The sequence below is a fragment of the Emys orbicularis genome, chromosome 12 (genome assembly GCF_028017835.1).
Source record: "Emys orbicularis isolate rEmyOrb1 chromosome 12, rEmyOrb1.hap1, whole genome shotgun sequence".
Lineage (NCBI taxonomy): Eukaryota > Metazoa > Chordata > Testudines > Emydidae > Emys > Emys orbicularis.
Genome location: NC_088694.1, coordinates 15,987,974 through 16,276,331, shown reverse-complemented (window position 1 = coordinate 16,276,331; position 288,358 = coordinate 15,987,974). Strand labels below are relative to the sequence as shown.

The 288,358-nt window shown below is 43.7% G+C and overlaps 2 protein-coding genes across 4 annotated transcripts; one reads left to right on the top strand and one right to left on the bottom strand.

Annotated features, from left to right (window-relative positions):
- Positions 1–152,327: 152,327 nt before the first annotated feature.
- On the top strand, positions 152,328–214,241 carry PTPN1 (protein tyrosine phosphatase non-receptor type 1). Of its 3 annotated transcripts, none has more exons than XM_065414798.1 (10): positions 152,413–152,483; positions 191,185–191,275; positions 193,445–193,545; positions 196,902–197,000; positions 200,117–200,254; positions 203,184–203,393; positions 203,982–204,143; positions 204,986–205,212; positions 207,912–208,104; positions 211,943–214,241. In XM_065414798.1, the coding sequence occupies exons 1-10, from the start codon at positions 152,421–152,423 to the stop codon at positions 212,036–212,038; spliced, it is 1,380 nt and encodes a 459-aa protein (XP_065270870.1). In that variant the 5' UTR covers positions 152,413–152,420; the 3' UTR covers positions 212,039–214,241. The 3 variants fall into 3 exon arrangements, with proteins under 3 accessions (XP_065270869.1, XP_065270870.1, XP_065270871.1); XM_065414799.1 differs by lacking the exon at positions 152,413–152,483 and adding an exon at positions 187,432–187,558; XM_065414797.1 differs by lacking the exon at positions 211,943–214,241 and having other exon boundaries at positions 152,328–152,483; positions 207,912–211,548.
- A 165-nt stretch (positions 214,242–214,406) lies between these two features.
- On the bottom strand, positions 214,407–281,172 carry RIPOR3 (RIPOR family member 3). Its single transcript, XM_065414441.1, has 22 exons — positions 281,119–281,172; positions 256,387–256,515; positions 252,343–252,489; positions 248,980–249,058; positions 248,154–248,177; positions 247,938–247,991; positions 245,976–246,125; positions 244,601–244,664; positions 244,134–244,177; positions 243,267–243,392; positions 240,355–240,500; positions 230,966–231,095; positions 229,289–229,873; positions 227,202–227,341; positions 226,090–226,213; positions 222,436–222,571; positions 220,893–221,054; positions 219,243–219,401; positions 217,869–218,071; positions 217,404–217,487; positions 216,133–216,223; positions 214,407–214,868 (listed from the first exon to the last, which is right to left on the bottom strand). The coding sequence occupies exons 2-22, from the start codon at positions 256,485–256,487 to the stop codon at positions 214,768–214,770; spliced, it is 2,850 nt and encodes a 949-aa protein (XP_065270513.1). The 5' UTR covers positions 256,488–256,515; positions 281,119–281,172; the 3' UTR covers positions 214,407–214,767.
- Between the last annotated feature and the right edge of the window lie 7,186 nt (positions 281,173–288,358).

Sequence of the window (288,358 nt, the reverse complement as noted above, 5' to 3'; positions counted from 1 at the left end):
GGGAGGGACAGCTGAACTGCCAGAAATTGCTAGCCTGCTGGGCAGCTGCTGCACAGGGAACTTAGGGGAGCAGGGAGCTGATAGGGGGGCTGCCGGTCCACCTTGGTTCCAAGCCTCCACCTGCTAGTTGCAACGGGCTGCTCTTCCTGCAAGCAGTGGACAAAGCAGGCAGCTGCGAAACAACATTATAAGGGAGCATTGCACAACGTTAAACAAGCATGTTCTCTAATTGATCAGCAATGTAACAACGAAACAACGTTAACCAGGACGACTTTAAGTGAGAAGTTACTGTATAGGGTTTGTCTACATGAACATTTAGTTCACAGCAAGCTGGGGTATGAATCTACCCCACACTAGCCTGCCATGGACTAACTCTCTGTATGGAATCTGCTAATGTGCATTTCTAGTTTCTAACCAGCGGACCAAATTTGGTGATGAATCCTGGTCACGTGCCACCTGAGGCATGTTGCGCATAGACTAAGAAGAAGAAGAATGTGCTTTGATCTTGTGCTTTTTCAAAGAGGCGGGGTGGGGGTGGGGGAAGGAGGTAGATTCACACCCCAGCTTGCCATGAACTAACTGTTCAAATAGAGAAGTCCTTAGCTCAAAAGTGAATTAAGAAACACTGAATTAAGGCCACTTTAATTCTGAATGAGAGTATTCACACAACAGTTTAATGCAGTTTAACTAACCCACTTTAAATTCACATCTTTAGTTAATTCAGATTAACTTTCCTGAATGTCCCCATGTAGACAAGCCCTTGAATGCAAAGGAGATAAAAAATCTCAAGCAAATCTCAGTCAAGGCCCATGAGTTTCATGTCACATTTCACATGATCTTAATGCACAACCACAAATTGCCCCAGCTGGTTCATACGAAACTCGTCTCTGGTTTGCTCAAAAGATTCATGAGCCTTAATCTACTATCCCTGCTCGTGGGGTGAACACTGAATTTGTAACAAAACACTAAAGCAGGGGAGGTTTGCAATCATCTCTTTAAAGCTCAGCAAAGTTTCTGGGTTAAGAAGTTAGGATTCAGGTCACAGATGAATTTATAGGTATTGTGGTCCAGAACCAGTGTAATATGTAGGATTTAATCCTGTTTGAACAAAACACTGAATTACTGTAGGCTAAATACCACCATCAGTTACACTGGTGTATAACTGTGTTGACTTATATAGGAGCAGAATTTGATCCTACAAGGGATCTAGTGTCAAATTTGGGTCCCACTGAAGTCAGTGTTTTTCCCAGAGCATGGTAGATATGTTGTGAACACCACATTCTGAATTCAACCGCTTTTCGTTGAATATCGGCATGTTCAGTTCCCTCATTTTAATCATCCCATTGTAGTTGATTATTTACACAGCAAAACTAAATTAGCCATTTCTGATTTGTTATTTCTTTTAATTTTGCTCTCATTATTCAGCCCTAAAATATCTTGTTTTTGTTTTTATTGCCCTGTAATGAGTCACTGGCTTATTTAATTTAATTTCATCGTAACTGTTATCTTTTCATTCTAGTTTTTTTCCACTTCGTTACTCATAAGACCACAAGATATAAACAGGACACAGTTGCTTGGATCACTTCTGCATATTTTTTTCAGTATAGCACCAAATCAAGGCAATTCATTCCATGATCTTCACTTTCCTAAGAACTGGATTTCTTTTTTTAATGGAAAAACAAGGGGGTTGGTTTGTTTATGAAAAGTATGTGCTTTTCACCAGAAATTTTGAGATTTAACTGAAAACTGGTTTTGGCCAAAAACTAGCTTTCAGTCACAAATTTTGGAGTTTTTGTTTGAAAATTTGTCATGGAACACCCCTTCCCCTCCCCCATTTTCCAGTTAGTTCTATCTCCAGCCCCTTTGAATTTGCTGGGGGTCTTGAGAGATGAGGGTCTCTCTCACTGGACCTCTGCTGTTTCTTGTTTCAGACAAGCCAGGAATTCCAGCAAGAGCAGCCTCTCATGGTATCTTGGCACTTCCCCTGAAAGAGCGAGCTGAAACTCGGAACCTAGTAGTCTTTTTTCCCCTCAAAACAACAGAAAGGTTTGGTTAGAGTTTAATTCAAGTTTTGGAGGGGAAGAGTGTGATGTATTTAGATAGTTCCTTAATTTATGCTTTTGTTTACAGTGTATTGCACCTTTAAACCTCTGAAGACTCTGCTGTCTGCTCACACGGGTGGTCATTTTGTGTTCAGTTCAGTGCAGCACAGCCTGCCACAGTGGACGGACGGACAGACAGACAGTCACACTATTTTCATAAGTAAAGCTGTGCGAATAAACAGATTTCCGTGGACCAAACCAAAAAATAAAAATAAAATTCAGTTCAAACTGAAACTGTTTCCCCCCCCCTGTTTTTCTCACTGAAACACAAAACTGAAAAAAGAAAATTAGTTTCAAGAGAAACATTAGTTCAACTCCAAATTATTTTATTTTTCTCAGATTTTTGTTTAGTTTTGAGTAATGTTTTGGATTTTTTTCAGCTTTTTTATTTGTTTCTTTGGTTTTAAAAGTAGATGTTTTGAAACAAAAATTCAACATTTAGATATTTCTGGGGGGGAAATCTGTTTTTCCCCCCAGTCTTTTCACCAAATTCAACCCAAATTTGTGAATAGTTTTGGTGGCCTGAAAAAAATCATTTTTCACCAAATTTACCATTTGACAATATTTTTTTGCCCAGCTCCACTTATAAAGGCATTTACTTCTGTTCTTTCTTTTGTTGTTGTTCTCTTCTTCTAAACAAGGACTGTGCTGACTGAATGTGTCCATTTCCTTTGTGTGTGAGAGAAAATTGAACAGTTCAGGGAAGCTTGTATTTTTCATGAGCCAATTTGGCAATTGTTACAAAGGGTCTGTCTAAACGAACATTTATTTTGTGTCAAGCTGGGGTGTAAATCTACCCTGCGCTAGCCTGCCGCGTTCTAACTGTCCATGTGGACCCTGCTGCCATCCACTGAAAGTTCCCTAGAGTGTGGTGACTAGGCTTGGCAGAATTCAATTTTTATTTTTGTTTTTTTTTAAATAATTTCTATTTTTTAAATTTTCACAGTTGCAGGAAACTATCAGGAGGTCAGACAATGGGGGAGGGGAGTCAGAGAATAATTACTTAATGACAGTAGATGTTCAGAGTCAAAAAGTAAAAGCTTTATAACCATTAAAAAACAAGCCGTCAACAGTGCATGTTAAAATATACCTTAAATCAAACTCTCATTTAAAGTTCTCAAGCAGCCTGTTTTTAATTTTATTTTTTTAAACTTTGCCCATCTGTAAATTTCAGTTTTCACTGATGGAAATATTTTTAGGTGGTTTGTGTCTGTATGGAGAAATCGACGTTCACTGGCATTTATCAATAGAAACCGAATACTTCTAAGCCTACCTTTGATCTAGTGCATTAATATGCACTAGAGAACTTCTAGCTCATGGCAGCAGCATCCAGATGGATACTGCTTGCAGGGCACATTAGTGTGAGGTAGATTTACATCCCAGCTTGCTGTGCACTAAGTGTTTGTGTAGACAAACCCTTAGATGCAACCTGTGTGGTATGTAAATGTGAGGTGGAGATGAAGGATCTTTGCCTATATGCAGTTCTGGCATGAAACAAAGAGTAAAGAATCTTCCATACTGGCATGAATTGCAAAACCTGAAGAGTATCTGCAATGAATCTGCATGAGACCAGAACTATTGATACTCGATACCACAGAACTGCTAAAGAATGGTGCCTTTGCCCAGGAGTGTTCAGTACGCTGGCTGTGCCGAACAGAGGTCCTTGGAAAGGTTTGCACTGGTAACCTGGGAGCAGCCATTTAGAATGCTGAGTTCTAGGATTATACCTACGTGCTGCTGGGAATGGTGTTAATGCGATGACCCTTTGAGTCAGCAGAGAGCCAATCCCCGTGCATGGTGGTAGGAGGCACTGTGGTGCTGGGAATGCCATCTTGAGGATGAGATGCAAAACTGAACTCCTGACCAGTGTGGTCATTTAAAAATCCTGTGGCTCCTTTTGCAAGAGTTAAGGCGTGTACTGAAGTCAGATTCCAGACTGGGTAATTCCACTCTGCCTTTCTAAAATTCCCCTACTAGTTTCAAACAGATGCAACATTCTTCACTTCCCCCATTAAAAGACTGCTGTGTTCTGTTACCCATTTGCTGTGTTTCACTCCAGAAGTAGCTGCAATCCAGTGGAACGAATGACAACACTTAGGGCAATCAGTAAAGTCCATGAAGTACTTTGGACTCTGTGAGGATGGAAGGTGCCAACCATGTGTAAAGACTGTTACACATTATCCCATGGTGCAGCACTCCATGGTAAAAGGCTAACCGACGTTAGAAGGGGGGACTGAGCTTCTAGAATAGCCTGTAAATATGGGCCAGTGGATAGGTCCGCTGATGAGGAGGCAGAGGACCTGGGTTCTATTTCCGGCCCTACCACTGATATGCCATGTGATCTTGGGCAAGTCACTTAAAACCTGATCCAGCTCCCACTGAACTCAGTGGATGTCTTTCCTTTGACTTCTGTGGGAGTTGGCTTGGGCCGTTAACCACTGTGCCTTAGTTTCTCCATTTCTAAAATGGGCATAACGACACATACCCAGCTAAGTATCATTAATACGTCTCATAATGGTCAGTTTCAAAGGGAGATGTGTTCAAATTTCTCTTTTCTTTCAACACATCTAAACCAATGGACCAGCACACTGATCAATCACTTTTATATCGGATCCAGTACCAGCAACTGGGAGTGTGGGAGTAAAAAAATAAAGCCAGCTACAGCACTGAAAAGCATGATCAATGAGAGAGAGCTGTAGCTGGGTCTTCACTCATGTGCAGAAGAGTGAATGTAAAATCAATTACTTTAGGAGAAACAATTTACTGAAAAAAATATTTTTTATTGAGTACCAGCCAATTCAGTCCTTGGGCTCATTACCAATACATACAGCCAATTAGTGCCACTTGCCATGGGTTACTACTACAATGTGGCCACCTGTCTATTGAGACTAAACCAGCTCCTTTCATACAGAACACCAAAACGGCCCTCAGTTGGTAACAAAACCTGCTGATTCTTCTGCACTGTTAGAATAGATTGGAAATTCTGTGTGTAACAGTAACATCCTGAATGTATGTAGCATCTTGTATTCTGAAAGATCCCCAAGGGCTTTTATAAATTAAGCAAGCTCAGATACAAATTATGGGCCAGATTCGATCACTACATTAGGTTACCAATGATGATGTGCTTAACGCCAACAATGTGCTCAGCATTGTGTAACACACACCGGTGTAAATCCAGCGTTCGGAATTTACACCAATGGAACTGAGTGCAGAATCTGACCCTCCATACACTGAACCACAACTGAAATGCAGCCACCACTGGGATAGAACACGGCAGTTGCTCAGCAGCAAACAGCAAAACTAACTGACGAATGCAAATGAATAAAGTTCCCGGGGAGTGTTATTAAGCACAGCCTTGAAAACTAGCAATGACATAAAAATCAATTGGGGGGAAAAAAGATGATCCTCTGGGAGAAATGCTTTGCTCTTTCTGCCATTCATAGACCTTCTGAGACTCAGTAACGCTCACAAAGTAAAAGAATCCCAGTGAAGCTTTTTTTGGTCTCCGTTCAAGTTCTAACAAAATCTGTTTACTGAACTTGTTGACCCCTTTCCTGGAATCTGCCCTGAGTTTCCCAGAACTTTGTATCATGTGGCTCTTTGGTCATTAATAACTGAATATGACACAGCAGTTTAGACACACAGCAGCCGCCCCTCACGTTAAAGCAGGCGCCAGGACAGAGCACAGCGCACATAAACATTTCAGCTGGGGCTGCAGGATCCAGTCCTGGAGCAGCGCTGCCGTGAAGCAGCAGCAAGCAAAAAGGGCAAAGGCAGGAAGTGAATCATCAGAATACAGTACAGCGTGCAGAACATGATCAAAAAGATCTGCCTCTAGCTGACGTTCGGTGAGAACAAGTACAGTACCAACATGTGGCTTGAGGTTCCATTCTGGCTTTTAGATTCAGATCCCACTGTTGTTTACACGGAAAACCTCCCTTGCTAGCCAGCTGTGGATTAAAAAGCACAAGTTCAGTATTAACGTGGGGCAGTGAATCGGAGGACCTCTGAACACATGGCTGCCCTGCTCTATCCACCCACTCATTTATGTGTATAGCCTTCCTGGCTTTTGACTGGAAATCTTTGGCTTTTAACCTGGAGGCCTTTCCAACCCTTCCTCTCCCCGTCTGGCCTGTTTCAGCACTTACTGAGTCTCTCTGGCTTCTTCCCTGCCACTCCCCCAGCCCTTTCGCCTCCCCCAGCACACTCCTATTCAGTCACCTCTTCTCAGGATGACTGAACACAGCCACGGAATTTCGAAGGGAAATTGAGTCCCAGCTTCCAAAGGCGGCAAAGCTGGAGTTGGTTTCAGGTACATCCTGCCCCCACTCAGAGTCACCACAGACTGTACCTGCCCGGCTCCGGGGATACTCTTAGTGGAAATTAAAAATTTCCATGATGCTTTTTTTTTTTTTTAAAGTCAAGAATAACCCGTCCAGCCAAACGTTCCTCATGCAATTAACCAGGTTCCGCTGGGTATGGCTGCGTGTGAGCTACTGCCAAGTATACCAGAATGACTGCTGAATTGATTCAAACAGTTGCTACACTCCAAGGGCCAAATTCTGCCCTTAGCTACACATGCACATCTCCTGTTAGCCCCAGAAGGAGTTGTCGACGTATGTAAACACACACACACACACACACACACACACACACACACACACACACACACGGGGACACAATTTAGCCCCTATCCAATTCCTTGCTTTGCTAATCACTTTGATTTCACTAGAGTTAACATGCTGGGGATCAGGGGAGGGGGAAGGAAAACGCAGCTCCTGGGATGCAGAAAGGGGTAAATGAAATCAATCAATGACCCTCTCGCTCTCCCTCATTCCCAACCTCCAGCTTGTCTTTGCCCACCTCTCTCTGTCCTCTCCAAGGTATTTACACTAGGGAAGGGTAAATTCATTTTCCCCCAGAGTCTCATAGACTTTAAGGCAAGAAGGGACCATCAAGTTCATTTAGTCTGACCTCCTGCACATTGCAGGCCACAGAACCTCACCCACCCACTCCTGTAATAGACCCACAACCTCTGGCTGAGTTTCTGAAGTTCTCAAATCATGGTTTAAAGACTTTGAGTTACAGAGAATTCACCATTTACACTAGTTTAAACCTGCAAGTGACCTTTGCCACATGCTGCAGAGGAAGGCAATAAACCCCCAGGGTCTCTGCCAATCTGACCCGAGGGAAAATTCCTTCCCAACTCCAAATATGGTGATCAGTTAGACCCTGATGGGCAAGACCCACCAGGCAGACACACCTGGGAAAGAATTCACTGTAGTAACTCAGAGCCCTCCCCATTTAGTGTCCCATCTCCAGCCGCTGGGGATTTTTGCTACTGGCAGTCGCTGATGGGCCACATACCATCATACCATCCCCTCCATAAACTTATCAAGCTCAGTCTTGAAGCCAGTTAGGTTTTTTGCCCCCACTGCTCCCCTTGGAAGGCTGTTACAGAACTTTGCTCTTCTGATGGTTAGAAACTTTTGCCTAATTTCGACCCTAAACGTGTCGATGGCCAATTTACATCCATTTGTTCTTGTGTCCACACTGGCACTTAACTTAAATAACTCCTCTCCCTCCCTGGTATTTATCCCACTAATGTATTTATAGAGAGCGATCATATCTCCCCCCAAACTTCTTATTGTGAGGCTAAACAAGCCAAACATCATGGGTTCAAATATCCAGTTCAGGTAAAGCTCATCTGTGCAGGAGACAGAGCTATCTCTGGTGCTGGGCCGAGATGGTGCAATGAACTCCTACAGGAACGTAAGACCATCAGAAACCTCACTGCCACCTGCTTCTTGAACCTGCCTTCTCTAACGTAAACACACAGCAGTAGGTACATCTAAGAAAACCTAAAAAACCGCGACCAAAACACTCCATTGCACACCCAATTCTCTCCCTGGGAAGAGGATAAGAGAGACAGAATGAACCACACAACAGATATTAGTCACATCTCTCAATGTACTACTGAAAGGTGCTTAAGTGCTGTGGTAATAATGGTGGTATAAGAAGCTATATAGAAGAGGATAGCTTAGGTCAAACAGAGTGGGGTTAATATTCCACGTATGAGAAACTATGGGCTTATCTAGGGATTTGGAAGGTGTTTCCTAGGCTATGTCTACACTGCCCTGCAATACGGACTACGAGGGTCTGAGGTAAACAGGATGAAGTTTAACAAAGACAAATGCAAAGTGCTCCACTTAGGAAGGAACAATCAGTTTCACACATACAGAATGGGAAGAGACTGTCTAGGAAGGAGTACGGCAGAAAGGGATCTAGGGGTTATAGTTGACCACAAGCTAAATATGAGTCAACAGTGTGATGCTGTTGCAAAAAAAAGCAAACATGATTCTGGGATGTATTAACAGGTGTGTTGTGAGCAAGACACGAGGAGACATTCTTCCGCTCTACTCTGCGCTGGTTAGGCCTCAACTGGAGTACTGTGTCCAGTTCTGGGCACCGCATTTCAAGAAAGATGTGGAGAAATTGGAGAGGGTCCAGAGAAGAGCAACAAGAATGATTAAAGGTCTTGAGAACATGACCTATGAAGGAAGGCTGAAATAATTGGGTTTGTTTAGTTTGGAAAAGAGAAGACTGAGAGGGGACATGATAGCAGTTTTCAGGTATCTAAAAGGGTGTCATAAGGAGGAGGGAGAAAACTTGTTCACCTTAGCCTCTAAGGATAGAACAAGAAGCAATGGGCTTAAACTGCAGCAAGGGAGGTTTAGGTTGGACATTAGGAAAAAGTTCCTAACTGTCAGGGTGGTTAAACACTGGAATAAACTGCCTAGGGAGGTTGTGGAATCTCCATCTCTGGAGATATTTAAGAGTAGGTTAGATAAATGTCTATCCGGGATGGTCTAGACAGTATTTGGTCCTGCCATGAGGGCAGGGGACTGGACTCGATGACCTCTCGAGGTCCCTTCCAGTCCTAGAGTCTATGAATCTATGAATCTATGAATGGCAGCATGCATCGCAGTGCTGTGCTGTAACTCCCCCGTATGGTGCTGCGGGTGTGAACTCAAAGGTTCCGCATTCTCGGTAATGGGACTTGAAACAGGACTACATCAGTGCGAAGTAAGAACCTTTTCATTCGTGCCTGCAGCATCCACATGGGGTCTACCAAGCAGCATGTTGGTACTGCTATTCACACCCCCATCGTTGGAACAGTGGGGCAGTGTAGACAAACCCTAGGCTTTAACGCAACCAGTCTAACATGTGCTAAAGGCCCACTGCCTTGTCTACACTTTGCACTTGAGATGTAAATTCCAGCTTGAGGAGACACACCTGCGTTGGCTCTGATCAGGCTAACAAGCTAAAAACAGAGTATGGGTGAGAGAGCACAGGCAGCAGAATGGGGGACACACCCTGAGTATGTACCTGTCTGAGACACCAGGTACATGCTTGGGGCAGCAAGCCCCTCCCACCACTCGCGTTGCCACAGCTACACTTCTATTATTAGCGAACTAGCTCTGATCGAGGAAGTGGGAGTTTACTCCTCCAGCTCAAAATATATATGTACCCTAGGGTGTTAACACGTATTAGGTTCCAAACCCTAGTCTACACAGGGCTTAGGAGGGAGAAATACCACAGGCACTGACTTTTGTTTTTGCTGGTGGGTGCTCCTCTCCGCCCCCTTCCCTCCTGCCGTGCAAGCAGCGGGTGGGGCCTCAGGGCAGAGTGAGGGCAGAGTCGGGGTGGGGCCATGGTCCAGGTGCAGGGGTCCACAAAAGACTAACCCAGCACTGCAGGTGCTGAGCACCCCGGAGCAGCCACAGAGTTGGCACCTGGGAGAAAAACATCTAGTGACAAAGAGACGCAGAGAGAAAAAGAGAGACAGACCAACTTGGGAAAGTAGCAGAGATGAAGACAATGGCAATCTCATGGAAAAATTAACGCAGAATAGTTACCATGTACAGGGCCAGCTGAGCTTTCAAAGTGTGCTTCTCTCCCTAATCCATAACACATGCTTCCTCTTAGCTCCAGTAATAGGTTTGTTTATTTGGTGCGTGTGCGTATGTTTAAACTGAATCACCCTCAGGGAAAAGGAGGATTTAAATTACAGGGGGCAAAAAGAAACGGCGTAGGGTTTGCCAAGCTAGTTGATATACAAGGAATTGAAGAGGCCAGCAAAACTTTTAACTCTGAGAGGTTCACCCATCCTTCTCAGTAACCCTGAGCATGTGTGTGTGCGCGCGCATGCGGGCACGGGCACACCATTTCACTGCACACCAAGTCTGCAAATTAAACTCAGTCACGAAAGCAAAGAGCAGAAGGATTTCGGTTCTGCTTTCAGAGGAAATCAGAGCACAATCTTTACAACTGGGATGTCAATCGGGGCTCCATAATAGAAAGACCGAAATCCCTCTGATTTACACGTCAGTGACTGAAATCAGTCTCCAGACTTGACACAATAGGGCTTTGAAACTCTTGAAGGGGCAAGTCAATGTTCTATGGCATTTTTTTCAGTAAAGCATTTGCTCACTTTTTCAGAGAAAACATTTTAAAATGTTGCCATTTTGTCACTCTTCTTTGAATTCCTCTTGCTAAGCAAGTATAGTCACATGAACACCAAAGCGCTCTCTCACACATATAGACAGATACCAACAATATCAGTATCTCAGACACAGGCTGCTATTGAAACTTCAGATTGAACAAATAAAGACTGTTCCCCTCAATTCAAGAAAATCGAATTGAGTTACACCAGGGTGAGCCCAAGGAAGTGCTCAGATCCATCTGCTACAGCTGTTTTCTAATGCTGCCTCCCTATGTCCTGCACATATGCCCCCCAAAGAGCAAGGAAGGCAGGCTGGGTAGCAAAGTGAATAAGGAAATGGGCTCTGTGGGAGTGATGGGGCCCTGGAAAATTTCCCCTACCCCTAATACCGTGTGTCCACATGCTTGTGTACATGTGTGTGCAGTGTGTGTGTGTGTGTGTGTGTTGTGGACAATGTGTGTTTTTGGCTACGTATCTGGTATATCTTGTACTGTGCATGCTCTGGTTCAGGGTGTGTGCAAGGACTATTGTAGCATGCGGATGTGTGTGTGGGGGGGATGTGTATCATCTTGGCATAACCTAAATAAAGTAATATTTAGCTAAAAATAATTTCCAAGTAGCATTTGTAATGCTGAGTTTGGCTTTCTCCTTTAAATCTCTCATTTTCCTTGGGCTCTGATGACTTTGGCACAGAGCACTTGGAAAGAATTAGTGGCAAACAGCCAACTGGCATGGATTAAAAAGGGGAGTAGTGAAGGCTTTGTTTGCCAATAAACCATTTTTGGCACTTACCGATATCTGAAAATTAATAAATGTGAAATACCTGTAGATGTGGGCACAGACACATCCGTGGTATTTCTAGATATCCGTGGTAAACACAAAACACATCTAGAGAAGATCTTCACATTTTATTTTGCCTCTTAAATTTCATGTATGTAAAAATAAGTAAAGTCACATCAGTCAGTGCAGTGTCCCCGTCTTGTGAGCATGAAGCCAGCAATCAAACAGCAAGCACAATGTTTAACTATTGTTTTCCTGCTTTGAGGCTCTAATGAATAGCACAGTCTGTCTGTCATCTCAGCTCAGCAAGGGAGACATCTATCCAAGTACTCTTGGCTCTCCCAGGCCCAAGGCAACAGGCTCCCAAAGTTCATTAGAGCCACACAAATTCAAGGGGGAATTAAAAGCAAAACAAGAGAAAATTAAAAATAAATGAAATGGCCAGTAACAATAATAATGCTCAGACGGGATTTAGAAAAACCACCAACCAGAGAATGAGTGTGGTTACAATAACACAGACATGATTCCCCGGTATGTGGAGGCTGGGGTTCCAACTCAGTTTAGAACACACACGGGGATGGATTTGGTGGTTTCACCCTTAAGGTTAAGTCCACTACATGAATGGAGCCTTAAGACTTTGCTTTTCTTTGAATGAATCCTCTTCAAATCGCACATGCAACTCAGGCATCAAAGTTGCGAAATGGGCTACAAATGCAATAAAAATAAGGAAATCAAAAGTTAAACAAACGGAGGCGGGGGGTGCCGAAGATGCTCCTTGCCTGGGGCACCATTTGGTCTAGGACCGGCCCTGACTGGGCCAAATCCTGAAGCCCTTACTGTTTTTACTCAGTCCTTACTCAGGCAAAACTCCCAATAAAGCCAATGAGAGTTTTCCCGGAGAATGGACTGAATAGAATCCGAAGTGCGGCGTCAGGATTTAGTCTGATAAGGTGCAGAGTGCCCTCATCAACCAGTGACGTCAGTGTGCGTTGGAGGCCGGTAGCACCTTACAGAACCAAGCTCTTTTTCCACAGACTTCAGTGGGACTACTCCTGCTTGCAGGTTTGGAAACTTGTTTTTCTTCCCAGGCTTCGTCTAGGCTAGGATTTAAAGGTGTGGTGTTGGAACATATTAGCTAACATATTTAGGATAAGTCTACATTTATAGGGTCGTGTAGAGCACAGACACTGCATGCCCAGTTAACACAGGTATAAATAGCAGTGGAGGCAGTGAGGCACTGCTTAGGCAAATAGAGTAGAGTGCCTTACACACCTGAATCCTAGGTATATATCCTACAAGGCCATGTTTACACCGTTATTTTCAGCAGCATAGCCTCCCTGCTGCTGGAGCCTCTCTCTGCCACGTGTAGCTACACATCACAGCACGTGTGGATGTAGCCTGCCTTTCACTGTCACTGTCACATGTAGCTACATGTACCCTACATGCTGCCACAAGTGTACACAAGGTCTTAAAAAACCCAGTGGAGACAGGGTAATGTAGGCTTCAATATATGCAAAACTGGTCAAATTAAAGCCTAGGCTCCCCCCCTTGAAGGTCTTGTCTTCACTAGGGAAAAAAAGATGAATTTTTAACTTGTGTTGACTAACATGTTAAAATCCTAGTGTAGACAAGGTAAACTGTAGTTTTAACAAATGTAGCTGGTTAAATTCTAGGCTCCTCTTAGGGCTTACTTGGCCAGCTAACATATGTTTAAAAAAATACCCTTTTTCTTAGTGTAGATGTGGCCTAATTTGACCGGCTTAGTACGTGCTAAACGCTGTATACCTTGTCTAAACTAAACGTTTAAAACATGTTAGCTAACATGTTTAACAACACAGCTTTAAACCCTCTTATTCAATGGAGAGCCAAGACAGTGCAACATTCAGGCTTTATTCCTTCCTCCATATATATATTGTCCTCTCCCATCAAGCATTTCCTGAAAGTAGCAGTCTCTATGTTCCTAGATATTACCCTATACATGAGCATACTACCGGACTATCACGGCTCCTGTTAAGAAGCTATCATAACACCTTGCCCAGTGTCCCGTGCATACAAACACCCTCTCAGAAGTTACTTGCAATAGCAACAGCAGCTCTTTTATTATTTATTTATTTATTATTAATATTACAACTATTGCTGCAAACACGATCAGGCCTTGTCCACACTCGAAAGGGTTTGCCAGTACAGCTAACAGTATAGCTACACTGGCAAACCATCCCAGTAGAGACACATCATGTACCAGTAAAGTATAGCTTATCCCAATTCCCTGAACTAAATAAGCTCTACAAAAGCACTTTTTTCTGGTATAAACTGCATCTACACTAGAGCTTTTGCCAAAATGGCTAAGTCAGTGAGGGCTTGGATTTGTCAGACTCCAAACCTACACAGCTATGACAGCAAAATTTTTAAGTGTGGACCAGGCCTCCATAGGACTCAGGGGCTGTAGATTTGTAAACGTTATTCCCCAGGATACTCTCTGATCTTTGTGCGGATCTGTTATTTCCCCCAACACAAAGGGTTGGTTTTTCTTTTTCACTATTATTATTTCTTATTGTGTTTTGACATTTTAAGAGTCTCCTAAGGAACAACAAAGGAGAAACAATTGGAGCAAATGCAGGGAATAAGCCTAACCCAGTATGACTGCATGATCACAACAGACCATTCATTCTTGACTTTGAGGAGGTAGACGGGAAGCTGTGGTATGCCAGAGTTCTCTGTCATCATTCAGCTACATTATATTCCTCTAGGACTTACTTCAAAATGTGTGGTCACACAATTACCACCAGTAGCTCCTGCATATAGTCTTGGTAGCCTTGTCTGAAACGCCATGGTAAGCATTTGTGTTAGGATTTTTTTAACATTATTTTGATGTCAGGAATAATATGATAGACATTCATTTATTTGGATTTTAAAAGCCTCCCTCCTGACCTGCTGGGTGACCTTGAGCTAAACACATCATTTCTCTGTGCCTCTGTTTCCACTCTGATTTTGGTCAGGACCTCTAGCTACTACTGTAAAACAAATTATTAATCATAGATTATTTGGGTTGGAAGGGACCACAGGAGGTATCTAGTCCAACCCCCTGCTCAAAGCAGGACCAATCCCCAACTAAATCCCCAAATGGCCCCCTCAAGGATTGAGCTCACAACCCTGGGTTTAGCAGGCCAATGCTCAAACCACTGAGCTATCTCCCCCCCGTTAATAAATAACGAGGCAAGGTGACAAGCACCTTCTATTGAATGGACAAGATGAGGCAAAGGAGCAATATGAAAACTGTGCTCTGATATTTGAAGTGATAATACAGTAAAGACTGTGTTATCCGGCACTTTACCAACCGGAAAGCTCTAGAAACTGGCATTTCTGACATCTCCCAATACAAATCTTCAATCTTGTAACCGGGACCGATGCCGAAGCTATTCGGGACCCGAGTATTTCGGAGAGCAGTCGGACTACGCTCAAGTTAGCTGAGAAGAGCCACCATTGTGATCAGTCGGTTTATTACTCAGTGTATTGTCCTCTGTTCATCGTAGAATATCAACGCCACCCTACCATTATGGTATCCAAAATACCAGTGAAAAGCAAAGGAGAGAAATGTAAGAGAGTTGTGTTGACATTAAAACAGAAAATAGATATTTGTACATGTCTTGAAAAGAGCGAGAATAGAAATGTTTTGATGCAAGAGTACAATGTTGGCTCGTCCACGATATATGACATCAAGGCTCAGAAAGGACAATTGCTCACATTTTTTGATAGTTGTGAGTCAAATAAAAGTGTTGAACAATGCCGTACTCTGCATATGCCTAAATTAGAGCAGCTAGATGGGGTTTTATATGAATGGTTTTCATTGAAACAATCGGAGGATGCCCCTATCTCTGGCCCAATGCTCGTTGAAAAGGCAAAAGTTTTTTTATAAGCAAATGCAATTGACTGAGCCATGTGCATTTTCTGATGGATGGCTTTTGTGTTTTAAACTTCGTCATGGCATTAGAAAGCTAGCTGTATCTGGTGAACAAAAATCAGCTGACCCCATGAAGCTGCAGAAAAATATTGTGAATTTTTTAGAAATTTAATTGCTGAACATGATCTATCCCCCGAACAAATTTATAATGCTGAAGAAACTGTCCTATTTTGGCCATCCTTGCCAAATTCTACCCTAGCAGGTGCAAGTGAATCTAGGGCTGCTGGTTTTAAGCAGAATAAAGACAGACTAACTGTTCTTACGAGTGCTAATGCTGCAGACTCGCATAAAATAAAACTTTTGGTGATTGGAAAATATAATCGTCCTAGAGCTTTCAAAGGTGTTGCACATTTACCTGTTGTTTACAAAGTGCAAGGTAATTCATGGATGGACAAAAAAAATTTTTATGATTGGTTTCATCATGTTTTTGTACCTGCAGTGAAAGAACATTTTAGAAAAACAGACTTACCTGAAGATAGAAAAGCTATTCTATTACTAGACAATTGTAGAGCTCACCCTCATGAACCAGAGTTAGTGTCTGGTAATATTTTTACCATCTTTCTGCTTGCCAATATTACTTCATTGATTCAACCTGTGGACTAGGGCGTCATCCAGAATATGAAATGTTATTACAGAAGAGATTCCCTGAGAAAACTGATCAATCATGAAGGCACAAAACAGGACTTTCAATCTCATTATAAAAGATGCAATTTTTAATGTTGCTTGTGCCTGGAATTCTGTTAAAAGTGAAACATTAAGGAGAGCTTGGATAAAATTGTGGCCTAGTGCTATGTTTGCAGAAGTGTCTTCTGATGAAGATGAATTTGAGGGCTTTAAAGTAAGAGTTAGAAAAAAATACATTACCACAAATTCTTGAAATGGTGAAGGATATTCCTTCTTCACACCCAGTCAACAAACTTCATGAAAGTGAGATAGAAGAGTGGGTTGAAGCTGACAAGGAGGTTGAAGTGACACATACTGCTACTGACACAGAAATAATAGAGAATGTTTTGAAACCTGAAAAGTCAAAGGACACTGATAAAGACAGCGAAGAAGAAGATTTTAGTGAAGAGGACAAAATAACTTGGGGAAAAGGCTGCTTTAGCTTGTGATACAGTAATTAAATTTGCAGAAAGGCAGCCGTGTTATACTGCCCAGAAAGTCATGCAATTGCACATTCTGTACTCTACTTTTATGCCAAAGTGGCAGAAGACAAGTAGGCTGATATCAGGGATTTATTCAAAAAAGCATTTTCCAGGGTATGCCATAGGGTCAATACAGATTCAGCCCAATCTCCTACACCTTCTACATCTACAATGATAATTGATGTTGATAATGATGACCCCGAGGCACTGCAAGATCCTGAATCACCAAAGAAAGATTAAATTATGTTCAGTATATTTTTAGTGTTAAGTGTATTTTTAGTGATCTGGGTGTACGCCATGCACTGCCCATAGTGATATGTAGTGTCATAAGAAAACCTACTTTACCTGTATACACCTAAGTGCATCAAGAAACCAACCACTCTGCAGTGCAGTACTACTACTGGATTGGTGAGTACCTGTATACTATTTTATACTTTACTCATTTTATTGTATTCTAATCCTTTGAAAATTGATATTCCATTGGTAAGTATAACTCTTAGTTAACCGGAATTTTTGACTAACCGGCACCCCCCCCCCCATTCCCCCAACATGCCGGATAACAAAGCTTTTACTTGTATAACACAACTCATTTTCAAACACAAACTGAGTTCTTATAGCGCCTCCTTGACTGTAAAATTAAGCCACTTTTATTTAGATGCTTAACTTTGGGCACCCAAGTTTGAACATTTATGGCCAATGGTTTATTGGCTATCCTTTTGCCACATCAGATTGGGGTGTTAACAACAAGTGCAATAACTCAGCAGGTTTGTGTTTGAAAATAAACAAAGGTTAACACGTGATCCTACAGTCCTCCCATTGACTTTGATGGGAGTCCTGTGCACGTAATGACTGCTGGACTGACCCCTAATCAGTAAGTAGTTTGTTCTGTTGCTCCACAGAATTAATATGCATTCAATCATTTGCCATCTGCACACTTCAGGACATCCACAAACATTCCTTAAATGCTAAATCTCATACACAGAGCTAGCCATTTAGTAGCTGTAAGCTGTACCCCCTGGGGATAATTCTGGTCTAAGTCTGTGCTGGAATTTCAAACGGAACATCAGGACTGTAGCTGTGAAAGCCGTTTGTCATAGGGGGAAGTTTTGGCAGAAGACAGAAGGGGGGAGGAGACAGAGAGGATGGGAGAGAAGGCAGGAAAGCATCAGAACTCTGGATGACTTGAGGGGCTGGAATGATCCTCGCTTTTCCTGTATGAATGGATTATGAATAGAGAGATAAACCGGGAAAGATCTTGAAGGGAGAAAAGGACAAATGAGCCTTTAACTAATGCTAATAAAAAAAAAATCCTGTGGACTAGTTGTGGCTAATATTTATTGTCCAGATGACACATCCAAACCATGAGAAGGAGGGGGGGCTGCCTTTTGATCAGCCCCTGATTGACGTTAAAGACATTCTTCCAGTGGCTGTGGCTTCCTTCATACCACACCAACGAGAGGGCAGAAGGGAACAGTGTATAAACGTGAAGACTTTTTTTTTTTTAAAGCTAAACTGCTAAGTGATGACATCAGAGGTAGGAGGTGTCTGTTCCATCTGCCTTAAATAGCCTATTTAAGAACATACACCAGCTGTGAAGATGCTCTGAACTCCCAAACGATGTACTTATGCCTGGGACCCCAGTTCCTGAAGTTGCACAGCTAATTAGTCTTTTCCCCAGTTCTAGCTCCTATGATGACAATGCTTATCCCTTGGATAGCGCACCCCGGTCCAGTGGAAGATGGCAAAATCTGTGACTAGGGAGGCAAACCCAGCACAGCGTTATCACTATTATTTATTATTTCTATTGCAGTAGCACCTAGGAGCCCTAGTCACAGACCAGGACCCCAATGTGGTAGGTGCTGTACAAACACAGACAGTTGCCGCCCCTTCTGCACTTGGTCCCTTTTCTTCTGTTGCTTTCATTTTTTCCTCTCACAGTGAGGTTCATGCCAGACACCTAAAAACAAGGGCCAGAATCTCAGCTGGTGTAAATTGGTACCATGCCATTGACACAAATGGAGTTATGCCAATTTGCACCAATTGAGCTGTGGTCTAAGGTCTGGGGCAGCCACTGAGGCTCCCAAAGCGATTTGCAAAGACAAAGCCTACCAACCACCTCCCGTCTGAAGTTCATGGCCATTTAGGAATGTCACTGCTGTCCTTGGGCTGCACCCCCAAGGCCATTTGGAATTTCAGGATATCAGCAGGGACAGAACCAGAAAGAGGCCCAGTGAAATGAGGAGCCACTCGCTTACAAACCTTAAAAAACAAGACCAACATCTTCAAGCTCTGTGTACTTAATGGCCGGCACCTAAAGAAGTGGCCAATCACCCAACAGCTCCCAGTCAACTCAATGACGGATGTGGGTGCTCCAAATCCCAAAAAATCAGGCCACTTCTTTAGGATTTTAAGCACTTAGGTTGAAAACTGTTGTTTCTTAATCCCGTTGTTCTAAGGTGTCTAATGGTTTTATTAGTTTAACACTGTTAGCTTGCTTAGGACTTTGCCACTAAAGGACAGAGTTTCACAAGAGCTCAGCACGTTGAATGTATGCTGAGTGCTAAGCTGGGCTTTGCTGAAAATCCGGCCTATGTGCCACAGTATTCATGATAGCATTGGTATACATTCCAAGCTGTGCTGGTATTTGCCTTTCCTTTCCTGCTCTCCTCAGCAGGCTTTGTGATCTGCTGTTTGTACCACATTAACCATATTGGAGGGGCAAACACGGAATAGATCAACTACACATTTCACAGACCATCACTGTGCTGTCCCAGCAGCTCTGTAGGGGTCCGTAAGATAGGGTGACCAGATGTCCCAATTTTATAGGGACAGTTCCGATTTTTGGGTCTTTTTCTTATATAGGCTCCTATTACCCCCCACCCCCTGTCCCGATTTTTCACATTTGCTGTCTGGTCACCCAGCCATAAGGCCCTGATTTGCACGATCACATGGCTAGACGGGTATCCACATTTCTATGTCCACACACTACTGGGGATTTTATAGGCATGGAAACCTTCCTAGGGTCTGCTGATGAGGCTATAGGCATATGCACTGGTCTATTTCTATAGAGATAAAGATTGTGTGTGTGTGTGTGTACATAAGAAAGGAGAATCTTTGAACTAATTAGAAAGGCACTCTGAAAAATTGAGATTAAATAAGTATAGAAAAAATCTGCATAAAAACAACCTTATAGATTACGTCTCTGGCTAACATTTGCATATCAAGGCAGAGTACTACTGCAGACATCTAATATTCTGGCTATTCCAAAATTAGCTCAGTGACAGGCAATACAAAATCCTGCAAAAGCCATTTTCCATTCATTCATTTCTGACACTGTTGCAGGCTACAGCTGTTTCCCGTGATGGCTCCATCCGCACAGCAGCATTTTACCATGACTAACTGGTTAGAGACACAGTTTACTAAACCACACCTCATGCCCATGTAGCTGAGAATCGGTTAATAACCAGTGAATACTAATAACAATGCATTGCCCCTATTAGTTTGGAGGTGGGATGGGGGGACTCTTGGCTAAGGTTGCCACCCATCCGGTTTTCGGCTTGTGTGTCTGTGTGCCATTTGACAAACCCAGATGTAATTTTTTTGTAATCTCAGGAGGGTGGGGTGGAGAAAGGCAGAGCAGAGGTGGGGCCTTGGGGGTCTGGTTACCAACCATTAGAAAGGTGGCACCCCTACTCTTGGCAGCTGTGCATATCCCGTGAAACTTATGATGCTGTGGAGAATTTAAAAAAAAAAAAAAAAAACACAACCTGTTCAGAACAAGCAATTATAGAAGTTTTCAGTTACATCAGATTAGGTGCCGATTGTCCTAGCTATAGTTGAGCTCACTCACCAGACTGCTGTGAGGGATCTAATCGCTGAATCCCTCGTGTTCTTGTTGTTGTTGGGCTGGGCAAAGTTTAGGCACTGTGCCTTGCTTTGGGCCTGTAGGCATGCAGTCCAGGTGCAGACCTTGGATCCAACACCCCTCTTGGCAGGGGGGACCCACCCCGCATCCAACGGCCTCGGCCCTGAAACTAGTGCTATCTCCGCCAAGCCTCCCCAGCCGCTCTTCCACGTTCCCCAGAAACTCACTGAAGGTGTGAGCCTTCTGGTTTACAGTTCACCTCTTCAGGGGCATACAATAGTGAAAGCCAACAGACACGCAAACAGACTCAGCACAGGACTGTAAACAGGGCCGGCTCCAGGCACCAGCCCACCAAGCTTGTGCTTGGGGCGGCACCTGGAGGGGGGTGGCGCGGTGCTCCGGCTCCGGCCGCCGGGTAGAGCGGAGCCCCGGCCAGGGCTCGCCGCCCTCCCCGCGGCGCTCTGGCCGCCGGGGGGAGAGCGGAGCCACAGCTGGGGCTCGCCGCCCTCCCCCCGGCGCTCTGGCTGCCGGGGAGAGCGGAGCCCCGGCCGGGCTCTCCACCCTCCTCCCAGGGCTCCGGCCGCCCTCCCCCCCGGCGCCCTCCCCCCAGCCGCCGGGGAGAGCGGAGCCCCGGCCGGGGCTCACCGCCCTCCCCCCGGGGCTCCGGCCGCCCTCCCCCCCAGCCCACCCGCGCTGGGGGTGGGGGTGGGGGCAGAGGCTTTTTTGCCTGGGGCGGCAAAAAAGCCAGAGCCAGCCCTGACTGTAAAACATCATTGCTTTTTACTTAGAAGCACAAGAGATACATAGATCTAGGCCTCAGTTTCCTCACCACCCTGGAGAGTTCTTTGGGCATGGACAGAATCCTCCAGGGTGCCCTGGATCCATCTCTTGCAGCCCAAGACTTCTTTTCTGAAACATGGAGCCTTCTCTAACCCAGCTAGCCTTCTCTGATCTGGGTTGGTCCTGCAGTTAAATCGCACCCTCCCTTGTGAAAGTCTGTCCATCTCTTGCTCTCTCCTCCCCAAAGCATCCTCTTCCTATGGGTCTCTCAAGTCTACATGTCCCCCTGTCAACACTTGATTCCTTTGTTCTCTTGCTGGCATTTTCCCACTCTACATTTCACCAACCCCCTGCAGATAAGCTTCTCCCAGCTCCACTCAACCTCCAAGTCCTTAGCATACCAATTTTCCATCCAGGACATAGTCATTAAGGTTAATGACTCTCCTTCGTATCTAGTCTGGAAGAGACAAGGTGCTCTCACCTATGTCAACAAATGGTGGATTCCACATACACACAGAGCATTCCCCTATTCAACAATTTTCATAACAACAACTTCATAACATCAACCAGAATTCATACGCTGTACAAAAACAGATTCCTCAAATTGTCACACTGTTCCTCAATCAATTAAAAGTATGCTTAAGACTTAATTGAGGGACTTTGTAGATGTACCAAAAGCAGGGAGAAATATCCATTTTCATTATTTTTTTGTGTCATAGTTGCACCTAGAGACTTCTGTTGAGATCAGGGCCCAACGTGCTAGGTACTGTACACATACACATAGAGCAAGACAGAGTATTTCTTATTATATAAACAGACAAGACAGACTAAAGGCAGAAGAATGTAAGTATTATTATCCCCATTTTACAGCTGGAGAAACTGAGGCACAGAATGTAGGGTATAGGAATAGGGTAGTATCACTGTAAATAGCTTGTGAGACCTCTACGTGTGCTCCCTGTGTTTTAGAAGCTGCCAGAAACCAGTCAGAGCCACAATATGTATGTAGCCAGACCTTGCATGTTGTACATATTTAGTGAACACCATTATTTAGGACCCAACTGTGCTCATGTGGTTTCTTCACATTGTTCTGTTGTGTAAAGTGCAAAAGAGACAACAGAGGTAAGTAGATAATACAGGAAGCTTGTGACAGGGCTGGGCATTGAATCCAGCTCTTCAGAATCACAATCCAGTACCTTAACTCCAGGACCATGCTTCCTCATGTGAGTCCAGCACAGCGGGTTACCTCTTCAGGGGTACATCGTGCTACTTCAGGTCAACAACAGAAATATTTCACTTCCTGGTCTTGAGTCTCCTCTCATACTGAAAGTCTTAGACTGGTGTAACCCAGTCAGCTTCAGTGGAGTTCCTTAACATTGACGCTGATGCAATGGAGAAGTGGACCAAGCCCTGTGTGTGTGTGTGCGCGAATTGTCCTCGCTTGTAGCGATTTGCATGGAACTCAAAGGGAGCAGCACAGGTTGCCAAGAGTTTGGAAAAGGCACCAGAAAGTCAGTCTGTGTGCACATGGCTAGAATGCTAGCTGCAGTTGCTGCACCCCTGTAAATAGTTCTTAATAAAGAGATAGTTTAGCTTTAGAAACATAGTGTCCTCTTGTATTATCACTGAGCATGTGGCACATGAAACACTGCTCACCGCTTTTCAGCACTCACAAATCTGAGTTTGTCACTGAGCTGACTGAAAGGAGAGATAGGGGAAAAAATAGAAAGAGAGACAAGGCTGAGGCATTCCTCTGTGACGCACAAAGGAGTGACGTCAGAGCCGGAGACCACAGGCACTTTTGCCCAAATGAATGGAATTCCAGCAGGCTCCAGCTGGTCCCATGGTTTCTACATTCTGTGTTGTTTCCTGGTTACTGGCAATTCCCAGCTGTAAGCTGCACAAGCATTAACCCCTTCCCTGTCTAGGATTTCAGACAGTCATTCACTGCGGGAGGTTCCACTTCCTGGTGGAAGATTCCAACATTTCATAATCGTGCCTTTTCAATGAATCAATGACACATTTAAAAATAAAAACACTGACCCACATTGACTGGGGAGGAGAGCTGGTGAGAACGGCATGCAGAAAGAAGAAGCTTTTGTATAAGGGAACATTGCTGATTCTGTACCTCATCCTCTAGCTTCCTTCCCTCTCCTTATTATTACTCCCATTCTCAGCCCTTAGCTTCCTTCCCCAATCCCAGGACTCCTCACACTTCTTGCCTGACTAATGATCATTTCAGACTAGAATTCTAGTCTTGTGCTTAGAGTGGAGGTTGGCCTGAAACAAGACCCCAACTATGAATTCCCAAGACGTTTTGTGGGAGCTGGAATCGAAACCCAGATCCATATCTTAATCGTGTGACTCCCTCTCTGCATAAAACAAGACCCACACTTGGATCTGAGAAGCCCTGAACTTCAGGAAAAATCCAGGCCACAATTTTGTGGCTAGACCAGCCAGCCCTCCTGCTGTTTGGAGTGAACAAAAGAGTCTGGAGTATAGTTAAGGAAAAAGAATCAAACATCTGCTTTCATTAATAATTCATCCAAACTGAATTCAAACTACAGGAGCAGGCCCAATCTGTCTTGTCCAAGACATCTGGCCATACAGCTCCCCAGCAGCATACTGAGTGACAACATATTCAGCCAATGATAAAAACAAGAGAAGCATTGCAGCATCAAATCTCACTGGCCGAGCACGGTTCCTGAAAGCAGGAAATAAGTGAGCCACTTCTGATATCTGATTATTCCTTATGTGCAGGGGACTAAGTAACTAAACACAAAAGCTGTTTGAAAAATTTGGAATTTAAATTATTTGTTGTTGTTGTTGTTATTATTATTATTATTATTATTATTTACAAATGGGGATAAATTTTTTTGCAAAAAATCTTCCCATTTTTCAACCAGATCTGCTAACCACCAAGTGCATCTTCTAGATTGGGCAGCACAGATTGCTACTGCCAGCTACATAAGAGCATCTGATTAGATTAAAACTCCCCTGCACATAAGAAATGTGAGCCAGTGGTTCCCAAATGCTATCTATTCTGTACCCACTTGGGACAAACTCTTTGATCCACAGCCTAGAAACTTTGTACTCAGTTCATCTCCAGCTGGGTTTGAGCCTTTAGGGTTCACATTTTCAAGCTTTTCTCTGCAACCATGAGGGCTAGAGACTTTAAAAGAAAATGATTCTTGTAATCACATGACTCCAGGAGCTGGGGCTTCATGAAAAACAAAATATCTGGCAAGAATTGGCAACACAATATCAACTTTCCTGACATCCAGCCAACCCAGGGTATCAACACTTGAATCCCTATCTACACAGAAGTCCTCTGAACCCAGGAGTGCATCCCCTGTGTAACCCTAGCATAGGGACTGCAGTTCAGGGAGGCTCTCATGTAGAACGTACAAGACTGGAGAGGATCCTTCTGCTATCTCCACCATCTCCTGCATCAGGGGCTGTCACAATCCAGCCCACAGAGAGACTGTGCTGTAATTAGGGTGAGAGAAATGGGTCATTGAATGCTGCAGGGACCATCAGCACCAGACCTCATTCTGTAGAGCATTTTATCTCTTTCTGCATGGCTACATAGTTACACCTGCATGGCTATATAGTTACTGCAGCCTAACCCACCTGTTCTGTCCTCATGGGGGATTGGGCTTCAGGGTCCTTCAAATCCCTATTAGAAATAACAAGGATTTAATTGTCTTTCAGCAGGGGGAGGGGGGCAGGTAGGGAGATAGACCCTATTGGAGAGATTTGTACCACCTGAGTCCTTTTACTTCTTTACTGAAGCATTTGGGGGGAGAGGGCACTTGTCTGTCTCGCTGCCCTGGCCTGACAGACAGACACTGTCATTTCACTTTCTTTTCTAACCAACATTTTTCATTTCACTTGCACTGACACTTCATTTTTGAGATTGCGGAAGAAGAGGAGGAGCAGTGTTGAACTGCAGTGGTTAACGCACAGGACAGGGTCCAGGACACTTAGTTTCTATTCTCAACTCCTCAGTCACTAATTGCCTGCCTGATCCTGGATGAGTCAGTTTAAGCCCTCGTTTTCCCATTTAAATAGAACTAATAATGCCCACCTATCATTATTTGTACTGTAGTAGCCGCTAGAGATCCTAACTCCATTTTGCTAGGCACTGTACATGTGCAAAAAGATGGCTCATGCCCCAAAAAGCTTACAATCTTAGGCCTGGCCTATACTTAAAAATTAGGCTGGCATACCTATGGTGCTGAAGGGAATGAAAAATTCACACCCCTGAACACTGTACCTACTATGCCAACCTAACCCTAGGGCAAACATGGCTAGAAGAATGCTTCTGTCAACCCAGCTGCTGCTGCTGCTGCTCGGGGAGGTGGATTTCCTACAGCGATGGAAAAATCCCTTTCGTCACTGTAGGAAGAGTCCGTACTACTGAATTAAAGAGGCTGTAGGTGTGCAGCTGTACCAGCCTCAGTGTAGACAATCCCTCTGTATGAGGGACACAGCAGGCATGTACAACAAGCAGATGGGGGAACTCACGGTGACCATGTTCAGTGTGATAAACTGCCTCACTGGCTTTGTAAAGAGCTTTGAGATCTTTGGATGAAAGAGAAGTATTCTTAAATGCCCTGGAAATGTGCCACAGCCGCCTGGCCTAGGACAGTTAGAGTCACCACTCTGGGGTGCACAGCTGTCTTTGCTTGCCATAAGATACATGCCCACCCCTGCACTCAGGACAGAGGGTCCCACTCCTGATGCTGTAGGACACGTGTTAGTTACATCACTTCATGGGCCACTGGAAGGGGCTTGGCTACTGCGGTGATGAAGGCAGCATAAGAAACTGAATAGAACAGAGCCTTGGGAGGAGACTGTTGCTCTTACTGGGCCTTTCAAAACTCTGCCACGGCTTAAGAAGGGGGAACTGTACACGGTGTCAGTAGCTATCTAGCCAAGGAGGCCTGTAGCACTGTTAACTGGATAGCACACCACTCTGCACCTTTCACAGCCTGGCGCTAATAAAACGTATTTGAGTCTTGCACTTAAAATCACTGGCTGGTCTGGCCAATTATCAGCATCATGCCTCCTCCAAGGATCCTGCAAAGGGCCTGTCAGATTGTTTGTACCAAGTTGTGCTATAAAGCAGCCAGCCCGGCACACCATTATTAGTCACAGCAGAGATTAAACAAACCTACTTGGCCTCTTTCCCCTTTGCTTTGTACTGATGTTCACAGATAAACTCATGCAGGAGAAGCTGGAAAGAACTGCATGTCCCATGGGAACTCTTATCAAGGCCAGGGAGTGAGCAACCAGTAACCACTAAGCAAGTCATCTCCTAGGCTTAAAAAAAGCCTGTTTTAAAGAACCAAATAATCTACAAAATAGCTGAAATCCTCTTTATTCCTTGGCTCCCTCTGCTGTGATTGGTGTTTTTTCTCACACAGTTATAGGCAAGAACAAAATCCAGACCATTTTTAGAACTTGAGTTGCACTGACCAGGTTGGAAAGCTCAGAAATGTTTGGCACTTTTCATTTGGACTTTAAGCTTTTTGGGTCAGGGACAATCACTCACTATGTGTTTGCGCAGCACTCAGCACACCAGGGCTCCAAGCTTGAGTTAGGCCCCTTGACACTACCAAAATACAAATAATAATTAACAATCGCCTTAATTGACATTTGCCTCTGCAGTTTCTTTTCTCAGCTAGGGCCAGATTTGAAAGTTCTGGGAAGATCTGAGCTAGATTCTTCTCATAGTAATTAAATCCTAACCAGAAGGAGGGGATCCCAAAAATTTCACCAGTGTCTATTCTTGAGATATTTCTGGCTAAATGTTGCTGATTTAAGGGACTACAATTTCCAAACCATGGCCTCACTCTGTGCACTGTTGCTTATGTGCACAGATGGGAGAATACATTCACAATGATAAATTGAGCACAATCAAATGGTTTTTTGCATGTGCATTTGTACTGACAAGTGCTAATGCGTGTGATTGGCACAGGCAGCTGCACAAATGGATGTCAGTCTGAGGCCCCTTTAAAATTTTGGTCCACAAGATTGGACAGTATGTATAAGGCATTTGAGCTTTTGAACATGTATCCAAACTGACCCCAATCTTTGCACCTACATCCACTTCCCTCTCTCCGGCACCCATCTCCCCACCACAAGTTTGTTACTTAATCCTACTTCCCTCTTACTTCAGCTCCAGTCCAGTAACACTTTGGGGCCTTTATTACCTTCCTTCTTAATGTTCAATGTTTCCTACTCTTCTGATCTCCTTCCCAATAGCTCATCAAAAAAGGCAGAGTAGGAGGAAACCAGGGACCTGATGTTTTCTGTAGTGTACTGTGAGACAAAACTCTCCATTATTGTTGTTAATCACTGCTAACATTTGTAATTTGAGAAGTGCAAATGGTGTGTTTAACAGATAGGAAAAGCCAGGCTCCACTGAGCAGGCTGGGAGAGCAAGAAGTGAGTATCTGGCACACGGAACTGCTCACTGTCCTTGTGGAATCATGGCTATGACTGGGGAGCAGCTTGTTGTCAATCTTGGACTCACTGATTATTCAGAAATCCTACCACCCTGGGTACAGTGTCTGACTCCAGTTTGATCTCAGCTCCTTCTCTGCTGCAGGGAAAGTGCCACCACTGCCCTCTCCTGTCCTTTCCCTGACTTCCCTTTTCATTCTTCCTTTCCCATATTATTCAGTGTAATAATATCTCTGATTCACAAATGGACATGGCAGAGAATAAGGCAGGGGAAGATTTCACTGCCACTTTCTTTGCTGTACCTATAAACACTTCAGGGCAGGGATTGCCTCTTTTATATGCTTGTATAGCACCCAGCAGAACAGGGCCCGATCTGTTTGGGGATCTTTGAGAGCTCCCACAATATAAATACTTACTACAATGGCTACAGTTCAGTCTGCAGGACCATTTTCTCTGGAACTTTTCCACCAACATTAAAATCACTTCAACAACATAAAATAAAGGTTGTTTTATGCTGGTGGTCCTCTGTCCTTCCAAACACCTACTTCTGACAATCTCTCTGTCATCATCAGCACAGATTGTGGAAGGAGTTTGGGCAAGACCATGTGTTTTAAAAGCAAGAAGTACACCTCTACCCCGATATAACACGACCCAATATAACACGAATTTGGATATAACGCGGTAAAGCAGTGCTCCGGGGGGGGGGCGGGGCTGTGCACTCCGGTGGATCAAAGCAAGTTCAATATAACATGGTTTCACCTATAACGCGGTAACAGAGGTGTAGCGAGCGCCCTCCGTACCCTCCGACCGGAGGGGGCCCCGCAAGGAAGGGGGCCCCTAAAAGTGGCAAAATAAATACCGCATTCCAGTTTCTGCATTGTAAGGGGCCCCGCCCGGACATATGTTCGGAGGGGGTCACGTTCTTTGTTGCTACGGCCCTGCGCGGTAAGATTTTTTGGCTCCCGAGGACAGCATTATATTGAGGTAGAGGTGTAGGTTCTAAGAGTCAGTGCAGGTTTTGGTTAATGTCCTCTTTCCAACTGATCCTAGTGAGGTTTTTCTTTTTAATGCATATTCTAAGTTCAATTGATTATCCTAAAAGTGCACTGATAACAGATCAGTTTTCTTCAGAAATTTACCAAGCAAATTTGACAAAACTGTAGGCTACAAAAGCTGTACCAATGGTTTATATAGACATCAGAAACATCTGCAAAAAATGTTATACATTATAGGCCTAGAGGTTCAATTTCACATGCACAATTGTGTACCTAATTTGTGGGGCATGCAATTATTATGATTGTACATACCAAATGAGCATGCAAATAGCTAATTCTGGTCCCTGGCATATACAAACTACCTAATTTACATACACAAGCAAGGTAATTGTGTGCGCAAATTAGGCACACAGTTGTACACGTGACACTGTCAAAGGGTGTGCTGTGTCCCTCACTAATGTGGCTGCCCTACTGAAGGATAAAAGCCTGCTACTGCTACCAGCTAATGGAGTCACTACTTTAACTCGCTCAGTATAGGGCTGAAGGTCCTGGATTCAAAAGCTGCTAATGACCTGTGGGAGGGGATGCGACTGTTACACACACCTTGGACTATATGGGCAGCCACTGATCAGACATAAGGAGAGCAGCATCTCACTTTGTCACTGTCATAAAAAAAAGAGATTCGCATTTTAGTTTAGCCTCATCATAAATAGTTGAGACATAGCAGATTGTCCACATTCCACTGTTATGACATTAACTGATAAAACAAAATAGATGGATGCAAAGAATGTATGTTAAGTATGTTCCCTTCCGTCTGAAAGTTCAAACAAAATCACACAAACATTGCTTCATGCTAGGACCAACTGTAGGTCAAAGAGTGCCCTGACATGACAAGCTCCAGGAGCTGTTTCACCTTGAAATGTATTAATGTCATTAAAATAAAGAACAATAAAATATTCCTGTTTCTTTCCAATTTTGTAGCCTGGTGTTACTGAAATGGAAAACATATTGATGGAAAGTTCCTAAGGGAATTAATCTTAGAGCTCATGTACAGCTGTGTTCTGCCATGCAGGAGAATTAGGTTAAATTGCCACCCATTTTCCCGGGAGCAGCAGAGACCGAGCACTCTGGAAGCCAGTCTGAAACCCTAGGGAACAGTACTCTACATTGTCATGCAGGAGATAAGGGTTTGAGCCCTGCCACCGGAAACAGCTGGGGTTAGTAGGGATAAGGAGGCCAGCCCAGAGCATTAGGGTATAGTACTCAGAAGACTGGATTACATCCCAATCCTGTCTCTTCTTCTTCCCTTAGAACAGCACAGTGGGAATGCAATGCAGGGCTGCCCAGACGATTCAGGGGGCCTGGGGCAAAGCAATATCGGGGGCCCCTTCCATAAAAAAAAAGTTGCAATACTATAGAATACTATATTCTCATGGGGGCCCCTGTGGGGCCTGGGGCAAATTACCCCACTTGCCCCCCTCTCTGGGCAGCCCTGATGCTATGAAGGAAATGTGCTCAGCTTCTGGGGAGGAGGTGTCTTAGGCTACATCTACACTACAGGGGGGGGGGTCGATTTAAGATACGCAAATTCAGCTATGCGAATAGCGTAGCTGAATTCGACGTATCGCAGCCGACTTACCCCGCTGTGAGGACGGTGGCAAAATCGACCTCCGCGGCTTCCCGTCGACAGCTCTTACTCCCACCTTCGCTGGTGGAGTAAGAGCGTCGATTCGGGGATCGATTGTCGCGTCCTGACGGGACGCGATAAATCGATCCCCGAGAGGTCGATTTCTACCCGCCGATTCCGTCAGGTTGGTCAACAGTGAGTCACCACTCCAGGTGGCTAAGGAATAACAAAGAGGGAGTGAGGTGGAAATGGAGAAGGGGGAGCTGGTTTTAGGTCAGCACAGAAGCAGGAGGTTTTTACATTGCCAGAACAAGGATTTTCACCTTTCAGGCTTGGCGGCATTTCTGCGACTTGACAGCCCCTGTTAAGGCAGTGCTTTGTATGGTATTTTAAAGGAAATCATGACCAGTAATGGGTGATGGGACTCAGGGGAAGGCAGCATCACATGTTGCATGCAGCACCCTCACTGTTTTTCCTGCTGTTGGGGGTGGGGCCACTGTTTGCATTACTTTGGTGATTGGGTTTCCACGTGTCAGAGGCAGACACAGAACAGGGGGTGTTTGGCTTACTTCTCTGTGACTAGAGTTCAGCCAATAAACCTTTCATCTGACTCCCTCACCCCATGCCAGCCCCTAATCCCCCAGACTTCCCCAGGCATGTTTGAAGGTTTGGATAAAAAGGGAAACACAGACCTGAGATCCTGCAACACTAAAATCCCAACGCTTCTGCTCAGCTGATTCTGCCGCCTGTTTTTGTTGGTTGTTTTTTTTTTAAATCAAATGGGACAATCAATAAATCTGTCGTGAGCCCCACAATGAAGTTACTGGCTGGCCACAGATACCACAGTGACTGGAGCTGTATAAATGCCCAGAAGGGTAGGCAGGCCTGCCAGGGCTCCAATACAGCTATGTGGTCTGTCCCAGCCAGGGGGCATTTTTAACCCCCTTTGAGCTACCCACTCTTTTGAACCGATCAGTTTCAGCCCAGAAAACATGGTAGCTCTGAGCTCCTGCTGAAAAACTCCCAGCTACTGCAGCTCCCTCAGTAACAGTGGCTCCTTTGAGGTACATTATTAATTATTATTATTATTAGATGCGAGGCAACTCATTGTTTTCACTTCCATCTGCCACACTTCCTGCTCCAGTGTAGTCTGTTTTCATGACAACGTCTTTTTCAATTATTTTCGTATGTGTCATCTGTTGTTCTCCATTTTTCCCCATCTCCCACCAAGTGGTATCTACTCAAGGAATACAGTTTTTGACAGCCATACAACACTCCCACCTTCTTTCTTGAAACATTGTCCCTGCTGTCTGTTGGCCAGTCCTTTGTAACTCCTGAGTGTTAGTTACTTTATCCCATCAGTGGACACCAAATATTCTCCACAAGCAACTCTGATGCAATGCAGTAAGTTTCCTGTTGTGGGCTTCTAGCATTTGCCAGATTTCAGAAGCATATAACAATATGGGTATCACAATAACGTTGTATAACTTTATCTTGGTTCTTATATGAATCTCCATATTTTCGCCAGTCTCAAAAAAGCTCCACTTGCCTTCCCAATCCTTGCTTCCACCTCCTTCTGAAGTTGGCCATCTGCACTGATTTTGCTTCCAAGATATACAGACTCATTAACCATGCCGTATTCTTCACCATCTATCACATAAATACCATCATTGCTGACTCCTCTTTCAATGATCATGACTTTCATTTTCATGGCTGACTCAATCCCACTTTGGCAGCCTCACATTTGACATTGACAGTGGTCTTTTTCATGGCACCATCATCGGTGTCCAACAGAACAATATCTGCAAAGTCAAGATCTTGAAGTTTTCTTCTGCTCCACATAACTCCTGTATCTTCCCCTGATGTTGCTCTTCACATCACAATCTGTCATAATGCAGAAAAGAAGGGGTAATAAGATGCAACTTGCCGCACTCCTGTCATGATATCAAACCAATCATTTGTCCTTACACAGCATTTTGAACCTTCATACGGCATCTTGACCAGTGACACTATCTTTCTAGGAAGCCCATATTGTCATCATATCTTCCATAGCAACTCTCTATGAATGCAGGCGAAAGCTTTGGTGAAACCCATGAAGTTAAAGACTAATCTTCTCTAGTAGGTGAGCCCTTTCTCAATCACTCATCTCAGGGTAAAGATGTGATCTCCGCACAATCTTTTCAATCTAAAACCTGCTTGCTCATTACACAGCTTTTCCATCTATGACCAGCTTGACTCTGTTCAATAGTATACTGCAGAACACTTTTTCAGGTACTGAAAGGAATGTTATTCCTCACCAATTATTGCACACCAGTTGGTTGCCTTTCTTTGATAATTTACAGATCACGCCTTTCTTCCAATCTTCTGGGCAGAGTTCTTACTAAATTACAAAAACTTTATGTAGTTCATATACTACCACATCCTCATCAGCTTTAAGCATTTCAGCAGTGATCTTATCTTGACCAGGCACTTTGACATTTTTTAGCTGTGTAACTGCTTTCTCTATTTCTGCTTCTGAAATTTTCTTCACCTTCTTTGCCTCCATCAACTGGAATTGTTGGCTTTGGTTGGTTGGTTATTTCATTAAAATGTTCTCACCATCGTTCCTTTTGTTCCGCTTGTCATTAACAATTTTCCAATTTTTTTCTTTTATTACACCACTGTGACGACAATTGCTTACACCTGAAGCAGCTTCTTAGCGTCACCTCTCTCACTGATGCTTCTTCACCTTCTCTCACTTTTTTGTCAAGTCATTCTCTCATAGCTTTTGGACAGAACTTCTTTACTACCTTTTCTTTCTTGGTATACTCCCATTGCAGCGTGTGTTCTTCTTGTCCTTTTGCCTCTGCTGGCCTCTTTAAGACTTTTCTTTCCTCAGTCAATTTCTATGTGTGCCTGCATCTTGCTCGTCTTTCCTTGATCCTCTTGGTCCAAGTGAAGTTGTGGCAACTTCCCAGCAGACATCTTTAAACATCTTTATCTTCTATATCATCATTCATTACCCATTGCTCTTGAAATCAGTTCAAGAGCTGGAGTTTAAAACCCCTCCTGATTCCTACATCAGACAGTTTCTTCCCATCAAATGCCATCTCTCTCTTTTTTTTTTTTTTTTTGTTAACTTGTCTTTTTAGCTTTTTTCTAACTGTTCCGATGACAATATAGGGGTTGCTGCCTACCTCAGCCTTTGTAAAAAATGGTGTATCTAACAGGGATCTTCTCTGCTGTCTACTTATGGCAATGTAATCCAGTTTCTAAGTAATTCCATGATTTGACTTCCATGTTAGTTTGTGTTTTCTGGGATGAAGGAAGAGTGACCTCCCCCCGTGCACAGTTTATACGTTCTGCACAGCTCAATTATTCTTTCACCATTGTCTGTCTGTTCCTCAATTCCATGTTTACCCATGAAACGCCCATCTTCGAGGTTGTCATTACCAACTTGGGCATTCATATCACCCATAACCAAACTGATATCACAAGCATAAACCTGGTTTAGTACGGCTTGCCACTTACTGTAGACTGCATCTTTTGCTTGGTCATCACGATCATTGGCAAGTAACACTGGATGATAAATCAGTGTTTTATCATGATTTGTAACAAAAAGTACTTTTATCATTCATGAGTCTGCTGGTTCCCATTCCTGTAGAGCTTGTGTTGCCGTTTTGTCGAGGAATGTTCTACATGACTATCATCCTGCCTTCCTGAGGGAAACCGTCTGAATGGAGTTTTCCGCATCCAGTCCATCTCACTTTGCTCACTCTGAGAACACTAAGATTGAACTGAGTCATGTCTCTACTTGACTCAGTTTCTCAGTGTCCCACGTGGTTCCCACATTCCAGCACCCAATTTTAGTTTTGATTTTAGTGGCTACGATTTCTTGTTTCAGGCAACGAACTGACTCATAAGTTTGTTCCACCGTCTTCATCCCTCCATTCAAACTCATTTGTTGTTGACTCAGTGATGCTGAAAGGCCACGATGCCCTTCAAGCTGGCTAATTAAGAGAGACTTGTATCTAGGCTGTTCCCATAACTCACTTTTTTTTTTTTTTTAATATGGACAGCTAGTTAGCCTGACTCACAACAGCAGGTGGACATGCCTGGTAGCTTAGGATGCTCCCTGTGAAGTAGCTGGTGGTTGGGTTGGTAAGACTGAGCATAACAGCACAAGTTAAACTGGGTGCATCAGAAGTAAGTTCAGAATTTCCCTGCCACTATGTGTTTAAATCAGATTTTCCACCTTATTTAAATGGAGTTGGTTTTGGGGGGGGGGGGGTGGCGGGGCGTTGACTCACCGGCGCAGCGCCTCCTGCTGGTCGTCTTGGGAATTAGCTCTTTCCAGCCCGGAGCGCCCTCTGCAGGCTGGTGTCTCGCCTGCCGCTGGCCCCAGTGTCCCTCCCGGACCCCGATGCCCTTCTGTGTCAGGGTTCTGCCCCCGCAGTAACCCACAATTTGGGTCTCCCCACCCAGGGGAAACCCCAACCCTCTATCCCCACCTTGCCTCAGTGGCTACTGCCAGTCATCATCTAGCCCCCGCTCCCTGGGGCAGACTGCAGTGTATAAACCACTCATCATCGGCGAGGGGGGTTGGACCAGCTGCCTCTGCCTATCTCTGGGCTGCCTCTCTGCAGCCCCAGTACCTTTGTAGGCCTTTAACTAGGCCTGCAGCTTGGGGTTTTGCTAGGCTGGAGCTCCCCAGCTCCCTCTGCCATTCCCCAGCACTGCTCCACCGTAGGTACCCTTCTCAGCTTCCCAGGCAGCCAGGTCCTTCTCTCTCTAGGAAGCTAAAGAGAGAATCTCTTTGTCCTTCTGGCCCACCGCCCTCTTATAAGGGCCAGCTGGGCCCTGATTGCACTGGCTACAGCAGTGGCTGCTTTCCCAATCAGCCCAGCTTTTCCCCTGCCACAGCCCTCTCCCAGGGCTGTTTTAAGCCCTTCAGGGCAGGAGTGGGGTAACCACCCCGCTACAGGGGGTTGAGGTTTTTTCCTGTGAACAAGGGGCTCTTCATGAAAAGGCCAAAGAAGGAACGATCCCTCTTGGACGCTGTCCAGTTCCTTGGGGTGAAAGCATGACAGGAAGCATCATACCATAAAACTGACAAATAATACTTGCCAGATTTTTCCCAGTTAGACGTTGTCAACCTATACAATGAAGCCCTTGATTCATCCACAAACAAAGTCTCATTATACCTCACTAGGAAAAAGGAGGGGCAGGTGCTTCTACACTCAGAGTGTGAGCGGCAGCTTGATGGATGGGGTCTGTTCTCATTTGACTTAACCCTCTGCATGCCACAGTCATCCTGCTGCAATTGCAATAAGGAGAATTGGATTGCTGTCAATGGGCGAACCTGGATTATTCCAAAAGGCCTGTAACCATGCTATATACAATGCACTTTATGGCCATGTTTTCCAAAGTGCCTTCTGAAATCGCACAGAGAACGTGGCTCTGTGCGTACACACACACACACACAGCGACCGCAGCACAAATGGGGCAGTAAGAGAACTTGTCCACCAGGCCCTGGTTCTGCCCTCACAGAAAGCAGCAGGCTCTGCACAGCATATCAGCCTAGCCATTGCATGCAGAACTGGGGGGTGCAGGGTCTTGCCTAGTTCCCACCCTCCCTACTCGATTTTGGGTGTCTTTCATCCCACAAGTGCTCAGAGGGAAGAATCCCTGCTCTCCAGGGGTGCAGATACCACAACTCTGTCTATTAGCTGCCCAAGGTTGCAAGAGGGGAGAGCTGCTTGCACTCTTCCTTCTGCCTCTTTGCACACCCATGGAGCAGCTGAGCACTAGCTAAGGACCTCAAGATTTAGTCTATTGAAATAAAAACAAAAAATTCCATTACGGCTGAACTGGCATTTCCAGGACTCCTCTCATGGAAGTGGGGGGATTTAGGCTGTGAGAGTATAAGAGGCAACAACATGAAAATGTTGTACCGACCTTCCCAATGCAAAGAAAAAATCTGTAGTGTTCCTCCTTCAAAACTCTGTCAGCTCCTGTGCGTTGTGCTGAGAAAAGGCTCAATCCTACAGCTCCCCTGTGCAGAGAACTCTCATTGAGTTCTCTGGAGGTTCTGCAAGGGGAGCCCATACTGGGTCTGGCCCAAAGGATGAGATTGTTTGCAGTGCAGCACTGTTGCCCATCAGCTCAAACCTCACATGAGATTCCTGTACTCTGTTTTCTCTCTCCAAGAAGAACTGATGTGTTTTCCTACATGCAGTGGAATAGCCCCCCAATCATTTATGAGCTCCAAAAGAAGGCAGCTTTAGTCAACTGAGAAACAATTTCATGTGCAAATAAGTAAAGCCCATTCTGCAAATCCTTACTCATACATGAAGTCCTTGTGTGGCTAGGCCCATTAGGGCACTACTCAGGTGAATAAGGACTAGTTATATGGCTACGTCTTTGCAGATTAAAGCTCCTCCAGATGTGCCAGAGAAGAAACAACTCAGAAGCACCAAGCCTCAAAAAGGCCTGATACTGGAACATTCATCCTCAGCTCCCATCTCTCATTCTATGGTTAGATTATGGGGGCAGAAGCTGTGTTTTTTATTATATGAATGTATGTGTACGTACAGCACCTTGTACAATGGGAGTCCTGATCTCGGACTGAGGCCTCTAAATGCTACCCCAAAACAAAGAAGAAGAAGAATTCAGAGGAAGCTTGTGGTGCTCCGGACTTTGGAGGTTCAAACCCACAGACAGTACATTGGTATTACATATATCAAAATAAAAAAAACGCATTACTGTGGGAGACTTTAAACAGCAGCCCCACTGGATGTTTGCGTGATAGATATTTTCTTCCAGATGTGGATGACTGAGTGACAGAATTAAAAACAGAAGGTAAGCAAGTTATAACTTCCAAAACACAAGTAGCCAGAATTTCCATAGTGAGAGGATGTTGTGGAATTTCCCTGAAAGCTGTCCTCACCTGGCTGACAGATCACAATTCCTGTCATTATTGGATGTGCGGAATATATGATCCTGCCATGTTCCCGGCTTCACCAACAGTATCGACAGTACCAACTTGGCTCCAGACTCTGCCATCCACGTGGCTACATAGGAGGATTAAGCAGCTCTGAGTTTCTAATAAATGGTTTGGGATACATGTCATGACCGTATATTTCATAGGACTTTGATAAAACTGTCTTTTTTAATATATTAAATATAGATTTAGATGGAAATGGAATGGTCACTGAGGGACTCTAGGTGCCCTGGTCCAGTAGCATCAGTGGGGCTGCATGGGCGTATCAGTCCCCAGTGCTGTAGCTGGATTTCGGTCCTTTCCCAGGCCAGCAAAACCAGTGAGAGCAGGAGAAGGAAGAGAATTAGCTGGCCCCACATGTAACTCAGCATACCTAGATTAGACAGACAGATAAACAGAGATTAGCGTAGTTGCGGTTCTGATTTTTTTAAGAGAATGAAAAAGATTAGTTCATGTGGAAAGTAAAGGAAAATACTATTTTATTTATTTACTTGGGGCCAGATCCTGCCACCCTTACCTATCATGGGTAGAACCTGATTTCCTCAAGAAGTCCTATTGAAAACAATGGGGCTATTTGAAAAGTAAGATAGTAGTCAACATGAGTGAAGGTGGCACAGTCTGGCCCTGGTTAAGTACCATCGGTGTGCTAGACTCTGTAAAAGGCTCTGAAGAAGCCTAGATTCTCTTCTGTTTAGAAGAACCCAGGGAACTCTATGTTAAAATGGGAATGTCCATGGAAACTCTAAAGCACGCAGGTGTTCAATGGGACATCCAGGTGCTCAGCATTGAGGCACATCATATTTGAGAATCCATTTGGAAGCTGGCCATTCTCTTAAGAAGCTCTCATTGGAAATCTAGGCCAGAGCCTGAGAGGGTAATTCTAGTGATTATTACAATATCCCATCTCTTCCAATTTTCCAGCTGCTCTGATTTCCTGGTATGTGCTCTAAACAGGTCAGATTTAGGTAGAAGCAATGTAATCTCATGGATAGTCACCAGACTAGGGGTCAGAAGGTGTGATCTAGTGCATAGGACACCAGACTAGGAGTCAGGAGACCTGCATCTATTCCCAGTTCTGCCACTGATAGACTGTGTGACCTTGGGCAAGTCTCTTCACCCAGTCTGTGCCTCTATTTCCCCTTCTACCATGAGTCTGTCTTGTCTATTTAGCTTGTTAGCTCTTCAAGGCAGAGAGTTTCTCTTATAACATGTTTGTACAGTGACTAGCACAATGGGGTCCCGGTCTCAGCTGGGAGCTCTAGGAGATAGCATAGCACAATTACTGACACTAATGGCCACACTAGAGCTTAAGTCGACATAAGCTACGTCACTCAGGTGTGTGAATTAGCCACCCCCCAGAGCAATGTAATTTATGCTGACTTAAGTGTCAGAGAGCTTCTCCCAACGACATAGCTACTGCTGCCTGTGGGGGCTGAAGTAATTAAGCCAACAGGAGAGCTCTCTCCTGTCAGCTTAGAGTGGCCACCCAGAGAGCTCACAGCTGAGCAGCAAGTCAATGGCCAAACTGCTATAGGAGCAGGATCTGGGTTGTAGTTACTGGTGCAAATTCAGCCCTCGTGTAGCTCAATTGACTTCAGCTGGGTTACTTACATCAGGTTGAATTTTTGTCCCAAAATAGTTTCTTAATATATAACCAGAACGTTCCCTGCTTAAGGCCCACTGCATCTTGTTCTGTCCTCAGAGCTACCAGTTAACTAAGCCCTGACCTCTTCATAACTTTCCTAACTTTTAAGTCAACGAGAGGCCACTCCTTACTCAGGGCAGATTGTAAAGTTACCTTCTAGCCTATTATGAGCACCTCATTATGAGCAAGGACCATGCCAGTTCTGTGTCTTGTGCAAATTCTGTGCTTTTAAGTGTCTGCACATAGTAAAGTCTCTCCTTCTTGCTCTCCTGAGCAGTCAAGTGAGGGCTGTGACAATGAAGTCCAAAAGAAATAACTAATACATCTGGCCATCTATGTAATCTTGATAGAAGATTAGCAATTAGAGCACAACAGCTGAGTGGGGACTGGGTGTCTCCCAACCTAGGGCATACACCAAATCACAGTTATTAATCCCTATGTGTTAAACATTCACCCAGCTGCTTTCTGGGAAAAAGATTTAAGACACAAAAATGTGCTCCCAGTCCTCATGTGACAAGAAAAAATAGGCTAATCCCTTGGTTCTGGCTAGTCTAGAACCTGTGAGTGATGTATTAGCATATTGTGTTGGAAAATCCCAGTTTTCAACAGAGAAAGATTGCAAAATCTTAAATTTTTTACAGACTCTTTCAGCAAACAGCACCAGGGTCGCTGTTCTTCAGGATACTCATGAACAGTACAGTAGGAGCTTTATTTGACCACTGCATCTTCTGCTGGTGATCACCCGTTGTTTAGGTGATCTTCATCGCCACCTTCATCAGATAGACCCCAACCCTGCATTGAAAACCAGGGTGTGCCTAGCTGGTTCTCAAACCACAAATGGGGCCTTAGACAATATGGTCTAAGCTAGGATCTAAGCTTCTTCACTGTTGCAAGGGAATTGGCTCAAGGGGAGCCTGAATAGCTACTTGTCTGACTCCTCCTACACATACTAGTGGCACAATAATAAATTAACACTGAAAAATCTTCATAATTATGAGAGCTGAACAATCTAATATTTCTACATATAAAGGGCCAAATAGTTTTTCTCAGGCAAAACATTCATTGGGCCAAATCCTGTAAGGCACGGAGCGTCTGCACTAACCCTAACTCTGCCGCTCTCATTGATCTCAGCCTCTCACACAGTGGCCCCTTGACTTTACTCAAAGCTTTGCCTGAGAAAGGATGTCAAGATTTGGATCTTGTATTTCTTATCTCACTCTAAGAGGTTATGTTAAGTTAAAGAGTCTGGAATGTCATAGCTATAAGGCTTTTAGGGGAATTACTAATAGGCCATTAATATATTTCCTGGATAGCTGAAGTTACTGTGTGCTCAGTTCTTGACGCTCAACATAGCCAAGGCAGATGTTAATGGCCCAGAGGCACTCTTATTAGCTTAAATAATATATGTCTGGCACTACTGAAATGTGCGTAACAAGTTTCCTCTTCTTCCTTCTGCGTGACTCTTGTGGTCTCGTATTGCCTGGGTCACACTGTTGGGCAAAAGCAGGAGGTCACTTCCTCTACTGCTGATGTTTCCAGAAGTCAGATCCGTCTTGATGGGAAATCAAATCTTTGCAGTTACAGAAAGCGGCGTTGCTTTACGTATGTTTGCAACAGATTGAGCTTCACTAAAATCAAGAGCTCAAACCAAAAGAACCCTTGGTTCACAGGATAGTCTTCTGCTTTTAGATATGCATGGATGAAACTACAGTTGAATGTAATGGTACTTAGAATATAATAATTTTCACCAGCTAAACCAGTCTGATGAACTGTTGAGACAAGCTGGAGAACATGGCAAAAAGGGGCACAGTGAGGTGCAAAGCTCTCTCCCTTTCTCTCTCTGTGCATCTATTTATTCATCTAACCTAAGTGTTTAGACTGCACTCATCACCACAGTACCCGAGTACCTATAAGCAATATAACCAACCACTTGTTCTATTCATGTCGAGTCAGCAATAAGTAAAACTAGTTCTATTTGTTTAAAAAGTAGCGACAACCAACAACATTCTTTAAGAAAAAATTAAGGTGCAAGAGAAATTGGAGAGAAAATACACCAAGGATCACAAGGAAAAAAGGGAAAGAAATAAACAAACAAGAACAGAAAAAAGAAAACCAGTGGTGGGATTTTGGTAGTGCTATGTTTGACTGAGAGTGCTTTTAAAATATTAGATAGGATCTTCGAATCAGCTGGTAGCATTTGCTTACAGATCATTAGGGGCATAGTGAGGTGCAAGGGGATAGGGGAAGATGTGATTAATGAAAACAAAGCCTTGTATGAATTGTAAACGCCTATGGAACAAATGCTAAGGATGTTACTTCAGCTCTTACGCACACTGAAGTCACCAGCAAAATTCTAATTAATGTCAATAAATGTAGGAGCAGGCCCTCAGGTAAGCTCCCATGGAAATCAGAGGAGTCCTGTCGTTCTGGAGCAGGAAGAGCTGAGTTCTATCTCTGCTGCTCTGTGGCTTTGAGGTACAGCAGAGTGACAGCCATGATGTTCCAGTCCGATATCTTTACAGTAGGTTACTTTAAAAAACAAAAAACAGGGTCCTGTTATGTCAATCACTTGGGGGCATTTAACTGACTTACTATGTATGGGCCATAGTTCCAGAAAAGCAGCCTCCTTTTCAGTGGGCTCAGTTTCCATCACAATTCAGTCTTTAACTATACGCTTATGGATGGGAATCAGGTCATTAGAGATTCTGATCTGAACCCACAAATCAGTTCAAAGTTCAGACAAATATGAGGGGTTCAAAATCAATTCAAAGGAGGGAAATTGAGGCTTGGACCTTTGAACATGTAGCCCTAAGACTCAATATTAAGGTGAGGAACCGGTATGTCTATTCAGTGCCTGCAGCTATGATGGAAGTTCACGTAGAGCTGCTTAAAACATGCCCAATGTCCATTAAGTCTTTCATGAAATACTCTTGAAACGAGCTGAGAAGGCATAACAAGAAGCAATGGCAGGAAGTTGAAGCCAGACAAATTCAAATTAGAAATAAGCCATAATTTATTTTTTTTTAAAAACAGGGAGGGTAACTAGCCATTGGAACAAACTATCAAGGGAAGTGATGCATTCTTCATCTCTTGTTATCTTCATATAAAGACTGGATGCTTCTCTGGAAGGTATGCTTTAGTTAAACAAAAGAAATCGGGCTCAATACAGGGGAAACTGGGTGAAATTTAATGCCCTGTTATATAAAGGAGGTCAGACAAGGTGATCTAATAGTCCCTTCTCATCTAAAAGTCTATGAATGAAAAAAAATCAAGGATGGATTGTTCAAAGGCTGTTGCTACTTTGGTTATTCCCAAATCACAACCAGGAATATGGTGGGGAACTTTCAGGACAACTTAGGTATTGCTTGGAGCATTGACTCTCCCCATTAGCTTTTACTTTGAAGCTCTGGTCAACCCAAGGCCTCTTTGTCCAAGCCACTCTGTCCTGGACAGGAACACCTCAATGGAATAGCTACCCTGTCCCCTCAGACTTTAATCCAGGTCCCAAGTGGCTGTAACTCGGGATATGTCTACACTACGGGATTAATCCGAATTTATATAATTCGAATTTGGGAAACAGATTGTATAAATTCGATTGTATGCGGCCACACTAAGCACATTAATTCGGCAGTGTGCGTCCATGTACCGAGGCTAGCGTCGATTTCTGGAGCGTTGCACTGTGGGTAGCTATCCCATAGCTATCCCATAGTTCCCGCAGTCTCCTCCGCCCATTGGAATTCTGGGTTGAGATCCCAATGCATGATGGGGCCAAAAACATTGTCGCGGGTGGTTCTGGGTATATCCTCCCCCCTCTCCAGGAAGCAACGGCAGACAACCGTTTCGCGCCTTTTTCCTGGGTGAACAGTGCAGACGCCATACCACGGCAAGCATGGAGCCCGCTCAGCTCAAGACAGCAGTCATGAACATTGTAAATACCTCGCGCCTTATCGTGCAGTTTATGCTGAACAAGAACCTGGAAAACCAGGCGGCGAGGAACAGGCTACAGCAGCGCGGCGACGAGAGTGATGAGGATATAGACATGGAATTCTATTGAACCGCGGGACCCGGTGCTTTGGAGATCATGCTGTTAATGGGGCAGGTTATAGGCATGGAACGCCGATTCTGGGCCCGGGAAACAAGCACAGACTGGTGGGACCGCATAGTGTTGCAGGTGTGGGACGATTCCCAGTGGCTGCGGAACTTTCGCATGCGTAAGGGCACTTTCATGGAACTTTGTGACTTGCTTTCCCCTGCCCTGAAGCGCCAGAATACCAGGATGAGAGCAGCCCTCACAGTTGAGAAGCGAGTGGCAATAGCCCTATGGAAGCTTGCAACGCCAGACAGCTACCGGTCAGTCGGGAATCAATTTGGAGTGGGCAAATCTACTGTGGGGGCTGCTGTGATGCAAGTAGCCAAAGCAATCACTGAGGTGCTGCTACACAAGCTAGTGACTCTGGGAGATGTGCAGGTCATAGTGGATGGCTTTGCTGCAATGGGATTCCCTAACTGTGGTGGGGCGATAGATGGAACCCACATCCCTATCTTGGCACCGGAGCACCAGGGTACCCAGTACATAAACCGCAAGGGGTACTTTTCAATGGTGCTGCAAGCACTTGTGGATCACAAGGGACGTTTCACCAACATCAACGCGGGCTGGCCGGGAAGGGTTCATGATGCTCGCGTCTTCAGGAACACTACTCTGTTTAAAGGGCTGCAGCAAGGGACTTACTTCCCGGACCAGAAAATAACCGTTGGGGATGTTGAAATGCCAATAGTTATTTTTGGGGACCCAGCCTACCCCTTAATGCCATGGCTCATGAAGCCATACACAGGCAGCCTGGACAGGAGTCAGGAGCTGTTCAACTACAGGCTGAGCAAGTGCAGAATGGTGGTTGAATGTGCATTTGGCCGTTTAAAAGGTCGCTGGCGATCGCTACTAACTCGCTCTGACCTCAGCCAAAGAAATCTCCCCATTGTTATTTCTGCTTGCTGTGTGCTCCACAATCTCTGTGAAAGTAAGGGGGAGACCTTTATGGCACGGTGGGAGGCTGAGGCAAATCGCCTGGCTGCTGATTACGCGCAGCCAGACACCAGGGCGATTAGAAGAACACACCAGGAAGCACTGTGCATCAGAGAAGCTTTGAAAACCAGTTTCATGACTGGCCAGGCTACAGTGTGAAATTTCTGTTTGTTTCTCCCTTCATGAAAACCAGCCCCCTTTATTGACTCATTCATTCTCTGTAAGCAACCCACCCTCCCCCTTCCCCCAGCTTTCTTTCAAAGGAAATAAAGTCACTATCGTTTAAAAATCATGTATTCTTTATTAAGTGATTATAAGCATAGGGAGAGAACGAAGAAGGTAATCTGGGTGAGGTTTGGGAGGAGGGTAGGAGGGAAGTAAAAGGCCACTGAACAAATTCAATATAATGACAGCCTTTTGGTTGGGCTGTCCACTGGGGTGGAGTGGGAGGGTGCACGGAGCCTCCCTCCCCCCCCCCCCCGTGTTCTTACACGTCTGGGTGAGGGGGATATGGAACATGGTGAGGGAGGTTATACAGCGGCTGCAGCGGCACTCTGTCATCCTGCTGCCGTTCCTGAAGCTCCACCAGACGCCGGAGCATGTCCGTTTGCTCACGCAGCAGCCCCAGCGTTGCAGCCTGCCACCTCTCATCTCGAGCGTCCCTCAAGACCTCACGTTCACTGGCATCTTTCCTAAATTTAGATACAGTGTCCTTCCACTCATTCAAATGAGCTCTTTCATTGCGTGTGGATTCCATTATTTCTGTGAACATGTCGTCTCGCGTCCTCTTTCTACGCCGCCTTATCTGAGATAGCCTTCGGGACGGAGGAGGAAGGCTTGAAAAATTTGCAGCTGCTGGAGGGAGGGTTGAAAGAAAGGAGAGAAGTTTTTAAACTGATACATTTTACAGAACAATGCTTATACTCTTTCATGGTGAAAAACACTATTCACATTACATAGCACATGTGATTTCAGTACAAGGTCGCATTTTCCATCTTAATATTGAGTGCCTGTGGCTTTGGTGTTAGAGATCACAGATGCAGGTCCGGGCAACAGAATTCAGCTTGCAGGCAGCCATGGTAAGCCATTGTCTTTCGGCTTCTGCGCCCTCCTTTCCCACATACCAAGCAAAGCCTGTTGACTGCTGCGGTTTTCCTGTTAACCTTCAGCAGCAGAAAACAAACTAACCCCCCCACCATCCAATTCTCTGGGATGATCAATGTACCCCTCCCCCGACCGTGTGGCTGGTAACAGGGAAGATCCCTGCTAGCCAAAAGCGAAAAGCTCAGGGCCAATTCCCCCCCCCCTGTGCTTGGCTAACTGCAGGGAAGGATTTCTTTTCAGCCACAGGCAAACAGCCCAGTAGGAACGGCCACCTCTGTCCCCTTAATTAAGTTCCCGTATTTCAACCAGGTTACCATGAGCGATATCACTCTCCTGAGGATTACACAGCAAGATAAAGAACGGATGTTGCTTGAATGCCAGCAAACACCGGGACCATACACTGCCAGGCTTTGTCAGGCAATGATACCAGATTACTTGCTGCAAGCATGGCGTGGTCAAGTGTCCTACTATGGAGGACGGAATAAGGCTGCACTGCCCAGAAACCTTGTGGCAAGGCTTTTGGAGTACCTCCAGGAGAGCTTCATGGAGATGTCCCTGGAGGATTTCCGCTCCATCCCCAGACACGTTAACAGACTTTTCCAGTAGCTGTACTGGCCGCGAATGCATCCCAAGTCCTCAGGGCAAATTAATCATTAAAAAACGCTTGCTTTTAAACCATGTTTTATATTTTAAAAAGGTAAACTCACCTGAGGTCCCTTCCATGGGGTCATGGTCTTGGCTACTGGCTTGGGAGGCTTGGGAGGGTACTTCAGTCAGGCTGAGAAAAAGATCCTGGCTGTTGGGGAGAACGGAGTGCTGTGTGCTCTCCGCAAGCTCGTCCTCCTCCTCCTCTTCCCCATCCGCAGAATCCTCAGGTGTAGCTGATGAGACTATCCCCGACCCGGAATCCATGGTCACAGGTGGGGTAGTGGTGGCGGCCCCCCCTAGAATTGCATGCAGCTCGGCGTAGAAGCGGCATGTCCGCGGCTCTGACCCGGAGCGACCGTTTGCCTCCTTTGTTTTTTGATAGGCTTGTTGTACATTCAGCCTTTTGTCTTGTGGTTGAGTACAGCCAAAAGGGGTCAGATGGGTCTGAGGTCGACAATGGTTTTTATGACATGGACATCAACATTTAAACATTTTCCATCTCTATAAGCTGAAAATACTGAGCCTGGAAAATGTGAGTAGAGACCGGGTGAGCTCACACCCTCCACTTTATCTTTTGCAACTTTCAACTTTCTTTTTTAGTGGCCAGTAGCTTGGCTGGTGGGTTGATGTCCATAGCCCCATACTATTCCTCAGATAGTGGCCTGCCTCCATGAAGCCTGATATTGCACTCTACTTGGTTCCCCTACCAATCCCACAAGCAGACATGAAACAAAACTCTAGTATCGCAGCTGTTGGCACGGGATGGAGGAGCACAGCTCCACAGAACGCTCTCCTTCTGTGGATACCTATGGGAATCCTCCATCCAGGCTTACTGGAGCAAATAGTTCAGCTAAAGCAAACAAGATTGAATGTACAATAGAAGGAGACTATGTTATGGGTGGGCCCTGTGGGATTTCAAAGTCAATGGAGCATAGTCCCCTCCACACCCAGAGGATTTCCCATCAGATGTGATGATGTTGTTAAAGTTATATTAATATCCATTATCTCACACCCTGCTTCCTACTGCGCCAACCATAAAGGATTCAGCCAATGGCAGAGATCCGTGGAGTTACACTAGAGTTTGATTTGACTCTGGATCTTTAAAACTGACCACTGCCAGGATGGTGTGTGTGGTGAGATGGCCAGCGCAGAGAGATTACAAAAAAAAAAAAAAAAAAAAAAAAAAAAATCACACCACATTTCCTTTCTGCAACAAAAAACGTACTGAAGAGCATTTCTGCATTCTGAATGAGAAGCCTGTGATCTGCCTCTTACGGGTAGGTTACTAAGAATACCCCAAAACCACATTTGTTGAAATTCTTATTGACTCTTTTTATTCACTGAAGTTTCACTTTGAATGTTTAGGGAGAACCACCAAAGACCACACCAGGGAAAAGACAAATTATAACCAGTGCAGCCTGTTCTCACAAACAAACCAACAGGGCAAGCTGCATGGAAAGGACACTATTTCTGCTGGTGGAGGACATTAGACACTAAATGGTATCAATTACCATCATGCCCTTTAGTGTACATGGACTAATAGTGAAACCAACTCATGGGTTTGTTGTTTTTAAACACAAGAAAAAAACCGGATCACACTATCAGCTCATCTAATACACTATGCCTCTCAGGTCCTGCGGTGGTGCTTTTTAAAAAATCTGTGTTTCTTTAAGGGTTGGACACTATTGGAACGCTCCGTAGAGAGTCTTTGTGAGCTGGGGGCCATGGATCAGCGTTCATGTCGCACTCTCCGTCAGTGCCTGGCCTGAGCCAGGGAAGCTAATGATCCAACCAGTGGATCAAATCTGTGATGGATCCTGGTCACATGCCACCTGAGGTACATTGCACATCATAGGCTAAGACGACTGGCTGCCTGCCAGTGACACAAAAGCTCTTCACCATGGTGTTTCTTTTTGCCAGCTCCCACAGCTGCCTGAAAGTTGCTCACACTCTCGGTGGTGCGTTTGATGTAGAAAATGTTGAGGTGACGTCATCTGGATAGATGCACGATTGTTCAAGCTCTCCTGGATTTCTTGCACTAGTCGGAATTCCTGCTTGCCTTGGTTTTGTCTTTATGAAAGTGTGCGCGTATGTACTAATGGCTCTATGTATTATGGAGCTAAACACGGTTCATTAAATAAACCACAGCATTAAACTGCTTTTATTTCAATACTTTTACTTTTCTCTATTTGTTGCTTTTTTCTGTTGTCCCATCCGCCAATTTTAATCCTCGATATTTACCCAGAAAACTGTGAAGTTAATTTTTGAACCAATTTTTACCTGTTATTCATTTTTGTAATAAACAGCAATAAATTCCTGGGAAATGTGAAACAAAATGAAAACGGAAAGTGAAGGACCTAGGGACTTCTTATTAATTATTATGATTATTACTACAATGGGACTACTTCCAGCCATGAGCACTACTCCTGGCAGTGTTAGCAGGTTCAGGCCCTACCTCCTCACTCATGAGAATGAGACTTCTCTTACATGTTTGTGCAAAGCCAGCATTTGGAAATCCCAGCTGCTACTACACCCGCAGTCTGCAAATGGTTTTACATCTTTAAGGGAAGTGGAGCAGAATCAAAACAAAACTTCCAAAGTAAAATCACTCGGTTGAAGTCAGCTTCATCCTTTCAGTGAAGGAGAACCTCATTTCCACAAGTGTCTTAATGTGGATCTGTAAGGGTTTATGCCCCTCGTTACAGGGCAGCATGGCCTAGTGGCCAGAGTCCACCGACTTGCCCCTGGTCACAGGGCAGCATGGCCTAATGGCCAGAGTCCGTAGAATAAGCCCTCGTTGCAGGGCAGCACAGCCTAGTGGCCAGAGTCCACAGAATTGCCCCTGGTCGCAGGGCGGCACGGCCTAATGGCCAGAGTCCATAGAAGTAGCCCTCATTGCAGGGCAGCACAGCTTAGTGGCCAGAGTCCACAGAATTGCCCCTGGTCGCAGGGCAGCACAGCCTAGTGGCCAGAGTCCATAGAATTGCCCCTGGTTATAGGGCAACACGGCCTAGTGGCTCGGGGGGGGGGGGTCCTACCAAATCACGCTGAGGCTTACCGGGGGCAAGGTACCAGTCCGTCACCTCCCCCAGGTCATTTCCTACCGGCTTGGGAGTTGGGGGTCTCCCACGAGTCCCAGGGGTCTCCCACGAGTCCCAGGGTCCATCGCCTCCCCTGGTTCCTCCCGCAGTAGGGGTTCGTGCTGGTCCATAGAAGCCTCTGTTCCCAGCAGCTCCAAGAGTGTTGGCTGGTCCTCTGCAGGAGCTTCCTGGTTAGGTCCTTCCCCTGTAGTCGCCAGCCCAGACTGAGCTGAGTTCCCTCCTTTTATACTCCCTGAGCATTTGGAGCATGCCCAGTATGAACGGGGCGGGACTTCCTGCATCAGAGCTACTGGTCTGACGCCGCTGGGGCTAGTGCGGGGCGGGGCTGCCCCGTCACAGGATCTTATTAACATAGAATCATAGAACTGGAAGGGACCTCGAGAGCTCATCTAGTCCAATCCCCTGCACTCAAAGCAGGATTAATTATCTAGACCATCCCTGACAGGTGTTTGTCTAACCTGCTCTTAAAAATCTCCAATGATGGAGATTCCACAACCTCCCTAGGCAATTCATTCCAGTGCTTAACCACCCTGACAGTTAGGAAGTTTTTACTAATGTCCAACCTAAACCTCCCTTGCTGCAATGTAAGCCCATTGCTTCTTATTATATCCTCAGAGGTTAAGAAAAACAAATTTTCTTCCTCCTCCTTGTAACAACCTTTACATACTTGAAAACTGTTATCATGTCCCCTCTCAGTCTTCTCTTTTCCAGACTAAACAAACCCAATTTTTTCAATCTTCCTTCATAGGTCATGTTTTCTAGACCTTTAATCATTTTTATTGCTCTTCTCTGGACTCTCTCCAATTTGTTCACATCCTTCCTGAAATGTGGTGCCCAGAACTGGACACAGTACTCCAGTTGAGGCCTAATCAGAATGGAGTAGAGTGGAAGAATTACTTCTCGTGTCTTGCTTATGACACTCCTGCTAATACATCCCAGAATGATGTTCGCTTTTTTTTGCAATAGCAGTCCTTATTGAATTTCATCCTATTTACTTCAGACCATTTCTCCGTTTATCCAGATCATTTTGAATTTTAATCCTACCCTCCAAAGCACTTGCAACCCCTCCCAGCTTGGTATCGTCCGCAGACTTTATAAGTGTACTTACTTTCTATGCCATTATCTAAATCATTGATGAAGATATTGAACAGAACCGCACCCAGAACTGATCCCCGTGGGACTCCAGTCCTTATGCCCTTCCAGCCTGACTGTGAACTGCTGATAACTACTCTCTGGGAATCAAGTATCAGAGGGGTAGCCGTGTTAGTCTGGTTCTGTAAAAAGCAACAGAGAGTCCTGTGGCACCTTTAAGACTAACAGATGTATTGGAGCATAAGCTTTCGTGGGTGAATGCCCACTTCGTCGGATGCATGCATCCGAAGAAGTGGGCTGTAGCCCACGAAAGCTTATGCTCTAATAAATTTGTTAGTCTCTAAGGTGCCACAAGTACTCCTGTTCTTTTTACAGGACTCTCTGTTGCTTTTCTCTGGGAATGGTTTTCCAACCAGTTTTGCACCCACCTTATAGTAGCTCCACCTAGGTTGCATTTCCCTAGTTTGTTTATGAGAAGGTCATGCGAGACAGTATTAAAAGCTTTACTAAAGTCAAGATATACCACATCTACTGCTTCCCCCCCATCCACAAGGCTTGTTACCCTGTCAAAGAAAGCTATCAGGTTGGTGTGACACAATTTGCTTTTGACAAATCCATGCTGACTGTTACTTATCACCTTATTATCTTCTAGAAGTTTGCAAATTGATTGCTTAATTATTTGGTTCATTATGTTTCTGGGTTCAGAAGTTAAGCTGACTGATCTGTAATTTCCTGGGTTGTCCTTATTTCCCTTTTTATAGATGGGCACTATATTTGCCCTTTTCCAGTCTTCTGGAATCTCTCCCGTCTTCCATGACTTCTCAAAGATAATCACTAATGGCTCAGATATCTCCTCAGTCAGCGCCTTGAGTATTCTAGGATGCGTTTCATGAGGCTCTGGTGACTTGAAGACATCTAACTTGTCCAAGCAATTTTTACCTTGTTCTTTCCCTATTTTAGCCTCTTCTGATCCTACCTCGTTTTCACTGGCATTCACTACGTTAGACATCCAATCACCACCAACCTTCTTGGTGAAAATCGAAACAAAGAAGTCATTAAGCACCTCTGCCATTTCCACATTTTCTGTTATTATTTCCCGCCCCCCCCCCCCCATTGAGTAACGAGCCTACTCTGTCCTTGGTCTTCTTCTTGCTTCTAATGTATTTGTAGAATGTTTTCTTGTTACCCTTTATGTCTCTGGCTAGTTTGAGCTCGTTTTGTGCCTTGGCCTTTCTAATTTTGACCCTACATACTTGTGTTATTTGTTTACAGATGCTCCCCAGGTTACGCAAACCCGACTTACGGAAATCCGGATTTACGGAAAAAGGTGCGGGTTTTTTGTGTGTGTGCGTAATTGTCGGAGATACGTTCCCGACTTACGCAAAATTCGACTTACGCAGGCGTTCCGGAACAGAACGCTTGCGTAAGTCGGGGAGCTTCTGTATATTCATCCTTTGTAATTTGACCTAGTTTCCAGTTTTTGTAGGACTCTTTTTTGATTTTTAGATCACTGAAGATCTCTTGGGTAAGCCAGGGTGGCTATTTTCCCCCTATTTTTCCTACACAGTGGGATAGTTTCCTCTTGTGCCCTTAATAATGTCTCTTTGAAAAACTGCCAACTGTCTTCTACTGTTTTTCCCCTTAGACTTGCTTCCCATGGAATCTTACCTAACAACTCCCTGAGTTTGCTAAAGTCTGCCTTCTTGAAATCCATTGTCTTTATTTTGCTGTTCTCCCTCCTACCATTCCTTTGAATCATGAACTCCATCATTTCATGATCACTTTCACCCAAGCTGCCTTCCACTTTCAAATTCTCAATCAGTTCCTCCCTATTTGTCAAAATCAAATCTACAACAGCCTCTCCCCTGCTAGCTGTCTCCACCTTCTGAAATAAAAAATGGTCTCCAATACATTCCAAGAATTTATTGGATAATCTGTGCCCTGCGGTGTTATTTTCCCAATAGATGTCTGGGTAGTTGAAATCCCCCATCACCACCAAGTCCTGTACTTTGGATGATTTTGTAGCTGTTTAAAAAAAGCCTCATCCACCTCTTCTTCCTGGTTAGGTGGTCTGTAGTAGACCCCTACCATGACCTCACCCTTGTTTTTTACCCCTTTTATCCTTACCCAGAGACTTTCAACAAGTCTGTCTCCTATTTCCATCTCAATCTTAGTCCAAGTGTATACATGTTTAATATATAAGGCAACATCTCCTTCCTTTTTTCCTTCCCAATCCTTCCTGAGCAAGCTGTATCCTTCTATACCAACATTCCAATCATGTTTATTATCCCACCAGGTCTCTGTGATGCCAACTATGTCATAGTTGTGTTTTTTTACTAGCATTACGAGTTCTTCCTGCTTATTCCCCATACTTCTCGCATTCGTATACAGACATCAAAGATACTGATTTGATTCCCCCCCCATTTCAATTTTTATACCATAAATGGTGTTGTGTTGATATTTGGGGATTTCTCTGCATTCTTTACACCAGACAAAATGATTCTACAGCAGCAGCATTCAAAATACCAGCATTAAAAAACTGCGATGGCTTATGCAAGACAATAAGCAGGTTGATGTCATTTAAAATATGCAGGTGAAGAAGCTATTAATGGACGGTACCAGAAACATACCCATATTCCTTCACTAATTTGTCGTCTGCTTCCTTTCTATTTGAAGAGTCTTTTTGATTCCTCATTATTTCATGGCATGATATATGTACTAAATTCCAAAAATATTATGAGTAGGATTCTCAAAAACATTCATTGACTTCAGTAGGAGCAGAGATAGGCCAGCACTGGGTGCTGTTGAAAAATCTCTCTCATTCACACGAATTAGATTAGATAGATAGTGCTAATGCCACCCTGTTTAGCCTATACCAGTACCACCATGGCCCAGAACCACAAAGGTACTTACTCTCCTAACTTCCATTGATTTAATTCCTTTGAAAGCAATGAAAGTTAGGAACCTAAACTCCTTTGTGGATCTGGGTCCATCTGAACTAGGCATCCTTCTGTTTGAAGAGACCACATTCTAGAAATCCTAAATGAACTGAGTACAAAGCTGAGCATACTGCCGCTTCACTCTTGGTTGAAGTCCACCTAGATTTTTTTTTTTTTTTTGGACAGTTACGGCCTGACCCAAAGCCCACTTAGCCAATGGAAAAACTCCCCATTGACATCAGTAGGCTTTGGATCAGGCCCTTACCGGGGGGTTTCACTGTGAATTTCTGTTATAAACGTCTCTCTGTTAGGTTTACGATGCACCATTAAAAACAAAAAACAGCCCTCTGTTTCAGTATTTGCTTGTTCTGTTACTATGAATCTGAATAATTTCAACATAAAGTTAAATTAAAACTTAAATGAACACATGGGCCAATTCTCTTACTATAGACAATTAAAGTACACCACAGGTCAGGCCCATTATTGGAGCAGATTTACACCAGTTCAGGATTTTCCCCTATAATTTCTGAACAACAAAGGTTAAAGTGTGCCAAGAACTTAAGCTGTTTCTGGAAGAAGGAAATCCAAGATGCGTTGATTAACTGTTTTATTTTTCTCCTTTATGAAATGTACAATTACCCTTTGTACTTTACCCTATATCTTACATACTCTGAAATCCCGGCCTGATCCCCTCTCTCTCGTGAATCACAAGGATTTGGACTATCTGATAGGTACGTCAGCTTGTTACTCTTTGTTCCTTGTCCTCTGACCGATCAAGCCACCTACACACATCCTGTCTGCCAGCAGGTGTGTTAAGAGGGAGTGCCTCTGGTCTCAGCCACTGCTGTAACTTGGTACACACTTTAAAGAGGAAAATACCATCAAAGCAGCAAAACAGCAAGCACCGTCAGCCCAGCAATTAAGCTGTCAGGGTTTTTATGTGCACAGTGTTCTACATGTTCATTAACCCTTTCCTTACCTCTTAGCAATGACATCTAGATTATACACTAATTGTGACACTGCAGGAAATCCCGTTTGAAACAATTTTAGTTTCAAGTTGATGTTACTTTCCCCTGACTCTTGCCCATTTCACCGCATCACAACAATACTCACAGTTCTCATTTCTTTGCTTGTACAACCCCCTAAATTACTCAGTGGTTTGGGTAACTTTAAGGGTTGTGCAATAGGTTCTTCCACACACAAAGAGCATCCTCATAGCTTCAGTCTGCATTACTTTCCTTTTTTAGATTAAGGGAAACAGCAAAAGAAGAACGAACAAATACAAATTCTCCATTAGACAGAGGAAGAGAGACAGCACAGTGTGGCTGTCTCACTTGTAATACGCTGCCCGCTTGATATGAACCTGCTCTGCAAAATGGAAAGTGGAAACAGGCAGGCGGACTGCTTAGAAATGTAAAGGCACAGCATGCAGAAAATTGTCCTACCAGCGAAAACATACTGACGTAGAGTTTATGTCCAAACTTTTAAAACACAAACAAATGTGCATCCTCTGAGCAAAGTTGAGTAAATAGGCTGTGCATAGAAGTGCCACAAGCAGTCACTCTGAGACTGCTAGGTGAGGATTTCGGCTGGTGGATCTAAGTAGCCAGATAGTTTGTGGGCCCACCGGCCACAACCCTGGTCTTCCCTGTCCCATTTCCAAATCCCTCACCCATGTTGCTATAAAGAGAGCAGCCATGGACCAGTGCCATGGCACACAAGGAGCATGGAGCTGGTTTTGGAGCCAACCTCCAACCATAAAGCACCAGGGGTAAGGTGCGTTCCACATCAGGGATTTGAATCAGTAACACACACCCTGACCTTGGCTTCTCAGGCTAATGGTAAATAATGTAAGACAAAATGATATTTCCAGAAGTTGGCCCAATACAAGATAGTACCTCAATCGTCTTGTCACTTCCAAAAGATCTCTATTTAACTATTATTGTCAACATTTAGGGAAAAAACTCCTCAGTGCACCATCCCCGCTCTCTGCTCCACTTAATCCACTTAATGGGAATGCCAGATGGCAGCATGGCTAGGAGATGTACAGACTGGAACAACTTTGGATGGTGTGTGGGAGGCAGTCTGAATAGAATATGCTGGTGCTCAGAGAGTTTATGGCCTACCAGGGGATTCACAACTACATGGATTAGGGCGAGTATTTGCAGAGGGGACTAAATTAGTTAGGCACCCTAATTCCACTGACTTTCAAGAGCAGTTGGCTACCTAACTCCCTTAGGCCCCTTTGAAAAGCTCATGGTCCCAAATCCCTGCATACAGAGCATGGAGATGGTTGGGTTTCAGAAGGTGCTCACAGGAGTTGCTCCACCCTGGAGGAGTGCCCCTCACTTTCTATGTGGTGCGGGGGAGGGCTCAAATTGCCACCTTAAGGGAAAAATATAAATACTTTCTGCCTTATTTTATTTTGACAAAGAGTTTCATCCAGCCACCACCCAGGTGTGTGCTGAGCCATAAGGCCCCAGGCCCAAGGCAAAGCAGAGATGCACACAGCAGCCCTTTTAAATGTGTGGGAAAGAGTTTCATCATCATATCCCAATTTAGGAAAAAACTAATTAGAGCAAGGGTTAACTCAGCAAAATGGTGAGTCAGCTCTGAGCATCAAACACTTAATAGGTATTCCCGATTCCTGAACCTAATGACAGCAGATGGAAACTTTTATATTTAATTGAGTTTTAATGAAGCAAAATTTCCACACACACAGAGAGGCTTAATATTAGGCTCTGAGGTTATCACCTTCTCAAAGCCAACGTCCCTTCTGACCCTTTGCACTCATAAAGGATCCCCGGGCTTAAATGCTGGGGTGAAGCGTGCAACAGAAAAAGCTAAGCTTGAGCCGAGAAGGCATTTTTCAGAAGAACGAAGAGTCCCTAGCTTAGTATCCTGGCCAACTTCCAGTCTGGGGAATTACAATCTGCCTCCTTAAATTCCCCCCTGCAATTTCAATTGGGCACAATATTCATTTTCACTTCGTGTTCCAACACTGTCAGCCTCAGACTGCTAAACAGCTGCTGCCAAAAGTTGGCTGCATTTCAGTGGTGGGTAAAGTGATTCCTTTGCAGATAACCTATACAGAATTTCTGGGGCCTTTGTGATGTGGAGTGTAAGATATTATCACTAGGCCCTACAGTTCTGTGGCATTTGGAACATGAACCTGTAAAGTGCTGACTATCCTGAGCACCTGCTAAGTTATTGGGAGTTAAGGGCGCTCAGCAGCTGGTAGAATCAGGCTCTTAACGTCAAAGTTCCGTGGCTGGATTCTACAGCATGGGTCAGAAAACAAGCGCTACAGATAAAGTACTGGTTGTCCCCAAGTGAGCTGTCTAGTGCTGACTGAAGGACAATTCTGGTTAGGGCCAGCTTTTGAGGTTTCAAAATTTGTTTTCATTCCCCACTGGAATGAAAACAAAACCTGTCAAACTTTTTCACAAAAATGTAATTGTGTCAAAATGTCCATTTTTCGATTAAACCAGAGCTTTTTGAGTCAGATAGATGTGTTGGGGCACAGCAGGGATACTCAAGTTCAAGTCCTAGCTCAACCTGAGTCAGAACCAAATTTTTCACCCCAAAACACTCTGAATCAGGGGGAGAACGAATTTGAACTTGAGTCTATCATCAATGAGGCCAGCGCAGTATCTTGTCTGCCTTTTGATTATAATACTTGTTTTTCTCACTGCTGCTTGCTTCAGCTCATTTTAAGTTGCTAGATGCCACATACAGTAGTTTGAGGATAATTTCCCATAAGCCAGGATTTCACCTGAAAGTCTTTTTTCTGCCAGCTCCTATTACAGAAGCTTATTTTCTGTTGCAGAAGGAAGAGAAGGGTCTCTACAGTTGTAAGGAGCCCACTGTCAGTAATTCTGTATAGGCTATCATTTAGGCCGTGTCTAATGTAGAGCCCAAACCATGTAAGCTAGCACTGTTTCAAGCCATGTGTATAGTCTTTTTATTATAGTACCATCTCAAGACCTCAAATGATATCAGGGCCCCATTGTGCCAGGCATGGTACAAACACATAGAAAGGAGCTAAAGCCCATTCATCTGCTTTATAACCCATACCCAGAAATATTTCTAATGGGGCTCCAGAAATCTATGCTACTTTTGACTCTCCTATATTCTCTAAGTCACAGATTCTGCTCTCTGTTAAACTAGTGGAAATCCAGAGCAAATACACCAAAATTCAGTGTAACTGAGAACAGAATCTGATCCTAACTCCTGATTGCTCGTGATATTTTTTGGCGTAATAGTGACACCATCCAATAAAGTACAGCAGGAAAATGCATTCTGCATAACTGTGTCTAGTTTCACTTTCTCCCACGCAGTAGGTGGGTTTTCAGGACCAGTGCAGAAATTACATTAATTGTCATCCCTTGGGCTAGGACTCAGTCATAAACTGCACTGGTGTTGAATCTCAAAAGTGACTTTTTATTTCAAATATGAGCTAGAGTAGCCGCCAGGGCGATTTCATCATCACTGGTTCTACCAGTGTGAGATGTAGAGCTGGCCAAAAAAATTACTTGCAATATATTATTCACTGTCAAAAAATAGATATAATGACTATTATTCAACCAGCAATAGAGCCAGATGAATAGTCAAAACCTCAGTTCACAAATTACCGTGTGATGGAAACAAATTAGTCAGATAAACTCTTTGAAATATTATACGCCTAGCTCTAGTGAGATGCTCATGTTGTCAGCTATCACTATTTTATCATGAGTCTAGCAATATTGTGCTGTTTGTCTTAGAGTCCTAGCTCCTGGAGTCCACTGATTACATTATTAGTTGTGTTGTGGTTGCATCTGGGTGTCTTAGTCATGGACCAGGACCCCATTGTGCTAGGTGCTGAACAAACACACAAATAAGAACATGAGAATCTCAACTTTCATTTAAAAAACAGTAATGTCTAGCCTTCATGAATGCGGATAAAAAGTTTGAAAAGGTGAATCCTAAAGCCACAAGATGAATAATACACCCCCCCTCCAATATTTATTATTTTAAAATCTTATGATTTATAACCAGTCTCAGGATTTTGGGAGGCCCAGCTCATGCTTTTTGAATTCTTGGGCTTGGCTACACTGGTGCTGGTGCATGAACAGTCTGTTGCTTCCCAGGTGATTTGCTCTCCATGCTACTAGCAGACCTAGGCAAGGATCTCCCCCCCTCCCCCCCCCCCCGTGTGTGTGCGTGCACACACACACACACAATGGTACTGATGGAACAACAAATAGTCAAGGCTTGTGAGACAAGTTCTTCAAGTGGTTTATGGGAAGGTACTTTGGGATTTGCCCTGTTCCTCTTCCTCATCATCATTAGATTTAGCTCCCTGCCTCTTCAGTGGTATTTATGTCAGGTTCAATCTATATCTGATAGATAATTCCAGAGAATGCTAATACTATGCCAAGGAAATTTGGAGATGGAGAATTGCTAATGGAGATTTATAAGAACTTGGCTTGCTTGCACTTGCAGTTATAATTCTAGCTAATCATTAAATACGTTGTTCTTCTTATTCACCCATTTATTCACTAAAGGGCCCTATAGATTTAATTTTGATTTATTTCCACTAGTGACTTGCCCTCTGAGTGGCCCTTTCAGGTATGACTTCCTTAGATACACATTGATGCTCACCTCACTTACACTTTTGTAGTACAGTGTGTAAATCTCTCTGCAGGTTTGGATTGGGTTGATATGAACAAATGCCAGGCTGGGCTAAATTCAGAGATTTGTCGTGTTTAAGGCCCGAAGGAGCCATCAGATCGTCTAGCCTGACCTTCGGTATATCATAGACCATTAAATGTCATCCAGTTACCCCCATACTGAGCCCCATCACTTGTGTTTGACTAAAGCATAACTTGTGTTTAGTTACATCATACCTTCCAGAAAGACACCTAGTCTTGATCTGAAGACATCAAGAGATGGAGAATCCAGCACTTCACCTGGTAATTTAAGCATTGGACCAATCACCTTCACTGATAAAAATTTGTGCCTTATTATGAACAAATTTGAATTTGACTGGCTTTAGCTTCCAGGCTTTGGTTCTTGTTATGCCTTTCTTTGCTAGGCTAAAGAGCCGTTTAGTACCCAGGATTTTCTTCCTACAAAGTGTTTCTGCACTGTAATCCATCACCTCTTTACCTTCTTTTTGATTATCGAAACAGACTGACCTACGAGCATCTCATTTTCACCAGCCCTTGAATTATGTTTGTGGCTCTTCCCTGCACCATCTCCAATTTTTCAACTCCTTTTCAAAAAGTGGGCACCAGAACGGGGCCCAGTATTCTAGTATGGGTCAATGTTTCTTCATTATGAAACCTTCAGAGTCTAAGTAGAATTTTTTTTAAAATCTCAAGCCATCTGAGCTAGATTCTTACTTGTGTGCTAACTTCCAAATGTCAGTCCTGAGTATCATGTAGCATGGACCAGCAAGATAATTGTTACACCATCAGGTGTGTCCCAGCAGTCATATACCACATACCCACCTCTCAGTTTCCCTCAGAGTTCAGGGTCCCAGTTGGTCTGAGTTGTCTCCATGTAAATCCAGAGTCCAGTGGAATTACTATGAAACTACATGGTATAATCTAGAGCAAAACTGCTTGAGTGCCTAATTTATGGTTCTTAAGGACTACACATGCTTAAACACACCAGTATTTATAAATGTATAATTGCCACATGACACTGGTAGGTCCTCTGAGAAGATTATTTGAATCCCAACCATCTTGAGTTCTGAAGTGATTCTTGGCCATATTAAAACTTTCCTCTGTTGATGTTGTCTGTTCCTACCTGGATTATCCTGAATAGGAATGCCCAAGCATCTTTATTATGGCCTCATTTACCCCAGCCCTCAGATACAGCAGACAGTTCTTTACTCTGACCAGAAATGTCTTAGCTCAGGTCTTCCAAACAGGGTTTGCCCTTTAATTCCCCCCCCCCCCCCCGCCCCACACACACACATTGAGCCCAGTTACAGCCATGGTTCCATTGTAGCTTGAACACTTAAAAAATATATCAATGGACATTTACCATAGATGAATTTGGCCTAATGAAATAATGATGGCAATGCAACTGAACTTGTAAAGATGCTAGTATCTTGCCATTTCTCTTCCCTATAAATGGGAAGGTAAGGAAATTGCTAACAGTACCTGAAAAGCAAAAAAGAATGGAAGCACTTCCACAGCATTCAGGGGCTCCCTATTACGTAGACTTACATATTTTTCTGGATTCATCATGTGTTCTCTTGTGACTTAATGCAGAGCGTTGTTGCCTTTATCTTGATGCCCCAGCAGATTATGTTAGATTATCCATATTGCTAATTAGCAAGATAAATAATGAAGCAATAGCACATGACAGGCAAATTGCATTTCTGGGCTATTATCAACATGCCTTGGGTGGTGTTGTCAGGAGCATCTTATTGCAAAATGCAATTTTAAAAAAAGAAGGAATGAAGTGAGAACAGTGTGTATGACGCCTAGTAACTATGCCATGAGTGTGACTTCACCAGCAGCCAACTATAAAGCTCCACTTGCACCCAGTGTGACAGTGCTGTTTTGCAATATTGTAGAAACCTGCCAAACGCACAACCTCATTGCATACAAGCTGCATTCATATAATACGTGTGAGCATTTACGGGAAAAATCCAGCTTCCACTCAGCCTCTTCTGCAGGCAAGCAAGGCCTGATCACTTGTGGAGCCACCTTGAGTCTACTGCAGGGGTCGGCAACCTTTCAGAAGTGGTGTGGCGAGTCTTCATTTATTCACTCTGATTTAAAGTTTTGCATGCCAGTAATACATTTTAACGTTTTTAGAAGGTCTCTCTCTATAAGTCTATATTATATAACTAAACTATTGTTGTATGTAAAGTAAACAAGGTTTTAAAAATGTTTAAGAAGCTTCATTTAAAATTAAATTAAAAGGCAGATCTTATCAGTTTAGTGCAGTGGTTCTTAACCTGGGGTGCACACACTCCCTGGGGGTGCGAGATGCCCTTTCTGGGGGTGCGAGACATGCCAGATTTTTTTAGAAGCTGGGGGCGGCTGCAGAGTGCTGGGCCCAGGCCAGGAGCAGAGCCCTGGGCTGGCTGCCGTACCCCAGGGCAGCTGCAGAGCGCTGGGCCCAGGCCAGGAGCAGAGCCCTGGGCTGGCTGCAAGTACCCCAGGCCGGCAGCGGGCTGAGCAGGGCCAGAGGCCTGGACCCCGGCTGGCAGGGGGCCGGGTGGCTGGAACCCCAGACCAGCAGTGAGGTGAGCGGGGCTGGCGGCTGGTATCCCAGGCCGGCAGCAGGCTGAGCAGGGCCGTCGGCCAGGACCCCAGACCATCAGCGGGCTGAGCGGGATGGCGGCCAGAACCCCAGACCGGCAGCGGCTCCTGCCAGCCTGGGTCCCGGCCACCGGCCCCACTCAGCCTGCTGCCGGCCGGGGGTTCCGTTCACCCAGACTGTCAGCTGGCTGAGCGGGGCCGGCGGACAGAACCCCAGACTGCAGGCGGGCTGAGCGGCTCAGCCCACTGCCAGTCTGGGGTTCCATCCACCGGCTCCTGCCAGCTGGGGTCCCGGCGGCCGGCCCTGTTCAGCCCGCTGCCGGCCTAGGGTTCCGTTCACCCAGGCAGGCAGTGGGCTGAGTGGGGCTGGCGGCCAGAACCCTGGCTGGCAGCAGCGTGCCAGTAAAAATCGGCTTGCGTGCCGCAGGTTGCTGACCCCTGGTCTACTGCATAGGATGTAGGCCAGGGAAAACATGCACAGGTGGTGGCTGGAGAGGCAGGAAGGTGTGGGGCCAGCGTATGAACTACAACCGGCTCACTATCCCCAAACCCTGTGTGTCTGGGCAGGGAACAGGCCATGGCTGCTATTATAGTCTTCAGGCAGCAGCAATGACTAGAGAGGGGTTGCATTTACTCTGCTGTTTTATAAATGCCTCCTCTGCCTGAGGCCTCATTAGATCAGGCTTTGCAGGAAGAGAATTTGGCTCTTTGTTTGCAAGCTATTCCAAGTCCTCTTCATCTTCCTAGTGTTACGCTGAGAGGTATTGGTGACTGCTTAGAGATCATAAACCTCTGAGACGGAGTGTGAATGGACCCTTCAGTTAACATAACTGTCAGGATAAGTTAATCAGACCCCCCCATCTCTGAGAAAAAAGGGGGTTGTGAACCTGCCCAGGAGTTTTTGGACTGTATGCAGGGCCGGTGCTACCATTAAGGCAAACTAGGCGGTTGCCTAGGGTGCCAAGATTTGGGGGCGCCAAAAAGCGGTGCCCCCAATTTTTTTTTTTTACAGCGTTCCTGGGCTGGGCTGCCGGTGGCGCGCTGACACGTGCGGCTCAGAGTCCCTCTCCCAGCGCAGCTGCCGCTCCACTTCTCTCGCCTCCCAGGCTTGCGGCGCCAATCAGCTGTTTGGCGCTGCAAGCCTGGGAGGGGAGGAGAATTAGAGCGGGGGCGCCGTGCTCGGGGAGGAGGCGGAGCAGAGGTGAGCTGGGGTGGGGAGCTGCCGCATGGCTCCCCGGGCCAGGGGGGTGGGGAGCTGCCGCGGGGGGAGGGCGCCTCAGTGCGGGGAGGGGCGGGGAGCTGCCGCAGGGCTGGGGGGGGGGCGCAAGGTGGAAGTTTCGCCTAGGGCGCGAAACTTCCTTGCACCGGCCCTGACTGTTTGGGCAGAGGGGTTTTGCTGAGTACTGTTTTTTGGGGAGAGGGAGGAAGAAGGGGCAAAGGCAGAACACAGAACAGAACGAACAAAAACAAAGACACGCGTAGCTGGAAGGAGCAGCTGAAAGTACTGTGTTTACCCTGGCCTGGAAGAAACCTGGGGAGACGTTTTTGGGCCAGGAGTGCAGGAGGAAAAGAGTTGGTGCTGCAAGCAAAAGAAGCAGTTTCCTGCTATTTGATTCCTCCTGGGTTCCGAGACACAGGACTTTGTACTTTCTTTGTAAATAAACAAAACTGCATCAAAGAAATACCTCAATTGCATCAGTTTCTCCTCCCAATTGGAACATCCCCAGAGCCTGGATTTTGGCTAGATGCTCAGATCTAAAAGGGGCATCATTCTTGCATTGTTCTGCCCCACCCTATTAAACAGTTGCCATCTCCCACCAGAGATGTGGCACTATTTCAGTCTGGTGAGGGAAGCGATGCCTGATGGTCCCTAAACAGCTTTGGGATGTTTTGGCTGGCAAGGTTCTGTACAAATGTAAGATATTACTATTATTATTGCCCCTCAATTGCCCCAGAATTGGTTATGCCCTAGGATGTAATCAGATCTCCAAACTAAGTAGGATGAAGCCTGGAGAATGAGAAGCTCTCAAAGACCCAAGGTGCTGTAAGAAATGGTGTAGGTGGTTCCATAGACAGCATTTTCTCCTCTGTCAGTCAGTCAATGCTGTGCCCTTACCCCAATATGGTGTTAGGGAGTGCTGTTATTCAAGTGCCTTTTAGTATTTGATGGTAATCCAATTCCCTGGCCACTTATCGCTATTAAAGATCCTTTGGCATATTTCACAAGGATAGGTTGTTCACCCCAATATAGGTATTTATATTCTGCCTCCTTACATTTCTCTTGTAGTTTCCACTGGCTGTGATATTATCCACTTCCTCCCGAAAATGCCATGTGGGGTTGCAGGTGCAGAATGGCTGCAGAGCATTTCTACCCCAAAGACTGCCGTATTTCAGAGCCAGAAGTTGTTATTATATTTCCCGGCCGTGGTTTGGGTCAGTGTTATTTATATAGCTCAAGGGCCTTGCACAGGACTCAGGCCCACTGTCCAAACACCCACCTCTCACAGTCCAGGAGAAAAGGGGAGGAAATTCTGGCTGAAAACTATTATGAAGCAGTTTTTAATTTCAGAAAGTCCTGTTGTCTAAAATATAGGGCCAGATTCTCAGCTGGTGGAATTAGAGAGACTGGCACTCAGGAGGTGGCCCTGCCTTTAGGACGGATCAGTCATGGTGCTTAAACAGCCGTGTACATAATTATTATTTCTACTCATGCCTTCGTGGAGAAAAGGTCTTTAAACCAGAGCTGTATCTCCTAGTTTGTGGAGCAAGGGACAGTGACCAACTGTACTGTATAGCTGAACTTAATCAATGGCAGTCTTGTGACTGCTGACAGCAATGTTCATCCAGTTCAAACACTGCCACAGACCCTTGATCCCTGCAGCTCAGGTCAGTCAATGATGCAGGTGGCTATAAAAGGTTGCACCTGTACCAGATTTTTCCACAAGGGAGAGAACATGCAAGATGCCTTGCCCCATTCTGTGTCCCCCTCCCCTCTGAGGGGGCCAGTCACTGAGGCTGTCAAAAAGGGAGAGGAGGAGGTGGGGCCATGACCAACCAATCCCCATCTGCACTGGGATCGGACAGCGTGGCAAGCATGCATCCCTCCCCCCTTCAGGCTGGAGAGCTCCAAAACGTATCCCAGGGTTCTCACTGGGAACGTGCAGTTGCGTGCTGACTTGTACCGGGGCTGTGTCCCAAAGTTACAATCAGAGCTTCCATCAGTGGCTCATGACCAATGCAAACAGAAGCCACAGAGAAGCATTTTGTATAGTTCTGTATAGAAATGTTCCATTGTACAGCATGTGCATTGCAAGCTAGGGTCAGTGTTAGATCCATAGAAATGCATCGGTAATTCTCTATGGGAAAGGAATTCATATTTGTTTTCTTTTATTAAATGAATGTAGAACTCAGGAATGTGAAAGAATAGCTCTCCTGGCTGGGGCACCTTTCCCTGACAGCTCTCTAGTGCACCCTGCTCTACCTGACCACACACAGCTTTAAGTCTATGCAAAATGGCATAGTGTTTTTTTCTGCTGTGTGTGCAAAAGTGCGCTCGTCTCACCGGGGATAAGAGTGAGACAGCAAACATTTTAGAAGAGGAGGCTTGTTTCTTCTTCCTAGTTGCAGGTGAGAAGAGTATCATGGGAGAAAAGGCAGCCCAGGAACTGGGAGGTGGGGAGAAATGTATGAAAGTAACTCCTTGAACCTACTGGGGGCTTTGTGCCATGCACTGTAGCATTCTGTTTTGCTGAATTCAGTGAGAAGGTGCATGGAAATACCACTTTGTTCACTGCCCTTATAACAGGGGGACCTGGGTCGAGTTAATCACTACTGGCATGCCAGCTGGGCAGGTAACCTCAGCCACTCGTGACAAGTTGTATGTCACTTGCTATCACATTAGTGAAAGGGAACACCAGGGGTTTCCCACCAGGCTGCAAAGGAAAAGCTCAGCGAGAGACAGCTGCTGAGTTGGTTGGCTCTGTGCATGGCGAGTCAGCCAGACACCTGGGCCATGGTATTCTCTAGTGGATGAAACTTCTCTTTGCCTTGGCTTTTCCCCAGCTTCTCCCTTTGTCATAGCATCACATGTCAGTGTTAATGATTGATGTTAAACCAACACATGCAGGTTAGGGCAAATCTTATCAAAGTGATCTTCTAAAAAGTACCAAGCACATGTCAGGTCGTGCAGTGGCTTGGACAGAAGAAGGACCTGCCTGAACTTTTTCTGGTTTTTGGTGTCAGCTGTGACCTTAAGCAGAGGTATCATCTAGCTGTCAAGTTCCAAGATACTTATGGGATAGATAGTCATGTGGCACAGGCCACTGGAATCAGTGGATACTGGCCCTATTCTATGGCAAGGTTGTTGATATTCATGGCCCCCTGGCCCAGATCAGGGGGCTGGGGCTGGGAAGAGCATTTTCCTCTCTTACTGTTACTTCCACTGTAGCCCATGATTGTACCTCTTTTCCCATAGCACTGACTTTACTAACAGTAGTAGAGTTATTTTCAAGTTATTATGTTAAAGCTCTATGGGTCAAGCCTTGTGGATTTGCATATGGCTCATATACACACCACGGTTGTCAGTGGAACTTTCTTACTCAGGTTTCTCTTAGGTCCTACTCTGATAACACTCTGATTGAAGTCAAGGACCTCAAGATTCAGCCTAATGTTAATTGAAAGTGGATCTGAATCAAAACCCCCAGATTTCAAATAGCCCCAAGCTTCAGGACGTGTGAAATCTGAACCCAGATCTAAACATTGTGGTTTAAACTAGCGTCTGTTAATATTGTTTATTGACAAAACTATGGCAGAAACTGGACTTTAAGAAACCTGCTTTGATTGTAAGCTCTTTGAGGTAGGAACACACTACACATATATATATATATATTCGTATGGTACCCATAAAAATGGGAGCCCATTTCAGATTGCGGCCTTTGAATATTACCATAATAATCCTTGTAATAGTTAGCAAATAGAAATGATACATGAGTACAACTGTGGAAAATTCACCTGATTTCCATTACAACCTTGAAAATCAGACCAGCTTTGTCAAAAAGGCTTGATAAGGTTCAAAAACCTTTCAAGCAAACCTGGCAGTGGTTTCAAGGGAGACTGATGTAAGGAATCTGTGGCTGCGTATGGTACATACAGACACCATGGTTGTTAGTGGGTCTTTCAGCACCAAAAGCTCAAGACTCAACTAGGGACAGCTCCAAGACTCACACATCCCTGCTACCTTTCTAGATTAAGCTGTAGGGCTTCAATTTTAATGCTGTGGGTCCTGGTTTATCCTCACTGAAAACTGTGGTACATTTATAGATTGTGGCCTTGAGAATTATAATTGTTTCAGAACAATGCAGATTTGGAGCTTTCTAGATATCAATTCTACATAGCTTCACCACTCTGTTCTTTACTCTCTGTAGGTTTTCATACCAAACCCATCACCCTGGAATCTGAGCACTACACATGAAAGCAGTGGAAGTTAGTACTTGTTCTCAAAGATTAGTCACGAAGGCACACATGCAGTTTGTGCATACAAGTATACCTAAGCAGTTCTGAAAAGCCCAATCTGATCTGTACCTCAGTTATGTATCAAACCAGCCTGGATAATAGCATAAACAGTACAACTTCCCCCCTCCCTCTCCCCCACACACACACCACCCCAAATCCATCCATGCAGGGCAAAGATAGCTGCAAAGTTCTGAAACACAGGACAATTCATTTCACTGTATCAGTTTTGCAGTCTGCTTTCATCTTAGCCCATTTTGATACAACAGGCATCAGAGAAACTTGGTGGAACAATGATAATCAATGAGACATGGTAATACCAGGGCACGCAATATATAGGAATGACAGTGTAGATCACATTGGTTTGGGAATGTAATAATATGTGAAAGAGAAAGTCAAATATAATACAAATCTAAATGAATCAAACTGTACCACAGAATCTCTATGGATAGACATTCCATGCTTGAATTAGAAGAGTATAGCAGTAGGAATATACTACTCACCAGGATGATTGTAAAACGTTCGGGGAGATTAGAGAGGCTACAAAAGCAGAAAACCCAATAATAATGGGGGATTTCAACTATCACCTTATTGACTGGGAACATGTCACCTCAGGATAGGTTGCAGAGATAAAATTTCTAGACAGCATTAATGACTGCTTCTTGGAGCAGCTAGTCCTGGAACCCATAAGGGGAGAAGCAATTCTTGATTTAGTCCTAAGTGGTGCACAGGATCTGGTCCAAGACATGAATATAGCAGAACTGCCCAGTAATAGTGACCATAATGTAATTAAATTTAACATCTTTGTAGGGGAGGAAATACCAAAGAAACCCACCACAATAGCATTTAACTTCAAAAAGGGGAACAACACAAAAATGAGGAGGCTAGATAAATGGAAATTAAAAGGAACAGTCACAAGAATTAAATGCCTGCAAGCTGCAATGTCTGCATGGGAACTTTTAAAAAAGATTATAATAGAGGCTCAGACTATATGTATACCCCAAATAAAATAATAAAATAATAATAATAAAAAACAGTAAGCAGACCAAAAAAATCCTGAATAGGAAGAAACCACTTCTGGCCTTAAGATCTATGAAAAAGCCTCTAGAGCAACGGTTCTCAAAGCCGGTCCGGTGCTTGTTCAGGGAAAGCCCCTGGCAGGCCGGGCCGGTTTGTTTACCTGCCGTGTCCGCAGGTTCGGCTGATCGTGGCTCCCACTGGACGCAGTTCGCCGCTCCAGGCCATTGGGGGCTGCAGGAAGCGGCATGGGCCGAGGGATGTGCTGGTCGCCCTTCCATCCCTGAAGTAATTCCTGCTTCAATTCAATAGGCTGAACTAGAGCAGATATTTTTGGAAAACATCCAGTCTCGATTTAAATTACCGGTGATGGAAAATCAACCAGAACCCTTGATAAGTTGTTCCAGTTAATTACCCAATGTACACCTCATTTCTAACCTAAGTTTGTCTAGCTTCAGCTTCCAGCTATTGGATCTTGTTATATGTTTGCCTACTTGATAACAGAGGGCTGTTCCCCATGTAGGTACTTACAGACTGGGATCCAGTCACCCCTGAACTTTCCCTTTGATAAGCTAAATAAATTGAGCACCTTGAGTCTCTCTCTGAGGCATGTTTTCCAATCCTTTAATCAGTTCCATGACTCCTCTCTGAACTCTCTCCAATTTTTCAACAACCTTTTTGAAGCATGGACACCAGAACTGGACACAGTATTCCATAGGCGTGGCACCAGTACCAAATGCAGAGGTAATATAACTCCCTGCTGTTACTCAATAGTCTCCTGTTTATACATCCAAGGAATGCATAAGCCCTTTTAGTAACAGCTTCACACCGGAAGCTTGTGTTCAGCTGATTATCCAGCATGGCTTGCAACTCTTTTTCAGTCACTGCTTCCCAGGAGAGATTTCCCCATCCTATAAGTGTGTCCTACATTCTGTGTTCCTAGATGTATGATCCTACATTGGGCTGTAATGGAAGTCTGTTTGCTTGTACCCAGTTTACCAAGGGATCGAGATCACTCCGTATCAGCGATCACTCCCCCAATCTGTGTCTCAGCTCCAAACTTTCTGAGTTATGGTTCTATATCTTCTTTTAGGCCATCGAAAAAATCATCTAGTGTAGGGCCTAGAACCAGTCCCTGTAAGACCCCACTGAAACATACCTTCTCAGTTGCAATTCCGTTTGCAATATTTTGAGAACTCTCAGTTAGCTAGTTAATCATCCAGTTCACATGTGCCATATTTTATAACGTTCCAGTCAAAATGTTGCACAGTACCATGTAAAATGCCTCATAGAAGTCAAAGTATATTCATATTTATTCACAGATTCCAAGGCCAGAAGAGACCATTGTGATCATCTAGTCTGACCTCCTGTATAACCAGGCCAGAGAACTTCCACAAAATTACATCAATACTAGTTATTACCTTTATCAAACAAACTTGTAAGCGCATCAAAAATTGATATCAAGGTTAGTTTCACAAGATCTATTTTCTATAAAAACATGTTGATTGGTATTAATCAAAAATGCCCTCCTTAAATTCTTGATGAAGCAAGTCCCATTTCAGCCCCTCCATTATCTTTTCCAGGATCAGTGACAGGCTCACAGGTCTATAATTACCCAGGTCATCTCATTTACCCTTTTTAAAATATTGGCACAGCATTAGATTTCTTCTAGTCCTCTGGAAGATCGATGGTCCAAGAGAGCTCCTACACCACCTCTTTTAAAAACACTTGGATGCAAGTTTTCCAGACCTGCTGATTTTAAAATGTTTAACTTTAGTAGCTGCTGTTAGACAGCAGCCTTAGCTACTGTTGGAATGGAAAGTATTTCATCATCATATATGCTATGATTATATCATCTGGCTTTTCCACCCAAATACCAAAGAGAAATATTTATTGAACACTTCTGCCGTTTCTGGTCATAGATTTCTCTTTTTGTCCTTTGGCTTCCTTTATCAGTTTTTAGCTTCTAATTTATATTCAATAGCTATCCACTTCCTCCCTTTTTCCATTTGTTACATGCTGTTGTATAGGTGAGGGGGTAGTCAGCACCCATTCATTCCCAGGCCTCTTTCTGAGACTGATGGTACAGGCCCTAGTTCTTGTGAGCAAAATATTAAACCTACTCCTTTGACCTGCCCTTCCCACTGTAACACCACATTTTAAAGACACCTCCCATTTAAAATACACAGGATGATACCCTGGCCCCACTGAAGTCAATAGCAAAACTCCCATTGACTTCAGTGGGACCAGAATTTCACCCATAAAGTCCACTGCCTGCAGGGAAGAGAGGTTGTGAATGCCCTTAGGCTCATGAAAATCAGGCCATAATTTGGGAAAGCCATCAGATATCACTGTGATGCAGGCCATATAAGAAGCTAGCTAGGTAGACATAATGGAAATGGTGATTTATATAACACGGACTCACCTGTCCCCAGTGAACAGGACCAAGAACCATTAATTCCCCTTTTAGTAGACCACAGAATAGCCAGCAAGTGGCAATGACTACCACTTAGTCAATACCTACCAGCTGGATTAGAACCCATGATCTAGCTGCAAAAAGTTCTCTATCCTATTACCAAGCCCACTGAGCCATCCAGTCTCCCAGGAATGCTATGTTTTAATAAAGCTTTGATTTATTCCATAAAGACTCTCATACCTAAAAGCTTTTTATGGAAATTCTCACACATGAACTGAAACCACTGTAGTCAGAAGAGGGAAATTTGCAAACAGACCATAAAATTGTCTTTAATTAAAAAAATAAAATGGTAGACTTCAAATCCAGACTAAACACTTGGCATCTGAGATAGGCAGAAGAGTCTGTTTAGTCTCCCCTAAACCACATCATCTCCTTTCATGACAAGGTAGCATTTCACTAGAGAGAGCAATCTAATATTTCCTTCCTCTTACCTCCCCTCCCCCCCCCCCCCCCCACCTGATGCACAGCTCCTGGGCTGAGATAACTGAGAGCTTACACTGAACGTCTGACTCGAAAGAAAGTAACTGTCAAACACACACTCCCTTCTGAACAGGAAGCTCAATGAAACGTTCCTTGTGGTTTTAAGTTTCAGATCACGCTATCAGCTCTATAACATGGCACTTTGCAGTTAGCTTGTTTGTTTTTTTCCATGCAGTGTCCTATTTCCCATAACATGACACACGTAGGCCTTGTCTACATTAGAATTTCAGACCTGCTTGTAGCTGCACCCATGCAAACACTTGGCACAGACAATCTACACCAATGCAGCATGGCTTGCACTAGTGCAGTTTACCTCAGTACAAATCTCAGTTTATAGAGGTTTACCCTGTCTACAATAGGGCCAGCTGCACCCATGGCTGAAATCCCAGTGTGGACAAGGCCTTAAATGGACCAGAAATTATATCTCTTTGTAATTATACCCGCACCACCCCGCAAACCCAGGCAAGCTATTTATCCGTACTGTGCTTGAATTTAGCAAGCCGGGGCCAAATCCTGCAGTCCTTAAATTAAAGAGAGCCTGATTTTGCAAGATGGTGAGTGCCTCCTTCAGTACTGATTGCCATCAGCTGCAACTAAAGCCAATGGGAATGTTACCTGAATAAGAATTTGCGGGGGCTTGATCATGTGTGCTGCTCCCAGTGGTTGCAATAGAAGTTTAGCCTGAGTAAGCTCTGCAACATCAGACCCTGCAGGATTTGGTCCATTGACTCTGATGGGAGTTTTGGGTAAGTAACAACTGCAGGACTGAGCCCTGTATTACTATCTCGTACTTTCTTTTGAAAATAGAATTTCAAAGCAATATTACCAGCACTTGCTTCTTTCTTTGGGGTTTGTAGAGTTGTTGTAGCTGTCTTGGTCCCAGGATAGAAAGACAAGGTGGATGAGGTAATATCTTTTATTGGAGCAGCTTCTGCTGGTGAAAGAGACAACCTTTTAGCTACATAGAGCTCTTCTTACAATAAAAGATATCTCTCCCACCTCGTCTCTTTCTTTAGTGGCATTTTCATCTGTACAGGGAGGTCACTGGCTCTGCCAGATACAGCTCATTACTTTAGCAGTTAGTCTAGCACTGTACTCTTTGTGAATGGCGAGTGTCCAAATTTCTTGCAACAAGTAAAGGAGTTTTCTCCTTTGGGAGTAGTGGCCTCCTGGAGAGAGGAAAAATGCAGAGTAGGAGAGTCTGGCTTTGTTCCATGCTGATGCTGCATTATTTCCCTGGTAGTAGGCATGCAGAGAATGGGACACTTTTCAGGGCTTGCTCTGTGGGCAGCTAGCTTGAAATACTTAGCCTGCCATTCAGTACCAGCAGCAAGCAGCCAAAAATAGAAGCAGAGGTGGGAAATGATAGGCAGAAAACTGAAGAAAAGCCAAGCCATTTGAAAAAGGCATGAGAACTGATTGCATAGTGGCTCAGGGAAAGGCACTGATCTTACTCCTGCTATAGTTTTTCCTTGGTTCTCCCTATGCCCAGGTAAAGCAGGCAGTAGTCACTGCAGAAGTGAAAAGGTAGGTAATAAAATGAATGTCTTGATGATCAAATAAAAAAGTTGTTCTCAGATCTCAACCATCCCCTTACAGCCTGGTGCCTGTATAATAACATTTAGACATGCCAGAGTTCATCTCACACCACCATGAATTAATACAATTCAAACACACATGGCTTATTTTGATGAGAGTATAACACAAGGCCATATGTTCCTCAGTAATGTGTCTAGCTGACTGAAGGGGGCAAAACAGCTCTGGCAGATCAGTTGAAGGGGGAAATCCCTATTCTGGTCGGTTTAGTTTCTTAATCTATTACCACCCCTGTGAGATCAGAGGGCCTGTCTGTCCTAGAGATATTTGTAGCTCACCCAGAGCTAAACCCCCAATGTAGATGGCCTGCCCTCCTGTGACTTACCCTACTTTGAAGCCCCATTTTGCACCACAGCAAGGGGAGGGGGAGGTTATAGCAACATAGCTGCATCTGTGTACTAGTACAGATATCCCCAGAGAAACAGGGAGGCTTTGAGAACCTGAGTGTTCTTCTAGAGCAGTGGTTCTCAACCAGGGGTATGTGTACCCCTGAGAGTACACAGAGGTCTTCCAGAGGATACATCAACTCATCTAGATATTTGCCTAGTTTAACAAACAGGCTACATAAAAAGCACTAGAGAAGTCAGTACAACCTAAAATTTAATACAGACAATGACTTGTTTATACTGCTCTATATACAGTGAAATGTAAGTACAATGTTTATAAAACAATTGATTTATTTTATAATTATATGGTAAAAATGAGAAAGTCAGCAATTTGTCAGTAATAGTGTGCTGTGCCCCTTTTGTATTTATGTCTGAATTTGTAAGCAAGTAGTTTTTAAGTGAGGTGAAACTTGGGGTACGCAAGACAAATCAGACCCCAGAAAGGGGTACAGTAGTCTGGAGAGGTTGAGAGCCACTGATCTAGAGTATGGATTAGAATACTCTGCTTGTGGGAGAAAAGCATTATTCTTGAATTCTTTTAAAAGTGGTGTATGTGGGGGAGGAGGGGAAGCATTGAGGAAGCAAAGAGGTTGTTTTTTTAAATGAATACTTCCCATTTTTAAAACTTTTCAGATAATGTGATGACTTTGCATGAAAATGTTCCTCCTCCTCATGACCTGTCAGGTAATCTTATCCTCTCTTTATCATGATCAGAATGAGTTCTTCTGTTCTTTTCAGTTCCCAGAAATAGCTAAATTAAATAGTTTCTGGTTAAGCTCAAAGGCAAGTGTGTGCAAAAAACAGGTGCAGTTACTGCCAATACAAATAGCTAATAAGGCACTTTTGAGTTTTCAGGTCCCTTATCTGAAGTCTCATTTTGTGCATCCACTCACCACACATAGGTGTGCAAATGTAACATATGCTTTTTTATCAATCATTAGAATCTTTATTACATGATATATGAAAAGTGTAATAGCTAGCATACACACACACACACAGGAATTTTTTTTACTGGATTAAAAAGTAATTAAAATAAACCAAAAGAAAGGGGATTCCTTGTAAATTGCACATATTAAAAATATTTTTAAACCACTGTTTCCATGAACAAATATTTTTCAACATTCATTTAGGGCTACATTTTCAAAAGGGTGCTTTTCCTTTCACCTGCAAAAATTGTTCCCACAACATTTGCTCCCATATTTTGACCTACAACCAGGGGGACAGAGTTTCAGCATGAATGTTTGAGGAGCAGCTATTTCACCCCTTGCAAAGTGAGTATACAGGGCTTATGCCTGCAAGGTGCCAAAGGCCTAGCTTTCTACAATGGGTGTGTCTACAGTCAGAGAGCACAAGAGAGAACCCCACATTTTGGGCTAGACTCTCATCCCTGGGTCAGGCTGCTGGGGCAGTATAAAGCAGTTGGAGACCTGCCCTTAAGGGCAGCTCAGGATTCTCCCTAACACAAAGGAGACCTTGGGTGACAGAGCCAACCTAGCTGGTTTTACATCACTGGCTTCCTTCTGCCTTGCATATAGAGGGTATATTGGGGCCAGTGCAATGAGAATGTGTGCAACAGGAGCATGTAGTGTTCACTAGAATGTTTCCCAGCACAAACAATCCTGATGATATCTCTGCAGTTTAGGGTACTCTAAATTACAACAAGGGCTGTTTTGGCCCTGACTATCCCAGGGCCATGAAAAGGTGATCTAGTACCTCCCCCCGCTCTCCCAACTCTCCTCTGCTGTATCAAACAAACTCAGCACAGTTGCGGATCTGGCCCTAGAACTCACTGTCTGTTGGTCCCAGAATGCCTATATTGCTATGTAATGTGGAGCTATGTATTTAGAAGAAGGGTTGGAGCATTCAGTTAGAACATTCCTAAGAATCACCTAACCCCGAAAGAATGTAGCTTTACAATCTTTTTTTTTGGGGGGGTGGGGGGTGCATTTGCTGGCACCAAACTTTATTTCCAGATGTTTCATTCAGGCACAATAGCCTTTTTTTCACTATTTAATCAGGACATTGACTGTTGCCTGCACTTTGCATGGAATTCAAACAGTTGAAACCCCTCAGCATTCCTTATACATTTTTTACCTTGTACTTCGCAGCGCACATTTGCTTAGACCCAGCATCATAAGAGTTCATAATCTGGTAGCATTTCCATTTCAAGGGCTTGAAATCAAGTGTAAAAAATTGGCTCTTGGCTGATTTAGCCTACAAAGTCTGAACATGGCAGAAGTCATTTTGCATCATATGCCTCTCCTTTAAAACTCATGATGGCTCCCTGTAAATGGTTATACATGTACATTTACATTTAAGTTAGATGTATACGTTAAACTCAATTTAAAAAAAATATATCCCTAGTTAAAGATATAGTAGCTGGCCAGGTTTGCGCAGATGTCCCATGTTGGAGATATCTAAGGTCAATGAGATTAGGGTCTGAGAGCTCAGCATCTTGCAGGATCGAGACATGAGTGAGCCAAGTTAAAATATGGTTTCCAAAAGCATTTGTGCAAGTGAAACTCAGTGGAATAAATACTTGCGGGAAGCTGACACTCAAAGAGCGCAAACTGGCCAAAACATATTCATTCACAAATATCCTAGACCTAGGAATGGGGTGGGGCTTTGGTTGGTTGGTTGGGTTTTGGGTTTGGTTTGGTTTGGTTTTTAGCACTGCTAGCTGCAAATGTGGACAATGCTCATTGGATCAGACTTCCTTCCATTAATGTGATATGATGTAACACACTATAGCTCACCTACTGGGCTGAATTTCTATGCACTAATTATATTACAAAGTGAAAACTATTGAGCAAAACTTAATCCCTCAGAATGTGTCAATGATCTGTTGATTGTTTTGTGTGATTTTTTTTTTGTTTAGTTTTGTGTAACAGCCCCATAGGCATGCGCACGGGTGTGCCCAGGCACACCCTAATGCAAGGGTGGGCAAATGGCTCCACTCCCCGGCGCGGCAAGCCGCGGGGTCCACGCTCCCGGGCCGAAGCGCCCGGCTGAACGCAGCAAGCCGCCGGCCCCTCCACCCTCACCTGGAGCCATGCTGCCGCGTGCGCAGCGCTCTGGGGTCCGGGGCTGCGCACTCCCGTGGGGCAGCATTTGGCTCCGCGTTGAGGCAGACATGCTCCCCCCTCCCTTGGAGCCATGCCGCCGCACGCAGCACTCTGGGGGCTGGGGCTCTGCGGGGAGTCAGACACGCTCCCCCCTCCCCATGAGCCATGCCGCCGTGCGCGCAGCGCTCTGGGGGCCGGGGCTGTGCGCTCCCGCGGGGCAGTGTTTGGCTCCGCGGGGAGGCTAGGAGCCTCATCTCATGGTAAGGGGTCTGGGGCCAGGGGGGGGGTTGGATAAGGGGTGGGATCCGGGGGGGGGGTTAGGGGCGGGGGGTCTCTGGAGGGGGCAGTCAGGGAGCAGGGGGGGTTGGATGGGGCATGGGAGTCCCGGGGGTCTCTCCGGGGGTGGATAGGGGTCAGGGCAGTCAGGGGACAGGGAGCAAGGAGAGTCCTGGGGGGGCAGTTAGTGGGAGGGGGTCTTTGGAGGGGGGGTCAGGGGACAAGGAGCTGGGGGGGGTTGGATGAGTCAGGAGTTCTGGGGGGGGCTTTCAGGAGGCAGGGGTGTGGAGAGGGGGGTTGTATGGGTCAGGAGTTCTGGGGGTCCTGTCAGGGGGCGGAGAGCGGTTGGATAGGCCTGGGAGTCCTGGGGGTCTGTCTGGGGGCGGGAGTGTGGATAAGGGTTAGGGCAGTCAAGGGACAGGTAGGGTCCTAGGGGGGCAGTAAGGGGACAAGGATCAGGGAGGCTTAGGTAGGGGGTGGAGTCCTGGGGGACAGTTAGGGGCAGGGGTCCCAGGAGGGGGTAGCCAGGGGACAAGGAGCAGGGGGGGTTGGGGGTTCTGAGGGGGGGGAAGTCAGGGGGCGGGAAGTAGGAGGGAGTGGATGGGGACGGGGCTAGGGCAGGGCTCCCTGGGTGCACACCCTAATTAAATGGGCTGCGCACGTCTATGAACAGCCCTGTGGTGTGCTTGTTGTGCTGATGCAATCCAGACAATCAAAAGTTATTTTTTCACTTCTTTTTTGTTTCCTTCCTTTCTACTTGATTGTCAAAGATGAGGCGTGACAAAGGATTTTTCCTTCTCAGTCCATTCTGATTTATCCACTGGTAGCTGCAGAATAGTAACAAGCCAAATTGACACTTGCACTCCATGCAATGTTCCCATTAAAGCTACAGTGTTTTGCCTGAGTACACGCTAAGTAGAAACTTCAGGAATTAGCCAGTTATTACAAAAATGTTGCACTCATACAGCATTTCACTTGTTTGTACAATGCTTTAAACATCAGCTAATTAGTCATCTGTATTGTGATTGCTGTTCCCAACTGGTCTGGGTCTGAGTAGCAGAAGGGAGATATACTGGCCACTGGATAAGTAGTTTTCTGTTCCCTGAGTGACCAGAGCAGGGGCTGCTCCAGGCTCATAGACCACCTGACTCCAATTAACCTGCTAAGAGTCAGGTGAGGCAGTTAAGAACCTGACTCTAATTATGGCCCCTCTGATGCTATAAAAGGGCTCACTCCAGTCAAGCCAGGGGGAGCCAGAGGCGTGCAAGAAGCTGAGAGTGAGTAGGTGTACTGGTGGAGGACTGAGACGTACACGCGTTATCAGACATCAGGAGGAAGGTCCGGTGGTGAGGACAAAGAAGGTGTTGGGAGGAGGCCATGGGGAAGTAGCCCAGGGAGATGTAGGTGTCGTGCAACTGTACCAGGAGGCACTCTAAACAGCTGCAGTCCACAGGGCCCTGGGCTGGAACCCGGAGTAGAGGGCGGGCCTGGGTTCCCCCCAAACCTCCCAACTCCTGATCAAACACAGGAGGAATTGACCTGGACTATAGCTTCTACCAGAGGGGAAGGTCTCTGGACTGTTTCCTGACCCACAGGGTGAATCTGTGAAGTGAGCAAATCCGCCAATAAGCGCAGGACCCACCAAGGTAGAGGAGGAACTTTGTCACAGTATGCATGTTAATGTTTAAAGGAGGAGAGGCAAAAAAGCTTAAAGGCTGGTATTTTCCAAAGGTGCATAATGGAGTGAGGACATCAATGGGAGTAGGGCACCTAACTCCCTTAGGCACCTTTTGAAAATCCCAACCTAAAGTATTAGTCATGCAAGTTTAAGAGCACAAAGACGTTATCTAAGGTCCAGAGGAGCAGCGCTCACAAAGAGGAATGGTTCTACAAGGAGATCTTTGGACCCAACAGTCAGCCCAGGTTCTGTACAATAGGACTGGATGAAAAGGAAAATGGGAGTGTTGTAATGATTATGGCTGTTGATGATGTGTTGTCACCTGTTCTGAAATGGTTGGCTTCACCAGTAGCATTACATGTATTTATGCACATAAGCTACACCTAAATGACCATGTTACAGAGTGACAGTCAGGTAGCATTACAGAGATAATAGTACAGGCTCAGCATACTCAGATACAGACAGAGATGAAGGACATATAAGTAACGAGAGAGAGAGGCAGTGCCCATTATTGAAGCAAGTATCTAGAACATCAGTTTCTTATGTGAATGATTCAGTCCATACCAGCTGATCATTTGCTAGTGCTAGATTCTACTTCTAGATATTGAAAAGTTATAGATCACGTACATGATCACAGGTGGGATTTTGGGGAACTTGTAGTAGAAGCAGGTGATGGGTATTTAAGTGCAATATTGTTTCTTCAGAGATGAAAACCCATCTTGTTTATTTCTCCAAAGATTCCCAGAGTGTGGAAGTCATAAGCACTGCTTCCTAAGATAAGTGGTGCTTAGCAGTAAGTAGGCTTTCATATAGGATGACCAGACAGCAAATGTGAAAAATCGGGACAGGGGTTGGGGGTAATAGGTGCCTATATTAAAAAAAGACCCAAAAATCGGGACTGTCTCTATAAAATCGGGACATCTGGTCACCCTACTTTCATATGAGAGAGACAGAGAGACAGTGAACGCAGAAGTCTTGCTAAGCACAGGATTGATGCAGAAAATAACCTCTCTGTTATTCAAGTTGTGCCCTGGCTGATTTCAGGAGTGGTCCGTGCTTATGCTAAATTCATCAAGTGCTAATAAAAACTGTCATGAGCTGGAAACAAGAGACTTTATTCTGCATCCAAAATGGAAACATTCAGATGACTGTACAGTTCATTTAGCACTTTGATTTTGTTCAGAAAAAAGTTTCCATCACATGCATTTATGAGCTGTCAAAAAGTTCGGTCCAATGATTGCACCAGATTTTAATTGCCATGTCTTCCATGCAATTATAAATAGTCATAAATGCAGATGCTCACAATACACAGCCTAAATAGAAGCCTCATCCTCTGTTGTGTGTCCAGCTGCACCGTGACCTACTTTCTCATCAGGGTTAGGGATGCCTAATGTGCGTGCTGGAGTTAGCAAGAAGAGCTAAGTCAGTTTTGCTTTACTTTAGTCTAAAAATAATGCCAGAGCTTAGCAGTGCTATGTTTAACCCTTCTCCTAGGAGTCACTTTCTTCTGCTCATTAACCTCCCTCCATCTTCCTGTGAACAACATATCACCTCACGGTGAGTTCCCAAGAAAACTAAGGATTCTCCTCATGTTCACTGGTGTAAATCAGGATGGGCTCCACTCTAGCCCCTGGAATTACACAGGTATAAAGCCAGTATAAGTGAGTTGAGTTTAAAAAAAAAAAAAAAAAAAGAACTAAAATATTATAATTCAGAATTTGAAAAGATTTAGTCTATATGAGTTCAAGACAGTGCTTAGGCTCTTATCTCACTCTAACACTCTATGCCTCGGGGGAACACCCTGCACCCCCATGTTCATCCTTATAATATGATTGTGTGGTATCCAATGCAAAGGTTGTCATGTCGGGTGTCTTCAGAAGGCTCGTGATGCACTGAGCATTGTTATGTTATAGTAATGTTATAGGTTGTAATTTCATGTATATAGTTACGAGGCTGAAAATGTGTCCTCATGGCTTAAAACAAGCCCAGGCAAAACTCTCCAGAAGCAGAGGGGCAGTTCACACCTCATCAGGGCATGTATGGGATAAACCCAGCCCAGCCTCACAGGAACAAAGGACACTGACCTAGGCAGCAACAAAGGATCTGTTGGACTCTTGAGTGAGTCACCCCCCCTTCCTTTGGTCAGTTTGGGACTGTGATGAGGTAATGCTCACCTGACTCTGAAGGGGGGAGGGCGCAAAGCCAAGAGGGAAGAAAGAACATGATAAAAGGGAGGGATGTTTGCCATGCTTTTCCTCTCTCTTCCACCTCCATCTACAGACACCACCATCACCAAGCGACTGAAGCGCTGATCAAAGGGCAGAGCCTGGCTGAAGGGCAACCAGCCAGTCTGTGGTGAGAAGCATCTAAGTTTGTAAGGGCACTGAAAGTGTTAAAATCAGCATAGAATGCATTTTGCTTTTATTTCATTTGACCAAATCTGACTTCTTGTGCTTTCACTTATAATCACTTAAAATCTATTTTTGTAGTTAATACATTTGTTTGTTTGTTCTACCTGAAGCAATGAGTTTGGTTTGACGCGTGTCAGAGACTCCCCTTGGGATAACAAGCCTGGTACATATCCATTTCTTTGTTAAATTGATGAACTCATATAAGCTTGCTGCGTCCAGCAAGCATAACTGGACACTGCAAGATGGAGGTTCCTGGGATTGTGTCGGGGACTGGAGATATTGGCTAGTGTCATTCGGTTGCAGAATCCAAGGTGCTTACATGCCAGAGGCTGTGCATGAACAGCCCAGGAGTGGGGGTTCTCACAGCAGAGCAGGGTAAGGCTGGCTCCCAGAGTCAAGGATTAGAGTGACCTAGCAGATCACCGGTCCAGATAACACCAGGGGAACGTCACACTCACCCTATAGATTTTTTTTGCAACTATCTTGGCACGACAGCAATAAGCAAGTTGTGCTTTTGTTTGCAGGACATTCATCAATCAAAATGATTGTTATTCACAGAGCTGAGCACAAACCAAAGCACCAGCCCTAGTGAATTCTGAATCCAAATCCAATTGTGGCAGCCTTCCATTATCTCTATAAAGGGCCAAACCAAAATTCCAGACCCCAAAATACCTGAGCTTTGGGGGGACATAGGCAGTGCCTCTGGGCTTGGCAGTTCATAGCTCTGGTACCTCTAGGCTTGGTGCATCAGTTATGAAAATAAAAAAATTGCTTCAGCCCTGGCACCTCTTCCGTTACAAATTAAGCACTGGATATAAGTCCATCTCGAGCTGTAACACATGGGGCAGAGAGAAGAGATGGGTGGCAAGAAGGGATTTTCACTTTAAAGGGCAGATTTAGGACTCTGATTTTGCGACAACTTCCACTGACTTGAACAGCATTGGACCCTTTGAGCAGAGCTCTCCTATAGCATAAAGTTCTTTTAGGGCTTAAATGAGAAGGTGAGAAAGGTGGGGAGAAGCTGCCACAACTGCAGCCTGTAAAGAACAGCAAGAACACAATGCATCCCAAAGCATCACCCCAGCATATTCCTAGAGCGCAGAGACTAACATCCCTCAGCATTCCAGTGGCTCCCAGTGGAGAGCAGTGGCATGCTGCTCTTCTCCCTGTTTGCAGCAGCAGCTAAATTGCTTTAAAAGCTGTGAAAAATACATACATGCTCTCCTAATGTTTCTTTCCATGTAAGCCGGTGTATAGTTGCCACAGGGATGCATGGTCACCAATGGGAGGGGAGGTGTCCACAAGACAATTTCTCGGTTAAGATGCAGACAACACTACAGAAATGAATGGGAACCTCTGAATGAAACAATAGTTATAGAAAGCACCACGAGCGTTTGCTTATTGCCTCTGGCATGCCCAGTCATGGTTCTGAAAAGGAGTTTAGCACCATCTTCAACTCTTAGAGGCTGAAAATCTGTTTCTGATCAAAAGTTTCTCTCCAAAGATGGTGCATGACATTTCACAACCCTTGCCAATTATATGCCATTTTGCCTTTCCCCCTGGTGATTATTCTTGCACTCCTGCCACTAAATTGCTCAAGTCAGGGCCGGCTCTGGCTTTTTGGCTGCCCCAAGCAAAACAAAAAACGGGGCGACCAGAACGGCAAAGCAAAAAAAAAAAAAAAAAAAACCTGCGGCGTGGCCGGAGCGTGGGTGCAGGGGGACCGGCTGGGGGGGGGGGTGGGGGAGGGAGTGGGCGGGAGAGAGAGAGAAGGGGGCGGCCAGGGCTACAGCAGGGGTGCTGCCACGCGGCCCCTCCCGCTGCGCCACCCCCTGCCGCGAGGGCTCCGCTCCAGTCGGCGGGGAGGGAAGGAAGAGCACTGCCCTGCAGGGCGCTCTGGTTCTCCGTGCCGCCGCCCCCTACAGGGCGGCCAGAGCGGAACAAGAACAAAAAAACCCAAACAAACAACAGCAACAAAAAAAGCGGCCGTGCCGCCCTAGGATTGGGCAGAATGCTGCCTCCAACAATCTGCCGCCCCAAGCACCAGCTTGCTCAGCTGGTGCCTGGAGCTGGCCCTGGCTCAAGTCCATTTTATTTCCTTTTAGTTCATGATGCAAAGCTGCCCCCTATTTAATGGCACAGCAGGGAATGACAAAAATAGATATGCTGAGTGGAGGTCTCCCAAGGAGGATTCAAAAAGGAGAGGACACTAAGGGCTGTCTACACAGGAGGTTAATGTGAAATAAACTAGAGTGTCAACTGAAAGCACAATAGCTATTCCACACTAACTCCCTACTTGGATACTTTGATTCCACATTGTGTTTAGGTTAGCCCACTTCCACGGGGAATAAGAGCATGGAAAAAAGAGGGTCCACATGGCAAGTTGGAATAGCTATTCCGCATACGGCTTGAATGTATGGGGGAATAGCTAAGACTAACTCAAGAAACCAGATGACCAAGGACCAGAGTATGCCTCATGTTTGTACGGCACCTAGCGAAATGGGGTCCTAGTCCATAGCCAGGCCTCGTAGGTGCTACAGTATAATACCAAATGATGATAATGTCTTGGCTTGAACACAGATGTGCAGTATAGGGAGGGCAGAAGGGGCCTGAATAAAGATTAGGCTTAATTGAGATTCCTACGCTTAAATGAACACAGGGACAGCTTCCACCCATACTCCCAAGGAGGAGCAGGTTCGTGATCCCATGTCCTATCTGTAGCAGCCCACAAAGCCAGACTGTACTGTGTGGGGGCAATGAGCAGCACACCCTGTAGAACAGGGACTCTCTGCCTTTCCAAACTACTGTAGCCCTTTCAGGAGTCTGATCTGTCCTGCGTACCCCCAAGTTTCACCTCACTTGAAAACTTCTTGCTTACAAAAATCGGACATAAAAATACAAAAAAGTGTCTCAGCACACTATCACTGAAAATTTGCTGACTTTCTCCCTACCATATAATTATAAAATCAACTGGAATATAAATATTGTGTTTACATTTCAGTGTATAGTATATAGAGCAATATAAACAAGTCATTGTCTGTATGAAATTTTAGTTGGTACGGACTTCACAAATGCTTTTTATGTAGCCTGTTGTAAAACTAGGTAAGTATCTAGGTAAGTTGATGTACCCCCTGGAAGACCTCTGTGTACCCCTGGTTGAGAACCACTGCTGTAGAACATGAGCAGCAGACCCTGAGCGAGGACTCTTCCCTGAGCTTCTTCAGGGGCAGTGCCACCCCCATGCTGGGCTGGGCCTGTACAGCACAACTAATCCCAGTGATCCATTTCCTCTGAAACATCTGGCTGCAAGCCTGGGAGCAAACAGCTGCATTGGAATTAATTGCTTTCAAGTTTAATTAAGTTTTGCTATCAATTCCTAGTCCTTAAACACACACCTCCTGCTGATCTGATGCAATGCAGCAGCCCATATGCATCCCTGGCGCTATTCTTACTGATCTCACTAAAATGTCACTCGGGATGAACTCAACACCTAAGGCCCATTTTCTTTCCCTTCAATTTGATTTTTCTAGATAAGCCCATTACAGCAGAATGCAGTCAACACTCACTCCGAGCACACAATCTAAGCAAACCCTGGAACCATGCTGATGTTTCACTGACAGACAGAGAGGTTTGTCTTCCGGCCTGATAAATGCAGCATTTTGTTGTGGGGGCTGCAAGAGGTGATTCCTTTCCCTTCTACTTTTATTAAGGCTCTGAAGAAGTCTTGGTTGTTGTGTTTAGGGAGACATTTCTCCCCCAAAATCTACAAAACAGACTGGTGCTCTGAGCAAAGCTTACGTCAAAGGCTTTCTACTAGCTTTTTGGGGGCCAAAATATTTGTGTAGAGACAATGACTGGGCCACTTCCTCTCCAGCAGAACTTGGGGCACTTTGAGTTCGTTTGGTTGCCAATTGCTGGGGAGTTGAAGAAGCCGACAACAACTTTGCATTTCCATTGACCGGGGGAGATGGGGGGGTGTGCATGTCAAAGGGTCTGTACAGAGGAAATAGCTATTATGGTGCCCTGAAATACTCCTTCTGCGACTTGTGTTTCATCATGATGCAGAGTGAATGGTAATTCGCCTTTTGGCCCAGCCTTCTTTTCTATTCAGTTTTGGTATTTATATGCCCCATGTAGTGAGGTGGAGTGGCCCCTCTCCAGACTTGAGAGCAAGGGACCGGCGTGCTCCCCCTGGTGGGTGGAGCTGAACCGGCCCCGTTCCCCTTGCTGGAAGTACCAGGGCGGGACAGGAAGTATAAAGGGAGGGCTCTGTTGCTCAACTGAGTGGGAGCCCAGGAAGGAGATGGACATCTCCACTCTGCTGTGGCACCTTGGAGCTGAACCTGCGCTATGCAGCGCCCTGCCCCTGGAGAAGACTGATCCTAGAGAGAAGTTGCCGAGACTGCCGTCCGCTGTGTACCCAGAGGACCTGTGGACTACACACCACCCCACCCCACCCCACCCAGACTGTGGTAGGAAGTAGCCCAGGGAAACCAGACTGTATTCTGATTTTGTTGCCGGAGCATGAGTCAATGTGTTTTGGCTGGACACCCCCCCACCCCTCCCCTCACCCCGCCCCACCCCCCCACTGCTATGGCGCTGGGCTGGGAAGCAGTGGAGTCAGGTGGGCCCATGTCCCCCTACCACCCCAGCTTTCCCCCTGTAGGCCAAGAGGCCTGCCTTTGACTATGATCTGCCTGAGTTAAGACGCCAGACCTTTTTTTGCTCCGCCCTGTCTGAGGGTGGGGGCGTGCTAAACTTGTACTTGTTGTCAGCCCCGGCCAGGGGCCTGTGGGCTAAAGCCTGTGCCCTGCAGGCTAAAGCCTGAGCCCTGCTCTGGCCCGCCCAGAGCTTCAGACTGTTAATTACTACCCACCCCAGCCACGGGGCTGCGGGCTAGAGACTGATCACTGCTTTGCCCCACTCAAAGGGGCGGAAGCACCAGACTGTTCCTGCTGGTTTGCCTCTGTGAGGTGGCTACAGAACTAGAGACTTCATACGGCTTGGCCCCGCCAGAGAGGCCCGAGCCTGAGGGTTATTGACTGATACAGCGAGGCAGAGTGGCCTCTCTCCCTACTTCAGAGCAAGGGACCACTACACCCCTCCGCCACCATAACATCAGAGAAGCTCACCATCTTTAGAGTATTTATTCTCTCAACACCCTGTGAGAGAGGGCAGTGCTTTTACCCTCATTTTACAGATGGGGAACTGTAGCACAGAGAGGCTAAGTGACTTGCCCAAGGTCACACAGGAAGTTTGTTGCAGAACAGGAACTTAAGCACAGGTCTCCCAAGTCCCAGACTAGTCCATAAATGTCAGACCACCCTTCTTCTCAACACAACACAAAACTCCTTCTGGGTCTCTGCAAACCATTTTCAGCCTGGACATGGGTTCCTGTACATCTGCCCCAATGAGATGGTAATTTCAAAACTGGAGATATTAACACAAATCTCCACTCTCAAGATTGTTTTGCGGGGGGGAGTCTATTCCCTTGTTTGCAAATCTCTTAGAGAAGAAATGTACAAGAGTCAGGCATGATAGATCACTGCTTCACCCAGATATTTATGTCCGTCTCCATTTTCAAGGTCACTGAGGACCTCTTGACATGAGATCCACCACAGAATCATTACCACCGTATCCTGCCACGCAGTGACTTCCACCCATTTGAATGCTTCCTAGTGAAATGTCTCTTTAGCCTGTGCATGGTGCCAAAGCAGTAGTAACCACTAGTGATCCAACTGCCGTCCTTGCATCTGAGTATATTACATTGCATACTGGGCTATTCACAGAAACTTACCAGGCCCAGCAAGATTGTGAAACTGAGGCAGAGAGGCTCAGAGAGTCAGTCAAGGTCGCATAGTGAATTACAAGTTGGATTAGAATTTAGGGGGTTGCTAGCTGCCGGTATCACTTAGCAACTCTTCTGTGCTATAGTGCAGACCTGTGAGTTCATCACAGAGTGTACAGTGCTCAAAAGCATAGAATCACTTTGACATATGCACTGAAAGTTTAACGCAACCTGCATGCAGGATACTTAAGGGAAACTGACGGAGGAAAGGCACCGTATTTATATTTAGTGTGAGATGAGCTTCAAAGTTGGCATTCTTTTGCAAGAGCCATCTTGACCTGGTTGATCAGTGCAGGTAATTTATTAGCACCAGAATACCTTAAAAGTGTGACCATCTTATCAAAGCAGCGTAGGTCAGGCAAACCTTAGCTGATCACATGAAATTAACTGAATGAGAATGGTACGGGAAGAACCAAAGAGATCTGCTGAATATTCAGACAGTAGCGTCCCAACGTGATAGAGAAATTCAACCCCCCTCCCCCCCCCAACCTTCACTACTTGGGTTCTTGGGAAGAGGATATCTCTCTGATTCCTTGAAACTGAGAAAGCACTGGCTGGTACTGAATACTTTAGACAGTTTGTGGAAAAAGACAGCAGATAAAGTCATTGCATGGTGAAGAATTCCATTCCTGCATTAAGAATAGCATTTAAAACAACCACTTTTGGCAACTCCAGGCTCCTGGGAAAATTAGCTTGTTCTTATCAAATGACTAACAGGCACGCACTAAAATAATCAGTTTATTGTTTACTTAAGTCCTTCACAGTTCTCAGAGGGCAGCCTATCTGATTGGTTATTCATTACTTCCCTATAATTATTTTTAATAAAACATGTAAAGTGCAATGATCATTCTGATTTTTTGATGTTGGTGCAGTTTAACATCACAATACAACACTATAGAAACAGACCTGCAATTAACCATGTTGGTATGGAAATTAGTACTTAATGAGGAACAGTGGAGTTGTTCACACCTTGCAACACTCAGTTGCCAGTAGAATGTTAAGGGGTGAATCACGTCTCTGTAAAGCATCTTGCTTTGTATCTAGGGTTAGAAAAATGTGCTCTACATTTGCTATTAGAACAAGACGACTCTTCCCCACCCCCTTTCTCTTTGATGAAGAGCTTTCTTTATCTCTAATATGTTCTGTGGAGAAAGTAAATACATATAATTCTCTGCATCCTTTTAGCTATGCTGTGTCCTTGATCCCATGTGGGGCACTCTGGGGTGGAGTTTGGAACTGTACTGGTCTGGGCAAAATGTTCTAAGACATTCTGTCCAGCTAAGGCAGATGCAGGCAGAACACCGTCAGGACCGGGCTGTATGCTGCTCTATCTACATGCTGTTGAAAGAAGCACTATGTGCTCCCCAGCAGTGTCTGCCGTCAGATGCGAGCAGACTACCCTCCAGTGCTGCTGGGCACCCCCACGGTGAGGTCCAATGTGCCAGCTGTTACAACTGCTGCAAGATGTAGCTGGCACTGGTGGTCTGTGGGAGTCAGACTAGATGTGGTGGTCCCTTCTTGCCTTACATTCTAGGACTCTATGTAGATCTGCAACCAAGCTTGCCCCAGAGTTTTGGGGTGTTCCAGCCCAGGGTCTGGCTTTGGCCATTATAGGTACAAGGCCAGTCTCAGAGTGTGCAGCCGGATTCCTCCAAATCCAAGGAGTGTTTTGAGCCAGGATTTTGGTCTGGGCTCTTCTCTCGTTGGAATGCTGGCACTTCAAAAGAAAGGGCAGATATACAAAGCAGCCTGGACAATACGTTTTCCCCCGCATACCTGGCAGCTTAAGCAACGCAAATGTGGTTGGTTAAGACTAGCTTGGCTCACTTCACCATGCACAGCTATTAGTTCTCCCTCACCCAGCCAGGTGTTCACTGCACAGATTGTCCAAGAGCTGCATTTTCAGAGACTCACTGATAGCCACAAAGCCACAGGGGAGTTGGGGTAGTTAGGGCAGTTTCCAAAATCCAGTCCTGAGCAGAAACACAGTAAACTGCCACGTTCCCAGGCTGGAAAAGAATGCCAATGCTTAGGCATCTCTGTTGTTAAGCCTGGGCCTGATGACTGCCCTCAAACTAAACAGATTGTTCTTTACTGCACTGCACATCCACAGGGTAATTAGATAAGTCTGCTCTTTGAAATCATCCTCCACCTAGAGTTCAGTCAAATCCCCTGAACTCAGCACTATGCTCATTATCTTCCTACTTGTTAAATATTCCCTCCCCGCCCCCTTTTATCTTCCCATAGGCCACAGGCCATACACCTACAGAACTTGGAGATACAAAGTAAACAGCTCCAAAGAACTGTGTGACTGAGCTCTCCGGGTACAGAATGTACGGCATCTCCTAGGTTTGACAGTTCAGGATAGTTATTTTGGACATGTTTGTTGATAGACAAATGAGTTCATATGTATCCTTAACAATTCTGTGCTCTATTATTAAGCACTGCGTGGAATGACCTGTCTAGCAATAAGGTTCCCACCCCATACCACTCCTGAGACATCTCAGCTACTTGCATTTGAACCACAGCTTCTAAAAATTGTATCAGGAGTCATAGGATTGTTTTGCTTGGGTGTTTCTGGCTCAGTAGACCACATATGATTAGGTTTCTTATCTTGAAGCAGAGCCTGGGAGCAGTAAAACTTGCAACAAGTATGTCATGTTTCACAGTTTTGGTCAGGTCCCATCTACACTGCAAGATGGAACTGAGTTTTTAACTATTTCAGGGACAGCCGTGTGGTAAGTGGGTCCCTAACATAATTGATATTGTAATGTAGATGTAATTTTAATTTTGATCATTTTTTCCCTTCTCCTCCCTCCCCCCCCACCCCTTTCTAGACCTTTACTCTGTTGCAACAAGGGGACTCTAACCCTAAACTTCTAAAATTGGGTTCAATTAGATGTCAAAATGTAAAATAATGAGACAGTTCCTGATAACTGGAGAGATGTAGAGGGTAATAATGCTTTAGGCCAGGGGCTCTCAACCTTTTCACACTATTGTTCCCCTTTCAGGAGTCGGATTTGTCTTGCGTACCCCAAGTTTCACCTCACTTAAAAACTACTTGCTTACAAAATCAGACAAATACAAAAGTGTCACAGCACACTTACTGAAAAATTGCTTACTTTCTCATTTTTACCATACAATTATAAATCAATTGAAATATAAATATTATGCTTATATTTCAGCGTATGTATATACAGCAGTATAAGCAAGTCATTATCTGTTTGAAATTTTAGTTTGCACTGACTTCACTAGCGCTTTTTATGTAGCCTGTTGTAAAAGTAGGCAAATATCTAGATGAGTTGAGGTACCCCATAGAAGACCTCTACAAAATGGGAAATGACTGCCTAGGAAGGAGTACTGCAGAAAGGGATCTGGGGGTTATAGTGGATCACAAGCTAAATGAGAGTCAACAGCGTAACACTGTTGCGCAAAAAAAAAAAAAAAAAGCAAACGGCATCCTGGGATGTATTAGCAGGAGTGTTGTAAGCAAGAGCTGAGAAGTAATTCTTCTGCTCTACTCCGTGCTAATTAGGCCTCAACTGGAGCATTGTGTCTAGGGTTGCCAGGCATCCGATTTTCAACCAGAATGCCCGGTTGAAAAGGGACCCTGGCGGCTCCGGTCAGCACCTGTGATCAGACCACTAAAAGTCCGGTCACCCACCTGCAGCGGGGCAAGCAGGCTGCCTGTCCGTCTCTGTACGACTCCCGGAAGCGGCCGGCATGTCCCGTTGACTCCTAGGCGCAGGGGTGGCTATGGGAGCTCTGTGTGCTGCCCCTGCCCTGAGTGCTGGCTCCACAGCTCCCATTGGCCGGGAACCATGGCCAATGGGAGCTGCAGGGGCGGCACCTGCAGCCAGAGGCGGCATCTGGTGGCACCTGCACCTAGGAGCCGGACGCTTCCGGGAGCCACCTAAAGTAAGTGCTACCTGGAGCCTGCACCCCGTACCCTCTCCTGGATGCCAGGCCGGAGGCCCCTCCTGCACCCCAAACCCTTCAGCCCCGGGGACCACCCCAGAGCCCGTACCTGTAGCCGGAGCCCTTACCCTCTCCCACACCCCAACCCCCAACCAAACCCGGAACTCCCTCCCACACCCTGAACCCCTCAGCCCTACCTCCCAGCCCGGAGCCCCTCCCGCACCCCAAACTCCTCATCCCTGGACCCACTCCAGAGCCCGCACCCCTCCCACAACCCAACCCCCTGTCCCAGCCTGGTGAAAATGAGCGAGTGAGTGAGGATAGGGGAGAGCGAGCAACAGGGGATGGAGTGAGCGTAGGGCGGGGTCTCAGAGAAGAGGTGCGGCAGGGGCATGACTGTAGGGCAAGGGTGTTTGGTTTTCTGCAGATAGAAAGTTGGCAACTCTAATTGTGTCCAGTTCTGGGTGCCACATTTCAGGAAAGCTGTGGACAAATTGGAGAAAGTCATTGCAACAAAAATGATTAAAAGGTCTGGAAAACATATGAGGGAAGACTGAAAAAATTGAGTTTGTTTAGTCTGGAGAGCGAAGACAGAGGGGACAAAACAGTTTTCAAGTACGTAAAAGGTTGTTATAAGGAAGAGGGAGAAAAATGGTTCTCAACCTCTGAGGATAGGACAAGAAGCAAGGGCTTAAATTGCAGCAAGGACGGTTTAGGTTGGACATTAGGAAAAAAAACTTCCTAACTGTCAGGGTGGTTAAGCACTGGAATAAATTGCCTAGGGAGGTTGTGGAATCTCCATCATTGGAGATTTTTAAGAGCAGGTTAGACTAACACCTGTCAGGGATGGTCTAGATAATACTTAGTCCTGCCTTGAGTGCAGGGGACTGGACTAGATGACCTCTTGAGGTCCCTTCCGGCCCTACACTTCTCTGATTCTATGTGATAGTTCTCCTCTATTTCTAATTGGCTGAGCCTGTCTATGTTCAGCTCTGCAGAAGATTTTGTTTCTTGGCAGGAGAGTCTTCTTTTTCTTCAGTTCTTTGATCCAGCTGGGAAAATGAGACAAAACAAATTCTCCTAGCCCTCATGTCTGTTTGACTCAGCAACCCAGAGGTCTAGAGCAGTGGTTCTCTGGCAGGTTCTCTATGCCTACCTTTGTCTCTAGCTAGTTTAATCTCATTTTGTGCCTTGGCGTTTCTTATTTGGTCTCTACATACTTGTATTTGTTTATATTCATCCTTGTTAATTTGACCTAGTTTCCACTTTTTGTAGGACTCTTTTTTTTTGAGTTTTAGATCACTGAAGATCTCATGGGTAAGCCAGGGTGGTCTCTTGCCATACTTCCTATCTTTCCTATGCAGTGGGATAGTTTGCTCTTGTGCACTTAATAATGTCTCTCTGAAATACTATCAGCTCTCTTGAACTGTTTTCCCCCTTAGACTTGCTTCCCATTGGATCTTACCTACCAACTTCCTGAGTTTGCTAAAGTCTGCCTTCTTGAAATCCATTACTTTTATTGTGCTGTTTTCCCTCCTACCATTCCTTAGAATCATGAACTGTACCATTTCATGATCACTTTAACCTAAGCTGCCTTCCAATTTCAAATTCTCAACCAGTTCCTCCATTTGTCAAAATCAAATCTAGAACAGCCTCTCCCCAGTAGCTTTCTCCACCTTCTGAAATTAAAAATAAATATATCCAATACATTCCAAGAACTTGTTGGATAATCCGTGTCCTGCTTGTGTTATTTTCCCAACAGATGTCTGCGTAATTGAAGTCCTACATGGTAAAGGCTCAGCCAATTGGGAATAGAAGATACCATCTGACTTCTCCATTAGACCTATCCCAATGAAATTGGTCAGAACTTGAAAACATACCTTAAACAATAGCCTAATAAACATTTTGCAGCTCTTCAGACAGAGCAAAAACAGTTTACTGAAAGCCTCTGTGGACAGTTCAGATACGGACAAAGCCCCAGATCTACCCCCCAGATTTAGACACCTAACGCCCATCAAAATCAGCGGGGGTTGGGCACCTAAATACCTGTAAGGATCTAGGCCAAAACATCAGCAAATACTGCTAGTTTGCAGTTACAGTTCATATTTGAACCATGTGCCTTTTATTAGTGTACACACACACACACACACACACACACACACACACTAAAGCACCTAGAGGCCCCATTGTACCAAGCAGAGTATAAACACATAATGGGAGACAGCCCTTGCTCCAAACAAACAGATATTTGGGCAAAAGGTGTGAGGAGAAACAGAAGGATGAAGTAACTTGCCCAAAGTCACACTGCAGTTTAGTAGAGTCAGAAATAGAACCTAGACCTCCTGGATCCCAAATCACTGCTCTGTCTTTCTGGCTATGGAGATTTTAAATCAGATCCTCATTATTATAATTATCAGAACTCTTATGTAACATAGTTGACCAATGAATGATCTATTATATTAGACTCCAAGACACAGATTTTATTGAAAAGGGGCCAGCAATCCATGTGTATCTGTGCACCTAAATTTGCACTCACAATTATCCCAATTGTGGGTATAAATTGGGTATTGGTGCACACAAGTAGAATTCTTTGACATTTTAAAGACTTTTTGCACCTGGGAAGCAATACTTTTTTAAACCTCTGCCCCTAAGTCTAAGAAGCCAAGTCCTGAAGTTCTTATTCAGTCTTTACCTAGTTAAAAATTTCACCGAAGTCATGTGACTCCATGAGAATAGAGGAAGGCCTTCAGGATTTTGCCCAGTAAATAAGCAGAACTGCTGGTATAACAACAAATTGGTTCTGGAAATAAGTAAGGTTTCAGACAAAACCTTTGTTACTGCAATAGCTCATTTACTCGTACAAGTAGATTTTGTTCCTTTGGGTTGACTGGAACACCTTCCAGTTGGTATCAGAGTACTCTCAGAACGTGCTCCCACAGTCCTCTTAGTAGTGGCTCCATATCATGTGCCATACATGGCTACTAAGGATAGTGGACCTTCACAATCCATTAATGATAGCAAAAGGTGGTAGCTCAGCAGATGGCCATGGAAGTCTCACTGCCTTTGTGTCCTTGATTGAGGCTGAGTTGCACTGAGTTTCCAGCTGTGGTGCTTTTGCAGCTAGTGCACATGAAACGTCTATTCAGCAAAGTACAAAACCCCAAAACATCAAAACTGTATTTGGTTCTTCACTGACGAATGAAAAAAAAATTACTGCAAATGCCAGTGACTTGGTTTCCTAGAAGGAGGCCATCGGCCGCTTTATAAAAGTGTTCTCATGGCTCTTTGTTGTGGCTAGCATGGCAGTCTGTCAATTGTTGCACACTCAAAGATAGGTGTTAAAGCAAGCATGGAAAGGATTTGGAGAGAAGCCAAATGAAGTGCCATCATCCACACATGATTTTTCACTGTATGGACACTGGCAACCCAAAAGATCATTAACAATGCTTTTGAACAGTAACATGCTTACGACTCTTTTCACTCTGCTTCTGCAAAGATAAGTTCTGCTGCATCTATAAGTCAAAGCATGCGACGTGACATAAGGTATCATAAAGGACAGCAAGGCAAGCAGAGAAGAGGGAAAAAAAACCCAAACACTCTCCTTGGCACTCCATAGCAGTCTCCATAGCAGACACTGCATGGGCACAGGTGCCAACTTTCCTTGGCGCCAGTGGGTGCTCGCGTCCCCCCGCCCCACCCCGGCCCCGCCCTGACTCCGTCCCTATTGGACCCCTCCCCAAATCCCTGCCCCGGCCCCACCACTTCCCCGAGCACGCCGTGTTCCTCCCCTTCCCTCCCACCGCTTGCTGCACGAAACAGCTGTTTCGTGGCGCAAGTACTGGGAGGGAGGGGGGAGAAGCAGGACTTGGCGGCGCGCTCGGGGAAGAAGGCGGAGGTGGAGCGGAGGTGGAGGGGTGGGTTGGGGAGCTGCCGGTGGATGCAGAGCACCCACCAATTTTTCCCCGTGGGTTCTCCAGCCCCGGAGCACCCACGGAGTCGGCACCTATGCCCCTGGGGTCAAGGGAGGGTTTGTTCAAGCTCCTGTCTCACTCAAGATCCTGACAGTTCACAGGGCTTTCTCCAGTGGAGCCTGGGTACTCACTGTGGGTACGTCTACACAGCAGAGGGGAGGGTACTTCCCAGAGCAGGCAGGCTAGCTTGTGCTAGCTCTGCTCATGCTACTGCACTGAAAATACCAGTGTGGCTGCAGTAGCCCAAGCCACCTCCTGTGCTAGTTGCCCAAGTATAAACCCAACCAACCCTCGGGGTATGTACTCTGGCAGCTAGCCCAAGCTGCCACCCCATGCCATTGTGGCCACATTACTATTTTTAGAGTGCAAGCTCAAGCCAAGCTAGTGCCTGTCTAACTACCCACATCGGGAAGTGCCCTCCCAGTTACTGTGTGGACGTACAGGGTGTGTGTGGTTTTTGATGGAGTACATTCTGCAAGCCTTTTTTAATCATCATTGTAGAAATGATTCTACTGGCACCAATTCAATAAGAGTATCTGGTATATCAAAACGTATTTTAAACTGAAACAAAAGAACATTTTAAAGAGGTCGTAAGGTGTGGGGGGGAGGAAACAAAACATAATAACCAGGAAAATCTTTTCTGAATGCGTATAGAATCAGCTGTGGTTCTCAAGGCCAGAGAGACTCACATACCCATCTCTGAGGTAGGTATTATACTCCTTTTGCGCCAGGGTAAACTGGCACAGGGAGGTTAGTCTCGGATTCAGCAGAACGCTTCAGTGCTTCACTTAAGCAAGTTATTAATCTAATTGAAGTAATCTGCTTAAAGTTAAGCATATACTTAACTGCTGTGCTGAATCAAGGCCTAAATGGCATGCCCATGTTCACAAAGCAAGATAGTGAGAAACCTGGAAATAAGAACCTCAGAGTTCTGACTACCAGCCACCCATTCTGATTGCTAGACACTACTTCCTACAGTACGAACATCTAACTAAACAAAGCAAAACTAGGAAAAGAAAAAAGTAGTCTTACATCAATGAAAACAACAGCACTTCCTTAATATTATAGGTCCATAACCTGCACATGTTGAAGTCAATAGTATGTCGTATTTATCAACAAAACATTTCCTGAAAGAACAGGAATTTGATATTTTTAGTTTTCACTGTTTTGAAATGCTATCTTTGCTTGACTGGCTAGATCCCTACCTCCTACATGACTGCCTGCTATTAACTGCTTTAGCTAACTTCTAGTTTTGCAAAATTCAGGCCAGACTTTCATAGCTGCACATGCAAAAATGCAGGTGTAATTTACCCATACAATTACTGTGCTCCAACATGCATTCCTGGTATTTTTACATACACGTGACTAGTTAGATGTGTAACTGGTCCCTTTCGTGCATAGCTACCATGATTGCACATGCAATCCTGATAATTGCCCACCCTAATTCTGTGCATATACATTCAAATATTATAAGGCCAGAAAGGACCATTGTGATCAAATTTTGTCCTTGAACGGAGGATGCATCCGAAGAAGTGAGGTTTTTACCCACGAAAGCTTATGCCCAAATAAATCTGTTAGTCTTTAAGGTGCCACCAGACTCCTTGTTGTTTTTGTAGATACAGACTAACACGGCTACCCCCTGATACTCCACTCCACGATGGCTCCCTGTTTACAATTACGTTTTGAGACCTGTCAGACAGTTTTTAATCCAGCTATTGTGCAGCTGTGAAAATCTGAACTATGAATTTGGATTAATGTTCTTTCATCATAAACTCTAAAAACTTAAATCAGGCAATATAGGGCTGTTTTACACCAATATATATATATATTTGCTATAAATGCACTGTAGAGTGGGAGATTACAAACACTCAACCAAATGCCAATTCCAAAATGTGAGTGCTACAACACTGGGCTCACACGCATGATGTCCTAAAGCCAAAAATGCCGTATTTACATAGGTTATCAGCTTTCACGGTCAGCCCCTCTGACCACTGTAGACTTTTCCAAATACAACATGAAGTCAAAGCGTCACTCTGAATAGGACAATTTTCAGCAGTGTCCTTGTCTGCCTGATTCCTGCTGTTTTTCAGTGTCCCTGTGTGTAGGCCAAATCTTGTATTCTTGATTACTCAGTCCTTACTTAGGAACAAGAGTTTCACAGGAGCTTTTTTAATTAATTAATAAAAATTTCTATTAAGCCCATAAAGGCTCAGGTATGGCATCAAATATGCATCATTTGTTTAGAACAGGAAGCCTTAGAGGGAGAATATAAGCTTCATAACACATGACCTTGCATGATTGCCTAACATTACTTGTATATTCAGAGTTAACCTAGCCTCCCCGACCCACCCCCCAGGATCATCCTGATTTCAACAAGGAGAACCAATGTGATCCTAGTTGAGGGGTATGAGAAATAAATTCACCTATCTAAGATCCAAGCAGATCTTTCTGGACATCTTTTAGCATTTGGTCTCTCAAGAACAAATCTTAGCGTGGTGAATGCCCAGTTTCCCCACTGGCCTCTGCTCAGCGGGACCACCCAAAGGAACAAAGCAAGTAGATGTCCTGCAATACAAGTAATTGCTCCTATATCTACTGAAACAACAAGGAGTCTGGTGGCACCTTAAAGACTAACAGATTTATTTGGGCATAAGCTTTCGTGGGTAAAAACCTCACTTCTTCGGATGCATAGAGTGAAAGTTACAGATGCAGGCATTATATACTGACACATGGAGAGCAGGGAGTTACTTCCCAAGTGGAGAACCAGTGTTGACAGGGCCAATTCAATCAGGGTGGATGTAGTCCGCTCCCAATAATAGATGAGGTGGTGTCAATTCCAGGAGAGGAAAAGCTGCTTCTGTAATGAGCCAGCCACTCCCAGTCCCTATTCAAGCCCAGATTAATGGTGTTAAATTTGCAAATGAATTTTAGTTCTGCTGTTTCTCTTTGAAGTCTGTTTCTGAAGTTTTTTTGTTCAATGATAGTGACTTTTAAATCTGTAATAGAATGACCAGGGAGATTGAAGTGTTCACTTACTGGCTTATGTATGTTACCATTCCTGATGTCCGATTTGTGTCCATTTATTCTTTTGCGGAGGGACTGTCCGGTTTGGCCAATGTACATGGCAGAGGGGCACTGCTGGCACATGATGGCATATATCACATTGGTAGATGTGCAGGTGAACGAGCCCTTGATGGTGTGGCTGATGTGATTAGGTCCTATGATGGTGTCCCTTGAATAGATATGTGGACAGAGTTGGCACCGGGGTTTGTTGCAGGGTTTAGTTCCTGGGTTGGTGTTTTTGTTGTGTGGTGTGTAGTTGCTGGTGAGTATTTCCTTCAGGTTGGGGGGTTGTCTGTAGGCGAGGACTGGCCTGCCTCCCAAGGTCTGTGAGAGTGAAGGATCATTTTCCAGGATAGGTTGTAGATCGTGGATAATGCGCTGGAGAGGTTTTAGCTGGGGGCTGTATGTGATGGCCAGTGGTGTTCTGTTATTGTCCTTGTTGGGCCTGTCCTGTAGTAGGTGATTTCTGGGTACCCGTCTTGCTCTGTCAATCTGTTTCCTCACTTCCCCAGGTGGGTATTGTAGTTTTACGAATGCTTGATAAAGATCTTGTAGGTGTTTGTCTCTGTCTGAGGGGTTGGAGCAAATTCGGTTGTATCTTAGGGCTTGGCTGTAGACAATGGATCATGTGATGTGTCTTGGATGGAAGCTGGAGGCATGTAAGTACGTATAGCGGTCAGTAGGTTTCCGGTATAGGGTGGTGTTTATGTGACCATCACTTATTTGCACTGTAGTGTCCAGGAAGTGGATCTCTTGTGTGGACTGGTCCAGGCTGAGGTTGATGGTGGGGTGGAAATTGTTAAAGTCCAGGTGGAATTCTTCAAGGGCCTCCTTTCCGTGGGTCCATATGATGAAGATGTCATCAATGTAGCGCAAGTAGAGGAGGGGCACTAGGGGACGAGAGCTGAGGAAGCGTTGTTCTAAGTCAGCCATAAAAATGTTGGCATATTGTGGGGCCAATACTCACCAGCAACTACACACCACACCACAGAAACACCAACCCAGGAACCAATCCCTGTAGCAAACCTCGTTGCCTACTCTGTCCCCATATCTACTCTGGCAACACCATCAGAGGACCCAACCACATCAGCCACACCATCAAGGGCTCATTCACCTGCACATCCACTAATGTTATATATGCCATCATGTGCCAGCAGTGCCCCTCTGCCATGTACATTGGCCAAACCGGACAGTCCCTCCGCAAAAGAATAAATGGACACAAATCGGACATCAGGAATGGCAACATACATAAGCCAACAAGGAGTCTGGTGGCACCTTAAAGACTAACATATTTATATAACATTAGTGGATGTGCAGGTGAATGAGCCCTTGATGGTGTGGCTGATGTGGTTGGGTCCTCTGATGGTGGTTTTTACCCACAAAAGCTTATGCCCAAATAAATCTGTTAGTCTTTAAGGTGCCACCAGACTCCTTGTTGTTTTTGTAGATACAGACTAACACGGCTACCCCCTGATATATCTACTGATTTTCTCTCTCCCCACAGGGGTTGTTAAGGCAGAGCACAGCCCATTTCATGCTTCAGCCTTTCAAGATGAATTACATAAAATTCATTTGAACTAGTAACTTTTAGAGCTTAACAAATGTTACGTGGGCAGGAGGGAAAGAGCTCTAATGTGATTGGGTTTGATAGCAGGAGGTGGTGAGGCAGGATGACAGAAGCAGGGAGTGGAGAGAGCAATTTGCTCCTTTCCTGCCCTCTCTGGACTCCAACTGGGTCGTAGTAGCCCTTGGATTCTCTTGATTTCCCCACATACACACCACCACTCTGCTGGTAGGTGCAAACCACTTCCAGATCATGCCCCACCACTTGAGAAACATCTAGTCCATCTGCTTGTGCTGTGTCAGCATCCCGCTATCCCTAAACAATCTCATCCAACTTGAAGCTTTCCAAGGATGGTGACTCCATCACAAGGTACGTTTATGTCACCCATATGGGCCTGATTCTCATTTACACTATGGCCTCTTTTACACTGATCTGGCAGTGTAGCTACCCACCAGAGGGCAGCATAATTATACAGACACTTGAGCAAGCTGACATTCCTTCTTGCTTTGGAAGATTACGAAAGAAACATCCTGGTCCATGCTGCTTTGCAACATGAAAGGAAATCCACCTGGATGGCATTGTGCAAGCGACCCTCTGTCTTATCCAGCACCCCATTGCTGCTGGATAGCTTATTAGTTGCTAGTTGAGGCAGGCCAGCTTGCTTTTTGTTTGGAACTAACTGGAGTGGTTTTAATGCTTTGTCCGGAGAGAATTTTCCCCATCTTGCATAGCCCAGATAGATGGAGTCTAATTTTCTAAGGAGGTTACTTACCTAAATACCATTGAATTTAAGTGCATGCCTAGTTCTTTGGAGCTTTTGAAAGTCCCATTTTAATATGAAGGGTAATATTTTCAGCATTAGCCCAACGCTGCTCTCTTTGAAATCAATAGCTGACTTCAGGGGAGCAGAATTTAACCCACTGACTTAAGGGGAAGCAAAATTAGGCCAAAGATGAGCTCTTCTGAAAGAAGAAAAAAAGAAGTCTTAATTTCCATTTTTTATTTTTTGCCATTTTTGCAATAATATACATCTGTAAAATGGAGATCGTGTCACTTATTCACCCTTCTAAAGTGCTTTGGGATCTACCAATGAAAAGCAGAATAGTAAGTGCCAAGTAGTATTTATTTAATTACTACCATTAGTTACTTATGCACAAACAGAGGATTAATGAAGGAATCTGTCACTGTCTTGAGCTCTGTTCCTCAGCACACGTTGCAAGCACTTGTATTCATTCTTTTCCTGGCTCCTCATTGTCTAAAGGCCACCATAATTTACTGTTTCTAGCCATATTTGGTGTGTACTGATGCTTGAGAGAAAAAGATCTGTGCTGGTTGCATGAAAACAAAGACATGTTGTGGTTTCACCTCTGTTTTGTTGTTGCTTCCCCCCCCCCCCCCCCAAGCAAAAAAGACAATTATGAGAAGCAGAAGAAGAAGAAAAACCACACAAACAAAAAACACCCTTTGTGGCAGAAAAAATGGTAAATTTATGCCTGAGGTAAAATGTGTGAAGAGTTGGAGTGGAATTTTAGCAGGTTTCTTTAGCTTCAAGTGAATAAATAAGAGAAAGAAAAGTCTTTTCATCTGAATGTTTTGCAGTGCCTGGGGCTATGTACATTGGACACTGTCTGCAGCTGGTTTCATTTAGGGATGAGTGAAGTGGTTCAAAAGGAAAACTAGGAGCTGCTCTGAACCCTTGCCTTTGAATAAAAAAGTACCTTTTGGGGAATCCATTTAATTTCTTGTCATTATTCGCCACTTTGCAGTTCTGGCAGAGCCTACATGCCAAAGTGCCAAATACAAGCCAACTTCCCCCCCCCCCCTTGATTCTTTTTGTAGGCTCAAGAGGCTTGGACAGTTTGGGTTAGCAAGATGGAAATTCTGGGGGGCCAGTCTGAACCAAATCTCTGAAGCTTTCAAGTCCACCCATCGCTAGGTTCCGACACCTACTGGTGCACTAATAACTAGCAGAGCCATTTATTTCTGTGGGAGAGAGAAATCTGTTGGCAATGTCTAGGGTAGACACATTGAAGCACCATATGCCCCAGTTTCCTTTCACTGCTTCATACTCAGCTACCTCAGCAAGCCACAGCCACTGGAACCTGCTCCTCATTTCCATAATTCACCTCCTTTGGGTTTGGCCCGTGTCACTGTGAAGGCTCACCACACCCCAGCCAGCTGAGGGAGTCAGTTGTTTGTAACAAAACGCAGGTGTCAAACCTCATGAAAAAGAGGGAGGGGGTGAGCACAAGAGATAGACTTGGCCCTTCCTGTGCATCCCAGCCTGACAAGCTCAGCAGGTTCCTCTGGTTCAACCAAACCTGAGCTAGAGGAGGATGCTACTGCTGATTCTGCTGCCCCAGGTGCCCTGTGCGTCATCAGGGGGATAAAGTACGTCCAAAGACATCACAGAAGCCTTCACGTTAACTTGCACTTTTGCTGGTAGCATCAGAGGCCAAGGATTGAATGGGCCCCTGGAGGTTGAACTCCCCACTCAGCTCTGGCAGTGGTCACTTCAGAAGAGGACTGGGTCAATGTAAAGGAAGCTTGACCTGCTGCTGCTGCCCCGTACTGCGCCTGTTCGTTGCACAGAGGTTTGCATTCTCCGGGGCTGTTAATAATCCAGCTCCTTTTACCAGCACTTGATCTGCACTAATACAGCATTAAACCTTGCTGATTTAAAAGGCTAAACAGACCATTTCTTTTCAGGTTGAGTTACCTTACTGCTCCCCACAGATCATTTAATGCTATTTATGGGCTCCCAAATGGCTCAGAGTTTCCACCATCCGATGTTTAGTTTTGCACGTTGAGCAGTGAACATTAATACATTCCATGCAGATTGGTACCCAAGACAACAGCCAGCGCAGGAGGAGCACCTGGGTCACTTAGCACCAGAGAAAATATATGCATTGTTAGACCCACTATTGAAATCAGTGAAGGTAAAGTTAAGTAGGAGAATGAACTTCAAATGATCATGGTGGCTCAGAAAAGGCTTGGTCTCAAGAAAACATCTACCTCATCTCTCAAGTGTTTTCCAAAGAAGATGCCAATCAGGTATTACTGGATGCCAGAGAGGCCGACAGGGCTGGTGCTGTTATTGTTGTCTAGACTTTATTTTATTACTACTCAAATCATAACAGAGTCAGATGATCACATACCCCCTCCTCCCACCTTTGTAACCCAGGCAAGTCACATATTAGAGAGGCATGTGTAGCAACTGCATAGCTAAGGTAATATTAGCTTTGCACCTAAAGGAAGACTCATTTTCACCCTCTAGGCCTCAATCTTGCAAACACTTATGCATGTGCTTAACTTTACTAGTGCTGGATTACCCCCAGGACTAGAGTTAAGCACATGCATAAGTGTTTGCAGGATCAGTGCTTAAATGGCTGAATTTAGTCTCTATGTGGCACGATTCCTCACAGGACAGTTTAAATTTTCTGTGCAATGTATTTTGCAAAATATTCAGTACACTTGTCCAGAGGAAATATCTAAAAATTCTCCCTTTTTGAAATGTTACAGTTTTGCTCATGCAACTTAAGCTTCCTTTAACATAAAATAGGTCATCAAAACACTTGGCATTTTATACAATAACTCATTTTGTGAGAGTGGAGTGAAACAAAAGAGAAGTTTCCTCAATGGCTATTCAGGCAAGTTAGTCTTTCTATCTGTGTCATTTGTGGAATATCTTAGTTGCCCAAGTACAAACTGGAAGTCCTCTCTCCTCCTGTTGTTGAACACTAGCAATAACATTGCAGGACTCATTTAATTCAGGTTTGTCCTTCGACCATCAAACTCTTGAAACTAATGAATAAACCTTCTTACAGAAGCTATAAGCTCAAGGAACAGACAACATTTGAAATAATTAAACAAGTGCTCAGGACCGTAAACTGTGGTCTTTCAATGAAATAAGTAAATCCATCCAAGAATCCAATATTTTGCTACTGGCCAACAGGATAGTTTTGTTTACCTTATAAAAAGCCTTATGGATGCCAAGATCATTGGTCCTTTCCCTTACCAAGTGGAACAGTAACAAGTGCTCCAGATTCCTTTACCTTCATCCAGTGGCAGCATCAATTAGTAAGATTTTTTTTAAATTAAAATTCATAAATTTCTTTAAAAAACAGATTAGTGTACTTTTAATTTCTGAACTAGAATAAATTGTTTCTTACCAGTGTTCTCTGTGTATTTGCATGTTGTATATTAAGGATTAGGACATTTAATAATACCCCACAGTGTGCTTTGTGTAAGAGCGCTAAATACTAGACAGCCCTTAATCCTGGAATTTAGCTCCATAAACCACAATGCCTCCTGTAGAACCTATCAGGTGTAGTATGTCATTGTTTCCTCCCTGAGGGCTTTTGGTCTACAGATCTTAGACATAATTCATTGATACGATATCTTCTGTCCATGTGTGTTAAGTATATAGTGAAAGTAATAAACCAAAGAGCCTTGCGGTGCCATCTAATCAATTCCATACATTAGGCAAGTTTGTTTCCCACACTGCCAATCTAAGCTTGGGGATTTTTTCCTTCTTCTAGTTCTCTGTTGAAAGATTCTGTGCAATAAAACTGAAAGTGACAATATATGGCATTTCCCCATTCTTGTGGTGTTCACTGGGCAGAAAGACAGCAACTGACGCAATAGATGACAGGACCTACTAAGGTCGCCCACGACCCTTCCCAAGCACCAGTGCAAGATAGTCCTCATTCAAAGTGGTTGAAGGCAATTTTATCTGTTCTAGTGAATCTCTAACTCTTCTGCTGGCCTCCTTAAGCAAATTATCCCATTGTCTAACTGACTTCACAGTTAGCAATGTTTTCCTAATATCTGCTTCAGTTTTCCCATATGTAGGTATCTAATACATTGGCCTGACTTTAGCAGCTTTCCTTTAGGCTATATATGTTGAGGGTGGAATTTTCAGAAGTGCCAAAAGCAGTTAGGCGCATAAGTCCCATATTTGCTCTTTTCATAAATCCAGCCATTACTCGATTAACCGTTTTCCTTATTCTTCTTTAGAAATAAAATTATAAGTGGGCATTTGTGCAATGCTGTGCAAACTCCTGAAGAAATGAAAGGAATACTTCATCCTTCTTAAGTTACACTTGGGATACGAGTTGCTGAGCTTTGGACATGATTGTATGTGGCTGTTCTAAAGAAATACTGGAAGGGGAATGTAGTGAACTGAGTGGCTGAAACCTGTGAGTAGATTCAATGAAAATCCTTAGGTTGTCTCCTATGCCATGTAGTGCAAGTTAACCAGTTACACCTAGGATTTTGCACTTTGCACAGTGTTACCATACATCTGGGTATTCCCCAGACATTGCCTCTTTTTTGACCCTCCGTCCTCCATCCGGGTGGATTTTTCAAATGAGACAACGTCCGGGATTTTTGCAGAGCAGACATTGCAACTCAGAAAAAGTCCCGATTGGTCCATTTCCCAGTTGGTCCCCTCCCCTGCATCCACAGCTGATTGGTCCATTTCCCTGCAGCCATAGCTGCCGGGATCCCACCTCCACCCCCCAACTCCCAGCCATGGGGAGGGGGAGAGGCCTGCAGGGAGGCACTGACTGACCACTGGCACTGGGTCCTGGGCTTGCACCAGCTGTCCTACCACCATGACAGGAAGCAATACTGTCCCCCACCTCCAATTAGTACGCCTGCTGCAGGTACCCCTTCCTGTACCCCCAAATACTCCCTCCAGCATCCCCAAATACCCCTCCCAGTACACACACCCATCCAGCACAGCCCACCCAACTGTACCCCTCCTGCTGTGTCCTCTTTTGGGGAACCTGAAATATGGTAACCCTAACTTTATAATGATACAATGGAGGATCTACTGTAATATTGGTCTCCACCACTGCACTTCACTTCTCTGGACTTTAACAGGGATAGGATGAGACACAAAATGGATTATCTGCCATTGCATGGACTGTAAGTAGGACAGGGAATGCTATGAACATCCCCGATTCTCAGTCCTCCTGGGATGATGATTCTAACGTCAAGAAATCATCAAGAAGAATACGCAGTAAACTAAACATAAGCCCTTGAGCTATAGGCAAACTTTTTAGTGCAGCATTTTTGCTAGAGCTGGGCCAGAGAGAGGAGCCCAGATTGGGACAATGGGGTTGAATCTAAGTTTGTGCTTTGAACTTCCCATTGAAAACATGGATTCACATGTGAATTTTGAATCCCAATTTTGATCTCTCAGGTTTGTGAGTGCTCAAATCCAAGGGGTTTGTGTGGGTTTTAATCTGGGTTCATCTTTTTTTTTTGACCATCAGAAACAAACAAGATCTCTTAAGTGAGCCAAGTCACTAACATTTTGTGTTTGGTTTTTCTTCCTTTCGATTACTGAACACTGGACAGCACCAGTTCTAGGCTCAGCGAACTTTCTCTTATTATATTTACAATGTATCATCCGTCATGTGTTGCATCACGTCCTGCTTCTGTCACAATTATGACTTCTTCATACAATTCTGAACTTAAACCTTAAGTGTTAAATTACATTTTTTGTCCTGAATAGTCTTCAATAGCACGATCTCCCTCTTAGACTCCCCTTCTAATTGGATGAGCAAACACTCTGGACTTTGATTCCCCAATGGGCTGATTAAGAGAAGATGCCTGGCTCCAAAGAAGAAGACTACAATGTGAATTGAAAAAAAGAGAAAAAAATCCACCCATTCATTCATTCCTTCCCAGCAACATTCCTTGGTCCAGAGCCAGCTACCATTTGACGTCACCATCTTAACCAGGAACATAATGTACTGGCACCTGGACAAACGTTTATTATGGAAAAACACAGTAACAAGTTGAAACATATCAGAGAAACCAGGGGAGAGGGAGCTAAATGGAGAAAATGAGTTGGGGGCAGATTGGCAGAAAGTGAAAAACTTTATCTATCAAAACCCACAGGGGGGCACTTTCATTTTACTTTGAGCACTTATGCCAGTTACACACATGAAAGCTCTGGACCTTGTGGTAAGTACCAACATTGTAAAATTAGCACAGTCAAAACAATGGAAAGTTGCTTACTTAAAGCACTGTTTGCTCCTTGCCATGTTTAGTAAGCTAATAAGGAAAAGGCCCCATTCTTCCATTCCTTTTTTCTTTAAACTGTTTCAAACCAAGTATTCCCAGAGCATTTTTTCCCCCTTACTCAGTAGCTGTTCTTTAAATTCTGGTCATTGGGATTAAAAATTAACTGGATTTTGTGGGAGGAGAGAGGGGAAAACCCAGTGTTTGCAGCCCGGAATTAATGCTGTAAAGCCAGTTTGAAGATGGGAAAAATAACCCTTCTATGGTCCCTTTTTCACAGCTGCAATTAGTGGCTGTTAGAAAAAAAAAAAGCCACAGAATAGTTTGTCCCTAAGGTACTCTTAGCATGGGGAGAAAAAATAAATACTGAAAGTGGGCAGAAAGGATGAAGAAATAGTTGGGTGGTGATGTGACTTTAGGACACCAGCCTGACTACCCACAAACTCAACATGGATTTGGCAAGTGCAAGCTTCCCCCATATGGAGTGACTGGTAAGAGAGATCAGGTCTTGGCTTCATTGCTGAGACTGCAAAAAAGGTATCATGTAATGGTTTATCTTCAGAGCAGTGTGGCCTAGTGAATAGAGCAGTGCACTAGCACTCAGGTGAACCAAGTTCAATGCCCAAGTCAGCCTGCTGTGTAACCTTACACAAGTCATTGTACCTCTGCACTTCAGTTTCCCCATCTGTAAAGCGGGGCCAATGATGACCTCTTTTGTAAAGCACTTTGACATCTACTGATGAAAAGTGCTATGTAAGAGGTATGTATATATTGTTAGTGCTGTTTTTGTGATACGACAATTGGGAACAGGACTGAGACCCACCACGCTCTTCTGGCACACACATCGCTAAGCTGTTACATGGTAAAACACTTGCAGTTGCTATGACTCTAGGCTAGATTTGAACCAGTGACTAGCTGATAGGATTGGCTCTGAAACAGTCCCTTTTGGATAGCTCCAGCAGAGCGGCCGTAAATCTGTTTCTGAGGATGCCCCCACACAGGTACTGATTCTGTGGGGGTGGGGAGTTCTAGGAGCTAGGCCAGCAGAGTGGGAGAGGCATGACCAGAGAACCACTGTCCTCTGGCACTCCCTAGCAGATGTTATCAGTTGGTGCAAATTAGAGCAGCTGTGAGGCTAAACTGCACCAGTGACCAAGCCAGGCCAAGATATCAGGGAAATGAGGCCCACTGTCACCATCTCTATTTCCAATTACCAGTCCCATGAACCATCAAGGAGCCCCAAAGAACTAGGTTTTGCACTCGCTGTTGACTGCAATTGCTTCACTTACTAAAACTGTTTTGTTCCAGACACTGCAGAGACATTTTCCATCCTGCCCCAGTAATCCCTCTAAGGACAGCCTTCGGCTTTGCTCATTTCCACCCATGTGGATTCCACATCGAGTTCTACCTATATGGTTCTTAACCTATAAAGCAGCAGGTCTAGAAGATGCCCTAAAAGGGCTGCATAGGTAGCACACCTGTGAAGTTCAGAAATAGATCTGATTCCTGAAGTCCACCAAGAAACCTTCAGAAGCAGGATCTAAAAACATCAGGGACATCAGATGCACAATTATATTTAAAAATACAGATTATTATTATTAATATTAAAGAACCCTGCAAAGTTCCCAGGTTGCCTATCCATTCTTTATTGCCCTGATGTCACCACCGCTGCTACCCTTACTCAATTCTCTATTTCCTGTCACTCTGAAGTCATTGGGTCTGTTGCCCAAACCCAGCACCAAAGTCAATAGATGTTCTACACCTCTGTAAATCAGGCCAATTGTTTAGATTTGGAAGTGTGGCTCTCAGTGTCTAGATTTAGGCACCCAACTTTGAAACTTTTATACAATGTACATTAGGTTAGTGGGAGTGTGCATCTTTGTGCCCTGAAGACATTAAGCGTCCCCTTGCATCCAAACAGCCACCCTAGTCCCCAATCTAACAATCCACGCTGCACACCATTGGTGCTACGGGCTGTAAAATTGTTCATAGCAATGCAAAATGCATTTGGATCCTGATGCAGATACTCATTCTGCAGGCTGGTATACTTTTCACAGGGCTCCCCAGAGAAGAAAATGAAGTGAGGATTCTGAATAGCAGCACTAGAGAATGCAGTGAGGGTTCTAGGCAGCAGATCCAGAGTCTTCCACAGTGTAACAGAAAATTTGGTGTTGAGTCTGGGCAGCCCCAGGGAGTGCAGAGTGATAAAGAAGGTAGAGCGGGGGGCTTCCAGGTAACTTCATTGGGAACCGGGAGGGCACAGGGCCTCACAAATAAGATTACTTATTTAGGTGCTCCCATATGGATTCAGACTGGGCTCTCCAGTGGCACCTAGGGGAGTTGTGCACTCAAATCCCATTAATTTTCAATAGATCTGAGTGCCTAACTCCCTAGGTGCCCGTGCCTTAGGCATGTAACTTGAGGCAACCACATTTTATTATTTTGGCATGGACTCTTTGGATTTTTTTTAGAATAATCAAAAATAAGCCACGTATCTTGCATTTTCCCTTTCCATATAGTGTGACCCCATTGTTGGAAATACAGTTTCCAGAGGGGTCGTTCTAAAGCTAATGTCAGTGAATTGGCTTCTCTGATATAGCAGTCCCCAAAGAAGCATCTTCAGGAGGTGCCTGCACAACTTCTTGTTCCAGACAAAGGAACTGATCCTGGGAGCTGCTGGCCTCCTCCAGGAAGGTGCTGAGAACACTCAACCTCTTTTGAAGCCAAGGGATTTGAGGTGCTTCAGCAACCTTCAGGACCTGGCCCTAAGCAATTCTGTGCTTCTTTGAGAGCAGGAGTTTCTCAGAGTTCCTGTTCAGTTCAAAAGAGGAAGGGGGTCTGAGAAAGAGCTTCACACATACCTCTGCAATGTGGAGCCAAAAGGCGATCATGCAGAGGCATACATTCCAGAAGCCTGTGGTTTTATCAGTCACAAGATCATTCCTTCTTGGCACAGCTTATGGCCATCAGACTCTCAGCATTAGTAAGCAGAGTCCAAAATCCCTATAAAGTTGAGCGTTTGCAGCCATCTCTCTCACACACACACACACACACACACACATACGTGCAGGAAAGAGTTCCAGATTCCAATAAAACACAACACAGAGGAACTAGTCAGGCTGAAATTAGACAAATATGGGGAGTAATATACCCCACTCCTGCATGGAAAAAACCCTGCTCAAAGTGGCACAGAAAGCAATTCCATGGGAATCGTAAACTGGGGCACCAGTATCCTAGGAATCTCTCATATGTTATTTTACCTGTATAACCAGTTAATTTAGAGAGACTCCATAGAATGTCTCCACAGAGAATTCAGATTTATTAAAATCGAGTGGGTTACCTTTTATTCAACTCATTCAAAAGACATTCACCTGCAAAAAAAAGTACACCTGTCCAATTTTTTTGAAAAATTGGACAGTTGAAAGACATGGCTGGTCTGTTAAATATGTATATAGAGCTTTCACTCCATTTAATAAAGTCTCTAGAAATGACATATTATAGGTGTTGTGACAATGCTCACTGTAATATGGTAACATCCTGTTAAAGAGAGAGATTGATCACTATATTCTTGTATGTCTCTTTAAACAAAAACTAACGGTTCTAACGATTGTTTTGTTTTTGATGGTTACATGGCAACAATTTGTAAACTTGTTAAATCTTCCTAAATAAAATTAAAAAACAGAGTGGCCAAAAGTAGATGACGCTGCCTGGTGTTTCAAGATCTTGTCCTGAAGAACGCTGTGTCCTATCATTAGGTCATCCTCTCAACTGGAGAGAGTTAAGGGTGTCATAGGAGTTGCAAATCCAGCTTTCCTGACCTCTCTGACTTAAATCACAAGCATAATGCTCGGAGGGCAGCTTTTGGGGTTTCATTTTCAATAATTTGAATATTAAGGGCCATATTTTCAAAGTATTAATTTGTCCCAGCACTTTTGCATGCTGGATGGATCAAATCATGCATTTATGTGCACAAACGGGAACTACCAGAATGATTTCTGCGTGGGCAAACAAGACTGTTTGCTGCAACAGAAGTGCAGGCCAATATAGAAAGTCCCCATCTGAAAGCGTGTTCCTGAATGATAGACTGAGACAATCCATGTCACAGGAATATTATGTAGGGAAGGCAATGCACCTGCTCCCCAGCCCGTCCCTCACCCCCCAAGTACCTGTAACAGCAGCTTGCCACAGGGATGGAAGGCTAACCAGCTGGCAGAGTAACACAGCTAGAAGTGCTCTCCAGTCCCAAGGGGGAAGTCAAGGGATGCTGAGATCATGGCCACAAACTCAGACTGAGGCCAGTGCTTGGGGAGCACAAGCCACAGCTTTTCTGTAGGTGTAGCAAGAACTATTACTGAGCATGCTCCCCTGGAGGTATTAAACCTCCCCTTGTCACTGTTTGTGTGGCAGTCCCCAATCCTATAATTAGGGCCCTACCAAATTCACGGTCCATTCTGGTCAATTTCAGGGCCATAGGATTTGAAAATTAGTCACATTTCCCATTTTCAGATGTTTACATCTGAAATTTCATGGTGTTGTAACCATGGGGGCCCAACGCAAAAGGGGATAGTGTGTGGGGGAGTCGCAATAGGTGGTGTAGGGCGGTTGCGGGGTTGCCACCATCACTTTTGCACTGTGCGGCCCTGGAGCTTCCTGCAGCCAGAGGAGATTCCTGGAGGTGGGTCTGATCTCCCATGTGCTCCTAGGAGCACCCCAGCTGGGGGCTCCTAACTGCTAGCCCCGGCCAGGCTTGGGAGGGATGGGACTTGCTCTTACCCTGCATGGCCACTCTTTGGTGTGGGATGGGCAGGGAGGAAGATCAGACCCACCTCCGGGTACCTCCCCTGGCTGCAGGGTGCTCCCAGTGGCATGGGGGAGATCAGACCCACCTCCACCTCTGGCAAACTCTGGGGCTGCTGCCCAGCTCCGGAGCTTCCTGCAGCTGGGGTAGGTACCCAGAGAGGAGTCTGATGATCTGCTGAGAGCAGCTGTGCAGGGGAAGGGTAAGTCCCGTCATAGGCGCAGACTCCGTGGGTGCTCCAGGGCTGGAGCACCCACGGGGAAATATATAGTGGGGGCTGGAGCTCCCACCGGCAGCTCCATTCCCATCCCCCAGCACCTCCTGCCCGCTAGTAGGCCCCGCAGATCAGCGCCTTCCTTCTCCCTCCCCAAGCCTCCCACCCGCCGCAATCAGCTGTTTCAACGCATGCAGGCAGGAGAACCTGCGGGGAGGGAGGAGGAGCAAGCATGCGGCACGCTCAGGGGAGGGGGCGGAACTGGGCGGGAAGAGGTGGGCCGGGGGTGGGGTCTTGGGGAAAGGGGTGGAGTGGGGGCAGGGCGCCAGTGGAAAGTCGGCGCCTGTGAGTCCCATCCCTCCCCAGCCTAGAGTGGACTACCAGTTGGAGCCATGGGGCAGAGTGGGAAGGGCACGTTTTTCACAGCCATTAATTTGGTAGGGCCCTACCTATAATCCATCATGCACTGTAATTTGCCTATGGTAATTAAAATGCAGTTAGCAATTCACAACACCTATTTCCCTGTGGAGATGGGCCTAACATTCAGATACAACATTCAGTTCCAGATCCAGATTTTTAAAGCCCCACAGTTTGGGTTTCAGTCTGATCAGTTATAAAAATAGGGCCAGATGCAAAATTTAGATCCCAGTTTGAATTCTAAATTCACCCCAAGTGGAACCAGTTTGTTTGGAACTTACGCTAGTGCCTAAGAAACTGCTGTGTCATACATAAGAGTTGGTTGAATATTATTCATTTGAAGTGTTCCATCAAATACCCCATTGGAACAATATGAATGTCTCCCACTGTTCACCCAGGGCTAGTCATGCACATGCAAGGCCTGCAAACTGAATCAAACCACCCTCAACTGCATCCTCCTAATGTCCAATCCACATTTTCTGGTTTTGGGTGTGCACAGGCTCACCTATTTGCACACTGATGCAATACCAGGACTTCAAGCCAGTAAGTGGGTCAGGCATCCCATGACATTGCTCATCTGTACGATGCGTGAGATGCAGCACATAGCCTGTATAACCTAAAGGAGGAGGAGAGTGAAAATAGAAGATGCATGAAAAATTTACGTAAGAGAGAAAGGACTCGTCATTTAAATGACTCTACACTAGTAGAGAAAAGCTTGTAAGAGGGGTGGCTGTGTAGGTCTATCTCAGACAAGGGAAATAAAACTTAAATAGGCGGCCTTTGTGCTTCACTGTGATGCTACAGAGCGAACACCATTTCACAGAAAACTTGGCAAACAACATCGGTTTGAGTGCAAAACAGTCCTGTTTTTCCAGTGAAAACCTTGACATTGTCTGCACTGAAACCTACATACAGCATACATCAGTTTTCACCTCAGAATGAGAGAGATTCTGAAATGTGATGTTTTGCTGTAACGACTGCCCCTTTGAGAAAGATTCTCTGAAAAATCAGTTTGGGTGCTGCAAAAAAGCCTGAAGTTAAGATGGAAAAAATATTACTTCCCTGAAATTTTATGAAAAAAATTGCCATCTTTTTGGCTAGCCTTGGAGTACCAGACACTGCCACGTGAAGACCCTTTGCAATACATTTTCCCTACCTGTCCGTCTTATGATATTCTTGCCAGTCTTCTGGGATCAAATTCATCCCTGGTATAATTCCATTTTTAAAAAGCATGACAATAGTTGATAGTTCTATCTAACCAACAATAAGGGCCTGATTCTGCTCATTGAAATAATTGGTTCCCGTTGAGTGCGAGACTGGGGCCATAAACCAGTGGTTATAAGATGACAGCATAAGCCAATGAGAAGAGCAACACAGTATCTGCCATTATTGTTAATGGAATATTAACCACCATGTTTAGAGCCAATCATGTGGGCATGGCCTTCCAGCGATTCAGGAAAGTCCATATGGAATAACTCATTTTGTGAGCAACTGTTGATTGTGCTGAGAATTCTGCTGATTTATGAGTGGGTCTCACTGTCATTTTCTATCACAGTGGTAAAAAAATAGATACATTCGTCACAGTTGCAGGACAATATACACACGTGGAACTGAACTATGCACTAGATTTTCCACTGGTGTAAGTCAACATCACTACCTAAGCCCAGCAATTAGTTTGATCGTGTTTTGTGTACCAAACTAAAATCCTCCTAATGTTAACTGTCTGCTTGTCCGTCAATAGCATTTGCAGTGCAAACAATACTGGGGATTTATGGAGGGTAGGTAGCAAAACAATGTTCACAACAAGGTCAAATTCATATGCGTTTATGGCCTTCTAGCTATTGTAGGTTAGGTTAGCCCTGGGATGTCCAAATACACATTTCAAAAATCCAAGGATTACACCACATGTTTCTGCTCTCTGTTAGAGGGTCTGAAGATTATCCAACTAAAATATGGTTTTTATCTGCATTCAAGTTACCATTTTCTCCACTCATTCAAATACTTCATCACATCACAAGTTAACAACGTCTGTCTACATACATATCCAGGTTTTGTCTAACACGCTCATCTCTGGAAGGGACATGCTACTTTATTACCTATCAAACAGAAAATCTAACCCACCACTGTAAGTGTGGTCTAGTGGTCAGAGTAGAGGACTAGAAGCCAGAACCCTTGAGTGGAGTTAGTCAAAAAGACTGATTCTGAAAAGAAAGAAAGAAAAAAAAGCTTCATTTTGATGAAACATGTCAATTGTGTGTAACTTTCTGTGGGGATGGAATTTCTAGTCAAAGCCAGAGTCAGACACACACAGAATAGCCAGGTGGGTAGGACTCTTACCTGGCACGGGAGACCCAGGTTCAACCCCTGTTGGATTTGGAGCAGGGACTCTTACTTCCTATATGACTGCCTTACCCACCAGGCTATTGGCTATTCATACATTCCAGAGCCAGAAGGGCCCATTGTGATCTAGTCTTACCTCCTGTATAACAGGCCAGAGAACTTCCCAAAATAATTCCTAGAGCAGGTCTGTTAGAAAAACATCCAAACTTGATTTAAAAGTTCAGTGATGGAGAATCCACCATGACGTTGGTCAGTTGTTCCAATGGTTAATTACTCACTATTAAAAATGCACACCTAACTTTCAATCAGAACTTGTCTAGGCTCAACTTCCAGTCATTGGATCCCATTATACTTTTCTCAGCTAGACTGAAAGCCCATTATCAAATTTGTTCCCCATGTAGCTACATATAAAGGGTGATCAAGACACCCCTTAACCTTCTCTTTGTTCAGATAAGTAGATTGAGCTCCTTGAGTCTGTTATATAAAGCATATTTTCTCATAACTATCATTCTTGTGGCTCTTCTCTGAACCCTCCTCAGTTTTTCCCCACATCCTTCTTGAATTGTAGACACCAGTACTGGACACAGTATTCCAGCAGCAGTCACACCACTGCCAAATACAGAGGTAAAATAAGCTACTCCTACTTGAGATGCCCCTGTTTAAGCATCCAAGGATCGCATTAACTCTTTTGGCCACAGTATCACACTGGGAGCTCATGTTCAGCTGATTGTCCACCATGATCCCCCATCTCTTTTTCAGAGTCACTGCTTCCCAAGGATAGGGTCCCCCATCCTGTAAGTATGGCCTACATTATTTGTTCCTAGATGTATATCATTAGCTATATTAAAAACACATTGTTTGCTTAGCCCACTTTACCAAGCAATCCATATCACTATGTATCAGTGACATGTCTTCATTATTTCCTACTCCTTTAATTGGGGTCATCTGCAAACCTTCAGTGACGATTTTATGATTTCTTCCAGCTCATTAAGAAAGATTTTAAATAGTGTAGGGCCAAGAACCAATTGCTGCAGCACTCCACTAGAAACACACCTGCTCTATGATGATTTCTCCCATTTAAAATTACATTCAGACTTATCAATTAGCCAGTTTTTAATGCATTTAATGTGTGCCGTGTTAATTTTGTATTGTTTTACAGGGGGTGGGGGAGTTAAATCAAAATTAGGGCTAAATGATTTTAAAAAAATAATCACGATTATCGCTCTGTTAAACAATAGAAAACCATTTATTTAAATATTTTGGATGTTTTCTACATTTTCAAATATATTGATTTCAATTACAGAGAATACAAAGTGTACAGTGCTCACTTTATATTTATTTATATTACAAATATTTGCACTGTAAAAAAGAAATAGTATTTTTCAATTCACCTAATACAAACACTGTAGTGCAATCTCTTGATCATGAAAGTTAAACTTACAAATGTAGAATTATGTATAAAGAAGTAACTGCATTCAAAAATAAAACAATGTAAACTTTAGAGCCTACAAGTCCACTCAGTCCTACTTCTTGTTCAGCCAATCGCTCAGATGAACAAGTTTGTTTACATTTGCAGGAGATAATGCTACCCGCTTCTTGTTTACAATGTCACCTGAAAGTGAGAACAGGCATTCACATGGCACTGTTGTAGTCAGCTCGCAAGATATTGACGTGCCAGATGTGGTAAAGATTCATATGTCCCTTCATTCTTCACCCACCATTCCAGAGGACATGCTTCCATGCTGATGATGGGTTCTGCTTGATAACGAGCCACAGCAGTGCACATTGACGCACATTCATTTTCATCATTTGAGTCAGATCCCCCCAACAAAGTTGTTTTTCTCTTTTGGTGGTTCAGGTTCTGTAGTTTCCGCATCAGAGTGTTGCTCTTTTAAGACTTCTGAAAACATGCTCCACACCTCATCCCTCTCAGGTTTTGGAAGGCACTTCAGATTCTTAAACCTTGGGTCGAGTGCTGTAGCTATCTTTAGAAATCTCACATTGGTACCATCTTTTCATTTTGTCAGATCTGCAGTGAAAGTGTTCTTAAATCGAACACCACATACTGGGTCATCATCTGAGACTGCCATAACACGAAATATATGGCAGATGCAGGTAAAACAGAGCAGGAGTTCAGTCTCAAATTTAATTAATACATTATTTTTAACGAGCATCATCGGCATGAAAGGATGTCCTCTGGAATGGTGGACAAAGCATGAAGGGGCATACGAATGTTTAGCACACCTGGCACGTAAATACCTAGCAACGCCAGCTACAACAATGCCATGCCAACGCCTGTTCTCACTTTCAGATGACATTGCAAGTAAGAAGTCGACAGCATTATCTCCCATAAAGGTAAACAAACTTGTTTGTCTTAGCGATTGGCTGAACAAGAAGTAGGACTTAGTGGACTTGTAGGTGCTAAAGTTTTACATTGTTTTATTTTTGAATACACTTATGTAACAAAAAAAAAATCTACATTTTTAAGTTGCACTTTCACGATAAAGAGATTGCACTACAGTACTTGTATGAGGTGAATTGAAAAATACTATTTCTTTTATTTATCATTTTTACAGTGCAAATATTTGTAATAAAAAATATAAAGTGAGCACTATACACTTTGTATTCTGTGTTGTAAATTGAAATCAAATATTCAAAAATGTAGAAAAACATCCAAAATATTTAATAAATTTCAGTTGGTATTCTATTGTTTAACAGTGCAATTGCAATTAATTTTTTTAAAATCACGGTTAATTTTTTTGAGTTAACTGCGTGAGTTAACTGTGATTGACAGACCTAACCAAAATGTCATATGGTACCACGTCAAATGACTTACTGAAGTCTAAGTATATTACATCAACACTTCGCTTTATCAACTAAACATGCAATAGTTTTTGATGAGATCAAGTTATTTTCCATAAATCCATGTTGATTCGCATTAATTGTATTACCTTCATTTGTTTCTTGATCAATCAAGTCCCATATCAGCCACTCCATTAACTTACCTGGGACTGATGTCAGACTGACAGGCCTATAATTACCCAGATCATCCCATTTACCATTTTTAAGTATGGGCACAACATTAGCTTTCCTCCAGTCTTCTGGAATTTCCCCAGTGTTCCAAAACTTATTGAAAATCAAAGTTACGACCCAGAGAGCTCCTCACCCACCTCTTTCAAAATTGGATGGAAGTGATCTGGACCTACTGATTTAAAAAAAAAAAGTCTAACTTTAGTAGCTGCTGTTTAATATCCTGCTGAGATATTAGTGGAAAGGAAAGTGTTCTGTTTTTTCCCCAAACACAGAACAGAAATATTACTGCAGAAAAGGTAGACATGTTCAGTAAATAATAATTTCCCATTTCTATCTAGTAATGGACCAATACCATTGTCAAGATTCTTTATGTTCTTAATAGATTTAAAAAAAAAAAAAAAAACTCCTTAAGTCTTCTGGCCGTAGATTTCTCCTTATGCTCTCCCTTTGCTTCCCTTATCAATTTTCTATAATTCCTAACTTCTGAATTATATTCATTTATCAACCTCCCCTACTTTCAGTTTCTATAGCTGACTTCACTTCACTTCTAAACCAAGCTAGGTTTTTTAAAAAAACAATATGGCCTTCTTCTTTGATTGTGGCTTTGTAGACATGTAGTAAAGTATTCTTAAACAATTTCCAATTATTCAAATTTCTGATTAATTCTTCCTTCTGGCTGATTTGGCTCAATTGTTTTCATCTTTGTGAAAATTGGACCTTTTAAAGACCAGTATCACTGGTCTGGACTTTTTTGCTTGCACATTATAAATGTGATCAAGTCATGATCACTTATACCTAAGTTACCATTAATTTTTAGTTCTAAGATCAGTTCCTCTTTATCTGTCAAGACAAGGTCTAATACAGAATTCCCCTGTGTTGGATACAATTCTTGGAATTAGGAAATTGTCATCTAATATTTAGAAATCCCAAGGATGTTTTAGTACTGGCAGTATGAGAGCTCCAGCATGTGTCACTCAAATTGAAGTCCTCCACAACCACACAGCTTTTCCCCCTACATGTTATAGGTAGGTGCATAAGGGACTGATCATCCTGTTCCCCAGTGTGATCTGGTGTCCTGTAGCACAGTGGTTCTCAAAGCCAGTCTGCCGCTTGTTCAGGGAAAGCCCCTGGCGGGTCGGGCCGGTTTGTTTACCTGCCGTGTACGCAGGTTCGGCCGATCGCGGCTCCCACTGGCCGCGGTTCACCGCTCCAGGCCAATGGGGGCTGCGGGAAGGGCGGCCAGCACATCCCTCGGCTGCGCCACTTCCCGCAGCCCCCGTTGGCCTGGAGCAGCGAACTGCGGCCAGTGGGAGCCGCGATCGGCCGAACCTGCAGACGCAGCAGGTAAACAAACCGACCCCGCCTGCCAGGGGCTTTCCCTGAACAAGCGGCGGACTGGCTTTGAGAACCACTGCTGTAGCAAACACCAGCTAATATCCCTGCCCCTCTTGTGCTTTATCATTTTCTTCTGAATTGTCAGTGACTTGGAAACAGGTAATGCCATTTTTGACAGAGTGCCGCTCCCACTCAATCCTCCCTAAATAGATTATAACCATTGATTAGGACATTCCAGTCATGGGAATCATCCCACTAAGTTTCAGTAATACCAACTAAATCAAATTTATGCTCATGAAATGAGCAATTTCAGTTCCGCTTGTTTGGAACCCTGGGCTACTTGCCTGGTGTGTAACCAATAAAAGAATTTCTTCTCTTTGGCCAGGTCTACACTACCGCGGTAGTTCGACGGCTGGCAATCGAAGTTCCGGGTTCGATTTATCGCGTCTGGTCTGGACGCGATAAATCGATCCCGGAAGCGCTCGCCGTCGACTGCGGTACTCCAGCTCAGCGAGAGGAGTACCGCGGAGTCGACGGGGAGCCTGCCTGCCGCGTGTGGACCGCGTCTGAACTGTGGTAAGTTCGAACTAAGGTATGTCGACTTCAGCTACGTGAGACTTCAGCTACGTTATTCACGTAGCTGAAGTTGCGTACCTTAGTTCGAATTTGGGGGTTAGTGTAGACCAGGCCTTTGTGTCCCTTGGTTTTGGATTAATTTTGTTCTCAACTTCTCCATTTTGTGCTGAGTGCTCATATCTTAAACGAATTACAAAAGGGGAGAGGTAAACATCCTTCTGACCACTCTTGTCATTGAGAAGATTGATCCCCCTTCTACTGAGGTGGAGGCCATCCAAACTATACAGCCCCTTCTCCCCATAAACGGTGAACCAATGTTCCACAAAAACCAAAACCCTCCACCACTTCTCTAGCCAGCTGTTCACTTCCAGAATCCGCCTACTGTCTTCCTTTGCTCATGGGACAGGAAGGATCTCAGATGATCACTTGGAATTCTTCTTCAGCACAAAAGATTAGTGAATGTTTGTAAAGCACTTTGGGTTCATTGACTGAAAGATGCTCTATGGGAACTGCTCAAAACTATCCAGATTGACAGTTCTAACATTTGACCAGATTTGTGCCTCACGTACCTCTTCAGGTCACTAAGCTTGATGGAGTTCACCACCAACAGTAAATCTGGTGGGGAATTAGATTATAATGCCGTATACTAGAAATGCACAGTACTGCACTGTATTCGATCCCTAGAACCACTATGTGAAGAAACACAAGTCAGTCTGCCTTCAGTTTTTATTTTATAGCACCTTTAACTGTGAAGTCTAGCAAACGTAACACATCCTAATGTGTAATAGAAAGAGCATGGCAGATAGTGTCTAGGAGAACTTTCACAGTACTGTATCACTTCCTACATTTTAAAATAAATACACAGCCAGATTTTCAGGATTGTGACACCTTCTTCCTCCTCCCCCCCTCAATTCAACAACACTTAAGTACATATATAACTCAAGGGGATTACTCATGCGAGTAATGTTAAGCACATACTTCAGTGTTTGGCAGAAGCAGGTGAAATTGGTAGCAAGTGAAACGCCTTTACTATGAAACTGCTTAAAACCACAAAGGGACAAAATCTTTGCAAAATAGCTTAAGCTTGATCAATTCACATCTGAACTGCCCCGGCACTTGCAGGTCTGTAATTGTAATCCCAAAGGACGCGGGCAGAATGGTGAGCCCCCTAGTACTGATTTCTCTTCTGATGCTGCCATTTCATTGAATCGTCTACTCTGAAAGGTGCCTTGACCCTCTTTCCTGCTCCAGAGGAAAGTACAGACCTATCCTGAAGTGCCAAACACTTTAACAGATCACAGCACCCTGCAATCTGACACACATTATTGGAGTGTGTATCTGGGCAGCAAGAGCTCTGTCAGACTGCAGGCAGGACAATGACGCCTTAAGGACTTTCCAGTCTTTTAGCACTGACTTGGTGATGGCCCAGATTTTCAGTATTTTGCACATAAAAGTGTACACAGTTACCTTGACTTATCTAGGGTAAAATATTCAGAAGTACCTAATTTGCACTTAAAGTTAAGTGCCTTTGGCAAATGGGACATAGTTGCTTTTGAAAATTCGACTGGAAACTGGACATTTATGCATAAATTTGCTGCAATTGTGTACAAAGTGGTGGTATTGTGCATAACATTAGGTTTCCTGTTCTATTTTGTCCCTTAATGTTTAAGAAGTGTCTTATTAAAATATTTCACTTCAAATGAAAGTGAAGTGAAATTGACAAGCAAGGCAGAATAAATGCCTCCAAATACGATATGGTTGGGGTATGAGGTGTTCCGCCTGTATTGACGGAAACCTACTTCTCATCCCCTATTACACAAAGTTAAAAGAAATACACGTTAACAGGGCCTGGTTGTGAAGGACTTCTCATGTGAATCATCCCACTGTGAGCAAAGAATACTCATGTGAATAAGGGTTTGCAGAAGTGGGCCCTAAATACATATTAATTTTGTGGTCATTCAGACCTGCTCTTCAAAGAGGTTACAGTGACCTGCTCACACTGATCTCCATGCAGAAAGGAGTGGAATGCTTCAGCATTTTGTAAAAGCCTTTATTTTTATAGGTGACATTTTTCTCAGTAATCAGAGTAAATAATTTTGGCTAATCTTCCTCCTGTTTTTATACAATGTGAACAGGAATAATAAAACACAAAGAAATGCCACTGATTGATTCATTGCTGCTGCATAGAGCTTCCCACATTTAAAAATGAAGAGATCTTTCAATTTAATCGTCTCACAGGAAGCATTCATAAGTGATTCACACACCGTGTCCTCTTTTATTAATGCCACGGCCAGACAGACTGATTTGCACACACATTTGCATGTTTGGTTTGATTGGAAAAATGTGCACACACCTGCCCCCTCCTTATTACCACGCTTGCACATGCAAATTGTGTAATTCTGCTCTACATCTTTTGTGATAGCCTGGCACATGTCCTCACTTATTGCCTTGTTAGCCACGTGCACATGCAGCTTACGGATTTATTTGCACAAGCGTGGTAACTGTACATGCAAAATTGATTCACATGCATCTGCATGCCTAACTAGTCAGGCACAAAGTGTTCATTACTGAACACAGGAAAAATATCTAGGGGCTGAAAATCTATGAACATATTTTAATCATGCATTTTGACTAAGGGCAGGTCTACACTACAAATTTACGTGAGTGCATCTGCACTGGTTCAGCTGAGCCACTTGAGTGCGTCTGGTGAAGATGCTCTAAGCTGATGGGAGAGAGCCCTCCTGTCGGCTTAATAACTCCACCTCCGCAAGAGCCAATAGCTATGTTGTCAGGAGAAGCTTTCCGGCCAACATAGCGCTGTCTACATAGGGGGTGAGGTCGGGATAACGACATCGCTCAGGGGTGTGGATTTTTCACACCCCTGAGCAACGTAGTTATACCAAAGTATGTAGTGTAGACCAAGCCTCAGTAAACGACAACCCCAAATCTTAGATGACGTCTAACTAGGATATTGAAAATATGAGGTCCAACTCTGGCTGCCTGCTGTGTATGGGACACACCAGCAAACTTTCAGGCTGGAAGTTTTCTGCCCCTATTTTGGCTTCCCCCAAAACCTATGGAAAAGCAGGAACTAGATGTGAGGCATTGGTCTGCATGCTTTATGCACTTGTCACTAATCCAGCAATAACGGCTACACATGGATTCTTTTTACTCCTAGCAATGGCAATCTGAAGGAGGAGGAATCTGGCTGCTGCTGGACAACACATGTGTGCTCATTAATGCTGCTCATGCAGCATTTATATACCCTCCTTTGTGAGATTTGCGTGTTGTTTGGGGACTTGCCCTAAAAGGTATATAAAAAACCAAGGTGCCAAGTGCCATAAAATAAAATTTCCCTATCAACTAGATTTAGAAGCCTCCAGAAAAGTTAAACTAGTTTGTTTTGTGCTATTTCTTGCTTCACAAAAGGCTGTATCTGAACATTGCACAGATCTTAGATCTGAAAGTATTCTAATGGGAGCATAGAATGGATATTTGAAGGGGGGTGGGGGAATCAAAATAGTACCCAAAAACAGGAAGAAAGAAAAATCAGAAGGATCAGAGCAGATTGGACTGGAAAGCTCACTAAGTTGCAGCCTGGGATAAAAGAATTCAATACTGCTCCCATTTGAAATACTAGGGATGAGCTGACCCAACTACTATACTCTTCAGAGGCTGGGGAATTGTAATAGAAAGACCCTGGAGTTTCAATAAGAGGTTTATATTTCATAATAAGCAAATAAAATAATTGACAGGTTCAACAGCTCTTAAACAGTAGGAAGAGAGTCCTACCACATTCCATTACAGCCTTCCTGGGGAACACTTTGTTCTCCCCAGGCAGAGACCAGGCACAATTGCACCTCTTATGCTCAGGAAGTGCATTGACTGCTCCCTCCTAGCATCCCTGGGAGCACAAGACATCCAAAGGGGACACAGAATCAGACTCAGAAATATAGGGCTGGAAGGGACCTCAGAAGATCATCTAGCCCATTTTTGCCTGCTCCCCATAAGAGGCAGGCTTAAGTATACCCCAAGACCATCCCTGACAGATGTTTTGTCTAACCTGTTCTTAACACTTGAAGGATGGGGATTCCACAGCCTCCCTAGGTACCTTCTTCCAGTGCTTAAGGTATCCTTATAGTTCAAAAGCATTGCCGAATATCTACTCTAATCTCCCTTGCTGCAAACTAAGCAGATTACTTCTTGTCCTACCTTTGGTGGACAAGAAAAGTTGATCTCTGTCCTCTTTATAACAACCTATTATTACCTATAGGAACACTTATCAGGTCCCCCTTCAGCAGCCTCTTCTCTAGAAGTAACATGACCAATTCTTTTAACCTTTCCTCACAGGTGATGTTTTCTAAACCTCTTATTTTTGTTACTCTCCTCTGGATTCTCTCCCATTTGCCAACACCTTTCTTCAGAGCCGTGTCCAAACCTGGACACAGTATTCTGGCTGAGGCCTCACCACTGTTGAATAGAACAGAATAATTGCTTCCCATGTCTTACATATGACACTCCTGTTAATGGCACCTATGCTGAAGTGTGACTCCATGGGTGCTCCAGGGCTGAGTAGTGGGTGCTCAGCACCCGTGGGCAGGCCCCGCCCACCAGCTTGCCCCACCCACGGGCCCCGCCCACAGAGGATCAGCTGTTCAGCAGCAGGCAGAAGGTGCTGGGGGGAGGAGCAGGGGCAGGAAGAGGCGGAGTGTGCTCAGGGGAGGGGAGGGGTCTTGGGGGAAGGGGAGAAGTGGGGGCAGGGCCTGGGGCAGAGCAGGGGGTCGAGTTACCCCCAGGAAAATGAGAAAGCTGGCACCTATGGACTCCAGAATGACATGCCATTCTCACAACAGCAATGTGATCCACTATAGACATTAGACGCTTTGGGGCAGTATTACAGCCAAGCCAGTTATTTGCTGGTTTGTATTTGTTCATGTGATTTTTCCTTCCCAAGTGCTTGTCTTTATTGACTTTCATCTTGTTGATTTCAGATGAATTCTCTAATTCATCAAGATTTTGAAGACAGGAGGTATAGCAGTTGCACATACCCTCAGTCTCCCTTGCTTGACCACAGAACAGACCTAGGGACAGGCTGCACCATCGTAAGGGATGATGCCACACAATACATACTCTGCCGACGTGCTACAGAGCTGGGGAGGGATTGCATCTCTTCAGGCACAGTCCTTCCTGGAGCGCCTCCTGGGGCAATGCAGCTCTGAATCACCACTATCACAGACCAATATCTAAAGGGCAAAATGTGTCTGTAAGGGATTAGCCACAGAAGCTTTTATAAACAATTACATGATAAACAAGGAGCTAACTAACTGAACAAAAAATTTTAAACAGAGAAATATTACTATTTCTGTTTGAAATCCTAATTCTGAGTTGGTCTGATGGCTCAGATGAGTACGCACTACACTGGTCAGGAGTAGGGGAAGAAATCAGCTGCTTCATCAGCTATCGGGGGTTGGGAGGGGCACATGTAAAGGGGATGCTGTCAGCCAATGCGTAGTAGAGAGCTCAATGCTTGTTCGAGGCAGTGACTCAGAGAGCCCTAATGGTAACAGAGAGTGCTGGGGGATTGGGATGGAGGTGACTAGTGGCCCAGAAGACTCTGGGGGCTTGTGAGTACTGAAGGCTGAGCAGAGTTGGGGCAAGAGGGGGCAGGGCAAATTTATTTTTTTTAATGTTCGTAGCACATAATCTTAGAAGTTCAGTTCACGCTTTATACACTTCAGGGCCATTTTTTCAGGCCCTGTGGAGTCAGAGCTGGATACAGCTGTGTTACCCAATTTCTTCTGGCTGGTATCTAGAGTGACCAGACAGCAAGTGTGAAAAATCAGGACGGGGGTGGGGAGGGTAATAGAAGCCTATATAAAGACAAAGCCCCAAATATCGGGCTCTATATGCATCCGAAGAAGTGGGTTGTAGCCCACGAAAGCTTATGCTCTAATAAATTTGTTAGTCTCTAAGGTGCCACAAGTACTCCTGTTATTTTTGCAAATATCGGGACTGTCCCTATAAAATCAGGACATCTGGTCACCCTACTGGTATCTTGGCAGTTTTATACCAGCTGTTGGAATATGTACCCCTTAAGGTCTGATAGAACATCTGCCCCTGTATGCTGGCCAGCAGCCTGCCTGCCACCCTCCCCCACAACAGCTCTGTATTGCATAACTTCACCCCTACCTGTTTAGGTGGTGAGTTGATCCTCCAGGGACTTTATCCCTAAACCAGTATGGAGCTTAGCAATACACCCTCCACTCCCCTGCTCCACCCCACCCTCAACTGTTCCTTTCCCTTGCTCTGTTTATTTTTGGGTTTAAACAGTGAGCAAAAATTGACTTTGGCTTCTTTGCCTGAACTCTGAAGTGTTTGAGTTGATAAGATCCAGGTGATGCATTCAGAGACAGTTACACAGTTCCCAGGGAGAAGACTGGTTCCTGGCAGGCAGCAATGAGTGAAGCTAAGCGAGGGCTGACGTTTCTTTTAACTGCAGCAGCATTGCTCTGCTTGCCTGTTCACCAAACTGTTAAGCTAGATCACCGATTAGGAATAACATTAAAAATCTTTGGCATTGAGGATTCCTGCTTAGATCCTAGAGTGGGGTGAGGGGCTACATAGTATGGGGGAGCACCCACAGCTGCTGGGAGGAATGTGGGGGAGAGCATTACACATTGCTCTTGAGTGAGTCTACCTCCTGCCAACCCAGAGGCGTGTTAGACTCAAAAGGAGCCACATCCAGCCCTTCTTGGACTAAAGGGAAGGTCAGACTAGACTCAGGAGGGGAAATAATGGGGGAAACAGAGTGGTGGAAGAACCACACACTCCAAAAATTCTCCAAGGGACAGAGCTCCCCTCCTTCCCCCGTCCTAGGCAGTTGGCCATCTATACAAGAAAGCTGGGTGCAATTAAGTTGGGATCCTGTTATGGTGACATCTTTATTCTCATACACCAACTCCACTCTATACAGAGGTTTACCTACAACTAGAACATCACGGCAGGGCTTTGGCCAGGGTTTTGGCCGCCCCAAGCAGCCAAACAACAAAAACAAAAACAAAAAAAGCCGCGATCATGATCTGCGGCGGCAATTCGGCGGAAGGTCCTTCGCTCCGAGCGGCAGTGAGGGACCGTCCGCCGAATAGCTGGACGCGCCGCCCCTCTCCGAAGTGGCCGCCCCAAGCACCTGCTTGGTAAGCTGGTGCCTGGAGCCGGCCCTGCATCACAGTGCATTGAAGCTGCTGAAGACTCATTCCACTGCCTGTAACTGGAGTTGCACTGCATGTGAGTTCACTACAAGGTCAGTTCCACTACATAAAATAAGCCTGCTTATCTGATTTTTCAATACTTCATTATAAGAAGTTCCACATTTTTAAAAAGAGAGGCTTGAGTGAATACAATTGTGCAACTAGGTCTGCAACTAGGCCATTAGCAATTATTTTTGAGAAGTCATGGAAGACGGGAGACATTCCAGAAGACTGGAAAAGGGCAAATATAGTGCCCATCTATAAAAAGGGAAATAAGGACAACCCGGGAAATTACAGACCAGTCAGCTTAACTTCTGTACCCGGAAAGAAAATGGAGCAAATAATTAAGCAATCTATTTGCAAACACCTAGAAAATCATAAGGTGATAAATAACAGTCAGCATGGATTTGTCAAGAACAAATCGTGTCAAACCAACCTGATAGCTTTCTTTGACAGGGTAACAAGTCTTGTGGATGGGGGAGGGGAAGGTGTGTGGAAGCGGTAGATGTGGTATATCTTGACTTTAGTAAGGCTTCTGGAATGTATTAGCAGGAGTATTGTAAGCAAGACATGAGAAGTAATTTTTCCGCTCTACTTCGTGCTAATTAGGCCTCAACTGGAGTATTGTGTCCAGTTCTGGGCACCACATTTCAGGAAAGATGTAGACAAATTGGAGAAAGTCCAGAGAAGAGCAACAAAAATGACTGACGGTCTACAAAACATGACCTATGAGGGAAGATTGAAAATATTGGGTTTGTTTAGTCTGGAGAAGAGAAGACAGAGGGGACATAACAGTTTTCAAGTACATAAAAGGTCGTTACAAGGAGGAGGGAGATAAATTGTTCTTCTTAAGCTCTGAGGATAGGACAAGAAGCAATGGGCTTAAATTGCTGCAAGTGAGGTTTAGGCTGGACATTAGGAAAAACTTCCTAACTGTCAGAGTGGTTAAGCACTGGAATAAATTGCCTCGGGAGGTTGTGGAATCTCCATCATTGGGAATTTTTAAGAGCAGGTTGGACAAACACCTGTCAGGGATGGTCTAGATAATATGTAGTCCTGCCTTGAGTGCAGGGGACTGGACTAGATGACCTCTCGAGGTCCCTTCCAGTTCTATGATTCACATGCATTACTATCACTGCACATGCACCTCAGGACATTGTACGCACAAATGGCTGGTGGCTGCATGCATACACACACGTGTGGTACAAAGCTCTCAAGAAACGTGGCCCTATTTCTGTGTGCACCCGTCATTTATTGTAGTACAGAGATGTTCCAGCCACTGACATGTGAAAGCAGTGCGGGACAAACATCCACCTGACCTCAGTTGCAGGCTCAAATATTTGCACCTGCAAGAGTGTAGGCCCAGTTATAAGGGCAGGTTGAAAAACCCACCCTTTCTGTAGATTCAGCCATCATGTGTGTTTTTCAGGAATACAGCGAAGCAGATTTCATATACAGATTAGCCATCACTGCTGGGAGGAACAGTGAGATGAGAAGGATGGAAGGGAGCACCCATAATATTTTAATCTCCTCAGGGGTACTTCATATAGTATGTCTTAAATGCAGCCCCCTCTTGATTGTAGAGTAGCAACACCAGCCTACAGCACACTTTCATCAGTTGGAGGGAAGGGAACAGAAGTGTAGTCAAGGGCATTGGGGTAAGTTTCCTAACATGCCCTGGGATCATTAATGCCCCCAACTGAGAGCATCAAACTGCAAGGGACTTCATTTCTCTACCTCAAAAACTGAATCAACGTTGACAGAATTTGAACCCGGGGTTCCTAAAATCTGATGCTCAAAAACAGAGACAACCCTTTAAGAATAAGTGTGATTTTCTACTACTTACCACTGCTTCCCACTAGCAATATATATCACTCTAGTTACTATTCTTTATTATTTGGTGCTTGACCTAAAGCTCCTATTAGGAGTCAAACTATTCAGTCTACACAGCACAAATAGACTGTGGGGTACTATGGACTACAGCACCACCCAGTGGTAAGATGTTCTTCTGCAGCTAAAACTTGCCACTGAATGCTCTACCTCCCTCTGCTGTGTCCAAGGTTAAGATCAGAAGTCCCAAAAAGCAGCAAAAAAACCCAGAGAAATAAATTACGTACACACATGCACAATTTGGCACCTTGCTACTAGTGATTGGAACCCTATAAATGGATGTATATTGCCAGTTTCATTTCCCCATAAGCTAGCAGTGTTATGACAGACCATTCCTTAAGACCACTTTTCAATAGATTAATGTCCTAGGCAAAAAAATGTTGCTCCCACTCCTTTGACAGGTTTAGGGACCACAGACATGGAGCAAGATGAAGAAATTCCAGTCCACCACCCTTCCAAACTAGCCCCTGCCCAGCACAAGAGCCCATACTGCAAGTCCCCTTCTCAAACCCAGAGTCTGAAGAACAAACCTGAAGCTTGCCTGCCAACCAGCTACAAGGAGCCCACTGTCCTAAAGTTGGTGCCCTAGGAAGCTGCCTACAGTGCCTATCCCTGAAATAGGCACTGCCTATTTCCTGACAATCACAGTCCTGTACCTCTCTGTACCAAGCTGCCAGGTGAAGGTGGGGAATGAGAAGACAACTCAGCAAGCATATGGCTGAATCCAGCCTGGGCCCCCTCTCTCATATGCAGCTGACTATGTTGGTTGAGGTATTTTCTTTTCCAATAGTTAGACTCAAATGGGGTCTAACTGCCCAGACTAGGCAGAAGTGAAGCTCAAGAGGTTCAGAGTCTGGGTTCAAAGAGGATAAGCACTCTAAAGCAGTGGTTCCCAACCTTTTCTCTGCCACAGCACATCTTAATACCTTTAATTATTTTGAGGTACACCACCATATTGTCTCCAAATGAACTGATGAATATGCACGAACCAAGCTAGGATGAGGCTAGTAGGGTTACAATTAAAAAAAAAAAAAAACACACACACACCACACACACACACCATGGCACCTAACATTAGATCATGATCTGTCTTTTGTGCCAGAATTAACATTTTCTGCAGTGCAAACTAACATTAAAGCTAAATAGAAGAACTCTGAGCATGTTTTTGTCCAATGGAGAATGACATGCACTTGAGAATATTATTTTAGGATGACAAGCAATTAATTAATCGTTTCTTCTCATTTCCAAAATGGCCTTGTCATGCGTGTATAACTCTCTCTGCTGTTTTTAAATGCAATATAATTAAGTCACACTTAGAGTATTGCCAACCTCAAGAGATCAAAAAATAAATGAGTCCGACTCCAACAAATCAGGAGATTGTAAATAACCACGTTTTGGGGACCAAAGAGATTATATTTTTTCAGTATTGGGTATGATGATTTTGGCCTCTGCTGCAGGGGTCCTCACCCCCACATCTGCCTGTCCCCTGCCCAGCAGTGAATTCTGCCCCCAACCTCCAAATCAATTCTGTGCCCCAGTCTCCAAATCAGTTCTGCTCCTCAGCTCCCATCAGTTCTGTCCTCACCCTCAGGGCTGGCTTTAGGCCAATTCCACCAATTCCCCCGAATCAGGCCCCGCGCCTAAGAGGCCCCGCGCTCAGTGGCAGGGCCGCCCAGAGTGGGGGGCAAGTGGCAGAGAATCCCTTCCCTGGCTAGAGGCACCTTTTTAATTTTTACTCACCTGGTGGCGCTCCGGGTCTTTGGCGGCACTATGGCGGCGGGTCCTTCAGTGCCGCCGAAGACCCGGAGCGAGTGAAGGACCCGCCGCCAAAGACTAGGAGCGCGGCTGGGTGAGTACAAACCCCACGTGTTTTTTTTACGTGTTTGTTTTTTTCGTCATCCCTGTCGGGGCCCCGTCGAAACTGTTCGAATCAGGCCCCGCACTTCCTAAAGCCGGCCCTGCTCACCCTCCACCAGTCTAGCCTCTCCACCTCAATTCTGCGCCCCCAGCTCCCTTACCCCACCAGTTCTGCCTGCCCACCCCACATCCAGCCCCCACCCAAGTTCAGCTCCCCCCCACACACACACCTCACCTCTGCTCCTGAGGTTCTTCCCCCTCCCAACCTGGAGGGGCTGCAGCAGGGTCCCCACTCTTCTTCCAGGCTGGGGGGCAGCTCCAGGGACTCCCCCCTCACCCCCGGCAGGTGCCGGAGGGCAGAGGAGACAACCTGTTGTTCACAGGAGGGAAGGGAGATTGATTTCTGATTGGCTGCTCTGCCCCTGGAGGAGGTGGGACAGTGAGGCAGATGGCCAATCAGAAAGCAGCTTCCCCCCCCCCCCATTTCCTTTCCCCTCCCCTGTCCCCACTCCACAGGATTCAGATTTGCTATTTTACCCTGGCTTTGGGGAATGGAATGTGATTCATGCATAATATTTGAAAGGCACCTTGTCCCAGAGAGCAAAGTACAGAATGCGATCTGGTTCCAACACTAATTCAAATACAAAGGAAGGGTTTTTTTGTTCTCCCATGTAGCTTTTCAAAAAAATTCCACAGCACATCTGTTCGGGCCTGACAGCACACCGGTGCCCTAACAAATGAAGCCTTCTGAGTCAAATACAAGCAGATACAGCTCCCTCACTTCAGATGAAATTACCCGTTTACAGGATTGATTTGACTTCTTGATTTGCAAACCTGGGCTCAAAAGATTAGGCTTTCCCATGAAATCACTAGTCCTTCAATCTCAGCTAAGGGTATGGGGGAGGGATTTTTCCTCTTCATTTGTGCTAGTGCTAACTCAAGATGGCATGAACACAGACTTCAAGGATGGGAGTGGGGGGAGAGAGGAAGTAAATCAGATACCAGCAAGAAAAACATTAAACGTTCACAAACAAGCCAAGATGGGCAAGGGTCAAATTTACAAGGAGAAACATCTCACTCTAAAATATTTTGCCTGTGGGGAGAGTGCATTTTCGTGGTAAAGCTGTATATGCAGTCACCCAACAAGTATTAGATATTAGCAACTTTCAATCTTTTGATCTGGGGTAAAATTTTCAAAACACCTATGTGATTTAGGAGCCTACGTCTCATTTTCAAAAGGGAGTTTGGACAATAAGGAGCTTAAGTCTCAATGAAAGTCAATGGATCTTGTACTCCTGAGTCCCAAGGACACTTTTTTGGAAATGAAACTTAGGTTTCTAAATCATGTAGGTGCTTCTGAAAAATTTTACCCAGTGTGAATCTGAATTAGTGGTCTAGTAATAGAAAGCTTCCATGCCATTTCCAAGGCTATAAGCCATCCAATGTCCTTAAAGAGCAATTATGGTCAAAACATTTATAAAATTAAGCTAGTCAGAAAATGGTAAAACTATTTCAAAATTTCAACGTGTTTCGTGAAATTGTTTCCACTTCACAGGGTACAAAATTGACTCTCTTCACAAAATCGTGATTTTTCATATTAACATTTTTAACCAAGTTTTTCAAAATCATTTACAAGTTTTTTTAGTTACCAGAACAGCCAGTTAAACAACCAGTTTTCTTCTATAAGAAAATATGGTATATAGTAAATTTCTGCAACAGTTTTGAAAGTGACTGATTAAAACATTAGTTACAAATACTGTGAAAAGTTTCACAAAATGTGGAAAATTGATTGTTTCAAAATTCAAAAATGAAATGTTTCCTGAAAAATTGACATTAAGGCCATTTTTTGATAAATAACCTTCTAGAGAAAAAAAAGGTTTGTTATATACTCACAGAACTCTGCTTCTTTGGGGCCAAATAAATTGAAAACCTACATATGAGGTTGCCAACTCATTACATCTGGATTTTTGTCTTAAAGTCCCAGCTACTGGAGTCATGTGATTACATGAGACTTAGCTTGCACTTAAGAGAAGCAGTACATTTCTAGCTCTTGTAGTTTGGAGAAAAAGCTTGAAAACAGGAATCCTTAAGGCTCAAACACCAAAAGCAAGACAAAATCCAAAATTCATTATGTTTTATAGTCTCATGATTTTTTTTAAAATCTTTGGATTTGGCAATTCAGCAAAATCCAGGGCAGAAGTTTGTAGGGTTTTGTTTACTGAGGCTAACACAAACAGACAACTAGCCCATTGAGTCAAGACCACAGAGAACACCTCAGGCCTTTATGAAGTACTTCCATTGACAGGTAAGACAAATAGGTTCCCCTGCTTCCCGTCCTAAATCCTCATTTAAATTATTGTGATGCTTGGGTTTATCGGTGATTGTTTTCATATTGAAGGACTGGCTTGGTTTATGATTTCAGTGAGAAATAAAAAAATTAAAGCGGATAAGAAGTTTCTGCAGATCGTTTACGGCTCTCCATAAGAAGTAGTTACTATTTTTCCCTGTTATACTATATTCTTATATCTGTGTGCGCACACATGTATGAGAGAGAGCGAGAGAGAGAGAGAGAGAGAGAGAATGAGTCATGCAAAGCTTCTAGAACTGTGCTTTCTCACAAAGAGTTCTCCTTGTATATCAAGTTACTAGATAAATGAGCAAGTAAGTTTTAAAACTCCTACATCACTACTACAGTGTGTATAAGTAACAGGGGGAAGTTCTTCAGCTGACCAAGTTCCAACTCTTTCAGCAGGTGTAAGAAACCTGCATAAAGCCACTGAAGTTTGACCTCCTGTATATTTAGGATGGAAGTAAAGTGTCTTTCTTGAAAGAGAGGGACTTAAGGGCCAAGTTGGCAAAGGTACTTAGATACCTAACTCCTTAGGCACTTCTGAAAACCCCACTAGGCTTCTATCTACATCTGTAGGCACCTAAATACCTTTGCAAGCCTGGCCTCTAAATACCTAGTTGAGAGGAGGTACAGGAATGAAGTTGTAGGGACGGCCAATCTCAGGAAGAAGATGCTATTGAAAGAATAAGTTTAAGCTCTTGGGTCAGTGAGCATCTGTTCTAGGTTTGTGGGCCTGGTCCATGACTGGAGCACCTAAGTGTTACCACAATATAAATATAAACAAAAATATAAATAGCTAGCTAGCTATGGTCTGAGTTACCAATGAAGCCAAACCCCAGAGAGAGTGACTACATGATCTGCTGAGGATGGGGTAGAAACTCAGACTGTCCAGTGTAATACAGGTATCTAAAATTAGCATCAATGAAACTGTATTAAGAACTGTTCTACAGCATTCTCATTTCAAAGCAGAAGCTGAGAAGGGCTGGATGTTTAACAGGCTGAACACTTCCTAGCCAATTCTACTACAATATTTACTCAACAAGATACCAGCTGAGAAAACAAAAGACAGCTTTCTGTGTTTTTCCATCTTGTGCACCTTTAACAGCTTGAAAAGAGTGACACCAAGTGGTTACTTCTACTTTTGCTTACTGTCTTTTCCCACATGCAGTGTTGTTGTAAACATATCCGTCTCAGGATATTAGAAAGGGACACAAGGTAGGTGAGGCAATACCTTCTATTGGACCAACTTCTGTTGGAAACTTGTCTCACCCATCAGCAGAAGTTGGTCCAATAAGAGCTATTACCTCGCCCACTATGTCTTTTACTATATTCATTTTCACCACTCAGAGCAGCAATTCATTAGAATTGTTTTCCAAGGCCAAGTTAAATTACCACGGTCTGAGGAGCAGTAAGAGCAGTGCCATAATTTAGGGAAAGCCAGGAAGCCGTTATAGATTAGTTAGCTTAAGGTCAGTTTGGGGTGGGGGGGGGGGGGGGGAAAGAAGAGAAATGTTGGAGAAAATTAGCAATCATTTAGTAGGATTTGAGAGCTACACTTCCAAAACTAAGTAGGTGCTGAAATGATCCATGGCCACAAACTGAACAAAACAACACAGTCGTCATCAGCTAAACCACAAACATGTGGTATCAGAGATAGAACCCACTGTGACCTTCTGCTCTGAGAATATAGGCCTTTGCAACTGGAGATAAACAGAAAACATCTTATCTGTTGGCTGCCAGTGGATGGCGCTGTCCAAAATATTCACCACCAAATGTGAAATTCCCTGATAATTGGTTTTATTTTTGTCAAAAAGTGCTCTTTAAAATGATTTAATTTGTTTTCAAATTAGAAATAAGACTACCCCAGCTCCCACCACCACCACATTAGCCTGCTATTCTCCCTCCATCCCCAGATAATGGTGGTCTTAGTTAAAGCAGGAATGTGAATCAGGAAACCTGGGCTTATGACCTTAGACAAGTAATCCAGTCTCGCTGTAATGAATTTTATGTCTGTACAATGGGGACAATGCACACCTATCTCACAAGGTATTCATGAGCTCAGGGGTGGGGTGCAAGGGGTTATGAGGCATAGTTACTTCTTGGGTTGCCAGGATTGGCTTGGAGTCTCCCGGAATCGGCATTCCTCTCCTGGTGACTATTGAAAGCAATCCGGGACATTTTAATATGATATTTTAAGAAAATGACATTATGTCATGTCCCAGAATAGTTTCAGTCAGAGTTGGCAACTCTAGTTACTTCACATTTGCAAAGCACTTTGAGAATCTAGACTGGAAGGTGCTACAGAGGGACATTCAATGATTAGGACAATTCTCTCTGTGGATCTGCAGAGTTTGTGAAACTGTGCGCTGTCCTCCTATCTTCGGTCCAGCCATGGTCTTGCACTCCTATGGAGTGCGTCCTCCTTACACCGGGGTCCTCCCTTGTGTGGTTCAGCATTTCTTTTTCTCCACACACCGTGCATCCACTTGCAGTGATTTCACTATATTATGGGTGTAGCAGAGCACTGACTCACCAGCACGGTGCCTCCAGCTGGCCATCCAGGAATTAGCTCTCTCCACCCTGGAGCACCCTCTATGGCCCAGTGTCTCACCCTCTTACCTACCCCACTGCAGTCCCTTTATCTCCACCACGTATCGGCCCCACATCGCTCCCGGACCACGGTGCCCCTTACCTTGGGGTGCTGCCCATCATCCAGGGAACCCTACTCCCCTGAGCCCACCTCACCTCAGTGACCCACTGCCAGTCCTCATCTAGCCCCTTTACTCAGGGGCAAACTGCAGTCTGAAGTGGCCACTCATCATTGGCTAGGGGGTTGGACCTGCTGCCTTTCCCCACAGCCCCAGTACCTCCTTAGGCCTTCCTGTCAGGCCTCAGCCTGGAAGGTCACCAGGCTTGAGCTCCTCATCACTGCTCTGTTGAAGATACCCTGTACTCCCAGTCCCTCCCACCCCAAGGCTGGAGTGAGACTGCCTGCCTCCTAGCTCACAGCCCTCTTTATACCAGCCCTACCAGGCCTGGATTGGCTGCTACCTGCCTTCCCCTGATTGGCTCCTCGGGGCAGCCCTTTCCCAGAGCTGGTTTTAACCTCTTTCTCTCCAGAGCAGAGTGCTCACCCCGCTACAATGGGCCCCAGTATGGTCCCAGGATTCCTACCCTTAAATGCTTTGTTTGCATTGAAGCAAGGGCTTCCAGTATTCAAACACCAGATAGCAAATTCTAGCTTCTGTGTCTGCAGTAGGCAGTTTTCTATCTACTAATCTTTATACTCTCACTAACCTCCATCTATCTCCTCTAATGGAATTCCCCACCTCCACAGCAGCAGTTGCATTCACTACTGGACAAGGTCAAGTGAACAGTGTCCCTTCAATGGATAAGAACTCAGAAGGGCTTACTTTGCTGCACAGCCGTGTCTTCTCTTCAGAAATGTTTTCGAAACAAGCTGTCCTGTTTAAAAGAATGCTTTACATTTTCCCCAACAGCTCCAGCACTGCACTTCAGTTAAGAGGGAAAAAAAGCAGCTTTATTCCCACTCCCACACACTGCAACACCCTCATATTTAAATAGTTTATCAACTTCTCTCTAAAAATATGCAGTAAAGCCAAGAGAACAAGCTCAAGTCAAAGAGCATTTCACTGGTGCATTTGGGAATCTACAGAGGGAAAATATTCTAGGCACAAGTCTATAGATTACTAATGTAACCGAATAGTATTTTACAATTGTTTATCACCTTTAATCCTAAAGCTTAGTCCCTGGCTAGAAGCAGCCTTCAAACCAGGAAATCATTTGAAGGCTTCACTACAAAGGACAGTAGGATACTGGTGATGGTTGCAGAAATAATTCTGCCTTGTCTTCAGAGAAGACAACATCCAGGCATTTCCCATTGACTTCCTCATGGGTTGAAACCAAGCCAAAGTTCAGTGTCCACTGACCCAGTGAATTTAGTGGCCTGCTTTCCCCCATCCCTGCCCATTCACTCACAGTTGGGCTTCTCTCCCTGAGATTTATTTAGTGTTGTAGGTTGACAGCAGGGGTCTGACTCTTGTTTTCTTTCCACCCCACATTTAAAAAAGCTTTTATCAACCAAACCTGCTGCTCCTTTTCTGTTTTGAGAACCTAGCACCAGCAAACACCTTTTTGCTGCATCACAGAGCCACTTTCTTTGCTGAGCTCCATTTATTAGTTTAGCTTTGTTATTTACCTTCTCTATGACAAGGTTATTTGTAACAGCTTGTTTCAGTGTTCTGCCCTCTTCCTGGCATCTGTTTGCCTTTCCTGTGCCAACATCAAAACAGAGACAACAACAAGAAAGTCAGCCAGAAAAGAATCCTTGTATGTTGGGGGAGCAGTGTGGTTTAGTATGTGAAGTGCTGGCCTGCGTGCCAGAACAACTCAGTGCTAATCATGAGTCTGCCACTAACCTGCTGTGAGACCATGGGCAAGTCACTTTACCTCTTCACACCCCCCCACCCACCCCTTCAGCCTTTTGTCTCTGCCTTGTCTATTTAGTTTGAAAACTTGTCTAACTGCGTGTTTGGGCAGAGCCCCACTCTCAGCTGGAGGCCCTTGGTGCTACAAAAGATAAATAGCTTTTCAAGGGGGGGGGGAGGGGAGTGGGGGAAATCACACTGATTTAAACCACTACCACCAAAACCCCACTCACACACCAAGTCTGATCTTTCTTACTATAGTTGATGGAATTACTTCTGATTTCCAAGTAAGCAAAGTTACACTAGTGTGAGAACAGAGTCTGTAACTTAAATAACCCTGTGTTGAATTAAAATTCCTTCTATGTTGCAGATATGATGTTAATAATAATAATTCCAGAAGATAACCCTATGATACACAGATCAAATTCTTACATTTTGACCATTCAGTAGGAGAGGAACAGTCTCATTTCTTCACATTGAAGACAATAGCACCAACAGATTAGCAGATGGGCAGCAGGTTTCAACATGCCAGCACAGTATCGTTGCAATCCATATAGGAACACACAAAACAAAACAAAAAACCTTTAAGGGCTAGTCTACACTGGCAATGTGTGGCAGCGCTTTAACATGGCTTGTGTGGTCGCGGCGGAGCACTGGGAGAGAGAACTCTCCCAGCACTCTAAAAAACCCACTCCACAAGAGGCGTGGCTCCCAGCACTGGTGCACTGTCTATACTGGTGCTTTGCAGCACTGAAACTTGCTGCGCTCGGGGGGGAGGGTGTCACACCCCATAGCGAGAAAGTTGCAGCGCTGTAAATTGCCAGTGTAAACAAACCCTATGCCACTGCATGAGCTACCCAGACCAAGAATTCTGGCACACCGGGTTAAGTGGGCACTGAATGCCTGTGTATTCCACCAGTGAATGGGATCTGTGCTGCTTAGCTGAGCAGGTGGGAAGGGATTGCTACAATTAGCTGTTACTGTTGGTATAAGTTCCTCCTTTCCCTCAAAGCAAGGAGGGGGTACGGAGGCATTGTGACTGAGAGGGGTATCTGTGAGGTAACATGCTTCCCAGCACTACCCCTGATGTGGCACAGCCATTGCTTAGAGCTGTGCCTAAATGTAGAACATTATCCATAGCAAGCCACCTATTTGCATTCATTAAAGTGACTTTTGTCAATACAAAACTAGTAATAAAAAAGGTCCATGTCTCTGTTACCAACACATTATACCATTCATAGAATTTAAGGCCAGACAGGACCATTAGGTCATCTAGTCTAACCCCCTGTATATCACAGGCCATTACATTTCATACAGATACCCTATATTAAGCCCAGTTACTTTAGTTAGACCAAAGAATTTTAGTCCTCTGAAGACTAAACTGTTCTCTGCCTGTGGCACACAACAGGAGAAACCACACTGCCAACGATGCCCGAGGCCCCTGCAATGACAGGGAATTGATTAGATGACATGTCCAGATTGTGATGCGGGCAGATCAGGTGCTAGCTCATGCCAAGGCCCCAGGCCTTATTAACACTGACAAATGCATAGCTGGAAACCAGTCTGGCTTACCTGTGGGTTAGTATGGTTAAAATAGTGTTATAAGGATGTACTATATTTAGATGTTATGGAATGCTTGAAGAATGCTGCACATATTAATTCTGCTCATAATATCTTTATCTGTGGTATTAAGTTATGTTGAGCATTTGAGTTACACGATTACAGAGGTTTACAATGCAAACAGGAAAAGAAGCATTAATTAAAATAAAGTGCTACCCTGCACATAAGATGGCCCATTGAAGGCAAATGAGGCATTGTGTAGTATCGAAGGACAGAAATCTTGTTGATTGCATTCCTCACTCCCCCCAGGAAATGGAGGCCTGAGCATGAATTCATCCCATTAGCTTGGATTCTGGGATGAAGGAGATAAATGTGAAGAAAGATAATGAACAAGGAATTCATAGAGTCACAGATACCAAGACCAGAGGGGACACTACCACAACCATCCAGACTGAACCCCTGTATACACAGGCTACAGATTCTCTCCCAGAAGCTGGATTAGAACATACCTTTTGGAGAGACAGCTAATCTTATTTTAAAGGCGCCAAGCAATGCCAATTCCCCAAGCTCCCTGGTAAATTGTTCCACTGTTTAATCACCCTCACTGCTAGGAAACTGCATTTTATTTCAAGGTGGAATTGTCTAACTTCAGCTTCCAGCCCCTGCAAGGTTACATCTTTGTCAGACACACTGAAAAGCCCCAGTCAAGGAGTGGGCTCACCTCTGATGCATCCCCTTATGGCTGGATGTGGCATAGCTGGCTCTTCTTCTTTAGCACCTTATGCTGACAGCTGCTCCGGCCCTCCGATGATCTGTTTCACTTCGTGACATGACCCTCCAGCTAAGTCATGGTTAGAGCCATCCCTTCTCGGGTTGGCAAAGAGTCCAACTCAAAAAAAAAATTCCTTGCCCCTTTAGCTGGGCTTACTCCTCTACAGACTCGTCACCCCTTCCCAGGCTTTGCAAGGGGCGTCCTGCTCTTTTGCAGAGATTTCTTCCCGGAGGCCCAGCTCCAAACTCAATAGTCTTTCCCCTCCTTGTGCCAGGGGGTTTCTGCACCCCCTTTCCTGGTAGACCAGTAGGGGAACCCAGACTCAGCCTCTGCTCTGGTTTCCAGTTCAGAGACCCTATTATGAGCAACTAAGGTCCATTCCCTCAGACTCCTTTTGCTTCCCTAGACTTTTTTCCTCTCTTGGCCTTCCTTCGAGCGCCTCCCACAGCCCCTCTATGGGCTTACTATACATCTGCCTATCTTTTTAGGCCTTTTTTTCTACTCTTTGGCAACCACCTACAATCTCTACCTACAACCTCCTCTTTGTCTGGGTTTCTTCCCTTTGTGCTCACTACCCAGCTCCTCCCCAACAGAGCTTCATCCTCAGTTGGGCCTGGCCCACCCACCAGGTGCAACCCGGTACACTAATTGCTCTCTGTTGCCAGTTAACTATTTCATTAACTCTGAGGGGGAACATGCTCCATCACAGCCTCCCACTATCAAGTATCTTGTCCATGTGTAAGTATCTATACAAAGAAATCAAGTCACCTCTCACTTAGAGATGGACAAAAGTCAGGGCAGTCCACATGGAGGGGCTACCCCAGACCCATGAATCCTGTAACCTGGTCATAAGACTTTCAGGCTGTCCAAGCAGGAAGTCTGGAAGCCTTGGTCTGGCTGAGCTGCCCTGAAGCCAGGGCTTCTAGACTCCCCACTGCATAGCAGGGCCCTATGAGTCCTGACTCCAGACAGGGTTCCTGAAGGAGGCCCATACAGAGAAATTTAGGGCCCTAGTATATCATGTTTGTTCCTCCCCCACCCACCCACCGACCCCCATTTCACTTTATTTACACACACATTGCAAACATTTTAAGGGTGCCATGAGCTTGGTGCCCTGGAACAATTGACGACCCTTTCCCTGTCTCTCATCAGCCCTGCCCGGGGCTGGCTTGGTCCCTGCCATGGAGCTAGGAGCCTATAGGGAATATCAGGGCTGCTAGACTCCCAGTCCACAGGAGGAAGCTTGGTAACCTGGGGTCCCTGGGCCAGTACCAAGGAAGTCCTGATGGCAGGGCTTCCCCAGAGCTATGGACCCTGAAACTCAGACTGCTAGCCATGCACAAGGAAACCAGGCAAGCTGTATTAGGTTTGACAAAAGATTTTCCCCCCTCGAACAGGCATTATCAACAAACTTAGTTTTGTTGAAAAATTTCTGACCAGGCCTAATCTCAACATTCTCTCTGATAAACTGAATAACTTCAGCTCCTTAAGCCTCACATTGTAAGGTTTTGTTTTTCAGTCTATGGATAATTTTTGTAGCCCTCCTTTGAACTCGCTTCAGTATTTCCACATCCCTCTTGAGCTGTGGACACCAGAACTGGACACAGTCTTCTAGTTGTGATCTTACCACTGCTGTGTACAGAGGCAAGATCACTTCCCTCTTGATATTCCCCTTTTCATACATCTAAGGATCGCATTAGCCCTTTTTTGCCACAGCATTGCGCTGAGAGCTCACATTAAAGCGACTATGTACCATGACCCTTAAATCTTTCTCTGGCTCCCAAGGCAGCGTTTCCCCTCCTGGCTCCTGCATTCTTTGTTCCCACGTGTCTACCTTGCACTTGGCTGTATTCAAACTCATTTTGCTGGATTGTAACCATTTAAGCAGGTGATTTTAGATCACTTTCTAACAGTGACCTGTCCTCATCATTTACTACCCCATCACTCTTTGTCTCATCTGCAAACTTTACCAGCAAAGATTTTATATCACTGTCTAGATAGCTGATAAAAATATTGAATAGGATCAGATCCTGGGGGGACCCTGTTAGAAACAGCCTCACTCACTGATGTCTCCCCATTAACAACAACATTTTGAGATCTGGCAGAGAGCCAATTTTTAATCCATCTAATGTGTTCCCTGTTAGTTTCATATAGTGCAAGTTTGTAAACAAAATGTAATTTTTAATCAAAATTCCTACTGAAAGAAATCTACATCAGATGTGCTTTTCACCATTTATGCCTATTTCTTCCCTTTGCAGCTTCACTCAGCTTTCACAGTGTAACAAGGCCAGTCAGCTTCACCTTTGTTTCTAACTACTTTGAATATCAGGGATGATACAGAAACTCAGGTGGCTTTCTAGGTGAGTGTGTTGCTTGCCTTGCCACATAAATTAGACTAATTAAAACAGCCACTGATATACACAACTGCAAATTGTATCCAAGTTGTGTAAAAGACATGGTTGACCCAGTTGCTTGTCAGAGGTCCCACATCCATCCAGCTTATGATTTCTATGTAGTCACTGATACTGGTCTGATGACCTATGGTAATCATATTGTAGTTCCAGTCACTGAAGGACAATATATCAGAAAGAATAAACCAGCATCTCACAAACTATTATAAGCAAGCCCAAATGCCAGTGTGGTTGCATGGCCTCGAGCAAGACCTAAAACACAAGGGGGAATCATGAGAGCCTTCCAGATAGCAAGCACTAAGCGTCGGTGAAGAACAGGGACATACCCATCTCTAGTTATTAACTGTTTCTCCAGGTTTGTAGAAATCCTGTTCCTCACTTGTCCCACATGTCAACAGGTCATAGAAAAGATAGAGTATTCGCTAGCCAAGGTAGTCAAAATAAAATCTAAACTCTCAAATTCAGCTCTTTCTTCCAGGCCAGCTTTATTAATAAACAGAATATGCAAATGTCTTAAAATAACAACAACACTGAGTAACAAAGGCCCATCCTCCTTTCCACAAGCTGGGAAGAGACAGACCACATCCTAGGTAGCCTTTCCTAGCCATTCCTCAAACCACATACTAGAGTCCCATGAAAGACCTTTCCTTATCTTAGAATTTTTCCTCATCCCTCATTTCCCTGAGACTAAGCTGGCAGCCTCCCAGCAAGGCCGCCCAGAGGCGGGGTGCAAAAGGGTCACTTTGCCCCAGGCCTCTCCTTTGAGAAGAACCCAGACTGGCTTGTGGAGTTGCTGCACCACTCAGGTTTGGCCTGGCTGCTCCTCTGTCACAATGGAGGGATGGCTGGGCCAAATTTGAGTGAATGGTGCTGTGATCCTGCATGCCAAGTAGCAACGCCCAGAGCTGGAAGCTGGCATAGCTCTGCAAGACAGGAGCTGCCGCTGTGGGGTGAATGCAGGGCAGACTCACTCTGGAGCTCCCTATCTCTCAGACCTCCCCTCAGTAGTAATTGTTTTGGAATGGTGGAGGAACTCCATTTCAGGTTTTGCCCATGGCCCAGAAAAGTCTCTGTGCCTCCATGGCTTCCAGCATATGATGCTTGGTTAACTGACTCATCACCATCATGTGCTCTCTCTGGAAACTGCAACTCCAGCAAGGGCTGTAACAGACATACTGGGTTCTGTGCATGTGCCCCACAAGGTACAGATTTCCCCCCCCTCACATTTTGGCATTCTCAAAGACATAGTAACTAACCTTGGGGTATAGTTTGTTAGCACTGAATGCCAAACTTGTGGGCTACAAAGTGATTTCAAGCATATTTCCCATTCCCCCTCCCTCAGAACAGAAAGGGATGGTGGAGAGAACAATAGAGATGGCTACAATAAAAAAGAGCTGCCCTGAAGAAGCCCATCAGACACCAGGTTCGTAGAGCAGAACAACGCGGTCAATCTCTGAGATAAGTCTCATAGGCCTTGCTGAAAGAAGAAAGTACCCATGAGCCTCACCTCCTTTAACAGCCTGACTTGACTCAAGCTTAAACCAGCTGATTCAGTCACAATAAAAATGGATGAGGAAACCTATTAGACAACATCAGCTACTGCCACTGGATGTAGTTGCATCCCAAAATCATACCTGCTTGAGACCTACCTAGGTACTTCATAAAGAAGGAACACGCAGCATATGTGAAGAGAGTCCTATTATTGTTGAGAAGAATCTTAATATTATTGAAGAGGACTCTACACCTTTGGGGTTTGAAAATGCAAGTGAACGAATGGAACAAAACACAAAAGATGTCTAGATCTGGGTGAGTAGTGAAGTCAATGACTCATCTGCATCTATAATTTGTTGTTAAATATTAATTCTTGTTTTATACTACAAAAGGAGAAGAGGTGATATGAGGATACCTGCTGTGTTTTCTAACCTGTAGCTAGTTGCACTACACCAGGTCATTAGGAGGGTTGGCAAGTGTCTAAGTAGGAGCAGGGCTGGAGAAAGTAGAAGCTGTAAATTAAGTATGGATAGTACGGTTTCCCTTATTCTAATAAACATACTTGTTCAGTGTTAGGAAAAAAGTGATTCTGTCCTTAATTCTTTACCAGTTTCCCTTTATAAAAAGAAGCAAAACAGCCCATTAATTAACATCAAATTGCTTTCTAGTCCTAGGAATTGTGCACATGTAGTATTATGTAAACTTAAGGCACAGTTGTCTGGTTCTTTCAGATTTTGTTCTTGCTTCTGCAGGTGCTGAGAGATTCTGGACTCTCTCAACTACTAGGGTCTGGTTCTTACTCACTGCAGTGTGTGTGCCTCATTTGACACTGTAGCATTGCTGGGGGGGAAATCAAGACTGAACTGTGTTGGGTCTTCACAGTGAATGCTCTGAATCCCTAACTTACTATCACCAGTTAGTAAGTAAATAAGGACAAAGAATGTCTGAGGCTCAAGACCCAAAGAGCATCTCAGAAGCTGCCAATAGAGTATCATCTTTGTTTAACACAAGACTGTCTTTCTGTTAAATAAAACAGAGGTTTTAATGTGGAATAATGGGAAAATTGTGTGCAGCTTGATAGTGTGAAGTGTGCTGAATGTGAATGACAACCTTTCCGGTTGTAAATGGACATCCAGCCTGCTGGAACTGTTACTTATTATTAAACATAATTGTAGAGTTAGATTCACAATGCCACAGTGCAGGAACATCATGTATCTTATTTACAGACTTTTTTTATGGCTGTTTTAAACTTGGTCATCTTGAAATTTGAAATATTGTGACCACAGATGCAAATTTGTATCTAATGGCTGAAATGGAATAAGCCATTTTTTGGATCTCAAACTGGTGAAAAAATAGCATGTTCTTTATGTTTTGGTTGATTGTTTTGCTCTTTTCCAAATGCTTTTTTAAATTGATATAGCTCAGAAACAGAGTCATTTAAAAAAATGAAATTTTGCAGGTGCTTAGAGTTCAGTCTATGTCGTGGGAGATATAAAAGTTTACCTGGGACCCCTAACTACTGTAGTGCAGGCCAAAGATTAGGCAGAGTTCTGTGTACTCTGTCCTCACCACTTCCTGACGCATAGCTAGGGTGTCTGGTTTTGGGAGTTTATTTCATTTTTCAGAGTTTATTTTTAGCAATTTTTGAGTTTTATGTAGATGTCTAAAAATCAGGGGTTTTGGGGGCTTTTTGTATATACTGTAATGAGTAATCTTTTTGTAATGTTTCCCAGTGTGCTTTAACTGTGCTGTTTCAAACAGCACTATGTTAAAATGCACTAGGGAACCTTTAATGCACACCAGCAGGGTCTTCATGGACCAATTAATGTGCAACACATTAGTGCTTTTTAGAAAGTATATATGGAGATATACCTATCTCATAGAGGGAAGGGACCCTGAAAGGTCATTGAGCCTAGCCCCCTGCTTTCACTAGCAGGACCAAGTACTGATTTTGTCCCCGATCCCTAAGTGGCCCCCTCAAGGATTGAACTCACAACACTGGGTTTAGCAGGCTAATGCTCAAACCACTGAGCTATCCCTCCCCCAAAGTGCACTCCTATAGTCAGCATTACTGCACTGTGTAGACAATCCTTAAATAAAATTACCATTTCTGGTGTTTTTCAAGGATTTATTGGATAAACACTGGTTTCATTGGTTTTGGGGGGTTTGTTTTGTTTGTTTTGGGGTTTTTTTGTATCAGGATGTTTTATCAGTGTTGATACATTAAACCTAAAATCAGAGGCCCTACACTTACACCAGGAAAAATCCAAGGATTCTCCTACTCAGGGAATACCTTTGGTGCCAGCATAAGGTGCTTTAAGGGCCCTTTCCACTCTTCCAGCAACACAAAGGGGACTTAACGAGGGCTGTGAATCTGGCCATTTGCCTTTAATGTAGACTGGTGCCTATGCCTATATTTTAACATACTGAGCCCAGATTTTTAGAAATTTCAAGAACCATTCTGGTGGTTGCAGGTAGAAGTCACCAGCTTCTTGACATCTAAATGGTCATTTGTGCCCACAGTTAAAATGATTTGTTCAAAGAGATGTTGCAACTGCTTGCAGAAATTATGTACATAAAATTCTAAAAATCTGGGCTCCGATTTTAAAACACTAGAAGCACTATTGCATTTGTATACAAAGTATTTTAATTTTTTTAATGCATTTGCCATTTTTGTGTCTATGTGCCACCTAAAAAGTGTCTAATTTATCCAGTTTGCAAGTGTAATTGCATGTGGAAAGTACACAGGCTATTATGCATGTATTTGCACATCTAACCTTTTGCAAACCTAATGCCTGGACCTTAATTGCAAATGCATCTGGGCCCATTTTTTTAGAACTGTGCACACGTTTTAATGCTGAAACAGCACAGCAGTACATGCAATTACAGTGACTGAAAGTACAATTTAGATGTGCATTTTCTGAAAATTTGGGACAAGGTGTGCACCACTGCAGTGATTAGTTATCCCCCAGCCAAAGACATTATCATTTATATACATGTAAATATTTGAGAATCTTTATAACCCAATTTATACCAATAATTTAATGCTGAATCCCCAGAACAAAAAATTCCTCGTGATTTAAGCAAATCGTTATTGAACTATAAATTTAATTGAACATGCATTTTGTCACCTCATTTACTTCATAAGTACCTGACAGTATATGTTTAAAACTCCCATTGTTACATATTTATCAAGTAATCTGAGCTATTACAGATGTGTATATTTGTATAGACTCTTCAATGTGTCCATACTTAGGGTATGTCTACACTACGAGGGTATTTCGATTTCACTTAAATCGAATATGTGGAATCGATATTGCAAAGTCGAACTTGTGTGTCCACACTAAGGACAGTAATTCGACTTTGTGAGTCCACACTAACGGGGAAAGCGTCGACATTGGAAGCGGTGCACTGTGGGCAGCTATCCCACAGTTCCCGCAGTCCCCGCTGCCCATTGGAATTCTGGGTCGAGCCGCCAATGCCTTCTGGGTAAAAAAAAAGGGTCGAGGGTGCTTTTGGGTAATTGTCGTCATCCGTCTGTCACTACCGCCCTCCCTCCCTCCCTGAAAGCGCCGGCGGGAAATCAGTTCGCGCACTTTTCGGGTCAGTGACAGCGCGGACGCCACAGCACTGCGAGCATGGATCCCGCTGCGACCATCGCTGCAGTTGTGGCACTTGTCAACGCCTCACAGGTTATCATCCACCTTTCCCAGAGGCAGATGCAGATAAACCAGGCGAGGAGGCTACGCCACCGCGGTGAGGGCCTGAAGTCTGAGACTGGCACAGACCTCTCACAAAGCACGGGACCCAGCTCCGAGGACATCACGGTGACAATGGGTCATGTGGATGTTGTCGAAAGGCGATTCTGGGCACGGGAAACAAGCACGGACTGGTGGGACCGCATAGTGCTGCAGGTCTGGGACGAATCCCAGTGGCTGCGAAACTTTCGCATGCGGAAGGGGACTTTCATGGAACTTTGTGAGTTGCTGTCCCCTGCCCTGAAGTGCAATGACACCCAGATGCGAGCAGCCCTGACTGTCCAGAAGCGAGTGGCCATAGCCCTCTGGAAGCTTGCAACGCCGGACAGCTACCGGTCTGTCGCGAACCACTTTGGCGTGGGCAAATCTACCGTGGGGGTTGTTGTGATGCAAGTAGCCAACGCAATCGTCAAGGTACTGCTCTCAAAGGTAGTGACCCTGGGAAACGTGGAGGTCATCATAGATGGCTTCGCCGCGATGGGATTCCCAAACTGCGGTGGGGCTATAGATGGAACTCACATCCCTATCCTGGGACCGGACCACCAGGCCAGCCAGTACATCAACCGAAAGGGCTACTTTTCAATGGTGCTGCAAGCACTGGTGGACCACAGGGGACGTTTTACCAACATCAACGTTGGATGGCCGGGCAAGGTTCATGACGCTCGCGTCTTCAGGAACTGTGGTCTGTTTAGACGGCTGCAGGAAGGTATTTACTTCCCAGACCACAAAATAACTCTTGGGGATGTGGAGATGCCTACAGTGATCCTTGGGGACCCAGCCTACCTGCTAATGCCCTGGCTCATGAAGCCCTACACTGGCGCCCTGGACAGTGAAAAAGAACTCTTCAACTACCGGCTGAGCAAGTGCAGAATGGTGGTGGAGTGTGCTTTTGGACGTCTCAAGGGGAGATGGAGAAGCTTACTCACTCGCTGTGATCTCAGCGAAACCAATATCCCCATTGTTATAGCTGCTTGCTGTGTGCTCCACAATCTGTGTGAGAGCAAGGGGGAGACCTTTATGGCGGGGTGGGAGGTTGAGGCAAATAGCCTGGCATCTGATTACGCCCAGCCAGACAGCCGGGCGATTAGAAGAGCCCAGTGGGACGCGCTGTGCATCCGGGAGGCTTTGAAAGCCAGGTTCCACAGTGAGCAGGGTAACCAGTGACTTTTAAGTTTCTGTACAGAGAAGCTGAACCGGCCCCCGTTTCTTTACCCAGTTAAGGATGACTATCCTCTCCAGTTAGAGACCCCCTCCACCCCCTTCCAAAAAAATAAAATCAGTTTTACTTTTGTTATTGAACACCGTTGTCTTTAGTACTGTTTTCGTGGGAATCTTTGAAACCGGGGACGCAGACTGTGGTGGGGAGCGGGTGTAGTGTACTGATGCAAATGATCCTTCTAAACTCCAGGAATGACAGGATTCACAGTAGCGGACTGGTTGTTTCAACAGAGCCTGCCAGCCCTCCTGAGTGGGACTGCGTGTATGTGGGGGCTATGTGACTTTATGGCAGGGGGAGGAGGGTTACAGATCCCCTGCTGCGTGGCTCTGTGATCCAGGACAAGGACCGCTGCATACGATCTGTAACTGCCCTCCCCCGCCACAAAGTCACAGAGCAACTAACCCCCCCCACCCCCCACAGAACATGAAAACCACCTCCCAGACTGACCAGGGTAACTAGTCACTGCACTGTGTATGTGCCCTGCTGCTGGACCTGCCCCCGCCTCTGTAGCCTGCTAAAGGTGACTGTCCTGTCCAATTACCAAGCCCCTTCCCCCCCTGCAGACAGACTCTCCCTCAAAACAGCCTGACTGAAACAGTAATGAACACAAACGTATTTTTTATTAACAACCACACATGAAACTGGGGGGTGAAACTTGGACGGGGGCTTGGGTGAGGCGGCCAGGAAAGGACTTTTCAAATTTTGGGGAATGACAGCCTTCTGATGCTTGAGCAGTCTGCAGGGGTGGAGTGAGAGTTTTCACGGACTCTTCCGCCCCTCCTTCTTTGGACTTTGGGCGAGGGGGGTATGGGACTTGGTGGCGGGGGAGTGCGGTTACTGATAGACTGCAGCAGGGCTCTGTCCTCCTGCCTCCGTTCCTGCAGAACATCAACAAGGCGCCGGAGCGTGTCCGTTTGCTCCCTCAGAAGTCCAAGCAGCGTTTGAGTCGCCTGCTGGTCTTCCTGCCGCCACCTCTCCTCACGTTCCATGTGTGTCCGGTGCATTTGGGACAAATTCTCCCTCCACTGGTTCTGCTGTGCTGCCTGGGCTCGGGAGCAGCCCATTAGTTCTGAGAACATGTCCTCTCGCGTCGTCTTCTTCCTCCGCCTAATGTGCGCTAGCCTCTAGGAGTGTGATGCCAGGCTGGGTTGGGAGACAGTTGCAGATGTGGCTGTGGGAATGAGGAAAAGGCAGTGAATTCCTCCGAAAGATAAATGTAGTTGTGAATCAAGAACATAGTCTTTCTCTGTGAACAAGACCATGAACCACACCTATCACATGCGCACTGAGGACAAGGTCGAATTTTCGAACCTCGCCTTCAGTGCCTGGGCTTTTGCACTGCCGATCTGGGAACCGGGGCAGGACACGGTACTCTCTGTAGCAGGCAAACATGGTAAGCCGTAGACTTGTGGCAGATTAAAACATTAGGAGTACCACTGGCCTCCTTTCACATTGAAAGCACTGCCAGTCTGTGCTGCCAGCAATCGGCCAAGCAGGAACTCTGGCCCTGTCCCACCCCCTCGCGGATGTGCCAGGGAAAGATCCCTGGATGCTGGCCCTCTCCCGCCCCCACCGCGTGGCTGTAAACCAGCGGTCACAGTTCTGTAAAGGAACTTGTTGCAAGCAGTCCCAATACTAACAGTCCCCTACCTAATTCAAAGCAGGTTGTCATGAGCGACATTACCCTCATGAGGATCCCGGACACCGAGATCCAAAGGATGCTTCGAGAAAGCCTGCAGAGACCGGGGAACCTATGCCGCCATGCTATGCAAGGCAATGATACCGGAGTGCCTGCTTGTCTCCTGGCGCGGGAACGTCTCGTACTTCGGAGGACCAAGTAAAGCCGCTCTCCCCAGGAACCTGATGAACAGGCTTTCCCATTACTTGCAGGAGAGCTTTGTGGAGATGTCCGTGGAGGACTACTGCTCTATCCCCGGACATATAGACAGGATTTTCATCTAGCTGCAGTAGCAGGGACTAAAGAGTGGAGCAGCTTGGGCAGCACAATCATGCACAACCGGACACTGTTTGATTTTTTAAAAATAGTTGTTACTGATTACTTAAGCGCCCAGGGGGAAGAAATCATGAATCACAGATTGTTATTAGTCTTAATATTCAAGTTTTGTAAAAAATAAAGGTTTATATGTTTAAAGCACTTACCGCTTGATCCTTCCCCTGAATCTGTGTCCGGGTTACATGCTGGGGAGGGTTGGTAGGGGATCTCTGTAAGGGTGATGAAGAGCTCCTGGCTGTCGGGGAAATCAGCTTGGTAAGCGCTGTCGACTGCCTCGTCCTCCTCATCTCCTTCCTCATCTTCCCCGTCCGCTAACATGTCCGAGGAACCGGCCGTGGACAATATCCCATCCTCAGAGTCCACGGTCAGTGGTGGGGTAGTGGTGGCGGCCGCACCAAGGATGGAATGCAGTGCCTCGTAGAAACGGGATGTGTGGGGCTGGGATCCGGAGCGTCCGTTTGCCTGTTTGGTCTTCTGGTAGCCTTGTCTCAGCTCCTTGATTTTCACGCGGCACTGCGTTGCATCCCGGCTGTATCCTCTCTCTGCCATGGCTTTAGAGATCTTCTCATAGATCTTTGCGTTCCGTCTTTTGGAGCGCAGCTCGGAAAGCACGGACTCATCGCCCCACACAGCGATGAGATCCAAGACTTCCCGATCAGTCCATGCTGGGGCCCTCTTTCTATTCTGGGATTGCACGGCCATCTCGGCTGGAGAGCTCTGCATCGTTGCCACTGCTGCTGAGCTCGCCACACTGTCCAAACAGGAAATGAGATTCAAACTGCCCAGACAGGAAAAGGAATTCAAATTTTCCCGGGCCTTTTCCTGTGTGGCTGGTCAGAGCATCCGAGCTCGGACTGCTGTCCAGAGCGTCAACAGAGTGGTGCACTGTGGGATAGCTCCCGGAGCTATTACCGTCGATTTCCATCCACACCAAGCCTAATTCGATATGGCCATGTCGAATTTAGCGCTACTCCCCTCGTTGGGGAGGAGTACAGAAGTCGAATTTAAGAGCCCTCTATGTCGAACTAAATAGCCTCGTGGTGTGGACGGGTGCAGGGTTAATTCGATTTAACGGTGCTAAATTCGACATAAACGCCTATTGTAGACCAGGCCTTAGTGATTTTTTAAAACTCTTTCTTTTTCTTACTTGAGCTCATTTTACACTGTGAAGGGTGAATGCTGTCTTCAGTCTGTGGCAGACTCCCAAATTCTCCAGGGCAGCATATGGCTCTTAGTGACCTGGGGCAACTATTCTATGATAACAGTATCTCAGATCATTTTTTTCTTGATGGATCCTTTACTGAAGAGTCTGTAGTGATTTTATCTATCAAGTCAGAGCAGGTGACATGAATGCACAAGTCTGTATGCTAACTTTCCTTATGAAAAGCTTTTGTACTGCAGTAATTCAGTTGCCTGCAGTCATAGCATCATGGGCTTTGATCCTGTCCTAAGTAGGCCTGTATTTGGAAGGGAAATGTCCAAGGGCTATCTATGTATTGCAGTAACTGTTACTGGTGACTAAATGGAATCAAAGCCCAGAATGATGTTCAGCGTGTGCTGTTGAAAGCTGCTGCCTTTCACTACAGGGTCAGTTGCATTTCAGTGGAACCTACCTAATGGATATAATTTGTGAAGCATATGTGAAGCAATCCTTCAAGATTAAAAGTGCTAGAGAGATGTAAACGATTGTAATTGGCTGAACTGCCAGTGCCTGACTGGACTGACCTTGAGCAGGGTCCTATGGATTAAGAGCTGCCACCTGGAGATTATCTCACAGGAAAAAGATCGGTGCATCACAAAATGGTGATGTTCATGTCCCAGTAATGTAGCATCAAAATGTCTGAGTCTGAAATGTCTCAATGACATTTTGATTGGATTCTGTTTGGGGTTGGGGGCAGCAAGCATAGTTCATTGGGGCTGGGAAAATGTTAACCCTTTTGAAAACTAATTATGTACATGAAGTTGTACGTATGGTACATATAATGAATGGTACACAGGTTCACCTAGCAAAGGGAGGAGTGGTGAGAGTGGCAGTGTGAACTATGTGTCTGAGCTGGCAGATGGATTCCAGAGACCAGGAATGGAATAGGGAAAACCCAGCCTCATTCCACCCATCTGTACAGTCCCAGGTATAATTAGACATAACTAAGGTAACAGTAAAAAGAATGAGGAGTTCTTGTGGCACCTTAGAGACTAACAAATGTATTTGGGCATAAGCTTTTGTGGGATAAAACCCACTTCATCAGATGCATACAGTGGAAAATACAGTAGGAAGATAGATAGATAGATATACACAGAGAACATGAAAAAATGGGTGTTGCCATACCAACTCTAATGAGACTAATCAATTAAGGTGGGCTATTATCCGCAGGAGAAAAAAACTTTTGTAGTGATAATCAGGATGGCCCATTTCAAACAGTTGACAAGAAGGTGTGAGTAACAGTAGGGGAAAAATTAGCACGGGGAAATAGTTTTTACTTTGTGTAATGACCCATCCACTCCCAGTCTTTATTCAAGCCTAATTTAATGGTGTCCAATTTGCAAATTAATTCCAGTTCTGCAGTTCTAGTTGGAGTCTGGTTTTGAATTTTTTGTTGTTGGAGAATTGCAACTTTTAGGTCTGTAATTGAGTGACCAGGGAGGTTGAAGTGTTCGCCGACTGGTTTTTGAATGTTATAATTCTTGACGTCTGATTTGTGTCCATTTATTCTTTTGCATAGAGACTGTCCGATTTGGCCAATGTACATGGCAGAGGGGCATTGCTGGCAAATGATGGCATATATCACATTGGTAGATGTGCAGGTGAACGAGCCCCTGATGGTGTGGCTAATGTGATTAGGTCCTATGATGGCGTCCCTTGAATAGATATGTGGACAGAGTTGGCAATGTCACCAAATTTGTCCATCTGTCTCTGGGCCTGAGAAAAAGGCACAGGTACCACCCATCTGTCAGTCCTCAGGCCTGGGGTGGGGGCACAGCTCCCCTGTCAGTCCTCAAGCCTGGGGGAGGGGGGCACAACTCCCTTGTCTCTGTCCTTGGAGGGGAACACAGGTCCCCTGTCTGTCTGAGAGTCCCCAGGCCTGGGGGGGGGGGTCATAACTCCCCTGTCCGTCCTCAGGGGGGGGGGGGGGGCACAACTCCCCTGTCTGTCCTTTGGGGGGGGGCACGGCTCCCCTGCCTGTCTCTCCCGGGCCGCCCCGCCCCCAGCGGGGGCGGGCCCGGAAGCGGCGTGGCCGGCCTGGCAGCGTAGTTCCTGTGGCCGGGGAGGGGGTGACATGCAGAGCAGGCAGCGGTGGCCCCGCGAGCAGCTGGAGCCGGAGGAGCAGGGAGCGGAGGCGGCGGGGGGCCAGGCCCGGGGGGCCCCCACCATGGAGATCGAGAAAGAGTTCCACCGGCTCGACCAGGCCGCCAGCTGGGCCCTCATCTACCAGGTGAGGGGCTGGGCCGGCTTCCCCAGCGCCGGCGGGGAGCTCTGCCGCCTCCCTTCCCCGGGCCCCGGCTGGGGGGGAGCCGTGGCCCCCTGACCGCCCCTCTGGCCTGGGGCCCCGGCTGGGGGGCGGGAGCTGCGGCCCCCTGACCGCCCCTCCGGCCCGGGGCCCCGGCTTGGGGGGGACGGGAGCTGTGGCCCCCTGACCGTCCGTGAGGCCCGGGGCCCCGACTGCGGGGGAGGAGGGGAGCGCTGTTCCCTTCATAGCCTCTGGCTCTGGGCCCTGGTGGGGGAACTCTGTCCTCCAGCTCCGTCATTTATTTGCCCCACTACCGTCCTGCTCAGGGCTCTGTGGGGACCTCCGCCCCCTTCTCCCCCTGTGCACGTCTGCCCCCCCTCCCCGCTACTTTCTCAGGCTCTTGTGGAGGGGAAGCTCTGCGCCCGGTGTAGGGCTCTGGGGAACGAGCTCTACTCCCCCCACCCCGTCCTGCTCGGAAGTTTCCTTCCCGTGTCATGGGTCTCTAAGGGGAGTGCTGCAATCTTCTTCCCCCGCAAGTAGCCAGCCCGTTGTAGAGGGCCCTGTGGGAGGGCGGTCCCTCCCTTTTCTTCCAGGTTCTTTCCAAAACCAACCTCCATATATGACTCCTGGGTGACGGTCCTTAGTTCTGCCCCTTCCCACACCCTTGCACAGCCTTCTGCACTTTCTGGAAGGAAACTTGTCCTTCTCCGCCTCACCCAAAACCCACACCCTATTGCAAGGCTCTTGGGGAATGGTGTGCCCCCAACCAGTCCTCTGTATAAAGCCCCGAGGTGAGCTTTTCTGCCCTCTTTCATTGATATATCTCTACAGTACAGCTCCCTGCATGGGGCCCTGGAGGGGGAACTTAGTGATGCATATATTTCCCCCCACAATGCACAGAATAGAGAACTGATACCCTTATAATCCCTCCCCTCTCCGATCTCAGGGTGGATGGGGGAAGGAGTTTGTGGTACATGTTTTCTCAACCATCCTTGTACCATCACCACCCCGCCCCACCTAAGGAGAGGCAATAAATTCCCTTCTCTGCCTTTTAACCTCTTCTTAAGCCCTGAGGGGTATGAAGTCATATACTCACACACCAGCCCACTTTCCTAGTGGGGTGATGGCGGGGTGGCTGTTGCATGTATGTGGCTTTTGAATCATTTTAATAATATAAAGGCTGTAAAATTGGTTAGGTATAGATTTGTGTATAACTGTGTGGTATGTCCAGGGTAGAGGTTATTTGTCAATAATGGTATTTATATAAAATATCTTTAAATTGTTTTGCTATTATATTTACCCAGAAATATTTCAATTTCATAGTGGGAGACTTTAGAAAAAAGATACATATGTTATTTCACTGGTAGTGTGGTGGGTTTTGAGTGTGCAGTCCTAATTTACATTGCCTGTATTTTTAACAAGCTCCCTGGACAGTATATCCCCAAAATAAACAGGATGTGAGAGAGGATAAGGAACACTTACAGCTAGGTTGATAAACTCAAGCTCCTAATATGTTGAGATCAGGTGGCATTATTATAAAGTAACAAAGTTTTTGCTGTTAATGTATCTTGCTGTCTAGTTTCTCCACAAAGGCGATGTTGTGTGTGATTGGGTTATCTCTTCCCAAGCCTCTATTTTCTTTCTTTCTTTTTTTTTTTTTTAAGCTGATGTTTTGTAAGATCTTTTAATGGGTGTTTGACAGTGTTTTAGTTCATATGCTGCCAAGTTGCTATGATCTACAGAATGGATCAATATGTGAAATCGGGCTCCTCTGCCCATTCACTCTGAACTTCTCTCACCATAGAGTTTTACAGAAGTGGCATAATTGAGTTTGTTTCACATCTACAATATGCAGAGTGCAGAAAAATCTTTAATGGAACATTTTGAGCTCCTACGGGAAAGATGTTTGCTTCACAAAATTAGAGATGAAGAGTGAAAACACCCAGTTCTGGGTTCACTTCTGGGAAGATCTACTACTGGTCTGAGTATTTTGCTTCCTGCAGCATTCCAAACTTGATGTCTGTTGAAAGTCATGTGAATCTGTGACATTAGGTTTTTTTCTAACCTGTTCTTGAAACATTTGATGTGTCACAGACCCAGTGCTCAGGAAATAACTTTGACTAATGTATTACAAAGTTGGTCTAATGTTAGGGTTGTGAATTATGACAGCAGAAATATAGAAATTCAGTTGTGGCTGCTGCGTCACTTTTAACTTGTGTCATCAAACTGAAGTTCTTACCCAATAGGTAATATAGGATTATGCTGCAACAGCCACTGTATTTGCAAGCAGTTACTAGATTTGGGCTGTAGAAACAGCCTTGAAAAGGATGCTCTGGATGTTCATAGTTTTTAAGTTGAGCTCTTTTAGTTACTAGCTTGTATTGAATTTGAGTTGGCAGTGATCAGAAGAGACAATCTGATTGCCATTTGACTTTTGTGAAATGAGTTAGTGGTGGGTCATGTTCTAGTTCCTGTGCATGTGTCACTGAAGAACACTAACTGGCACCTTTTGCTGGCTGTCTTAACAGGTCCATTGAATTTAAGTATCAGGTCAGAGTAGCAGCATGTTGGCTGGGCAACATGGGGATGTTTGTACAACAAATGTCAGTTGTATCCCTTGTGAAGGGTAAATAGAGAATTCACTCTCCGGGGTTGACAGCTGTGAGTCTGTCACCCCTCACCAACACTCCAGCAGTGTGTGTGGTCCACTGACCTCAGTTATTTGGGGCTTAGGTATGTGTGACAGAGTGCTAGCTGTAGCACTCTGGTCACTGTCTCCAGTTGCATCTGCAGCCTTCTGTATGCTGTAGCAACTTTAACCTGTTTCCATGGGAGTTACGGACACCAGGTGGTAATGGCTGGGCTAATGAGGTAATTACTTTAGTAATAGGAATTATATATAATTAATTGGTGGAACAGGAAGTAAAGAGGAAGCTCAGATGGTGAGCTAGGTGGAAGAGACAAGTGATGTGAAAGGCTCCTCCTGTTGTACACCTGTGCTACTCCTGTCCTGTTTTGCAAACAGTCAATTAAAGGTACACATGGTAGAAGAATAACTGTGTGTTTGTGGCTGAGGAACCACAAAACCAGGCTAGGCAGGGGTCCTCACTAGATAGCTCAAGAAGCAGCCTGTGATGGTATGTATGTGCTGCAGAGACTACCATAGTTTTTGTTAGTGTTCTCTACTCTGATATGGATGAAGGCTGGATGTCGTCTGACTCTTTTTGCCTATCGTCTGCCTTTGGTACCATTGGCCATGAGTTAGTGGGGATATGACTGCAGACCCCAGTAGGAGCAGAAAGCGATTTTTTTAGTAGCTCTCCTCCTTTCTTACTGAGATATCCTGGAGTGTAGTCATGAGCAATGGCTCTTTTGCTGAGACAGCAGTCTTGTGGGGTTTCACCAGTTGCAATTTGTCATTCTCTCCTGTTTTAATGTCACTAAGGGGGTGTTAGAGGGATAAGTAAAAAGCGTTTCAGTATCCCTTAACAGTCAGCTTTACACTTGGATTCCATCTCACCTGGCCAGTGTGGTTCAATAACTTGCTCTAACGTAGTCTAGCGAGGTTCAATTCACCCCTGAAACACTGAGATGATATTTGGAGGCTGAGCAATGTAACTGGAAGAAAACAAGGACATTTCAGGTCAATTTAATACAGTTTTCTTTGTAACCTAAGTCTCTTTTTGGGGCCCAAGTTGCTTCTGGGTGTCCAAATATCAACAGTAGCCATGTTTTTCTAACCTAATTTGGATGGGAGAATGCACATCTTTCTTTCACATGTGGACTTTCATGACAGTCAAAGTATGGACTGTAGCAGAATGGATTACTTTAATGGGTTGTCAATGCAACTTTCCTGTGTATAGCATCCTTCATGCAAAGATTAATGCATTGTGGTGAGACATGTGTATGTAGCTTTGCCAATCTGGAGGGATACTGTTACATTTTTCCTGATATTCTTCCTCCGGTTTAACAGGTCATTAGCCTTATCAGAAGTTTCCAGTGTCTCTAAGTGGTATCAAGCTAACTACTAAATGTCCAGGAGGAGGGTGTAGACCATGTCACTTCATATTGCCCTGAATGAAGCTTAACAGCAATTAACAAACAGACTCATTTGCTCATATTCTTGGACATAGGTGCCTGATCAGGTTGCATTTAGTATAGGGGAGGGATAATGAATGCTACAAGGAGCTCAAAGCAGTAGCGGACATGGCTAGCTTGGATCACTCTCATTGTAGGTGTGGGAATAGCCATTTGACCCCTGTCTTATGTGCTGATGAAGCTAAGTGGGAATCTGTCATCTTCTGCGGGATCAGGAGATCTTTGGTCATTGGTGCCATGTGACTACTAAAACTCAGGCACCTTTTTATTGGGAAAGGAGGGGGCTACACTCAGCTGAGAGAATATAACCATTGCGAAGGAACAAAAATAAACCACAAGAAGACAATCTTTCTGAAATGAAGTACTTCGGTATTGTGTGAACATTACAAAACATGATGAGATAATCGGCCCAGCGTTGAGTACTTAGTGGAGCTACTTTGGTTCACCATAAATGATTGCTCAAAAATGGGAAAACATTTGTAAAACACTCTTTTTCTTGACCAACACTTTAACCAATTCTGTTTGCCACAAAAACTGTAGAGCATGAGATGTTTTGTCTTTGGCATCCTTCCAAGGAAAAGGGCCCAATCTCATTCTATGCCAGTGTCATAAGAAAAACCTCTTGCTTAGAAAATACTTGAATAAAGTGAGAAGCCATTCTAGACCAGTTACAATGATGTAAGTATGCCTTGCACCGCGCATACAAATATGGTCCTCTACATGAAAAATAGCAAGCTCAAGAAAGAGCTAGGGACAAGGGTAAACAGTAAATTTAAATATGAGCTTTGCAATATGAGACTGTGGCAAAGGTATGCATTTAGAAAATAAGTGGTGTATGGATGGGTGAATGACATGTTCAGTACATAAATATCTTCAAAAGGATCAATAGGAATGAAGAGAATTCACCCTCTGAAGATATCCCAACAAGGAGCAAAAGCCTGAAGCTAAGCAAAGTTTAGGTTTGCCATTGAGGAAGGGAGTATGGTGTGTAAAGGGGACACTCAGCCATAACAGTAAATGGACAGTGAAACATCACAGTTCTCCAAGAAAATAGACAAGATAAGATTTTAGTGAGCTTGCTGCAAGGAGTAGTCCTTCAAAATGCAGGGTGACTTTTTGTAGGCCCCAATATATAACTCTATCAGCTATGTCTAAGGAAATACTCAAATATTGGCAGGTTTGCCCACTACAAGATAAATGTTACTCCCACTAAAATAAACATATAATAAAGAAGCAAAAAAGGCAAAAAGCCTAATGTCTTTCCATTGCAGTTCACTTTTAAAAGGGGCACCACCTGCTTGAACTCTAACAAATAGAAAAAAAGAGTTAAAATTAGTTTCAGGTACGATATCTGCCCCTGAATCCCTATGCTACTTTTTATGGTTTTACAGTCACACTTCCATGATTTCTTATTTACATTCTTTTCTTTCTCCCTTTGCTGTAAGAGACTGGTTATAAAGGGGAGACAGTGAAATTGACTGCACACAACCTGCTCTCAAATGCAGAAAGAGAAATATTTTCCTTAATCCTTCATTAATAGGAATCCTAGGTGTGTGTTGTATCAATGGTAGATCAAAAGTTTTTGGACCAATTACTTTCTTAATTGACAGTGTACCTTTTAAAATATGCTGCTTAGGCTTTAAAACCTTTAACCTACCTAGTTTTAAGCCCTGTAGGCAACTAAACTGAAGTTTGTGACTTAAATAAAAGGTTTCATTTTCCATCTTAAGACCCAGCTTGCACATGAAACTAACATGAATTATAAATCAAAGTTGTCTTGTCCCGGAGGTTGGGTGCAACTGGGGGCTTCTAGTCCTTGGCACTTCAGTTGAGAAACTGTTGCTTCTTTCTAGGTGGCTACTCTAACTGGGAGTGTCAGTTCTGACTTTTGTATGAATGTTGATTTGGTGTATAATAGTGGGTATGATTTGGAATAGTAGTTGCAATCCAGTATCTGAATTTACAAGTTGTTACTGTCCAAGTGTTGCAAAATGCTTTTATATGTTGGACTCCGTATAAATCAAACCAGGCTTGGGTATTTGTAACGGACTGGACGACCGGGGATGGTCACTCGATAATTGTCCTGTTCTGTTCATTCTCTCTGAAGCATCTGGCACTGGCTGCTGTCAAAAGACCGGATACTAGGCTAGATGGACTGTTGGTCTGACCTAGTATGACCGTTCTTATGTACAAGTAAAATGTCATTTTCATGGTGGGGTGAGAGCATGGCCCAGAGGATAGGGGGCACAGGGTTGAAAGTTGGGAAACCTGAGTTCTGTCACCAGTTTTACCACTAAATTCGTGTCCTTTGGCAAGTAAATTAACAGCCATACCTCCTGTTTTTTCCACTTGTAAAATGGAATTATACTCAGTAACTAGATATCCATGGTGAAACTGATTTATAAAGCACCTGTGATTTGAGACCTAATTACTGTTGTGTGGGAAGGAAAGAAACAACTCTTCAGTAAGATCTTGATCCTGCTCCCATTGATGTCAGTGGGAGTTTGGCCATGGATTTCAATGGGAACAGAACTGTATCCTAAGTTTGCCAAGAAAACATGAACATTTACTACTCATGCCAGAAAAATACTAGCAAGACAGTAATAATGCCATAGGCATAATCTGCAAGTGAGTGGCATATCAGGTACTTACAAATAGTAATCATGAGCCCTAACACCATTCTGTTATAATGCTGAGCTGCTATAATAGTGGGAGTTATACATCATACAGGGATTTTCTCCTTTGACCATTATCTCTTGCTTTACAACTGAGTTTTCTTCTCTCAGAACAGAGGCCTTTTTGTCTGTCAGAGGAATAGCCTTTCTGTACTGAGGGAAAGTGTTTGAGAATGTGGACTGAGTAGGAGGCTACATCTTATTAAAATTGAGACTGATAAACATTGGCACATGACTGTTATTTTTAAAAGCATTTTTGAAAAATAATTTGAATGGCTAGTTGAAATGTCCCTGGGTTGGTTTTAATACCAACGTTTTACTTTATGTTGCTAATTTTAAAAGGACTATTTTTTGGTATATTAAATCACAGGAAAGGGATTACTGTAAGCTGACACTTATAAAAAAAGCAAACATGTACGGTGATTGTCCGAAGACTTTTGGTATCTCTAAACATTTTAAATGTGCATATTTATATAATTATAAATGTAAAACTTCATTATTTTCAAAATAAAACTGTTGGCACATGTTGATGTAATAGTTGTTGAGAATTGCAGTGTACTAACACCTGTCATGGGAAAGCAGATGCTCAGCAATTACCCTAAATGTTTGCAGTTCTTAGGGGAAAAAATCACCAGGATTGGAAGATAAAACCAGTTCTCTCATCTGTAAGTGAAGCTTGAGAAGAAATTCAGGAAAAAATCTCCTTTTTTTTTGTTTTTTTTGTTTTGTTTTTTAAATTAAACCACCAACCTGTTGAAATTCAGCTTGACCACTGTCGCCCTCGATTAGTTTGTCATGTGTATACAAGTGTCTGTTAAGTTCTGTGCTTCACTTCAAGTTCAAGGACTGTTTTGTATGATTGTGGTTTAATAAGGAAAAAGTACCCAGTTCTTCGACAGCTGGGGAAGATGAAAAATAATATCCTTTCTGCTCTCTTCTGTAGGTGTAGAGGATGTCCATGATTTATTGAAAAGCCTTTCTGCAAGAAGTCTGAAACAATCTTTGTACAAGGCAAGCTATGAAAATATTGGTTTCAGTGGAACTAGAGGACCACTTTTCAAGTGGGCTTAATATACTTATTCTTGTCATTGGCAAAGTAACAGGTTTTACACATTCCATGACATTAGTCTTAGACAGCTAAGTACACATTCTCTTTCAACAACAGCATTCTACACTAACTATGAAATCTTAAACTGCAAGGGTTAAATTTGTGAGACACAAGGAACAGGCCTTTCATGATGGCTGGCCCAACACTGTGGATCTCCCTTCTGGAGTGTGATCAGAGATCTTGCCACTTTAAATTTCGCTTTTCTCTAGGGCTGTCGATTAATCACAGTTAACTCACGCGATTAACTCAAAATTAATCAAGGTTAAAAAAAAATAGTCACGATTAATTGCACTGTTAAACAATAGAAAACCAATTGAAATTCACCTCATAGAAATACCGAAATGCAATTTCTTTATCGTGAAAGTGCAACTTTAAAATGTAGATTTTTGTTTGTTTGTTACATAACTGCATTCAAAAAGAAAACAATTTAAAACTTTAGAGCCTACAAATCCACTCAGTCCTACTTCTTGTTCAGCCAATCACTCAGACAGGCAAGTTTGTTTACATTTACGGGAGATAAGGCTGCCGGCTTCTTACTTGCGGTGTCATCTGAAAGTGAGAACAGGCATTGGCATGGCACTTTTGTAGCTGGCATTCCAAGGTATTTACATGCCAGATATGCTAAACATTCATATGCCCCTTCATGCTTTGGCCACCATTCCAGAGGACATGCTTCTATGCTGATGATACTCATAAAAAAAATAATGCATTAATTACATTTTGACTGAACTCCTTAGGGGAAAATAGTATGTCTCCTGCTCTGTTTTACCCACATTCTGCCATATATTTCATGTTATAGCAGTCTCGGATGATGACCCAGCACATGTTCGTTTTAAGAACACTTTCACAGCAGATTTGACAAAATTCAAAGAAGGTACTAGTGTAAGATTTCTAAAGATAGCTACAGCACTCAACCCAAGGTTTAAGAATCTGAAGTGTCTTCCAAAATCTGAGAGGGATGAGGTGTGGAGCATGCTTTCAGAAGTCTTAAAAGAGCAACACTCCACTGTGGAAACTACAGAACCCAAACCACCAATAAAAGAAAATCAACCTTTTGTTGGTGGCAGCTGACTCAGATGATGAAAGTGAATGTGCATCAGTCAGTCTGCACTGCTTTGGAGAAGCAAAATGGTTATGTTCATCTATGTTTTTAATTACTAAATGTGAAACACCTAAAATTCTGCTTGACGTGCTACTTTGAGGTATAGTTTTGTAGGCAGAGCATGAGATGAAGTATCTCTGACTTTGATAAAACATAATTTTAGACTTCTATACCATGCATAATTTTAAATCAGTGACATTATCGTGCTTACTTGTGTATTTTTTTTCTTAAAGTATTTTAATTTTCCTTCCTTCTCTCTCTCTCTCACACTCACCCCCACCCACCAAAGCTACACAAAGTCAGTCAGGCATAGATAATAGAACTTTGCAGCAAAGTTGAACTTGTCAGAAATCCAAACATAGTAAGTAATATAGATAGGAGAGGAGACCGTGCATAAAGTAGCTAACGACCGAACTAGTTTGTATGCCACTTACTATTTTCAATCTTTGCTATTGAACGTCATAATGTATAGTGGCTGAAAACACAGAGAGAAGTAAGATTTCATACAGTGCACACAGCAAATGAAAACTACTAAATAGCTAACTTGCTCAGTGGTGAAGGATTCCACACCATAATGAACTACCTAGTTCAGATTTTAAAAAGAGAAATCCGAGATTCAAAAATTTTGAGGGCTAGGATAACCTCACAGTCCTATCTCTCTTGACATCTAAAGATCTTTGACTCTACTAAAAATTAATTTTGACAGATGAGAGTTTGGCAATCTGTTCTTTGTCACATTTAAAATGAGAAGTGCAGAAAGCATTCTGACAGACACCACATTTTCAACTAACTGGACTGTGTAGTAAGATCAATATAGATTAATATGTTGTCCAATAAATCATTAAGTTCACAGGAGTATTTGGTTTTCTAAACTATGGGAGATACTTCATGAAAACTAAATTATAAAGCAGTATTGGTAAGATTAACCTAATGCTAAGAAATGGGATCATAGAATTGGATGCAGTTGACTTTGAGCATATGCCAGGAAAGCAGGGAAATTCAAGAATATGAGAGCTAACTTAAAAGAAGGTTCTTTGTACAGGCATGACAGATCTTAACATGTTGAGAAGGAGAATGGGAGAAGATAGTGAAAGATCTGTTTGGACAGCATATTGCAAGATCTTCCAAACGAAGTTTTTAAATTAGAGGCCTTTTTGTTTTAACTTTGGGGAAGTTAGTTCCATCTTCCACCTCATACAAGCTGATGTGCTAAAATATCAAATGTTGACCAAATTATTTCCATGAGTAGTTATTGCCCTTCCACTCATGAGTAGTGAGGTGGTAAAGGGCATCAGAGTTTGTGGAAAAGTTAACAGAACCTCTGAGCTGGCTGTGATTGATCACTTTTTTAATATCTGAAAAAATGAATGGATTTTAACTCTCAAAAAATAGTGCCATGACAAATTGTCATTGCTCCTGACTGTTCTGTGTCTCATGTGGAGGTTCGTGTGAGTACATTTCCACCTTAACCAGTGGCTTATGGCCTCTTCACCAACTACCTATCATCTGTTCCTATCCACTCTGTTATGGTAAACCAAATGCTATCTTAACCTTTTAAGAGTAGTCTTTTGAAATTACTGGTTTAAGGCATATATATGTTCAGTTTCCAAAGAGTTAATCCTTTGAATGGAAAAACTGTTAGATACAAGTTCTTATATGTAGCTGGACAGACTTATTTTGGGGACGGAGAGGAGAAATGGGTTAAGAGCTGGATTTAATGAAAACTTAACCTGGTTTAGATGAATCTATTGTGGCTTTTTCTGGGTAAGTACTGTTAATAATATTTCAGTATTTACATTAATGAAGCTTATTTCAGAGACTGTCATGCTTGCAGACTAAGGTTGTATTCCTCCTCTCTGGAACATTTGGGCATCATCTTGTCTCTTCATGGTTGCTTCCTGCTTTAATAGGAGAGCCAGGCAGTAAGGTAGCTCTTTATTTTCTTTTTTTCCCATTTCCATTTTTCCTTCAAGAGATAGTGCTATGGAAAACAGTAAGCAGCATGCTCTGCGCAGCAACCGTCTCCTCCCTTCCATAGCAGTATCTTTGTTTTCCTTCTGTGCATACAACTGCAACTCCCACCATCTGAAGCTATAGCTGACTCAGCTGTTGATTCTGGTGAATGCACTGCAAACACAAACCATGAGACAAAAGAAGAAAGGTATCTTCACTACAGGAGGGTAAAATGTTCAGTGAGGGTTAAGATCCCACCTCAAAGGATATTGATCTTGGGCATCAGTGAGTTAACCAGGGTTAAGCGTGTAGCTCAGTGTTTTTCCCTTGTGTAAGGAAATTTGAATCCTCTCACAATTTAAAAAAAAAAAAATGTTGGAAGGAAATTATGCCCTTGGTTTCACCACATAGCCCCAATAATGTTAGTGGAGCTGCACAGGTACAGTTAAGGGCAGAAAGAAAACTGTCAAATGTCTGGTAAACAGAAAATGTACCATTTTTTACTACCTCGTTGGATTCACTTATTTTTAAAGCACAGTTGTTGATGGTTAGGTTGATTAGGTTAAAAATGAATGCTCTTCTGATCTTGATCTTTCAGATGCATTTTCTTGCCTTTCCAGCTCAGAACTTCACATTTCCACTGAGGTGCTTAGGTTACCAAATATAGAATGTGTCTCAGCATTAACTAAAAGCTGTTCTGTTTGTCAGATTCTTTGTGGAACAGGAGTAACTGGTGGACATACAGAGTAATGTTCTCATACCCCTTTTTTTCTTGTACACATTTCAATGAAAATTACTTGTTTATATCATCCTGTAATTCCACAGCAACAGGTTCCAGTATTATAAACAGTGTGACCTTTAAGTGTGATCACAAGGAAAATAGATAAGATCTATTTTTAAAATGAATCTTTTGACTAAGATAGATTCTACTTCCTTTTGCTGGCGAGATCATCTGACCCAATATGGGTTTTTTCTTAATTCCACTATTACATGAGGCCTGTTTTTTTCCACTGCCCTGCACAGTCATTTACACCTGTGTAAAGTTAGTGTGAAATGGGTATAAATTGCTACCATTCTGACTGGTAGCATTTTACACCCACTTCTGGCAGGTGTAACTGATTGCACAAGGTGCAGGCCAGTGGAGGGAAAAATTAGCTTATGGCCTTTGACACAAAAACACTAGATTAACTGGGATAGCAAGAGGCTGAAGTTGGGAGAGGGATGGGAGTTGGAGGGAGAATTGTACAAATACTAAATTGCGTCTTAAACGTAAAAACTACATGCATAACATGGGCACTTTTTTCCCAATTAAAAAAGCTCCTCAAAATGGAGGAAATATTACAACTGACCAGTACAAATGTTGTTCAGTGACTGCTACACTAGTCTAGAAGGTCTCCATAAACTATCCTTGTTCTCCTCCGTTACACAGCTGACTGAACCACAGAGCAATATTTCTTTGCTAAACTTTTGATAAAGGGAAGTTTTCCACATAAGCTGCAATTTGCCTACTTGCGTGTGTCAGACAGTGATGATGATAGCATGCCAGCTTCAAAAGAAGTAGTGAAGAGCTTGATGAAAACTGTGCTAGTTAAATCAGCAATATTGATCTTCTCCAAAAGCATCACGTAAGTGCAGCGCAAGGCTTCTCTTATTGATATTGTTTCATAAGTAACATAAAACTTCAAGCATAGTAAGCACCTGAAGGATAACATCTGCTGTGATCCAGCAGCTGCACCCTCTGATTCAAGTGCTCTGCCAGTATTACTCAACTGCTGAGTCCCCATCTTTGTCCGTGAGTGTTGTCAAGAGGACTAGTCAGAACAAAGAGGTGGTGGTTTCCAGCCAGTAGTATAAAGCAAAGAGTTTGCCTGTGACAGTGGTTGCCCTTAGTCATCATGTACTCTAGTAGAGCTGTTATTGAAGACTCTGCAACCATGAACTCAGATGCTAAAAGCTAAGTCATAGAAATGTGGTATGTTTACTGTATAAGAGTGAGAACGTGACTTCTCAGTTAGTGCCTCCTTTCTTGAGGTGGCATGCTGAGGCAGAAGGGGGGTAGAGGTAGCAGTGGCTCCAGGGATTGGGGAAGGGGAGGGCTCATCAAATGCTTCTTCCCACAACAGAAATGATGGCAAAGTCTGAAGCCCCAAACCAATAAACTAATGCTGCCACAGATGAGATCAACACAGCCACCAGAGCTGGCATGCCACTCATAAGAGTGGCAAGGCAGCTTGTGAGAGCCACCTTTTGAACTTACTGCCTCGTCCCTGGTCTGAAGTAATCCCACGTTATCCACTTTAAGAGAGTATTGCAAGTCCCACATGTTTTCCCTAGATATGGAGGATTTGGAATATTTTGGGAGATTAGGATTTTAAATGTTTTCTGATGCTAGGTTATAGAATCATAGAATATTAGGATTGGAAGAGACCTCAGGAGGTCATCTAGTCCAATCCCCTGCTCAAAGCAGGACCAACACCAACTAAATCATCTCAGCCAGGGCTTTGTCAAGCCAGGCCTTAAAAACCTCTAAGGATGGAGATTCCATCACCTCCCTAGGTAACCCATTCCAGTGCTTCACCACCCTCCTACTGAAATAGTGTTTCCTAATATCCAACCTAGACTTCACCCACGGCAACTTGAGACCGTTGCTTCTTGTTCTGTCATCTGCCACCACTGAGAACAGCCTAGCTCCATCCTCTTTGGAACCCCCCTTCAGGTAGTTGAAGGCTGCTATCAAATCCCCCCTCACTCTTCTCTTCTGCAGACTAAATTACCCCAGTGCATCAGCCTCTCCTTGTAAGTCATGTGCCCCAGCCCCCTAATCATTTTTGTTGCCCTCCGCTGGACTCTCGCCAATTTGTCCACATCCCTTCTGTAGTGGGGGGGGGGGGGGGGGGCAAAACTGGATACAATACTCCAGGTGTGGCCTTACCAGTGCTGAATAGAGAGGAATAATCACTTCCCTTGATCTGCTGGCAATGCTCCTACTAATACAGCCCAATATGCCATTGGCCTTCTTGGCAACAAGGGCACACTGCTGACTCATATCCAGCTTCTCATCCACTGTAATCCCCAGGTCCTTTTCTGCAGAACTGCTGCTTAGCCAGTCGGTCCCCAGCCTGTAGCGGTGCATGGGATTCTTCCTTCCTAAGTCCAGGACTCTGAACTTGTCCTTGTTGAACCTCATCAGATCATGTTGGCTTATTGTTGTAGAAAGTGTTATTACGTGAGTAGTCTAGTATTTTTATAATTGTATTTTGAAAGTGTGTCAAGAAGGATGCAGAGCAAAGGAAAATCTTTTTATGGAATGAGTGTATTTAATCAAAAAGAATACCTGAGCTTCCTAGATGCAAAGCATTACACCTAAGTTATATTATATCATTTATGGACCAGAGACCCATTATGTTGTGCTCTGTACAGAGGCAGAAAAAGATGGTCCCTTCCAGGATTAAACCAGACTCAACAGGAAAGGAAGTTGCTTAGTTTTTTCTACTGCATCTGTTATGTTCTGGACTATGCAAAGGTGAGTCACTTGTGCTGCTCACAGAGGCTTATGTGCCATTGTTGTGATGGCTTTAATAGTAGTAAATAAGATAATACTGTTACTTAGATTAGTGGTGCTTCCATCAGTAGTTATCCAAAAAAACAAACAATTCCAAATTTTCTCAGGTGTCACTAGGATACCTGTGCTGTGTGAACTCCAGAATTTTAAGGTCTTTTGCCTGTCCTGTAAGGGCTCTTAATTATGTAAAACCTTCCCTACAGTATGCATTCTCCATATCAGAGACTTTATATATGTAAATTCCTGTGCTTTTGGTTCTCTAGGCTTTGAATCTGCCATTAAATACACAGTGCTCCCATCCCCACTTCTAGCAAAATATGCTCCTGCGCTTATGTGCAGGCTTAGTAGTTAATCATCCACGGACACTGTGTGCCCGGTGGTCTTTAATTTAACGTGTCTAAGCACTTTTTTTTTTTGCCTATATTTTTACCCTTTTGTTTTTGTTTGCATTCTTAAGTAAGATGTTTCTGGAGGTGGATGTACTCCATACTTTTTATTCAGTGAGCTTCTTTAAAAACTAGCACTGCTAACGGGGGTTTGAAGTAATCTTGCTTAAACATGCTTTATAATTTGGGAGCTGATATCGGCCAATGCTGACAGGAAGTGGAATTTTATGAGCAAGAGACTAGTCAAGTTGCAGGGTGTGGTGGAATCGGCATGGCAGTGTGGTCTGGACTGTAAAAGAGTATAGGGAAGTAATAGGAGTTGTATGTTTCCAAAGAGTTCCCTAAATATAGAGATGCAAGTCCTTGCTAGTCATTTGGCTTTGCAGAGCGGTGGTCCTTGGTAAATTGCTTTGGACACAATGCTAATAGATCATGAAATGAGAGAGTGTTTATGCTATCTCTCCTGTGTTACTTGCTTTCAACTCACAAATCTGAATTATTAGCATGAAGAAAACTACTAAAAAAATCCCATGCATGCTTGGCTTATCTAGCCCTGTTTTTGTCTTTAATGTACTGGAGTGTTACAGTGGTGCCCTAATTTATTAGCATGTCTGTGAAAGACTGTTCTTGACATCAGGACATCCCTATTTAGTACCAGAGTCATTCTTTGAATCCAGGCTGCTTCCACTCTTCAGGTGAAAGAAATGCATAAGGCCCAGTTCTCTCTTGGGGTATGTCTACATTGCCAAAAAGTGTGTTCTTAGCTTGCGTTAGCTAACTCAGGTTAAAATAGCAGTGAAGATAAGGCAACTTAAACTCAAGTTAGCAGCTTGAGACAGAGCCTATAGGGGATCCTGGGTTTAGCAGCTCCAGTTCAACCAGAGTTAAATGCTCAGTTTCCTTGTCTTCACTGCTATTTTAACCTGGGTTAGCTAACCTGAATTAACACACTTTCTTAGCAATGTAGACATACCCCTACATGAATAGGGACTGTTTGTATATAAGATACACCTCTACCCCGATATAACGCGACCCGATATAACACAAATTTGGATATAACACAGTAAAGCAGCGCTCCAGAGGGGCAGGGTTGCGCGCTCCGGCGGATCAAAGCAAGTTCGATATAACGCAGTTTCACCTATAACATGGTAAGATTTTTTTTTTTTTTTTTTTTTTTTTTGGTTCCAGAGGACAGCGTTATATCGGGGTAGAGGTGTATGTATGGTGCCGTCACCATAGCAGGTGTACCTTTGCCTTATTCTTGCTATGGTTTCTGTATGCTAGTTGTTCGTTATCACTTTGTAAATTACAGAAATAATGCTAAATTAAATGTAGAATAAGAGGCAAGAATATGGCCTGTTTTCATTGTCCTTTGTGAGGTAGCTGGTTTTGTCTTTCTACAGAAATTTCTTAAGCTGCTTGTCAGTCATAGATGGAGCAAGGTATTCAGAGCCTACTGTTAATCTCATACAGAACTGGAATTTATATTTAATTTTCAGTCATGATCAAATTCCTTCAAATTATGTCTTTGTTCCATAAAAAATTTCTTGGTGCATATTAGCAAACACTAATTTTCACAAATGGAGACACTTTTTCCGTTGCATAATAGAAGCCTGTTCTCTGTAGCAAAAAAGCATAGAATTTTAGCATAAAGAAATTAAGAACTTAAATTTATATTGCATTTAGAAGCATATAAGAGAAGCTAGTTCTCTTCTGTCAGATGCATGTGTGTCTAAAACTTCACTCAACTAGGCTTATGTGAACTGTGGTCCTTTCTCCATTTATAGGATTCAGTTGCTAAGTTTTTGTTTCTCTTCAAGAAAAGTATTGATTTTTCTTAGAACAGAGTTTACAACACTCTAAATATCCATCAAGTGCACACAACTGAAGTTTATCTGTTATAATATTCTAAATGAAAGCCTTAATCGAATATAAAATTTCTGGGTGTTACATAAAAGTGTACAGGCACAAATGGGGAAATGGGAGTAATCCTAATCCAGCAGTCCTTTTTATTCCCAAGAGGATTTAGTGTGAACTGCATAAGTGATTTGGTAACCAGGAAGAGGGCACCATTCAATAACTTGAAATCTGCCTACAACAAGCACTTAAGTTTGCTTTCCAAACTTGCATATTTAAGTAATAATTGCATGCCCATGTTTCTCCATATTTTTCATGATCAGCAGAAATATGCTACAAAATAGATTTACAAACAGATTTAACTGTCCATGCCATATTGTAGTGTAATGGTTTCCACACACACACACACCCCTTTGATCTTTAAGCTCAATCAATAAATGAGCGATAAAGCTAGTTTAAAAATAAATACTTGGAGTTTATTGGTTAGCTGTTACCTAAATAAAAACTACCTGAAACCTGCGAATTCAGATCTTGGGAATGTAATGAAAAACTGCTAGTGAAAGTGTGCATCTTTGCTGGGTCTGTTGTGATAGCAAGGGTGAGTTATTGCATGTGCATGAACAAAATGCATGTGTAATCCTGGTAATTGTGCATGCACTCAGTTTTTAAAATGTGGATTTGAATATCCTAATAATGCTATGATGTTTTTACTAACAGTGTGACAATACCTCTGTCTCTACAGAGAGGGCCTACCTCCGCTGTTTACCATTGGACATTAGCTGAGGGTTAAGTTTGCAGTAGAGCACTCTTACTCCATAAATTGTAAAACACTAAAATACCACAGGATTTCAACCAGAAGAAATGAACTGTGTAAAAAAGGGAAATCCTCTTGCATGATGGAGTATAATGTTGTTCATCTGATATTCAGAAACACTTCACTAGTGTGGTGGTTGTTTTGTTTTGTTTTTTTAAGTCTTTAAAGCAAACCTGTAGAAAACTTGAATTATCTGCACCCCTTTTAGGTAAGATAACTAATAGACCAATGTATGGTGCAAAAGTCTTTAACTGTAAAGTCTGCATCTTGTTTTAATGTATTCACAACTTCCTATTTAAAAATTTGTGACTCCCTTTCCTGTGTATTTTAATACTGTCTCTATAATATCTCATAGTTTTAGATACTTGATTTTTATGCAAGAGGAAAGAGAATTGGAATTCTCGACTATGTGGTGTGTTCTGTAGTGGTGTTCCAAGTGTGAAAATAGTACTGATATTACTAGCATTGATATATTCATAAAGTATTAGGTGTGCTATACCTAGTACTGACAGGATTTTTATCCTGTTAATATTAGGAGTTGTGCAAATCTATTAAACTTAAATGGCTTATTTTAGCCTTCAAAGAGTGTACTGCTAGCCTAGTCAATTCAGGGTTGAAGTTATGAGAATAGTTACATTTGCATGTGCTTAAGCAATAAGTGTAAAGATTCTCATCCTTCAACCTCTGACTTCAGTTGTGTAGTATTTCAGAGTATTGAGTGGTCAGTCTGAGTGAAAAATTTAGCAAGTCCATAGTCTTTTATGCCACAAGCATTCACTAGACCCTAACATTTGTTGTTTTCAAGGGTTTAACACCAATTTTATTGGTGGGTTTTATTTTTTTTATATTTTATTCACCTAGAGAGGATAAGAGTATAGCAGTTTGCATTGGTTATTCTCTCTCCTCCCACCTGCCCTGTTTGTAACACCCTGATAAAATGAACTGATATAGTACATGTAAACTAAAGGAAAACTGTTCTGAGGATGCCAGATGGCTCAACAGTGTGATAGCACCTTTTTTTTTTTTACATTGAGTGGCCTTCATCAAGTGATTTTAATAATGCACCATTTCTCTTGGGTTGTCTTATTTTGCAGAAAGAACGGTTGGTAATAAAGGATGAAATCTAGTACATGTGGAACTACCAATATTTCCATTTTAATACTCAGTCTTAAGAATTTAGGATGGGATTTTCAAATGCTCAGCGTTGGTCTAACACTGCTTCCACTGAAACCAATGGACGTTTTGCTATTGACTTCAATGGAAGGAGAGTTAAGTCAACACTAAGCACTTTTGAAAATAACACCCTTCCAGTATTGGCATCTGCAAGAGCTTATTGGACAGAAACTCGGGACAGATGGTCCAGATGCAATATTTATATTTGGAGTTTGGCTAAAAAGAATATAATTTGGTTTCTCATGCAGTACCACGAACCTCCAAATAAAAACTAATTTTCTTTATAGAAATGTAGAGAGAGATTGCAGAAAGTCTTGCTGCAAATCCTAGATGGTTTGGCAATGGAAAGTGTGCTCATGTCCATCAATTTCATAATTTAGCTGCTATATATGTATAGTAGCTAACTCTTCTGTGCACATTACTGAAACTTTGCACTTGCATGTCAAACCAGAGGTCTACACCAGAAATATATGTTCTTAAGCAAATAGCTATGAATCAGAACTCTTTCCTTTCAAGACAGGCTCTTCTGAAAGTGCCAGAGAGAAGATTGACTTTACGTTGTCAAATAAGAATGTGAGCCTTTAAAACATTTCATTTACAGAAAAAACAGTGGTCAATCTCTAAAGTCCGAGTACCCTGTGGCATTTTACATAACAGTATCATACTGTGAAAACTTAGTAATATAATAGACCAGGGATCGGCAACGTTTGGCACGCGGCTCGCCAGGGTAAGCACCCTGGCGGGCCGGGCCAGTTTTATTTACCTGCTGACGCGGCAGGTTCGGCCGATCGCGGCCCCCACTGGCCGCAGTTCGCCGTCCCGGGCCAATGGGGGCGGCGGGAAGCCGCAGCCAGCACATCGCTCGCCCGCGCCGCTTCTCGCCGCCCCCATTGGCCCGGGACGGCGAACCGCGGCCAGTGGGGGCCACGATCGGCCGAACCTGCCGCATCAGCAGGTAAATAAAACTGGCCCGGCCCGCCAGGGTTCTTACCCTGGCGAGCCGCGTGCCAAACGTTGCCGACCCCTGTAATAAACTTTTAAAAGCTTATGAGAGGGAAGTAACCTTTAGAGCTTTTACAGTATGCAAACCAATGAGAGGCTACCGTGAATAAACTAGGAACTCTAAAATTGCTATTCTAAGCTAGTTTAGAATGTCCTTAGTTCTCAGCAGTACCCAAACAATTAACCTTTTAAAACTGATGTAAATGTATAACTGTAGGATTTATCACTGTGGAAGAAATAGACAAGTTTGAGGTCAGCAAGCTTGTTACTTATCAGCCCAAAACAGTGCATGCACAAATCAAAACACTTATGTGGCCATGGTGACTGAAAATGTCTGATTTACACAAGATGAAAATGAAAGTTTCTTGAGGAAAAGTACTTGTATAACAAAACTAATTCACTATGCTTACAGAAAGGTATTTTGGAAGATGTGCTGTAGTCAGTAAGAAACTGATTACAATTCACTACAGAACCAGGTTTCTTTGCTAGGGTGGATTTAAAAAAAAAAAAAAAAAAAAAAGAGTTGAGATTCTTCTGTAAGTGCATGACTTCAGGAGCTAGAGCTTTTAGAAAAAAATACTGCATATCGCAAGACTCAGGTAAACATGGAAGTTAAGTTGGCAGCAGTGGAAGATTGGAGAATATTTTATATTTTGGAACTAATGTTCAAATAACCATTGTGCAAACTAAAATTTTGTGCAGGACACAATTGTAATATAAACAGTATATTTGTCAAACAGACTAAGTGTTGCTAAAGAATTGTCCAGGTAGTAGGTTTTATAAAAGCTACTGTTCCCTTCATTCATGACCTTGACATCACTCTACTATAGACTAGAGCCAAGACTATAACAGGCTTCAAAAAAGAACTAGATAAGTTCATGGAGGACAGGTCAATCAATAGCTATTAGCCAGTATGGGCAGCGATGATGTCCCTACCCTCTGTTTGCCAGAAGCTGGGAATGGGCGACAGGGGATGGATCACTTGATTACCTGCTCTTTTCATTCCATCTGAAGCTCCTGGCATTGGCCACTGTCAGAAGACAGGATACTGGGCTAGATGGACCTTTGATCTGACCCAGTATGGCCGTTCTTGTGTTCTTACTCACTTTCCATGACAGCATTTAAAATACTTCATTTCATAAATTGCATAGAGTGCCAGCAGTAGCAAAAAATGTATGTGGATTCAGCAGTCAGTTTTGCAGAGAATAATAAAGAACAAGCAAAGTCCATACCACAAAGGTGTGATTCCTCACTTGATGATTTTGCATATATTCAGCAACAGTGGCAAATGATCAGAGAAGAATCTCATGTTACATGGTCAGTTTAGACTCCAAGCTCTGTGGAGCAGGGACCATACCTTTGCTCCGTCAATGCCTCATATCCATCTGGTGGTATTGTATACACAAACGTTGGAAAGACATCTGTGTAGAGTAGACACTATATCATACTCATTACCATAGTGTGAGTGCCTTTATAAACTTATATTGCTTAAACAGGTTGTTTAAACATATTTTTAGCACCCCCCTCCTTTTCCTTATGCTGAATGTTGTTTTGAGAGGTGTTTTTTTTTTTTTTTAATTTGTATTATAAATACATTAGTGGAGAACTTAGCAATGAATGCACTAAACTTAATCTTGCCTAGTAAAGCCCCTGATGGGAGGCTATGACCATTTGGAGTGTTGTGACTTGTTGCGAAGTTTTAAAATAGTGTGTCAAGAGTAGTGAACTGAAACCTGTGATAACCTTGTGATTTACATTATTTTTAAAACGCTTTCCTGTAGTGTTACCGTCTAAGCTGAACAATATTAAATCAGCTGTGATCACACACATTTTAAAACAAAATAAAATATCACCTGTCCTGGTATTTGAACATCTTTTCTGCTGTTTTAAGGTGCAATGTTATACAATAACTGTACTAGTTTAAGAACTTGGAAAAGCTTTTGGCATTTAATTTGAGATTTAGTGTTTGTGTAAAGAGTTTACAAGTTTCCTGATACTGTCAAGTCAGAAGCAAGTTAGCATTAAAAATAAATTCACAACATATTTTTACTAGTCTTGGTTAGCTGATGGCATATTTGGCTTTTAATATTTTACACACAGACTTATCAAAACCAGCTTCTATAAATCATTATTAAGTGTGTGTGTGTGTGTGTACTGTCCCACATGTTCAACTATATTAGGTCTTTGAATTTTTACAAATTAAGTATAGTTTTAACATGCCTTAGTGATGTGCAGGAGAGAATATCCTAAAACTTCTTTACTTTCCAGAAGTCCTGCATAGCTGCAACCTGAATCTGGCAACTTTTGAATATCTAGTTCAGTGGTTCTCAACCCACAGGCTGCTTGTGGCCCAGTCAGCACACAGCTGCAGTCCATGTGACATCCTCAGGGCCATACAGGGTCGGTCGGTCTGTCTCTCTCTCTCTCTCTCACAGACACAGACTCTGTGGATCTGGCCCATGTAACATATAAAGAGCTGCATATGCGGCCCACAGTGGTAAATAGGTTGAGAACCACTGATCTAGTTGACGTGTGTGTTACTTAAACTCCAATCCTCATAATAGGCCGCAAAGTAGGTATTATCTCTCTTTTATAGAATATGGCAGATGTGATTTGACCAGCTTCCAAAAAGTGAATAGGCATTGGGTACAGAGGTCAGTAGTTACAGATTAATCATGTGCTCAACACACTAGATTGCACCCCTCTGTAATGTTCGGAGGAGACTTCTAGGGCAGCCCCAGGAAACAAGGTATTCAAAGGACAAAGCAGTTCTGACTCCCATGAGTAGTAATCCTTTTGTTTTTTGCTTGTTTGGATTCTGATGTAGGGGCACCTAAAATCTTAAAGAAGTGCACCTCTTAGGCTCTCCCTGACCCCTCCCCACCCCATCCCCCAGGCACTTCAAAGGAAACATTTCCAGCCCTGACTTCCAGACATCCTTTTCATTTTCTACTCTGAATGACAGCCAGTGCCAAGGACAATCCTGTTCTATAACCTTAATGGTCAGGGGAAGGAAGAAAATAAAATCTAAAGCTCTTATTTTTCCCAAGGGACCTAGGAATACACATCCTAGGCCTGGTCTACACTAACCCCCCAATTCGAACTAAGATACGCAACTTCAGCTATGTGAATAACGTAGCTGAAGTCGACGTACCTTAGTTCGAACTTACCGCGGTCCAGACGCGGCAGGCAGGCTCCCCCATCGACTCCGCGTACTCCTCTCGCCGAGCAGGATTACCGGAGTCGACGGCGAGCACTTCTGGGTTCGATTTATCGCGTCCAGACAAGACGCGATAAATCGAACCCAGAAGTTCGATTGCCTGCCGCCGAACCAGCGCGTAAGTATAGACGTACCCCTACAAGAGCCAAAAAGAACTCCAAGAAATGCTTCTCCTTCTACTGACAGAAGAAGGGTACAATTATTCTTGCACGGCTGTCAACCAAAGGGAGCATTCCCATAGTAGCTAGATTCCTAAAGTAATGGTGATCAAAATCTCCTTCTCCCATGTCACAAACTCAATCACAGAATTAATGACAATAACAGATGAAAGTCTATCTAACTGAAGAGCACAAATGGTGCCAACAAGAACTCAGGAGCATCAGTTGGCCGTAGTCACAGGTGATTTGGTGAACTGATGCATTCAGGAGCCTCATGATACCATGGTAAAGCCTTTTGTGAACCGACAAAATTAGAAGAAAGATCACTGTTGCTTCATAAGAGTTATTTTGACTTGGCAGAAAGGTGCGCTCCTCCCCACCCCCTTCCAGTTTCATAGCAAGGAACTCAGATTGCTGAACCATCAACGTTCTAATCAGATTTGACCCTAGTAACAGTGTATTCCAAAAGTTGACATTCAGGTGTCCAAGGAACAGCCATATAATATAGCAATGTGTTTATACTTCAAGTGTAATGTATTTATTTATAAGTCCAGCACAGAGATACTTAACGTGTGGTTTTTTTACCTCTTAAAACTTACTAGACCATTTAATTTTTGGGATATGAGTTATATGCTGAAATTTATACTAAAATTCTGTAAAGGCCTGAATAAATGTACAAGCTCATGTGCACACACATGTACTGCCTGTGTCCTCTTGGCATGCAAACTACAATGTAGCGTATTAAAAACAGTAACAAAATTCAGTCAGTGATAGACAGGTTTCAGCATGCAGGGCTTTGACTACCTTTCTGTGGAATGGAGTAGTATAACTTCCATTACTCATTGCAGTATCTACAAACTGTTGATTCCAGGAAGTACTATAAGAGTAAATTGAATCAGATTGACAAACTAACTGATAAATAATATGGACATAAAGAACTGAAAACGAAAAAGATGTCTGGAAGTCAGGGCTGGGAATGTTTCCTTTGAAATGTATGCTGAAGTTGCTTGTGTGTGTTGTGTTGTGGTTTGTTTTGTTTTTAATGACTTAAAACACATTTCTAAAATGTTCTTGAAGCATTTGTCTTGAGTAAATGGTTGCAGTGTTTGGCTGTTATGTAGTTAAACTGCTGTGCTACTTGATTAAAAGACAAGCATACTTTCCACGAAAAGGTGAAAGGACACAGATACCACAGATCAGTTTCGTTTGCCATTCTCCGAACTTCAGGCAGATATTCTAGTGTGAAATGAAATCTTTATACTGAGGCTTGAGAAACAGTAAAATACAAGAATTCAGTCTGTTTCATTAAGTACACTGAGTTTAAGAGTGCAATATGTTGTATTTGAGGGCAAAAGATGAGACCACAAAGCTAATTCTCTGGATCTGATTGCCTTGAAGCCTCTTACTAGGTTTCATTTTATCACTTAATTTGAGGATATCAACATCTGTAATTGATTGAGAGCTGGAGTTATTGTCACTCTTTCAAATATTGGCGAGTCCAGTCAATGTATATATTCATGCATCACAGATTTTAAAATTGGGAGAGTGGCTGCATACCCACATAAAGGCATGTTGTTCAGCTGGGAAGTTTCTGGAAGTGTTCAGATCAAAAAAGAAGAGGCAAGACTCTTCAGTATTCCTTGCTTACAGATGAGAGAGTCCACAATGTTACTGCAGAGAGGTTCCTCAGTTGAAGAGGCTGAGTGCAGAGATGGTGTGGAACCAGCTCCCAGGAATCTATTTGGAGCCAAAATATCAACTGAGGGAACAAGACACGTTTGTCTTACTGTCATAGATATGCCAGGGCTATTTTAAATTCCAAAACAATAATGCAAAAACCCAGGTTTCCATGGTTTAACTTTGCAATATGCAGGTAAGCAAAGGGCTGCAATTGCAATTGAAGGCAATTGCTATGTCATTTGGGAAGATGTGATTCAAAAACAATAAAGGGCAACTAGCTTGGCCCCCCATCTCCAGGATTTTCCAAGGTGGAGGAGCCAACTTACCAGGATGGAAACCTTGGCAAACCAGTGTAGAGCAAAGGATTTAAAGCAGTGATACTCAGACTGAGGCTTGTGAGCCGCAAGTGGCTTTTTAATGTGTCTCCTGTGGCTCTTTGCAGCTCATGATTTTAAAACACTGTGTGATTTAATTAACAACCAATCAGGATGCTTTTACTATGCTAACAAATTGTAGTTGATAAAATAAGAGTTGGTCAGTCATTTCGCTATGAGAATAAAATTATATAGAGAGTTGCCAATTCTGGTTGGACGCGTTCCTGGAGGTTTCATCACATGACATAATATTTATTTAAAGATTAATCTTTAATTCCTAGAGACTCCAGGACACTCCTGGAAGGTTGACAACGCTATATATATAATATATAATAAAAATAATAAATGAAACAATGAATTCACACTACTGTGGCTCTTTAGGGTAATATTGATTGTTAATTTGGCTCCTAAACCACTGAGGTCACTGGTTTAAAGACAGGAGTAAGGTGAAGGAAACTTGCAACAGGTCTCCAAGGTATTGCTATGTGAGCTAGTGACTGTTTTAAATGCTGCATGTCAATAATAAGGAGCCTTTACAGGAAACTGGGGACGTGCTAATTATTCCCTTAATGAAATAAAATATCGCAAGTGTTGCAACCCCAGAATAGAGCTTCTATGCTAATGTCACAATTCTACACTCCTTTATGAGATAACATAGAAAAGTCTCACAACCGGCTTTACGAATAACACATTCAACTGTGAGTTTGTCTACACTGCTCCTTACCCCACCCCCACCCCAAAAAAGAAAAACCTGTGGAAGCCAGTCTCCTAGTCTGGGTCAACTGGTTTGGTCTTGTGCTGTCAAGACGAAAATAGCAGTGTAGACATTCCCACTTAGAGTGGAGCTCAGGCTCCAAGACCGACACCCGGTTTCAGAGCCCAAATAGTCATGTCTACACTGCTATTTTTAGCCATGTACTGGGAGCCTGAGTCAGTTGACCCCAGGCTCTGAAACTCGCTGCAGTGTGTTCTTTTTTTTTACAGGGTTACACATACCTTTTATCGTGCATGTAACCTAATGCTTGCATTAGATCTTTACTGTTTTTGTATCTGTAAAGTACTGTGTACACCTAAAACTTAGGTAAGTTGCATGTGAAAGGGGAAGACTGCTCATGAAACAGGATTTAATTACTGTGCTTGTGTTCATTTACAGGAACCCTTTTGTGGTTCAAAGTCTTGTATGTAGTGGTTTCAAATTGTACTGAAATCAATTACAAGAAATCAGACTAGAGTGATTCATTTTCTGCATATTGATTTCTGCCCAAGGTGAAACTTGTGACTTTAACAAAACATAAGTGATTCCTTTATTTTTTTCACCTTCGCACAGTCCCTTCAGGGGGCTTCTTAAATTTCTTTGTGATTAAGTCTTGTAAAAGTATGAGACTAGAATCCAAACAGAAATGGTACAGAGTAATTCCTATAATGTTAACTTAAATTACAGCTAGTTCATGTTCACATGGAATGAGCATACTCCATGCTTTTTTTGTTTATCTAGGCCAGAATTTTCAAAAGGGCTCAGCGCCCAGAATCCGGTCCAGATTTTCAGAATAGCTCAGCATCCTCTTAGGTACCAAAATAAATGGCCAGATTTTTGGGGACCATCAAAGCTCACCACCTTCTACTCTGAGCACAAGCTGAATTTCTTTGGCCTTGCCTTCTCTAACAAACATGTGGCAACGTGTAAGCAAAAGAAAACTTGTACAACATTGCAAAACAAAACAGTCCACACATTTCTCCCTTAGGGAGAACATGAGAGAAATAGCACAGATTTTAGTCATGTTGCTTAATGCATTTCTGGAATGCACTCAGCGACGGAGTTCAGTGCAAGAACCCGGATAGAATAGAATTTCAAAACAGCTCAGTGCTTATTTTGTGGTGGTCCTTGTTTTAATGAATCAAAATCAGTCCAAACACTTGAAATACCTTGAAATATTCTTTGCACCAAAAATTGAAAGTAGTTTGCTTACACTGTTAGTTTCAGGTTTGCTTCAGTGTGATGAAAGATCAGTTTTGAGGCTACTCATGTGCCTTATTATAGGAAAACCTTTTGTTCTTAAGCTGTAAAGAACCTAGGAACTGAAACCATGGCTATATTGACCACAAATACATGAAGTGATTTTTTTATTCTTGTGAACTTATTTTCTGTTTGAGTTATAGGCAATACCAATAACCCTCTCCTCTTTGGAAAGAAGTAAATGGTTGGTTGAGTATGCACAAGAGAATAGATTTGATAAAAGCAGTGTCAATTCATATGAAATAAACTTGAGAGGTAAAACATTTCCTAGTTTCTAGGTTTTTTAAAAGTTATCCACTTTTTTTAGTGCTGTTTCAGAGTAGAACAGATAGCCCCAACATATTTAAGAAATTAGATCCCTCCTTTAATTCAGAACAAGGCAGCAGGTGTGACAATTTGTGGCTCCTTCCATAGATTTCAGAAATGACTTGTCTATTACAGAAAAGAAGTTAGTATACTCTTTAATTCAGTTGCTTTTGAAACAGTTTTCATTGCATAAAGTTTGACACCTGCAATTCACATTTCTTATGACAATATACATTTAACCTAGTTTGTTGGCAGTGCATTATCAATAGAACCTTTGAGGAAAAACAACTCTTCCCATTAACTTTGGTGGGTTTTGGATTAAGCCCATGCTTCAGAGTGTTGGTGCTATGTTTATTCTGTTATTTCTGTTGCTAAAAACTGGTCCCTGGCTGCTGCAAACTCTGGTGCATTTGAATATACAGTTAGAGGTTTCTTCTTTTTATTATTCTTTTGTGTATAAAAGGAAGATGTCGGTAAATGAGATTTTTATATTTAAAGAGAATTTTTAAATAGTTGGAGATTCTTGCTAGCATTGTTTAATGTAAACAGATTAGTGGCAAAGTCTATGCACAGGACCAAATCAAGCATTTTTTCAACTTTGCAATCTCCTGCCCTTGTGCTAGAACAATCCTTGAAACTATTTGAACAAGATTATCATATCTCTAACCTTTAAAGAGACCATATTCTATGTAGTCCACTGTATAACTTTATAATGTGAGGATGAAATTTTTCAGGATTTATAAATAGTCTTCTAATACTCAAAATTCGGATGTCTTTTGCAATCAATACTGTAAGGCTGCAGTCCGGTTCTAGAAAGTTTAGACCTATGTAGGATAACTTAAAGCATTTGAATTCCAAGTTTTGAAAATGTATAATAGAAAAATCACTAAAGACCTCCATTGTGTATTAGATTTTTGAATTAGCAAACAAAATACTACGTCCCAAGACGTACCTTTGACAAAACAAGTGAACCATGTAGTTTCGTTTTGCTAGGTTGGTAGTGTTCTGGTAAGCATATTTGGAACCTTGCTGTGCCAGGTAATCTCTGCTGAGAAACGGAGTATGACTGGGTTAGTTGTGTCAAAATTTTTGCAGAGTGAGAATTAAGATTCCAGTATGCTTTACTGAAAATCAGGCTCATTCTCTTTAGTATTGGATGCAATTGTGCAAAACACTTGTTTCAAAATGCAAATAAAATATCACCATCCTGCTAACTTGAAAAGGCTTGTGCATTTTTTCTAGGTTTCTGATATCAAAAATATCATCTGCTCAATTTTCACAAATACTGAGTTCCTGCAGAGCTAGTGAGGGGGAGCAGTCCTGCTTTGTCACGTTTTTAAAATGGTCACTTGGTCTCATATTTCTCAGCTAACTGATTTTTTTTTTTTTTTTTAATAAAGGATAATTAACTATTTGATTTAAAAACTAAAATCTGTTTGTCCCAGGGCTTAAATTTGGCCGGAGCAGAGCTTTGGTAAATATTTCTGAGCCCTGGTGGCTCCTCTTCTTCCCCTGCTCCTCCCCTGGTGGGCCTGAAACCCAGAGACTAGAGCCCTGAACTGGAGGTTTTTAATAGCATGGGGGTTGGGGAAGCGGCTTTGGGAAATAATCTAAGAATTTAAATCCTGGTTTGTCCCAAACTATTATCTATGTATATATAAAATTGGAGCTATGTTCTATACCAGTGGTTCTCAACCAGGGGCCATCAGACCTGAGCAGAATTCATGGGGTCTGCCAAGCATGGCTGGCATTAGACTCGCTAGGGCCCAGGACAGAAAGACAAAGCCCCACCACACAGGACTGCAACCCGGGCCCCGAGCTCCACCATTTGCGGCTGAAGGTGAAGCCTGAGCAACTTAGCATTGTGGTGCCCCTTTTGGTGTGGAGCCCCAGGCAGTTACCCTACTTGCCACCCCCTAATGCAGGCCCTGGCTTTTCTGTGCAGAAAAACAGTTGTGGCACAGCTGTGCCGTGGAGCTTTTATAGCATGTTGGGGGAGCCTCAGAAGGAAAAAGGTTGAGAACCCATGTTCTATACCATTTTAAACATATTGTAAAATATTAAAGGTACAGTGGAGTCTTGCACTCTAATTCCTATTTTCCCTTAACCCTTTAAGGTTAATTTCATGTGTATAAAACATACTTCAGTGCAAAGTAAGTGTGTGTGTGTGTGTGTGTAATAATGACCGTGTGTGAACACACAAGATGAAGTCACTCCACAGTTCCCCTTCCATCAATTATGTTATCAGAACCTCTCCACTGAATTACATCTCTGTATTCATTCCAGGGCCATCTACTGTTCTGTTATAGCCCATACACAATGAGAGTCCTAGCTCTGGAAAGATTACTATCTTGATGATTGTACTCTGAGTGTGCAGCCAGAGCCATCTGGTTTCATTGTCTTAAAGGGTGTGGGAGAAGCCTCTTGTCAGGTGCTTAGTATTTCTTTTTCTCAAGCACTTTTCACAAAAATATTTAGATTTGCCAAAAGGCTACATATGTTATCAAAGAACATTCGGTTTTGGTCATGTCCTTGTATAAGTAACAACGAAGGCGGTCAGTAAGAAGTTGACACTGTCACTTGTCAGTCCAGGAGTTAAAATGTTATGTAGCAACTCTCTTGAAATGTCATCCTATAAAAGGTTGAAATGTCCTAAGGGTCAGGGAGAATGAAATAAGTTTTAGTTCATATAAAAACACGTGTTAGTGGAATCCAAACACTACTGTGCAAAAATTGTAAAAACTAAATTTTCTTTCAAAAACTGCATCTGAATTTGCTCTACAAACTAATGCAGAAACTCCTTCAGAAACTAGATAGACATCTGGATTTTCAAATGTACCCAGTAAACTAGAGACGAGCCTGAGCCAAAATACTGGATCTGAAAACCTCCAATCTTTGGGGAAATTAAGATCTGTATCTGATCTTCACGATTCATTTCCCTTCTCTAAACTGCATAGGAGGTGAATTAACTGACTTATATCTCGACGCTCTAGTAAGACTGTGGTTTGTTTCCTGGCACTGATTCTTGCTTGATATTGTAAATAATAAAAGCTTTTCCTCTGCAAAAATACTTGTCAAAGAGCCATTTTGTTTTTCAGTCTCCACCTCCAATATTTTTCCCTCACACTCATTTCAGGAGCAGTGAAGAGAGTTGTTGAATAGGAAACAGAGTTGTGCAAGTGAGGAAGAGGGGAGAAGCAAGATTTTTTTTTTTTTTTTTTTTTTTTTTTAAATATAGATGCTCCTGTTTTAGTTTTGTTTCCTGTTCAGCTATCACATTATGAGCCTTTTGAACTATCTTAACAATGTATTCCTGCCACCTATTGTAAACTTACGTTCTTAGTCTTAGTTTTCATGTTTTAACCTTCTAATTTATTTAAATTTTGAAGACATCCATATAACTTTTAGCCTAATATTAGACCTTCATTGATGTTGTCTTTTAAAAAAAGAGAGAGCCTTCACTACAAGTGATCAAAACCATAATTGATTAAAAAAAAAAAAAAAAAGCTTGAAAAGTTAGAAATACAAAAAGTTGTAATACGTAAGGACTAACAAATTGTCAGATCCTCAGCTGGTGTAAAATCCGCATAGCTCCACTGACTTCAGTTCTACAACTTTTTTTTTTCTTTTGCTTAACATATTTACATACAAAAAACATTTAAGCGTTCATAGTTTCCAAGGCCAGAAGGGACCAGTGTGATTATCTAGTCTGACTGCCTGTATAACACAGGCCACAGAACTTTCCCAAAATAATTCCTATTAGAACTAGAGTAGAGTGTGTCTTTTAGAAAAATATCCCATTTTGATTTTAAAATTGCCGGTAATGGAAAATCTGCCAAAATCTTTGGTAAATTGTTCCAATGGTTAATTACCCTCACTGTTAAAAACTGTTCCTTATTTCCAGTCTGAATTTGTCTATCTTCCACTTGTAGGCATTGGGTCTTGTTAGACTTTTGTCCACTAGATTGAAGAGCCCATTATGAAATATCTGTTCCCTGTGTAGATACTTGGATTGTGATCAAGTCTCTCCTTAACCTTCTCTTTAAGATAAATAGAATCTTGTTTAGGTGGCAAAGTCAAACATTTGAAGGTTAGGAAATGCCAGTTTTAGGGTAGCTCACATAACTTTAATTCTACCCTTATTTTAAAGTTGCGCATTTAGGGTTGTGTGTGGTGTTTTTTGTGGTGGGTTTTTTTTTTTTAAACTTCCAATCATATATTGGGCTCCTATACAGCTAGTGTCTTTCAATAGAAACTAGTTAGTCCTGTTTTCCCCCTTCTTGCCCTTGCTACCTAGAGGTTGCCAAATGGCAACTTATAAATCTTGGCCCAAATGTTTAAATTTGTGTGGATAAGTGCACACCCAAATGATCAGAATTCAGAATGTGTATTCAGATTAACTAATTACCTAATTTACACAGTCCTTGATGTAGAAGAGTGGACTCACTGCTAGAGTGAATCCTTAAAGCACGGGTGTGGTGTAGTAGCTCTCCAGTCTAGCACCCCTTGCCAAGAGTCATGCCAGTCCCTCAGTGGTCCACCTCTTCTCATGGCTCGTGCTTTAGTTGCACCCCCTTCAGGCTGACAAAGTCTAGCATAAATCAATCAATAATACCCTCGTCCTTCCATCTAATCTGTCGCCCTTTGGTTTTGGAATCTTCTCTCAAAGTTTCTAGCAGTCCATATCTTAAGGGCTTCCCATCACCTTAGCAGTCGCTGGTAGGGGAACCCAGGTACATCCTCTACACTACACCCTCTTGCTGCCACCTCCCTGGACTTCCTCTGATGAAGCCTGTCCCTGGGCTTTTCTCCTCACTCTGTGTAAGAGCTTCTTGTTCCTTACAGATCTCGCCACTCCATATCATCAGGAGTGTAACTTCAGAGTTTTTCCTTGCAGCCCCTTTCTACTTCATGTGTCCTCTGTTTATAGCACCACCCAGCCCCTTCACAGGTGGGTTCCATCATTAATTAGGCCAGGCCCACATTAACCCTTTCACCACATGTGTGGGGTAGTCACCCTATCACAGTAGGCAATACAGGTTTTGCAAATTACAATCCTCTAAATTTTGGGTCAACCTTTTTTTTGACCAGTTGCACCTTGTTCATGGTGCACAACAAAGCCCTAGCTTAGGGATGTCTGATTGCTAGGATAATCAAAATGGGTATAGGTTTCTTTAAAGCCCTTTCCTACGTGCTGACATAATTTAATGGCACGTTCCAGCCTAGCTTACGCATTCTGGTGGCTGTGCATTTCAGCAACCACAGCCAACTGACTGTAGACATGGAAGTGCTGCTTATACTGCATCACTACAGCCTGTTTCAAATTGCCCACATAGTACTGAATTAGCAAGGGGCTTTCTAGGAAAACCATGTTGCAGGTCTGTGATTACAATTTCTTAACCTCTTAGGGCAATCACTTGCTCAGCCAGCCTTACACAGACCTCTTGAGAAATGCAAGTACACACCCGCAGGCTTACTTAGTTCCCAGATGTATGAACAAGCAAATCTCCATAACCAATGTCCTAGAAAGTGGTGTGAACATTATATTCAATTGTACAACTTCTACAGCTTGTCAGACTTTAGTTCATGAATCTGGGTGGAATTTTATAAGCTGTGTTTATACAGGTCAGGTTAGATGATCAAAATGGTTCCTTCTGGCCTTGATATGAATGAATGAATGAACCGCTTGCATATGTGGTCCAAAACAACATCCCTAAAGAATTTTACATCAGGGCTATTGAAGTCTGGTTAACAAGTTTATCAGGCAGGTGTCTGCATAGAAAGGGAAAGCCACTCCTGTTGCCCCAACTGATTGAATGTCAGTTTCATCCAGTGTGTTCCTGAATGCTTTATCAGAATAATTCACTTCATATTCTGGCTCACCAGTGTTCTCTTTAGAGAAGGACCAGGGTCACTGATGCTCAGTTCTGCAAAATCCTGCCTTTTCCCTTTGAGCCTGAAAAGGTTTTCCCCTCAATTAATCCAGCTGTTTGTTTCTGCAGGACCCCTCAACGCTTGTTTCTCTTGTGGCCTCAGGAGGGAAAAGCTTTGTAACTGTATGAAGTCACCTAGCAAAGGAACATTCCAAAGAGCAGCAGCTTTCCCTTGACTTCTAATTGTGACTTATTTTATTGTGCCGCCCTTCTTCCTAGCACCTGTATCAGTAAATGGAGATTAGGAAATTGATATTTAAGTAAAATTCATTCATTTTAAGATAACTAAAAGCATTAAGGAAGCTTTAAATGTTAAATATGTGATTATTTCAGTGTACACCAGACTATGGTTCACTGTAGCTGCGATCATAGGGCAGGGGTCGGCAACCTCTGGCACGCGGCTCGCCAGGGTGCTTACCCTGGCGGGCCGGGCCAGTTTGTTTACCTGCCGCGTCCGCAGGTTTGGCCGATCATGGCTCCCACTGGCCGCAGTTCGCCGCTCCAGGCCAATGAGGGCTGCGGGAAGCGGCGCAGGCCGAGGGATGTGCTGGCCGCGGCTTCCCGCCGCCCCCATTGGCCTGGAGCTGCGAACTGCAGCCAGTGGGAGCCGTGATCGGCCGAACCTGCGGACGCGGCAGGTAAACAAACTGGCCCGGCCCGCCAGGGTAAGCACCCTGGAGAGCCGCGTGCCAGAGGTTGCCGACCCCTGTCATAGGTTCTTGGCAACTGCTGTTTCCCAGAGATAGACAGGCAGTGAGTGACAGTATAACATAGGACCTCTTATCCTATGCTACACCAAAATTCTTTTCCCTAAGGGTTTATGGGTAAATATATTTTTCATTTTACCCATTAATCAAGCTATCTACAGACTTACGGTCAGATGCAGACCATTGAAGTCAGTGGGCTTTGGATCAAGCCTTTCTTTCTCCCCTCTCAAACGGTAATGCGTTGTAAATACTGACACATGAATGCTTGCAAGGAGGTGATGTTCACCATGTTGATTATGAATACAATGTACCTGAATGGCTGCTGACAGATCCACAAAGGTATGTAGGCTCCTAACTTGAAATCCGTGGAAGCTAGGACCCTAAATACCTATGTGAATGTGGAACTTAATTTTTCTGTGGCTCAGTTTCCTGCCTATAAAATAAGGATGCATGTAAAGCACTCTTGATATATTCTGATGAAGGGCACTATAGAAGTTAGTGTAGCAGGTGGCCTAAAACTAAAATGCAAAAGCAGAACTTGGTTATACATAGTGACTTAGTTCAGTGTTTGGGGCTACATAGCTTTATGGTATTTTGTAAAGCTGCTAATGGTACTGGGGGCCAGAAATGCTGATCTGACCAAGGTGTGCTCAGCTTGAGGAGGAAGGGGAAAGTTGACTCTAAATGACTTTTCCACTTACCGAGTCCTGGGGCCCATTTGGCCCCTAACATAGCTGAGAGCAGCTCTCCCCTCTTGAAAAGCACAGAAAGATCTTTAACTTTTACCTGTATCATTACGATAGATCTAGATCAGAAATGGGCAGAAAAACATTGATTTGTCTCATCTGAAGTACAGCATTTCAACAGACTTCCTCTTCCCAAGCTACAAGTTACTGCCCTGAAATATCTGTGGTGGGTACAGGACTTAAACCCATGAGGTGAGTGCTATCAAATGAGTCATACTCAAAACCAGAAGATTTAACTTCAGAAAACTAACTTTCAGTTCTAATTCTCCTTAAGTTTTATAATGCATGACATTTTAAATTGTGTTATGCTTCCCTTATAAATGATAGTCACACCGTAGAGGCAACATATGAATGTAATTCAAGAAAGTGTTAATTATTCTTATCAATCCCTGTATTCATCTACCAGCCTTTCATTTATTATACTGACCTTGACTTTGAGTCACTCTGACATGACACTTGCATGTGAATTTTTGAATGAGAGTACCTTTTTTTTCTTTTACTGTGGCTTCCTACGTAGATTTATACTACCATAGGACTGACACATTTTGAAATTACCGATTTGGCAACTGGTCTCTGACAGTGGCCAATACCAGAAGCTTCAGAGGAAGGTGCAAGAAACCCCAGAATGGACAACTTTATGTAATAACTTTGCCAGCAGAGGACTTTTTTCTTTTAATAATGCCCTCCGCTGAGGGCATCTGAGATATGATTAAGTCACTTCATGTTCTGTGGGACTTCTCATTACCATTGGCTGCACAAAGAGCTACCATTGCAAAAAAACAAACAAAAAGAACCACCACCCACTACCATCAGACACATGTCAGATGAGGGCACCTCTTTCAGAAATATAGCTTAACTCCTGAGATCCATGCATTCATGACTTTCAAGATTAACTATTTTATGCAATTTGCTATATTTAGAATGAAGCCCCATGGACTAATTGAGGTTTTTTTTAGGACAACAATTAGTATCACAGGTCCCTGTGAAAACTTCACTGCGGTGCTCCATTCACTGCACTGACTCCCCATTTAGTGTAGAATCCAGTTCAAAGTAAGGACAGACTTTGAAAGCTCTCCAGGGGTTTCTCGAGCTACCTGAGAAAGTATCCCCCTCCGTGACAGTGATTTACCACAACAGGTATGTCTACACTGCAGTTAGACATGTGCGGCAGACCCAACCCTGCTGGCTCAGGCTTAAGGGCCTTTTAATTACGGTGTAGATATTTGGGCTGCAGCCTGAACCCAGATATCTACACTGCAATTAAACAGCCCTTAAGCCTGAGCCCCATGAGTCTGAGTCAGCTGGCGTGGGCCAGCCAGGGGTATAGACATACCCAATCAGGCAAAACAAGAGCGCCTACTAACTTCCTGCCTTCAGATCTAAATAGCAAACTCATCTGTTTGACCTAACTTTCCTACCATAGTATTCTTTCTTAAGGCAATGCAAATTTAGCATATTTTCCTACCTTGGGGATTGAAAAGAGATCACTGCCTATATTAAGGCTTTGTCTTCATTATGCACCTTTTAATGACACCGCTGTGCCACTACAGCCGTGCTGCTAAAAGGCGCGCAGTGTAGCTGCTGTTTGTCGGCAGGAGAGAGCTCTCCTGCTGACAACAAACTTCGACCCGCAACGAGCGGCAGCAGCTTTGTCGTTTGTATAGGATTTTTTTCCTATATCTATGAATATTCTTATAGTCTATATCAATGTCTAACACTTTTTAACCTTATTGAACACTTGGCTTCAGTGGTATTTGTGGCAATGAGTTCTTGGAGAGTATCTTTTATCAGTTATTAAAGTTCCTTTGTGTGACTGAAGCATCATTGTAATTCTTCTGTAAAATGTAAAAAGAGCTGATGTTAGCAGTTTAGATCCTTAGGAGCCATTATTGGCTTACAGTGGCACAAGGCAGGTTAGTGCCTCTGCTTTATATATTGGATTGAATTAATAAAACCATATAGACTTTTTTTGCTTACATTACATGTTGATTTCTTTGCATATGGACCTTGTCTTTTTCTTTACACTACTCTGTGGGGAGTAGATTTAGAAAACCTTTTTTTGCCATTCCCTTTTTGGTCTTGATACTTTAATTTGGGCATGGTAGCAAAAACACTAAAATAAAAAATGACCAGTTTATGAATAGATGTTTGTAAGTTGCAGGGGCTTCATGTTCCTGGGATGTTGTACTGTTGAAGTTGAGACTACATTCGCCATACTGGCAGCCTACATTCTCCATCAGAAGTATAGGCAGCCATGTGTTTAAGTTATAAAAAGATAGCAGCTGATGTCAAGGCCTATTCAGCAGGGAGCTATTTCAGATCACTGTACTAATTTGGGGCAAGTAATTGTAAAATATAACTCATCACGCAATATAGTCTGTACAGCATACTCAGAGATTGCTGCTAAATCTATGGGGAGGAGTAGGAAAGGAGGGGAAGGAATTGAATGCTTGCAGTTGGCAGGCCACTTTGGACAAAAACATTCCTATGATTTAGCACTTCTCTGTATACCTAAGGTTAGTTCTCTGCAAAATCATAGAGTACCAATCTGATTTGGTCCAAATTCGAAGGGCCAGATCCTCAGCTGACATAAATTGATGTTTACTCTGCTGATGTCAGGGAGCTACACCAGTTTAACCAGTTGAGGATATGATCCTAAAAATGTAAATTTCTTAATGTAAAATTTAGTTTAATTTGATTAACCAAATAATCAGTGTCTCAAATTCAACCCTAGTGGAAAGGGATGAATTTGCCCTAATATCTTTAGTATTTTTGGATGGCCTTTGAGCCATGCTAAACTGTACATTTTACACACATAAAAGATGTCTCTGTTGGGACTCCTTAAATTTCATTGTAATAGCTAAATCTGAATTCTGCAGTGAGTGCATTTCCTGCAGTTTTCATTCAGATTTTGTTCCAGCGTTGGGGGGGGGGAGCAGAGAAATCTACCATGGTCCTGGTAACAACATTCATACAGGTTGTACTCTCATGCAGCATACAATATGCATGTCTGCCCGATTTCTATAAATAAGGGTTTATGTTTAAGTTGGGCAGTATTTTGCTTCTTTATTTCTTCTGAGTTTCTCTCAGAGGCTTGAGCTGTTAGACACATCTGAAAAAAGGCTGGAGGAAGAGCTGGATGGTTCTGTCAGCATTAGCTTGGGGAATGGCATCCTTGCTTTTACGTAGAGTATGCACGGAGTACAAAGAACCCCTTTTGTCATTTGCAGCTCCAGAACAGCTTGCTGATGACTCGAGATAAGGATCCAAATTAACTTAACTAGACATGACTGCAGTTTTGGGCTGTTGATACAGACTTATGAAATGGTGATGTGTAGAATACTAAATGACAGCTGGATTGTTACAGATAGCCATTTCTAACCATCTTTCTTAGTGAACTCTTCAATGTGTAGCTGAGTGCGATGAATAACTTAGTGGAAATATTTATGTAATGCCATATTCTTTACAATTCTGTACATCAGGTAAAATATGTTAGACATTGTGCTTTTAGACGAAGTGTTGCAGTACTTCCTTTGTGAAAAGCTGATAGCATATTAGCATAGCCAACAATGAGTCAGTGTCTTGCACTCCAAGAAATAATCTTACCTCAGTATTTAATCTAAAACTGAAAACATTTGTTCTAAACAGTTGCTGTTCAGAAACCCTCAAGCAAATTAAAATGCCATGATAAGCAGACACTTGCAGGTGACTACAAAATAAAATAAAATCAACAACCCCTCCCTCACAGACACACTGAACTGTAAGTTTTTCTTGCAAACTGCTGGCAGGTTTAAATTTCTTAATTTCTTTTGTTCTAGGATATCAGGCATGAAGCCAGTGACTTTCCATGTAAAGTGGCCAAACATCCCAGAAACAAAAACCGAAACCGGTACAGAGATGTCAGCCCCTGTAAGTATCCTTTCTTTGCAATTATTTGTAACAGTCTCCTGACCTCTAAGAATTTGTCTCCAGAAGGCATTTGGTTGTATATTTTGAATGGATGGCTACACATCCATGACTGAAATCTTGTCATTAATATACTTAATGACATAAGATATATCACAATACACCATAGTATGGTATGTTATGGGATTACACTTCAGCAGTATGCAGTAGCTGCAGTATTCATGGACAGAAGTCTTTGCAGGAAAGCAGTTGTCTCATGGTCAAATCCCTGGGGACAGAGAAGAATAGGTAGGATAGCACAAATCTGCTATCAGTATTAAATGTACAGTTATCCTCTCCATTACTGTAAATACATGTGTGTAATATAATGTGTATAGCATGCTACCAGTTAATATAGGATGTTTGTAGCTGTACAGAGACGGGAGGAATCTTGCCAAAACAATATAATTGGAAGTTAGTTTGAGAGGAAAAAAGGAAGCAAAGAAACCAGCCAAGCTAGCTTTTAGCTTAGTCACTTCAGAAACTCTGGTCTCCTTGTTTTCCTAATATATAAAGTTTCATTAACAGATATTCAGCCCTCTAAGTCTCTTCTCCCTGCACAGAGTGGGTCATGATTAGGGCTTCTGATTTTCAGTCTTAACTGATAAACACTGAGAAAACACCCTAATACAAAAAATGCAATCAGCGTTTATTGGATAAACACCAGAAATGGTTACTTGTATGCAGGAGCTTGTCTACACAGACTGGTAATGTGGATTACACGGGTGTAAATATGAAAGCGCACTAATTTCTTGCACAATAATTGGTCCAGCTGGTGTTCATTAGAGGTTCTAGTACACTTTAGCATATTGCTGTTTGAAAGAGTACTATGTTAAAATACACTCGGGAACATTGCAAAGAGATTACTCATTATAGTATATACTGTTTTGAGTAATGTATAGAAGGCCCCCCAAAACTCCAACTTGGACATTTACAAAATTCAAATGATATAATTTAATTTTTCAGGGTTTATTTTAATAAACCCAATATACCAGAAACCCTAATCATGATGCACCTTTGTGACGTCTTTCCCCTCATCCCAAGTGTATATTAATTATGTCCTCTGTTTTGCGAGACATGGTGGGTGAGGCAATATATTTTATTGGACCAGCTTCTGTTGGTGAGAGAGACAAGCTTTTGAGCTACACAAAGCTCTTCTTCAGGTCTGGGAAATGTACTCTGTGTCACAGCTACATACGAGGTGGAACAGGTTGTTTAGCATAAGTAGTTAACACTGCGTAGAAGAAACGTAAAGAACAGTAGCGGTGTATGCTGCAATCATAGGATTCCTGTACATATTGCAACTGAACAGATATTTCCAGATAATGGCTAAAATTCAGTTGAGCCTTTCAAGAAATTCAATAGGAACTAAAATGTTGAACATAGCTTTGCTTACTGATCAGTTTCAGGAGTCTTATTTTTTTTCTTGCTGACAATTGTTGATTTTGTTTTACTTTAGATGGTATTGCTTCCAATAAGTTTGGTTTTCCTGTAAAATGTGGAAATTCTTATGCATTGGGAGAATCATAAATACTGCAAGCTTTGGAACGAACAGAAGTGCAGTAAAATAAGCATCAAGTAATTTTTGTTCAGTAGGGGTAGATAGATTAGGGAAAATTTTCAGTTGAATGTAGGACCTATAAGGAGAGGTTAAGGTTTCCGTTTGGTGATTATCCTGCTAATACAGGCAACTTTGTTCAAATTTATCTTTTATCCAGATTTTAAGGAACTGATTTTCACAAAGACCTGCAAAAACATGCATACAGTTGTGTAATTAGTTTGTACATGCTAATTGCATGTACAAGCAGTAGCTTGATATATAAATCGGTGTGCATATCCAGTTTGCACATACAATTGTGATCACTGCATGTGCAAAATACTCCACACTTCACAACTTTTTTTAATTGGGCCCTAATTGTCTTATAACAATAAAATAGTACTAATTATTGTCTGTTCCCAGTACAGCAAGTACAAAGAACTTTTCATTCAGAAACCATCCTTTATTGTTACTATTTCACTTTTTGTTCTTTTAGAAAGTTACATTTTTGGTCCTAGCATTTGATGAAATTGGCCATGGATCATAACATATGCATGAAGGCATTAACCTGTGTTTTCTGATTGTCTGTGCTACAGTTGACCACAGTCGAATTAAGCTAACCAAAGGTGACAATGACTATATCAATGCCAGCTTGATAAAAATGGAAGAGGCCCAAAGGAGCTACATCCTTACCCAGGTAACTACTGGAAAAAAAAACCCTGCAAAATAGCTGATTGATAGGGTAAAATGATTCTTTCTCAAATCAACTCCTCCAAGAGTTTTTGTTAAACATGATTTTTGCAAATATTGTATTGTCACTTGAACTGCATATCGGCACTGGCTCTAATAGTTCATTCTGACTTTCTTATTCTTTGTATCATTCTTTGTATTTTTAGTCTGTAACTTTTTATCCCCATACACACTAGGAAAGTAGTGTGTAGTGTAACACATTTTTAAATACAAGTAAAATTTTGGCTCCACTGAAGTCTATTGAAATTTCACTGTTGACTTTAATGGGACCAGGATTTGGCCTGACCTGTTTTCCTAGAGATTGCCTCAGTACAGTTTCCAGATCTGCCTTTGGATTAAATGAAGGCTCATTTGTTAGATAATAGTGCATCTGTCTCTCCACTTGAGAGACAGCATCCTTTAGATGTCAAACTTAAGTCTGTTGGACTCTAAACCCAGCTAGTGGTAAATCCTGATTATCCAGATCTCTTAAGGGACATCTGAAACATCAGGGTAAGTGGAGTTTGGCAGGAAATGAAACTTGTATCTCAAATCCAAAATCCACATAGTAACATGTCCATGTTTCTAATAAATCAGACAGTAGGCACACATACACAAAATCTCACAAATTAACTTCACATTACTTTAGTTATGGTTTTAACTTGAGAGTTCAGAAATTCCTCACAATTTAAGACTCCACCACAGTTATTACACCTCAAACTAATTTCTGTTTTTTATGCAAATACTTGGGACAGCCTCATTCATTAGGAAATGAAAAGTCAGGTGCTCTGACCATTCTCTTTCTAAATCCTTTCATCAAGAGTTTGACATTTAGGCTATATTTGTCAGTTTGCCATCCCTTTGGATAACTTGTCATGCTCCTTTACCCAACACTATTACGAGGAATATTAACTGTAAATGCCTATATTCTTAAGTGTAGTACCAGTTAATAGTCTGGTTTTGCAATATTTATGTTTGAAATTGCATCCTGCATATACAGGCTATCCTTTTTGTATTTGTTTTTTAAATGAATGTTTCACCGATGAAACTGGAAAATTACAAGCTAAAGAACAGTGTAGAGAGGGACGTTCTGCCAGTGGTGCAAACCTTTATTAGTACTATATTTGCGGGAGGATATCATAAGAACGGCCATCTGGGTCAGACCAAAGGTCCATCTAGCCAGTATCCTGTCTTCTGACAGTGGCTAAAGCCAGGTGCTTCACAGGGGAATGAACAGAACAGACAATCATCATGTGTTTGTTTAAAATTCATGGTGTTTTGAACGATCTAAATTAGTTGAAGCAGCTGGCATGGTAAATATTGTTGAAGACGTGGAATCTATAGAATGTTACTTACATAATCCTTGCCAATGTTGAAAGAGAGTCTAAATATAGTTGAATGGATGAAATTTAACTCTGAGCATAGGCCAGCGCAAAATCTATGCAGAAGTCCAATTAAGCCCTATTATCAGTGCTGGCTCTGTGAATTTCACCCATTAAGACAGCTTCACACGTATAGAAAATAATGCAAATCTGAATACCAAGGATTTGGAAGTGTATTGTAAACACAGTTGATATTAAGCAGTCCATGACTGTTAAACTGATTTGGACTGAAACTGTATAAAGATACACAAAGGATTTTCCTTTTGTCATCTGTATACTCATAGTTATAAAATATAGTTATACTTTTAAGGACTATTAAAATCCTCAGTCCTCAAACAGCAGCACATTCCTGGACGTGTGACTCTAGTAAAAGATCCTTCCTATAACTTTTAATATAGCTGCCTCAACACAGCAATGTAGTTCTCCACTAGCTGAGGTTTAAAAGTGTGTAGTTTATCCACTGAGTAGGCTATATCACCAACGTACTATTTACAAGTAGTGAGGAGTCTCACCTTCTAGTTTAAACCTTCTTCAGGTCAGGCTGTTGGGAGCTATTTTCTCTTGTAAGTCTCATTTAAAAATAGAGAGGCAGGAAAAGTGTAGAAAAACAGATTTGAGAGATTTTTTTAATATAAAAAATAGCACGATTGAGTTACATTTCCTGTGAATCTAAACTTCTGCATCTTTGTATGTAATCAGACTGAATTATACCTTGCTAGCATGACTTGTTAGTTGCTAACTCTAAGCCTGTGCCAGAATTCTTGTTTGCCTTTAATGTTGTTTAGACAATGAGATTTATGGTTCAGTTCCCTGGGAACAGTTGTCTGTAATGTTTGTAAAAAAAAACAAAAAACAAAAAAAAAACCACTATGCTTATTAGATGACAGTAAACTGGGATTAATATTTTTTAGCAGAAGTCAAGAGCATCTTGTTTTCAGAAAATCAGCACCAATCTGTAGTACAGAAGTAGACTTTTATTTTAGAAAACATGAGTTAGGATCTGTGATGTCCTAGGAAATGAGGAAAAACGATTGTGGATACAGATCTACTTGTTTTATTATTCAGGGCAAGGAAGTAAGAGGTACACTTAGCTGATAGCTTATATCAGTTCTAACCCAGTATTTCTTTAATCAGTTTAAAATGAGGCCACTGAGAATCTAGTTATTCTTTTCAAGGACCATGCCACATTATTTTGTCTTTGAGCCATGTGAGAAATCACAGCTGCACAATTTTGTTAGTCTAGGTTATCAAAAAACAAACCAAAAAACAACAACCTAAGAGGTTGTGTGGTGGTGGCATATCTCCCCACTACATAGATTAACTAACAGAGAGATTAGGGGTAAAGGAAAATCTTGACAAAGAGAAGGTGCTTTGAAAGTAGATGGCTTTGGGATCTAATGAAGAGGACTACCCCTTAAAAAAACAATTGATAGAGGAGCTATTAAAGAAGACTAATAAATTTTGTATAGTGTTTGAGCAGTCCAAAATAGTTGGCTCATTATTTTGACTGACCATTGTTTGCTAGGCGTCAGTCAGTAACTTTGGCACATTATTACTAGCAAGTTCTTTATTACCTGTAATATGTACTTACTGTCAATCACGGTGGCCCCAGTTCTGCAAACTACTTACTCTTAAATCCTGTTGACTGGGTCAGAGTGAGATTATTTCCCCCATTAGATTCCTTTTTTGCCCTTTCTGAGCAAATTCTTTGTTTTTTTCACTCCCAGTTCCCTTCTTGCAAATACTCTTCCTATTTTCTGTGGGGAAACTTAAGCTGGTGACTTCATAGTTGAAAAATGGAACTTAAAGCTATTGTATTGCCTTTCAGACGCTTAAAATGAGAAGTTACTTGCATGCATTAGGCTGTAAAGTTAGGGTACAGTGCTCTAATCTATTTCGACAGAAAATATTGCTTGCTTTAGAAGATTCTCTGTCTTTGCAGGGTCCTCTGCCAAATACTTGTGGTCACTTTTGGGAGATGGTTTGGGAACAGAAAAGCCGTGGTGTTGTCATGCTCAACAGAGTGATGGAAAAAGGATCAGTAAGTATATGAGTGTTTTTTAGCTGTGTGTATTTAAAAACAAATAAATAACCAAAACATAATGGTAGCAGAAAGATGCATGTACAGAATTTTGTCCAACAAAGCATATCTAAGATTCAGAAGCTGAGTATCTGAAAATGGATCTTGGTTAACTCTGAGGGATATGTGGAAATTATCCAGGTCAGAATAGCAGATTGTAATTTCTTCTGAATTCAGCTAAACTAAGGGCTGAGTGCAACTGGAGTTTTCCATACAGGAAAACTAACTTGGTTTCTCTCTTCAGTCCTGCTAGTCTAGATGTTTGTGTAGTTCCTCTTTGTTAATGGCTGGAGACTGGGGCCCTGATTCCCATTTATATTAAGACCCTTTACGTTACTTTGGCACTATCCAGGAGCCTTAAAAGTAGTTGTAAGATCTTTGGGGCAGTAAATTAATCTACAATTTATATCTAAAGGCAGACAAAATATACAGAAAGAAGAGCAATGTGTAAAGAAACTGATTAGGGTGATGTTAGATAACGTCTTGTTATTTCCAGGTTTCTTTCAAACTCTCCTGCTCCACTCCTTCTGATCTGCATATTTCCTGTGCTAATTAATTCACCCCTGCCCCCTACGTACCTACATTTCCCCATAGCTTGGGACAGGGAATGAGGGGAGTTAGACACAGGGAATAGTCGCCAGAAATATCTGGAAGTCCACCAACCATCTCTGTACGTATTGGCCACTTGTCCTCTTGTGGTGTAAAAGGGGTTCAGCTCTTCTGGTAAGCAGGTGGGGGCACAGGCTCAACTAATAGCTCTTACCACTTCTCATCCACTGCATGAGTGAGCGGGAGGGGTGGTTTAGCTCCATGGCAGGTGGTGGGGGACATCCATCCCTAGGCCCAGGACTTGTTCTGCAGCCATGGGCTCAGGAGAAGTTACCATAGTTTGCTTGTTAATGGAAGCTGCCATACTGTGATCACAGTAGTGGGTCTGCCAATGGAGCGGATTTGGTTAAAAAGTAATTGAAGATTGAATAGAACTGTACACTGAGTTTTTTTTTTTTTTAGTTTCTTTGCTGACTGTTAGGCCATTTCAGAGGAGGGTAAGTGGGCATGTTGTGTCCACTAATGGGGATCTAGTGTTGTACACTTGCATAACCAGGAAAGAATTCCTGGTCATCCGGAAAACAGTTGTGCAGTGAGCTGTGTTCTAACTCTGGCCTTGATTTTAGTTTTTTGCTTTTTTAGTAAAGGAAATAGTGAATTGTAACCTTCAATGGGGATTTGCAGTAATTCTGTTTTAATCATCCTTCCCTCTCCAACCACACACTCTCTCGCGCGCGCGCGCACACACTCTCTCTCTCTCTCTTCCCCCCCCCCCCCCTTTACTTTGAACAAAGCAAAGAATTATCAAGATCCCTTAGGGCAGAGGGCTAATACTTCTCAACAAACATCAGTGAGAGATTTTCAGTGGAACGCTGCAAAATGTTATTTGCAGAGCCATTTGGTGCAGAAATTAGACATGAAGCTAACTGCTCTCTTCTAAGATTTAATTTTTAAAAAATTGCAGAAGATTATAACATATCCTTGCTTCATATTGTCATCCCACTCAGTATTTAACCAGTGTTGGAAGCATTGTAGGCCTTGATAATTTGTCCTGAGATTCCTTCACCGTCTACAAATAAAATGCCATTTGTAAAATGTTGTCTAACTTCCCTGAGAGGTAAAATCCTCTTTTCGTCCCAACTCTCGTTACACACATGACAGTTCTCTCGCATTTTATTACCATCCCATCATAATTTACTTTTCATTGGTAATAAACTATGTAATAACCAGTTTTCTCATTTCAACTTTGTTCCACTCCAAATTAAGGCCACTTTATTTACAATTTAATATAAGAAGCATTAGCCATGTGCAGTAATCTATTTCCTCTGCAAACATAGATTTGGAACACTGATCAAAATCCTGTTTCCGAGGAGCTGTGTTAAATTCTGAAAAATAGCAGTTTAGTTGTCAACATTCATAATATCCATATAGGTCTAGAGGTCAGAGACATGGTTGCAGACTTTATGTATACTGCTAACAAGATCCCTTAGTGTCATTTCCCCTTTGTACAGAGCAAAATGCACTACTTGTATTTTTGGCTGACTCATTTAAGTTTCTAGCATGTCAACAGTTTATTGGTGCAGACCTTCGGTTTCCTGGAAAATTATTACTGAGAAAATTACTATGTACAGTCAGAAGCTAGGTAACAGGAATTATTTGCAGACTCCTTTTTTAGCTTAATTAAAGTTTTATAACTTTTAAACTATGCCATATAGGATCACAATGGTCTCAAGACTTTTTTACACTTTTGTGGGGAGTGAATGGATACCCCAAAATCTCATCTGACATTTTAACTTCCAAATTAGTAATGCTGTATCTTTCTATATGTAGAATACTATGGATTCTATAAATAAGCTTTCACACTTACATTGTGCTGTCTTTTATTAACTCTTATTTTCTTATAGTAATATCCTCCCTTGAGATGTTCAGTCCAACTTCATCTTATATGCCTGTTGGTTGCAAAGTGAAACTGCCTAAAATCATGATCTCTGAAGTTCTTCTGAGCCCCCAAGCTTTTAAATGTATAGGATCCAATTGAATCTTTTCATACTATATGGACTACTGATGCAGGGTCCAAATAAAAATATTGGGGTGCTTTTTACTAGATTCCAGGGGGGCTGTTCTGACTTACAGCAGCTTTGCACAGCCCCTGATCCCTCCCCAGCCCGGGCACACCCCTGTGCCCCAGGGGATGAGTAGAAGGGCTACATCCACCCTAAGCCACCGTTGTGCTCTGGGAATTTTCCAGGGGTGCAGTGAGGGTCAGCCTCTGGGCCTTTGTGTGAAAGATACCAAAATGTGCTGAGGTAGTACTTGCATAATGTACAGGAAGTAGGAGACCCTCCTGCAAGAACTAGCCTTTCTTTTTAGAAATGCATGTTTGAATTTATTGCAATATAGTAGACCTCAGGACTCCTTAGTGCCACATTAATATATGTAATTAATAACAACTTAAAAAATGCTGGATTAAGGAATACTCAATACATAGACCCAAGTGACTAGTGCTTGTCTTCGGTTTGCTTTTTTAGATAAAATGTGCCCAGTACTGGCCACAGAAAGAGGAGAAAGAAATGCTCTTTGAGGATACAGACTTGAAGTTAACCTTGATTTCTGAAGATATAAAATCATATTACACAGTACGACAGCTAGAATTGGAAAACCTTACCGTAAGTATGGAACGCATGCCAGTCAAATAGTGTTGTCCTTGAATTCCCCATCAATGAGCTGTATTTCCTCATCCTGGTTTGTAAAGGCTCAGAGTACAAAGAGACTGGATGCTGAAATTGGGTAACATGCCTATCAGTGCCTTAGGAGGTTCTCAATGTGTTAGCATTGCTCTGCTCTGTGAATGCCAATGCAGTTTGCTCTAGACTGTACTGGTTGTGGGGATAAACACTTTTCAGCCTTTGATTTTCCCCAACAACATAGAAGTTAAACGCCAAGGTGTAAAGAATCAATATGTATTAACATTTATAAGGTTAACTATTGTAATTCAAAACATAATTTTGAATGAATGGATATTACATTGTGAAGTCTTCAGCATTATCTTATCTACAGTGACAGCTACTTTTATGGTATGTGTAGTTACACACTGCAATGAAAAGCAGGCTGCATCCAAACTGGTGTGTGTGTATATATGTGGCAGTGAAAGAGGCTGGCCGGGGAGAGACAGCAGGGAGCTGCCAGAGCCTTTTCCCACTGCTAGACTCTTTCATTGCTTTGCAGAAAGGCTCTGCCAGCAGGGAGACAGTGGGCCACTACTCCGCTAAAGACAGCAGTGTAGATAGAGGAGGCCCTGCTCTGGGAGGGTAGAGCCCTGTAGAGGACATACCCTAAGGTTCTGGAGTGTCTTTACTCTGTTCACCTAAGCAGTGCCTCACTATCTACACTGCTGTTTATACCCATGCTAGGGGAACATGCAGTGTATGAACTCGCTGCTGCAAGTATAGACCTAGACTTAGTTTCAATGTGGAACGTTAGGGCAGTGTTACCTTTATAACATCACTGTGTAAAAGTCCAGTACCTCTGTACAGGAATGTCTGAAATAATTACTCTTCCAAACACTCAACCATTACCAATTTGCTAATGAATGTATACATGGAACTTTTTAAAAACCATCTTCTGAAAATAGACCTTCTCTTGGAATTTGTCTCCTTATCATCCTTCCTACGCTGACTTAAATCTTCACCTTTTCACACTGAAAACCTTCAGCAAGGGAATCAGCAGCCTTCCTCACCTAGGGCTTGTCTTCACTACCAGGTTAAATCGACCTAAGTTACGCTACTCCAGCTACATGAATAACGTAGCTGGAGTCGGTGTAGCTTAGATCGATTTACCCTGGTGTCTTCACTGCGCTGCGTCGACAGGAGACGCTCTCTGGTTGACTTACCTTACTCTTCTTGGAGAGGTGGAGTACCGGGGTCGACCAGAGAGCGCTCTGCCATCAATTTAGCAGGTCTTCACTAGACCCGCTAAATCGACACCCAGCAGCATTAGTCCCTGATCCTGCAATGAGCTCTGCGCAGGTGGAACTCTGTGCCCACATGGAGCCCCACTGAGGCTCAAGCCCTTAGTTGCTAAAAGGGGACCCTCTGTAACCATTTATTTTTGGCGGTGACAAAATAAAATGTTACAATGGGGGCAGTGGGAAACAGTGCAAAGCAATGCTGGGTTTACACTGCACACATGGATAAATACAGCAGAGAGGAGTCCTAGCAGAATCATTCAGAGCAGAGGGAGGGGCAGACCACTGAAACTATGCTGGAGGAGATTGGCTAAAGGGGCAGCTGCAGTGAGCACGTCTAATCAAAACTAACATCCGCATCTAGTTAAAATCAAAGTCCACAGAGCATCCCAAACCTGTGTTGGAGCAGGTGCATGTGGACAGGTAGTGAACGCCAAATACATTTTAGTGACATGCTAATTTCAGTTCTACTTTGCTGTTTCCAGTTTGCCTTTTTAGTTAGCTTTTTAAAACCTAGTACTGCCTGTTATTGGGAGAAAATACTTATCCACCTCACCGAATATCTCTAATCTCTCTCAAAGATTTAGCACCTTGCTTCTATGCTCCCTCTTGCCAGGAAGCTGAAAATAGGACCATTGTCAGGTACAAATTTCACTAGCCAAACTATACGAGCAAGAACTCAGCAGTTGTCAGAAAAACATCCCAGGTTACAGTGTCTGCAGCAGACAAACTTCAAAAGCTTTGGTTCAAGATTTCAGGAGGCTGTGAGCATCAGTCTTAACACTTCTGAGATTGCTTTCAGCTTAGTAGAGGTTGTTGGTTGTGAAAGAAAAAAAACTGTGCTAATATAAGGTCCCTGCTTTGGACAAGTCTGAGCTGCTCTTGCAAATTGAGGTACCTCATTTTCCAAAGAGTTCAGCCAGCCCATCTACTGGAAGGCTGTAGTGCCCATTTTATATGGGGATAAAATGAACATCTGAGCTATAAACGTTAAAATTACTCTGTATAATTTAGTTTTATCTAGTGTCCTTCTTTCAAAACATCACAAGGCTTTTATGGTGAGAGAATTATTTGTAAATTATATAGGTCCTTAGACATTTACGATACTTTCTAAAGCACTACTTGCTTGTAATTGGGTTCAGCAGCTCTTAAACGCAGAATGGGAAAACTTCACAGGAAAATGGATTGGGTTAGATTAAAGGAAAGCAGCAAATGAGCAAGCAAGTATTCTTGCTGAACAATTAAAGATTGGAGACTGGAAGGATACAGTAATAGAATGGTGAGTAGGGTTTAGTCCATTGTAAATGTAAAAGGAATCCTTTTCAAGGTAAGATTTGAAAAGAGAAAGCAGCGTGGCATGAATTCAATATGAATTCAGTACAAGTGAAATCCTGCCCCTTTCCTTAGGAATTGTAGAAAGTAGATGTGTATATTTGTAGCCTCAAGACTGATCTTGGAAATCCCTTTGAATGGAATATACTAGGAAAATTGGTCACTTACTAGGAATATGAACATGTGATCAGTGGTATTCTTCCTCTGGTTAGTATATTATTGCAGACAGTAGCTGTGCTTGAATACTTTTTAAATCGTATCTAGAGATTCTTATAGCTTGGAAACATTCTATTTTACAGGCACAAGAAACTAGAGAAATTCTGCACTTTCACTATACCACATGGCCTGACTTTGGAGTCCCAGAATCTCCTGCTTCGTTCCTCAACTTCCTGTTCAAAGTGAGAGAGTCTGGCTCACTGAGTCCTGAGCACGGACCCATTGTGGTGCATTGCAGTGCAGGCATTGGAAGATCGGGAACTTTTTGTTTGGTTGATACATGTCTTCTACTGGTAAGAACCACTTACTCTAGATGGGACTAAGGAGTGAGTTACAACTTGGTGTAGTTACTTCTGGGAATTCCTTATTTGAAGCCTGTGCGAGCTAGGGCACCTTTCATGAATTGTGGTATAGTGACACACATTCCTCTGAGACATTTGTCTCTTACTCGACTTTTACTTTTGTCTTCGGTAATATATTTTCATTTTAAAGCTAAAGCAAACTGAGCTTTTAATGGGCCATTGTGGGAATATGAAAGAAAACTATCACTGGTTCCAGCTGGAGTGACTCGCAAAGTTAGGCTTTGTCTTCCCTACTAAGAAAAGTGGTCCTTGCCTAATTTACCTTGAGGTAAAACTAAAGTGCCTGGTTTTTACTGTTTGTTTTTACTTTGGGGATAGCTCACGTGCATTAGTTATCCTGAGATAAAACTGCATCTTTATTTTTAAGCAGCGAAGGCCTGATAGAAGGTCCCACATGTTACCTTCATCCCCATACCCGTTAACATGGGAACAGTTTGAAGCCTATGCAACAAATGAGTCGTGTTGAAACACATTAGAGTGGGTATCTGTGTAAAGCAAATTTCAAATCTTTACCTTCAGATGGACAAAAGGAAAGATCCTTCTTCTGTGGACATTAAGCAAGTTCTCTTAGAAATGAGAAAGTACAGAATGGGGCTTATACAGACAGCAGATCAACTTCGTTTCTCTTACTTGGCTGTTATTGAAGGAGCAAAATTTATTATGGGAGATGCTTCGGTGCAGGTGAGTATTGAATGCATATCATTTGTACAGAGAGAAGGTGGGTGAGTTAGGCCAATAAAATATATTACATCCCCTACCTTGTCTCTCTCATATTCTGGAACTGACGCAGCTACAGTACAGCATACAACAATATCAGTTGTAGAGTAGATTAAGATCCACAAATTTCGTAATTGCATCTAGCAAGACAAATGTTATGTGGGAAGTTAGCATGGTTGAATAAGGTGAAGAGAGCTGTACGTACTTTAATGATTCATTCTATCCTTGGCATGAGCATTGTACAATAACTTACATTCTTTAGTGCACAATGCTCTTGGATCTAATGCATTGTTTTACACATGTTGATGTGTTTGTACAAGTACAAATAGCCCACAATAGCTACTGTCACATGGAAAATTCTCCTTCTTGTGAACCTATGGGAAACGGTTGGGAGATATCCATTGCTGTGTGAGCCTCATGATGCTGTTTTGCTAAGTCTTCTATTAAGGCCCTTAACTATTTTCCATACTTCTTCCAGTGTTGTCTCCTTTGAAGTATGCATGTTTAAGTTATTGCTAAATAATACTAAGCATAAAATGGGATTCATGTTGCTACTTAAATAGTTTTTCATGTGGGTGAAGCACTAAATTAAATCTCCAGTTAATGTTTCCCATATGTGTGGTTGGGCTGTGGGCGTACTGTTTAGTTGGTGGGAGGGGAGAGGTGAATGCATCTGAACAGTGACCCTGAAAGTAAAACAATGACTAATGTGTAAAGCCTCTGCCATGTTAATGTTAGAATTACAGTGGTTTTAATATAAAATATTATAATATAGCAGAGCTTAATAGGCACTTTCTTCTGTGTAGGAGCAGTGGAAAGAGCTTTCCAATGAAGACCTGGAGCCTCCACCAGAACATACTCCCCCACCCCCGAGGCCACCAAAGCGAACGTCAGAAATGCACAACGGGCGGATGCACGAACACACCGAGTTTTTCCCTAACCACCAGGTGGTAGAGGAAGAGATCAGATGTACAGTCAGCGCTGTGGAGGAGATGGTACCTGATGGCACATCTGTGCAGCTGGGTACAGACAGGTAATTCAGTCAAGTTGTTTGCGTTGATGTTTTTGACTGTTCCAGGAAATCTGCTGTAGATTCACAGCTGTATGTAGAAAGTTCCCTTGTTTGAGCCACTTAGCACCACCTATAAATCGTGTTGGACAGAACTTGACGCTTTTGTGTAACAGCGCTCCTAGAATAGGATTATAGCCCTTTATTTCCAAAGGCCCACGTGCTTCTTTAGGTGAGATGTGAAAAGGATACGAGAGCCACTTGACAGCTCTTGCTAGGCTGTGATGAAAGATGAAGGAGGCACAATGACTGCATGGTTTAGCCTCACATGTAGGTGCATAAGGGGTTTGGTTATACAGGGCTCTTTTACACGTTAGGTGGATTGTCAGGCCTTCGGCTTGAAGTTAAGCCAGCTAGCTTCAACCACACCAATCAGTGCTGGTATCTGGTGCTCTACATACTTTATCAGATATAGCCTGCAACCTTTGAAAATGTCCTTTTAAGTCAGTTCAGTCCTGATGTTAGAACCTAGGAATGGACATTTTTCATTCAATATCAAAGCACCTGTTTGCCTTAAAGATGCGGTTCATCCCTTTTTTTTTTTTTTTTTTTTTTTTAATCTACAGTTCTCTTGTCATATGTATCTTTCATGCTGGGGAACTATTTTTGCTTTCTACTACAGGTCAGATCAATTATGATCATTTAAAAAAAAAAAAAAAAAAAACCTCTTCAGCAGAGAATTTATTCTCCCTTTCAGCCTAGCTAGACTAAAGCATTTGGCCTAAAGAATAAAACTATAACTTGGGGCGGGGGGAAATAAGGGTTGTTTGTGTTTAACCACTAGATGTCACTGCTGTTTCACAAATCTGAAATATAGTATGTTATGTTACAATAGATTCCAGTAGATTCTACTGTAACAATCCTTAGTTTTTAATGTACTGGATATTGATCTATTTCTGGCAGTCTTTGTCCAAGATAGCCAACTAAAAACCCCTTCTGGGAGGAAAGGGCAAGGGGACATCAGAAGTCACCAGGAGAACAGTTGAGGGGAGAATTCCAAGGCTATTTCAGGCAAATGAAACAAATGATCACACCTGGGACACACCCAGTTTTGCAAGGGAATACTAGGAACAGGAGCATCTAACTTTCAACATTTCCTACAAAGTTCTGGAGATATTCTTTGGCAAATAAAGCTGGGAAACTTAGTGCCTTGAGCCACCCCGCCTTGTGAAACTGGCTGGGGAGTGACCCTGAGAGCTGCAAGTATTGACACGAAATGAGGCACGTTCAGTAGTTTTTTCCCTCACCTTAAGCTGGTCTCCATAATATTTTTTATCATTATTTCTATTTATAAAAGGACATGCTTGCCCAGTAGTATCCCCTGCTGATGACCGACGTGGGAGTCAGTGTGATGCCACAGGATGGAATTTCTGGTTGTTTTTAGTTGCCTTTTAAAAAAAAAAAAATCTAGGAAACAAGCACAAAATTAAATATATAATTAAAACAACAACTTTAAGGGTATAGAAAAATAGTATGTGATCTTGTAATTATACTCTATCCTAATGCGTACACACAAGGGGGCCAAATTAAGGTTACACAAGCAAACTTAATTCTGGCATTTCTTTACTTTTGAGTGCTTGACTTTGCAGCCTTAATCTCTTAATTTAGGGATGTGTTCTGTGTATAATTATACAGAGCTCAATCCCTACTGTCTTGCTCCAACAATTGCGCATGCTTTGGTGATAACACGTTCAGCGTTTTGGTGCAATTAGTGTTTGTGTGTTTTTATGGGCACAGAATAGTTTTGAATATATTCACTGTCCGGAATTCCTATTTGTAAGGGCTTGTCTATACTTACCGCGCTGGTTCGGCGGCAGGCAATCGAACTTCTGGGTTCGATTCATCGCGTCTTGTCTGGACGCGATAAATTGAACCCAGAAGTGCTCGCCGTCGACTCCGGTAATCCTGCTCGGCGCGAGGAGTACGCGGAGTCGACGGGGGAGCCTGCCTGCCGCGTCTAGACCGCGGTAAGTTCGAACTAAGGTACGTCGACTTCAGCTACGTTATTCACGTAGCTGAAGTTGCGTACCTTAGTTCGAATTGGGGGGTTAGTGTAGACCAGGCCTAAGGATGATTGCCGGCTGTCTGGCCTTGAAGTGGAGAATCTGAACTGGGTAGATGCTTGAGTACCATCAGGGATATGGTAATCAACATGGGATAAGAAGCAACTTGTTTACTAGCAACACCCAGCTGATCAGGGCAATAAATATCAGCTTAAACCTCTAATTGAAAGCCCTAACTATAATCTTTAAAAGGATACATCTTGTGCATCAGGTATAAAATCTCCTGGTGACAACTGATCTACAGTTTCATCTGTAAGGCCTGGTCTACACTGGGGGGGGGATCGATCTAAGATACGTCGACTTCAGCTAAACTATTCTCGTAGCTGAAGTTGCGTATCTTAGATCGACTTAGAATCACTTACTTCGCGTCCTCGACAGCCGCTGCTCCCCCGTCGACTCCACTTCCGCCTCTCGCCGTGCTGGAGTTCCAGAGTCGTCGACAGAGCGATCGGGGATTGATCACTACCCGTTGATCCAGCGGGTAGTGTAGACGTACCCTAAGTGTCCGTGAGGTGTCTCTGGATTGGGCCTCAGTGTCTGCACACCTTCCCCCTCAAGGGGAAGAATACTATACTGAATATTTATTTCTTCATCCCTCAGCACTAGTCAAGACACTGAACTGAGGAGGAGGACTGTTGGTGAAAATCTGTGTGCCTCACCTCACAAAGAAGAGCCAGTGAAGTCAGAAAACATAGAAGAGGATGATGAGAACATGATGACAACTTGGAAGCCATTTCTAGTGAATATCTGCATGTTCACTGTCCTCACAGCAGGAGCTTACCTCTGTTACAGGGTATGTTTTCATTGATGGACATGTCAACAAGATAGAGTATGCAGAGAACAACAACAATTTGACCAGTGTGTAATCCGCTTCTATGAAAGAAATCTATTTGAGGCATCTGAGCCTTGTCTCAGTGGAAATATACCTTAGGTTGAAAGGCTGGAACTTTTGGTTAGGGCTTAAAGAGAGAATTGATGCACTAGGGTTTAATTTAGCCCTGTGGTCCCAAGAAAATAATATTCTAATCTCAGGGCCTTAAAATATTCAGGAGTAAGCAGAGAAAATGCCAAATAAGTCTTTTTTTTTTTTCTTTTCTTTTTTTCTTTTTTATGGAATAATAGAATTACAACACATTGTTGTTTTTAGCCTTTTTTAAAAGCTAGTTCTTTTTCTTTGTGTTACTTCAGAAAGAAACTAGGCACAAGTGAAACTTGCTTGTACTCTCCAAGTGTTGTAACCAAATACATGATTTATATTATTACTGAGTTCCCAAAAAGAGAGAGAATCCACATATCTGAAGAATGTAAACTTTTTGGAAGGGGGAGGGCTCTTTTTGTCTCACTTCATCTATTAAAGACTGAGTTGTGGGCAGTGCCTGTGGTATTGATACATTTAATCATGGCATAACTGTTCTTAACTAGCTTCTTGTTTTACATATCTTTATAAAAACAGGCTTCTGCATTTGCTCAGGGTATCCCAACATGTCAAACATTGTTTAAGGGGGAAAAAATTGTATTTCCCCATTGACTTTTTTTGTTGCACTCTACTTGCACCTATGCCTACTTACATTGTACCAATCTCTGTAAAGTTGTTTTTACCTTTATATTCTGGGATGTGGGGGAGGAGGGAAGCAGGAAGGGAAATTCAACCAAAACATGTCCACCAGCATTTTACAGCTGTTCAGCTGGCGTTTAGAAGGACCAGTTTTTAAACTTCATCATTTGGAATGTAAAAATGCAGTTTCACTCTAAATCTGCCTTGTAAGGAGTGATGTGCTTTGTGCACAAACCAGAGGGAGGAGGAGCGTACTCAAGGGTGATGTGAGAAATGATTTGGAAAGCATTTCAATATATCCAGAGCAATTAATGCCATGGCAGCTTCCTTAACAAACTTAAAAGATCAACAGAAGACATGTTGGTCTTTGAACATACCAGTTGGCTTATCATGATGCAAGCGATTGTGTAATCATTTTTTTTTTTTTTTTTTTTTTTTTTTTTTTTTAAGTAAAGATTTCAATATTGACTTTAGTTTGGTTTGAAATTATGTTAAATGATTACTGGGGTAGAGGGGCATAAGTGCCTGAGGCCTTGCAGCTCTGCAGATATGGATGTTCCTATCCTAGCTCAAAGTGAGACAAGCTGGGTGGTGTAGAGTAAAAATTAGGATAAAACAACCAAACAATGGTGACACAACTTGGCTCAGTTGGTTGTGCCTACTCAAGAGAGGCCCAGGACTTGAATAGTGTTAGGAGTGCATTAGCGGAGCTGTGACTGGAAGCTTGCATTGCACTAAACCTAATTCTCATCAATGCTGTTAGTCTTTTCCTTTCATGAGTACGAAATTCATACATTTTAAACAATAATAGAGAGAATCTTTGCTCATAGGGCAGAGATTAGAAGCAAATTCGCTACTTAAAGCGGTAGTGGTTATAACTAAACCATGATGACTAATCTGAAAGTGTTCCTAATCAGTGCTTTTTAAATGCATTCTAGTTGTATAGCACTTAACCACCATTCTCAGTGTAAACATCTTTATGGAGTATATTGTGTAACAGTCCTTTCACTCCATATTTATTTTTTTCAAAGCTGCCAGTAGCTCTTGCTCTTTCCTTAAACCCATAAGGTGTTGACTTGGGGTGGAAGGGTTGTTTTTATTTGTTTTGGGGTTTTTTAACTGTTAAGCTTGCATCAAGGGCTTCTCAAAAGTACAATAATAAATAAATCCTCAGGTAGTACTGGGAATTAAAATTTTACCTGTGAGACTGTTGGTCAGACCAGTACTTGAAAGGGGGAATATTGTAAGCAGTCAGTATTTAGTATATTATTGGAAACATGAAAAATTGAGTATAGAAAAATGATATAATATATAATGGATCATTTGTGTATTTAAGATACAGTATGTGATTGCTTTGTCCCCATTATTCTCTCCATCATCTGGTAGAATATTATTGTAGGGCAACATTTGTACCCCCTTTGTATTAGAATGCATGTAAAGTCTTCTAGTGTCCTGATTAAATACCATGTGCTTGAAAGATGAAAAAACTTATACTTCTGCTTACTGATGTGCCCAGATAATATTTGCATGATCTGATCATTTAAGTGGCTGTGGTTCAAAGGATGTTGCTGAAAGTGTCTTCATTCAGCGATACATTGATTTGGTGTTTATCAGGTAACATGTACTTGCCTAATATTTGGCACGATTTTCTATTGAATTTTTGCATACTCAGTGTAACCCAGTTGTTTAGCATAGTTCATTTCAGCTGAGTAAGTATAATACAAACATTCCAAAGTGTGTAGTAAGCCATATTCACACCTCACCTCCAGTCAATTTTGGCAACAAATATCTCAACAATTTCAGAATGACTTGCTGTGCTGCCTTCAGAAACTTGCACTTGGGGAAACTCTGCTTTTTGGAAAGGTCACCAATAAAGCAAGGTTTCAAGTGAGTGTTTTGTGCCATTGAGCCCTAATTGATCTCTAGAAACAGACTGGTGAAATAAACGAGTGGCCCATAAACAGAATGGGACTTGCTGTATTTCTCTCTCTTTGGACAAATGTAAATGTTGGGGTTGATGAAAGCATAGCATCCCTCCTTAGAATCCACAGTTGTACTGTAGTTGCAACCTTTTCCACAAAGAAAAACTTAGACACATTTCGCTATACAGAGAGAGAAAGCCACTCTAGCTAACATGCCCCTTTCTCCCAGCTAATTTCACTACTTGGCTTTCATCTGTTTAAAGTCAAGGAGGCCTTGTACGGTAGTGGGAACATACAGTGGAATGCCCTGTAAGCCGTGAGGTGTGTGTGTATAAGGCTTATAATGCTAAACTGTAAGCATTTTGTTTTGATGTCCTGTATATGTATGTAGTAGTTTGGGTGTGTGTATATACAGTAGTGTTTCAAAGTGGGTGTATTGATTAACCTGTTCTTGGAAAAATGGACAAATATCCATGTTAAAATAGTTAGAAAATTAGCTGCTCTGCTATATGCCTTAAGCAAATATTTACTCATCAGGTCTTTCTTTTTTACAGATTGCCATAGAATAAACTTTTTTAAAAAAATATAAAAAAATAAAAAACAAAAGCTAAATGTTTTGGTATAATACATTTTCAGGTATCTTGTCTTTTGTGTAAGGCGCTGCAACGACCTCAGTTTTCAGTAACTGTACAGTTTTTCAATTTCCCATACAAGTTTTCAGTTCTCATTTTAGTTGCAACAATAAAAAATTTTTAAAGAATGGATGTATGAGTCTTTCCACTTCCTGTTTTATCATGGAGGTAGAGATGATTTAGTCACTAACAAATTTAGACCCTTGGGTTATCAACAGGATTTCACCTCCTACTGATTATTTTGTGATTTCTCACATTAATAGAAAATGTTAAGAATATTTCCACTAGTGCAGAAAACTTGCTTTCAGGTCAGTAACTAGCTGTCTGCTATCAAATAAAATGCATTTTCACTACACATCAGCTTGCTCATAGATGTTCAACTGAGTTTAAATACGTCGTGTTTGGGTCGTATCAGTAAACTCTATGATGTGCAACCTGCAACATTAACGAGCTCTAAAGCACTGTAATGGTTTTTACAACAGTTTACCAGCTGTGGATTGAGTTGCTAAATTTGTTCTTCAGGATGGGACTACACGCTACAGCAGTCTGTACAACAAGGATTGCTGCAGATGTAAATATGACTTCTCCAGGTACTCTGGGTGCTTTGAGACGTTTTAATGAGACACGCTTCGGGCCTTTTGATTACCCTTAGATCAGCATCTGTTATTAGAGTGGTGGCTGTACACATTCCTCTGCTCTATATTTGAATATAATTTAAGTAAAGCTGCCTGGAGATGTCATTCCCAGTAACTCCTTAAAATTACGTGAGAGAAACGCCAGTGTCAAAGACTCTGCAGTCACACTAGTGTCATTGCATAAAGCCGAGCTCCGACTGCAGCTTGGATCAGCTTCGTTCTCGTGCTGTAATCCTCTCTCACTTTTAAACATAAGCTATTCCTTGTTCTCTTGTAAGGATGACGTTATAATATATGCACCTATTACAACTGTGTGCATGCCCTCTGCTTGTAAATGTCTGCAAATTAAGTGGAGCCCTGAGTACTGCTGAGGGAGAGCTCTCCTGTTTTATGTTGGGAGTGGAACAGTAACCTAAGGATGCCAGCGTGTCTCCCCACTAACATCCCTGTTTTACTTGAGAGCACAAAGTTTCAGCCTGACTTTGAATGCCAGACCTATGTTCTGTTTGTTTCCCCCAAAAGAGCCAGAGCAGGTGTTGTATAGACTTAGGAAATATTTTTGCTCTCTGATTTCAATGACTGTCAAGTTTGAAATGAGCTGAGAATGCTTCCAAAGTAACTACTGGTAACTAAACAAACTAACTTAAATTCAGGTTCATATTTCATAAGCAGTGACCATAGAACTAGAAGTACGATAAATCCTCCCCCATATTTCAGCTGTGGTTTATTTCACTGGTTTTGCTCTCTGAGGAATGTGTTAACTAATGGTTGCCCCCATAATGTTTTCAGCACACAGACTGTTTGCAAGAAGGCAAGTATTTAATGTTTTATTTAAAATTTTAGAAAACTGTATGTAAACCAACATAGAAATAAATACTGAATAGAAAAGTACAAAGCACAATATACTGTATAATATATACATAAAGACCAAGACTGTTCAAGTATTGTGCCTCATGTAAGGTTCCTAAACCCATATTTAAATACTCAAATTGGGTGATCTTATTCTCAAGAGCTGAGCATTCATCAGTTTCTGTTGAAAATCAGGCCACTTCTGGGTGCTCAAGTATGGATTAAGGAGCCTGACTTCCGGTACCTTTTTTTTAACCTTAGCCTAAGATTAAATGAGTACGTGTATAAATTAAAAACTTGACACTTCTGCCTGGAGCTGTCCATATACAACTCAGTTCTGTACACTTACTCCATAAATGTGAAGGATATGCATGTTCTGAATTCTTAAAGTAAACAAGTCAGGCTGAAGAAACATTGCCTCAATAGTTTCCTTCTATCTACGCTTACACTGTTTTCAGATTAGAGTTAATTTCAAACATCTCTTGCTTGAAGCACTGAAATCCCAATTTGTTTACTGCACATTTTTACGTTGCTTCCAGAAACCAATGAACTTTTGAGCTCTTACTCAAATTTACAAGAAAGCACAGACCAGCTTAGACATGATGTTTTAAAGTGCATGGCAGCTGCTATGACTTCTGACAGAACAAGTGCTGGTTTATAACTTCAATACATGCTGATACTGGAGCTAGCTTGTACTAATTTTCTGCAGATCTAGCTTACACTGACTAATTGTATATAAGTATTCTGGCTCATTAGTGACACTCTCCACATCCACAGTGTCTTGTATTCATAAAATCAAAACTCCAAGGGCTGTAGGAAAACTACATTTAGGACCAGCTCTTCAGCTGCTGTAACCTAAAGGGGAGATGCTCCTTTCACACCAACTGAGGAGCTGACCCTTCTTTAGCACAAACTACTTCAAAATGAAGGGGAGAACACTTGGCACTGGGCCTGCTTGTTATCCTCCCAGAGTTCCTACATGTGAAGCAGAAAGGAAACATCCACCTCTTCACACTAAGCTTTATTTCTGCTCATGCTCTCTACAGTAAGATAGAGGCAGTACTGTCACATGCCAGTTATAAGGCTACACCTTACCTTTGCTCCCTTCCCATGCATGAATCCCCAAACCAACTGCAAAGAGTTGAGTTTTTTTGTTCGGGCTTGGTGGGGGAGGGAGAGAGAATGAGTTTGTGAAATTGAGTCAGGATTCTTAGTGAAAACAAACACGTTACTAAATCTCCTGTCAAGACTTACCCTTTGTCTCCTATTTTGGGCACTGTAGACTGAGGCTAGGTCTACACTACAGCGGGGGTCCGACCTAAGATACGCAACTTCAGCTACGTGAATACCGTAGCTGAAGTTGCGTATTTTAGGTCGGCTTACCTAGCGGTGAGGACGCGGGAAAGTCGACCGCTGCCGCCGACTCCGCTGCCGCCTCCTGCCGAGGTGGATTTCCGGAGTCGACGGCAGAGCGATCAGGGATCGATTTTACCGCGTCTTCACTAGACGCGGTAAGTCGATCCCCGAAAAACCGATTGCTACCCGCCGGATCGGCGGGTAGTGAAGAGTTGTTTCAAGGTTTATTGTGCTTCCTGGTGAGGACCGCCTGAGAGGGGCTGATGGATTTACTCTAGCGCCACCTAGTGATACTTCATGATTTTAGCTCGGTGTCGGAAGCATTCTGATCCAACTGCTGAGTGATTTTTAGTCCTAACCCCTCCAAATGGAAGAGCTGTCCCACATGGATGCTGCCACTCAATCTTCTGCTAGATACCTGTGTGCGCTAACTTAACCACCTAGTGGTAAATGGAAACCAACTCCTGTAGCCACCTGGGCTGTAGGTCAGATTCAGCATTTCATTAGTTAAAATATTGTGATTTCAATTTCAGCTTCTTGGTATACAGTGCCTCTCAACTCGCAGCAAACTCTGTCCATTTTTTCAAAGGCTAGTCGTCCTTTTTCACCTACAAATAAAGACAGACAAATCAGAGTGAGGACAAGAAATCTGGGAGGAACTCTGATGAGGTGAGGATCTGTTGCAGTTTCACCATAACTCTGCACCGCCTCTTACGACCTTGTTACAACTTGGGTGTTTAGTCACTCTTGAAAATCACTGCCTGAGTGGGGTTTTTTTTGGATGCTCCGCTTCAGACACCTTTAAAAGGGACCCTGTTTCCAAAAATGGCTGAGCATCTACCTGCTGAAAATCAGGCCCCTTTAAGGCAGCAGTTTAGTGTCTTCAGAAAAAAGGCACCCAAAAGCACTAGTCGTTTGAAAAATCTGGCCTGAATGCAGATGAATTTGTAAAGGAACATCTTAAAATGAAACAATTCTTGTTCTCTTGGGGCAATTGTCTAGTCACTGGCTACGAATCTAGATGGAGTAAGAAACGTAGCACAAGTGAAAGGAAAGCCAATACGTACTATCTATGCCAAAGGTACTTGGAGAGTCTCTTTAATTACTATATATGTGCTCCCATCCTGCCTCACTCAGACAGTAATTGCACAGGATCAGATCCCATCTTTGCCAACCTAATTTCAGTTCCTTGATGGCAGCTGGATCGCAGCTTAATTTCCCTCTCTCTGGAAAATGCAAGTTAGTTAATACACCCCTCTGATATTCTTGGCAATTACTTTCTGAGCCTGACCCCTCCCTCCCCCAGTGTCAATCGAGTTTTATACTGCTGTAACTTCATTGAATCAGTCCCTATATGTGCAATTGGCCCCTTTATTTACAACAGTGATGTCCACATTACATATTTTAAAATCAAATCCTACCTAGATTCAATAAGATTTCACCCTAGTTACCAGTCTGGTTAGACTTTTATGTATACAGCTCCCAGAAGAGAGTACCAAATGCTAATATTTTTATTGCTAACACTAGTATTGACAGCAACGCTGGAATACCTTTAATTTTATGACTTGTTACCTGAAATCATCTTGTTGCTCACTGTCCCTTTACAATGGTTAATAGTTTGTACAGCACTCCCCCTCAAGCTGTCTTCTGGGCCTGTATATATACAAAGCCTTAGCACGTATGTTGAATTAAGATTATTGTAATGTTCTGACAGTGTGTCGTGAAACATCTCTATACCTGTTAGCTCAGCCTTAAACATATTCTTTTGCTGAAGAACACGTTGGTAAAACTTCAGGCCTATTTTGTTTTCTTAATAGCTCATCTGTCACTCTCCTTTCAGCATCTTTATTTAAAGCTGCAGTAAACACTTACCAAATGACAGTGTTGTTTCCCTGGCAGCGTTCCGTACGTCCTCTGTTTCAGACTGACACAGGCAGGCAATCTGCTCAATGCTTTCTATGGCCTGTTGGGGAGAAGAAAAAACTGCAGCATTATGTGTTTAATAAGCAGTCTTGATCATTTCTCTCAAAGAGTTTTCCCACCATAACACCAAGGTACTATCTATTACATAAATACGCAGACATGCACCAGCTGTTCAACTGCCATCTCTTCTTGTATCTCAATTCTAATATGATTGTGCTCCATTCCCTTCCCTTCCCCCCCCCCCCCCCCCCCCGCATCCTCCTGAATTGGCTATAGATTGGTTTACTTAGCATGGGCATAGGTTTGCTGCCACCTAGCCTCGGCTCAAAGGATTAAAGTTTTGAAGATATAGGACATGATTCACCAATGCATTACTCCAGTATTGTACCTGCAGTTTCAATGGAGTTATACTGGCATAAAACTGAAGTAATGCAATGGTGAACCAGGCCCAAAGAGCATTGAGTCAGCAAAGTTATCACATGGGTGCAGACACAAAGGGCCCAAGACTGCTTTCTAACAGTCATTCCTAAAAAGTCAGAGTTAGTGGCTTGGTCTATCTTATGACTGCATTTCCTTACAAAAAAGAGTTGTGCTGACAGTAATTGCTTATGTGCAAACTAACTGGTTATAAATGTTATTGGAAGGACTTGACTCCTCTCTGTGGAGGAAAAGTTCTGCTAATTTGTGTTGGAGTCTGCTGGTAACTTAAGATAGAAAGTGGACAGATTTTTTTAAAAAACAAGAGAGCCTCTAGCATGCTGAGATTGTTGATGAGCAGTTACCCTCAAAACAGGATTGGCTGATTTATTGAATAAATTTCTAATCTTAAAGCAAGAGCACAAACTATATTCTGAGTTTGGTTCCATTGTTAGTACCTAAAATGTCTCTCCAATCAGAACCTGTTTTCCAACCCCACTGTTCTCCCTATTGACAGGGAAGCAGTAACTAAGACCGCTCATTGTGGCTACTCTCTGTACTCTAGCTGTCGTCCCAGTTCTAAGAGGGTTTAGATGATTATTGCTCTCTTTCCTGGTTGCCTCAAGTATCAGCAAAAACAGTTCGGAGCTAAAGAAAACCCTCGTTTCATGTACCCTATATAAGGTAATTTAAAGAAAAATCTGAACAATGCCCACCAGAAAAAATTAAGATGAACCTTTGGCCATACAGCTAGACACAGCCCCACACAATAAAAATCCAGTTACTCGGTCAAACATACTTACTCTGAGGTTTTTGAGAGCCAGACATGCCGCTTGCTGTATTTTTGCATCACACTCAGCTAAAATATCCGTGTAAAAAAGCAGAGCCTAGAAAATAAGATTGAGTGTTTGGTTACCCTACAAATAACTCAAGTGTTCTGAATGCCAAGAGGACTGAGATCCAGCGCTGTTTTACCTATCTGAAACTGATCAAATAACATAAGGATCATTTCTGATGCTGAAAGGCAACAGTCTCTGGGGAGGAATATGGCAGGGGGTCAATAGTGCAGGATCGAACCAATCACAGTTTTGATCCTTAACTCACCCTGTACCCCCTGGGGTAGCAGATGTTGAGAGCTTCCTAGAAGCAGGGTATAACTCCTTCCCCCCAAAATCCTGCTGCTCTCAGGGAGATCGGATTCCTTGAATTGTAGCATCTCACTCTGAAAACGGGTGAGAAACCATGAAGTGGCCCAATTCAGTTAATACCTTCTCCCTGAAATTCTTATTCATTGCCGCCCGAGAGAGACAGGACGTTGCTGCTTTGCTGACGTGGCGGTTGCCATCTAGCTGCAGAATCCCGAGCAGCCGTAAAGTTTGGGGTAGAGGCTGGAGCTGGCTCAGTCGCTTCCCTTTTAGTTTCTTGATTTTCTTAAGTCGCCCTGGACACTGTAGCTCCTCAATTAGCGTCACTGCAAATGGAAGAATCACAGTTCAGCTACAAATGGGTGCAGTGTCTATGGAGAGTTGATTCTGAGAAGTCCCTTCCAATTTTGTCTCCTGCCTCAGACGTGTGCCCCTTATTAACATCACTACTGAGCAAGGCTGTCTCTTAGAAAATACTTTGTGAGGTACATGACTAGGCAAGAGGTGAGCTGCAAGTACTGCTAGTCTGCGCAAAACATGCTCCTTTTACCATTCTCTTATCCTCCCGTCTTCCTTTTCATCTCCTCATAAACCTAGCTTGTAAACTCTCTGAGGCTGGGACTATGTTTTTACAATATGGATGCACAGTGCCTAGCAAAATGGGGCCCTGGTCCTTGACTGAGGTCCATAGGTGCTAAATTAATACAAACATTCGGTGAATGCAAAACCTTTTGGAAGAGTAGTAATTTGACTATTACTAAAAAAGAGGGAAAACTGAAAAATGTTAAAACAAGCAGCTGTGAAAGATAAGGCTGCACTGGTTAGGAGGAGTGTAAGTGTACCATAGAGAGAGAATAATATGCCTAGTTTTAAAAATAATGCACCACACTGTCCTTTTGAAATCCTACACGAGATAGCAGACAAACTTCCTACGCCTTTGCGTTCACACACTGAGCAGGCATGAATGGCCCAGAGGAAATGGAACTACCCCAGTATCTGCCACGTTCAGATTTTCAAAGTACTGGGTGGACTGGGTTTCAGCATGACAGTAGCGCTCTCAGCAAATGTTACTCCTGGAATCTTAATGCCACTGATCTGTCTCTCATCACTGTCATGACCATGCGATACCGTAAACCATCTACTCTGCTGTGGAACACAGCAGCTTACTGTGCGGCCAGTTTGGCCTCTCCTTATATTGCAGACTTTGAGACCTAAGCCAGACACTTGAGCTAAATATTTGCATCAAATCTGTTCCTTTCCTGTCTAGCTATGAAGCCTGATTTTGCCTTTCCTGCTCTAATTAAAACTGCATGGGCATAGTGAGGAGAAAGGATGAAAACAGAGTTGAATTGTATTATGGTAGGGTTGTATCCTTACTCTTTAAAAAAATCTCCCTTTGGGATTGGGACAGATACAGCCCCATAAGCCATTCCAGCAGCCAACTAGCTAGCCTGAGGGTTATTTGCCTGAGTGCAGTGCCTGGCAGCCTGCCATTACCTTCTTTGAGGAGTTCTGCCAAGTGCTTCTCCAGGTTGGTAACACGCTCTTTCTCCAGGTAGCTGTGAAACTGGAATAAGGTGAGCAGTTCTTCAGGGGGACTCCCAGAGGGGAGCAACCCGCTGCATGTGACGATCTGCTCCAGCAGCCTTCGCAGCACTGAACAGACATGCAGAGAAGAGCACACAAAGAAGGCCCGCTGAGGGGCAGGACGCTTTGCACTCATGCATTTCATTTACAGTTTTAACAAGAAGAAGTTGAAGGCTGGAATTTTCAGAGGAACATAAGGAAGTAGGGGCCTAAATCTCACTAAAATTCAGTAGGAGGCAGGCCCCCACTCTGCTGATAATTCCAGCCAAAGTACAAAACAGACCTCATCCAACACCCACTGAAGCCAAGAGGAGTTACTGTATTGTCTTAACAGACTTTGAATCAGGTCTATAGTTGGTAACAAAGACAATTAAGGCAGCCTGGTCTAAGAAGATTAATGCAGGGACTCAGGAACTGGCAACCTTTAATTCTAACTCTGCCATCAACTAGCTGTGGGACTCTGAAAGAGCCACTAAACCTTTCTGGGCCTCAGTTTCCCCATCTGTACAGCAGGGTATAATGATTTTACCATATAAAACAAAGCAGTGCTCTATGCACATGTTTAGAAGCCCTTTGGAAACAATAGGGTTGCGTAAGGGAAATTGCTTTGTTTAGAAAGATCATCCTATGGGAATTCCTGGCCATATTGTGCATTCAGCGTTGGGATTGAAATCTAAATGAAAGGGGTCATCCAAAATGTAAGTCCTAATGTCAGATGTTGTTTGTGTCTGTCTTTTAGTCAACTTTTATCAATTTTGTTTTCTCTCTTCTAAAATGGGGGCACTGTGCATGTGGGTGTGCACGTGAGCACACCCCTTTGCAGCAGAGTCTGTACTGAGCTTTACTTTCAGTGTTTACACATCACCACAAGGCTATTGAGTGACATACAGATACATACGCACAATACATACATATTTAAATGATAAACTCTTTGGGATATGGATGATGGCCCAGATTCTGGGAGTTAGGCACCTAAATATCTTTGAAGATCTGGGCCTATGTCTGCCTCATGTTTGTACAGCACCTAGCAAAACAGAGCTCTCATCCCAACAGGGGCCTCTGGGCACCACTGCCACTACAAGAAATAATAGGAACTCCATGTTGACTTTCTGAGATGTGTGTACACAGAAGATAGAACACAGCACAGCATTCATAATTATCTTAGCAATTAAATGCCTGCAATTTTGTATTGTAAATGCTTTGGTATATCAAATAGAAGGGAGGGATTTTCAAGAGTGCCCAAGCGAGTCAGGTTTCTAACTCCCATTGACTCCTAACCCCGTTAGGTGATTTGGTAAATTCCACCCAAAATTATTACAAAACATAACGCTAACAGTCCACAATGTCATGGGAGAGAAGTAATGCCTCATCAAGCCGCGAGTGGAGGGTGCCATGGTCATTTTATAGTATAAGTAATAAATCAAGGGGATGGAGCCTGAATTTTAAATACAGTTTACCAAGAACAAGTTCTATGTCATTTTAAAAAAACCTACAGGGACAACCTTAAACTCAGTGTACAAATAAAATCAGGTGCCTTATCTTCTAGTAATTGACTGGTACCTGCTTCTAGATGTCCTGGATATTTCTCCTTCACTTTGAACATTAATATGTATTTCAGAGGATTCTGGAATTTTTCTGCTGAACAGAACAAGATATTTCCTGGCTCTGTGAATTCACTCCAGATTTTCAGACACTGCTTCTGCTTTTTCGCCTTATGAATAACTGTAGAATAAAGTTTTACGAAGTCAGCAAGTGAGCTGGAGTGCATTTTAGATGAGACATGAGACACCAGATGGGATGTCTAACAAATGTATGAATGTCATTTTTATTTACATTCCATAGATGGATTTCTTTACAACTGAATTGTATTGCCAATTTATTAAAGACTCATTGAGGACCTGAGCCAAAGCCCACTAAAGCCAATGGGAGTCTTTCAATAAACTTCAAGAGGCTTTGGATTGGGCTCTATACTGTCATACCAGTGTGTAAGTGAGACGTCTATCATGCTCCTAGCTCCTGCCTTTGCAGGGACATGAACTGTGCTCTACTAGGGATTCCCCTCTCTAGCATCCTAAATTATATCTCATTGGACCACGATCAACCTATTAGGATTGCAGACAGCCTACCAGGGTCATGTGTTAGGTGGTAGGCTGAACAAAGACCTACAATCATAAGATCACCAGGCCTTGCTCCATGTTCTAGAGGGCAAGTAAAAAAGCCCCTGCTCCTCTTCCCTGGGGGCTAATTCCTTCTCAAATCCAAATGTGGAGCCTAATCCTACAGTCCTTGCTTAGCCAAATTCCCCTGGGTTTCTATCGGAGTTTTTCTGATTCAGGCCTGCGGATCATCACAATAAAAACCTGCATAGTTCAGAATCTAAATAATCTCATTTGTGTTGCTATTTCACTCCCTCCCTTTTGCTAGGGAGGGATAATGTTGGTGTCCAAGGGCCAGATTTTTAAAGGCATTTAGGCACCTAAAAATACAAATATGCACCTACTGGGGTTTTCAAAACACCACGGTATTGAAAGCAATGGGAGTGAGGAAACACCCTGTTTTGAAAATCCTACTGGACATGTATCTGCATGTTTAGGTGCCTAAACTGGCCCCAAATAATTACCCATTTTCCTTGAAGCCAAAGATTAGGATTTTCAAACGTGCTCACTGTTGGCTTAACGCTGCTCCTCCTGGATTCAGGGGAAGTTTTATCATCCATTTCAAGGGGAGTTGAGTTAAGCCAGTGTTGAGCACTTTTGAAAATCCTTCGAATGCAAAATTCAAAACACTTATGGCCCCCTGCCTATGGGGTGGGGAAAGCCCCTCTACATGAAATACACAAGCTCTGTGGTTTACTTGGTTCATACAGGGTCAAGTTAATTATTGCCTAGGGCAGAAATTCTAAAAACCCTTTCCTTTCTAACCAAGAAAGATCTGAGCCCTAGCTGTTAGGGTTTATAACCTACCCATAAAAGCTGCTTTGACTGGGAATTTATTTTAAAGCCTTCAGAATCAATCCCTGATTTGCCATACGAGGTGAGAGCCATGTTACCTGAGCCTCTCTGGTCTCCTACATATGCCTTGGCATCACACCCACATTACTCACCCTCTTCAACAGAGGTGAAGCTCCCAACTTCCAGAACACAGAGCTCTGAGACAGTTTCCAGCACTTGTTTCTGCCGTGACACTTCTTCCAAAAGGCACTCCTGGACAATTCGGGCTATGTTTGGCGAAACCAGTTTCTGAAACAAAGTGTACTTTTCCTCAGTGACTGAGACGAAAGCATTGAGCAAACTCAAGAAGTGCTGAACCCCCTGACTTTCAGAGCTCAACTCTCCAACAGCCAGTGGGGAAGACAACTGCCTCTCACAGAAATCCACTTTTCGCATTGTGTCTTGGATGGGCAGAGGATGCGATGGAAATAGGAGACAGACTTGTTGAAAATCTCTGGGTAAGGATAAAAGGTGTACAAAACAAGAGTGATGTCATAGTAGGATCTACTACAGACCATCTAACCAGGAAGAAGAGGTGCATGAGGCTTTTTTAAAACAACTAACAAAATCATCCAAAGCACAGGATTTGGTGGTGATGGGGGACTTCAACTACCCAGACATCTGTTGGGAAAATAACACAGCAGGGCACAGATTATCCAGCAAGTTCTTGGAATGTACTGGAGACAATTCTTTTATTTCAGAAGGTGGAGAAAGCTACTAGGGGAGAGGCTGTTCTAGATTTGATTCTGGTTGAGAATTTGAAAGTGGAAGGCAGTGTAGGTGAAAGTGATCATGAAATGGTAGAGTTCATGATTCTAAGGAATGGTAGGAGGGAAAACAGCACAATAAAGGTAATGGATTTCAAGAAGGCAGACTTTAGCAAACTCAGGGAATTGGTAGGTAAGATCCCATGGGAAAAACAGTTCAAGAGAGTTGTCAGTTTTTCAAAGAGACATTATTAAGGGCACAAAAGGGAACTATTCCACTGCATAGGAAAAGATAGGAAGTATGGCAAGAGACCACCCTGGCTTAACCAGGAGACCTATAATGATCTGAAACTCAAAAAAAGAGTCCTACCAAAAGTGGAAACTAGGTCAAATTAAAAAGGATGAATATAAACAAATAACACAAATATGTAGAGACCAAATTAGAAAGGCCAAGGCACAAAACGAGATTAAACTAGCTAGAGACATAGAGGGTAACAAGAAAACATCCTACAAATACATTAGAAGCAAGAGGAAGACCATGGGGAAAGGGGGAACAATAACAGAAAATGTGGAAATGGCAGAAGTGCTAAATGATCTTTTTGTTTCAGTTTTCATCAAAAAGGTTAGTAGCAATTGGACATCTAACATAGTGAATGCTGAGATAGGATGAGAGGCTAAAATAGGGAAAAAACAAGCTAAAAATTACTTAGACAAGTTAGATGTCTTCAAGTCACCAGGACCTGATGCAATGCCTCTTAGAATACTCAAGGAGCTGACTGAGGAGATATCTGAACCATTAGCGATTATCTTCAAAAAGTCATGGAAAACGGGAGAAATTCCAGAGGACTGGAAAAGGGCAAATATAGTGCCAATCTATAAAAAGGGAAATAAGGACAACCCAGGGAATTGCAGACTAGTTAGCTTTACTTCAGTTCCTGGAAAGATAATGGAGCAAATAATTAGCGAACACCTAGAAGATAGTAAGATGATAAGTAACAGTCAGCATGGATTTGTAGAGAAGAAGTTGTGTCAAACCAACCTAATAGCTTTCTTTGACAGGGTAACAAGCCTCATGGATAGGGGGGAAAGCGGTAGATGTGGTATATCTTGACTTTAGTAAGGCTTTTTAAACTGTCTCTCATGACCTCCTCATAAACAAACTAGGGAAATATAACCTAGATGGAGCTACTATAAGATGGATGCATAACTGGTTGGAAAACCGTTCCCAGAGAGTAATCATCAGTAGATCACAGTAAAGCTGGAAGAGCATATTAAGTGGGGTCTCGCAGGAATCAGTTCTGGGTCTGGGTCTGTTCAAAACCTTCATCAATGATTTAGAGAATGGCTTAGAAAGTACACTTATAAAGTTTGCGGACGATACCAAGCTGGGAGGGGTTGCAAGTCCTTTGGAGGATAGATTAAAATTCAAAATGATCTGGACAAACTAGATAAATTGTCTGTAGTAAATAGGATGAAATTCAATAAGGACAAATGCAAAGCACTCCACTTAGGAAGACACAATCAGTTGCACACATACAAAATGGGAAATGGCTGCCTAGGAAGGAGTACTGCGGAAAGGGATTTACGGGGTCATAGTGGATCACGAGCTAAATGAGAGTCAACAGTGTAACACCATTGAAAAAAAACAAACATCATTCTGGGATGTATTAGCAGGAGTGTTGTAAGCAAGACATGAGAAGCAATTCTTCTGCTCTACTCCATGCTGATTAGGACTCAACTGGAGTATTGTGTCCAGTTCTGGGCACCACATTTCAGGAAAGATGTGGACAAATTGGAGAAAGTCCAGAGAGGAACAAAAAAAAATGATTAAAGATTGAAAAAACTGGGTTTGTTTAGTCTGGAAAAGAGAAGACTGAGAGGGGACATTTTTACATACTTGAAAAATGTTATCGATTGTTACAAGGAAAAGGGAGAAAAATTGTTCTCCTTAACCTCTGCGGATAGGACAAGAAGCAGTGGGCTTAAATTGCAGCAAGGGTGGGTTAGGTTTAGGGTGACCATGCATCCTGTCCTGGCCGTCCCGACTTTTTTTGGCAAAACTGGGCATTTGTTTGGTTTGCTCTTGCCAACTGATCATCATTTGGCAAGAGCAAACCAGACAAATGCCCAGTTTTGCCAAAAAAGCAGGGTGTGACCCCTAGCAGGGGTGAACATGCGGGGGGGCAAGCGGCAATGCCAGCCCCGTGCGGGAGGGAGGGTTCAGGAGAGCAGCTCAGGCCCGGCCAGTCCCACGTGGGTGGGTGGCAGGGGGGCTTGGGCCGCCCCATGCATGAGACAGTGATACCAAATTTTCTCTCTGAAAAATTGGTCATTTGCCAATCAATATGCAGTTCAATCCAAACCGGTCCTACTTCATTCATAGCCAGCTCATCATGCATAAGTCCTCTGAGTGCAGAGCTACTAATTCCTACCCCAGCAAAAAAGGTCCGGTTTTGCAGAAGAAGTGCATGCCCACCTGATTTCCCTTTGCATAGGTCTGTGCATTGCCGTTTGAAAATCTGCATTTCCATTCTCAGTCATTCCATTTTATAACATAACCTCATAAATCACCAGCTCTGTCTTTGCTTGGTGGTTATAAATGATGGCCCAGATCCTCAGCTATGGCCACGGAGTGCACAGTTCAACTCAGGAATGGGGGAAAAGATGGGTGTTGCACTCCCTGATCCTCCACCAACTGAGTGAGGGGCTGGTTTCCAGCATAAATCAGGGTAGCCTGAAGGCTGCCCTAAACTATTCCAGCTGCCCTTGGATGTGAGAGGCAAATAGAGCAGCAAGTGCTGGGGCAGAAGTATGTCCCAGCCATTCTAGCTTTCCCTCCAACCATGTCCCCTTCACCATCAGCCAGAGAAGAAGGGTCTGGCATAGAAACTGTTACTCCCACACTATGCTACCAGAGAATCCTGTGCTAGGGGGATTCTCATATGGCTGGCTATGCCAGCTTTCTGCCCGTTGTACAAGGCAAAGTGCCTGCACAGCATCCCAGGATCGGGGCCAGTATCAATCCACTGCAAATCGGTTCATCCATACGTCATTCCTTACCTGCAAGAGAGCTTTACACAACTGCAGATGAACTATCAGAAGTTTGTCTAAATCATCATTCCCTGTGGTTAACTCTTTCGTTGCTGTTTTCCTGTCATAGCCCAGTATGTTGTCATTGTAAGTGCTGTTAGAGAAGTTAAGAAAGGGGAACAAGTAGTTAATGTTAACCAGCCATTGTGTGCGGTAAAGCAGAAGGATCTAAAACACCAAGAAAAAAATAAAAGTTGTTTAAAAACCCACAAGGCACCTCCTTAACCCCTATATCTATATCTTCAACAAATGAATGTGAAAGTTTCTCTTCCTGTCTTCTCAATAATAATCCCCAAACTCAAAGTGGTCACCACTTTTGACAAATAACTGATGCTCTATAAGAGCAGTAAGCCTGTTAACAATCTGCTCTCTTGATTGTGTGTAAACTTCCTACAAAGGTGAAGGTGGGGATTAAATCTCTAATTCTCATGTCAGGAAGGCAACAGTATGTCAGCTAATCCTGTGACCTCATTTTTGTGAGGACCACCATCCAAACAAGACACTGGCATCAATAATGTGTATTGACTGGCTGGCCCGTTTGGAATGACGTATTGCAAAAGCAAAATAAAAACACCTTGTTCTCTAGCAACTCCAACTCAAGGATGCTCTAGTCTGGTCTATCTGGGGTTACTCAGCACCTCTAAGGATCAGGCCCACAACCCCAAAGGGTAAGAGTGTTATGAGCAAGGGTCACAAATATGAAACAGAACCCAGTAGAAGAGACCTGTGAGCTGCTCTTGGCCTATTCCCTTGCAAAACTGTTCCCCATCATACCCATACATCTGTTTTCTGAAGGCTAGTTTTAAATATCCCAACTATCCCATTCTGCAGCCTAGTAGGAGAAAGGCTTTTCAAGATATTCAGCCTAAATATTCCCAAATTTCAATCCATTTATTGCGCTGATTGAGCTGTAAGTTTCATAGTATCCTAAACAATTCCTCTCTCTCCTGGGTGTCCACACCCTGGGCACCAACCTCCCCACACTACACAGTCATTGCCTAACTGAGTTCAGTGTATTTACCTCCTAATCTTCCTCTTGTCAATCCCTTCAGCCCCTCAATGGGATGCACTGGTCTGCTCACCTGGTACTGTCTGTCCTTATGCTTCCAAATAAGGAAAGCTCATCAGCACTGCAGTCCGTGTTTAAAAAGTCAAAACTTTCCAGCACCATCTCCACCATCAGACTCTCCATGGAGGAATGTTTCTGATGAGACGTCTTCAGCTGTTGATAGATAGGAAATAAACTATTGTTCTTTGCAAGGATCCTGGTCCCCGCCAGCAGTTCACCCATACTGATTTACAAATCACCATCTATTCAACCATGGGACAGTTTGCTCCCATCAGCTCATCCACAACAAACCAGAAGAGCTGGTCCTTTCAGGCATACAAAGCACTTCAGCCACGTCACCCCGATCCTGAAACAGCTTTGCCAATTCATTTCAGGAAGCAGTTCAAAAGGTTTATCCAGTTTTAACATTCTCCTTGGGTTTACTACAACCTCACCAGTATGGGTGTAGTAAACCCTTCTTCTCTGCAGCTCCTGTCATTTGGTACAATTTTCCTGTCTTTCTCCTTCTTAAGATCTAGAGCTATCAGTTTTATACTGCCACCCATCACTGTAGTATCTGAGCAACTTCAATAGCAAAGTCCCTACCCCTTCTGGCATTTCTCCCCTTTCTCTGCTTGGGGTAGAAGTTTTGGGAAAGGGGTTGGTTTGGGAGGTGTTTAAGTTTTTTTAATTTTCTTTTAATTTTTCTGAGGGCTAAGGCTTTAGGAGTAGAAAGTGGTGTCAGTGATGTCAGTGTCATTCTTATCTCAGATCTCAGCTGAAATCTTACAGTGTCTTCTCTCTCTTGCCTACACACAGGGCCTCGTGTATTCCATAGCTGTGGGACTACAAGTGCAATCCACCCTTTGCCACAAAGTTGTGCTCCAGAATCTTTCATGTAAGGGGGGAAAATGTTTCTAGTCTCATATGGTTGTGAAGATATCCTTAAACACATGGGTGGCGGGTATAATAGCCGCTTCCATGGGATGCCATTTGCGGGTTTTTACTTATTATTATGTGCCATGCAGATTCCGGGGCAGCTGAAGAGGCTGTCTCTGCTATTCAGCTTCCCGGGTTCCTCAGTAATCTTCCTGGACTCCAGAGATGGACAGCTGGGGGAGGTGCACTTCCTTTACCATTCTCCGGCACAGCCCAAGCCGGCCTGGGGCTGCTCGGGCTGCTGGAGCTGGCACGGCTGGGACAGCTCAGGCTGGACTGGAGCTCAGGGCTGCTCGGGCTGGTCCACGGCTCGGGTAGGGCGGCCGGCATGGCTGGGGCAGCCGCCGGAGGTGGGAGCGGGGGGGTCTCAGGGCTCTGCTAAGGGGAGACAGGAAGGGGCCTCATGCAGAAGGGGTGGGGCCAGGGGCTAGCCTTCCCTAAGGGAGTGTCCACCAGCAGCCCATGCTTAAACAGAAACTGAGTTTTAATCTGATTAAGTGTCATCTTTCTGAGGGTGCATAAGACCTTAAACATTAGCTCTGATGGACTGACCCATTCATCAAGGGGGTGTTCGCTCTGAAACCTACAGATGACAACATACATGCCCACATTGTCAACAATTTCACTGCTGATTATTTTAGCAGGAAAAAAACCCCATGAAATGTGCTTCCTCTAATCCCAGACTGTATCATCAGATGTAGAATTTAATATAAAAATAAAACACTGTGGCTAATATCCTGATTGCCTTATTCATCTTCTTGGATTTTTTTCCCCATTAAAACCTCCATCTAAATGAAATTACTGTGGAATCCCATAGCAGTGTCCCACAATGCAGGGACCTTACTCCAGTTTCGCTCAGAGAACACAGGGCCTTGATTATACTCTGCTTTCTAATGTCTCCTTCCCTCTGTTATTCACCTCTGCAAAGCATGTTGGGATAGAGTGCATGAGAGATGTTATACAGACTGAAATGTTGTTGCCCTTAGCTAGCTCTCTTGACTTCCAGCCATTTCTGAGAAATGCCTGAGCTCTGATGGTCAAACCAATATTTTGGGAATGTGCCACCGAAAATTTTGAAGCCATCGATACTCCATCATGTGGAGCCCTTTAGAATAGTAAGAGGAAAAATGATGAACAGCAAAAACTACAGCATATTGCACAAAGGTGAAAATAATACCACACCTTTAATTTGTCCCTGATGCATAAAACTTGGTACTCCAATTCCTCCAATTGGGTTTGCCCTGGATTCTGTGACTTCAGCAAATTTAACACTTCTTGAAGGAGTTTCTCAACTGCTTTGGCGCTTCCGGCTGGTTTTCTGTCATCTTCAGTGTTCAAGCTTTGCCGATCAACAGACAGGATATTTTCTTGTTCCACAGGCTGGTGACTCCAGTGCTGGCCGATGGAATCTCTGCCATCTTTGCTAATGTCCCATGGGCTGGATGGACTATTTGGAGCTCCATCCATGGAGGGTGTCTCTTTCAGGATATCTAGAGTTGTGTGGTTTGGAGACTTGTGTTGTCTTCCTTCTGCACAGGTGTCCTGTACAAGAACCAATGGCAGGGTCCTGTGGTCTGAAGCGGGAGTCACATTTCTAGTTTCTGTTCCTTTCCGATCCTGGGAGCTGAATGAGTCAGTCTCTGCAGAGCTGTGGTTGTCATTCCTTAGATGCACATCGAAGTCACAGTCAGCCAAGTAGCTCAGTATGCAGGGGACTCGTGCCTCATTGTTTATGCCACCTTGGTTCATTCGTTGCTGCAAAACAGACTGCAGCAAACAGGTTCAAGTGTAAGTACAAGTACTTGATACAGATGAGATTTATCCAGAGATGGAGAGCCCAGGAAAGACCCTCAGCCCCACATTGCCCCTCTGGAGAGATTCGGGATGACAGACACAGCTATAATGGCCAAACAGAGAAAACCTCTGAGCCCCATGCAGACCAGAGCAGGAGGACCTGTTGTGGGAAGCCATGCATGGGCCCAATATTTACATTGATCCAGTAGCCCAAGAGCCTCAGGGAAGAGCTGAAGACAGGCAGAGAATACTCCACATTTAAAGAACTTTAAACTGAATGGTAAAAAAAACAGTCTAAGATGCCACTGCCTGTCACATTTTTCATTCCAAAAGGACCCTAACAAATCGGTTCTAACCCTCCCTTCAGCCCAATACAATACGATATTAAATTGGCTGGAAAACGTTTTCATGATTAGTTATTAATAAATACAGCACACTCATTAAATAACTAGACAGCCCCATAACGCCGCTGTTTGCAGAAGACCTATCTCCAAGCAATGTTTTGTACTCCCTCTGCTGGCTTGGCAGGAGCACACAAACCTGACTGCCAGGCTGATATGGGAACCTGTCTTGAGGTTAGGGGCGTATACACACACATGCCTCTGCTACCTATTGCCTGTGCTATGAAGAGGCAGGAGCACACGGAACGAAGCAGCAACATTAAGGGAAAACCCCATTAGAAACACAGGAGATTGTCTGGTCCAACTAAACTGCACTTGGCACTAGACGGGGACAGGGGGGAGAGAAGGGGATGCTTTACACTCCACCTTTAAGCCACCACTATGGTTCACTGCTCCTGGGATTGGCCAGTTCCCAGTGTAGACTGCTCTAATTTATGCCTGGCTGCACATGGGGAATATTTGGCAGGGAAAAAATTTTTGCATTTCAAGATTCTAAAATGGGATTGAAAACAACAGGGGTTAAATTAAAAAAATAAAACACCCCATAATGATCACCATACTGTCCTGTGACTGTGGTCTGTCCAATTCTATTCGGCAACAATCTGATGTCCCAACCCCAGCTCACTGTTTGGGCCCAGTGTTTTACTTCCCCCATCATACTTACGAGATAATATTTCTCTCTGAAGCTAGGAGTGTTTGGCGGAGTCCAGTTGTATAAGGAGCTTTTCCTACTACCCAAAGAAAACTTGGCAGAAGTTCCAGGCGACAAAAACAGGTTCTCTGTGTCAAATGGGCTATGAGCAGGGAATACAAAGGTGTAAGTGTTATCAAAGGCCAGGAAGCATTTAGATGTTTAGCAACAGGAACAGCTATTGGGATTTGAGCCCCATAGCATCATTCTGGTCCCTGAAGTCTATTAAATAATACTCAGCTCTGGGATAAAAGAAGAGGGAGACGGGCAGCCCCTCTGACTTATTCCCTTGACACCTGAGCTGCAAGAGGGAGATAGTGGGGCATCATCCTTTTGCATGGAGAGAAGTACTGAATAACCTCATCCTTCAGGCATGGAGATCACAGCAGAGCCTAATCAATGCAGTGCACTCTGAGCTGGCTACTCTCCCAGAATCAGATCAGAGTCCGATGAAAGCTCCCTCTCTTTCTGTGGGGTCTTATATCCCACACAGTAGTTCCCCAGCTATGGCCCATGAACAGCAGGGTGCTTGCAGGTGGCCAGCAGAATGGTATATTGGCTGCCTGGTGCTCCAGAAATGCACGGGGGAGATTAAATGAAGAATAAAAGGAGTGTGTAACTAACTTTTTCCACAAAGGACAAAACACTATCACTTGAAAAGCCAGTAAAAAGGTATGAAATACAGTCTTGATCCTACATACACTTATACACAATTGATGTAGTTGCCACAGGGATGTTATGTCATTGTGCAGGGCAGGAGATGCGGTTCATGCAATTGTGGCTGGGAAGGGAGCTTCCACACCTCTATCCCTGTAAGATGCTGTCCGTGCTGTAAAGAGCCCAACAACCCTTATTCTAAGCACTTGCCAATTGTCCTCAACGCTCCAGAGAAGGTCACTACTCTTCCCATTTCCAACAGATGCATGTGCTGGGACCTCTTTCCTCAGAGAAGCACACTAAGGTAAAGCTGGGTGAACCTTCACCCACAATGCACTCCAACACGGAAAAAGAGAGGAAAATTCATGGACTCCCCCCTCCTTGATAGTGCTAGGGCATTTTTAATTAAATTAGTTCCCCTCTCATGTGTGCTTTTGTGCACGAGGGGAACATATCATTCATATTATCTCTGATCCCACAGACCATATTTTAAATGAAGGCCAACCACAATGCTAAGGTGTCTGCACTCAACTGGAGCCCCTGGGAGTTCTGAAACGATCCAAACAATAGTGGGCACAAATTAGTTACATGGAGACTTTTGCCCTCAATTCAAAGCCAAGTTCTATTTCCCTTTTATTGCAGGGGTGGAAGGCTGAATATAAACATTTCAGGCACAGACAGCAGTGTCCCTCATTGGAACATGCTGTTGTCATCCCACCATGGAAGTATCACTCTCAGATGTTGGCCTAATGCATGTCAATTAGCTAAATTAACCAGTGTCACACAGCTGGAGTTTGTCAAACAGGCCAGTTCCATGGAGTCAGATTAGCAGCCATCTGTGCTTTCTCACTTTGCAGCAAATTAACTAAATCGGGTACCTGACAGCAAGAGCACTTTATCCAGAGAACGTCATGGACTTACTGACAGAGGCAAATTGCTTTCATCTACAGCATTTTGTTCTTAGAAGGAGGATGGCTGGGGCTAGGGAATCCTTTTGTTTAAGATTTTCAGTTTTAGTTTTTAATACAGCAACAAAGCAGTAATAATAAAGAATACAGAGTAAAGATATAATTATATCAAGCTAAGGCCATTCTCCTCCTGTGATGATTGATATAATCCTATAGTAAAGAAAAAAAGATTAAGGGCATGTTTACACTGCACATTAAGACCCGGCTGTGATTCCGGTTTGAGCCCAGCCCCCCTTCGTCCACACACAAATCAGTCTGACTCAGGTTAGCAAGCACTCAGGACTTGGGTCCTAGGACTCTGCTAGGAGGTTAGGTCAGAGCCCAAGTCCTGCTGTGACTTGGGTCCAAGCCCTGTCATACTGCAGTGTGGACACAGGTCAAGCTACAGACCTGAGTCAGAGGTTCTGCATAGCGCAGTAGGGACACATTAGCACGGCTGAGAGACCCAGGTCCAGTAAGTGTAAACCCAGCTTTACAATGCACTGTGGATTCTCAAGCACAGGCTTGGAAACACCAAGTCCATAAGGCTGGGTCGTACAGGCCCAGGTTTAATGTGCAGTGTAGACATATGCCCTTATGGAGTACATCTCAGGGTATCAGCCAGAAAACACAGTGAAGTACAGGGGTGAACTGATGACATGGCTCTTGTGAGCGAGTGAGAGACAGACCGAGACCATGATGCTGCATGGGAGAGAATGAGAGCTGCTCAACTATGGACCAGACCCTATATTGCAAACAAGTCAGATTTTTTTCTTTAGCTCAAGTGGTAGGAGCCTGAGCTTTTAGAGCAGCAGGATCTGGGTTTTAGCCCTGCTGTTCCCATGTAGTACTGAGGCGCACAGAAACAGCCACAGCACTAAACTGTACGAGTACCATTTGCAGGGGAAGCAGTGCTACATTTACATCTACTTGCCAAGGTCCAGAGTTGTCTGGGTGGCTTTGATCCTTGGTTCAGTCCGATTCGCTCTTTCCCAGCCATTTGCCATTAGGAACGTACCAAAAGGCAGGTATTGTCAAACCAAAGGTTTTTGTCAGGGTTGTATTCCTCCCACACTCCCCCTGCGTTCACGCCCTTCAAACAATGAGGCAGCCTAGGGGGGTGCACTCCAACAAAGACTTACAGCCATTATGGGAATCATCATGGGCCAGATGGTCCCATGATACCACCGTGAGGGAGAATGTAGCCTCCCTTTGTGATTCTCTTTGCTGTGTGGGTTGGCCTGGTGACCAGGTCCCGTTCCCAAGCCAGCAGAGCATCTATGTCCTCTCCACCCCAATCATAGAGTATCACGGTTGGAAGGGACCTCAGGAGTCATCTAGTCCAAGCCCCTGCTCAAAGCAGGACCAATCCCCAACTAAACCATCCCAGCCAGGGCTTTGTCAAGCCTGACCTTAAAAACCTCTAAGGAAGGAGATTCCACCACCTCCCTAGGTAACCCATTCCAGTGCTTCACCAGTTTCACCCAAGCTTCCCTCCCTCCTCCCCTAAGCAAAGCTCTTAAGGGAGGGCTATGCCACAGCTGGAGGTGTGAGCACAGCGCAGGTAGGCGTACCTGCACTAACTTTAATCTAGCTCGCATGGCTAAAAGTAGCAGTGAAGAGGAGGTGGTTCAAATCCTAGCCGGGGCTAACAACATGAGTTCAGCATCGACCCAGAGTTCTGGATGGACTAGTACAGCCTATCATGAAGCTCTTGATGATGCAGCTTCACTGCCATGTTTAGCCATGCTAGCTTGATTAAAACTAGCATAGGTATCAAGTACAGAGGGGTAGCCGTGTTAGTCTGGATCTGTAAAAAGCGACAAAGAGTCCTGGGGCACCTTATAGACTAACAGAAGTACTGGAGCATAAGCTTTCGTGGGTGAATACCCACTTCGTCAGACGCATGTGGTAGAAATTTCCAGGCAAGAATCAGTCTAGAGATAACAAGGTTAGTTCAATCAGGGAGGATGAGGCCCTCTTCTAGCAGTTGAGGTGTGAACACCAAGAGAGGAGAAATTGCTTTTGTAGTTGGCTAGCCATTCACAGTCTTTGTTTAATCCTGAGCTGATGGTGTCAAATTTGCAATTGGAGTCTGGTCCTGAAGTTTTTTTGCTGCAGGATGGCTACCTTTAAATCTGCTATTGTGTGTCCAGGGAGGTTGAAGTGTTCTCCTACAGGTTTTTGTATTGATATTGATATACAAAAACCTGTAGGAGAACACTTCAACCTCCCTGGACACACAATAGCAGATTTAAAGGTAGCCATCCTGCAGCAAAAAAACTTCAGGACCAGACTCCAAAGAGAAACTGCTGAACTTCAGTTCATTTGCAAATTTGACACCATCAGCTCAGGATTAAACAAAGACTGTGAATGGCTATCCAACTACAAAAGCAATTTCTCCTCCCTTGGTGTTCACACCTCAACTGCTAGAAGAGGGCCTCATCCTCCCTGATTGAACTAACCTCGTTATCTCTAGACTGATTTTTGCCTGCATATTTATACCTGCCTCTGGAAATTTCCACCACATGCATCTGACGAAGTGGGTATTCACCCACGAAAGCTTATGCTCCAATACGTCAGTTAGTCTATAAGGTGCCCCAGGACTCTTTGTAGCATAGGTATGACTACTTCTGACTGCAGTGTAGAAATACCCCAACCAACTGAAGTCTGCAAAAGAGGCAGTAGGAGGTTTATCAGAGCTATCTAGGCTAAAAGAGCATGCACAGCTTAAAACCAAAAAAAGCAAGTTGCAGTTAGAGCTCTCACTCCACAGCTACTGGGGGGGGAGCTGGCCCAGGAGGGAAGTTTGGGCGTCACAACTGGACTTGATTAGTCAGTCATCATTTTAGGGGGGGGGGAAGCTGCTATTGCTCTGAAAAGAGCTGTTATTTTGAGTGGTTTTGTTTTTTAAAATGGAAACACCCTTCTCTTATCACTGTGCAAATATTCCTCTGTAGGAACAGCTTCAGCAGATAAGCTGTCAGAGAATAGGAGCTGGCCAGTTCCATGTGCAAGTCCTCTGGAGAAGCTGCTTGGTGGGATACCAAGGTATTGTGCAAACCTTACACATTAGAGAAATATGGCAGAAATGCTCTGGTAAGCATCAAGAGTCCTCGGGGGGGGGGGGGGGGGATTAGCTCACAGGGGATGTATGTCACCATTAACGTTGTTCCCAGCTGGGCAGTCACCAAGTTGAAAATCTCTTGTTTCTTGGAGGCAAAAAAGTGTTACAGCTGGACCAATGCTGCCAAGTATTACCAGCCCTGGTACACGTACGGTGGTACAGTCCGGTATGCCATATCTGTATGCCATACCCAGTATGAGCCTGGCCCCAGTCCCTCCCTTCCACACAGCTGCATCTCCTGAGTCCTCCAGCCTGCGGTCTGTACAGCAGCCATGTCTGAGGACAGAGCTGGGGGTAGTACAGCAGCCTCGTGGGAGGAGCTGCCAGCGTGGGGCTGCCCGGCGGCCACATTTTCTTCTGCTCCTTTTGCTGCTGTGGTTCCAGAGAGCCTAGATCTCTCGGGAACTGCAGCGGCGAGAGGAGCAGAACGGGGGGCAGCGAGGTGGCCCCACACCGACAGCTCCTCCGGCACGGCTGTACCGCCCCCAGCCCTTCCACACAGCTGCATCTCCTGAGTCCTCCTGCCTGGGGTCTGAACAGCAGAAGTCTCCGGCACAGGAGGGGGAGGATAGAGCTTCCTCCCCCCACCCCCAGCTAATGTGGGATGGATGTGGATCAAGGGGAGGGGACAGGGAAAAGTCATGTAGGGAGGTCATGTGCCTCGCCTTCGTATCCCTCCCATGAGTGCAGCGTAGGGTGACCAGATGTCCCGATTTTATAGGGACAGTCCCGATTTTTGGGTCCTTTTCTTATATAGGCTCCTATTACCCCCCCACCCCCGTCCTGATTTTTCACACTTGCTGTCTGGTCACTGTAGTGCAGCGTGCCAGCAAGAAATGATTTCTGCTTGCACCACTGATTACCAGGGAATCATTTGAGTTTATGAAATCAAGTCACTTCACTTGTATTCATGTCTCCTATATGTTGGTTTATTTGATCCTCAAAGGCTCCATACAGTCTGAAGTAAGTAGAGATAGACTGAAAGTCTTGGGCCAGGTCTATACTACCAACTTCTGTCAGCATAGCTACATCAATGTAGCTAGGCTAGCAAAAGCCCCTAGCATAAACATGGTTATAGCAGTAAAACTGTTCTTTTGCCAGGAATACAGAATTCTGGTATAGCTCTGTTAGCCAAGCACTCTCACTGTAGACCTGGCCTTAATCAGAATTGAGTGGGTTTGTGTGTAGAATGGTATTAGTATGTCATTCGCACACTGCAGTTGCTGCTAAGTGCCAAGAGAAGCAACAGTGTGCCAGGGAGATCAGTCAGAGGTGCCATTTGCCTAGTGGAGTTTTTAAATAGTCCACAAGGTTGAGGGACTAACAAAATCTCCGAATAAGAAGGTGCGTTACCACCCTCCCTTCCCCCAGAGGCGCAGGAATTTATGTACACACAATTATAGAAACAGCACTAGCAGGATTAAAAGCAAAGCAATAGTGTTCATCCTTGGCAGTCATTTGCCCTTGTGGGTGAGAGGGAAAATTACATAGGAAGAGATGTCTTCCAGGCTCAGCTCTGCAGAGGTACGCGCAGTACAGTGCTCCCCAGATTTCAACAGAGATACTATGGCAAGAGATGGTTTAAAGACTCATTCAATATAGCGGAAGCACCTCCAACACTGCACTCAGGGCTTCAGATCACTTTTTCCAACGCCATCTTCTTGCTCATTTTAAGCCCAGAAGTAGAGCATGTAGGGATGGGTTTGTTCTTGCAAAGAAATTTGAGAGTGGTGGTTGTGTTGTTTTCTTCAAAAAGTTTCCGTTTTTGTTGAAAGCCTGAAAATACCATGCTGCTGCCCCTCCACTCCCAAATTAGTTTGTGGTTGCTAAAAACTAAATAGGTTTAGCATTTGAGCAAAAACCTGAAAAAATCATCACACACACACACACTTACTTACCAGGGACTTTTTTTTTTTGGTCAAAATGGAAAGACATTTTTAGCATTAAAAAGTTACATCACATTAAAAATTTTGGCCAATTCTAACCTGATGGCCTTTGCTTACAACTGCAAATGACATGCATGTAAATCCACACGCTATACCAGTATTCTGTATTCCTGGCAAAAGAACAGTTTTGCTGCTATAACCATGTTTATGCTAGGGGCTTTTGCTAGTGATGCTGGCATAAGGGTGCTGGGGGTGCCCCTCTAGCTTGAAGTAATAAATACCAAATACATGGAAACCAGGGTTTCCATCATCAGCACCCCCACTATAAAAATTGTTCTAGCATCCCAGGGCATGACAGATCATGCAGAGATCACCAATCAGAACCACAGTGGTCAATGCTTGTGGAATGATGCTTTGCTGTCAAGCCAAGTACTAGCTCAAGCTTCTAAAGAAGAAATGTTAGGGCCCTCACAAACCTCAGAGCAGCTGCAACAAAAAAACCAAAACAAAACACAACCAAAAATAATATACACTGGTGCCTAACACTAGCTCTGGGGAGAAGGAAAAAAAAAAAAAGACCATGATAAACAACAGGTGCAGGCATTGAGCTCTGCTACATAAGTGTGTTTTCATTTACTTCAAGTGTTTGAAAACAAAACTTCAGATGCTTTTGACCACACTGATATTTTGTTGCACTACAAAACTGAGCTAAACAGGTGTGGAAGAAAATGGCAGGATGTGTGACAAACCATTTGCTCACAAAAAGGCATTGGAAAACAGTGTAGGATACTCCATGAATGTCATATGTTCCAGAGAGCAACCTGAAAGTTCAGCTACTTAGCTACATTGGGGTTGGAAGACTCATGGGAAGGCTCTTTACAGTATTTCACCTGTTGGTAGCCAAAGTCAGCACCAAAGCAGAAGCCAAGCTAGGTTTCCAAATACTCTTAGAAATAGAGGATTAGTCAGGTTGTTCCCCATTCCTGAAGAGGGACCTAAACCCACAAGTCCTTCAGATCTGAACTTTGCATGTTAGTTCTAGTTGTTACCAAATATATTCCAAGACCCTTTTCCAGCCCTGATGATGGAGCTGAAAACAGCCAGCAGTAAAGGTGCTGCTCTCATTGATTGGCTGGGTACTTCACAAACATAGTTGGGTTTGAGGCAGTAGAGAGTAAGTTAGCAGTCTGCTGTACCAGAGGGGCACCCAGCACTTTGCAAGTATAAAATAAGAGAGTTTGCAATATACTGCAACCCCAGAAATATGAAATGCATTATGACACTGACTCTCTCACACACACAGCTGCCTTCCAGCATGAGTAGTTTGGATTCATTACAGACACCAAACTGTCGATCCACAGGAGGACAGTGGTTGCCTCTGCTTCTCAAGAAAATTGAAGCTCTGACACATTCTGTTAAATGCTGACTCGGTCTGTTTCTTAGCTTGCTTTGCAAGCCATTTCCTTCTCATATTGGCAGGGGGCGCCAGTTTTAGATGGTTTTCCATTTCAAGTTTAGATGAGTTACGGTGTGCACCTGCGCTAGTGAAAAATCCATAGCAGATTAGTGACAAAGTCTTTTTCCAACCCCCTCAGCCCTATCAGGAGGGCAGGTCACGGCTATTTAAAAGGGAGTAATCATTTAATTCTGACCATGGCCACAAAAACAGTCTGTGCCCTCTCTTCAGCAGAAGGGAGCTACAACAACTGAAATATGCCAGCAATTGACATCAGGAGAGAACGGCTGTTAAAGAGCCATTCCACAGTCAGAGAGGCAGGACCAGCATGTGGCCACATCTTATATAGACCAGCCTCAACCACATATGAGAATACCAATGCAGCAGCTGTCTTCCGGGCATCTACACCTGCATCAGAGAGCCCTGGATAAAGCCTTCACACGGATGGTAAATTATGGAGGGGCTCAAGATGCAAATTAAGATTTCTGGAGTGAGGATTTTGAGGTGTACCTGGCAGAAAAGATTCAGGAAATCTCTCAATGCAGCACCCATAAAATGAAATTTTTCCTTTAATAGTAGTGGTAATTTACTACAAAAACTTTACAAATCTAAAATGTAAAACAATGCATCAAATCACAGGTAACACCTAACTCTTCGGGGGCTGGGTGTGTGCGATGCACCATAGAAGCAATCACACTGGGATCATAATAATGTTTCACAACTGTGCACAAGCAACTGTGATCACCATGTCAAAAAGTCAAGTGTGACAGCAGCCAAACCTTTGAGGAAACCTCATTTTTAAAGGAGGGCTTGGCCCCTGTAACTGTAGTGATTTCTCTAAACCTCAACCATATTCGTATGGTGGTGTCTAAGAGCTGCTGTTTTCAGCTTCATTTCATCTTCTTTAAGTCCATTCTTTGCATTTCAGAGATGTGCCTATGCCACAAACTGAACACTGACTCTGGACAAAGCGGAAACCTAAATAAAAGCCAGACGCAGCTGGCTCCATTGTTGGCAGCCTCAACACAGAGCAAAGAACTGAAGGGCCATGGAGAGAGGGGCTATCCTCTCCTCCCTGGGATTGGTCCCTCCAGATCAGGGTTCAGGCACATTGGCGGGGGATGCTGTGGGGAGGCTTGCGCTGCTGCTACCTAGGCTGCACCTGTTGTGTGAACAGAAAGAGGACTGTAGTGTTGAGTGCTGTTAAAGTGGCACCCATCACAAGCACTAAGGCCCTGTTAACAGTCCTCTCCCCCACTCCCATGTTCAGCATTTGGAGTTGTACTCACTTCCAGATGACCTCCAGCTGTAGCTTGATGGTGCCTAGCTCAGTTATATCCACAATGATCGCCTGAGGCCTGGTTGTAAAGAAGTCGATGCTGTCACACGTTACCACACCAACTAGAATCGTGGTCAGTCCCCGCAGCTCTGTGACCTACAGAGGCACAAACCCATTTTCATTTTGCCAGATACCTGACACACATGAAGGATAGTTGAGGAGTTTAGAGAGGCTGGACTCATGGGATATGGCTGAGTCCAGTTCATGCCCATGAGACACAGATTCTCTACCACCCATATTGAGGAACTGGCCAGTTTGTGTGCACAATGAATATGGCAGCCTAGGATCAGCTCTTTGAGGCCATAGGCCAAGTTTTTCAAGCCTGGGTGCCTACGTTTAGGCCCCTAAATAGTAATGGGCTGATTTTCCATAGATGCTGAGCCATACGCTGCTCCCATTCACACCAATGGGGGCTAGGAGTGTTTAGCACTTCTGAAAGTGAAAGTCATCCCACTTATTTAGGAGCCTAAACTTAGGCCCTTGCAAATTCTAGTTTTAGTGTATATTCAAGTAACTCTGTATCAGACAAACAACCTGGAACCCTGGAGCCCATTTTGCTGCAAGATATATATTTTACAGCAAGCCTCACCCATCTCTGGATTTGACCCAAAAATCATCTAGGGTAGAGACCCATTAGATTATCTAGTCCAGGGGTGGCCAACCTGTGGCCCCAGAGCCACATGCGGCTCTTCAGAAGTTAATATGCAGCTCCTTGTATAGGCACCGACTCCAGGGCTGGAGCTAAAGGCGCCAACTTTCCAATGTGCCAGGGGGTGCCCACTGCTCAACCCCTGGCTCTGCCACATGCCCTACCCCCACTCCACCCCTTCCTGCCCCCGCCCCTCAGCCTGCCGTGCCCTCACTCCTCCCACCTTCCCCCCAGACCCTCCTGCACACCACGAAACAGCTGATCGGGAGGTGCGGGGAGGGAAGGGAAGGGGAGGTGCTGATCGGCAGGACTGCCGGTGGGTGGGAGGCACTGGGAGCGGGGTCAGGGAAGCTGATAGGGGGCTGCTGATATATTACTGTGGATCTTTGGCAATGTACATTGGTAAATTCTGGCTCCTTCTCAGGCTCAGGTTGGCCACCCCTAATATTCTAGTCCATCTCCCTACCCATGTAAGGCTGTTCCAATCCCCAACTACCTCCAGAATATGGACACAGCCCTTGTCTACCACTCCCTCTTGGGCCAAGCTGAGCTCAGCTGCAGCTCAGAATCAAAGCCGACAGGTCTTCAGCATCCCTCCTCTCATGGTTTACAAGCAGCACACCCTTCATTTGTCAGTAGCTCATCCCAGTTGTAGCCCATTACACATGCTTTGCAGCCTGACCCACAGCTTCTTCAGCCACAACTGAGTCCAGCAATGGCAGAGAAACAGCTTCCCAGTTCTCAAGTCTGTCTGCAGTCCTAGGAAGTGGGGCTGGAAAACCCACAACCAAGATGCAGCTGGACAAAGGCATATTACTACTTTTGTGCATCAAGGGGTCTGTCATATTTAGGATCGGGGACAGATTTAGCAGGTAAAGTTTTCAGAAGCACATACATCTCATTTGAGAGTTAATGGTAATTAGGAGCCTAAGTCACTTTTGGAGGTGGGAATCTGGCACTTGAAAATTTCACCCAATTCACACTTGTGTGGAGAGGGAAAGCAAAGAAACTAGAGTCAGTCAGGTTTAATAAACTGGCATGAAACCCAAGTCATATAACCTCTCTCTTGAACTTCGAGGTGAGTCATTTTCACTGGCATACAAAGCAATTCATGTTTTTGCAAATATTATGAGAAAACATGCATCTGAATTAGCTTCTCTCCTGATTCTCATTGTGCAGCGGGGAAAAAACATTTTAAGAACATTTCTAAAAGCTCTACTGGCTAGAAGTCAGGAATTCTTTCCTATGTAACTCACATGCTGCCAGAAGGGATGGGGCGTTGCAATAGCTATTTTGCATGGCTTCCAGGCATTGAAAGCCTTATGTTGGCACTACAAAACAATGTGTTTCACTCGTGTAGTGAAGGGTCCAGTCCAACCCTGCAGTCTATTTTAGTCTCAGCTCCCATCTAAGTTGATGGGAGTCATGACTGCAGGATCTGGCCTTCAGAGGAGTCCAGATCACAACAGGAGTTTGCTCTAAGCAGCAGCTGCCAGGTCAGGATGTAATGTAAAACAGGTGGAAGCAGCAGTAGTAAATAGTAACAGGAGGATCCAACTTTTACCTAAGTGAAAGAATAAAGTGCCTACCATGCATCTGTATGGTATAGCAGGGAGTCCTCCAATGAGCCACTCTAATGCCAAGTGGCAGAATCCTGCCCAAAGTTACTGAATAATTATGCCCGACTCACACTGGTAGGTGGATCTCATTAGCTCCAATAGGATATACATGGCTTTAGAGTATCTCTGGGGCAGAGGAAATTAGGGCCTGAGACAGAAGAGGTCATGCAGGGAAACCCCAGGAAGGGGCAAGTTTGGCTTATATATACACCCAAAGTATACATACATAGAGTTACCCTGCTCCAAAAAGTGTGTAAGAAAATCCCCAAAATCTTGCATGCAATATAATTACTCCATCCAAGCCATGGACCCCTAACCACCACCAAATCTTGGATGCAGATCTTAGAAAGGGGTCATTCTAATATATGGAAAAGCAGAAGCATTAACCCAGTTGCCATTAAAAGAGTCCTGGGAAAGAAAGCAGAAGCAGAGATCAGAGGCCAGCTCAGCAAGCAGAACATTGATTAATTGCTGTTTCTATGGAGCTGTGAAAATTCAGATTGTTTTTTTAAAAGCGTGCTAGGCAGAGAGCCGGGTGGGAAGGCAAGCTACTCGCTAACCAATGGCTCCAATCCAGCCACTGCAGACAACTACCTTTATTTCAAACTTCTCATGGAGGTTGGGTATAAAAACCTTCTCTTCCTCATCCCATGTTTGGCTGTCATCCGTCTCAATCTTGCCCTTCAGCTTCCACTTCTGGCGTCCCAATCGCACAAACACCTAGAAGCCACATAGGGAAGAGGCGTCTAGAATCAGCAAATCCCAAAATAGCGTATGGAACTGCACCATCCCTCCCTCCCCACACTGCAGAGCTCGGGCTTGTTCCTTTGATTGCTACACTTTTTAAGAAGCAGGGGTGGAGTTGCCAAGTAGTTCTGTGCCCCACCTGTCCGGGAAGAACTTGGGCGGCTAAGTCAGATACCAAAGCGTACGTGTTGTTGTAATGCAGAGAGAGTGAGTTACTGTCGTGTAATGTCCTGCATCAGAGCAGGACAGATTTTAAAGTGATTTGGAGTTTTGTTAGGGGCAGGAAGAAAAAAAGTGTGTTAGAATTGAAACTACTGGGATGAAAGCCATAGGCTTTGTACACACAGTTATGCAGTCCTGTGCCCTTCAGGGCAGTTGTTCCAATTGGGATCTACCCTATGGATAGGCAGCAGTATTGCTACTACCCTCTTTCAGGGTGGTTTTAGACTCCAAGTCCCCAAAGGAGCTCTTCTGGAAGACTTATGTCTCCCAGGTACCTGGACACTGCCCTCTATCAAGGCACTTAGCCAAGTCCTTCAGCTTCATGCTGAGGCAGGAATAACTTGGTAGCTATGCAGCACCCATATAGCTTCTGGTTTCCCTGCATTCTCTCTCCTGCTCAGCCTACACATCCCCACACTCCCCACCTGCAGACACCAGGTGCAAGCCCATAATTGAAAGTTGTAAGAGAAAATGGATTGCTGTGTACTGCACCTCATACTGGTCCCCTGGGCAGAGACGTGCGTAGCCCACCAACCCTGAAACGAGAAGGAAAACCCCTTCTAATGTTTGTAGTTTGAGAGAGTTTCAAAATATCTATTAACAAATCTCAGCTTGCATTAAACACCCAGGTGACACTCTGATTAATGTCCCCTTACAGCAAAATTCATGTGGAGGAGTTGTTAGCATTTGTCTTATTTAATATTGCAAACTTTGCATAGGGGTGGGGAAGAGGAAAGTCCTGCTTCAACACTCACATATAAAAGAATGCTGCAGAGCAGGGACAAATTTGTTTCGCATCAATGGGGGGCGGAAAAATGAGGTTCATTAAGAGTCAGTTTAGGTCCTGATCCAAAGCCCAGCTCCCAGACTTCAATGAGCTTTGGATCAGTCCTTTATACAGCAAAGCTGAAAAGCTTTTGGCTCAAGCGATGAATGCAGTAGAATAGTACAAGGGCTACCTTTCATTTTCAAGTGAAATTCTCCCAAGTGCACCTCCAGTGCCCCTTCAATCAGACACATATCCTGGAAGAGAAAGACAGAGCAATTACATTGACTGAAGAGTGGAGTAAATGGTACTATGAGAAAGTGGCAGCCATTTGTCTCCATTCTTGAAGACAAACACATCACAGACCAGTTTAGAGCGGTTTGCAAAAGAACATACATTTTACACACCATTAACACTTCTGCATACTGAGGCAGATTTTTTTTTTAAATGCTACTTTCAGGATGGGACATTATATCCCAGCTCTGCAGAGGAGCAAGGTTGTTTAAGTAATACACTTCACACAGTCTTCCCCATTTAGGATAGAGCTACACTTTGAGCTGGAGGTGTAAATTCCAGCTTGAGGAGACATACTAGCACTAGTTCTGATGGAGCTAGTGCACTTGAAAAAGAGATAGACCCTAGCCACAGCAGCAGTACAAGTAGAAAGATGGGCTAACCAGCCAAACAACAATCTTGTCCAAGACCCGAGGCACATACTTGGACAGGTAGCCCCTCCCACTGCTTGCGCTGTTACAGCTATGCTATTTTGAGCATGCTAGTGCCATCAGAGCTAATGTGGGTACGTCTCCTCAAGCTGAAATTTACACCTCCAGCTTGAAGGGTAGACCTACCCTGACTTACTCACACAGTAAGTTACTAACTATGGCTCCCATTGGAGTCAATGGAAAGGGTTTAGCTGATCGCCATATTTGGGGTCGGGAAGGAATTTTCCTCCAGGGCAGATTGGCAGAAGCCCTGGGTTTTTTTTTTTGCCTTCCTCTGTAGCATGGGGCACGGGTCACTTGCTGGAGGATTCTCTGCACCTTAAAGTCTTTAAGCCATGATTTGAGGACTTCAATGGCTCAGACATAGGATAGGGGTTTGTTACAGGAGTGACTGGGTGAGATTCTGTGGCCTGCATTGTGCAGGACGTTGGACTAGACGATCATAATGGTCCCTTCTGACCTTAAAGTCTATGAATCTATGACACCCCACCCCCCAAATAACTTCCTATGAAAGCTAGATTCAGTCCTAATGTTACAGATCAAATTCAAGGGACTTTCTATGCACCCTTCATGAACACATTTGGTTACAAGCAAACAAACCGCATTACCCTGTGCATTTCACTGCATATTAAGGGGGAAGTTAGACAGCAAAATACTTTTATAGAGGAAGCTGTGAGTTGTAGCTGATGTTATGCATTTTCATCTAATTTTACATGTTACGTTCTAAGCCCAGGCCACCAGAGAGCCAACAGTTCAGAACAGCATGTCTTGGTACAGTATCCACTGCTTTGACTTTAGACAGAAGAGTCAGTTATTTGTCAGATGCTTGAGGAGTTCTCCTACCTCTGTGCATTCTTGGAGGTTCTTATAAAGTTCTACCAGGCTCTCTCTGGAGGCTTTGGTGGAGGGAGTCAAGGAGAAGGCATGTTTCATATTAGAGGCCCCATCTCGCAGCCTGCACTGGATGCAGTAAGTTTCATATAGTTCTTCTACCTTTAATAGGGAAAAAAAGAGGAAAAAAAAGGACTCTGTTTTACACCACTCTGGGGTCGGTTTCCAATTTTAGTGAGTTGAAGGAAGTAACATTAACACGAGGAATTTTTGTTTGACGTTTCCCCTTGTAAGAGAGCAGTTCTCATCGTTCTAGCACTGACTCGTACCCCCTACTCTCATAAGAAGCCTTTTCAACAAAGTGGCTCCAAGATTTCAGATGGAGGGAAGAGTGGGTAAAGGATTAATCCCACCAGTTAAAGATTTTTTGAGGTTTTGTAAAGTACAAGAAAAGCATGCTAATGAGAGGGTCCTACATAACCTTGAAACATGTCACTGTTAACAGTCTGTCCCAGGTTTAAGGCCAAACACTTAAATAAAAGTTCATTTCCAGCCAGCACCAACAAAAACTACTAACCCACCCCAGAGCCTGAAAGCCTCTAATTAGTTGTTCCGCAGATAACCTTCAGTTGATCATTTCTAAGTTATGGGTAAATAGTTTCTTGGGGGGTATTGTTTTTCTGCTGTTTTGGCTACACAGGCTTCCCTACCTCACTTTGTTTTGTCTACCACGGACTCCACAATCCGAGCAGAGAGCCATGTTTCTCCCAGCACTACTTCAAAAGAGGTAGGGCACCAGGCTTTGGAAACCACCACCACAGATACAAGACACAGAATAAGTAGCCCTAGAATTCTATCCAGCTCTCCAAGGTACTTAGTGTGGTAATGGGAGCCTTGTATCTGAGGGCCCTGAAATCTTTAATGCACTTCTCCTCACAACATACCTATGAGGCAGGGCAGTGCTATTATCTCCATTTTACCAATGGTAAACTGAGGTACAGCAAGGCTAAGTAACTTGCTTACGGTCACACAAGAAGTTAGTGGCAGAACAGGGAATTAAACCTCAGTCTCCTAGGTCCTAGACTAGTGCCCTAACCACTGGGCCACCCTTCCCATCTCCAAGTCTACACTGAGGAGGCAACTCACAGAGTCAACAGGAGCATGTTGAGATGGAGAACGATGGGGCTGCTCTATTTGTTTAATCTCAAAGTGACTATATAGGGAGACCTATGGCACGGATGCTTCAGTGCTAGCCCAGAGAAAGGCTTCTGCTTACTCAGGCTAACCAATCCCTTACCTACATCCAAGTCATGGTAAAACGGCCCTAAATGGATGGGTGTGTAAGGGTACATCATGGCTCTCAAGTGTGTGTTTAGTGAGGGCATGACTCTAAACCAGGCATATCCAGAAAGCAGGTTCATTCTACTGTTACTAAGCCATGAGGCGTGGAGGGTGAAAGGAGACATGGTTTAATTCGGGGGTGGGCTAAGGAAATAGGGGGCAGTCACTGAATTCTGGGTTGAAAACACACACAGCTCCATGTATGCAAGAGATATTTTTGAGCCCTTCAAATCAGACAGGAGATTGGTAGAATCCATTAAGTGCCACCACCTAGGCTTCCAGGAAGCAAAAAAAACCAAAACAAAAATAACCACCCTCTGCAACTCCTCCCAACAGCACCTATCTTCTGAGTAAGCTGGTAGGATATAGAAACTGGTTCTGCAGGCTGAGGCTGGGCTATGCCCAGGATTCAATCTGAATAGAGCCATTCAAAAAAAAAAAAAAAAAAAAAAAAAAAAAAAAAAAAAACACCTACACACACCCTCTCCTTTTCTAATGGAAGCAGTTACATCTTTCAGAAGTCCCAATGTTACTTCCCCACAAACAAGCTATCATGAAAGTATTTTCTAATCAGAATTTTTATATAGCAGTGTAAATCTCCCATACACAGAATATAAATAGAGCTCCCCTTACCTTGCTTATATGAAATTCCAGTTTTCTGATATACCTTTCAACAGAGCGAATTTGCTTTAGAAAGGGAAAGAAGGATTAAAAGCTATTTAAGCAAACATTCACATAATATGGCATTAAATTATTCAATGAGCATATAGTATCTGTACTTGCACTTCACTGTTCATTGCTTTCTGTGACCTGTCCTGTCCCTACCCCTCCAAAAGAATGAGTACTTACCTTATCCAGATCATAATAGAAAGCCTGAAAGACAAATATGACAAGTTGCCTGTGAATTCATTTGCACATATTAAAGACATTTCCACATCTGCTGCCAGAACAACTGCCCACGCTGCACCGAGTCTTTGTTTAGAGAGTTACAACGTTGTAAGCAGCATTGTGCAATACAGTGGGCAGACAGCAAGGCCAACATTTTCAAAAGTACCCTCTTAGTTTCAGTGTCTTGATTTTTGGGTGCCCAAACTGAGGCACCTCAAGTATGATTTTTCAGAATCAGTAAGGATTTGAAAATTGGTCGAGGTGGATGGGAGGTTTTTGAATCCTTTATCCAGCCTTGGAAGGTTACTTTGTGTTCCCAAGGACAGTCCCAATTCGGAGTCTGAAGTGCTTTGTACAGCTTAGCACTACAAATAGCAAAAGGTTTTGTTGGGATTTTTGTCTGTAGCAGAATCAGAGTTGCTAGGACCTATTAATCAATGTTTCACCAGTTTTGCCTAATCTTTTTTTCTCCTCAGTTTCTAGACACAGCCAGGCACGTATATTACTTGCCAGATAATAATCAGCAGTTAGCTACCGTCCCAAAAGGGAAGGAATGCAATCCAGGGAACACAGCAGGATACTGAGAGTTAGGACTCCTGGGTTCTTTCCCCACATCTAGCCTTGACTTACTTGGTGAATTTAGCAAATAGGTAGAATACTAGCCTCTCACTTTCAGCATTAACAAATGGAAAGCCCCTTTGAGTCCCAAAGGCAAGAGACGGTGGTTGTTTTTAAAACTCTGCTCTCTTTAAACCATCTAAGCGATTAATACTGAGAAGCATCTTACCAGTCTGGAGTTCCTTTTTGTATCTTTGTGTCGAGCAGACAGATAATCCAACTCAGCCTGATGCACTTGCAGGTATTCACTGGAGAGATAAAAACACAAAGTGATATTTTCTTCTAGCATGTGCAGTAGGATACTCCCAGGAACAGATTTAAGAGGGCCAGGTGGAGGGAGGGAAGGGAGATTCTCTGCGCCCCCACCTCAAAAGTAGCCAGAGGTTGGGAAGGGCTGAGCTGGTGCAGCTGAAGGAACAGCTGGAAATGGGAAGGGGAGCCATGGCAGCTGGAAAAGAAGATGGGCTTCATGTGGGTTAGAAGCTGCTGCCCTCCTTCTTGCTACCTCTCATCCCTTCACGTGCCCTCCCAGCTCCAAGAGCTTCATGTTCTGTTTCCCCCACACCGAGAACACAGCCAGAGCCTCGTTCTGAGGGATTTGTTTTAGACTAAGAGAAACAAGAAACAGCAAAAGTGCAAGTGAGCGGGCACAGCATGCAACTCACTGCGACAGCCGCCATCTTGGGACAGGCTGCCCTGAGGCATTCAAAGGAGGAACAGGGGCCCAGGAGGCTCCTAATGCTGAAAAGTGCTGTACATAGGAAACAAAATAGTACATCTCCTTACACCCACGCTGTACGTCTATGTGCCCCTGCCTGCCCAGCAGGAGCCTCCCTGCATCGACCTTCTTCCCCTCAGGACAACCCTTTACCTGCATGAGCCACAATCCCTTCAGAGGAGCCCTCATGCCTGGGCCTGCTCCCATGTCTCACTCTCTCCTGCCACCTCCCCTTTGCTTGGCCACCCACAGTGGGGAAACAAGAAGTGGGAGAGGGAGGGTGTCTCCCAGCCTCTTTGTCTCCTCAGATGGGGAAGGTGGCTTTGGGCCATGCTGCTGGCTTCCTGCTTAGCTTCCCAGAGGAGCACTGGGGTAGGGAAGGTGGCGTTCTGGAGCTCCGTGCTCCTTGTTACCCTTGCGGCTGGAGCAGAAGCTGCCATTTGGGGAGGGAGGAGCTGCAGAGCTGACTGAGACCTGAGCAGCTCATTAGCCAGCTGTAGCTCACAAGGCCAAAGGGTTGAAACACTGAACACTTCAGTCCTCTGGGCTTGATTTTCAGCGGTGCTGAGCATCTGCAGCTCCAGCCAAAGTTAAATGGAGCAGTCAGCACTCATCAGTCAGCACCTCTTAAACATTCCCTTTGTTTATCTGAGCAGCTGGGGGCTGAATGCTACCTTTACTGTCCCCTAGAGCAGCCATTGGCTACTTCCTGATACTACCGTTACTTTTCCACCCCAATTAAAAAGCAGGGGCCTTACCCTGCAAAGTGTTGAGTACTCAGCAGTTATTGGCTTCAATGAGCCCCATGGCAGCTCCCAGAAGACAAAACTCCTCCTAAGCTGATCCTCTTCCAACTTCATTTTAATTCAGAACAGACTTGAGTAAGTCTATTTTCCCCTTTTGTATTTAAAGAGCTGTAGACAATCACCTTCTGGAAAATGCTGCTTTACAAGACACAGAACCTGAACAGCTTGATGTGTTTATATTAAGCAGCCTGCACTTTTCCAAAATTACTCTGTTGGTGTATTTTATTGTCTTACTATTATGAACACATTTCTGTTAATACACAAAAAGTGACTCCAGCCAGGGCCGGCTCTAGGATTTTTGCCGCCCAAAGCAAAAACAATTTTGGCCGCCCCACGTTTTTTAATTACCCCACCCCCGGCCCCGCCTCAACTCCGCCCCTTCCCCAAATCCCCAGCCCTGCCTCCTCCCCCCTAGGCTCTCAAGCCTAGGAGGGAGGAGGAGAAGCGGCGCGTGAGCAGCAGCAGCGGAGGTGAGCTAGGGCGGCAGGGGCACATTTTTAGGGGCGGCATTCTGGCGCCGGCCATGCCGCCCCTAAAAATGTGTCGCCCCAAGCACCAGCTTGTTTTGCTGGTGCCTAGAGCCAGCCCTAACTCCAGCATTCAATTTTCTGCTCTCCACACTTGCTGATAACAGCTCAATGCAGTGGTAGTCAGAGGTTGTTGTTTTTTTTATTAAAGTCATTTTAGGTTTTTGCAGCATTTTAAGATGCTCAGTTGGTGGGGAGGCACCCAGAAGGGTCATTAGACTTAAGGGCTAGTTGCTGTTACTATCTAAAAACAAAAAACATTCCAGCAAGAACAAATGGATTTAGTTTGCATCTGCTTAAAATTTGGCCTTTAAATTATTAGATGCAGCTGTTTTCTGCAGACAGCTTTAATTAGTTACTCAGTTCTGCAAGGAGCTTGCTCAGGAGTCGGACTGTGTGATGTTCTTCACAGAATTGGGACCATAACTCTAATCCATCTGACAGTTTAGTGTCCCCAAGCCCTAATAAAATATTGGAGTCGAATCAATTTTTTTTTAGGTTTAGAATTTTTATTGTTAATTTAATTCCATTAACTAGACACTGGTGTAACTTTTTAAAAGTCTAAGACATTACAGTCCTTGAGGGAAACCAAGTGTGTTTTAACTATGTGAGACACGATTAAGTAGTTGAGGTGTTTACATTTATGGTAAATAATTTCAGTACTTTTTTTCATTATGTTCTTAGCTTAAAATCCCATGGTATTAAAATCCTGGAGATGCCAATGTTGTATTTGAAGGAGCTGCATGCCAGCATGGTTCCCACAGATTAGAAGCACTGAGAGGAATTATAAAGCCACACAAAGGTTAAGATGATTCCATTTACTCTTTGTCTACTCAGTGATGGCTAGGTACCTAATGAAGTTCCTAGAGCTCCATGCTAGACCCATGGATATCACAGAGTTTAACTATTACCATTAATAGAAGCAGGATAAAATCCTTGGCATGAGGGAGGATTTGGTCCCAAATAAATGTGTTTGCCACTAGGTAGTGTGTTTACTAAGGGCCCAATTCTGTATCTAATGAAGACAATAGGAGCTTTGCCATTGATTACAAGGGTTGCTGTATTGGACCATTAAGCTAGAGCAGGGGTTGGCAACCTTTCAGAAGTGATGTGCCGAGTCTTCATTTATTCACTCTAATTTAAGGTTTTGCATGCCAGTAATACATTTGAACATTTTTAGAAGGTCTCTTTCTATAAGTCTATAATATATAACTAAACTATTGTTGTATGTAAAGTAAATAAGGTTTTTAAAATGTTTAAGAAGCTTCATTTTAAATTAAATTAAAATGCAGAGCCCCCTGGACCAGTGGCCATGACCCGGGCAGTGTGAGTGCCACTGAAAATCAGCTCTCGTGCCGCCTTTGGCACACGTGCCATAGGTTGCCTACCCCAGAGCTAGAGTATAAGGAACAAAGTTTTGGCAGTAACAAAGACACTAAAGAAGTCAAATTCCAACAAATTAATACTTGAAAAGTCCTTACTTAAGTCCTTTCTTCAAAGCTTCAAAAATTTTCTTCACCTGCTGTGGTTTTGGATCCCAGATGACAGCCCCTCTCTGCAGGGAGGGATACATTTTGGAGGATTTCACAGACATTTTAGACCTCACTGAATTCCTGCTGAGAGACTTTCTGTAGGGAAGGGGGGGAAAAAAAAAAATCAGCACCACCTCAGAGCTGGAAGAAAGTCTCACACATATAGCTACTACAATGCTAGTTACAGAGCTGCTCCTGCAAACCTTTACTCAAAGGAGCAGTCTCATTGAAAACAGTGGGACTACTTAAGTGAGTAAGGGAAGCAGGATCAGGACCTGTATTAGATCCATAACAGAGAGTGGTTCAGGGTTTGTCTTTAACCCATCAAAGCCAAGAAATGGCTACCGCTCAGTGGGATGAGAGGCCAAAGGAAGATAGAGAAGATTAGGTTACGAGCGTTAACTTAGAATTTCCTGGCTTCAAGGGAGACCACTAGGAGTCAAGTATGTCTCTTCGGTTGTTAATTTATATTACACACACAATTCCCCATTATTTGGGGGAACCAGAAATAGATTTTATGTACTACCGATTCACAGACTGCAGTTCAAACACTCAGTAATTAATCCTTGTGATCTGCTCACAAGATAGCTTATGCCCTGATCCTGTAAACACATTCATACAGGGTAGGTTTGTAGAACTGGGACCCAACTGTTGTTATCCCCGTCTGTAAAATGGAGAAACTGAGGCAGAGTGTTTGTGGGTTACTCAAGGTCAGGAAAGAAGTTGGGGTCAGAGTCAGGATTAGATCTTGGGCACTGCTGTTCTCCAAGTTTCACTAATCCCCTGACAAATGGTCCACTCTCATCAACTAAAGGGATCATATACACGATTAAAAGTACATTAACAGACCAGTTCTGTGCTATTAGGCAGTCTAGCAAAGATATGTTATAAAAGGACTTCAGAAATAGCTACTGCTTAGCTGCTCTCAACACCTGTTTCAATATTCACTCATTTATATTTTTTGTCTGAAAGTTTCAAAACATGCCAAAAGTCTACCAGGCCCAGATTATAAACTAGGGTTTTTTTGTTGTTGTTGTTGTTGTTTTTAAATCAAGGTGGGTTTTTTTTCCTAACCCAAGCTGCCTTTCTATGACAGACACATTACATCTTTTTAAAGCAATTAAAAATCAAAATCAAATCCCACTTAGCTCAGAAATCCTGTAAAATGTCATTACATAATGGGCCTGCTGCGCAAATATGAAGAACAATAGCACCTGTAGTCTTTAGTCATATACCTGTGATGGGTAAGCCGAGCCCAGAATAGGCTTTGAAATCACTGCTGACACACTTGTCTCCTGTTGATAGATTCCTGGCTGGTTTACCTCCCTCTTTATAACTTCATAAACCCTGATTATTTGTAGCTGGTTTGATTAATTCCCCCTTCTATTTGCTTTTAACTCCTTCCTTTAAACCAAGCCTTTATTTGACAAAGTTAATCTAGGGAAATTCCCCACTCCTGACATCTATTCAGATTGTGTGGTTGGGTTGGGTTGGGTTGAGTTGAGGCTCCCTCAGCTTTTGAGTGCTGAGTAAATCCTGGATTGGACACACCTGGGGAAATGACAAAAATCTGAATTCTAGAGATGGCCCATGAATTATGCAATGGGCCACCATAAAGAAGGTGCATGAAACTCAAGGTGTGAGGAAGGATGGTCTGGAGATTGGTTCTAGCTGTGTCACAGGCTTAGCCTATGACCCTTGGGTAGGTCCTTCAGTTATGTGCCTAAATACTTACAAGGAGCTGGGCTTTCTGTGTCTTAATTTCCCCATTTTACAGTTGGGAATAACAATATTTATCTCCCTTGCAGGGTGTTGGGAAGGTAAGTAAATTAATGTGCCTAAAGCATTTTGAGAGCTTCAGATGGAAGCTGCTGTAGAAATGCAACATATGGTCAGTGTATGCTCAGAAGGGAGTTTGTCTGTGATTGCCTACTGTGTCATTCTAAAGTGCTAGTGAGAGAGCTTGTGAAGGGAAAGGCAATGAGTAAATAGGTTCACTTTGCTGGGGAAAGTCCTCTGGTGTTTCACCTAGCAATGTCTTGTTCTTAACACTTAGCATGGTCTCAAAATACTTGTCTGAATTCTCATCCTTGAGCAAAACTTTCCTCTATTGAAAGAGTTAAGAGGCAATGGGATTTTGCAAATAGGAAAAAAATGCATAAAGGCTGATTGTTTAGAAATGCTTTACAGCTGAAAGTAACAGAGTAATCTTAGGGGAAATCTAAACTTGCTTATTTGGAGCTTTCTTTGCCTGCTGGAGGTGATTTGGTTATAGAAACAGCTGTTCAACTCTTTTCCTGCTAGACTCCTTCCCTGTAAGAACTCCCACTATGTATGTCAAGCTCAAATCCGTTTATGTAATTTACTGTCTGTGTTTTTCTCGACAGTTTAGTTATCAGTGTGACTTTAGACATCTGACTTATGGTAGGACTATTATTATTCAGGTTCCATAATGAATTTCATGAATTCATGTGCAAAGACTTCCAGATTAGGTTACCAACCTGTGTCAGGTTCTCATTTCAACTCACAATTTTATAAATGGTGTGTTTGGTGACAAGGTTAATTAGTTTATTCAGTGCTTTGAAAATACAAAGAACTGTATAAGAAGTGCCAGGTGCTTTACTGAGATACAAGCAGTTACTCAAGAATTGCTTTAAGAAGTGGAATACTTTTAGTGACATTTTTTTCAGCACTTCTATATGATTCAAATCAGTTCCCTTTGGTATTTTTCTGGCATATGTTGACAGCCAGAAATCTTCCATTTATATAGCATTATTATCCTAAAAACATTTCACAGATTATATAGGAATCGCTTAAGTCAGCACAGGAACACAAGCCACTCTTGGGTGGAAGTGGCAGCTATTTAACGCTACCTAGCAATGTTACCCAATAATTTAGAACAAGCAGTAAGGAAGATTACTGGGCCACGCTGCTGATAGGGTCCTGGGACTGAGAGAACTGGGTTCTAGTGCCAGTTGTGCCACTGAACTGCTGTGTGACATTGGGCAGTTCCCTTGATCTTCTCTGTGCCTCTGCACACCCTTTGTCTGTCTTGTCTATTTCAGCTGCAAGAGACCTACTCTGTCCCTATTATAATGGCATCCTGATCTCATCTGGGGCCTCTAGATGCCATTTAATATAAATAACTGCAGGAGGAATTTAGGTGCACTGAATGTAATTACCTCAGTTAGATTTTAACCAGGACCTAGAGCTAACACCCCTGTTCTACTGAAAAGTGCCATGAGATTTTTAAGGACTATAAGGAGTCAGGAAGTTTTACGTCGCCTCTCATAGATGGCATTGGCACAAGCATGCTAGTCACTACCACACTGCTGGGAGAGGGCTGTTGCTTCGGTACAGACTCAAAGCTTCAATAGGGGGGTTCTTCCCTCTAACACCAATGCTTGCAGCATTCAGTGTTCTCTTTGGGATCCCATCCAAACATGGATCTGTCACAACCCTGCTTCTTTGTGAGATGTGAGCAGCTCCCTTTTAATTCCCATGCATGTCCTTTAAATCAGTATCTAGCAGCAAGTTCGCAAAATAGATTTTGCAGGTATTTCTTGGTAAGTACAATTTTGCCCTCAACATGCCAGACCCATTTTAGGGGAACTCAGCTGTGCTCTTCCTGCCAGATGGAAGAATGATCCATACAGTCTGACCTGCTTTTGACTCTGCAGAAACATTGGGTGACAATGATAACGATAAATAGTACTTTAGACACATCTTTCATCCCAAAGCAGTTTGCAGCCTAAAACTGATATGCAAACAATAAGCAAAGGTTGCTTCAATCACCACTGAAGTGCAGCCATCTCTAGAGCATGGTGAAGTAGCTGTTTAACTGTGCACAACAACAGACTCCTCCATTTAGGACAAAAAAAGTAAGGCACACCTTATGAAGGGAGGATTGAGGTTGGCAAGAAGTGTTGACCTGTGTCTAATATCTGACTGCTCAGGGTGCATGTATTTGTTTTCACTTTTTATTCTACTTACGCTAACTTTCTGCTTTGCACCGTGCTGAATCCAGCAAAGGAACAGCTCCTGCTGATTCCACCCCCATCGCTGGGAGAGACAAATGTCAATTTCACTGACATGATAACTGGTCAGGAAGTCTGTGGCCTCCTGAAATAAACAGAAAAACAGATGAGTCTAAACCTGCTTGGCAGTTCAGGTTGAGCCAGTGCTGGACTGCAGGGAGGAGAAACCACTGAGCAATACAGCAGGCACTAGAGTTGCTAGAAGAAAAGATTTGTCTGCTGAACACATTTTCTCTGTCACACAATATAATTAATAAACAACGGTGTCACACTCACGCCTTCAGGTATTTGCTGATCTTTTTAGCAAACTCTAGACCTCATCCTATAAGAGGCCAAGCACCCTCAACTGCTGCAGAAGCCAGTGGGGCTGGAGGGCTCCCAATATCTCATGCAGTACTTCCTACAATTTGCAACAGCCCTACTGTCGAAGAAGGAGGTTGATGCAACCCATGTACTCCCAAATCAGTCTGGGATACCAGAACAGTACTTGGGCCCCAGCCCTGCAATCAGGGACATGAAAACAGAGCCCCACGGAAGTCAATGGGGCACCACATGGATGAAGCGTGCGCACACACACACACACACATGTGGATCTAATGGCAGGATCGGAGCCCTCGTTTGTGGTGCTTGAGCCCATGGCAGAACCTCGTCTTCCATCAGTAAAACTCAGGCTCATTCTCCCCTTCTGGTGAGTTTAATTTCCCTGGGATCCCTCACTTCTGTTTCCCATCAGTTATACTCTTTTGTTTCCTGGAGAATTATGTTCTCCACTGTATATGTATAGAATTCATACTGTAATACAAGTAACAGACACATCCACAAAACAGCTGTAGAAAATCATTCTAGGCAGTTAATATACAGAAGAATTCCCCTCCCGCCCCCCACAGGCTGGTGTAATGTAAACACCATAGCTAGCAGCTTTGCTTTCTTTTTTTAATGGGGCCATGAAGAGGGCCAAACCCTGACATCTTCTCTCCGTTCTTACTCTCTCCTTACTCGGGCAAAACTCCCATTGAGGTCAGTGGGGAATTTTTGCTTGAGTAAAATGTGAGAGCCAGAGCATCCCCTTCTGCAGAAATATTCGCGGGAGAGGAGAACGCCTCATGGAATTGTGACCAAATTACTCCATGGGGGAGAGGTATGTGCCTTGCACTGTGGAATGAGTTCCAGAGCCAAGATCCCTGGAGCTTAGTGTGCCTCTGCTCTGGCTCTCGCCTCAGTAGCATGGCTTCAATTAATAGCACAGCAGTCTTGGAGTCCAGAGAGCAGGGTTCTATTCTTGGCTCTACCCAGTGACTTGCTGTGCAAATGCAGGCATGGTACCCAACCTCCCTGTACCTCCATTTCCCAATGGATGAGGAGGATGACACTTATCCTCCTATGTAAAGCACTTGCGCTTCCCAGGAGGAATGAGAGATTTTGAACGTGTCTCCTGAATTCTAGGCTAAGTTAAGGGCCTTCCCAGTATAAGGCCTCTAAGTATTAGTATCTGCAGCAATAGTAACTATATAAATAGTTCACATAACGATGCCCATGTATATTTTTTCCATCTGATCATTTGAACCTGAATGAGAAGTGACCATTTTACCTGCAGCTTTTCAGCTAATTGTTGCCTCTACTTGAGTTCTACGACTTCTAGGTCTCTGCATGTTTCACTGGCTTGTCCAGGCTTTGGGGAGTTCACGAGTAAGCCAATGGAAAGCAGTTGAAAGGTGTTAGAACAAGATCCAAAAGTCAGGCAGTGGGGCCAAACAGCATCTACTTTGCAACAGCCACTCAAGACAAAAGGGCCTGGGCACTTTCAAAAAGTCTCTTTTCTCTTAGTACATTTAGCTCCACAAGATCTCAAAGGGTCTGATGCAACTCCTAGTGAAGTCAATGGAAACCCTCCCATGTGGCCCTGTTAGGTGTGCCCCAATCACATTTTAATCAGACAGCACGGGGCTTTTAGTTTCTTTGGCTGTGAGTGGGCATCTGGTGGCCATCACTGTGTTTAAGGTTGCATTACAGCTTTCATTCTTGCCTGCAGTTTTCAGAAGCTCATAACTCTTTGAACAATCACCCCATTATCGTGATCATTGGGCTGAAATAAACATGCAACTTACTGAAAAATGTCATTGCCTAACAAGTCATTAGAGGAAGAAACAAAAGGAATGGCTTTGTGGTTATTGCCTGCATACCCCATGAAAGCTGGACTGGAGTCCTGGGTCCAGTCTTCCGCTCCTTGGGGTTGGGAGTCTGACAGTGGGGTGGAGGAGTATGGAGGAGAACCTTGCCTTATTTTATTTACTCCTCAAGCCGGTTTGGTAATGGACATTGAAGAGCTCTTAAAGGGAGATTTGCAGACTTTGAGGGAGGGGGTAATACACCACAGACAAAAGGAGGGAGGCTTGTGGGGGTTGGAAGATTGTGAGAGGCCCCATGCAGGAAGGACTTGCAAGTCTGAGCCCCAAGTTCAAAGGGCTAGGAAGTGTGAAACTTACAGATCCCAAAATCACACTTGATGCTGTAACTAAACTACTCTTCAAAAAACCTTGGGCCTGATTCTCTTCTCATTTATACTGGTGTAAATCAGGTGACACTATTGAACTCCAAGGAGTTACACTCGTGCAAAGTGGATATAAATGAGAGGAGAACCAGGCCTTGTGACTGTCATGATCAGCCCTGAACTTATTTAAACTCACGTGGGCTCAATTCTCAGCTGGATTGAATATGTCCCTTTAGTTACAACATTTAGGGTTATGTTTCAAAGAAATTCACTGGCAGGATTTGCAAAAACAGAAGCTTTTCTCATCAGAATAAAAGGGAACTGAAATAACCTCAGAGAAAACATTAAGGGGGTGGGGGTATCTTTATTTACTTTGAAATAACTGTGATAAAGTCAAATCATCTCATGGTACAAAAAACGTTTACATAGTTTTGGTGGTGACTCATAGCTCAGTTCACTCCTCTGACTACAAGGCCTTAAGTAGGATATCGTGGTAGCATCTTTTTTTAGCAGGGAGGATTTATAAGCACAGTTCTCTAGAGAGAGGCTCACAGAGTTTTGCAAGCCAGTGTGCCTATATAAAAGTGCTGAACTGCATTACAACTGCTCCTGGAAAAAAGCATCTGGCCATATCTCAAACCAGTTCTTCCCTCAGGTTAGGAGTGACTCAGACAAGGACCGCCAGCAAAACTTAATTGAAAATCAATCTCAGAAGTTTACTAACCTGGTAATCTCTGCTGGGTGGGTCAATGTCTTCAAATCTCAAAATTTTGGGAGTTAACCCTTGGGGTCAGACTCAGAGGTACTTTCCCAATCCCAGAAGTCCCAGAAAGCATAAAATGGGATGACAGCGGCTGACTGGGGCCCAGCACATGTAAAATACCAGACATCAGACTGAATGTAAGGAGCAGGCTGCCGGGTGATGGAATTGTTAGGGGAATACATCTAAGGCCAGTAGAAGGGTTGGGCTGAGAGGAAAAAGGACAGGGACTGAGAGTCTAAGTATCCACATTTTGATGGGGCTTAAGCAAATCTCCCAAACTGTCAGAGATTAACTCAGTCAAATGTTAAGTGTCTGATTTTGCTGCATTGAGATTCTAATTCCCTCAAAATAAATTTTGTATTTTTTGATGTAAGGGAATAAGCTAATTTGTCCCAATTTTAACAACTTGCAATGCCACAAAGACACTTTAACACTGTGCTGCACCGTTCTCATATAACCAGGCTATAGGGCCAAAGATTCAACTATACTCAGCAAGAGGTACTAAAACTCAGCTCAGGTTGCCTGCAGTACTCAGAATCTGTTAGTATTAGGATATTCCTAAAGCCAAACTACCCTCATCCCCCGCAAAGAAAAACCTGATTTCTGTTTGTGTTTATGCCTAAACTTTTCCGACCCTAGTCACATACTTGCTTGTTTCTGGACACAACAGTTTCAACAATTTTATGAGGAAAATATGACTCATTGACTTCTTGCAAATGTTTCTGCTGATGTTTTGTCCTTTTAAACTAGTAGTTATGGTTTTTTAAATGACTCCAAGAAATTTATTTGTACTCATTATACTATCGCTAGAGAAGGCATTAGTGCCTGTATAAAATAGTAAAACATCCCATTTCTGTTAATTAAACACACTTGCTTCCATTTAGTGTATGTCTGAAAATAATTGTACTTGAGTTTTGCTTCCTGCAATAACTTGTGGATACATATATTAGTACTTAGATCTCTCCTGACCTATTTGTACCAACATATCAGATGGCTACTCATATAATTAATAAATATTTGCACCCACAGTTCATTGCATGCAGCAAAATGTGGGCTCAGCTATCTACTGCTACAGAACACTATCCACAAAAATGGAGGCCAGGTTGAGCTCAAGGTGAATATCAGGCCTTAAGTCTGAACATCATCTCAGATCCCTAATAGGTATAGATTGAGAAAATTCTGTACCATCCTTCCATAATGTTGTAATATGAGACACAAGTGACTGAGTAGAGGATGTGTTATGTCACTGGTCTACTTTGTCTTTTACTTTGGATGTTGACTTTGTTAGACACATAGTACCCAAAAACCATTTTTATTTTTTTATGTTTTGGTCCTACATAGATCACTCTAAATTTGTCATATACTGCTTGATGCTTACTTTCCCCTATCTTTATTTTGATTACTACTATTATTTATTTATTATTTCTGATAAATAATTTTGCTTTAGCTGCATAGTACTGGCATTGACTGGGTAGGATACACGAGGTGCTCCCTTTCTTCAGGTTTGTGAAAGACAAAGGGAGTTATTGTATTTTGTCTTATCACAATTTAATCCTTTTATGCAGTAGCCTCAAGTGTGCCCAGCACTTTACATAAGGAACTATGGCCCTGATTCTGAAATTGGATCCACATATGCCAACCCCTGTGCCCATTTGGAGCTTTGTGGCTGTCAATGGAGCTTCACATGAATCTGCCTACAGTACATGGATCAGACTGCAGGGCTTATGCCTGCTGCATGATGGCCAGACAAACTGTGCTGGCAGGAATGGTTTCTACACCATTTTAACCAAACTCAATCTCCACTGTAGATGGAACCAAAACTAAGTAAAGAGAATGAATTACCTTCTGAAAATATCTAGTCTACACCTAGAAAAGGTTTGCCAATAAAGCTAGCTATACTGGCAAATCCACCTACTAGAGGTGCAGTTTTACTGGCAAAAATGTGTTTTTGCTGGTATAGCTTATACCAGTTCTCAGAATGTAATAAGCTATACCAGCAAAAAACATTTTTTTTGTGCCCCATCCTCTTGCTCCCAAATAACTGCATGTACTCTAAAGCTTTCACTAGTATAAAAATGCCATTAAAAATCACACCCCTGTCCGATATTATTCTACTGTCAAAAGTTTCTAGTATAGACCTGGCCTACATCTCATTTTGCAAACAGTGCTTTGCTTTGCTCTAATCACATTCATGTGATCAAAGATTGGTATCTCCCTCTCATTAATTGAAAAGCTTGGGAGCAATGGACTCCAGCACATTTTGTAGAGAGACTACAGGCCTGATCCTGCACCACTGAGTTTAAGGGGAGCTTTGCCATTGACTTCAGTGGTGCAGATCAGGTGCTAAATACACATTCCTAGATTTAGGGCCCAGTCTTGCAGTTCTGGGACTCATGAGTAGCCTCATCTAAATTGCCATGTCTACTGATGTATGACAGCTTCAGAACTCGGCCATTAGTTATTTTGAAGGTACACCTCTACCCCGATATAACGTGACCCGATATAACATGAATTCGGATATAACGCGGTAAAGCAGTGCTCCGGGGGGGCGGGGGCTGGGCACTCCGGTGGATCAAAGCAAGTTCGATATAACACGGTTTCATCTATAACACAGTAAGATTTTTTGGCTCCTGAGGACAGCGTTATATCTGGGTAGAGATGTATATAAAAAGCAAGCAAACTAAACAAAGAATTAATGCTCCATTTTACATACAACATAGTGTTAAATCCAGTGGGAATGTACACGCTATATGTAATCTCTGCTCTCAGGCATTCTTTAGAGAGACCACTGACCTCAGTAGCAATGTCTCCTTCACTAGATACTTTACTGGATAAACATTCCAAATTTATGATTAAAAAAACTTAACTTTTCAACTTTCCTTTTTAGATTATTACCCAGTCATGGCAATAAAATTATTAATGTCAGAACTAAAGAACCTTTCTCTAGTTATTTTTCTAGAGCTGGAAAGACCATTTTAAGTCCTGGAATGGGAACGTCATCTTTTTAATCCTTTCTCATAGGGCCATTTTCACACAGCATTATGTATACTGCATACAAATGGACTCCCTTTCCTCAAATGTATACTTGCCCTTGGAAACTTACAGAAATAAGGAAGTGTAGGACAAGTGCAGAAAGGTCACATGCCATTCAGTCTTAGTCCAGAAGGTCTAATTGATAGACATCATTATTTTGGCACTGAAGCTTGTTGTCTCAGACTGGCAAGCAAAGCATGAACCCAGGTTTCCAAGAAAGCTGGAGATAAGCCATCCTTACAGACTTCCACAAAGAGCTTGTAAAATGTACAGTTTTTAATTATTGTTTTTGGTTTTTAATCAAAGACTGATATAATCGCTGGAGCCAAAGACAGCAGAGTTAGCACAACATTGAGAGCTTTAGAAAATCCCACCCCAATCCATTCAAAGTTTTGCATCTTGCCTCTAACATGTTGAGGATCAAATTCTGCTTCTTCCCCTCTGCACCTTCTCCACTCCACACTCCCCAGGAGCATAATGCGACATGGGCAGCCGGACTGGCCCAGTCTGCTGTGCAGGATGCGGGGAGCCTGTCATAGACCTGTGCTTGGCAGCAGCTTTGCATGACCAAGCTAAAGCTGTTCGGAGAAAGAAGGTATCCAGTGGCTCTGTGACTACACAGGTTCACAAGCCAACCACCCCTTCACGCCCTGAGGCTGAGTAGTGGATACAGGGCAATTCTGCTACAGATCCACAGCCTGTAAGGGGAAGATTTTGTTTTTACATCCATACCCACACACCTGCTGCTGTGGAACTCCCTGTCCCATGAAGGTTTCACTCCGGCCCTAACAGACTTCTAGGTATAGGGTAACATTTTCAATAGTGCCCAGGAGACATAGGAGCCTAAGTCCCTTTTTCAAAAGTGAGTTAAGTCTGTAGAAGCCCAAGTGTCATTGAAAGTCAGGATGACCTAGACTCCTAAGTGCCTAAATCATATTGACTTTGAGTTGGGCCCCTAAGGGCCTATTTCACTTTGGCAAATGGAACTTAGGCAGTTTTGAAAATTTTACCCATAAAATATATTTAACCCTTAAATATCTATTTTAAAACCAAAGATCTGAAAATCACTTTCCCCTTTATGCCTCTCACTCAGGCATATTTAAGAACACATTAGACTGGTTTATCATACAGCTTAGCCCCACCCACATTGCCTAGCTTCAGAGATTAAACCCAGCTCTGAGGCCAGAGCAGATGGGGGCCTTACACAACTTCCGAGAGCCAAATTCAGGACTCTGTGTTTGCCCTGTACCAGTGCATAGCATCACAACCAGCCCCCTCAGACAGCTATCCCTGGGCTCATATGGCGTCTGTCAAATAACCAGCTACTGCAGGGAAAAAGCACAACCATGATCTCAGGCCCGGCCTCTCAAGTACAACGTGACCTGCTTTTCAAATAATGTATTCAAAATGCCATTGCATTTTTAATTGGCTTCAGTCTAAGCACATAAAGCCAAATTCTGCTGCCTGTGACACTGGTATGAATCCAGACTCAGTGGAATTAATCCAGATTTACACTGCATTCCCTGACAGCAGAATTTGACCCATATTCGAACAACGATCTGGAAATTATTTTTCAGGAGTGGGGGTGTAGCTGTTAGTTCTGAGGTTCACTTTGACTCTCCCCCTAGTGGCAGGATATTAGATGGTTGAAGCAGAAAAGAAAAGTTACAGGCCACATGCTGGTTGTAAAGCTCCCACTTCTTCCAGCCAGACTGTTCACCAGAATCAGGACAGGCAGTATATCCCACTGTTATTTTTAAAATGCTTTTGGAATATTATGGCAAGAATCGGTTTGGATTTAACCACAAGCCCTGTGCAGTTTAGTTCCCTCCCCGATATGTGGCATACTCATGTGGCATGCTCATTCGTCCACATGTTGAGTTGCTTCCTGCAGTATGTGGGGTGGCTTCATGCCCGCCTGTATCAGGACTCTGCCCGTGGCACTGAGGTGTCACTGTGAGGCTGCTCTAGCGCCCTTCCTTGAGTTTTCCTTTCTTCCCCAGGAAAAGGCAGGGAACAATCCATCCATTACCAGCTGATTTACGAGCTCAGATCCCACTGCTTGCTCCTCTGGTTTCAATTTCAAGCTTGATGACAAACTTTAAAGCCTGAACCAGGGATGCTGGAATGCACCAGGCTCTACACGCTAGCCTGACTCATAGCTTGTTCTGCTTTGGCAGAATCTGAGACTGCAGTTAGATGGAGTCTAATGAATACTTAAAAAAAATCCTACCAAGAGAAGAAGCAGATGGTATTGAGAAAGTGAACTATTTACAAGCAACAAACAGCCCTTTCTAGGTCTGATAAGGAAAGTCTGCCTAGCACTGATGCACCAAATTCTACAGCCACTGCCACAGATAAGCTTCCCTTTGTCAACTGGGAAATCCTGAGTATTTCCATCGAACATCTGTCCTGTAGCACACTTCTCCTTTCCTCCCACCCCCCATTAAAGCCTGTACAAATGTAATACACAGGCTAAGTGCATGTGATTATGTCTCCCTCTAGTGGCTGGTCCCAGAGACTAAAACAGCCTGCTACTTACTCAGAGCTAAACTTCCCCTGTAGCTCTACTATGAAAGCCCTGGGGCTTTAGGGCTCAGACTCACCCATTTCTTTTTAACCCCTGCTGGAAACCATGGTGATGTAATGTACCATGGGCACCTACATACATGTGCATGCACACTGCAGCCAAAGAGGATAGGTATGCCTAAGCAGTAATGAAGTTTGATGTTCAACAGCATGAGGTGCCTTTAAATATCTCCAAGAGGCCAGCTCTGCAAATCACAGTGTATGGGAATTTCTACCAGGACAGACTTCTGGCAATATAAGAAGGAGCCATTATACTTCTCATTTAGTCTTGTCATTATGAAACTAGCCTCCCTTGCTAAGGACTCGGGTCCAGATTTTTAAAGGTATTTAGGTGTTGTTGCGCTCAACATCATAATGCCTAAATCTCATTTTCAAAAGTAACGCAGGCACTTTGGAGTCTAAATCTCATCAATAGTCAATGGGATTTTGGTTTCCTTTTGCCATTGAGATTTAGGCTCCTAAATCAGTTAGGCATTGCAATGATGAGCGCAGCAAGGCCTAAGTACCTTTAAAAATCTGGATCTTAGCCATTATGCCAGCCACATGACCCAGGCTTTAATCCCTCAAGTACCCCAGGACACTTGATGTGATGGGCAACTAGTAGGGCCATGGGAGATGTGGGATGTACAGTACATTCTGCCATTCCACTCTTGTCCCCTAGAAAATAATGAGTCTGATAAAACAGGGTTAGTCTCCAGAAGCACATAGCAGATAGAGAAATGGAAATGAATACAAAACATCAGGTCACTGGGAATGGAGTTACTCTATAACTTCTCTTTGTCAACATCTAAAGCTAAATTATTTCCATAAGGCACAATCCAGTGAAGTGCTGAGTGGTGATGGAGTTACACAAAAGAGGTAAACATTTTCACAAGTGATTTTGGGTGCCCAACTTGAGGCACCTTAAAGAGGGCTGATTTTCAGCAAGTGTTGAAAACCCACCCTCTGCGAGTTAGGTCCATTTAAGGCATGTCAAGTTGGGCACCCAGAAGCTAAGGGTCCCCCAAATCATTAGTCATTTTTGGAAATTTTGCTGGGGACAAATTTGGCCCAATATCTCTTAAGATAAACAGGCGAGGCTTGAAAAGTTATGATTTCTAATGAATTAGGGGTGGAGAGGTGTAGTCATTGCTGTCGCAGTACTAATCTCTGCCATTATGTTCTGCGTAACCTGTTTTCTCTGCTGACACACGAAGGCTCTCCAGCCATGGTACCTTCCTTACAGGGGACAATAAGGATCTCTGCCAATACAAGGGTGTGTTTGTGTTTTTTGCCCTTTCATTTATATCACACCAAAGCACTGTTCCTATCCAATCTTGGCACACAAGCTTCTGCCATTTGTAGCCCATAATCTCTTATGCTGTTACTTCCTGATTTTATTTGGTTTGGTTTGGTTTTTAATGAGATGAAGTTTGCAAATGCCCCACTCCAGCTCTTATAAACCATTGGTCTTAAATGGGCAGCTGTAGAGATTTTGCAGAAAAAAAACAGTCAGTAACCACACAGCTCTACTTAAAAACAGATGTTTTACCCCCTCTAAGCTGAACTAATGAGGCAGGAGTTTGGAAAGAACATGCCAGATTCAGTCAAAGTTCTGTCCAGAGAGCCGCACAAGCATGGTACCTCCAGACTAGGTGGCATATCCCCAGCTTGTGCAAACTGTTACAGTTCTATTGACTTCAATGATCTGCCCCTTTGAGTCCTAGATCACATCTAAACTAGACTGCAGGCTCAGCCACAGTGAACTAAATGCTATTTGCCTAATTTACAAATGTATCCAATTGGCATATTTCATGTAAATAAAGGAAGCAAGGCTTGGTCTTGTATGGGGAACATCACTTCAGTAAACCAGATCCTCAGCTGGTGTAAACTGGCATAGCCTTATTGAAGTCAATGGACTTATACTGATTTATACCAGGTGAGGATCTGGCCCTGCATCTGGTTTGCATTTAGCAAGCAAAACAAGGACTCTAAAGCCTATTTTTCAAAGTAGATCATCTAGGGTCAGATGCAACTAAAACTCTGACTGGCTATAGAAATCTGGACAAACGTAAAATTCTTTAAACTACTTCTGTGTGTAAGCGGGGGAATGGTCCCACTATTGTGGGGAACTTTCCTGGCTTCTGCACTACCCCGATGAAATGGGCTAGCGGAAGGATCTGAGTCCTCGCTCCCACTTCCTTTACCCAGAGGCCCCTCTGCCCTCGAGGACTCCCCTTGCACTCTCCTCATAACCACAACAAGGCTGGGCCCAGGATTCCTGCGGGGCTCGACCCCCCAACCTTGCTGTGATCACCTAGGTCAGGGACTAGGGTGTCCCCACTCCGAGGTACTCTCTCTGCACTGGATGCTTTCCTGACCCACTGATCATTACATACAATTTAAAGCAATACAGTTTATTTAGTTTAAAATTAGTTTAAAAAGGAATTAAACAATTAGGTTAAAAAGGAATAAGGAAAAATGGGAAAGGTTAAAGGAAACACATCATCCCGCTCTGTGGCAGGGAACATCACAGTGTCTCTGGAACGTCAGGGCAGTTCACAGTCTGTTCCTTGTAGGTCCCAGGCTCCTTCTCAGGCCCTGGCTGTGCTGCAGAGACGCTGCGGGTTGGACACTTGCTCTGGCGGTGGCCACACGCTCTCAGGCTCTAGGTGGCAGGACCCTTCTTCCCAGCGTCGCCCCCGCCCTGACAGGGTTACGATCCCCCTCCAAGTCTGGCCTGCAGAGCCTCTTGGCTGAGGTGTCTCCCTGCGCTGGGCCCACTGCCCAGGGTCCCCCTCGCTCTCCCCAGCTGCTCACCGCACCCAGCTCCGGACTGCTCCAGCCCCAGCTCCAGCTCCATTCCGCCTCAGCACGGCTGCTGCTGTTGGTCTGCCTTCAGCTCCCTGGGCTGCTTTTCTGGCCCCTCTGGCTCTGGTTGCTGCAGCTCTGCTCCCAGGGCAGGTCTGCTCTGCAGGCTGCTTCTGTGACTCTGCTCCTAGCTCTGACCTGCTCCCTGGCTGCTTGTCTGGCCCCTCTGGCTCTGGTTGCTGCAGGTCTCCTCCCAGGGCAGGTCTGCTCTCTCTGGGCTGTGCTCTGGCTTTGGGGCTGCAGCTCTGCTCCCAGCAGCGTAGCTTGGGCCCCTGCTCTCTCCTTAGCTCAGCCCCACTCTGTCTGACCCAGGCAATTCCAGCTCACACCGAGGACAGGACCCCCCTGGCCTCCTGACTCCTTGATTAGCCTGCCCGCCCTGTCAATCAGGCTGATCTGGAGCGTTGGCCTCTCCCCATTGTTCCTGGGGACTGTCAGTCTCAGGGTCCTGATTTCCCATCGACCCTTCCCCTTTTAGTGCTGGGAGCTAGCCAACCAAAACACCCCCACTGAATGTTAGTAAGGGGATAACAGTCCCCTTACATGTGCATCCGTTGGGTCTTAAAATATAAAGTATTTTCTGCTTCTAATATAGCAACAAGTAAGGTTTCCAGGATCACTACCACTCTGCCCAATCTTGCTCCCATCAAAGTCACTGGGAGCTTTGCCATAACTTCAATGGAAGATCTCTGTAATCATAATTTGGCTTGCACACTGGAAAAATGCATTAGTTATGGGCTTCTATAGAAAAGATGCATCACCATTTTCCCTCAGATTCATAGTTTAGAGCCTGCCTAAAATCCATCCAGGATCTGCCTTTATAAATTTCTTATTGACCTGTTCACTAATACTACAGACTGGGACTGAATTTGACAAGAAATACTGCCTGCTCCATTAGCATGTAACAACAGCAAAAGAAATATACAGCTCTGTGAGGTTGAAGGTGAAGGAGAAGGAGGATGGGAAGGGAACAGAGTCTAGCACAATGGGGCCCTGGTTTTGGATTGGGGCATCTAGGAGCTACCATAATATAAATGATTAATAATGAAAATAAACATTGGTTGGCTCAGACCCTTTTTCTGCTCCTTACCCAAGAGCTTATTTTTGTGATGGATGTAGCTAAACAAGGCCCACTTGAACGAATGCTTAATTGCAAACAATCCACACAAAATGAAATACAATTAATTATATCTTAAAGGTGATACAGTAACTCCTCACTTAACGTTATAGTTATGTTCCTGAAAAATGTGACTTTAAGTGAAACGATGTTAAGCAAATCCAATTTCCCCATAAGAATGAATGTAAATGGGGGGGTTAAGTTACAGGGGAAATTTTTTTTTGCCATACAGTACAGTACAATAGTTGGGAGGTGCCCCCGCCTTACCCCACACAGGCACAGCCCACTGGCACTGGAGACAATGAGGCAGGCAAGGAGGCTGAAGGTGCTGTAGGCTAGGAGAAGCACATTGCGCAGCAGCAGCGGCAGCTTCTCTTACTCTGTAAGCACCAGGGGCGGGGGGCTCGACCCTCAGCCCGCCCACACCACCTCTTCCCCCAAGCCCCCACCCTTAACCTGCCTCTTCTCCCCCCCTTATCCCCTTTACTCCTCACGCCATGACTTCGCTCCTCCCCCCTCCCTCCCCTGCCCGCGGCAATCAGCTGGCTTGCAGCGTTCAGGAGGCAGGAGGGAGGGGGGACGAGCAAGGACATGGCGCGCAGGCTCCCCCTCCTTCCCCTGCCTCCTGAACACAGCAAGCCAGCTGATTGCCGCGGGCAGGAGGCAGGGGATGGAGGGGGGAGGTGCGCCACATCCTCGCTCCTCCCTCATCCCTCCTGCCCGCGGCGATCAGCTGGCTTGCGACATTCAGGGGGCAGGAAGGAGGGGAGAGGAGCAAGGATTCAGCGCGCAGGCTCCCCCTTCCCTTCCCTGCCTCCTGCTCGCAGTAATCAGCTGGCTTGTGGTGTTCGGGAGGCAGGGGAGGGAGGGGGAGCCTGCACGCTGAGTCCTCGCTCCTCCCCCCTCTCTCCTGACTGCCGCAAGCCAGCTGATTGCCGCGGGCAGGAGGCAGGGGCAGAAGGGGGAAGGCGCTGATCTGTGGGGTCTGCGGGCGGGAGGTGCTGGGGGGGGCGTAGGGGAGCTGATGGGGGGGCTGCCAGCTGTGGACAAAGCAGGCAGCCAAATTACATTATAGCGAAGCATTGCACAACTTTAAATGGAGCATATTCTGTAATTGAGTAGGGACGTAAGATCGAAACAACGTTAAGCGAGAGGATGTTAAGTGGGGAGTTACTGTACACTTAACAAGATCTTAAAGCATGGTGACTTGGGAAGCAGCTGCTAAAGGAATATTATCTATCAGGAGGCAAGGAATGGCCAGTAGTCAGGTAAAAAGTTATTTTAAAAAATGTGCCTCTGTTTCTTTTTGAAGTAAAGAGACCTGAAAGATTTGTTTTTAATATGTTTTTATTCTGTTCTTTATTTTTAACTAGAAATTCAAGTATTGTCTAGTCTGTTAATTCTGGAAGGACATTACAGGCTCCAAAAGAGTAAAATCTGAGCAGTTGTGAGGGGTCAGTCTTTTTATAATTCTTTGCAGGGTTGTTTTGTTTTTGTTAATATCTATTTCACTCAAACATCTGACACACAGTTGGGAGAAAAGATCTCCTTGTGAAAGATTCAACACCCTTTGCATATTCAGGTAAGCACTGAGAAAAGTTCCCCATGCTATTTCTCTGGTCCTCCAAGGAATCCTCTAATAAAAACAAGAAAGACAAGATTTGATGTGCCTGATACTTCCAAAGTTATAAAACAAAATGAAAATAAAACTTTATTGAAAAAACTTTTTGGGACTTCTTTATATATCAAAGAGAAGCAATATAGGGCACAATTTCCTCCACAGATTCCCATTAAGAAGCAAAGAAATGGTAACTGACCTCATAAACTATCATTTAAAAAAAATCCTAGTAAACTGGAGAAAGAATTAGTTTTCTTGGGGGTCATTAACCACTGTGACAGGAAACTGGACTGGAAGCAAGGAATTGGCTGTATAGTGCCTCATCAGCCAGCACTAACTCTTCTGCTTATCAATGACTACCAGTGGCAAGGCGACTGCCAGAGATAGAAAGTTCACATGGGTGTCAGACTCTTCTAATCATTTTATCAGTATAAATCACCCAAGACCCAATTTAAGAAGAGTCTAAGCACAAGAGAGAAGGACAAGAGAGAAGCACAAGTTACAGAGAAGGAAGGAAGGAACATAACTGGTAGTGCTGGATAGAGGTTGCTGGCAAATGGATACAGTGTTTTCAGCAGTGGAACCAACTAGGATCAAACCACCTAAAACATTTATTTAAAAAGCTGAAACTATTTTTAATGTACTTTGAACTACTATGGGTATCATTAGCATACACTATTAAGGGAATGTACTTCAAAATGGCCTTGAATTTTGTGCACACAGTTGATAGCACCTTTGTCCCCAAAGGTGGGAGGGATAGCTCTGTGGTTTGAGCATTGGCTTGCTAAACCCAGGGTTGTGAATTCAATCCTTGAGGGGCCATTTAGGGATCTGGGGCAAAAATCTGTCTGGTGATTGGTCCTGCTTTGAGCAGGGGGTTGGACTAGATGACCTTCTGAGGTCCCTTCCAACCCTGATATTCTAAGTCCTTCACTATCTATAAACCCAATTCTTAACTCCTTTCAGTACTCAAAACTCTCACTGCAACCAACAGTTATTCACAGTATGGTCATTGTTTGGCTTTTTAAGAATCCATTCTTAGACTTTGTCTACAGTAGAAAGTTTTGTTTCTTTAACAATACAAGTGTAGTTTTGAAAGGTGTCAGAGCTCTGCACATTCCAGCTCCTGCTCCCAGTGTTATACGGGTATAAAAGTACCTATATCTATATAGCTTAGGGCACGTCTACACTAGAAACACTATAGAAGCACAGCTGAAGTGCTGCAGCTGTAGCACTGTAGCATAGACACTTACTACAGCGATGGGAGGAGTTCTTCCATTGCTGTAGTACGCATAGGTGCCGACTCCGTGGGTGCTCCGAGGCTGGAGCACCCACGGAGAAAAATTGGTGGGTGCTCTGCACCCATCGGCAGCCCCCGCCCCAGCTCACCTCCGCCTCTGCTCCGCCTCCGCCTCCTCCCCTGAGCATGCCGCATGCCCGTTTTTTCCCCCTAGCTCCCCAGTGCTTGCTGCCACAAAACAGCTGTTTCACACAACAAGCGCTGGGAGGGATGGGGAGGAGGAGGAATGCGGCATGCTCGGGGAAGAGGCGGGGCTGGGGCGGGGATTTGGGGAAGGGGTCCAATAGGGGCAGGGAGGGGGCAAAGTTGGGGCGGGGACTTTGGGGAAGGGGTTGGAATGGGGGCAGGGCAGGGGCAGGGAAGGGGTGGAGTTGGAGCGGGGGGGCTCGAGCACCCACCGGTGCTGGGGAAAGTTGGCACCTATGGTAGTACGTCCACTTCTCCATGAGAGGTAGTAGCTATGGCAACAGAAAAATTCTTCCATTGACCTAGCGGGGTCTATAGTGGGGGTTAGGTCAATCTCACTGCATCACACAGGGTGAAAAAAATTTGACAGTCCTGAGAGATGTAGTCAGGGGCGGCTCTAGCTTTTTTGCTATCCCAAGCGTGGCAGTCAGGCTGCCTTCGGCAGCATGCCTTCGGGAGGTCCCCGGTCCCACGGATTCAGCGTACCCGCCGCCTAACTGCCGCCAAATCTGCATGACCAGCGGACCTCCCGCAGGCATGCCGCCGAAGGCAGCCTGACTGCCGCCCTCACAGGGACTGGCAGGGCGCCCCCTGCGGCTTGCTGCCCCAGGCACGCGCTTGGAGCGCTGGTGCCTGGAGCCGTCACTGGATGTAGTTAAGTCAATCTCATTTTTAGGTGTGGATCAGGCCTCAGGTCTGATATTAAAGCAATGCAGTTAATCTGATGCAACTGTGTGTGCGGATGTTCTTACATCAGTTTAAACTGGGTATATATTGGTTTGCCTTTCACTTGTAATAAAGAAAAGGTACAAGCTAAACCAATGAAGTTTAAACTAATGTAACAGTGTCCAGACGCAAAGTTGCATTAACTTTAAACCTTTACTTAAACCAGTGAAACTTTGTATGTAGGCCAGGTCTTAACCACATTTGCACACACAATTACCCAATTTGTTCACACAACAGTGGTAATTGCTCATATAGCATTATGTGCATTTTCCACATCATTGTGTGCTAAATCTTTCAGAAATACTGGCCTCTCATTTTAACTCTACGGATTTCATAAAACAAATCCTTTCTTATAATTTGGAGTGACCCTTTGAACTTTTTTGTGCTATTTCAATTATAGAATGTAAATATTGCAGAAATCTTGAGCACACATAGCTAAAGGTTATTTAAATTGTATTTCGCCTGCAATGATGGAAATGTAAACTTATTCATGTTATCACTAGAGCACTAAATGAAAATCCTTTAGCACACTGAGCTCTTTCAGTTGCTCCCTTCTTTGGTTTATCTGTCCAGTCCTGGTGTTGGGGAATAGATGGGTAAGCATATGGGGGTGGGGGGGGGTATTTCAAGTGTGTTACAACTTAAATAATAAAAACAAAAAGTTATGTGAATTAAAAGAAAAATATAGAAAACATGTAAATGGAAAACATTCATTTTTTAAAAAAATGTAATTTAATAACTCAAAAAGTAACTGAGCTGACATCATTCAGATTTTCCAAACATATTATATTTTGGGTTGAAAACAACCATAGGAAATTTCAGACCCAAAGGACAATTTTTGAGAAAATTATGACCACCTGAAATAGAAATTTTCAATAGAAAGATTTAATTATAGTGTCTGAGTGGGGATGCACTACACATACACAAAGACATATCCCATCTACTGAAGGGCCCAAACGAAAGAGATATGAACAAACTAGTGGGAAGTTTGGATCTGTTTGCTAACGTCATGACTGTCTCTGTTCCAAGCAGCTGCTGCTGAATCAAAATTCTAAATCCCAACATCTCTGGACTTATGGAGAAGTGTAGATCTGGATTTAGACCCAAATTTTGTACCCCAAACTCATTTCTACCTTGCAGACACCAACTGTGAGCCCAAATCCAAATACTTTGCACACCTAAAGCTCCCCCAGAAGTCAATGGAATTTTTATCTGAATAAGGAATGAAGGGTAGTGACCAGTTTCTTATCTTTATAGCTGATCTCACATGGTGATGTACAGGCCTTTCAATTTGGCTAGGCCTAAATGTGTGATACTGTATATGACAGTCCCAAAAATGACAGATCCCCAAAAAATTATCCATGCAGGAAACTTAAAATGATGCAGGATTCTGTCCATAAGCATAAATAACTCTGAGTACAATTTTTGTTTCCTGATTCCTTATTTCTGAAATAAATAATTTTCAACAACGAAAGTGAGGGAACACCAGAATTGTGTCTAATCAGGTAATCTGGGGACTAAAATGTCTAATATTTAAGAGATATAGAGATGTCTGAGGGACATGTTTATAACAGTAAAGTAAAGTCAGGTTTTAAATTTTATGGGGGGGAGGTAATTGTTAAATGAGATAACCATTCTCAGTTTAAGGCTTTTAGGCTATCATCTTCCAGACACACAGAAGGTGAGGTCCTATCACCAAAAGTACAGAGTGTGAAATTCTTTTCCTACTGAAGTGGATGGGAGTTTTGCCATTAACATCGATGGGGCAAGGATTTCACCCATGATTTCAGTGGGGAAAGCACTGATGTTGCCTTCTTCCATGTGGGGATAGTAGGGTTGCAAACCTGGCAAGGAGCAAGGCCTTTCAATGGCAAGAATTACAAAGAAATGTGAAAACAAAAGAGCCATATTTTGTGGCGCTTGGCCTGTTTACATTCTTTCCAGACTCTTTGGCCAGGCCTACAGGTCTAGAAACTTTTGCCAGTATAATAACATCAGTTAGGGATGTGATTTTTTTTTTTATGACATTTCTATATCAGCAAAAGCCCTACTGCAGACTGACATATAAGTGCTTTTGCTGATATAGTTTATTTCATTCAGGAAACCAGTATAAGCTATACCATATATAAACTATACCTGCAAAAGCACTTTTTTTTGCCAATATAAGCTGTGTCTACATTAGCATGGCTTGCTGACACAGCTATATATCAGCAAACCTTTTCTAATGTAAATTTGGCCTTCCTGGCTATTTTTCTTGCTGTGCTACCCCAGGCAGTGTGTGCCAATCCTGGAAGCGTATGCCCATTTTGTGGCATGTAAAAGCTATGCAGAGGGAGTTAAGTAACGTATGTCACATTTTGCAATATGAGTTTGTGGCACTAGAGAGGAGGGCATGTTGCCTGTGGCAACTATCCAGTGCCATAGAGATGCTCATACTCATCTGCCTTTCCTCTCTGCACATGCCACCTCCAACACCATTTTCATACTCCAGATCCTTCCCATGCTGCAACAGTTACATATACTCCAAGCCTTACTATGTGAGATAAAACAAAGTTATTTCCCAGCTAGATTCCCTCTTTTCATCAACATGTCAACTGTTGTAGGTTAGAATGTGCTAGTAATTGTCAGCATCAAAATCTGGTCTAGTTCTGTGTAGTCAGATACGCTTCCTTACTTTCAAAGAAACAACTGTTATTTGAAATTGCTTCCAAAGCACGTTGCAAATGGGGCTAAATAAATCAGCTAGCAAAATGCACAGCTTTTAAAGGAAAAAAAGTTTATAAAATCCAGTCAGGATTTAATAAAAATGTCTCTGAGGTGCATAAATCATGTCCCTAATAGAGTATTCTTCAATTTCCAGTCCTGTATGGAGAATCTTAAAATGCTAACAGATGTAGGAAAGGAAAAGTACAATTCCCCCCTACTCTTTCTGTCTCATATATACACACATACAAAAAAAAAAAACCCTACAGACTCTGAAATATGTATATAACTTTTATATTTACCGCTATAAAGACTATTCACTTGAAGGTCCTTCTCCCTTTAAATTGTTTCTGTGGCAACACATCTGGTACTGTAACTCTGGGCCAGAATGTTAACTATCTTGGAAGAAGTGAGTTATGTTGTTGTTGTTGTTTGTTGTCTGCAAGAATGTGAAGCACAGATAGCTATGCAGACACATGTGATCATATACCCAATTCTGCCTCCACAACGACATAGAATATTTGCTATTGATTCTCATGCTTCACTGTAAACAACAAGCCTGAAAGTGTTCCTGGCATCATTTGGGGGAGGAGAGGGGGGAGAAAGAAACCTTTGGGACTGTATTTTTAAACAAAATGAAGAATGTTTAGTTATCACCATTTCTGCTTAGTGTGTGAGAAATTCTCATGTTATTTCACAGCTGAGAGGAACAAAGATCTCTTCCTGATCACAGATACAAGTCCTACTCCTGGGGGAATTCTGCGCCACTACGCATGTGCAGAATTTATGGTCCCCACAGATTTCTTTGCTTCCTCACAGAAAAATGACTTTCTGACGGGGAAGCAAAGGGAAGCCACAAGAGCAATCATACAACCCTCCCCAGCAGTATGTTTTGGGTGACCTGGGCAGCTGGCAGAGAGGTAAATCACTGTGGGGCAGGGGGCAGGACTGGGGAAGACCTGGCTGGTGGCTCCTACACTGTGCTGGGCTCAGCTGCTAGTCAGCGCTGGGCAGGGGAGGACGGGACTTCCTCTTGCCCTGCACGGCATCCAGGGCCGGGTCAGACCCACCCCCAGATTTCTCCCCCAGCTGCAGGAAGCTCTGCAAACTTCCCTCACCCCGCTTCCTGCACCCATCACTCCTCAGCTGCAGGGGGAGCCACCTGCACCCAGATTGCCCCACACAGACCCCTTTCAACCCACATCTGGATCCCCTCATGCTAAATCCCTCCACACTTGGATCCTGCCTTACTGAGCCTGCTTGCCCACACCTGGTGCACCTGGTACTGAGGGGCAGGGCCCTGGGATGTTTCTGGGGCAGGCCCGGTCCTTGCACTGTGTCAGGGTTGGGTACCGTCTCACCGCTGAGTCTGTGTCCTGGGGGTGAGCTGCACAGTGCTCTTCCACTTCCATGCAGCCAGTGACCTGTGCTCCCCAATGCCATGCTGGAGCCTCCACATTTATTTGAGAAATCAAATTTGCAGAATTTTGAAGAATTTTAAAATATTGTGCACAGAATTTTTAATTTTTTGGTGCAGAATTTTAATTTTTTGGGCGCAGAATGCCCTCAAGAGTAAAGTCCTCCCGGATAATGGAGAAACTAACAATACTTAGTACTTATCTTCTTCCAAGGGCTATATAAACATGGACTAACCATTACTGCACTGCAGTATTATCACCATTTCACAGATGAGAAACCTGAGGCACACTACTTAGGCCAAAATTTTCAAAAGTGGCCATTAATTTTGGGTGCCTTTATTTTTGGTTGCTTATCTTGACACCTGTAGGGCATGATTTACTGAGGTGCCGAGGATCCACGGATCCCACTGACTTTAGCTGGAGTTGTAGGTATTGAGCACCATTAAAAATCATGGTTTGTGTATCTCAAATTGAGCCACCAAAAACTGAGGCATTCAAAATTGGTGAACACTTTGGAAGTTGTACCCTGAGCAACTTATTCAAAGTTACACAGAAAGAGCAGGACAGAAGTAGAAGTAGAACCCAGTAACCCTGATTCCCAATCATGTACTTTAATCATAAGGCTACGTTTCCTTGGTAGAGATATTTATTCTGATCTTTTCCAATCTTCTTTCCCTGTTGGTTGTTATAATTAAGGAACCTCCCAATAAGCATACTTACCATATAGTTCTGCTCTGAAATGTCACTTACAATTGCATCCGAATGACTCTAGGTCAAACTATTGTCTCCCAGTGCCTTGAGATCAAATTTGCTCAGTTAACAAGTAAAGAGATAGAGGGGTGGGGGTGTTTTCTAACTACCAGCCAGCCCTTCAAATTCAGCTTGGGTTTTGAAAGGCAAGCCAGGTTCTTTCAGGATAATACATTATCACCAATGACTATGACCCAATGAGGCCCATTAGTGAGCTAGTTAGGCTGCAATTGAGATTGACACCTCAAGGTAAAAATTAATGGAGTTGGAACTTAACTCATAATGAAAGGGCCAGAACAGAATCCATTTCTCTTTCTGGGCTCAGCGTGGAGTAGCAGTAGTAAAACATGGTGAAAACAATGATCATTATAGCACTTTAAGTTCCCTGTGAAACGGATTTTATCATCTAACTTGAAACAGCTGAACTTACTTCTTGCTCAATTAAAAGATAAACTGAATCTGTACACTATGATTATAGCATTTCCAGCATCAGTGAGGAAGAAAACAAAATCATCACAGAGTTCCCTCCATCACTAATGATCAAATTCAATGACTGGCTGAATATCAATTTTCCCCTTGCAGCCATACTCCACAGAAATCATGGCTATAGGCCTTCTGTCTTTGAAGACATTTTGGTTTAAATATTAGTGCTTGGAGAGAACAAACTGGCAACAGAAATGGAAAAGTTAGAAAAAGAGGATAAAATTGGTATTTCAAAACTGGCTCTGTATGTCCCTGTTGTGCTGTTGGAGGTGCCGTCTTCAGATCAAAATTAAACTTGGGATCCTGAGCATGTGTAATGAGTAAAGGTCTGCTGATGCTTTTTGCAAGAGTTGTTCTGTGGGTAACTTTGGATTGTCATCAGCCAGTCATCATTCAAAATCTAGTACTGGGCAAACTACAGTTTGGATGATTACATTCTGCCTATTCACTTCCTCTTGGCCTTCTGACTTTTTAAACCAAACTTTGTACTTGTGGATAATTTAAGCATTATACCGAGATGTATGGAAACTCTTTTTTAACCTGTGTATTAGATAATTTTAACATTAGTTTAAAATGTTTATTAAAGCTAATATTACATATCTATTTATTGACATTTTTATATATAAAATATATTCTCTCCTTCCAATCCCCCTCTCCTTTGCTCCACCCAAACTTCATAATTAACAACTCTCTTTGGGTCCTTCTCCCACACTTAACTCCTTGCCTTATTTCACACAACTGCCTATGACGGGAACCCCCATCTTGCCCTTGTTCTCCATACCTTCAGCTTCTCACCCTTCAAGCATGTCTACAGGACACATTTCCTGTAATCCATCATCCTTCCCTCCAAGTAAACTGGATCTTGTAGTTGCTTTACAATAAAAAAAGAAGACGATACCTACCAGGTTCTTTTTGGGGAAACTAGATCCTGCATTTGCAAAGGGACAAATTTCAGGGGGGAAATGGGGTGGGGTTGTTAGAACAGCAGCTACAAGGATCCACTAACCATTGCCGCTGTGGAGGGAAGTTTTAGGGAACACAGAGGGCTCTAATCTGATGGAAAGGAATCCTCTCCTCTCTACATTCACTCATAGAGAAGCCCAGGACACATCCCACTGTTTGGCCTATGATTCCCAGGTCTTGGCTCTATGTCATCCACATAGAAATATTAGTATTTTGCTTCTGCTACAAACTGATTCCAAGGCAGAGCACAAGATAGGGATACTGGAGATGTCATCCCAGGGCAGTCCACCAGTCCTCCCAATCCAGTATTGCTGGCTGGATACTTCATCCTTCATAAGACCCCACCGTATACCAGGCCAGTTGTGCAATGTCATATCATATGCAGGGTGTGTGTATCTTTAGTGACTCACTTCCCCATCCCTTAGGCAAACAAGTGGAATCTGACCTGCCATTCATTAACATCAGGTCTATCCTGTCCTGGTGTGTATTGTGCAGCCTCTTCTCTACTCTGCATGCAGCACATGTGTCACTCACTCCGCAAAGTGAAATGAATAGCAGAGGCAGCATAGCATGAGGAGAATCAATAGCGACACCAAGGCTAGATTTGTGTGTAAGGTGTTCTCAGATTCACGTTCCATTAGCCACCACTGTCAATTAGCTGTTTTTAGGACATGTGTCACTATGTTCAATACCAAATATCCCTCAGGGTAAATTTTACATAGTTTGTTATCCTTCTATATAATCTTCTTTTCATTCCCATAAAGCCTTTCATGAATGCATTACAAAAAATAATTAAATCTCATTAATAGGTTTGATAATTATCCCCATTTTACAGCGGGGGAAACTGAGGCACATAGGGATTAAGACTTGGTTCTGTTGCCAAGGATGGACCCCAGGAGTGCTGAATGCCAGCCCTTTGCTCCGACCACCATCCCGTATGCTCTCCAACACAAATACAAAACTTTATTTTTTCCTAGCAACACTGCGCTTCCTTAGTTGATGACCAATGCAATTTCCATATGGCCCAACTTAATTGAAACATTTTTTACAGAGAATCTAAACATTGTCAAAGGCAAAATGTAACTGGCCTGAGACCCAAAACCGGAGTCTATATTTATGAGCAAACAAAACCATCTCCATGCAGTCAAAAAAGAGTCATTCCAATGTAACCAGCCCAGGCAATGACACATCCAAAATACGGTGGGAGAAGCAGTGCCCTGTGCCTTTGCCCTGCTTTTCCCACCTGCTGCAGACAGCCATCCTCCTCCTCCGGCTCCATCCGGGCCTCCCCCGGGTGTGCATTTACACCCTCCTCCAGGGTATCTGCGTGGCTGTGCACCCCCTGTAGGTGCATCTGCAGCCCTCGGTGCCTGTGCCCCTCCTACAGATAGATGCATGCGCGTGCCTGGTGACTGTCCCCCCGGTGCCTGCACATCTCGGAGTGGCTACCCACCTGGGATCATGCACACCCCCTGCAGGTGCACCGAGACCTGCTGGAAACCTCCCCCACCCCCCACCCCCCCACGGAAGCATCTTTTTTTTCCCTTCTGGTGTCTCTAGCCCCTTCCCACAGGGGCGGGTGCACCGGCGGCGGGCAGCGCCTCCCCTCTACCCCCGAGCGGCCCCCTGGCCACCCGAGCTTGGGTCATCCTCCCACCGCCGGCAGGGTCTGTCCCTTCCCCGCAGCGCGGTGTCTCCTACCTGCTTTCAGCGCGGGAGGGACCCGGGCTCCGCACCTTCCGCCGGGCGTGCGCCGTCTGCTGCCCAGCTCCGCAGCTGGCGCCCCGATAGCCGCCGCCTTATCGCGGCTGCCTGTCCCCACCTCCCCCCTCCGCTTCCAGGAAGCCGCGGCTCCGGGCTGCTGGTTGCGCTGCTGGATGCGGATCGCCCTGTCCCGTTCGCTGCCTCTCTTCCCTTCCCTCCCTCCCCCCATCCTGGCAGGGGGGCTGGGAAAGTGCGGCGAGGCTCCAGCACATGCTGAGCCTGCGGTCACGGCCCGGACCCTCTGCTATTCATCAGGAAGCATCCCAGGCGCTCTCTCCTCCAATCCCCACCGTGCTGCAGGCTAATGGCAAACAGGCTGTGCCCTGGCGGACTCTCCGCTCCCTGCCCGCCCGCACCCCTTTCCTTCCCCTCTTCCCACCTCCCCTTCTCCTCTGGCCCCTGCCTTTCGCTGCCCGTGTCCTTCTTCTCCCAACTTTTCTTCCCCTTTCTCCGGCCCTGATCCTTAGCCACTACCTCTCCCATCTCCTTCTCCCCTTCCCCTAGTCTCACACTCTTCCCCACTCCTGGGCCCACCCAACCCTTTCCCTCGGTTTTAATCCCCCTGGCTGAAAGGGTGCTGAACCTGGTTTACCCTCGGCTACCCTTGCAGCTAGCCCATGTTTGGCGCAGGTTCAGCTGCCCCCATTGCCTGTACCCAACGTCAGTAACAGCCTAGGCACTTTTCCTGCTGCAGACAGGCCAGTTTTGCTCAGTTTTCACTCTTGTCTTTTGTCATCATGTCACACTTTCATAGTTCTCATAGTTTTCCCGGGTGACAAGCCTGCGTTTATAACGTACAATACCAACAGCGTCCTTCCCATCCCTTTCCCCCCAGACCACCCCCCACAAACACACACCCCTTTTCTTTTTAACAAAACCCTTTCAGGCCTTCTATCAACATCAGATCCAAACACACAGACCAATCTTTCCCTCTTTGCAGGTCGCCTCCCAATCTAAACCCAGGCTTTGGAGCCCCAATTTTGCTTTCACCTTGGTTTTCTGCACCGTTTTTACAATGAAGGCCTCTCACTGTCACCACAGGAGTCTAGTCCTGGTCCTGTGAGGTGACTGAGTTGCCCTCAATGGGAGCTGTGGGTGCTCAGCACCTGTCAAGTTTGGGCCTTCTCAATTTGTTCAGCCCTGCTAGCGGGCTCAGCACCATTCAGAACAAACAGGAGATGTTTCATCCTGTCCCCCAGAGTTTTAAAATCTTTTTTAAAAAAATCCACCAAGGAAGACTCTCAAAGCACCTAATGAGGACAAGCCCAGTAAAAAGAACCTAGTGGGACAGGGTTATTTGTTTTCTTACCAGCTTCCCTGGGGAGAAGATTAATACTCTCTTCATGTCGGTCTTTATGGCAGAGAGATGTGTGTTTTGAGGAAGGAACTGAAAGAGGAGAGGGGTGGCTCTTCTTGTGAAGTTGGATATGGAGGGCATTTCAGGCACAAGGAGATGCATGAGGGAAGCCATAGAAATGAGAGTGGGAAGAGAAAGCAGAAAGGTAGGAGGTTCTGGTTGAGAAAAAAGCTCAAGGGCTGAGGGGGTATGGAAAGTAGGAGGAAGATATTTGTGCTGAGATGTAGGCAGAAGGGGAGATGGTACCAAATCTTAAACATAAAGACAGGGATCCTGGATATGATTCAAAAGGCAACTGATAGCGTGGAACAGAATAGTGATAATAACTAGTATTCCTTTAGAATTTCTAGCAAGAGAAATAGAGACACCAGTACATGGGGGAAGAGGGATTGCTGAAAATTGGAAATTCTGTTAACAGTTGTCCTCTTGATTATCCTCAGTGTGTTAGTTTATATGATCAGCCACACTCACTTCAAAATAATACAACAAAATAACCACCCTTAATGCCAATTCTTCTTTCAAATACATGCATGCAACCAGCCCAAGTGCTGCCTTGCGATGTGCACACCATACTCCCCCACTGCCCTCTGCAAACAAGGGCAAAATCTGGCCCTCATAGAAGATTCCATACATAAATCTCTGCATGTCAGCCCTATACAATCACTGTTTGTTGAGATAACAATCTCTGCTGAGAGCCTGTCATTTCCTCCTAAACATGGAACTTGTTCATATTAACTTCATGGACCAGATCCTCAGCTAGTGTAAATAGCCATAGCTCTATTGATTTCAATGCCCAGGTGCCTATTTACTCATCTTCATGTGCTGTGTCTTCCTCTGGTGTGTTTGTGTTAGTTGTTGGTTTTCATTATTTTTCACTGCATTCTGGACTATTTGTTGTATGGTTTTGTTCACGTTTTGCTTTTCCACAAACTCCTAATAAAATGCTTGGCTACAGATTATCCAAATTGAACACTGATGTTCCGAGCAGCTAATTAGGTAACTGGGTTCAAAGTGAATTCTAAAATGTAACTCTTGAAAACAATGGATGCAAGACTACAATTTATTGTTGCTGGCTGATTGTGCATTCTTTTGGAATTCACTTTAAAAAGCAACATATGTTTATTTTTCTCATGCATATGAAAAAAAGCAAATATTTAATCTTTGGCACTTTGATTATATTTATAGTGAGAAAAGGGGAGTATTTAAATCCTGACCCATCTCAGGATTGCTATGTGATAAATGTTAGTACTTTCCCTCCAAAGATCATAAAGCACTTTACTAATATTAATGAATTAAGCCACATAACACCCATCAAGGAGTATGGAAGGAGTGTATAGGAATCTCTCAAAAGAAAAAAGATGCAGGATGTCAGCAATAACAGCACATGAGCACCTTCCCAGCCTCACCAGTGACCTGTCATTATCAGCTGGACAATTACCTTAACTGAACTTTTCTAATTAGTTCAGTTTCTAAACCAATTTAGCTACATCCGTGCAAACTGTTCCGTGGACACTCTTATTTCAGACTGAGAGTATCCTATGTTGATTTATTATTTAAGTAAGTACATAAACTGTGTGTAGACCAGCCCTTAACTTTCAGATCCAAGAAGGTAGTTAAGCACATCCAGAACCTTAAACACATGAAAAGTCCCACTTGCTTAAGTATCTACTTGAATCGGAGGCTTTGTATGCTCATGTCATTTCTTGGGAGTTGGACTAGGGATGAGTTGGAGCAGAGGGAAGGTCAGGATATCTTTTGAAAGCCCAAGGGAGCTGGAACAATGGCTGAACTCGCATAAACTAAATGTGTCTTAAAAGTGACCTGCAGGGAAAAATGGGATTGTGTCCTTTTGGTCTTGTATGAGATAGATATACATATGGAGAGAAAGATAGGGTGATCAGACAGCAAGTGTGAAAAATCGGGATGGGGGTGGGGGGTAATAGGAGCCTATATAAGAAAAAGACCCAAAAATCGGGACTGTCCCTATAAAATCGGGACATCTGGTCACCCTAGAGAAAGAGAGCATTAATTGTGGTTACAAAGTGGTTAGTAAATAGCAAAAGTTCTGTTACTTCAGTATAAAAATGTGTATTCCCACATTTAAATTTGTTTGTTAAATAGGTATGACCTTTGATGTATATTTATAAATTATATTGAGAAATAAAATCTTCACAGATCTGAACTGAAAATTTATAATCCATGGTTTTATGTAGTCTTTTAAAAAGCTATTAGCTTCCTTGCCTTATGATTTAAATAACAAGAGGATAAATTATTAAACAATCTTAATTATAAGATTAGTTATTGTACTGTGAAACAGTTGTTTTTATAGACATAGGCTAATGCTATCATTACAAAGTACAATTATATTTAACATCGGTCATAACAACTACCCACATAATCCAAATAGGTTTAACATTCATTCTGAATATATTACATGTATGATTTCATCCTAGTAAATCTACTTGAAAATACCAGATGCACAAGTAACGTGCATATTGCCCTCTACTGGATACTTTTTGAATTCCCTGTACAATTTAATATAATACATTATTGGAGGCTGAGGGGGACATTGTTTAAGTAATGTTAAACAGACCTGCCAAATTTAATCTGAAGGGAGACGCCTTTGTTTTGCATTAATTTAAAGGGAGTTTAAAAACATATCCCTCTTATTCAGAAAGATTTTTCTTTGGTTTGCAGTGAGACATTACAAATCTCAGACCTATGGCTTATATGAGATTTATTACATTCCATGCTTAATCTTGTGTGAAAGCTCATATATCACATATGCACTGTAATACCTTAGACACATAAGATTGTGTTAAGGATACAGGGTCAGATTCTGAACTCAGTTACACTGGTGCAAATCCAGAGTAACTCCAATGAGTGCATATCCTGGCCTTATTATCTTAATAACTCACTTTTGACTTCAGCAGAGTTACTCTCAGTGTATCTGAGATCAGAATCTGGACCATCACATTTAGTCCTTTTTGGCTTGATGCAACAGGCAAAAGGTATGGAGGCAGAAGTCCAAGTGGTATGTTATCATTTTTATAATTATTTCTAAAGCACCCACAGTGCTCTAAGGTAATTTTTTCAAATGTGCCCATGTGACTTAGGAGCCTAACTCCTATGACTTTTGATGTGTTTTAGGCTCCTAAACCCCTTTTGTAAATGGGACTCAGACTTTGCAAAGCTGAGCAGCACAACACCTAAAACTCAGTGTCTAAATTATTTTTAAAATGGAATTTAGGTTCCTAAGTTACTTAGGAAAATTTCACTTGGTCACTAGGGTCCAGATTTACAGAGGTATTTAGGCTTCTAAATTCCATTGATTTCAATGGAAATTAGGAAATTAGGAGGCTAAATACTTTTGTGGATCTGGGCCTTCGTGATTTAATAGGGAGTTTTGCCTGCAAAAAGATTTCAGGATCATACCCTTTCACCATGAATGTTTATGAATGTTTTTCCTTGTGATTTTTCTTCTTTCAGTCTTTCCTTCCAGAGATTCTATCAAAACTTAAGTTAGATCCCCCAGCTTTGTTTTGGCTTGCATACACCTGCAGTTACCAGCAAACACCCTGGGTTTGTTGGTGGGTCGCTTAGCAAAGGAGCTGACATTTTAACAATGCAGTAACTTTTGTTTGAAGGGCAGTTGGATTTGTCTGCCTTGATATGTTATTTTTAGGGAAGGTTAAACTTTGGACCTCTCAGCCTTGCCCCTTTAATGCCTACTTGAAAAGCTCCAAAAATATAATCCTTCACCAATGACATTTGAGTTTTCCAGCTTCTTCAATGTGATGGAAATGTAATGGAACCATTATTTTTCTTAATATGTATACTATTAATGGATCCTGGGGGCCATAAAATGTCAGTGGAAGTGTATGAAGCATTTGCAGATTGACACAATAACCCACAATATTCCCTTCTGAGCTGAACAGTGGAGCCTTGATCCATATTTCATTGACAACATACTCTGGATCCCTTGGAACCAGTACTGAGGACAGTGTCTACTGGAGCTTGCATATATCTTGTATGTACCTTGGCAGCAGCCATGTCACTTTGTGTTGTGATACTATTAGACTACACATGCTGTGTTGGGTCAGTACTTGGATAGACCTCCAACGAATAACTAAGGCTACATCTACACTGCCAGTGGGAGTGTAATTTGCAGCTTCTGTAGACATAGCCAGGCTAGCTTTAATATCTAGCTCACTAAAAATAGGAGTGAGGACGCAGCAGCATTGGCTTAAGTGCAGGTTAGCAATACGTGTATGTAACCAGGGGGCCAGGCAGGCTTTTACAACCCATGGTAACACATCCCTATTGCTATTTGCAGCAAGCTAACTAGGGCCATGTCTACACTACCAATTTGTGTAGACAAAAATGATGTTGATACCCAAAAGTCGACATGTTAAAAATCACAATTTCGTGTTCACACTTGCTCCCTCTGTCAGCAGATCGTGTCCACAGTGGGGGCACCATCATCAACAGCGTGAGCAATGCACTGTGGGTACCTATCCCACAGTGCTTCTGTTGCTAGGTGTAGTGGGACGACGGAGCGGATCACGGCACATCTTGGGACAGTGCTAAATGTCCAGTGATGCATTGCTTTCTGTCCCAGCACTCCGTGGGCTTCCGGCTTTCTTTCGTGGCATTTTTTCAATGGCACTTCTTTGCTGTGCACCCTGGCATCTTTGTGAGAAGGGATGGATCCCACACTGCTCTCCTGTGCTCTGTTGACTGTCATGAAGACATCGCGGATGGCAGTGCAGTTAATCGTGACATTCATAACTGAAGAAGACTCGCAGGTGCCTGACATTCTGCGTGATATGGATAGGAGCAACTTTATATTGCTTTTGGGATTCACAGAGCAGGTGCATAGGGTAGATCGTCGCTTTTGGGCTTGTGAAACAAGCACTGAATGGTGGGATCGTATCATCATGCAGGTATGGGATGATGAGCAGTGGCTACAGAACTTTTGGATGCAGAAAGCCACCTTCCTGGAACTGTGCATGGAGCTCGCCCCAGACCTGCGGCGCAAGGACACCAGAATGAGAGCTGCCCTCTCGGTAGAGAAGCATGTGGCAATTGCTGTGTGGAAGCTGGCAACTCCAGACTGCTACTGGTCGGTCGTGAATCAATTTGGAGTGGGGAAGTCGACCGTTGGGGCTGTGTTAATGCAAGTGTGCAGGGCAATAAATCGCATCCTCATACGAAGGACCATGACTCTGCGTAATGTGTGTGAAATAGTGGATGGCTTTGCAGAAATGGGTTTCCCTAACTGTGATGGGGTGATAGATGGCACAGATATTTCAATTTTGGCACCAGACCACCTTGCAACGGAGTACATCAATAGGAAGGGGTACTTCTCCATGGTGTTGCAGGCACTTGTGGATCACTGTGAGCGTTTCACTGACATCAACGCGGGGTGGTCTGGGAAGGTGCACAACGCACGCATCTTCAGGAACACTGGCCTGTACAGAAAGCTGCAAGCGGGGACTTTCTTTTCTAACCAGAAGATTACAGTGGGGGGTGTTGAAATGCCCATAGTGATCCTGGGGGACCCCATGTACCCCTTACAGCCGTGGCTCATAAAACCTTACACGGGACACCTGGACAGCACTAAGGAGCGGTGCAACAACAGGCTCAGTAGGTGCTGGATGACAGTTGAATGTGCCTTTGGCAGATTAAAGGTGCGCTGGCGATGCCTTTATGGCAGGTTGGACCTCACCGAGGATAATATTCCTATGGTCATAGCTGCGTGCTGTACGTTACATAATCTCTGTGAAGCTAAGGGTGAAAGGTTTGCTCAAGAGTGGA

Bases quoted from the DNA above. Each gene is read 5' to 3' on its own strand.
- PTPN1 (XM_065414797.1), top strand. From the start codon at position 152,328: ATGCAGAGCAGGCAGCGGTGGCCCCGCGAGCAGCTGGAGCCGGAGGAG. The intron at 197,001-200,116 runs GTAAGTATATGA...TTGCTTTTTTAG, and splicing joins GAGTGATGGAAAAAGGATCA to ATAAAATGTGCCCAGTACTG. The intron at 203,394-203,981 runs GTAAGAACCACT...CTTTACCTTCAG, and splicing joins TTGATACATGTCTTCTACTG to ATGGACAAAAGGAAAGATCC.
- RIPOR3 (XM_065414441.1), bottom strand. From the start codon at position 256,487: ATGTCAGTGAAATTGACATTTGTCTCTCCCAGCGATGGGGGTGGAATC. The intron at 221,055-222,435 runs GTGAGTAATGTG...TTTATTCTACAG, and splicing joins CTTCACCTCTGTTGAAGAGG to TTATTCATAAGGCGAAAAAG. The intron at 216,224-217,403 runs GTAAGTATGTTT...TCTCCCCAACAG, and splicing joins TGGCTCTCAAAAACCTCAGA to GCCATAGAAAGCATTGAGCA.